The 288,358-nt window shown below is 37.2% G+C and overlaps 1 protein-coding gene across 7 annotated transcripts; it reads right to left on the reverse strand.

Moving 5' to 3' along the window:
* Window positions 1–45,771: 45,771 nt before the first annotated feature.
* On the reverse strand, window positions 45,772–209,844 carry EPHA7 (EPH receptor A7). 7 transcript variants are annotated; one of them, XM_065632632.1, is made up of 17 exons: window positions 209,512–209,844; window positions 205,163–205,227; window positions 200,149–200,818; window positions 155,515–155,670; window positions 154,306–154,641; window positions 86,122–86,246; window positions 82,490–82,658; window positions 78,347–78,455; window positions 77,601–77,656; window positions 73,590–73,703; window positions 69,256–69,441; window positions 68,636–68,697; window positions 67,479–67,688; window positions 66,276–66,425; window positions 61,590–61,783; window positions 60,316–60,471; window positions 45,772–46,598 (listed from the first exon to the last, which is right to left on the reverse strand). In XM_065632632.1, exons 1-17 carry the CDS (start codon window positions 209,606–209,608, stop codon window positions 46,403–46,405), a joined length of 3,051 nt encoding a protein of 1,016 aa, XP_065488704.1. In that variant the 5' UTR covers window positions 209,609–209,844; the 3' UTR covers window positions 45,772–46,402. The 7 variants fall into 7 exon arrangements, with proteins under 7 accessions (XP_065488704.1, XP_065488703.1, XP_065488708.1 ...); XM_065632631.1 differs by having other exon boundaries at window positions 73,590–73,715; XM_065632635.1 differs by lacking the exon at window positions 45,772–46,598 and adding an exon at window positions 58,722–59,132.
* Between the last annotated feature and the right edge of the window lie 78,514 nt (window positions 209,845–288,358).

A 288,358-nucleotide genomic window follows, 5' to 3' on the forward strand; every position in this document is an offset into this window, starting at 1 on the left:
AGAATTCTCACCTTTTGGTATATCTGAAGAAAGATAAGAGACAGAAGGTCATGAGAAAGTTATTAAGATTTTCTCATGTGTTTTCTCTTTCACATTTTAAAACTTATTTTACAGATTACTGACATTTTAAAAATCCATCAGCTTTAACCAGCACAAATTAACTCAGTTGAAAATATTTGGTAGCTTACAGTTTTGCTGACTACATTGCTTATATCTCATATTTCTGACTGGTTGATATAAATCTGATAAAATCAGATCACCTACAGAGTCTATGAATTACCATGGCTAACATACTGCAAAGAAGAAAAAGTACCAAATGAAAAGGAGCTACTGCAGATATTCAAACATCAATGAAAAATGTCTTGCAATATTCAACCAGGGCTACAGGGGTTTGTTTCGGTTTTGCTTTTTAAAGAGAGCACTAAAACTGCTGTAAAATGATAATTTGATGAACAGTTGGTTTAGTGACATAAGCCATAGCTATTGTAGAATTAGGACGTTAAGATGATAAAACATTTCATAGACACTTAGAATGGAAGTGAGAACAACAGTTTTGAGTGCTGTATATTCTATTATGTTTTCCATCTCCATTTTTTTAATATTGTTTCTGGTGACATACAGTCCATTTATATTCAACAGTGATAACAGAGAAATTATTTTCCTTTCTCTATATTTTTTAAATTTGAGAAGATTTTACTGATTCCAGACTAATTTGGAATATAAATCTGATTTACCTGTTCTAAGCAAGTAGTATCATGCATTTTCTTGTGTTTTTGTCTGCCAACAAGTGTATGATTATAATAAAAAATGGAAAAACAGATACCCAAACAGCAGAACATATCTATTGTCAGGTCTGAATACTGACAGAATAAAAAGGTACTTGGACACTGCTAAGAGACACGATACCTAACAGTTAAGGGTCTCAAATTCTTAGCACTGAGTTAGGCTCTCAAGCTGCTTATAAATTGTAGGAACCGTACAGCTGATGATACATCAAGCAGACAAATGACCAGATGAGACAATAAAGCCATGTCTATAATTATGTCTCTGCTGGACTCTTCTGTACCTGTAGCCTTCAGTAAGACACCCATGAGAAACTGAAAATTCCTTCTGAAGACACAGATCTCTTCTCAGCTTAGACACCTAGGTAACAAGACTGAGCAGAGTTGACCAACACTTCTTATGGAAAAATAGTATGAGAAAAGAAGGTAGTTGTTGAGTGACAACTACAGCCTGATACATGAGTATAGAGAAAACCTGCTCTGAGAGCAGGGAGTTGAAATTGTACACACTGCTTGGCCCAAGGATGTGGAACCAGCTGTAGAAGGATGAGTTAGCTTACACTGCCTTGCTCCCCACACCCTGTGCAATGCTCAGTAGCCAAGGAAGATACGGTCATAGGAGCAGTGAGAAGGACATGGTTCTTCATCCCCATAATCAAGACTCCCACTTCAGAGATCGGAGACCTCTCAGATTTGTCAGAAATGTTCTTTCATCAAAGAAACCTGAGCCTAAAAAGCCGTATTGTACGTGTGAATGCATTGTGCTGCAGATAGCACAAAGCACCAGCACTACTAATGGGCCTGGCTGTCCCTGCCCAGCCCCTCTCAAGGGCTCCGCTCATCCTACCCATAGTCCAGGACCCCATTTCAGCCCAGTGACTGTGGCTGTGGCTGCTCTAGTGCCCCCAGCTGCCCTGCTGGTATCCCCTGGGGACACCCCAGCCCCTGTTGAGGGGTTGGGAAGCACATCTGGACTAGGTTATACTTTAAGTGAAACAGCTGTCAAACACCAGCTGGGTTTGGAATTTCTATAAAATTGGATATTGGTAGCTATTTTTAATGTCATTTTTGCCGTGTTTTGAAAATGAAAGTTGAGCATTTGTAACTCCATGTGCCAAGAAGGGAACTGACATATTCCTCCTTCCTGGAGCAGCGTGCCAGCTGCTAAACGTATACACAGAGCTCCTGCACTGACACACAGAGCTCCTACACTGCCATCAGTCTTCCTTCTCTGGACTTCTTGTTTTGATGAATTTGACCATGGCTACTGTGTTTTGTATTGCGGAATGCATTAGGTCAGGTAGCTCAGGGAGCGTGCTGGTCACGAAGGTCTATGTAGCTTGTAGATCTGAGGAGGCTCAAGCAGCTGGTGAGCACCTAGATACATCAATTAAGAGGCAAATGCTTTGGGGCCTGATTTGGAGCAGAATCTTAAGTGCATAAGCAATTTGTGAGATGAAAATATGCTTCCTGAACAGGATAAATGGTGGGTTTATAGACTTAGAGATCTAAATCTTGTTTTGGGTCTTGCTTTCAATCTATACCTTTAAAACACTAAATGGTCTGTATCCAGGATAGCTGCTCTTCAAGAGGCACATCACTGCTGACAACTCTAATCCTCATGTCCAGACAAAATCTCCAAAGAGAAAACTCTCATCTCCTAGAGAGTCATAACTTTAACAGAGCTGATCGTTTTAATTATTGTAATTATTCTTCAAAATGAGTTTACTAGAACAACTTCCCATGGGAAAGAAAACCCACTTCTTCAACCTTTTCTACCTTAACATAAATACACATAGTGATAATATACTCACTAAGTGGGAAAAATGTCCCCACATAGTTTTGTTCTTGAGTGGCAACTGGCAAAACAAAGGTGATTTCTAACTTAGTGCACTTATGAAAGTTTCTCAGATATTGTATTTATTCTCTGTAACTGCCTATGTAGGATGCAACAGCTCTAATGATTTATCTGCACTGAACAGTGATCTGAACCAAGTGTATCTGGTAGCTATATTAGTATATAGCCAGGTGTAATGATGTATGAGAATAACTCCTCAGATGAGACTTGTAAACTGGTGGAGGTAGCATCACAGAGGAGGTTGGGCAACCCTTCAGAAAGTTAATGGTTTCAACAATTACTGAAATCTGTGGGTCCATTTAGAAAGTTGGTAGGTCCTAGGATCATTTCAGGTGTGAATGAGAGGACAGGAATTAGTCAAATCCAGGTGACAGGCAAGGAGAAGCCTGTCAAAGAAGTGGTATAAGGCATAGGAACATAGGCAATGGAGTGGAAGAAGGCAATAGACTTCTGTGGGGTTTATTCCTTGAAATATGATCCAAATCATTATATGAAATGAAACTTCAAGCCTTTTAGTACTTGTTTATTGTTGTTATTAACGACAGAATAGAGACTGGAATGAACAGAAGGATCAGTAAAAGAAAATATTACTAGCTAAGATATTTGTTTAATTTAAAGATGTCAAGATATAGATAAAAAATAGTTCTCTCTCATGTAAATTCCAGGTAGTTTCTATCTTTGCTAAAGAAGAAAGCTTTTCTTCAAGTAACCTTTCCTTAGACATAACCATGCCTTCTCTGTCACTCTTTTAGAGAGAGCCTCAGCAACAGAAAAGTTTGCTTCTGAACCTCCCAACATATTCTTCACCTTTATTGAAAAAAAAACCAAAAACACAGGAGTTGAAATTCTTAAACAACACAAAAATATTTTAATAGTAGTAACCTCATGGCTAAATGCAGACTAGTGTGCAAAAAGCCCATTAAGAAGCTGAGTGCTAAGAAGATTTGCGATCAACTCAATTTACCCCTGAAGGATGGATGATTCTCCACAGAATACATTGACCCCTTCCAGGCTCCAGAAGATCATTCAGGGGTCTTAGTCTGTTTGGAAGTTCCTTCCCACCAATATAGCTTAGGAGCTGAGGGGGAAAAGGCAAGGCATCTGTCTAAGACTTCGATGCACTTAGACGTACCACAATTATTTTCCTATTTAGTTTGTTCAGTTGTTGGATAGCTCAGTAGGTAAAGCCAAGGATTAAAAAGCAAGAAAGAAAATAAGAGGTGGTCTGAGATAGGCTGAGCTGTAGTCTAAACAAGGAGAGAGTGACTGTGCATTATCTTCATGTGAATGGAGATTCCTGGGATAATGCTTATGGCTCTTAACTGCAAAAAAAAGACTTTACCAATAGCCACCCATTGTCCTGCTTTTGTCAAGACTGAAACAAGAGAAGACGGGCTTTTCAGGTCCAGTCTGTGAGGATGGCAGGGTGGAATGCAGTTGGATTCCAGCTGAGTGTTTGATGTCTTCATTTTTGAGGCCTCTTCTGAAAAAGAGCTGGCAGGAAAGTGTGGCCTTACATAGAAAAAGGGCAAGTCCTGGAGCAAGTTGCTTCCCTAGTAATGACTAGACATCCAATTCTATTATAATAATGTGCTTTCATTGCCACAGTGGAGCTAATAGAGTTGTGGTGACTTCACACCTGCTGCAGCCTGGCAAAAAAAAAAAAAAATCACCATGAAATCTCCCAGAAGGCTACTGCTGTCTGTGGGCAAGAGTGCAAGTGACAGATAAAGTGTCTGACAATGACATATTGCTTTAGGGCTGCAGCGAAATGACTAGAATGCTGTAGCATAATCTCCAACTTTCCTGCTTCTGAAAAATAAGAAAAAGGCAAAGAAATGATACATACAATTCAACATTACCATTTCTGTTCCTGAGTATCTGGGCGAACTCTAGTATTCCATTTGAGAAGTTTAATTGGGATTTGAACTCCTCAAGACCATGTTCAATTCCATACCTGCTTTATTACTATTAGAAAAGAAGCATTACAGTCTTACAGTTTGCATTCACTTTCAAATGACGTCAAGATCAGCTTTCTGTGCTTCCAATGGCATAGGACTGCATTATTGCTATTCTCCAGCTTCTCCTGATAAGCTTGGTTTTCTTAAACACCAAGATGCCATCTTTTTGACAGATACAATATGTAGTTATGTCACAGCATTATGATAAACCTTATAGGGAAGACACAGCAGAGTCAGAGAGTTTCTACATTCCCAGCACAGTTTCCATGAAAGGAATGTTTACATGACCCACAGCACAAAGTTTAAATATATGCAGCAGTTTTGCTGTTAACTCCCTGAACTCGCTTGCTGAGCAGCCTGTGACCAGCAAAACTCTGCTCGATTTGTTGTTATGGTGTTAGTGTTAACATTTTCCTGTCTTGTCAGCTGTTTTGGACATCTGCTGTGCTCTATAAAATGTCTTCACAGGGGTGGTTGGGGGGATTTGTTTGGTCTGTTTGAGCGGCTGAGGAACATAAATATTGGTCTGTCCTTTTGTTTATGTTGATTGAGGGTAGATGAGGGAAGAGAAGGAAATCTTGGGTATCAAGCCAACGAAAATGAATAAGATTCTTGCTTGACACATGTGGTATTTGCCTTTTGTGACTCCTTTTCAAACCTGTAACATAGATGTACACAAAGCGCAGGGTACATATGACCTAATGTTTTGTTAACATGTGGTTTTACAGGACAGATTCAAAACTCATTTTAGTCATACAGGTTTTTCATAATCAGAGTTAATATCTTTTGGCTTAGATGGGATTGCTTTATGCATCATGAGCTTGCTATACACTAGAGAAATTAAACTGGCTAAAATGGCTTGAATGCTTACAAAGCACTTTATGTTGTTCTCAACAAGGCCTAATTAAAGCAAGAAGGAAGAGTAGATGGGATACAAATCTGTGACTGGTTGAATTTTATGCACAGAACATAGGCCAGGCCCAATTTTGTTTGCTCCTCTGGCTAAAAAAAATCTTACTTTCCTCTCAGTCGTTCTGAAAATATTCCATCCTAGTTTAAATCCATAGCCTTTAAAGCAATTTTATGAGAGATATTACTGTTTCTAGTCTACAAATGGCAAAACTGAGGCAAAGAGAAAAGCAATTATTTTTCAAGTCTAAATGGTAGACCTAAGAGAGCAATTCAAGACTAAGTCTGAAGTGTTGGTCACAGTAGGATCAAGTCCATATTTAACTAACTAGATTAAAACTGGTTAAAGCACTAGAAGCCACATAGGCACAAAGATGAGCATGGGCTTCAAAACTGACAATAAATCATGGCTGTAAGCTCACAATAGCTTCTTTATCGCTGTGGTTAAACTATTAGAGGTGCCTATGCTACCCTGTTTAAAGCTAACTTGATTATGCTTAGAACATATTACCCTTGCTTTTGTGACTGATATTCCAATTACTATCCACAGAAGAATGCTGCTTCCTTAGGAGCTTTAATTAGATTGCTAGTTTTGAAGGACTTTCTGAACAAAACTCAAAACTCTGGGGAACTGCTCATCATAGCCTTAATTTTGTGTCATTGTTCAAAACTTTCAAAAGTTTTTTTTAAAGAAAGACTGATTAAGATTGCAAATAACTTACAGAGCATATTTGAAAATTAAAACATTATGGCTTTGATTTATTAGAAGTTTCTCAGCTGAAGCATTTGACCTTGCTTAGAGGCTCTTTTCTTTTCTTTCTGACCTGCAGTTACATTCAAGCATTTTTCATGCGTTTGCAAAGACTGATATGATTAGGGTTGTATTCATAGTGTGATGTCCAGCGTCTTGGATGTTCCTGTTAAAGAAGGGTTAGTTTTCAAAATGTTATCTCTATTACCTCTTAAAATACTTTGTTTTCAAATGTGAAGTAAATTCTTCCCATTTGTTTTTCCTTGCATGAGCAAGGAATTTGTTTTTCCTGCATGAGCATATATGGCAATTATCTCAAACAAGATAGGCTACACATATTTTTTTCCCCTTTTTGCATTGACTGTATTTGAAATTTCTTCAGCAGTTGCAGAGAAACTGCAGCTCAGCTATACAAACACAGTGTTGATCTTTCTCTCCAAATATAAACTTAAGTAGTGTTGTCTCTTTAGTTATTGGGAGCTCTCTCTGTATGCATATTCCTACTTCATTGCATTCTTGAGGTCTTCCACAGCTTCAAATAAATTAAAATCATGCTCTATGACTCACTTTTTTAAACATCGTGCACTAAAACAGACACATTTGAAGTAATGAAAATCAAACAAACATTTCTCCATCTGAATGCAAAATCTGAAAGAATGTCAATGTATACCTTCTTCCCCACAGTAAAAATTGTAAGGTAACAGCTCAGTCATGCAGTCAAGATGTTGACAACACAGGCTGAATGCTCAGCAGTCAGATATGAGAGAAATGAGGCAGAGGATAAATCTAAGTCTTACTTGTGCTGCATGAATTAGCTTAGCAACAGAAGGGAGGGACGGGGTTTTCTTTATGACAAAAATGTCAGAGATGGTCAAAGGAATGCTGCCAAGAAGCATGCCTACAGACGGCACAGCACAACAGCGGTGACACTGAAACAACTGCCTGGCCAGTTACTAAGGGAGAACAGAAAGCACAATGGGAAAATGAACATTTTTCACAATCAGTTTTGAAAGAAAAAGCATAAATGTTTTTCTTGCCCTGCAATATTTCCTGCCATGCACCTGTCTCAGACCTGCCAAATTACCTTGATTCACCCTGTGCTCACTTAAATTTGTTCATTTAGATCTCTGGTGCTTCAGGGACTGTTAATCCTGGAAACTCAGAGGGAATCTTGGGTTTTGATCTCTCCACCCTTACAGCATGTCCCACAGATGGATATGACAGCTGTTTGCATCTGACAGATTAAATCTGGTAACTGAACTTGCTGTGTGTGCACTCAGCCAGTCCTTGAACCAGAACCCTGGGGGTGTATAGAAATCAGGTTTACCAAGTGAGTCAAAAGGGAGCCTTCCACTAATAGCTGTGCTAAGCTTCTCTCAGTTTGAAGTCAGTTATTTGCAAGTCTTACAGCAATTCTTTGACAAGGGAGGGGTTTTTTTCCCTGTGATGAACAAGAAACAGAGCTGACGTTAATAAGTGGGATGTTACTCTTTGCCACACTGAAATTATGTGTCTGTTTTATTGCAGCAGGCTCATGGCTGTAAATGATGTCATTAATGCTTCACTATAGAAATGTGATTTGTAACAGGATTTGAGAGAGGGACAGGAGGTTGAGGCATTGCTTTTTTTTTTTCCCTCCATTTAAATAAATGGACTCAGTCATTATAGAATTTTAAAACAAGACAAAGAGCTTCTGTTTTTGTCACCTGAAAAAATCTGTTCAAGGCTGGCAGAAGTTCTAACTTCGCTACAGAGGTGCAGCTATCTACCTTAATTGCAGCAATACTGGGCTTGAGAAGAAATGAAGAATCTTAAAACATAGAACCTGCTGCTAGTTCCCTGAAATTGTCCTTTGAGGCAGGTTTCAGCATCTCCATCAGAACTTTAAAGGAATTTTTTCCCTCGGACCTAGGAATAAATGCCAATGTTTTGATCTAACTCCTTCAGTGATGAAACTGTTGAGTTACCCACACTATTCTCACATTTTGTATACAACAAAAAGCACCTAAAATATGACTGTGTTGGTTAAATTATTCGAAGAAAAATACATACTCAACTCCAGTCAAAGCTAGGTCCCTTTTTAAATCTTTGACCTCAGCTGCTTGACAAGGAAGCTACATATTAGAGAAAAGTAGGAAACTTAACCCAAATTATTTCTTTCTGTGCATTGTTCTGGTAGATAATGTAAACTCACGGAAGGCGTATCCAAACAATGCAGCTGTGGCAGCCGTGTAGTTGTGAACCCCACTTCTCCTTAAAGGACTTGCTCTGCCTCACAAAATCTGCAGGAATTAACTTACACTTCTAAATAGATTTCTGGCAACTAATAAGGTCATCTTTGTGACTATTTTGATATTTTCCATCAATCCATTTAGAAATGTTTCTTAGAAGATTGAGTTTTATGTTGTTTAATCCTAAATACTAAACTGGTGAAAGGAGTATTTTTTTTCTTATTTTTTTTCTTTTTTTTTTTTTTACTGGTGTGAAAAAGGAAATAGAAAATACAGCTCTCTAAGAGTTTATAGCCGCATACAGTGTTGGTAACACTGATCTTAGAAAATTGTGTGTGTAATTACAGTATTCACAACTTCACAACTTTGAAAGGAGATAGAGATTATTTGCAGTCTAGAGAAAATATCTTACAGTGAGAGATGTAAAGGATTTAATGTGTTGACTTTTTTTTTTAAAATGGCTTTTTAACTTGCAGATGTCATCATAGATGGAAAATATAGGGTACCAAGGATTTTAAAATCTAGTAAAGAAAGCCATAACAAGATTTACGGCTGCAAGAAGAAGCCAGAAAAAAATCAAATTAGGAATAAAGCATTTTTTAAAAACAAGTGGCCGTGATTAATGAATGGAACAACCCAGCAGAGAAATGAATTATTTGTCTCTCAACATCTTCAAATCAAAAGAGAATGAGTTTTTGGAAGCTATGCTTTTACTAAATACAAGTCATGTTTTAGTCAAACAAGAGCTGTTGGCTTCAGTACAGGGGTAAAGGGTGAAATTTAATGTCCTGTATTAAATGAGTAAGGCTAGATGATCCAATGTTCCCTCTGGCTTGATTTTTATTAATCTCTTATTCTCTTATATATGTGTTCAAGACAACAACAACAAAAAAATCACATTTTTCATCTAGAAGTTGTTCTATTTTTTATTTTATTAAAAACATCTTCTTGAACTAGATGTACATTTTAAAAAAAAAGTATATACACTTTATTTCAGTAGATGGAATAGAACAAAACTGAGGTTTGATTTCCTCAAACCAAAACCAAATTTAGAAAATCCTACATCTCTTTGCTTACATATAAGGTCTTTCTATCTGCAACCTACAGACCATTATTGTATGTAACAATAAAGACTGTCATAATACAAGCAAGGTTGGAATTTTTTAATTATTATTTTATAAATCCTAGATGCTTGCTCTCTTCATTATTGCATTAGTCTTCTGATGTAGATGTACATTCAACATCAGATCACAGTTTGAGCTACAGCTGACTTGCCACATCATTAGGTTTGCTAAACCTCCACTGTGTTTTTAAGCATAGTCACCGTGCAGAGGATTCAAAAAGTTGAAGGCAAAGCATGATGGCTGGGTTTTCTAAAGTACGTCATTGCATTGGCTGAACTGTGGTTCATTTGAAATCAGTTGAAGTTGTGCTGTTGATACCATAGGCAGTATCTTCAGGCTGATGCCCAATGCTTTTAGTTATCTTAACCAACCATTCTTCAGCATCCTTCTTATTTCTGAACCATATAGTATTAAATTACAATAATGAATTAGTGGTAAACTATGACCAACTGTAAATGAGAACATTTATTTAACTAAAAGAAACTAGAGGGTAGTGATATGATGGCAAGCACAAATGTAAACCTGTACTTCCACACTGTCTCTCTGGACCTGAAATGACTATTACTGCAAGCACTAGAACAATGTCTCCTTTTCCTCTGAGTTTTAAGTGGAGGGAGACCGAAAAGTTAGCACAGCTAATTTAAAAACACCTTACATTTTTCTCCCCTCTCTATTGTTCTCCTATACAATCAGCAGGAGAGAGAATGATATGGAAGCTTGTCACCATGACAAGAAACCCAAATGCCTTTAAAGACAGTTAATAACTGATGATACAAGTCAAGAGATAAACACTGCCTCACTCCTCTCAACTTTGGGTTATAGATAACTCTTATTAGGTGTTTACTATCCCACACAGCTCTGGCTTTCACCTATTTTCAAGGCCAGACAGTTTTTCCTGTGCACCTCTGTTGATTTTCTGATGTCACAGTAAAATTCTTGGAGCATTGGATTAATCATTCTTGCCAATTTTAATAAGAAGTAGTCATTGCCAATGAGAAAAAAAAAAAAAAGTTCTGTGTTCATGAACATGTTTTTTTGCTGCTCTCGTCTTGCTAAATGAGTGTGTGCCTTTTTTGTCAGTTCTGGTTCCAGGTCACCCCCATAAAGATTGTGATATGAAAGTAAATTTAGGAAGAAGCTGTAGACAGAAACCTTATCAAGGACAAGAAGAAAAAAATACAGCTACTTGTATCTATTTTTAAGGTGTAATGAAGGGTGATATTTTAATGCATTACAGTTCACTTTTACACAAGTAAAGATGTTTGGATCAGCTGTGGCTCTATAGGGCAAAAAGGCATAAAAAGAAATCACTCTGCAGAGAAATGGACAATGTGCAATCTATTTAGGAATAGCAATCGGTTAGGTAAGGCCTTGATCATTGATTATAGTTCAGCTAAAATCTAATGTATTTCATTTGAGGGACAAAATTGTTCTCTCATGTTTTTGCTGCAAAATTAGAATTGCCCAAATCACTTATGAGCCTAAACCTTTTGGTTTATCTTACTAAACAAGCTATGTACCTCTGAAAATACTTCCCAGGGATAGTAAGTATGTGCCTTTTCTGTATTATGCATTTCAGTTCAGCTTCTTTTTCTTTAATATGCCCATATTGAGATCCATGTACTGAATTCTATAAGCTTTTTGTTATTGCTAGGGCAAATATAAGGGAGATTTCATATTATATAGTACTTGGAAACCCATTTTTATATATGTGGCAGCAAAAAAGATTTTTACATAAAAGGCAGCATGTTTAAAATAAAATATAAATAATAAGAATGCATTACAACGAAATGTCTGGAGGGAATAATGCCTCTTTTTTGATCAGTTTTTAGATGAGGTTATCCTCCAAATCGCAAATAAAAATATTTGAATTGTTGCTCTGTGGTCCTCCTTCTCTAGCCTCACGGTCAGATTTAAATATTCCAGCCTCTTGTCAGCACTTCAGCTGAGCACTTCTGTTGCATTTGCAAACAGCGAGAATGATAAACATTTGCTTAAATGTCCTATCAAGAGAAAAAAATACAGACGTTTCCCTGCATCTGGGGTAAGGGGCACGGGGGAGCTATGTACACTACTTTCTGCTGCTGATGTTAGGCTGGGATTAATGATAAATGATTAATGAACAGATTAGTCAAGTATCCATTGGGAATGGGGTAAATACATTTGGAGCAGAAAGATAGTGTAGGTGACTCCTCAAGGTTCTTTGCAGATCTATCTTATATTGTTCTATGATAACACATAAGTCCTTCCTCTCTTGTTATTTGAGGTTTTTCTCTAAGGGGATGTCTCTATTCAAGGTCACTTTTCTAGAATGATATGCCTCATGGTTTATTGCACTTAGGCAGAACTAAGCTGGCTAAAAGTGGAAGTATATAGGCCAAAAATTTACCTACAAAGTAGGGTGCTTCTGCTTACTTGTCTGGAGCTGCTGTACTTCATAGCGGCTGAGGATATGGCTCCCATACTTCAACTTTCACCTCCAAAATGTAGTGAGCTCATTCTCAATCTTTCAAGTACCAGTGTGGGTGAATTCCAGCACTGGAAGCACATTTGAACTGGCAAACAGTAAATGGCTGCCATCAGGCATAAGTATTTGTTATATCAAAGCTTTGGCACATTATTTATAGAAGACTTACTCTAATGAATTCCATCCACACCTACCAGATGTGCAATCCAGGATTATGCCAGCTGTTTACTAGAATAGTTGATGTCAAATAATATAATGAGTATAACATGACATTCAATTTTAATGTTGCTGAATAAGGAAACTTTGTCTTAATATATTTGTGGGAAATGAAAAAGCGATGTCCTCACATACCTTGATTCAAAATGGTAGCAAAATGCAAGCTGGTCCTGCCCTTATGCAAACACATATGCTTCTGTGCTTTTGGCCGAAACCAGTTGAATGCACACAAGGCTCTCTGGTACTCATAACAAATAAACCTCATACATAAAATCTGTGGAACAATACAACACCAAACAAATGATAAAGGAATCTGATTAGCTCAATACCATTCATCATAATCTGTTTATTTAAAAGTATTTGCAAGAACAAAAGCTCCATTTCTAATAATATTTAATTATTTTGATTCACAGACTTCCTCTTCATCACAGATCCCATTGAAATTAATGGTATCTCTGACAAAATCGGGTTTTATCAAACATATGTGAAGGTGGCAGAAGCTAGTTCTGTTTTTTCTGTTATGTTCCACTTATGGAAATAAGATTCCCTTTGTGTGTGTGGTTTTGCTTTGTTTGTTGTTTTGGTTTGGCTGGTTGTTGTTGTTTTGATTTGGTTTTGTGTGGAAATGTGCCCTACTTGAAATGACATTTTATCACAGAACATTGAAATAATTAAATATTAATAATTCAACTTCTTGTACAAGAGCACTCAATTTTCAGGTTCTCTGCTTGTAATGTATTGGCTTCATGGTCATTGTATTTACAAATACAATCACTTACCAGTGAGAAGAATGACTCATTCTTTTAAGATCTATTTAAAGCTGGTAAGGCAACAAAGTCTTCTTGAAAGCATAACGCCCTCTGGGATGATAAATATTTGTGATAACCTGTTTGGCTTTATAACTACAAAATCCATTGACATATCAAATTAGGAAGAAATACAACGTGCTTGTAACAATCCAAATAAACACATTTGTTAAAACTTGATGACTTTTTTTTTGGTAAAAAAATTGTTTAAATGTCTTTATTTAGATAATGTAAAATACAAACAATTTACACAAAAACTGCTCTCACTTAATGGGAGAAAATAAAAACATAGTGTCAGTTTATTGTATTGCTTTTTTAAAAGAGATTTTATTTTTAATTAGCTATTAGGTAGGCCTTTTAAAAATTCCTTTTCCTTCAAAATGCTGATCAAATTAGGACTTACTAGGTCTTAATCTCAGAAAATAGTGTCACACAGTTCATCTTTTTGTGGTTCAAATTTCACTAACATTTCCTGCCCAGGTCTTTAATTTGTTAAATTATCTACTTCTCGGAACACATATTGTTAATGAGAAAGAGTTACTCTGCTGCTGGTGTAACTGCATTGAAAATCCTAGTTTCTGACATTCCAGCTTGCTATTCCTAGCAGTAAAGCATCACACAATGATGTAACAACATAGCCATATGCTAGATATATGTGTACTGTGGTTGTTCAAAGATAGGGCATGAACACAGTTACAAAATATTACTTTGTTTATATTTTCTTGTAGAATAGTAGTAATACCTGTAATTTAATTTTCAAGTCTTCTTTATTTCCCCTGTGGGCCTGATTATATCAGCCCCATAGGTTGGTATCTTGAAAACAGCTTCAGATTCACATTTCTGTGTTGTAGTATCTCTTTTCTAGGCTTTCATCTGTAACATCATTAGAATTCCTGCATTTCAATGGTGTTTGATAGATGGACGATACTTGGCAATGCGTATCAACATCTTTTATTCTGCTTCTTGTTGCAAATATATATGTGGAAAAAAATGAAAGATCTTGGCATGAAAAATATATTTCATTGTCAAAACAGAATTTCGCCACTCCACTCTGAATGAGCTTTATTCATTAGCCTTTTCCCATTGTTTCATTGGCAGCTCTGGTCCAAAACTTACTGAAGTTGGTAGATTTTTGAACTGATCCCTAAAGTTCCAAGGTCATGAACATCTTTTCTGTTTTTGAATCTCATTAGAGAAAGAGTGTTATATATTAAAAAATATCTTAATGAAAACCAAAACCAAAACAAACAAACAAACAAAACCAACAAAAATATTGGTAGTAAATGTAAATCCACTCATCTGGAAATTTAATTAAATCATATATTATACTTCATTCTCCACCGTTACCAACCTGGAACAAGTAGTTACTTCTGCCACATTTGTACCTGCTTTTCAGTCATGATTAAGTAGTCATGTATGTTCAATTTCTGCAAAGCACTTTGAAATGTGACGTCAATGCTTACAGGCTTATTGGACAATGTTATGACTTCCCTACTTTGTTGAATAAGGAGCGCTGTGCATTTCCTAAGGAAACATCAAAAAATATGGATGCATGTAAGATGTTAGGAGAAGAACATTTGCATTTAATAGTGAATGCATTTTTATTGTTTGGGTTTTGGTTAACATAATTTAAGAACAAGATGAGGTCCAGGAGAATAAAATCTGAATAAAAAAGTGAGACCAGTTTGAATAACATCTTGTTGGTAGATTTTCAGAGTAGAAACTGAATATATGAAGGTTGGAGGAAGGGTGGGGAGAGCAAAGGAATCTGATTTGCAAGGTATTTCCTATTACTATTATTAGTGTCTCTATCCGTTTCAGCAGGTTGCCTGGAGACAACTTGTCCTAGAGACCTATATATGATCTCTGTCCAAACACAAAAGCCTCAAACTCACTTTAAACTCTCCAGGAACACTGGCAGACAGTCCTTATTTGCTAATCATACCATATGCAGGTTAAAGAGTTGCCAAGAGTCAAACCAGACCAGAAGTATCTCCCGGTCAATTATGTGCTTGCACAGAACTCATTTTTAGAAGCCAAATTGTAATAAACAAATTGTTTTGCCCTTTATCCCCATTGTCTTTGCTCAGTCTTAACAATGCAAAAACTATCCCTTTCCTAAAACTTCTCTCTTTGGACACATGTCCAAACTTTTGACATGTAATAGCAACTCATTATTCATTCTTGTTTCATTGGCAAGTACATCTGCTGACAGCGACCAGGGAGAACTGGAGCTTCCTGTCCTCATAAACTTTTCAAGTGTCTGCTAGAAAGACAGCATGCTCTCACATATATAGATATTACCAATCATATCCAAGAATATAATACAAAAATAATGAGTGTAATAACAAATGGGAGAAAATGTTGTACTTTAAGTCACCTTAGTTAAGAAGTTGTTCTGTTTGCTTCTTGAAGGAGTCATAAAAGGTAACGCAATTTAATAGGCTTGGGAAATTTTTTGCCACTTCATGGTAGAGACAAAGTTGACTTAATACGTTAGGTATATCACTGTGCCTTTTAACTGGACACAAAATTGTTGTGATCAATAGAAAAACATCTAGCCTTTTGACAGTGAGATATGTAGTGTGAACATAAATTTAGGGCACTTGAAATCTGAAAAGAGGCTCACAGCTTTATGGCCTATTTATATAGATAGAACCGGTGCTTCTAGGAATTGTCACCAGAACACTGTTTATATGTACTTTTATCTGTCTTTTATCTGCTATTTATAATGCCTTTATCTTTGTATATACATGTATGTGTGTGGTATGTGTATAGAGAGGAAGAGAGAGAGGAAGAGAGAGAGAAAGAATGTGCTCTAAGGTTGCACAGATACAATGAAGTCTCATAAACTTTTATTAATATCTCATCTATTTCTATCTTTCCCAAATGTAGTTGTATACCGAACAAAAAAAAAGGAAAAAAGGAAAACAGCAAGAAAGCGGGCAAGCAAACACACTGAGACACACTGTAACAATTTTTATAAAAACTTAGAGGAGACTCTGTCTTCCATAAAAATGAAACAATAATTTGATAGAACATACATGCCTGTTGACACCTAACATTTCCAGGGAAGTATTCATTGTACAGACACTGTGAAACAGAGACAAAACCTTCATTTTATATTAATTTGCTCTGTCATGACAGCAAGCTGCATCTTACTGTAGAAAAGAAACATTCTCTGACCATTTATCAAGATTGTATTATGCCTTCTTTGTATGTAACCTAGTCATATAAATATCATAATTCTACAGTTAAAGAAGGAATGTGTTAAGCCCTCCACAAAGCCAGTGTTAAACACATAAAGCAAAGTAATACACCTGAAAGTAGCCTCCTAAGCATGGGGCTGGATCAGGTCAAAGTTGATGCTCTTTCTAAACTTACCCAACACCCCCTCATGAGTGGATATGTGTTGCTATTTACAAATTAACGTAGATTCTTTTTCACTATCTTTTCCTTTTTCTCTCACATAGGGGGAAAAGGAGAAAGATTTTGACAGATTTGTAGAGGTTTACGAGTTTACAGGTGAAGAGGATGCAGATTTTTCACTACTTTCTAACCTCTCAGTACCATTTTCACCTCTTTCATTAAATGTGCAGCTGATTGAAGAAATATTTATTTGATTTAGGAATGTATCAGTAAGGAAGTACTTATTTATTCATTAATTATTTACTTGATGGCTGATGCAAAACTGAAAGAAAAATAAAGAAGTCTGAAAGTGATTCAAAAGGAAAAGTATTTCTTTTATGTGGTGAAATTTAAAGCTTAAAAGAACATCCTTTATCATGCAGGTTGACACTCAAACTGCCTAATTCTCTCTAACTTGATACTCAGAATTTAAAGCATTTATGTCTAAGAGTGATCCATTCCATCTGAGCTGGTGGCATGAAAATCTGGACACCTTTTGTTTGGAAGATAAAGTTTGTAATGTGCTTAAATCTAAGCTCTAACATATGTCTGAAAGAAGCACCTGGTTCCTACCTAACCCCCTTTATGATTCACAGATGGGCTGGGAAGCAATTACTCATTTGGAATTCCCAATATGTAAGCTATGATCTTAGCAAGACAATACACTCAGACAGTCTAGAGTTTTAATTAAAAGCTACAGCCAGATGAAGAATCTTACTGCAATTAATTCTCATAATCGAAATGCTTACCCAGAAAGATATGGACGTGGATACTGGAGCTTCAGCCCTATGAGGGTGTCAGAGCTACAGCTCCTGCAACCAGGAGAGAGACTTAGGCACCAAAACACAGTCCAGGCAGGACCAGCCTCATCTACATCTCCCTGTTGAACCTGAGCTACTCTGGGGGAAAAACTGCAAGAATTAGTGATTCAGAGAGCACGACAAAGAGTATGGTTGGTACTCTAATCTTTAAGGCACTTGCTCTGGGTTAAGACACCTGGACTCCAATCATTTTCCAACGAGCATTTATATGTTTTAAGGAATGATTCTATAATGTAAGAAAGTAATGACTCCTTAAATAGATGTTAAAATTGAAGTCACTGTTTTCCAACTTTACCCCACTAAGTGGTCTCTCTAATGTTTTCACAGTCATGTTCAGATTTACGGCTTGGCTACCGTGCAGAAGAAAGTTATTGTAAAAGGATTACCTCCTTGATTTTCTCCTCCCATGACTGGATTTTAAAAGAAAATGGCAGTCACTTCTGCATTCTCTGTAGTGCAGGCTTCCTAATAGAGGTGTACAGTGGACTCAAGTGGAGAAAAACAATTACTTTCTAGATTTTGATTGAGTTTAAGATGTAAAGCTGCTCTGGCACATAAAAATAGAATCTATGCTGGGAATGCAGAGGCACCTGAGGAATGTTCATTTCAAGCGCTAACATGTCTATATGCTTTGGCACTCTGACAGCCAGCTATCAGTTGAATGTGGGTTTTCAGGATCATAAATTTGGACCTAGACACACTGTTCCCACTTCATAGTCTCTTTCACATCCTACTTTGTGAAAATGTTGCCCACAGCTGTAAGGTAAAAAAAAAAAAAAAAAAAAAAGTATATATTTCCCTGATATTTATATCACTGTATTATTAGAAATGTTGATTGAAGTGATTCTCTAGTTTGAATTTTAAACTCTTTCTTTTAATTAATTAAACACATCTACCCTTTTTGTTTCAAGTCATATGTTTGTCTTAGATAAATTACATGTTGTCTTGCATATTTATTTAGAAAAAGATATTGCTGACCATCTCATTTTGTCATTGAGCATTATTGTGAAGTTAAATCTGAAAACAGATTAATTACTTGAAACAAATAGTTCAATATATATGTTTAATATGTTTAATATACTACTGTGTAAATGTCTTTGATGAAATCGTGTTGCTTTCTCTGAAAGAAAAATACATAATCCCAAATCCGCAGTCACTGAAAATTACTCCAGTTCCATTTAATGCACTTAGTTTCAAAGCTGAAAAAAATGAGAAAGTTTCCTTTTGACAGGTTCTATTCTAAGTTAAAAGACATATTCCAATTTAGAAAACATGAGCATTCCTTCAGAAGGAAAGGAAGAGCTCAAAGAAAGAGCTCAAAGAAAAAGCTCGACATATCATGCCATAATGCACCGTTGTCTTATTACTTTCAAAATAACACCAGAAGCTGCTCAAGGGTTCTCTGCTGAGCTGCAGAGGCTTGTTCACCAGCCACTGGTTATTCAAATAGAAGAAAGAAATCCCCTGTAAGACCAGCTAAAAGGCCGTGAATTATTCTTCCTTTCATCTGACAGACTTGTCTTGTTCATAAAATGCAGAAATGGATCTGAAAAATAACAGAAAGCGGCACCCTTACCTTTGAAAGTTACATGTATAAATATATATTTTATATGTGTGTGTATATACAGATGGAAGTTCGGTCAGGTATCACAATGATATACCCCTCTGCCTGCATCACCTTCACTACTGAGCTAGATTTTGGTGAACTCCGATATTGCTTTGTACTTTCTTGAAGTTTTTTTTTTTTTGTGTAAATGTAAAGGGACAGAGGGAACAAATTTATTAAATACATGAACTGGAAGCACACTAAGCCACTGGGCTGATACTCCCATCTCAGACAAAACTTGATCTTTGCTGTCAACCAAGTGAGATGATGTTGAAGCCAATATTTCAGGCAAATCAGTCGCAGACTATGTATAGACACTGGTCCGTGACTTCCTAGTCATACCTCCCTCATCAGCCCATGTGCCATCATTCTGACCTTGGCTTTGCTAGCTTTTTTAGAATCAGAGAATCATAGAATCATAGAATCATATAGATTGGAAAAGAACTTTACGATCATGTTCCTTCAGCCGCTCCTCATAAGACTTGTGCTCCAGACCCTTCATCAGCTTCATTGTCCTTCTCTAAATTCTCTCCAGCACCACAATGTCTATCTTGCAGTGAGGGGCCCAAAACTGAACACAGGATTCGAGGTGCAGCCTCACCAGTGCCAAGTACAAGGGGACAATCACTTCCTTAGTCCTGCTGGCCAAACTATTTCTGATTTAAGCAAGGATATTATTTGCCTTCTTGGCCACCTGGGCACACTACTGGCTCCTGTTTAGCCAGATGTGTCCCCAGGTGTCCAGCACTCTTCCCTGAGCCTATGCCCAAGCCTGCCTATGCCCAAGCCTACCCTTGCCCTGCTATATGGGGTTGTTATGACTCAGGTGCAGGACACAGCACTTGGCTTTGTTGAACCTCATACAATTGGCCTCAGCCCATTTATCCAACCTGTCCAGATCCCTCTGTATGGCCACCCTACTCTCCAGCAGATCAACACTCCCGTCCAACTTGGTGTCATCTGCAAACTTACTAAGGGTGCACTCAATCCCCTCATCCAGATCATTGACAAAGATATTAAACAGAACTGGGCCCCATACTGAGCCCTGGGGAACATCACTTGTGACTGGCCACCAACTGGGTTTAACTCCATTCATCACAACTCTTTGGGCCTGGCCATCCAGCCAGTTCTTTACCCAGTGAAGAGTACACACATCCAAGCCATGACCAGCCAAATTCTCCAGGAGAATGCCATGGGAAATGGAGTCAAAGGCTTTACTGAACTCTGTAATAGGTAGGCAACTTCCACAGCCCTTCCCTCATCCACTAAAGAGGTTACCTTGTCATGGAAGGAGATGTGGTTACTTTACTAAGCTAAGAGATCAGGTTTTACTACAGGTGGGTGTAAGGGAAGTTGTAGATGTACAGCTTCTGCTTCCTAGCCTGGAAGCAGTCAAATGCGTGGGAGCCCGAGGGAAAATCACGATGGTTTCTTATTTCACTGCAAGCCATAACACAGCTATGCACTTTGGACCTTAAATAAGTGTCACACACATTTATAAACATGCCTTCACAGCATGCTTGAGAAGTTCAAAGCTGTTCGACGCCTATATATGTTTTTTTTTCATTATTTGTACCATTGGCCTTCATCTAGTTCCCTGATGTTAATTTTCTTTTCCCTTCCTGACTGTTGGACAGATATTTTCAGATAATGTCTTCTGATGGCATACTAATTCTTGCAGTTCATTTTAACATTGAGCTTAGGAATCCCTGACCATACAAGGAGTTAAAAGTGTGATAAGGGCAGAGAATGGGGACAGAACACAGGAATACTCCCTCCCACAATGTTACCTCCTCATTTTGGTGTTATGAAATTGCTGTTTACATGGTTTTTTTCTGAATAATTTCGTGATGAGCTTATAATGTAATAATATTCTTAAGTCCCTTCAGACTTGGAAATAATTATCATCTGTGCGGTTTTTTAATGAAATTTAACCAGTCTAAAAGACTATGTTTTCTTTTTTCTTTTTTTTTTTTTTTTCCCCTTGTCACATTTTTATAAGAGTAAGACTTAGGAGCAGTGATAAAGAAAACCTTTATTTTTTATGGGAAAGAGAAGAAAAGAATAAATTGAATGAATTACCTTTGCAAACAGATCTCTGATTGCAGTTGATGCTCTGGGACTATCACTTGTGTTAAGACCAATAAACAATTTTCTAATACTAAGCCAAGTTCTAACTCTCTAGTTGCTAGTTTTAGGTAGAAAAAATATTTTAATTTTTAATATGTTTTTCTTTCGCTTATATGTTTTTGATATCCTCTGCTGACTGAAAAGGTAAAATTGTGTTCCATTTAAACCTAAATAGGTAATTTTACTGTATTTGTCATCCTCCACTCAGTATTTATTGCCTAATTTTCACTTTAATTATCTTTTTTTTCATATTTGAATAAGAGAAGAAGGAAAATAATTTCCAATATTAAGATTAGAGTTATCTTATGTGAACATAAAGGAAAAAGCTTTATTTAGATCTCACATTGTTTTGCCATGTGACTATATGCTTTATGAGTGGAGCTAGGCTTTTTTAAAATTTATTTTCAGTTAGCTGCATTTATACTATGGGGAAAAATACTAAAAGAAACACACTAACAACAGTCTTCAAATTTAGGTTCCTCAATTTTTCAATGCCCCTTGTGAAATCAACATTATTTTTCAGACATGCTGAGCTTCCAGTAAATCAGTGACAGAGCAACATGTGAACATCAAATAAACAAACATATAAAACCAGAAAAGCCCTTGACTTCAGTGATGTGTTCCCACTAACACAGAAACTAGTTTTATATCTATTGTCTCCCTGTCTGTCTCCACCTTTAAAAAAAAGAATAATCAAAGAAAACAAAAATAGCCCCTCAAAAATATTTGCTTGCAGTAACTAGAAGGTGGTGTTTAAATTCACAATAAGAAATACTCCTGTACAGATGTTGTAGTCTTTTAAATTATATCTGCACATGGATGTCAGGAAGATTAGTTAGCTGATGTTTGTGAAGTTATATACAATTGCTGAGTGTTATCAAATTTTTCCTAGTTGTAGAGAACCTGACGAATTTCTGACTAAAAAACAAAACAAAACAAACAAAACCAACCAACCAACCAACGACAAAAAACCCCTCAACCAAACAAACAAAAAAAAAACAACTTGAAAGATGTGAAAGATGTACTAGTGAGTCAGCTATCTAACCTAGCAGAGAAATCAGAACGTAGACCTATAGAAGAATGTTTTTCTGAGACCTTTTTAATGGACTGGGAAGGATGAAATACCTCAAAAAGGGAATGCATAGCCAGGGAAGGCATTATGGTGGAGACAAATAAAGACAAAATCATAGAGCTGTTCCTCAGAACAATCACACACATTGCCACTGCTAACCCTGCTATGATTGGTAGGAATGCTGCGGTGAATGGTGACAGCTGCAAAATAGGCAAATGTGACAATAGCCAACTGAAAGATTCCAGGGTACTTGCCTGTAGACAAGCATCCAGAACCATCTGAGAATCCATGCTTTTGCCCCTACCTGGCTTCCATACACTGCTGCAGGAAAGCATGTGTCTCTCATGGATCCTGCATTATATCTGCCAGCACATGTAAATGTCCCAGCTATAAGACAGTAACAGCATACTTACTACATGTCCAATGCATTTGCATGGACTGGCAAATATGACATGAGACCTATGGATTATTGTCTTTCTGGATGGATACTAGGCATTCCAGTGTTCCTAAAGTGTCTCCGCACACCTGTGTTTTAGCAATACCTAGGAATCTAATCCAAACTTAGCAGAATCGTTCAGCTACACTCAGTGTACTGACAAGATTTCCATTGAGTGTAAGACAATCTTGTGGTCTACAGGTGATACAGAGACCTTTAGACAGATACCTACATTTAGGTGTCTTAGTCTCAAACTGAATACCACCCAAAGAGTTTCTTCCTTGATCAGATGATGGCATTGGATATCCAGTACACAGATACTCACATAGATACAGATTTTTTGTCTTGTCTTTGTTGTTGAATCATGATGAAAGAATAAGTGTTATTAATAGAGCTTCCCTATGCAGCCTTTTCCTGCTGGCTGCTGGCAGAGCTGTCCTGCACACTTTCTCTTTAGCTGACCGCCTAAGGTTACTCTGTAACCTCCAAATCTGCTGGGTAATATAGTTCTTGGCTGCCCTGCATGAATCTTTTCTTGGTTGAACACTAGGACATGCATGAAGTCAAAGGATCTCACGGTGGGTTCCTGTGCACCAGCTGTGATGGTTTATCTGATGAATGTATTTTACTTTTTTGTTCATTCTTTGTGGAAAATTACCAGCTGTAGCAACCTTTAGTAAGAGTCGAGTTGCTCACAAAAATGCAGTCATATTCTTATAGTATTCTTACAGGTATTAAAAATATTTCCAGATGTTCCATTTTCCTCTTTTCGTCCACTGTTATTTTGTCAGCACTTCTGAGCTTTAACTTGTCTACTGGGGCTGCTTTCTAAGTACCTATATGCTTCAACTATTCAGACAATACTTTACACAAGTCTGGCTTTTAATGATTCTTCTCAAGACATGCCTGAGCATGATGGCAATCTTCAGCTAATTATAAGATTATATATGTAAAACTATTTTGGAGGATGAAGCTGCCAAAATGGATAAGTCTTGTATTATTCATTCATGTTATATATTATAAAAGACTCTCCTGGCCATCCTCCAACATTTTAAAAAAAAAAAAAAAAAAAAAAAAAGTAACCTGGACCAAAAAAAACCCCCACAATGTAAGCAAAGGAACTACATCACAAGATAAATAGGCTAAAGTGAACTTGAAATGCAAGGGAAAGAAGAGTCTGGGAGTGTGAAAAAAGTTGAGGCATTAGGAATATGTCTGAACATACCTTAGAATAAACAAATTCTTTCTGAGGTGCCCATGCTCCTATTCCAGTACATAAGCTCTTTTTAAAAAATAATTTTAAAAAAAGTTATATGTGATAGCCAGACACTACCTGAGGAAGATTTAAACATTTTTAAATACATCCATAATCATCTTATTAGTCTTCACAGAGATAGCAAGACTTCTTCTTTTTGTTGCTGTGTATGTCTAAATAGGAAAGAAATAATCTGATTTATTTTTGAAAATAGATCATAAGCAACCATCTTTTGTGTGCAGTGGAAAAGGGAGAAGACAAACAGGTGAGGAAGAGGAATCTACCAAAAACAGAGATCCAGCTAAAGAATGATGTGTTGTAAAAGTAATGTAGAAATCCTGAGAAAGTGAAGGAACGGAGGATTTTTTTTTCTTCTCTTTTGCTAACTGAAAAAAACCAAACCAAACCAAACCAAAACAAAAACCCAAAACCCCTGTAGTTAATTAGAAAAGAGGCACAACATCTAATAGTCAAAAACTCCCAAGCCCCAAACCTGAATCTGAAAATGACTTTGCCATAGCAGTGGGCAATTCACTTATCTGAGTTTTCCCGTATGTGATTTGGAGATAGGTATTTATTTGCCTCATAAGAGTTGTATGAGGAAAATTAGTAAATATATGTGTGTGGCTTGATGTTGAAAAGTATTTTGATTTTTAAACAGGATTAGTTATTTTGTCTTGTGTATCTTGAGTGTTTTTACTGCGGTAGGTGTAAACACAGTTGTGGTGTCAGACATTCTCATGCAAAACCCTCCCACAGGAACTTTTAAATGAGCTTTAAATTAACCAAAGGGGATCAAATATAGTGCTCTGAATGTAATAATCTCTGCCTTGTAGAAATATAGAAAAGTAATTAAAAAGCTGAATATAAGGATCCCACATCATGTTTCCCAGTTCATTCTTGCATGTAACATTTCATGCAAATCAGATTATGTTGTTTGATTTAAAAATTACTTGACCAGATTCTCAGCTGAAGTGATATCAATGGAGTGGATTTGATTTACACAAGCTATGGGCCTGATTCATTACGTTAATTTAACTTATTTAGATGTCTAAAAAAAAGAGAACTTTCATTAGAGAGGAAAAAGAGAACTTTCCTTTCAATGTTACCTTTTTCTTTTTCCTCTTCAAAGTAATATTGTAACTGTGCTTCATGGTAGGCAACATTTAACTGATGAGATCCATGCAAAACTACGAAGGGCTGGAGTTTGACTTCCAGCTCAGCTCTGAGGAAAGTGTGACCACTTCCACCACAACCACAGGATGCATTGTGGCTGACAGATCCAATTCCTCCCCTGTTTTCTTTTACATCCTAGGAGTTATTATAATAACTTATGACTGGTGAGGCTAAACACCGAATACCTATGCTCCCAATGTAAGTTGGCTTGGTTATTTTGGCTAGGGAAAAAGGGAAGTGAACCACTGCTGTGATTGTTCTTCCATGTCACACAAAGCAACCTGGCCTCATACAAGGTCTGTCGGGTCCAGCAGGAAAAAGCAATATAGATAATGATGCATTATATATGCTTTGGAACTGGAGCGGCAATAAATGAGTAAAGAAGGCATGGTAATTTCCTCAACTTTGCCATACTCTCATTGTATATCAAAAGTTGAGAACCAGGACTAGGTATGGTGGATAAAAATCAGTCGGAAAAAGAGAATTTAATCCTGACTGTTCTTCAACTTCCCTGGGTTTTCTTGTTGTCTTCAGATTCTACTGAAATTGAAGGATCATTATAGAGATATTGGATGGAAATAGTAAATCAAGGTCAAGTTCCCTCTGAGTTCCTAGAACTTTAATTCTATTTCCAAATTTGCTTTCATGATTACTGTGACTTTAATTATCATAATTTAATGGAAGAAACAGAGAGATCCATATTAGTTAAGTGGGTTACACAGATATCAAAATATCACATTGTCATTTCTGGAAAATGAGTAAATTCTTCATAGGATACATGTATCTCTACCTCACTTATCTAACCCACCTCCAGCAGGTTATCTTAATTATCAAAAATCACTTTTAATAATATATTTGTCATCCAAGTTCAACAGCAGGTGTGAGCAAATTTTATTTTGTGGAACAACATGTAAGTATTGTTCTTGCTTTGCTTCTGCATTGAAGTTAAATGGCAATAACTACTTTATTAAATTGCAGTGAGGAGCATGGACCCCAAATCCATTAACTGAAGAACTGACTATATAAAATTTACTTAGAAACTACTCACTGTTTTTTGGATCCATTTAAAGGAACACTTACAGAAGCAGATACTTTCAGCTCAGGAGCAGTGAAGCCTAATGAAACAATTACTAGATGCAAAGGTATGACTTTGTAAATTCTAATCCATGTTTTCATGAGACAAATTGAAGAAAATTAGAAGGTATCTGGCCAGATCTCATTTGGAAAATATTTTTTTAAGATTCTGGGGTTTCTTGTGTGTTCTACCTACTCTGCCATATTGCGATTAAGACAACTAGAAAATCTATTCTTCCAAATTAGACAACTGGTCCACATGATGCCTCTACAAAAATCTTAGCATTTGTTCATTTTACTATTGTGGGAAAAATCTGCTGGGAAGTACTTCTTATTAGTTTTATCCTAAAAAGGGTGATTTCCCTGGGCAAAGAAATCAATATATATGAGTACGAATCTTCACATAAATCTGGTGGAATAGAGAACAATGTGAATGCATGTTTTCACATTGAGAGCTATGGAATTCACACAGCTAAATGAAATACTTCTGGAATGTATTTGTAAACAAAAACAATTTTCTTACGGCTTGCATGTGAAGTAGCAGTTTAAATGTAATTATACTGATTGCTACCTCTTGAGTTTCATTTCCCTGAAATATATATATTTACTTTTTTTCTTCTAGACTATGAAGCACAGATGCAGGACCAAGGGGGGATGATTTCTGGACTGTCGCTGAACCGAGGGACCCACAAGTGCATCTGAGCTTACAGTGCATGTTCTGACTGTGTCACACACCCACTCTCTGCATCCTGGCTGTTGCAACAAAGAAACCTGGATATACAAGGCCTCAGAATGTTCTAAGCAGGTCCTCATGGACACAGACAGCCTGATCCACCAGGAAAGTTTCCTTGATTGTTCCTGTAATTTGGAGTTGCATTAAAATCTCAATCCCACCAGACAGGAACATAGAATAGTTAGTCCTAATTGTTCAAATTTGCTGTGAAACACTAATTAAGTAATTGTAACCTCTTCATGTCCCCAAGATCAATCTAGAAATAGGAATAGCACTAAGAGCTTTCTCTTAGTTTTGTCTTTCTCTGTATTTGAACTGTTACCTTAAGATTTTGTATCCGGAGGAGAGTGTGTGTGCATGTGTGTGTGAATGTGCTAGAACAATAGTGCTGCAGCACACAATTTTAGAAATCAAAATAGATATAAATATTTCTTAGCGTAAGAAATTTTTTTTTTTTTTTTTACAATTGCAAAAAGTACTTCTTTACTGACTGTTGCTACTCCGGCCACATTAACTAGATCCATGTTAGTGGGCTGAACATGGCACAGACCTGTGCAGTGATGTTCAATTGGTCACATGGATTTCTTAAAAGTCTTGTAAATACTCATCCCTACATGTTTGTGGAACCATATGCTCTTCTAATGGCACTGTCTTTGCTCTAGACAAAAATAGAATGAAAAAAATTATATCTTTTGAAGACTGTTTATTATCTTGTTTGTCTTGGAAAACAATTTTCCCTATGGTAATCACAATTACAAAACCAGTAAATGGCTATGTTCAAACCACCTTCTAGACGTGCCAAATATAAGCATTATAGATACTTTTGCACCTCAAGTCAAGTTAAGAAGGAGAATTTTGGAACATCTTGGCTAATATTTGCCTACCTGTCTAGCTCTACTGTCAGTGAAAAGAAAAACATTCAAAACCTAAATTAAGAAACCAGCAAACATCTTACTCTGGGAGTCTAACTTAAATATCACTCTTGTTCTCTCCATTGACCCTAGAGTCAGTAGATAAGCCAAGCTGAAAGAATTTTGTCCTGGAAATCTGTCATTATGATGCTTAACTGAAACACCCCGGAAGACCAAATACCACCTATGACAACTATTCTTCCTGCATAAGGGCTTTTTGAGTTTTGTTTGAACTTATATCTTAATAATCTGGTTATGGCATGACTTATATTACCTGGCACACTGAAAAACACCCAGTTCCTGAGATTTAATCTTCCCAGGCAAATCATTAGTATGCACAGGAAAAACCACTATATTTAATTTCTTATTTATAGTAAATCCATAATTTTATTCAATACAGAATTATTGGCATTTAACTAAAAATGTTTAAAAATGTGTAAATTCCACTGCCATCTCTTTTCTTAATTTTGATGTTTAAATCTTATCTTTAGGAGAGTCATATAGTTCTTTTGCTCCTATTTTTGTAGTGTACGCATTATTGTTTGCTACTAAAAAAGAAAAGCTGGACAGTTGATTCAGTTGTTAAATCATGTCTACAACGTGTCATAAACAGCAAAAAGATATAAAGCAAGAATCTAATTGACCAATACTTGGGTAGTGTGTGACATTATGTAGCTGTTTTAGTTGGCTTTGTAACATCACAGAAATCTATAACTTCATACTTCATGAGTCAGAATCAATAAACCTGCCATTACAGACTCCAAAATCAATCTTGCCTTGCAAGCTCCCCCCCTGCCCTTTACTTCTTCCTCTTTTCCTTCTAGTTCCCAGTAAAACAAAAGGAACTGCTTTGAGAATTTATAATCTTTTGATCTAAGTAAAACAGATTAATTAAGAATGTGGATTCTATGGGCAATATCACTTACCACCCTCTTCATGGCTGAGTGCTGAAACAAACACCTCAGAGCTGACACTTGTGCCAATCTGGTTTTCCACTATAGCCATAGCCCCTCATTCCTCTCTCTTTTTTTTTAAGTTACTGTGACTTAAGTTCAACTTTATCAGCCTTAGGCAAATGAAGACTTCAGGTAAAGCCCTAATTTATCCTGTAATATTTGCAATTCCTCTGTTCTTCTTTCTGAAAACTCATTTTACAATCCTGATATCCAACATTGTGACCTATATCTTTGCTATCCTAATGCACTTTTTACCCCCTCAGTTCAGGACTCCAACATTATAGGTGCTACACTGCATCTACCTACCTCCTTAACCATGTACCCAGGTGTCTTAAAGCCTCTACTGATGTCACTGATCTCCCCCAGGAATTTCATAAGGTCAGTCATTGGAAAAGCAATGTGGGGCACTGCTGTCATTCTAAAAATGTTACTGCCTCAGTTGTGTCATGAGAACAATTTGTGTAATGTCTCATTGACCTTGTAGCACATGCCTTACCCTTTCAGGAAAGAGGAGTAAGCTCCTTCAGATATCCCATAGACAAAGTGGATGTTCATAGGAAGAGCATCCTCAGATCTTTGGAAGTCCAAGAAATCACTTACCTCCTTATTCTTAAGGTTTTTGCTAGTTATCAGAGAAAAAGGGAAAGAAAAAAATGTGAATATTACTAACATTTAAATGACAAAAATGATGGTAAAAACTGCCCCTACACTCCCTTCATAGGGGATTTTGTTGTTTACTCAGTGCAAATCCAGATATTTTGTTACTAAAGGCTTGGGTTGCCATTTAATTGTCTGAAAGAATCAGCTCCAAGGAAGTACATGAACCATATATGAAAACAGTTTTCACAGGTATAAATACAATGGAAAAAAATAACTCGTTTGAATAGAATAGACCAAAATCTCAAAGGCAGACAAGAAAGGTGATAGGATCTTTGGTTTGGTTTATTTATAAAGTATGTCATTTCGTTTTCCTCACCAAGGCAATTCTGCTAATAGATCTACAATTTTCTCTCGCAAAACGAATACACAAATAGTATGTTTGGTACATCATATAGCTCCTGACGCTAACTGAATCCAAACAATGTGAATACTAATCTCTTCTGAGCACAAATTTTCTGTATTTTCCTCATTATTTATTTATATTTCCAAATAGCCTAGACGCCACTTAGGATGTGGTTTAATAACGCTAGCTTTTACTGTTGAGCTATTAGTGATCTTGTGGAGAGCATGTTTTGGCATGTATTTTGCTGTGTCAACCCACTGGAGCACTTAACAAAGGCTGGTAAATGAGAAGTTTGAGAAGGGAAGGAGAACAGTTAGCAGGTGTCATGCATTTGCATAGCTGCCCTTGCTACACTGAACCTGTAATCTGAGAAAATTATTGGCTTAAAATGGCAGAGAACAATGAAAAAAACAAAAACCAAAAAACTATATTTTCTTGGTATTTTTTCACAGGTTTTGGCATCATTTTTGCCCATTTATAGGAAGAGCAGAGTGGTTCCTCCACACAAGATGCTATGTCATCCTTAGTTGGCTTCTCTGATCTTACTGAAAACGGGATATGGATTCTTTCCAAGATTAATAACCGTGCATCTGTTAGTGTAACAGTGAGGCAGATTTGTGATCAATAGACCTACACATGTAATTGAAGAGATCAGTGGCACTGATTAAATCCAATCATGTAATTACAAAAAATGGGCCATTCTACAAGTCATCTGTGTCTCTTTATTTTGATGATATTTGATTCTGATACGATATTTTAAATGCTCCAAGTGTCAGTATTCCTTCCCTTTCCTTCGCTTCCCTCCCTTCCCTTAGTGTGGACTTTCTCCAAAACTGTTTCTTAACAAGAAAGGACAACTGCTGAAAGATCAGTTATAAATCATGACTTCCTATAGCTGAACAGAAAATTGAAAGAAAATTGCAGAGCATTTAATGAATATTTAAAATTATCTCTCTTGTTTGATAGAGAGATTGCCTTGAGAATGGGTCTCTCTCTTGTAATTTCTGGATTGACTGACTTTCTTTCCTCTAATTGTCCACCAATAGTAGCACTGGGGTTGCTACACAGATTTCTAAAAGTGAAAATAGTATTGAAAAATGTTTCTGATGTGTTTTGAGATTTCTTCATCATGACAACATCTGAAAACAAGAAGTATTATTCCAGTCAAATTAAATGAAAGAAATCTAATTAATTGCAATAAAACATGGAGGAGAACTTGGACCAACCAGTCCTCAGTAGGCCACAAGCAGGTTCTGCTTTAACCACTTTGGAAGCTATTCAGATTACATAACAACTTTAGTACAGATCATGTTTGTTCTATTTTTAGTCATGCTATCAAATACTAGTAATGCAAGCATAGAAAAAGAAGGAATAGTGTAAAAATGTACATTTTAAAAGCAATGTGTGCAACAATATTAACTTTAAAAACTGACCAGAAGGCTTGCTCCCATATATATGATACTATGGTCTCTATGCAAATAAAATTGTTGCTGAAATACACTGCCTGAGAAATAACTGCAGAGAGCTTCACAGCCAACTCACACCCATACTACCACTCAGTATGACTAATTCCTTTCTTGCACAGGAGAAGAAAGTGCTATGGTTTTGTCTTAATTCTGTAGAGATGAACTACTTGTCTACATTGAATTAAAAATCTGAGCTCAAAGAGACTGAAAGGAGCTTGTAGATCTCAGTAGGTCTCCCTTCACACCAAAACACAAACCATCACTAGTTGTTGTCACCAGCCTTCAATAACTTTAGATCTTTTTTCACCCCTCTAGTAATGCGAGAAAAAGCCTCTGAAAATACATCTCAAACCATACATACGTATAGTAAAGGCAATGAACCAGCATGGCCAAGCAATAGGTATTTAGTTTATTCCAGACGACCTACGGGTTTTGTGAAAAAAATTACCATCATCTCACTTTGCACAGAAGGAAGAAGTAATTATGCTTTTCAGTCAATGAATGCAAGAGAAACTGCACATGTGTATGAATTCTGATGTTCCTGGTGAGTTATTTGACTATGGAAAAGGATAAATTTAGACCCAAATGAGCCTGCTATGCCACTAAAAGTGACTTATCTGCTGGTAAGAAACAGTAATTCAAAGGAGGTGAAGAACAGGTCTAGCTGAGCATTCTGATGCCGTTATCACTAATTAAATAATAGTATTAAGCTGGACATATGTCTGAAATTAGAAAATGGTAAACCCACAGACATAACACAATAAGAAAAAGGTTAACGAGATAAGTAAAACTGAGTTCTAAGGGAATTGTTTGTTTTTTCTCCCCCAGTACTACACAGTAAGGCTTCTCAGTGAAGGCTAATCTTTACCATCTTTTCACAACACAAGGAACTTTTTTTTATGCCAACTCTACTGATACCTTGTACCTAAGTTTGATAAAGCCTTAAATAATTTCAAGAAAAGCATGTATTTGGCCTCTGTGCATTGTTTTTTGACCCTTTGTGATGGCCTCCTTTTAACTTATAGCCATGGTTCTTCAGAGCAGTGTATCAGTTTTCTTGTGTTTGGGAGAGAATCTTGATGAGAGTGAAGTTTCATCACTTCTCCCTGAGGATCTGGCTTTTTTCAAAATGTAAGTTATAATGCTTCACACGTTGTCCCTGGCAGGATGTTTTCTAAGCAAAATGTCAAGATTTGCAATATGAAAACAGTTTCCTACCTATTGAAATTGCAGTGATGGAGACATGAAAAATATTTCACTTGTCAAAGAAATCATATTGAGAGATTCTCTTTGCCAGTGGTAGGTTCATGTAAGCATGTGAGTAACTGCTGCTGACCTTCTCTAGTCTGCTCAGGAACTTAAAGGTCAGCATGGGTTTATGTGCTACACAGAGTAGCTGACACCTACCAAGCTAACTGTATTGACGTATTTTTTACTTAGTACCTACAACTTGTACTCTTCTTATTAGTTGTTTGTTTGTTTTTCAGAACAGTATCCTTGCACAACTTTATGAGAAGAGGAATGGTCTCTCTTTCTAACTCTTATCTGGGAGGAGTTAATATTGTTCTTCCCCCTGCACCATTTTGTCACATGAGCCATTAAAATGACATGCAAGAGTCTGAAGTTAGAAGTGCTCTAAATTATGTATTTCCAGCGATACTGCTTTGTACAGCTGCCTGGGAGAGATGAGCTTGATTTTACATCCCAGTCTCATATTCCTGCACATTTAAATAGAAAAAAAAATATTAATGGTAACTAGTAATTAATAAGCTTTTCCAACTTGGCATGTCCCTCAATCCCTGAGAGAGATACTGCTTCCCTCACCAGCACAACAGAAATTGTAAGGAAATAACAACATACTTGTGGATGTTATTATCTTTTCTGTAGTGTTCCTTAACAGCAAGTTATTGCTTGAAATCTGAGGAAAACCTCTGACCATAAAATGAGTTAATGTGTCCTTCCTCCTACCTTGTTAGGACCTCCATTGGGTCTGGAGAGCTCTTATAGTAGAAAACTCTAACTATTTTTCCCCACGGAAGCAAGTTTGCAGGTCCTTTGTAAGAATGAGAGACCAAGTTTTGATATGCCTCATTGATCTCTCCATTCTTAAGTTCCAGTATTAGATATTGGTTCTCAGAACCAATGGCTGTGATACCCTGCAACTATGCAACTAGGTCATCTATTCCGGAATATAAAATAGACCCAGAATAGACTCAGACACTTCTTGTCCCTGTGGAATGACAAGATCAAAACTGCAAATATATCACTGCCTGCCCTGTTTTTCTGGAGACCACCAAATCAAAAGGAAAGTTTGAATTCCTATTGCTAGTTCACTCCCAAATATGTTGTGACATTGAATAATTATTCTTCATAAATAGATGTAAGCACATTTGAACATTGCAACTTAAAAAACCCCAACTTTGCTGTACCTATGTATATAGACAGATTGTTATATATATTGGGTTTTATATATAAGTATTTATTCATGTGTATACAGATCATAGAATGCTGGTTTATGTTATCATCAGGCTCATTCTTATTACATTGCCTGCTCTACGACTGAATTTTGAGCCATATACCACTGGGATTCCATATGTATACAGCAGTCTGCCAATGCACAGTGAATTGCAAATTAGGGAATATTTAATGAAAAATACTCACTTTTTAAGAACCATACCATGCCCACAGTATTTTACATGTTTGTGAAAATGGTGAATTGATTATGAAAATATACCAAGCTGTAACATTTTGAACAATTCTGACTGTAAAAAGAGTATGAGTTGAACATATAGTCCAAAATTTAGCATTAATATGTAGATTTTTGGCAAACACTAGAGCAAAGAAAAAGAGTGTACCTTTAAGAATATTTATCACTTCTGTCTTATTTTTCATTACAAGGGCTCAAAGTGCTTTATAAACATCAATTAAATCATACTCATCTCCTCATCTACTTCAAATGAGTAAACTGAAGTTCAGAGAGATTAAAGGGTTTCTCTATAATAAAATAGTAAATCAGTGCAAGAGCTGAAAATAAAATTGAAAAGTTTGGATGAGAAGACCATATTATGCAAAAATTTCATAATGAAATTAAAAAAAAGTCTTAAATATCAAGGAGATTGTTTGTTATAGATTCATAATTGGATCTGATCTAGTGAAAACAACATTTAAATGCTAGTGGGAACAAAAATTATCTTTGTGACAGAAGTATTCAAATCACATTTGAGACTATTTTCCAGTAATAACAAGCCTGTTTGCGAGTGAAAATAGATTCTTGAAAATTGTTTGTATATCAAAGAACAAGTGAGAATTTATGGTTTTATATGTCCATATCTGTGTATGTGTGTACCATTGTATTCATAATTATGCATACATATAGCCAGCAATATCATGTTATTAAAGCTACAAATACAGGAAGAACAATGGGTCTGAAAATATTGCAAGACAATGACAATTTTCATGCAAAACCACACAAAATCAAAATGGCAGATGTAATCTAGCTGCAATCCTGAGCATGAACCCAGAGATAGAAACCAATATGATGCATTATTTCAACTGAAAATTAGTTTCAGTTTTCAGAAAAGTGAACAGTTGTTTTTTAATATATACAATTTCTTTTTAGAAAGCACATTAGTTCTGGGAGTAATGGCAAGTAATGGCCAAAATTAAAACAATAAGATATACTTGGGATATTTATTGTTTTCTTTACGGACAACAGCAAAACCCACTGAAACCTTTGGTGAACTTCAAACTGAAGTTTCAGCATTTCACAAGCTTCATGATGTTTTTGTTCTTGGAGATTTATTTGGCTATATTATATCTGGCAATAGCCAGTGAAGAACTAACAACATAGCACAGTAATGACTGCATGATGCTGTCTCTGTTCTCACTGTGAGCTGGGCAGTTTCCTATTTTATGTAACCTTAACAATTTGTTCGTGTGGTAGAAAAATAGTACGCTAAACTTGTCACACAATGAAAAGAATGAAAATAATATTCATCAAGAAATATTTCTGTCTTGTTGGTTTTGGAAAGTTATCTGAGAAGTTAGATGTGTAAAGTGGATCTCTTGGTGATTGTGTGGGCTTATCTCATTGCAGCGTCCCAGAGTCAGCTCGGCACCCAAGTGTCAATGGTTTTAGCTGCAGATGCTGGGTAAGGATTTCAGTGTGTTATATTGCAATCTCCCCTACACCTTGTCACTTATTTCTTTCACACATTTTGCTTGTTTCATATCTCAGTAAAATTTCAGTTTCCCAGGCAACTGCCAGCTGCTGGTGCAGTATGGCTGGCACACTCACCCTGGTCTCACTACAGTCAATGAAAAGAATCCCATTGATTTCATCAAGATCTGGATCAAGGCTTTTTTTTGTGAAGCAAAGCTCATTCGAGCTCCCAGTAAATTCCTCTGCCATATTCTTGGTCGGAGAGCAAGCTTAAAATCAAATTCCTGTTTGACAGACCAAACATTTGAATGCAAGCCATTTTTTGATTCACCTGCAAAAGTCAGTAGTGTTACTGCACTAGGACAGGAGAATGGACAGATGTGTTGGGTTTTGGTTTTGTTTTTCTTTGCTGCTGCCTGCACGTCTTTGTCTATTTAATTAACTACTTATTACTATTGGTTATTTGATAATATCAATAGGGTTGGTATATTCAAGGATCTCAGGTGAGTCTTGTTCTATGTGAGGCAGAAAATACATTTATACACAGACACATATTTAATACTTCTGTCCTTCCATTTACAAAGAACAGGGAGATAACTTTCTTCATAAGAATGTTTTGGGAATTCTCATTCTGAAATTTACTGTTTCTTTCATTCATGTGGGTGGAATTCATCTCATTTAACCTTCAGCCATCTACAAGCTTAGCTGCGTCACTGGGGGTTTATCTATAGCCATGAGAAAAAAAAGCAATGCATCCAATTCTAAAACAAGCAACTCAGTTAAATGGGATGAATCACCCTTTAGTAACACTTGTCTTTCTGCATTAATTATAGTACCTAAATAATTAATTTAGGTGAGATACACAGATTCTCTGTCCCACTATTATTTTTTTTCTTTAAAAAAGAAATAAGACCTATTCTAAAGACAAACTTCAATAAAACTGTGAATGCATTGATTTATGCATATGACTAATAGCATAGGTAAATATAAATATATAATACATAAACATGTACACAGATGTGCAAAGACACATAAATGCACATATACATACATTTATCTAGATATATGCATACTTACAACACCCATAACACCTGTGTCTATGTATGTGTGTGATCAGTTTTTTCAGATTGCTTTCTGTAAGCCAGTCATTCAGTTTTCCTAAATATCAGTAAGTAACCTATACAGCTCTCCTTCTGGTGTCCTAGGTATTTCTTTAATAAAATTACATCAACAATTAAGAAAGTCGGAACTTGTTTTCTTTTTCAGTTGATCTTCCATTAAAAAAAAAACACTTCACATTTTATGTAATTGACTGTTTTCCTCCTCATCGCATTGTATTCAAAATTATCTGCTACAATTATTTTTAAAAAAAGACTTAAAATACTGGGAAGTTTTCCTTTCAGATTTCTAATATTCAGTAATTTTTAAAAAATATTATTAACTTTTTTTTGTAACGATGTCGACAGATAAAGTGTCACTAGATTCATTTTGCTGACACCTGTCATGTTACCTGCTGTAAAAAGGTCTTAAAGTTCATGTTTTGTTGAGAAAATTATCATGACAGTGGAAGAAACAGCTCATTAGTAGGATGATAAAGAGGGACGGTAAATGCACTGTAAAATAGCAGTCAGCTTTACTTTCAGATTGATATTAGTTTTGTGTCAGAGAATATTATTTCATTGAAAGTGATTTTGTGCACTGGTTTTCAGTTTTGTATTTGATTTAGACTTGAACCTGACAAACCAAGGAGTTGCTGAGATTCCGCAGTTAAAATTTCCTGTAAAAGTATTTAAATTCAAAGAATTTTGCATCTGGTTTTGACTTGCATTTTTCCTCCAGATAAATGCTAACCTCTTACAAGATTGTTATCATTACTAGTAATTGTTAACAACAATATTGTTAATACTAATTAGCAAAAATGCTCCTACATCCAGAGAAAAAATAGGCATAGCTAAAAATACAGGCGAGGTGCTTGTTAGGAACCTGATCAAACAAGCTTAATTATGACCCCCAGATAAAAGGACTGCCATTAAGCCATTAAATTATCACAGATAACACAGGCTCTCAGTCACTGTCTGATGGTAAATCGCAGCTAACAACAGCAAGGAAATCAGAGCTTGAACTGCTAATCCTTTTGAGGTTTGTGATGAGCATCAGTTCTCCTACTGTTTTGCATCTATTTATGTTGCACTCCGAACCCCCAAATGGCCTCTGCTTATCTGCAGCTCTAGATAATTTATGCCTATTGGTGTGTCACCTCACAGTAGAGGCTGTTATCAGGAAAGAGGAGCTTTAGGAAATCTGATCCCTTGAAATGCTAATCCTCTGGAGATCACTGCACATAAACAACTTTTCTGCCGTGATTTATTTTTGTTTATTGGTAGCAGAGATTAGAACTGTATAACTGCTGTTTCAGACAACTACTTAGTTTGGGAATAAAGTGATTATTTAATGTGGTGGATTTTCACATCTGAAGCTGTCCTGTTTCTTGTAGTCAAAAGGCAAGAGAGTAATTTTTATTTATATGTTCTCTCTTAAAAGATTCCTAAATGTTTTACTACATGAAAGGCTGAACTTAAATGCCTCATTCCCTAGACCTTAATCCAGAAAGGCATGTACTCTTCTGTGTAATTTTAATCATCTGGGTGATCATAGTAACCTTGATGGGATATTCTTGTACTAATAAGGTACACTAAGGTGTGCTTAAGCACTTGCTGGGTCAGGCCCAGCAATAAGTTGCTCTCTGGTTTCATTCAGTTATGATGGGTACTTTCTGTGCTGAAACCGTTGCTGATGAGAAAGGATGTATGATATGGAACTTTATTAAAAAGCTTTTTTCACTATCCTAATGCTGTTGAGCTGCTAAGAAATCTTATCTTTTAGATTTGATGGGGTTATTTGGCTGGTAGTTAAATGTAGTGCTTTTTAGTGCTATGGAATATTCCTAAATGAAAAACTGCCAAAGTCATCAAATTCGAACATGTCTATAAGTGTAACATCATGAAACCTTGAACTGCAGGCACATAATGCTGCTGAAAAATAAGTGGACTAAACACACAGTTGCTAATTTTTTCCAATTTCCTTTTTTGCTGTTGTACTCAGGTTCAGTAGTCAGACTGGATGAGATCACACCAAGTGACATGACTGATTACTAATTAGCCAAGTGTTCTGATGGTAGCTGTTAGTGGCAGCTACTGAGATACAGTACAACGTGTCAGAGAGATAAGGAGAGGTAAGAAATTAAGTTGACCTTGAGATTTCATTACATTTAATGTCACCTGATAGCACCTGATATTTTTAATGCTGGTTACATTCTCCTGACCAAATCCATTCCCACTGGCAATCATGATTAAAAAAAAAAAGTTTCAGAGCTTCTGCACTGTTTCCTCCCTTGGGAATTCCTCAGTATAAAAATGCATATGAGGGCAACCTGGAGGGAAAGAAGTAGTGTCCCCTATTTTCAGGGGTGACAGAGGGGCCATTACATTTCTTTAAAGAATGTACTCATACATAATTTTAAGGGTTTTTTCCTTGGGTCCCTTGGGGGAATGCAGTTAGTCTGTGATTCTGTTAATCTACAAAAGCACATTAGTGAGGAGGTGGAAAGTAAGCATGTTCTCAAAATAAATCAAAAGATGGACACACAGATAGGCAAGCAACAATGCAGATTACATCTCTGAATGCTTGTTTTTGTTCTATTTTAGAGAATTACGTCTTTATACACATTAAGGTTTCTGTGTAATTTCAATTCAGATATCATGCAAAGGCAAAGTTTTCCTTAAAAGTAGTTTGAATCTGAACATGCCTCTAGTTCCTGAGTAGAAGAAACAAAGATAATATCTTTTGACTGGCCTCTGTACGTGTACTTGTACATGTGCTTGAATATCTGTGTGCACCCATGGGTAGGTACAGAAAATTCCTGGTAAACTTGGAGTAAGATCTTTTTAGCTTTTTCCCAAGAATTTGGTCTAGATCTGCCTAAAGATTTATGTATAGTTTTGGTGACATTAGGATATGATGACACAAGTATCTAAATTCTTTGTTTTCTTTTTTCTATTCAGCTGTCAAAACAGATGTATAGTTGTTGATGACTGTACAGATAAAATATTACATTGCATGGACTAGTATGACAATTCCCACATTTTTATTTGGCAAAGAAAGATAATGTTAAAATGTTGTACTAGCTTTAGACTTAAAGTGATTCATCTACAAAAGTCTGCTCTTTTCTTTTGCTGTGAGCCTTGCCTATTTTTTCTGTAAGTTATGCTTAAATTGTGTTTTCAATGAATGTTAGAAAACATTATAGCATGAAGTTTTCAGAAAGAAGGCACTCCATATATTTTTACAGATTAATTGGTAAATTATTGACAATATAAATACTTTGCAGTAAGAAAACTGTAGATCTTAAATTGCCTAAAGAAATTTCTGCTGGCTGTAGTCATTGAGATACAATTTTGAAATGGTGTTATTGTTCTAGGGATAGTTATTTCAACAGTGGACTACAGCAAGGTTTGAAATATTCTTGTCCAAATTAGTATTAATTATGGTTGACAACAGTGCATCTTTTAAGTTTCACGTAGCTGAAATATTTAATGAAGCATATCATCAACTCCTTGTATTTGTTAGAAAACCTGCCTCCAAACTGACCATCTCAATTTGTTTTCCTAGATACTTCAGCTTTGATAAGAATTTCTGTCCACTGGTTAAAAGTTCATTTGTAATATTAAAATGGTAAGACTGCCCTGGCTACTCAGTAAAGTGCAGACCTATGTGTGTGCATTTATAAGAAAGATAGAGCTTTAGCATAAAATAAAGCAAGGCCCTAAATGTCAAAAGAAAAGCAACTTAGGCTCTTTATTTTATTTTAAATGCTGGGTTTGTTTGGGTGGTTTTTGCTTGTTTGCTTGTTTTAAATATATATATTTCTGCCGTTTGTAATAAAGTGAGAATTCCTGCATTTCAGAGATTTGGAAATTAGTACTTCAAAAAAAAAAAAAAAGGTCCCATGAAGGGTTTCAAATTAAGTTCCAAACTTTTGGAAACCATGATGCAAAATTATGTTACAGGAAAAGTTTTGATTTTACAGAACTAGAGAAAATGATTTTTTTTTTTTTCTCTAAAGAATCAATAATTACTCACTAAATTCTGGTAGTTTGGATTAGAACAAAAGATTGAACCAAGTCCATCTTTCAATAATGTAAGTAGAGTTTACATCCAAAATGCAACTAAAAAGACAGAAAAATCTTAAATAGACCTGAGGCTAACAGCCAATGAAGTGATACAAGAACAAGTTCAAGTGAAAGTAAAAGCAGGGCTAGAGACCCTGAGAAAGGATGTGGACATCCAGCCTTCAATCCCAGTCTACACAGAAAGAAAAGAACTAGAAAGAACTGGTGAGATGGGCCGTGAAGAAGGAATGAACATTCCTAAAGCACCTGGTGTAAACACTCAATGGCAGAACTGGCAATAAAGTTCATCAGCTTGCAGTTAGTACTTAGATTTTTTTGACCAAGCTTAAAGCCACAGCCTTTCTACCAATTCCTTCCTTTGTGTCATTGAGTATATTAGATCTCCTAGCAATAGCCTTACTGTTATATGGCAACAGTGCATAAAAATCCACTTCTGTTGCCATTTTGGCATTGTATATAAAAAGATCTGTACCCACCCAGTACATACCAGGGAAGATTTGCTGACCTAGCATTTGTTATGAGTTTTCCTCTAATCCCAGATTTCTGTTCACTCTATTTTTTTGCTGCCTGCCATTGTTACTCAATATCTGTCAACAGAGAGACTGGGCCAACATATATGTCTAACATAAACTGAGAAAGTAAGAAATTAATTACAAATGTAGGAACTAGCCTATGCCAATACTTAGATATAGATGATAGATAGAGCAGTCATTCAGGGCTTATTCATTCTTAAAACATTGCATGGCAGTTTGTGGAGGCTCTTAATTTTTGGCTTATTAGTTCCCGAAGTTCTACTGATTCAGAGAAAGATTTACAGGCATCTACACTGCAATGGAACAGATGGAAATTCATAACACTTTCTCTAGAAACATAAAAAAATCTCCTCTGACAGCTAGTCTCTTCTGTCACCGACCAGCCCAGTATAGCTATATCTTTTGAAATAATTAGTTTTATAACTACAGAAAAAGAAACACAGTACTACATATTTCTGTAATTTTTTTAATATAAGCAAGCAGAGATGTTTCTAAAAAACAAACAAATAAATAAATAAAAAAGCTCTTCATTCCTCCTCTCAACTATCCAAGATGCAACTCAGCTTGAGAAACACTAAATGTCAGTCATCACCCACTTATTTCCCCCGCTATGTAAAATTTCTAGTATGTTATGAATACTAGTAACTCATAGGGTCTACTCCCCTGTCTATAATTACAAACTTGTAGTATTCAGATAAGGTAACATGGGTCATGGCATAATCCTTGTGTGGACAGAGAATAGGTTTTGGAAAATTACTAAAATACCATTTCAATGAAGTTAAGATATGGGACAAACAGAAATGATTCCTTTCTACACAAGCAAATTTAACAGATTTACTAATTCAGGGTTCAAATTATTCTCACTGCTTTTACTGGTATTGTAACACAGACCCCACGTTACACCTGCAATGAAAGAGAAGTGGCTCCCCAGGGAGGCAGTCATGGCCCCAAGCCTGGCAGTGTTCAAGAACAGACTGGACAATGCCCTCAGACACATGGGGTGAACTGTGGGGTTGTCATGTACAGGGTCAGGAGTTGGACTCAATGATCCTTGTGGGTCCCTTCCAACTCAGGACATTCTATGATTCTATGAAACGCAGCTTTGGGTGCTCACACTGACAGTGTAGTTCCCCAAAGTTCACACAATTGTTGCCTAACACTGAAAGTACAGTATTTACTGGGATAGAGAGATAGAGAGGGATTGGCACCTCAGTGTTGCAGTTCAATGCCAGAGCTCACTGCAGGAAATAATGGGACAAACGAGAGAAAAAGGTACTGTGGCAGAGATTCTGAGAGTTTCACCTCACAACACCCTCTAGTCCCATGAGTAAGGCAGTGTTGAAAAATATACCAATATCAGCACACCATTCACTTGTTTTATTTCCCCCATCTGACTCTTTCTCCAGCTCACTCAGACTGTTCCCTGCTCCGTATGCCAGAGTTGGTGGAGGTTGTTGCTAAACGCCCAGCTGTCCCCTTTCAGTGTAGAGGGATGTGCCTAATCTGGGTTTATAGCTTCTGTGAGGAGGTAGGACACTGAAGAGGCTAAAGGCTATTCCTAAATGCACTTTATGGATCTAGCCCTGAGCAATCTTTTACTCTGAAGGTTGTATAACCACTCTGTCAGAACCAGTAGGCAATAAAAAGGTCTAAACTCTACTTTTGAGGTTTCCAATTAATAAAACACAAATAGCTTGAAGGCCTCTCTCCCCCACACTGAACAATGCAGAAGTAAATTATAGCAACCGGGCACTTAAGTGTGTGCAAAGCTTCCTGGACTGAGGCACAAATCAAAACGAAGGTTTTAAGCAAAAGTACTTTTATTAGTAGTAAAAGGAAATGAGATATCTAAGAACTGTCAGATGAGAAAGTTTGATACAAAATGATTTTTAAAAGTTAAATCAGAAGCTGCCTGTAAGGAACTGCAAAATGATTTCACAATTTTGAATGCCATTGGCAATAAAGTGGTGATGAAATTTGATAAAACAGAAAGAAATGCACAAGGGAAAAATACATCTAGCTATACATACACAGGCAGGGACTACAAATTAACTTGCTTGAGAAGAAAAGAAATGAATTAATATTAGACAGCTTTCTGAAATCATCAAGTCAAGCACTCAGTATCAATTAAAACTGTAAAACAGGATATTTGGATGATTAAGAAAAAAACTGTAAACAAAATAGAAAACATATATATATCACTGTATAAATACACTGTATCGCTATATCACTGTATAAATACATCATACACTCTTATGTTGAATAATTCATGCAGCCCTGGTCATTCTATTTTAGAAGAAAGAAGGGCAAGACAGAGAGAGAAAGAGAGACAGAAGGAGAAAGTAAATTCACAGGATCTAGGACAAATTCAGACTATTAAACATAGTGCACCCCCTGATTTAGGAAACATTTGAACTGTACATATTGGATACAGAGCCCTGAAGATGTCTGTAAGTCAACAGCTGAAGGTGTTCCTAATCTGTAGGGGACAGTGGAGGCCTTATAACAACAGGACTGTACCCTACCATGGCAGGGGACCTGTCAGGTACACAGGATTATGTGGACTTGTGTTTCGAATCAGTGCAGCTATTCTTACTTTATGCACAACCAGGTGTCCTCTTGGAAAAGCTGACAGATAACAACAGGAAAGCATTGGCAGGAAAAGTATAGGCAAGGTTAAAAAAAAAATTATAGGCAAAATAACCATGCTGCCCTTTACTCTCAGGATACATTATAATATTCTATTTTTTTTTTCAAGACTTTTTCCTTTAACACCACGTGGCTACTGAGGTAGCTGGTATTAACAATCTTCCCAAATCATGCATCCAGTTCAGTGTCTGAACTCAGAAGGTAGGTCAAACTACAGTTTTCAGAGGTTATGCCACCTCGCCCAATTGAAATTAGCTTTTTTTTTCTTTTGGTAGCAGAGGGTTGAAAGGTGCCACACAGTGGAATCCTCTCTCAGGGCCAAAAGATAGGTACACACATCTTGCCTATCTGCTATCATGCCAGAAGCAGGGGCAAAATTATGCAAAATCTGGAGCTTGGTTAAATGTAATTAGTAGAAATATTAACTATGATATTGCTTTGCGCTGAGTCTCTTATTGCAAAAAGTTGTATGCAGCTGAGTTAACAGGGTTCTTTCAAACATGTAAAAATGACGTAAAAAATTCTGTACTGTGGGGAGACACTATGACGCTGCCTTACAATGTCTCTTTTTTATTCGAAAATATGTGGACTGTTGTAAAACTTTGAGCTACTTTTTATTATAAGAGGAATGTAAACAGGGTAGATTTTGTAAGTTGACACCATGATTGTATGACTTAAATCCAATATTATTTCAATAACAGTGAAGAGAAATTACTGAGATGGGCCTGATTTTTCAAGCACTGCTGAACATTGTGTAGCTCTCTCTACCTAGTATTTTCTTTAGTAGCTGAAGTTTTTACATTGACAGAGTAGGTCCTGTAAACCTCATTGCTAAAATGGTATGCTGAGGTAAAAAGAGTTTGACTAATTTAAGCAAAGTTCAAACTGAAGACAATTAAAAAAAATGTACTTGGCCATTGCTGCCATTTGAGAATCCAGTAAGCCACCATTTACCAAAATGTTTGGGCAAATGATGGACAAAGCCAACCAGTTACAGACTTTCGGTGATATTTCAGCTATGACTTTCAGTTGTCTCCTCCTCACCTAGATGAATTATTTGAATCCTATCCAGAGTCACCATGTTCTTAAACAAGGCTGTTGTCTCCACTAGATGATACTTAAATCGTTCTACTGCTAGGAGACTAAAAATGGGCATCATATTGATAAGGCGTCACAACAACTAGTTTGATATCACTCTGGTGCGCATTCAAGATGAATGACTCGTGCAAAACTGTGTTAGCCTGAAGGAGAAGAAAAGATTATCCAGTGCTATCCCCTCGAACTTATAAGAAAAAATACAATGGGTAGCTACCTATAGTACCCTAAACATAAATACTTTGCAGTCAGAAGTACCAAGCAAAAAGTGTCTATATATGCCAAAGTAATAGAATACTTCATTACCACCAGTAGTCTGTCAGCTGTCATACCAGTACATCTGTCATGCTGTAACTATGTCTAAAACCAGTTTCACTGGAGACAGAAAGATCTGAGCCTTTCCAGTATACTTTCTGATAAACTTTCCCAGGCAAAATGGAAGAGCTGTGAGGAGGATTTAAATGGAGACATAGTCTGCAGCAAAAAAGTAACCTCCTGTAAGCATAGCTAGTTAATAATTCTTAAAGAAGCTGGCAAAATGCCTTTTCTCAGGGAGACAGAGAAACTGGTTCTGCTCTTTGCAGCTTAATCACTAGACGTGTCTGATCACCGAAGCAGAGGAGAAGGAAGTGAGGAAGAGATTAGACTGGCCACTCTGCAGATTTCTTGCTCCTGAATAAATCTTTCTTTGAAATTAGGGTAGTTTAAAATGTCTAACAGACTGAAAATTACAATTTTCCAGTTTCCTTCTAAAAACAACACCAATTTTCTAGACAAAAAAAACCCCAAACAATCCAACATAATTAAATAATTCCCAATTTTATCAGAAATGTTAATGAAAAGTTATAGAATGTATTCTTTTTCAATTAGCAAAATCCCCCTTATATTTTTCCGTAATACTGAAATGATTATTTTTGGATTTAAAAGAAACTGTTCAAATATGTTTCTTCCCTGTTTCCATTTCACTGTGAATGTTATAATTTCTGCTTATTTCTGATCTAAAATGAAGGACATTTTAAAATGCCCTGGATTGGCTAGAGTATCATAATATTGCTGATTATTTCTGAGCAAGACCTATTTGTAAGTAGTGGCAAAGGCTCCCATTGATTTGTCTGTATGAGAAAGGCTGACAGGATGCTCTGTGCCACTTGCTACCAGCAGCAGCATCAGTAAATCTGTATCATCCCAGCTTAAACTTCTTCCCCAGTAGGACCTTTGGAAATGCTTGATTTAGCTGCCTCTCCTTCTCCTTTGCTCTTCTATATACATATTTTGTGTATAAGAGGGGAGCTAGAAAGAAGATGGGGAAGCAGGGTTGTATGAGTGTGAGGAGCTTCCAGGGCAGGGTTCCAGGGTAGCTTTGCTGGCTCTTCTCTCCCTAGCAGCATCGCCATGTCCTGCTTCGCCATCCTCCTGAAATCATCATGCTCTTCAGATGTGGTCTTTCATTCTTGGCATAAGTCATAATCCTCAGTTTGTCAGGTGTGTGTTCTGGCCTTTCCCATACACCTCTGTTTACTCTTCCTCCTGTTGCCAGTCTGTTCCTCCCTTCTTCTCCATTCCTTTCCATGCTTCTTTTCTACATTTCCATTCTCTAATCCCAACTACAGTCCTTATGTGCTTTAAAAAAATGCCTCATAGCGTTCACTGTGCCTCCAAACCAATCTCATGATCTTATGGTTATAACTCTTGTTTCGCTTCCCCTTTCTGCTTCCTTTGTTTCCTGCCATTATGCCATGTCTATTCAGGCTGTCATCTCTTCTGGAAAGGGATTTTTCTTGTTCTCTGTTTTGCAAAGCACCTGGCATGTTTTTGATTCTGTCAAACAAATAATAACAACAGATATGAAATTGGCAGTGCAGCAGAATCCTGATATTAGGAAGTAATAGAGGCAAATTACATTGTCATTGCCATGTACACACCACTACGTGATAAAAATTCTCATCAACTAAGTAGGTAAACATCAAAAATGCAAAGATTCCCAAGCAAACACCTCTAACATGAAGGAAATGTTGTTTCATTTCACGGTGGATCTCAATGAGCCACAGGGTTATACTTGACAATTTCAGTATTTGAAATAAAGGAAATAAATGAATGAGGTGTAGTTTTTCAGATGGATGTTTGAGTACAAAATTAAGGACTGGGAGAAGATGTGGATAACTCTTTACAACAGAGAAGCAGGAAAAGGGTGGAATGGGTGTGTTCAATTTAAACTCTGCTTAATTAAAAAAGCATACACATGGTAGTCAGCTTCTAGCATGTAAAGTAATGAAATAGACTCTCCTTTGGCCTAACTGACATTGTCAGAAGCTCTCAGTATTGTGAAGAATCTTGCAAAACATTTTAACTGACTCGTCTCAGGCACTCTAAGACAATGTTTATGTTACTTGTGTTGCCAAAAAAAACCCCCAAAAGTTTAAAAAGGAAAAGGAAAGACAAAGATGTGGATTTTACTGGACGTTTAGTGACAGGCTAGCCATATGAAATCTCCAAAACAATGTAGCTTCAGGACTAACGGATGTAGGCCAAGACTGAAGAAAAATTGTTTTACATATGGTTAGCAATCTCTTAACTAAATTATTTTAAATTCCTGAGAGAAAAGCAATTTATTACAGACATTGAGACAAGCCAATGTAACACTAATACTAAAGAAAAATAAACCAGCAGAGGAATGTCCCCCTGCCATACCAACCAATATTCTTAGAGTTGATTCTAAAGTAGTATCTGCCATTTCGGCACATGGATTAGATTATTTAACAGTGTGAATCAAAGGGAAGATACTCATTCAAGAGAAGAGCATTATTAATACGTTCTAGCACACCATACATCTCTGTCACCAAACGGGACACTATGGGAGCAGATGTTTTATGATAAACTGAGAAGAGGATCTGACAATACTAATAGCCACAATGTCTAAGGCTTAGTAAAAAAAAAAAGCTAGAGGAAGCAATCTGATGGAAGGACAGAATGTTTGTTTGTTTTTTTTTTTTTCTTTTCTCTCTTCAGTGTAGTGTCCTAGGGACTAATTTTACACGAAGGGAAGGTATTAGCTAGCTAAATTTCACTTCTATTAGTTGGGGGTTTTTTTGCACCTGCCCTTTGAAACCCTAGTAATGCAAGGAATGCATGAGAAAAGAATGCAACAAAAAAGAACTCTGAGGAGAAATCCTTTCCAAAAGTAAGACTTTTTTTGACCCTGATAGTTTCTTTTTTTACTGTTTTGAAGGTAAGTAGATATTTGAACTAGTAAAAATGATTGACATGTGAATTTCTTCAAAGCTAAAGGCAAATGCATAGATACACAGGTATTTAAAACCTCAGGTTACGTTTATATTGGCTATGCCTCTACTGACATTTTTTGGTCAGCACCGGGATGAAGGTCTTCAGATCAAGAGATTCATGAGACAGTGAGTGTATACCTTGCACTGTTGCATGGCTGTACTCTGGGCTACACCTGGTTCTCATTGCCAAGTGCTGGTTTCACCAGAGCTGAGATCAGGTGCAAGCTAACAAGTATGAAACATCGACAGATAGGAGATGTGGATCCCTGTGTGACACATGGTAAATCAATTTGATAATTTCCTTGCATTTGTATGACCTAGTTATTCATTATTGTAATGCTTCGTTTCTAGCTGCCCTGCTGTCCATTGTCATTCATGAATTAGATACTCTACCTTCCTGGGAAGAGAGAGAAACCTAAAACGGTTTTGAGAAGCCGAAGGCCAGTCAAAGACAGTGGATAAGGCAGCTGACAAGCCCCACTGAGGTAAGCATATGACTTCAGTTCTTGGTTGGGATATCTGTATGGTCAGATTTAGTACTCTTTTAACTCTGATGGTGCCAAGGCCATACCTGTAGTTAATAATGAAATAAACCCAGCACACACACAAGTTATCACCCACCCTAACTTCCACAGCAAGGAAACACCTTGAACTAGAACTAGCACTCAGCACAATTAGGAGGGTCCTGGGTATGCCATAGTGTACCCCAGCAGTAAATCCGGATGTGTTCCAAGGAAACTATTTTCGGGGATTCACAGCCCCAAACTTCCTCTGAAAGTAGATGCCCAAATTCACCTTTTCAACAGGAAACACACATAAAAGCAGTATCAAAGAGATGACAGACATTTTATCTAATAGTGGAGCAATGGCAGAATGATAGGGAAAAGTATGGTCTCTGCAGACCAATATGTTAGCTCTTCTGGGACATGACAGGACACTCAACCTCTTCCATGAAAAAATCTCCATCTTAGAACAACAGTCTTCTGTTGGTCTAAACACCAATTTAAGAGTAAGAGGGAGGGGATTTTTGGAAGAGAAAGGTTCTTCAGGAAGGGAAGAGACTGTACAGTGCAAGTAAGAATTCTGAAGGTAATTTTGGATTAGGCTTAGCCTAACCAACTTTCTTCCCAGGCAAGCAGCTGCAGATCAAAGTGTTTGGCAACATATGTATACCTACAACTTCTCCCTTCCCATACAGAGGTTGAAAGTATCATGTTGGCCTTCTTGTACCACCTTCCCGCAGCCCAAAGCTGTTGAGTCAGTCTTGCTCTTTCTATGCCTTTCTTACCCAAGAGATACGTAAAATTTCCATGTGTTGTCAGAAAAGAAGTAAGTCATTCATCAAATCAAAACAAAATAAGGTGAGCCTTCTTGGAAGCAGAGGTAAAAGGATGCCAGATAGGTGTTACATTTCCATCAGCTATGTATCCTGAACTATGAGTAGCCATGATTCAGCTCCCAATAAGCATGAGGGGAGTCAGTCTGTTGGGTTGCTCTTGCATTTACACTAGACAAAGAGAGAGAATGAGTTCAGTAACAGCTGAACATCACCTCTGTGAGATATCACCATACTTTCGTCAAATGGCTTCTACTAATTTACACCATATTTATCTGCTTACTAATGCTCACTGATCTTAGCTAACAAGGGCTTCCATCACCAAAAGGCCTTAAATACAAAAACAACAGCAACAACACAAAAAAACTTACAGTCTAAGCCTCAAATATAATATTCTGTTTTGCAAAAGTATGCTGTGATGGCTCAATGACAGATACGCAGATGCATAACTATATGCTAAGATGTATGGTTCCTGTTTCTCTGGTATCTAAAGTGAAGCACTGTTAGTTTTGACCTGAACATTCAACCTTAAATATCATGCAACCATTTGTAAAAGCATTCTGAAATATATACTATCCATTCCTCTAGGATTTTAAATTTAAATAACTTGGCAGCATCTGATGTTTATTAAAAAAAAAATAAATTCAGCTTTACACAATCCTATTTTAAAATACAAGTGTAAAAATGGTATTAGCTGCATTGAAGGCTTAATTTATAAGGATTTCTTTTTCCTTTTCCATAATTAAGATACTTTGCTATGCTGAAAGCAGGTAATATTTCTAGGGAACATCTTTATTCTTTCCCAGCAAATAAATCAGAAGCAGATAACACAGGTAAAGCATCAGTTTCCATATGATTTCTATCAATCCAGTTATATTCATTTCATTAAATCCATAAGAAGTAGGTTTATAATAGTATAAAAGAATGAGAAGAGACTTTTCCCCCAGTCATTATGGGCAGTATAAAATCACAGAACGTAATTATTTTCTCCCACCACCCTGAAACAGTCCCCTCACCAGGTGTTTTGATTTCTACCATTCAGCTCCCTCTTAGGTTGTACGGCCAATAGAAACATACTCCATTAGCTTGTATCATTGGTGTTACTGGGCAGTTCTCTTGTAAGCCTGAATGATTCAGCTTTTCTGTGTTCAACACGCCCCTCCCCCATACACATACTTTTTTGTGGTTGTTTGTTTTGACCAACGTTATTGACTTCTGCACTTAGAGGGCAGATCACTTGGAGAGATCTCCCTGACCCATAGTTTGTTGGTTGTAGACAGATGTTGCGTTTGTTGTTGTTGAGGTACTATAACAAATGTTCCTTCCTCACTGTCATCTTCTACTTACCCCACAGTGAAGCATGGATGGTGCTAGGTAAGTACTAATGATGAAGGCCAGCTGGGAAGAAATGGAAGCAGAGCATAGTGCAAAAAACCAGTTTCCCTCCATGTGGCTGGGGAAGTATCCTTCAAATGCCAGAAACACCTCTGCACAAGGAATCAAACGTGGGCACCTGCAGAGGGACTTTGGTAGTGTGATACTCAGGTAACTACCACAAGAAAGGTACTGTCTGGGAAACACCCTGTGTTTGGCAAGCAGTTTCATGGGATAGGAGGCAGCTTGTGACTGAGATTTTCAACAGACAACACACAGCCTATCTGGGATTCTTTTGCCAGCAAATAGGAAGCATTAAAGATGATTTGTTTCTTGCACAACTTTAGGTAATGTAGGCATTGAGACAATTATTTCTCTTGAAAAGAGCACTACAAAGAAATGCCTGAAGGCTTTTTTTTTCTTTTTGCCTGGCCCCTTTCCTTCTCTTGACAGTGTGGAGTGTGTAGGGAAGCTATATGGCAGGATGTAGGCTTTCTCATCACAATAGCAATCAATAGTACTGAGGCCCAGCAATATCAAAGGAAATTCTCATTAGGAATCCCTCTCAGAGCCTTGCTGGCCCAATTTCTTCTTGTATTTGCATGGATCTGAATCTAACCATGCCTTCTCCTGCAGCCCTTGAGGGTATAAACACTGGCTACTGGGGAACAAGACACTGCTATTTTGTACAGAGTAATAAAGAGAGGACATAAGGCGGTACTTGAGTAAAAAAGCCAGGAGAGAGACCTAGGATGAAATGGTCTGAAGGCAAGGGCTCTGAACTGCAAAGATCCTGAAACAGAAATACAAAGATTGCCCAAAGTCACCCACAGGTCCAGCACACCCCCTCAGCCTCTCCGTTCCCAGAGTCTCCTCACTCCACTCAGTTCCATTTTCCTCTTCTGTTTACTGGACCCATCTTACTTTTCCACTGACACCACAAGGAAGCACCAGCACTGCCAAGACCAGACAATAAATGGTGAAGACTTGGTCTGATTCTGTTACAATTTTTTTTTATTTGTTTACTCTTATGTATTCATAGATTTTGCATTTTTGATCTAGTTTCAGTGACAGTGACAGAGGATATCTGCTACCCAGAAAGCTCCATGCTTTGGTAAGTAGAGTGTTTTACAGAGTGTGAAAATTGTACACACAGACTTCACGTAGACCTACCTCTTTCACTTTCTGAACAAAATCCTAACCACCAACTAAAACCAGCCATTTCTGAGTGGCCTTCAGGAGGTATCTGAGTGATTTTACTAAGTTGATTCTAGGCCAATCATATTTCTCATATAATTTACTATGTGCAACCTCTGTGGGCAAATACATTTAATTTGTGACTATGACTGAAAAGAACACTCTGGAGAGAACTAATCTGAGATTCCTGCACCTTCTTTTAAACTACACATGTGTTCTTGGCACAGGCTGGTTGGTCCCTGAGGAGAGGAAACTGAAACATGTTTTGCAGCAAACATCTTAAAAACAGACATGCAGCCCTTCAGGAAGCCAGTGGAAGCTGGCATAGTAAGACAGGTTGAATGGTAGTCAAGAAATTGCCTGGGTAATGTTTCTGCAGACATGAAATGCGAGGGATAAACATGGATACATTGTATTTATCACTCTTCAGTCTATCCTCTTTCAAACTAGATTTTGATGTCCTAGTAAAACATTCAGATGTCATCTTTGGAGCGGGAAGTTTTTTTTCTCATAAGAGATAGACTCATGGTTTTCTCGGTAATTACAAGGAAATAATCAGAAGATGATTTGTATTGCACTTGATAGGCCTTACAGACTTTTCAGCATTCCTTCCATCTTTTTATTTGGCATAAAAGAGGAAGGCTTAGTTATAGACTTGGGGCTATAATGTCTCCAGTTTATAGCTGACTTGAAATACTAAAGAGTCACGTAATTCTAATACCAGTAGCACACATAAGTCTTTGGGCATAGCTATGGCTTAATCACCGTGTTTTTCAATGTTAACCATATTATGATTCATCAGATCACCTCTTAGCTATAGTTTTTCATTATCAGTATTAATTATTATTAGCAGCACAGTTCTACAATTGATTATTTGGTTAAATTAAATACAGAAGCCTTGGTCCATGGATGAATAGATTTTCCGTTCCTGATTTAGCTCTTCTGGCACTAGGTATTATGTCTTGTTTTGTCCAAGATGCATTTGGCTGGCTACACAAGTTTTCGCATGGCTGTGTCACATCTTTTTTCACAGTCTATCAAGACATCAACCATTTTTTGACTAGTGGTTCTTTTTTGGTCACCCTAATTAGACATTAATTTCACCTAATTTGTACAGTATCAGTGCTAAAATCTACTACCATTACCCAAGACTTAAAGAAAACTACCCTAAAACGTTCTGAGAGTAAATATCATCAGAGTCCATGTTTTATTTTCAGGCTTTTAGTGTAAAATTCTCCTTTCATGTCTCTTTCAAGTCTGCTTGAATGAGCGTATTACCAGTTGCTTTCCCATCTGTCTCAATTTAATCTCTCTGACAAACTCCAATCTGGCCTGAGGAAAAATCACAGTACTGAAAGCACTCCACATTAGATTATAAGGTATATTTTATTAACAGTGTCTCTTTACTTAAACAAAAAATCTTCACACTCCTTAACTCCCCTGCCAGCAATATCTTGTGGAACCCTACGACTTAAGAGTCACACATTCTGAATGGCTTCATACCCCTCTCTTTCCATTCCCTCCCATTTTCAGACTTTTCACCAGGTACAAAAGTGAGGGGTTTCCTCTTTAACTTCTAACTTTTCATAATCTCTCTGGACATAGCCTACACAGTCTGTACAGCATATAAACTCCATATGACTCCTTTCGCTTTCAAACCGCCTAACCCTTACTCATGCTGAAAGTGCACTGAGAATTTAATGGACATTATAGACATACTAGTTTTGTCCCTTAGCCTGCCCCAACGGACTTTATTCTAAATGCGTGTCGTAATCCTCCTAACTTAAAAACTCACAAAACCCAATCCAGACATGAAAAACTCCCACAAATGTAGCTTGCATTCTGCCACTACTCGTCAGGATATTTCAGATCTTATGCCTTTGGTTTAATCTTTTATATTTTTCAAATTCCTATATGGAATGTGTTACAAAAAATGGTGAGTCCAGTCATACTTCCCAAAGTAGGGAAGTTCACAGGTCATTTGTTGGATTGGATTTTTCTTTCTTTCTTTGTTTTTGTGTTTTTTTTCTTTTTCTTTCCCCAAAACTTTTGTATTCCCTCCCTCCTCTATCATCCCTCCCTGATCCTTTTGGCAGGAAATTTAATTACAGAACTGCCTACTCCCAAGAAAAGAAGGCTGCACTAAGCAAAAAATAAAAATCTCTGTTTAAAAGCAGTTGTTGGCTACGTTTGACAACTCTTAAGGGAATAGGAGGGAAAATACAGGCTGCTGCCCAGAATTTCTTGTTTTACTAGAAATGGGTTTGAGGCTAAGACTTTTGAGTAGTCTAGTGAATCCCAAATCTACCATCTGCAAGTCCATTCCAAGTTAGTGGGGGAAAAAATTTGCCTGTTTCTACATATCAGTTAATTCATCAGAAGTACAATCTTAACAGGTCCTGAACATGCAGAAACCCTGCTGTGCTAGATGCTCAGCAAATCATAGCACCAGCTGCCTGAATACCCCTGCAGCACCTGCTGCCGGAATTACTGTTAGGCAAGAATTTGTATTGTATTTTTCTTAAACTCGGCTTGTCATCCTATCTGGGAACTGTTCTCTTCAACAAGCATGCCAAATGTCTCTTATTTAAAATAAAACAAATAAATAAACAAACCAACAAACAAAAACGGCAAAACCCCAAATACAGATGATGAGTATATCATTTCCTAAGTGCATGTAGGAAGTAATGCATTAAGGATGTGTTAGCTCTAACATATCACATATACATATTTCTAAAAGATGAAATGACCCTTTTTTGACTGAGTTGGCCTTCACTCCTGGCACACAGCTGGGGGACTGTTTCATGCCATTACTGGGCAACAGAATGCCGGCTGAACCTGCCCCTGTGGCAGGGTGTCTTGGCATCACTTGGTATTATGGCTGTAGTGACATGATAATCTCAACAGTAACCCAAAAGTCAAGGAATTTAAATCATTCTCAAAGTTGTTATATATGAATGATTTAGAAAGTTAAGGACAAATTATCATTTTTTTATTTCAACTACTAATCAATAAATGTAAAAAAATACCAACAACAAACCAAAAATAAACCCCTTCATCCCCCACATTAAAGCAATAGATTTTGTAACATTCAAAACAGTGGAAACTATTTAACATGTGTTATTACTAGTGGAGAAAAGCAAATTTAATTTAAAATCATTTTTTCAAACTCTCTCAGTGGATGCCAGATAACTCCAGCTTAAACAAATATAAAAAACTCATTTTAAATGGAGAATAATACAGACAGAGCTCAGTTATTGAGATATTAAGGGCAACATTCAATTTGAGATACAGTTAAGCATCTTTGCCTCCTGGAGATTTTTACATGACAAGGCTTTAGATAAACATGGTTTTGCAAACAGCAACTATCATATCTGATCACATAACCTCTGGACTGAAGCAGTATGTCAGCAAATATTTCTGATTATTTAAAATACTAAATAACTGTAATTTACTAGGCAGGTCTTCCTCAGAACAATCACAATTTTTTTCAAGAATTAATATCCATATACAAAAAGCATTTAGATGATCTGTTACCAATCTCTGAATTAAAAAAAAAAAAAAATCACCTCTCTCTGTGATAAAGCCCAGTTAAAATACATTCCGTGACATACTACTAGTGGAGGAGCTGTCTTTCTATGACACTCAGCTTGTGGAGGAAATTGTATCAGCTAAGGACATAATAGGGTAGGAATCACCTCACCTAATTTCAACTATCTAGACATTAGATGCCTATTTTAAGCTAATCATCTGGGTTCCCTCTACAGGTAATAGAGATATGCATTGCCAGAGGGAGATTCATCCTGCTTGTCTTAGGCATCTTTCTTTTAGGTGCTTGTAGATGGATAAAATCAAGAAAGATCAGACTCACTGACAGTCTGATAATCTGTCTTTTAGAGATGACAATTTCCAAATTAAATGAAATTAGGCCAGAACTGAGATGATAATTTCTTTGTTTCATCATTTAGCCTTCAATCCTCCCTCTGACCCAACTTTTTCTTCAGTTCCTCCCATGAACATCAACTTTCTCTGGCCTTCTATTTTGCTTTCACTGGACTACGCTTTCCTGGAACCTGTGGAACTGCAACCAACATCAATATGTTGCTGCTTTACCATTTACAAATCCATTTACATGCATGTGCTCTAAATTGCAGTAATGTTCTGAACAGATAGCTACGATAGGAGTATTGATAGCAATTGTGCTTTCTGGGTCTACTCTACCACTTTCAAATGTGTAAAAATCTGTGGCAACATTAAGGCAGTCAAGGTATATAGATGAATGCTTAAATATATTTAATATTCAAAGAAGATGGCTTAAATCAAATAAGGAAAAATAAGGAAGAAATACCATTAGGGCCCTCACTTTTACATGTGTGAGCCCAGGTCACCACACGTGCTTCGAGGCCTCTATGCTTCAGAATATTGAACAAGTTCTAAAGGTGAAGCCTGGCCTGAAGTCTCTCACATTTAGGGTTCATGGGTTCTCAGCAATACCAGCATTGCTGCATCGCACCTTTAATCACCAAGCCCTTGGAAACAATAGCCAAGATTTATAAGGAAGCAGGTATCTGAACTTAGACTCCTAAATTCATAGCTGGGTGCCTAAAGCAGTAGCAAAACTGACAAGCACCCTGATACTCACCCCAGCAGTGAGGCACTTAGCTTTTGTCATAACACAAAATGGATGTTGATTAAGAAAGAGTGTTCCAATGGCTACTTGAAGTGCCTTGGCCGAGTGCTTGTGTGCACTAATTTCAATATTGGGCATGCAGTCTACTCTGCGTCTTACTTCTACAGCATTTCTAGAAAATTAATTTTAATAGTTAAAAAACCATCTTGAGCTGCATACATGAAAATAACTCCATTTCTACTGAATGACAATCTAATATGAAATAAGAATATTCACCTTTTTTCTTACTCTGCCCAAATCCAGGCAATAAATTAGGCTTCTCAGCATGACTGTAAAGTGCTGTGAATTGTATAAACAATCATATATGGACACTGAAAAATAACCCTTATGCACATTGCATTATAGTTCCAAAAATATATTTACAGTCTATTACAAAGATTACAAATGGAAGTGTCTATGTAACGGGATTATGCTAGTTAAAAGGTTTTTACAGATTTTCTTCAACAAAGACGGGAGGGGACAAAAAATTAGTATAACTAAACTTTTTTCTAATGAAACAAATAAATAAAATGACAAATATAACACTGTACAGTGATCTAAAAAGGGGCAGAAAAAAAGGAGGGGGAAAATGATGCATTTAAGTTTTTCATAACTATCTTTGGTCCTAAATGTGGGAAAACACATTATGTAGCACTGAATATACATGTTTGTTTGTGATGCTCTGCAAGTAAAATAGAAAAATATAGTGCATTTTCAATGTATTCAGAGCTCACTACACATAAATGTGTGTACAAAACAAGACAGTATAAATAAAATTTACAAGTTTTACAAAGGAACATTTACAAGGTTTTTTCTTTTGTTTTTATTTTTTTTTGTGTGGATGCCCACATTATCAAACAAGACCAATTTATGATTGATCCCTGGGATCTTTCTCTATTAAAATCAATAGAAGCAGCCTAATTCTCTTTGGAAGTACAGCATTTCATTGCTGGGGTAGTTCACAATTTTCAGATTTTTTTTTTAAAGCATTTCTCTCTGGTTCATATACATTCCTGCAATATCTCTAAAGACATCATTCATTATTGCTTATGGTAGTTAAATATTTTAATCAAACAAAATTCATATATAAGTAAATGGTGTAAAAAGATATTCTGTTGAGCAACTACTCTTGCATCTGTGTTCCTCATGAATGATTGCTGTGTCTATGTGAACACACACACACTTATGTTTGTTCAGAGCAGCAAAAGCTTGTAAAAAACTTGAAAATTTTGAACTGCCCCTTGCCTCATGCTCTACAATTCTCATATAAAATCTATGTCCTTATTCTGACAGCTGGACTGCATTCGGCATAAACTCATATAAAATATACTCCAGCTATTTCTCTCAGATTTGCTAATGCAGAGTATAGAAAAAAAATGTGATGTGCTCAGATTAAATGGTTTAGGTAACACTGGAGAACTGCACCCAAGTTCTGAGACACTCCTACAATCACTTGTCCATTCAACGCAGTGTCTCAGCAGGTTTACAGTTGTAGATCTACATCTTAGAATATATCTCACTTTCACTCTAGTCCATTAAAATCATCTTGCAAACAATTTGCTAAAAGTGCCTAGAACTACTTAGGGGTCATTATTGCTTTTCTTTTTTCTTTTTTCTTTTTCTTTTTTTTTTTTCTCTTTTATTTTCTTTTAAAAGATAGCGTATGTGTAACCTTAAAAAATTCTTTAAAAAATATCAGAGCTCTTGGCAACTTGCATTTTCTTGACTCCCTGCCAATTAGCTAGCCATGTCAATATAGTGTTGATTTAACAAAAGTAAATGGCACAAAAGGATACCAAAGTTCGGACAGATATACATTGCTTGGTCATGCTTCTTAAATCTCTAGGAACTCAAATAATCCTTCAGAGGTACCCAGTGTAGTAATGTGTCATAGAATTAGCACTAAAAAGGTCCAAAGATATAAACATCATACTAAAAGAAAGTCTTTATGAAGAATAAACACAAATGATTAAAAAAAGATTCAGAAATCACAGATTTAAGGAAAATATTTTGTTGAATCCAACAATAATATCATGATTTTATCTGACAAATATATTCTTTTTTAAATTTTTATGTACATTTAAAAAGTCTATTAGATAAAAAGGAGGTTAGAGAGCTCAAGGTGTTTGTATGTTTATTCAGGTAGTACTTTGTTTATTGTCACTGCTGTTTTCCTTGCCACCACTGGTGGATCCTAATTCCCTTTTCATAAATTCTGGTGGCACTTAGGAGTTCAAGTCTGTAGGTGCTTCTTGTAGCTCTTCTATTCACTGCAGGAAGGACCCAGGAAATCAAGTGTCTTCTAGCAGCACTTCATATATACTGAAGGCCAGTGCTGTTCTCTCAGTCTGTCACCTCCCTCATAAGGGAGAAATGTCTATCACACTTGGATGCCAGTGCCGTGTAAATGTAGCATTTGTGCTCTCATAGTCTGAATGCTGCTCATGATTTTCTTTTGATGACCAACCAACGTGATCCCTAAACTCATCACATCCCTGGGGAAGATAAATGCGTACATTGTTAATTTTTCAACTTAGACTGCTATTGTATGGTATTCAACTGTGAGTCAAAGCTATGTAGTGCTCTGGGCTACCAGCTTCTAACATTGGAGCTACACTGGAACCTCAGCTCAGTACTGTGAAGTTCATATAGGCGGCTGTTCAACTTCTCAGCGAGGGGTGCAACTATATGGCAAGTATCATGTAATTACACCGCATGTGGCTCCACATCTGAGAATGAGCCCAGTATATTTTGCACTACAATAACCTTTTATTGTGCCTTAAAGGACACCCGAAGAAAGAGACACTTCTCTTGTAAAACACTTTGGACGGCTTTCAGGACAAAGTTATGTAAATACAAGATTTTGGGGACCACCTTCTGCTTCCTAAAGAGATGCCTAGAGAAACCCTTTGCGTATTGACCCATATCCATCATGCAAATGAAGAAGAGCAGCTGTTTCAATTCGACTGCTACTAGTGTTACTGATCTAGCAGAAGCTTGTGGGCTCTGATGACAGTTCCCAAGCTATAGGCTGAGACTCCTAGTGATACCAACTAGACAAGAGTAGGGTTGCAAACTTGAGAATATTGTTTAGTAACTTGTTTAGAAAAACACTGCTCTCTGTAAGAGGAACAACATGTGTTTGGCAACCACTAGGACAAGAATGTTGTTTGCAGGGTGCCAAGAAGACCCATTTAAGATGGCAGCACTAATACAGGCCACACTTGCCTTCAGAAAATTGTTTTGCTTGCATAGACTTTTATCCTAATGCAAAGTCATTTCTTGCAGGACATAGACAGCCCCCAGCCAATTGGAAGAACATTCCACATCTTCTAGTACATGTCTGGAGAAGGTACCAATTAAGTAGTGAAGGCAAAGTGGTTATTTTCCTATACATACGTATTTTGAAATGGGCCACATTCTCCCTCAAATTGTAGCCCCTTGGTGTTATTTCAGTTGGTCTCAAAAGCAGGGAAAAAAGTGATGCCACACATAGGTAGCAGGGTATTTGCCCTTTCATGGGGTGCTCCAGTGCAACACCATCAGCTGCTAAACCGGCTTGGCTTAACCCCAAGTACCATGTTTGTACTCAGGGTGAAGTTTTGGAGTTGAACATTGTGTATTATTTTACCTAGAAATTCCCTAAATGCAAGTTAAACATGCCCAGTACTAACTTACTCAATAGTCATCCTGGCAACTGATTCAAGAGAGTTGTAGCCTGCTGCTGTGAAATTATCCTTATATCTTTCCATCTTAATAGCTTGTAACCATTCGCCTACGGAGCAGAAAGTGGTAAAATCGGGAGTGTTCTGGTCCAGAAGAGGGCTAATTGGTCTACGGAGAAGGAAAAAGGAAAGTAAGTTGTTTCCAAAGAGAGTAAAACATCAGGGAGTATTTAGCAAGGTGAGGGTCATATAAGTTCGGGATATTAAAAATGTCAAGAGTAGAAAGTAATAAGCCTTTATACACAGTTTAGATTATTCCGCGAATAGCTGTTGACTACTCTGTAACTCACAATATGTATTTCCTAAGCTTGCTCATGTAAAAGATGAAAGGTCAGAGTGAGCAAAATCAGCCTAATGGACTATTGTTACCAACTGAAAATCAACCTTATTACCTAGCATGACAGAAGCTGCAACTAAATTTGCTGGGTAAAAAAAAGATGCTATTCTTTTAAGCATCTTAGAAAATGTAGCAGCAGCTATTGCCATTATTCAATTGGATGGGACAAAACAGAGACAAGGAAAGAGCAGAGACACAAAGTAAGTTGCTTAAGGTCACACACCAAATCAGTCAGTAGAAGAACTGAGAGCAGAACACAGGCCAGTCGATCCCCTAGTGCAGTGGTCTAGCTAGCAGATCAAAAAATTACCACATTCAAATAATCCACCCGAAATTTATGAAGAAGCCATTAAAAGCTACACCGTGAAATACAATGAGATGCAATCACTGAAAGGAGTTAAAGCCAGAAAATGAAAGGCAAAAATCTACAGTGTAGCTTGTCAAAGCACATTGGCCAAGCATGAGTATTGCTAATTACTATTTCTACCGTAGCAGTTCATAGGGCAAAGGATGCACCATATAAAACTACAATAGATGATGATCTTTGCCTTCCAAACTTCACAATTTTAAGAAACAAGGAAAACAAAGACTGCCAGTGGTGAGAGTGTGGAAAGAGTGACGAGCAGGCAGTAGTTTATTGAGAAATGTGTTAGTTCCATGATATTTACTTTCTTTATTTTGGTTATTTTTTTAAGAAAGTTCTTTTGGGCTTTGTTCAGCATGGTAAAAAAGAAGGCCAAATGAGGGAAGGTAAGAACAGGGAACAGAAGGAACTGAGAGACACATGGAGTAAGTGTGAACTGGAACCAGCCACCAAAGCAGAACATCCAGAACATCCAGAACCCAGCCACGTGCACCATCAAAAGAATGCACACTAAAGATTTTCTTACCTGCTACAGGTTCCCACTGGGGTTTTCAAGCTGTTTGGGTTTCTTATCATTTTGTCCAGAATACCAACTATCTGCTCAAACTTTGGCCTTTCACCACGTTCCTTCTGCCAACAATCCAGCATCAGCTGGTGCAGTCCTGCTGGGCAATCCATGGGTGCAGGCAAGCGATAGCCTTCTTCGATTGCTTTTATAACCTAGTAGCCAACATAGTTAATCATTTTTCATTAAGAGATATTTAAGGAATATATATTGCTACCCAGTTCAAGAGATAAAAGAAAAAAACCCATTAAATAAAATTTGCCATCAGTGTTGCAAAAATATGAATCTGTTGTTTTGACACTAGCCTTCATGTTTTCAAATAATTTCCCCAACTATATCTTTGGGCTTATTAAGCATATTGTTCATATATGCGGAACATAGCTACATTACCTAGTCAAGTCAGCAGTGGGGAACAACAATTAAATTCACCAAGGGAGCAACAGATAGATTGATAAATGGAGTTATTTCAGAAAGCATTATCACTTGCCCCAAGGCTTTTATGAAAGAGTGTGTGGTAGAAGCATCTGACTTGTAAATGGATAGAGATCTGTGCATGCACATATAAAATACAAAACCCCTGAAGATATTATAAAAGGATCCAAGAAAAATGTTTAGTGGACAGAAATTGTTAGGGAAAAAAGTTGTATTCTATGTCTAGCCATGTTATATTAATGATAAAGTAGCAGAAATGTGCCATGTGGGAGATGAAGACCTGGCTGAATGGTATTTTAATATATCACCTAAACAGAAAGATAGATTTAATAAGAGATGCTGCCAGATGATGATACGATTGAAAGAGAGCATAAATGTCTGAACCAAGAATTACACCCACCCATTGATTTCCTTAGACAAGTCCATTTGCATTTAAGTAAAAAATAAAAATGGGTAAAATAAAATCACAGGAAACTGCTGTAAACCTTGAGGGCAGGATAAGAAAGCACATCAGGAAGCAAGGAAGATAAAAAGGCTTGTGGAAAAGGACTAAAACACTGTTCACGGGGGATTTCAAGTCTATTGACATTGACTGACATAGCAATATTAGAATTGCTAAGGAAGGGTGCTTCTTCCTGAAGGGTAGTGCATAGGACTGTCTTCTCCCTTGGTTTCTATAGATAGCAAGATCAGAAGCTGTTCTGGAGGTAGCCCTAGGAAGTATGTCTGCTATGATAAATAAAGTTGGTGAATATCCAGGGTTTAGTGAAAATAATAACCTCAGATAGGAAATATTCCATAGGTTGTATGAGAAAATGAAAAAGCAGTGGACTGCAAAGTAGACAGAACTGCAAAGAATACAAAATAATCTTAAAAAAGCTGGCTGAGATCCATGATTGTATCAAAACCTTTTGCAGAAAATAAGTTTTGTGAAAAGAGGAGGTACAGCCCAGTGGTAGAGCGCTTACTGCACGTTTGCATCAGAGAATGTCCTTCTGACCCCAGGAACGTTGCCTCGTCTCCCTGAGCCTCTGTTCAGCTTACTCTCTGAACATTTAGAATGACAGTACTGTCCTGCAACTCAAAAATGACTGAGAAATATTCAATTCCTGCAGTAACATCCGTGCCTTGAAGAATGAGTGAGTGAAGTTATCTGTCAGACAGGGCAGGGAAAGAGTATTTCTGCAGAAGAACGGGCAAATTGGAAGAACAGTAGTATATAGGAAAGAAAACATTAAAAGTAAAATTTGGATCTTTTACAGCAGTATTAAGAGGAAACATAAAAGAACAGTTCCTTATGCTCAGAAGCAGCAGTGCAATAAAACTGAAAAATAAGCTACAGTGTGTATAGGACAACAGGTGTGCTATGAAAAGTAATGCAGAATTTTTTGACCTTCTAAAAGGTAAAAAGTATTAAACCCTTTGTGCATACTACATATGATTTACTACAAACAAAGCAGTTGCTTAACAGGTCAGGACACAGGGATAACCAATGAGGAATTATAAAGTAGGTAACAGCAACAGCAACACAACCACAAAAACATCTAAGAGCCTTAGAACTGGCAAACCATCTAGATAAGTCTACAGCCAAGAGTGCAAGGGACAGTGAAAACATGAATGAAAGGATCATGAACGGGAATTTTCCAAGTTCACTATGATCTGCAGAGAAACCTGAAGAGAGGTGGGAATCAAGATGATTACATTATTTTTAAAAGGCTTTGAGGATACTGAAGAATCAGTGTCTTTGATGTGTATTCTGGGCAAGAAGGATGAAAACTGGGAAATATAAAATAATGAGTTAGCTAGAGATGGACAGAATTGCTAGGAATATCCAAACCATTGAAAAAACATTCTAAAATATTGATAAGTAAAGTTTCTTTAAAAAAAAAAAAAGTTTAGACAAAACTTAGGTGCTTTGAAGGGTATAATAAGTGTTTACTCTGCTAAGAAAAGTGGAGGTGGGGTTCCAAAAATCAGTACTCAGAGGTAATGAAATAGATGCACATTTTTTTTTTTAAATAAGCAAAGGGACAAAAAACCTCCTACTAATAGAACTGATTTATATTATTTACACTTCCCACAATTTTTTTTCAGATTCTGCTTTTGTTGCAAAAAGAGAAAAAGGGAATACTGTTAAGAGTCAAGTACGTTTTTATCTTAATCAGGCTATCTGAGGATAGAATAGAAGAGGGCCAGGTCCGTTCACTCTATACACAGGTTGCCAACAAAGAAGCATTAAATAGGGGTAACTGGATAATGTAGTGTTATCACTCTGCTTCTGGGTACATAATAATAATACAAATTAATAATCATAATAAAGGTAATAAATCCAGGAGTACAGCAATGAAAAAAATATGCAAGCCGAAGTTCTTGGCCTTTTCTGAAGAACTAATCTGCACTAGGGTCAGTAACCGAATGACAGCAAGAACTAGCAACCACCAGCATCTAACAGAGGAATAGGGTAAAGTGCAGTGGGTTTAGGGCTGCTGTTACCAGCAAGGATTAAGCTGAGGGGAGCCCAGTGATCAGAGAAGTTGGGAGGACTCTTTGTATCACCTGTGCTCAGCCCAATGTGCCTCTGTGGGGAGCTTGTAGAATGAGTATTCTGGTGCACCCTGGCTCTAGTCGCTGCTAAAAGGAGGACTTTTGCTTAAAAAGAGATTGCAACAGTAATTTGTATCCTCCATCAATCTAAAACAATGTCTTAAAGGAAGCAGAATTAAATAAATGCCATCTAAAGATCCAAAGTCAGGGAGACGTATTTTTTCAGAGATCTGCACCCACATCCACTTTTAGACAAATTATATACTTAAGATATATAAACTGCCTGATTGCTGCTGCAAAATCAGAAAAATTTAGCTTTTTTATTACAGTTAAATATTCCCATTGGTAACTGCAAAGGAGAATAACTAACTAATCATAAGGTAATTCTAAATTTTTTCATCATAGATTTACCCATGGGATTGGTAGGATGCGTATATATTTTGGGAGGTATGTTTCAGGACATGCTTGAAGATCACAGCATACAGGAATAACTGAAATTATTTTACCAAGATGCATCTTTTAACTATGTGCTATTGAAGATTATTATGTAAGATGCTAAAAAGAGATAAAACTGCAAGAAATGGTAATTAGCTATTTTATGAAAAAGGTTCAGTCATGTGCTTTACTTGCATGGGAATACTTTTCAAAATCCAACAAGAAGCATGAAGATACCAAAATTTCTCCCCTATTTGAAAGTTTTTCTTTATTGTTCCCTGAAAGCTAGGTAAGGTTTGCCTTTGAGGCATCTTATATTCCTGTCAGACTTCTTTTATGTTTGAATCTAGTACAGAAGGAAGGTGTCAAAAGAAATGAAACTCTACTTGGTGTCTAGGGAATGTAAATATTTCTCTTTCTCTGCCCCAAGGACTTGTTTGCCCATATTTTGACAGTCCATGAAATCTTTGACACTGAGACCTGTCAAATATTAACAACTTTGCACTGTGCCAAACTGACTCATCATTTACACTTTTGTCTTTTTTTTCAACTTTGATGTCGATCATTCAATCAAAAAATAAAATAATAACAAAAACCACTCAAGACCCTGACCTGAAGAACTTCAAATGAGACTCTTTCTGACATCTTTCTCACCTGCATGGCTTTTTCTTGTGTAATTTCTATATTAATAGATACTCTTGTCAGAAATCAAGATTAACACCCACCTGTTCTATTACCACTGACCTGTTACTCTGGGTCATATTTTATGCAAACAAGGCTATTGTTAAATCAGCATAATTAACTTGAAAAAGCCAAAGTAGGTCATTAACTGCCACTCAGATTTTTAACAATTTTTATCAGCTGATTAATCATTGCTCTGAGGTCAGAAACCTCAGAATTATTTTTTTATTGGAAAAAAATTAATTCCTTCTATGCTTAAGTGTAATAAAGTGAAGAACATATATTACTATTTTTGATGTTCCAATTTTACTTGATACTTAGGGCAGAAATCTACAACATCCACATGGTAAAAGAATGATTTAGAGATTTAGGTGAAAAGTGAAAGCTCTATATCTTTTTAATTTTGTAAGAACTCTACAGTATTTTGATAAATCTTATTTCTAAACCAACATTTTATGCATGTATAGTGAAACACATAGGTATGTGTTTACAATGTGTAATTTTTGTTTTTTCTAACACACACACATGCTCACAAACTGTCAAAGTATAACCTACATCTTGATTTGACATGTCCCAGTAAGGCCGTTCTCCATAAGACATTACTTCCCACATAACTATTCCATAACTCCAAACGTCGCTGGCTGATGTAAATTTGCGGTATTGGATGGCCTCTGGAGCTGTCCATCTCACTGGAATTTTTCCACCCTAAGAAATATAAAATAAAGAATAAAGTTTTGTTGTTTTTTTCTCCACAAAATTTCCGTATCATCTTCTGTAGAGTGCATTTACAATTATTTCCAGCAACATCAAAAGCAGCAGCTATGATATCTACTATAGTTGACCAACTGTAGAATTTTCAAAGGAGTCTAAGGAAGTTTAGGCAAAACCAGAAACTTAGACACCTGTCTAGGCTAAGCTGGATGCATTTCTCTGGAAATGCTTATCTCTCCATTGATTTTAAGGGGCTGGTTAGACGTCTGATTTACCTAGTCATTTAAATCCTGGCTGGCTGAAGCTAGGGAGGGTAGTCTCATCCTGTGCATATAAATCCAGTTGACTTGTCATATGGCTCCTTTGAGATCTTGGTCTGACATATTTAAACTGAGGTCCTACTTTAGACCCCCGTGGCAGGAGTGACAGCCATGAACACTGGTGCAGTTTCCTGGATCCCTGCGCCTGTTGGAGCAGATTCCAGGGGCCCCTCCTTCCCTCAGCATGAGAAAATAGGTACAGCGAGGCCCCATGGGTGGGAAAGTAGAGCTGGCTCAACAAAAGAATAAAGAGCATAGTGTGCTCAGTGAATGCTTATTTAAGAAAAGCGTCCCACCCAAAAGCAAGGGAAAATACAGGAGTTGGGCTTTGTCACAGTCTAGCCTCAAGCTAGTCAACTTTTTGTGTGATAAAATCTAGTCTAAAAAACAGTAATAGCCTACAAATATTTTAATTGACTCATAGTAAATGAGACAATTAAAATTTTTATGGGTAAAACTTCCATATTTGTTCAAATAGAAAATCATGACGAAGGGAATAATGAAGATACTGTGCAAAATTTTTAGAACTTTACCAAATAAAAATGTATACTCTTACAAAAGTATCAGTCCCTAATTCAAGTCAGATTTCTGCAGAGACTCCTTTCCTTTTGACTGGTTAATATTTCTCAAGCAATTTATCTATTTCTCTTATCTATACTGTTGATAAGATATGCTGCTTCTTAATAACCACATCTCAAAACTACTAAAACCCATCGATTTATCTTACGGTAGTAGTGTAGACGGCCTCTGGATCATCTTCTATAACTCTGGAAAGGCCAAAGTCTGACACTTTACAAACAAGGTTGCTGTTGACAAGAATATTGCGTGCTGCAAGATCCCTGTGTACGTATCCCATATCGGCCAAATATCTCATTCCAGCAGCAATTCCTCTCAACATCCCCACTAGCTGAATGACTGTAAATTGCCCATCATGTTTCTGGAGAGAAGAAAGGAGCAGCAATTCTTGTTAGTATGACTGAGAAGAAAAATAAGAATTAGTTTTACAACTTTAGCTTTCTACTTATTTACTACTTCTGCGGCAATTCATCCAGGGGCAAAGAAACTCACTTCAAACACAAGTTTTATGAGATAAAGCAGTATGTCCAGTTAAGAAACATGTGAGTAGTTAATCTACTAGAAGTAACAAAACTTGTTAATCACTATAAATTTCTGGCTGAGTCCTGACAAGCCTCTTCTAAGAGAGATTACCTGATGCACAGGTCTTTACAGTTTGCCTCTACGCTCTTCATCCCTCAGCATAATTATTTGTATCAAGAGAATAAGGACTATCTCCTTTTAGAGATACAACAATATAACAAACATAATCTTTCTGTTCTCTATAGGGTGTTTATATATCATCTCACACTGTCTTGTACACTTGGTAAGAAGTTTAGAACACACACTCAAAAAATACTAAATTGTTGTGAAGTTGCATTGCTTTTTTCTTTGTTTTTCTCTTATACACAACCATAGTTCATTTAGAGATCCTTGTGTACTGATTTCCACCATGCTGACACAATAAAATTCTTCACCCAAGAGGCAAAAGATTGGGCCTTAGGTATCAGTGGTTTTAACTTCAGGTGGTGGCAATAATAAAACCCACCATGTCTATGCCACATTAAATCACCTGAATTCCTAGAATGTTCCCATGTGATCCTGTCTGATCCTCTCATTTCTGATCTGGTTTTGCTGATATAACATAGTGAACTCCTAGTATTTGTCAAGCTTCATTTCAGCCTGAAAACCATTTTAATTATATGAGTATCATGCATGTATATCTATATAGGCACATATCTAAACCCACATTTTTAAAGGTGACAACATATAATATAATATATGTATCACTTAAAATATGTTTATGTATGTTTTCATTTCAGTACTCACCCTAAGAAATGCATCTAAGGCCCCATTCTCCATGTATTCGATCACAATCATGACTGGTTTCCCTGAAAGAAAAGACGACACATTTTGTTTGAGAAACTGTAACGCAAATGGAGTGCCTTTTTTTGATAAAACACGTTAGTCCTTTGAAGAACTGAATCATTGAGACAACGAACATTTCTGAGGCCTCCAGCACTGTTACTGAGCTCTAATAAGTTCTTAAATGTCTGTGTGGAATGCGGTCATGATTCACAAAATTAAACCATACAAATCAAAATGTCAGTGTGTTTTCCTAACTCCTGCTGTGTGAACAGGACTCTGGAATAATGACACTTCAGATAATATAAAAGGACATAAGAAACCTTATCTCTCTGCATGGTCTTTGAGGCTAAATGAAACTAGAAAAACAATATATTTCAAAGTACTTCATTTTTTAATCATGCATGCATCTTAATTTTTTTCCTCAGGTTGTACCATAAAGTAAGTATTGTTTTAGTTAGTTACGCATCAGGAGAAAATCCATTAGGAGTGTGCAGCCTAATTTGAATCTTTGACCATGAATAAGCTAAAGTAATTTCTGCCATTACATTGTTCTTTGACTGACAGTTGGAGCCACTGCTTACCTCTGGTAACAACCCCTTCTAAGTGAACAACGTTGGGGTGGTCAAACTGTCCCATGATGCTAGCTTCACACAGGAAATCTCTCCTTTGCTTTTCAGTGTAGCCAACTTTCAGAGTTTTTATGGCTACTGCAACATCTCTCTTGCCAGGAAGCTTTAGACGCCCACTGCACACTTCACCAAACTCTCCTAAAATGAAGTAGATCAATGCTGAATTACTCCGACTAGAATATCAATATTTCTTTCAGCCCTTGATTCAACCAGCTGCCTAAGTATGTGTTTAAATTTAGCATGTGACTGTTCATATTTGAAATAGATTACTTAGAAACACAAAGACAGGCATGTGCTTTAAATGAATTGCTAACTGAATACCTTACAGAGTAATCACTTCATGTTAAGCCAATCTACAGGACTCTTATTTGAATATTTCAAAAGACTTGTTAGTAATTTGTTACATTTTTTTCATAAATAGGAAATAAATATGAAGTAGTTTTCATAAGAAAACACTATTACGGAAATAGTAATATCATTTCTAAGTGAAAATGTAATTCTGTTCTACATGGTTTCTTGCCATCTTTAGATCCGATGGGCTTTTTTCTTTCAAAAGGCAGCTCTTTCAGAGCTACTTTTAATTTAACATCATTATGGTGTTAAATGAAGCACTACATTATTACCTTCAAGCAGGATAATTTACTTTGCAGATTATGAAATGAAAGGTGTGACTTATAATAATTTTGTTACATTAAACAAACACAAGCATACGCTAGAAGTTTGTAAAAGGCTTCTAAACTAACAGACAACTGGAACTTGAAGTATGTGAAAAAAATTGCCAAACAGCCAGCAACAATACCAGAAAAAAAAGCCCCAACAACAGCATGGAAGCATGTGAGATGTGGAGCTAAATGCCGCTACTATTGAGATTGTGAAAGATTTAAGAATTGTCCCTTGACTCACAGCCATGTCAGCAGAAAAGAAAAGAAAGACCTCCTATTCTGTGGCCAGGAAGAAAAATCTCTTGAAATATATAGGAGAAAAGGTTAGTAACATATACTGAATGAAGGGGAACATCTCTTTAAAAAGTGAAAGGTTCATCGCAAAAATACTTAATAATCTGGTACTTTTTAAATTTATCTGCAGTATGGGAGATAAAGATCCAAGTCTCTCTTCCAAATCAAATCAAGTCAGAAATTTTCCAAGTCTCTCTTCCAAATCAAATCAAGTCAGAAATTTATCTCCCACGTATCTACAGAGTGCCTTAACATTAAGCTATTGAGTATACACAAGTATGCAGACACACCTATATCCAAGACATGTTATAGGGCGAGTGCTGAAAAAAATGATTTGAATGAGCAAAGACTAACATCGAGACTTTGATTAGACAACTCCTTTGGGACATAGGCTGAGGTCCTCAGAAATCTGGTGGGATCAGGACTTAAGTGCACATACACGCTGTCAAGGCGTCTGGCTGGCAGTGGAGAGAGAGGTATGCCTGGAAACGGGGCTGAATGCCTGAAGAGGTACATGTTTGAAGTGTCCTAATGGACGAGTTCTGTTTAGGACACTGCCACCGTTCCAACGCTACTGTTCTCTTGTCACCCTCAACAGCAGAGCCTCGGCTTCACCATTTTCCAGACCAGACAGAAGTGTAGAACTTCGGCCAAACCTTAATATTTCCTATCGACTTGTTCAGGCAAAGCTCCACTCAGCATGGCTGGTTTTATGAATCTCACAGGAGATGACTGCATACAGAATTGAATTCCTCTCTCTCTGTTCTATGCTAGCTGAATTAAGGTTAGCTCAGATCAACTCCATATACCTCTGCTAACACCGTGCTGTACCGGAACTAATTGGCCAGATAGAGTACAACTGTTCCTGCCTGCACAGGTGAGGCATTAGCCTCAACCATCCTTAGGTACTGGTGTTGTGGTCTGAATTTCCTTCTCATAGCTATGAATACCATGAGGCACAGCTGTGACGTATGTAACAACTATCTGCTCATGCCCTTAGCTTGGTGCCTTGATCTCCCTCCTGTACTTCATTAGCAATATGGATGACTATTAATGAATTCACCACTCACCTGGCTCACAGCTCCTAGCCACAAGAACTTACTAAAGGATAATAATTTTCTCTAGTAGTACCTTCCAAAACTGTTTTATGTTCCATGCTGAAAACAAGACGTGTATGTGTGTGTATGTGATACTTCAGATCCAGGTAATTAGGATACTTGGCACAGGAGACACTAACGCTTAACACCTTTCCAGCTCTCTGTGATCTGGTTTTGATCAATTTCCCAAAGCAGATCACTCACACTCAGGCAAACTAGAAACTTGAACTTGTATGTTATGCATTTCAGGCCAGGATGCTAGCCATTGAACTACTTTTATTCCCAAGAAAATAGTATATTCAGCTGAAATGATGCCCAAAAAGGATCCAGAAAATATGACAACAGGAGTGGGAATACTGAACAGTCGCACAGCCACTAGCTCAGCACGTCAACAAGAAAGAGGCTGAAACAGAGGATGTGTGGTATGAACAAGGACTCAACATAGTGGACACCGTATTCTGTGTCTGACAGGTGGCCGCAGCAGGATAGTAATGAAAATGTTGGCAAGGAAAGCACACATGCTTCATGCAAATTGATCACAAGCATACTTGCACCCTCTTTGTCTGATAGTTGACGTGGCCAGGATTGCTGATGTGTATTGAGACTGCTAAGTGGCTTTTCTGGTGCTGTCACTAGTACAAATTCTATATTCTTCTTTGATGTGTGAGTTTCAGCTGCTTCTTTGGGTCTTTAACATTCTGTTGTTCCTGGACTGCATTTCATTTCACTCCTGTCTGCTATCTACATCAACAGGTTAAAGCCATAGCTAAACCCCATAAACAATATGCTATTCACCTAAGCACTTCTAATTAACTTTCTTCAGTATGACTAATGTTAGTTTTTTCCTATCAGTCGTACTCATTAAATCAAGAATAAATTCATCTGCAGTCAACAAAATTAACATTCTGGAATTACTCTGTCATGACAGTGAAAATACATTTTAAACTTTATACTCTTTGCAACTGAAGCATTTTCAATATTTTGCTCAGAAGGCATAGGCAAAGTCTAACTGAATATATCTTTGTGCTCTGAGCTGTTGCTATGCTGATAGTTTTTTAACTCAAAGCAAAAGAAAAAGCTCAGTAATTTTTCTATGCTAATCTTGAATTTAAATCTTGTATATTACGTATTTATTACAAGAGATGCTGCCATTCTAGCATCACAAAAGTTACTAGTTAGCAAGGGCTGGATTCTCATGGTCTTACTCATCTGAAGTAATAATTTGCTCAGCAGTGTTGTTAATTTCAATGGTACTACTCCTTGATTAAGACATGATTCAACATGAGTGAGGTTACATTAAAGAGGCATTGTGAATACTAAGTGTAAAGATTTTTATACAGGTAAACCAGCTTGTCTTAGAGATATTTCTTCTCTTTTTAAATAATACCACAGTATGTAATTTACAGTGCATACCAAACTACAAGGTGATTTAAAAAGTATTCTACTAATACTTTTATAAAACAACAGGAAAACAAAAGAACATTTCCTCCAGGAATCCAAAGTATTTGATATTTTTCTTACTCATGGAAACTTAATTTCACTACATGGACTAGTGCAATAAAAATGTCACATATCTTATTAATGCAAACAAATGAAACTGCCTTTTTAGAGCATGAACACCATGTCTTAAGTAGGTGGTAGACAGTTCAAGAGGAAGAAAAGCAATGTAATGCTGGTGCAATTACAATCAGTCATGAGAAGTTAAACAATAACTTTTTGTATTCATAAAATATCAAAAAGAAAAATGGTAGAACAAAAAAACAGCCTTAGGGAAGATTTTGTTATACAGAAACAAGACCTTCCTAGTCTCTATTTAAGATTTTGTGCTGCAGCCAGTTTTCCTTACGTACAGGAACAAAAATTCCGAGGTCAAAAAGCCCTCTTGCAAAAGGAAAGCAAGTAGAATTTGCACTCATGCCTAACGCCTTGACTATGTAGCAAAACTCCCACCCCAATTACATTTTTAACAGTAGATACAGAATTAGAAACCCACAAGATTTCAAAGTCAAGCAAGGCTCTTCGTTTACTTATTTATTTGGGTTTTGTAGGTTTTTTTCCCCCTGTTTGTCTTTACATTTTAGAGGCGAGTAAAGCTTCATTGCTCTTAACCACTCTGGGAAACGCAAAAAGTTCTTCTATACTTGAGGTATAATTATTTGCCTGTCATTATGATGTATGAGTTTCGATCCCGGCTAAATGGAACAGTTGAATCAGGAAGCCACGGCAGCCTTACCTGCACCAATCACGCGCTCAATTTTAATACAAGAGGCATCTAGCTCCTTGGCGAATTGATGGACAGCTCTATTTGGGTCCTCATAGGTTTCAGGGTCGATGTAGGTTTTGGTGCCTGGAAATTTAACTGTAATGATGTAAGAAAGCATGACTGTGATGAAGCAAAGGCACTTATTGTGCAGTCAGCCCAGGAATTTCATTATGCAGAGTGCTCCTTGGAAGAGTGAACCTGCTTCCACGCTGCCTGAGTCAGAGCTGCTTTGAGAGGCAACTTTAGTTTTAGGTGTCATCTGCAAGCATGCTGACACAAGTACACAATCCCATCTCTAAAAATGACTAACATTAGCATCTGCATCTCCAACTTGAAGTGAAAGAAGTAAGAAATATTAAATAGTGCTCAATGGAATAAAACGCAAGGGTTGAGCGGAAGCAAAAATAAAGCAGGGGAAGGGGTATAAGAGCAGCAGGTGAGGAGAAACTTTCTTTTCTGTGTAAGGACAGCTTATCTTCTTTTCCCAGGTTGCGTAAACAGGGTTTCTTTATGTTATCTCTGTCTTCTAGGAGGATTTGAAAGTCTCCTCCACCTACTTCAATTTGCTTAAACTACTAAATATAGTATTATTTACATGCTGTGGCAATAGTCAGGCTGAACTATTCACAGCACTTAGAATTTATATCCTTAGATATGTGTTTTGCACTAGAATATGAACACAAGAAGCACTTGTAGTCAACTTGTAAAGGCATATGAAGGGAAAGCGGGCTCTGTGGCACAATTATTCCCTCTCTCAAGCACCTAAGTGAATAATATGGTGCAATCTGGTTTTTGCTCCCTCTTTCTCCGGTATAGCATTTAGTGCAACTCAGGCAGCACAGATCTCTGGCCAGTATGTAGTTTTTTTCCCTTAGTTAGCTGCTGATTCAGGAAAATTATTTTTTGCTCTTCTGGTGAAAGTAGAAACTTCTGGTGAAAGAAGGGGAATGCTGGAAATCTATTAATCAAGCATTTTTTTATGAAATAAATTCAGCTCACAGGGATTACAGTTCTGAGCTTTAATTAAATCAGTGAATCAAAACTCATTATGAAAATACAAAAATGTTCCTCCATTAATTGATATACTGATACACAAGAACAGGATCAAAAGTCAATACAAAACATATGATAACTTTGTAATCTTTTAATCGAACATAAAATATTTTAAATTTGAACATCTATTGAAAAATACCTTACTAATCACTTGTATTTATGGTTCAGACAGTATTACTGACCAAAAAAAACCCCAGCCCTCAAAAGAAGGAAAAAGCTAGAGAAAATGTTTATCTAATGAATTTACATCCAGAAAAATTATTTGAAATGTTGCCCAGATGTTATCATCTGCCATATTATGTATTTAAATAGGTGTTCTTCCAGTTGTACTGATAGTGCTACAAATTTTTAAAATTATAAATATTTATTTCTTAAAACCAAAAATGACTACAGAAAATGTAATAGGTTAACCTCCTATGATAGTGCTTTCAGGCAGGGAGACGGAGAAGGAGTCATCCTCTTGTGTTTGTGATAAGGGGCCTGGATTGGAGGTAACCTTGTGAATCTCAAAAGGGCCTCTGATGGTTCTTTATTCAAGCTGTCATAAAACATTTTGTCAGACCAAGGCTATCCTGGCATACCAATGTGAAATAATGCTGACTTGGATTTGAAGACATTATTAGAAGAAAATGGTAGGAGGAAACCAAATATAAATCTGAATTGCTTGACTAAACTCCTCCATTGTACTTGTATCTTCAAGTGTAGAACTTAAGGTCACAGAGAGTTGAGGGGAACAGAAACAAAATATTTGACACTCTATTAAATATAGTACTTTAAAACCTGCTTTTTAAAATAGTTACTTGTAAGTTTTTGTGTTAATTAAGCACTTGTTATAAGTCACATTTTTGAAAATACAATCTGGTACCTCAGCACAGAAGAGGGTTGTCTAGATGTTATGAAGCAAAAGGACACCAAATTGGTATTCACAGCTTTGTGACCAAGTTTGTGACCACAGCACTGGGTTTCATCTCATTCTGTACATGGTTATCAAATAAAATTAAACACTAAACTTTCAATCAGCAGGTGATCCAAAAATAGCTTGGCAAAAAGTGTCTTATATTTGGTGCTATGATTTTAAAAGACTGTGTATGCTAACTGTTCTGACTGATTTGCTGGATAACCAAATTTCTTGAAAGTAAAATGATCAAAATGAAAACTTATAAAATCTCACCATTTCTGGATCAACTATTAATCATTATGTAGCAACTCTTATATTAATCTGTTTACACTTTCACTGAAACAAAAAATGCCACCGATAACGGAGATGAGGAAAGGAATTATTTAGCTACCATATTGCTTTTGTTTATATACTGACATACAAGAATACATATCTGATCTTTCTCTTCAAGGACATAATGGGGATTTTAAAAGTGAAAGCAGCTTTTTTGAAGATGTGAAAAGCTTATAATGCATCTAAGAGAGGCAAATTTCAAATCCATCACTCCCAGAATAGTAACATTTAAGTAACATCAGAATTTTTATGAATTCTTTAAAATCAGCTGCACTGCAAAGTGCATGATAAATAATTCTTATCCCATTCTTATTTTCCACCTTTCTTGCACAGATTATGAATTGATTGACTAAAGCTGCAATGATGTCACTACTTAGTTTGCTACTCACTGCACTTCAAGGAAATGATTTAGGTAGCAACACACCCAAACTCAGGGAGAATGAACAAATTCCCACTGATCTGATATTTTCAGGGCAGAAAGGTGAGACAGAAACCTTGATTTTGAGTGGAGCCTTGGCTAGAACTACTCATTTAAAGAGGCATGCATTGAGAAGATGCTACAAATTTGTGACTAGTGGGTACTTCATTCTCCATGTGACGTTAGATTCTTATGATTTTAATATATGTAAAATAAGATAAAACATATTGCTTTCATAAAAAAAAATATCTGATGGATTTAAGCTACATCTGCAATTATTGGTAGACAACAAAGGCTATATACATCCTACCATGACTGAATGTCAAGTTCTGCTGATAGGAGGTATGGGAGAAGACTGGAAACTCAGGCATTGTTCTGTGTCAGAACTTGGAGTTTAATCCTGTTATGTGATTTTGGATGCTAAAAATCATTTTGCAGTTTAGTTTTAGCATACTTCCTGAGTTAACGACTGATTCTAAAAGAAATGAAAATATTTTTAATTTCTCATGTCAAAATGATATTACAAGTGAAACGAGAAAGGGCTAAAATAAAGTTTTTTAAAAGATATTTTGATAAAAATTAAACTATTCTTGCATGAGCCTTCCTCTCCCCTTAAATTTTCAGTTGTCAATAACTCAAGAAAGATGCATTTTATTTAATTTTTCCAGGGTTCTGGCATAAGTTCGGGTAGTAGCTGTGGTTTTATTCTTCACTAGGCAAGTGATTCTAGAACAGAGAAGGGTAATAAAGTAGCTCACCTTTCTTTTCACATTAAATATTCTATTTTTAAGGGCTTTATGTTTTGTAAATATTGATGCTACAGTATTCACAGTAGCAGAAAACAGCTGCTGAGCAGAACAGCTTCATTGTTAGGGTGATGCAGTGACCCATACTTTCTTAATCTGAAGTTTGCCTGAGGTAAAGATCATACAGTCACTTAGCCAAAGGTCTCTTGAATACTGCACCTTAGAGGGATCATTAGGATGGTGTGAAACATGTATTTAAAGCAACCAAGAAAAACAAAAAAAAGGTAAAATGAAAACAACAGTATATCATACACATGTATAGAAATAAAACTGTCTGTGTGAGCAATGTTGACCTTAATCTGCAGTCTTTTTGTTTAGGTCACATTTTCACAGTGTCTAACTTCCCACTTGCTATTTACACAGCATTTTTGAATTTCTTATGGCTTTCTCTTTCATGAAGTGTTGTTTTAGTATTGTCTACACTATTGCGGTTGGTAATTTTTGAAAGGGGGGGAAAAAAGCAAAACACTTACAATGAAAGTAAAGTTCTTCATCCCCTTCTTGATCAGCTTTGCTATAGCCACAATGCCTGAAAAGAAAAACATCAGTTTTACTCATAAATAATGATTTACTTCCTCACATCTGAAGTCCTGACAACATCAGCTTTGCAGGCTGAGATTTTTAGGCACTGAGCACCTAACCCCTGTAAGCCCTTTGAAAGTTTCAGCTATAATTCTCTTGACAGCAGAGTTTTAAATAAATCATGAACAGTTCTAATCAAAAGGCTTTTGTACCAAATACCAGTTGGGACAGGTCCTAAAGAGAAAATTCCAGTTCTGGTGAAAAGCTTCTACGGATAAAACAGAGGATTAAAGAACTTGAAAGTAGAACACTGTTTTACATGACGGTATTCTTAAACTTACTGCTGTGCTTCTTTTTCTTGAATGTAAAGTCATTTAAAGGCTGATCAGATAAAGTGTCAGACTTCTACACGTGGGAAAACTGAACAGAAAAAAGGACTTTTAGGAGTACAGGTAAAGAACCTACTAGGGGTTCCTTTTACAGCACGTTTACATAGGACAAAAAGAACATCTTGATTTAAGTATGTCTTGCCAAAGAGGACAAACTGTATAATTGATAATGGGATTTAAATGAAAATGGTCCTTCCTAAAAACTACTTCTGTTTCAGTTCTGCAAATTACCATCCCAGATTAGCCTATGTCTCAAGAATTCACAAGAGTGTGGTCAGATGTACTTGTGCCTATACAAGGTGCAATACCTTCGTCCAATGATGAATCCAAACACCATGAAGACCAGAATGATGGTTCCTGCCACAGCAACCACAGCTATGATAATAACAGGATTCTGTTCACTGGAAACAGCTGTGGCTACAAACAGAGCACAGAGTAGAGATTAGTCTAAAATTATTCCCTACAAAGGAACTGCAAAAAATTAAGTAAACGTTCATGAATTGCAGACTGTTAGTTTACCTTTTCATTTGCCTGAAACTATTAAATTGATAATGTTAGCCTGAAAAGGGGCCTCCTTTGGAAAGCCATCCAAATGTTGGATGAGTTAATGATCATCTACAGGGAATAAAGAGGAGCTATGTTGGAATTGGCTGGGTCAAAGTGGCACAGCCATTAACCAAAAGCCAGCACCAGCCACTTCCACTCCCTCCCACAGCTGTGCTGCCTTCTGTTTTGCTCAGTGGTTGACTCCTTCCTGAAAGGAAAGACCTGGATGTCCCTGTAAGGGGGGAAAGTAGGAGAACAATCCCTGAACAGTTCTTCTCCTAGCCTCCTGCCCAAAACTGGTTGATGTGACTTTGAAGGTATCCAAGGAACCAGTGTCTTAACTATAAGAATAATGTTTGAGATGAAACACTACCAATTAATACATATTTCCTAGTTAGCATATTTCTATCTTTTACTGCCATTAATCATTATAAATTGCTATTAATACTTATTCATTTCTGTTAGGAATGAAAAGGTGCTTCCACATTTACAAAATTGAATTCTTCGTGCTTCAGAGAATTTACATGCTAAAATATCCACACATTATTGCTCTTTATATTCAGATATGCCAATGCTATTAATATATACAAATGTATGCATGTCGCATCAATGTAAACTGAGGATGTAAATAGCCTCACAAACCTCCAGATTTGTTAAATATTAATACATTGGCGCCCAACATCTAATGAAGGTGGCCATACATTCAGTCACATTAAATAAGCACAGCTCTACTGAGCTTTATGGAGCTTTGCTGGTTTGTAACAGCGAGGATATAGCCCAAGAAACTGAGAATAGAGGAGACATCAGGCAGTGATCCTGAGCAAGGGACTGTGAAAGTGTGAGTCATTTGGAAACAGCAGAGAGACAGGAGATGGGAAAAAAAAAGCAAACCCAACTGACAGCTGATTAACTGAATTGTGGATGGTTAACTCTGGCAGAGGTAACTGAAAGGAATGTCTACATGAGGATTTTATGAATTCCACAGAACCAGATTCCTGTTACAGGCTTCAGAGGTTCCTATAGAAGCAAACAAACCAACCTTTTATTTGATTTGTCCTGGGAGAAGTGAGCCAATCGACATGATGTATTTGACACTGACCTGTACCAGCTGCTTCCACTCCTCAAAAGAACGAATACCTTGTTATTCCACACAGATATAGAATAACACTCATTGAGGGGAAATTTCCTCTCCCTGCCCAGTTTCAATTCCTAAAGAAACTTTGTAATTTTTTAATATTCTACCTAATGCAGATAAAGAAGATCTCATTTTTCATATTGATCTTTAACTGAAGAGAACAAATACTTATTTTTGAGTAACTAAAGAATAAATTCTTATTTTTGAGTAGCTGTAACTTTCTGAGATACTCAGATCAGTAGGATGCAGGCCTGCACAAATCCCGCTTGTGGGACTTTTAGGAAATCAGTGGTCACTATTTCGTGCAAGAGTGTAGGGGCATAAGTAACACAACTCAGTTCCTGTAACATCACCAGGCCATCAAAGCAGACAATCCCAAACATAGGAAAGTCAAATTTATGTACTACACAGCATTTCCTAAAACTGTTCCTTTCTCTCTTTGAACTTCAGTGCAAACCTCACTTGGAAGTCAAGAAGAGGCGTCATCCTGTCACAACAGCCAGAGTGCAAAGCTGCATCCATATAAGACAGACTGGAAAAATACTCACCCCAGCCTGTCACCTAATCTAGCAGCTGAGCTAAGTGCATAGAGGTTGACATGTGTGAGTGGGTTGCTCTGCATAACTGCGTCACAGATTTTAGGTACTGGCACATTCTGGAAGCAGGCTGAGGATGTTATCTGGGCTCTGGAAAAAGTTGGGGGCATGGTATACTGGACAACTAGTAAGATAGGTGGGATGCAATGTATGATGTATTTTTACATCTTCCTTGACGAGAATTATATTCTACAATGTCCTCTCAAGATAATGGAAAATATGTCACTTTTAAAATTTTGTTTAATGACAGTACAGAACATTTTACATGGCATGTCAAAACACAAAGCTGGCCTGTGACAAGAGAAAAATCTGCTGTGCATACTGGCCAAGTATCTCCCTGGTTTATATGCAGTTTTTCATCGCCTGAGTCAGAAAAAGGGTACATAGGCATGGTCAGTGATGCATTTATTCTAGAATTTCCTAATCTTCCATATGTTGACTAAACTCCAGTCAAGACTTTACCTCTGAAATTATCTTTGCTAACCTCAGTAGCTACAACTGTGCTTACATTCAGCATATAAAAATTACCTACATAATTAAGGAAATGTTGTGGAAACATTTTGGTCTACTAATTTTAAACCATTATGGACAATAAATTAGCTAATTAGCAGAAACCTATGACAGATTATGACAGACTTTTAATTTGTTTTCCAGCAATCTACTCAAAATAAGAAATTACTTCTGGCTGTACCTCATGTTCTCATTCTGCAAAATGGGGATTCTGCTACTGACTCTTTCTAAAGCAGAACTCTATGGATGGAAAGCATGCTATCAGACACAGAGCTAATAATATTAGTAATAACGGTTTATTGCTGCTATTATGATAATTACTATTTCAATTATGTCTATTAGATATGTGGTGTTTTTCATTATTGATAGTTTTCATATTCTGCGTGGAACCAAGGTGGAATCAAGACCTAACTACTGTGTTTTAAGAAAACCTACAAACTGTTCAGGCGACACCTGGCTGCAATTAATAAGATGCAACAGTGTGTGTCTGCACCTTAGATACACTGGATAAAGTGTAGAGAGCACAGTTGGCATCCCTACCCTTTGAACCTGTTGGCTAAGTATTCTCAGCTCCATATCTGGCTGATCTGCTGTGTGACAGGTCAACATGAAGCAAATGACCCAAAAAAAAGCATAACCAAATTTGGGCCTGCAACAGAGTGGTGAAGCTGCCAGGGATACAGGCCATTCCCCTGAGCAGGCTTATGGCTGCCAGGTCTCAGTGATTGAAGAGTTTCTTTCTGAAGACCCAAAATGTGGAAGATTTTCTCTAATCACAAATGCTCATATCTACATTAGTGAGGAAAACAGGTATCAGTATCATTTTTAGACAAATAAGGGAACAAAATTGGTTTCAGCATTAAGGAAAGAGCAAGCTCTCCCGAAGTGTTATCCCTCTGCTGAGATGTCACAGCCACATTCTCTGGTGTACTGTACTCAGAGAGTTTGTACTTCAGCTTCATACTTTCCTTTGTGAGAGTTTTGGAGAGGTGGTTTTTTTCTTTACATAGTTTACACCTTATTATATGAGAAATCTAGTGTCTTTGAGACCTCTGTTTCTTTATTAAACCAAGTTGAAACTAGCCAATGAACTCAAAAGACGCTGAGGATGGACATACAGCTTAAACAAGACACACACATAAACAAAATTATGAAGAGTCTGCTCCAGCAGGGGGATTGGACTAAATGATCTTTCGAGGTCCCTTCCAATCCCCAACATTTTGTGATTCTGTGTGTGAAATCAAACAGGGAAAAAATGACCTGGAGATGCCTCTGTGGGCTGAAATCTCCTCTTCCCTGCTCTACCCAGTTACAGGAGAATCTAGTAGAGTTATTCAGGTCACCTCTACTCACTTCTCTTGTGGAGGGAAAGAGGTGTGTATTTGAATGAAAAAATGTTTTTTCTTTATGTTAGAAGGACATCAGAGGAGAAGAATCTGATATGGTACAAATCCTTTCCAGCTAATTAGGAGAGTGTAATCTGTAGTTCTGTGGTAAAACAACTAATTGAAGCTTATTCTTCAAAATACAGCAAGAACAATCCACCTTCCTGTAGAACTTCATTCTTTCTAGTTTTAATAATATTACCTATGACTCTTTCCTGTCTTGCTTTACTTACTACTTCTATTGAAAGTGTTAAACTTTCAATAAATCTAATTGTTTACCTGTGGCTTCTTCTAGTGTGGCAACATCCAGTCTGGGGCTGTAATTTCCATAACCAGCAGCAGTAAAAGCACGAATCTGGAAAACGTACACTGTTCCTGGCTTTAGGTTATTAATAGAAGCTGAAGTGGACTTGGTTTTCACTGTTGAATAGGTCCTTTCCCTTTGATCCTGGAAACAATAAGACAAAAGGTTAAATGACATTTACAGGTCAGACTTTATCATGGTTGCACATCAGCAACTGACAGCCAGCCTGGGTAGTTTATTTCAATTTGTTGAATGTTTTTTTTCCCAACATAAGAAATAAAGCATACTCTGTGGAGTATTACAAAAAACTGTCAATGTAATGAAGAAGTCTAAGCGTAACATAAAATTCAAATGGGATGCTCATGTTGTTACTCATAAAACATCCAGATATAAAATGATTGTTTCTTTGGCTCTGGTTACATTTTGAGAAATTTCGATGAGTAAATAGTTTGACCTCAGATTTCCAGGGGAAACTGTGGGGTCTGAACAGTTCAAGGACAGGGAAATCTGTATTTTTCATGGTCATAACACCTTGCCTTGTTACCTTCCAATACCTTTAAAATGTACAGTAATGTCAATGTATAAATGGCTGGATATTGCACAAAATTCTGAGGTACTTAAGTCAGTTTTCACTTAGTTTTTTTTTTTTTTCTCTGGCTTTTAGTCTTTTTTCAGGTTTTAACTCTATGGCATCAAGGAGAACCTAGGGAAAGAAGCTCAGTATGACACCATCCAAAACTGAAGAAGTAAGAATACAAAACCTATGAGCAATAACTCACTCTCAAATACTAGAAAAGCTGTATCGCAGATCATTACAGTATTCAAAATGGTCTACTTATTCATCACATTTACTGATCCAGATTATCTTTCAGCACAGATATGTGCAGCCCTGTTGATTTTTGGTGGCAGATGCAACCCTGATCTGAAGAGCAGAAGAGATGAATTAACCAACCATTTGAATGCAACGCATGACTGGAGAAGCATGAGCCGAACGAGGCAGTGATAACAAGACAGATACAGAGGGAAGAAATAAATCTGTAACTCATTTCAATAGCACTTCACCAGCTAAAAATTATAGAGAACCTTCCCCTTCGCAGACAGTAGAGCAGCAAAGGCTTTTGCTGAAATACAGGGTTAAATACAACATATAAGATTATTTTCTGAGATTCAGTCATGGCGTCTCCTGGGTCTTGTCCAGTCTGTCATTTGAATAAGCCTGCTGGCTTGGCTAGCAAAAATTTTGTGTATCTTCTCCAGGACGGTTTAAATCATCTGTAAGTGAGGACCATGGTGGAATGTGTGTTGGTACGTGAGAAAGAACAAGAATGCTTGAGAGATGAGAAACAAGTGCAAGGAAACCGTAAACAGTCAGGTTTGGGACTGTAAGCCACAGTGGAATTTCAGAGTTTCGGTTTTGATGCATAAATGGAGCTTATTTGAATTTCCAACAGTTCTTGCATTCAAAATAAATAACAAAGAAATAAAAAACCTGTGCTAGAAATCTCACAGGACAGGCTTACTAGGGAGATTTCAGGAAGTTTCCATTCTAGCCGTAGCCAGAAGTGAGAGGTGAAGAAAACACTTATCAGAATACTTCAGAACCACAAAAATGTTTGATTTAATTCGGCTCTAAAACAACCTGAAAGTTCAGATTTTTTTCTTTTAAATTAATGGACCAACACTTAAACTGCCTCTCTCATTCTAAGCAAGAAGCTTATGAAGCAATTTTCAAGCTGAATAGCATTATTTTGGAAGGAAGGCAAGCATTTAAGTATTTGTGTTGAAATTCTCTCCCCAAATTAAAAGGTACATAGTTTAGTTTAGCTGTGACTGTAGGATGAGCTTCTTATTCTCTTTTACTAATTTCACTTTAACAAGTATAGTGCTGGTAGGTTTCCTTCCATAAACAAGTTTAAGGTTAGTTGTTCTCTTTGCAAACATAGGAAACTAGCAAAGAAATTCTGCTGCTTATGTAAAGTCACATGAATATACAGGAAAAATAGAATAAAGTCACATTCTAAAAGTTGTCCTTTTATGAAATATCTACTATCTTGAACATTTTTCTGTAATTTTTCATTACCTATTTACTTTATTGTAACAGATTGGAAATTAATCTGCATGTTAAAAAACAAAAATAAAACCAAACAACAACCAACCAAACAAGTTTTTTTGTTTGTAGTTTGGTTTTTTTTAAGGTTTTTTGGTTGAGTTTTTTTTAATTTGGTTGGTTTTTTTGGTTCTTTTTTTGGGGGGGTGGAGGGCAGGGTGTGGGAAGAACATTTTTGCCTTTGTTATTAAGCAAACTTTTTTTTTTTAAATGTATAGACTTTATTTGTGTGTGTGCACACACACATGCTTGAGGGACAAAAATTACCATTAAAATTATTACAATTCCCTTAAAATAATTGTTTAGCTATCTGTACATATCTGGTAAATTTTATAATAAGCGTCATTAAAATGAATAACCTAAACTGAGACAAATAAATATTTTATTCCCCTCTCAAATCATATAAAGATCTTTTGATAAGTATATGTACAATTCAGCTTTGAAAATCTGGTCTGAATTTACCTGATTCTATGTTACCCGGTAAGCAGAGATGGTCTTCTTGATATAGAGGTGATATTACCTTGTTTGCAGAGATGAAATATCTTCACAAGTGATCACAAAGGAGCTCCTCTGTTCAGTTCTTTGCATTTTGATTCTTTCTTTTTCACCCCAGATTGTTTTATAAAAATTAGGAATATGTTATGTGCTACAATAAGTTCCCCAGGGAATCTGGAGGAGCCACACTTAGTCTGGGTCCCATGACAAACACATAGCTGCACAACCTGCCTTCTCTCTGCTTTCATCCAGCTTACAGTTACATGTGGCCCTACTTATATGCTTGTCGGAACGCTTTTATTCTGGAGTACTTCAAAGTTATCACGAATGAAGCCCTAGACATACTGAAATGAATGGCAAAACTCCGACTGACATCAATAAGATTGCAATTTCACTCTACCAGAAACAGAGATCACTTCATCTGCTATTGAAAAGCAGCCCTCAATTCATTGTCGTGTTGAGAGAACAAGTGAAAAATAAATCTCACAATGCTGGGACTATTTAAAAGGATAAAGAAGGAATATTTATCAGCTGAAACTGTAGGGAGTGCTTTGGAAATTTTCAGACATCAAGTCGAAGTGGCCCAGCTCATAAGGAAATACCAAATGCAGTCAAAGTGTTGTATTTCATAGATTATCTCAAGACTGGAATTACAGTGACATAGAAGGAAATGAAACAAGCTTTATATACAATGTAGAAGAGACAGGAAAATGACAAATATCATGGTAAAATATCCAAGTCCAACTCAACAATAAAAAAGTGGGAAAAAAGGCAGATTTCAAGTGGATATTTCATTTTTAGGATACCAAAATACAATATATGGGACATACGATAACAATAATAATTGCAAGGATTCACTAGTTATTAAAAACAAGCAAAATCACTGTGACTTTGAAGAGACAGGATAGTTGATAGCTGATGGCTTTAACATTGTTCCACAACATAGCAAGCCAAAACAAAGCAAACAGCACATTGTCATACATTACAGATAATCTTAGCACTTACTTTCTCATAATACTTGATTTCATATTCAGTAATGACTCCATTGGGATGTTCTGGTTCCTGCCAGGAAAGCTCCACGCTCCTTTGCAGCACTCGCTCTTTCATTACTCCACTAACTTGCGAGGGAGCTGTTTGGACAAGATGTGTCAATAAATAAAAAGCAAATTTGTTGGATGCCTAAAATCAAATGTCATTACTGATCCGCCCCATGCTGAGCCACTTTCATTAAGGTAAAAGAAAGCACTTTTTCACAGCTCACAATTCAAAGCTAATGAATATTCAAGCAGGACCCTATTACTGTTCATAAACTTATAATGGAAATCAAATTAAAGTGCAGACAGCAAAAAGTAGCATTATTCAAGTTAGTGCAAAACTGAGATTGATGGGATAGGAATAACAATTAAGCAAATTAATTCTGATTAAGATAGCAAGGTAGATTTTTAGATTGATGTGTAGTAAATTAAGAGTCTAAATATTTATTGCATTTATTTCTGAAATGCGCGTAAAAAGAAAAATAATGTTTTGGAAACAAAATCACATTTTAGGATGATTTCATATAACTTATTCCAATTCTGCTTAAAAAAATAACCTGTTGCACTATCTGATTATGGCATGACTTGGTGATAAAAACAACTTTGTTAAGAGACTAAACCCCCTCTTTTTCTTTAGTTTAAACTTTCCAGGACATTATCCCTTTAGAGCTCAAGCTTCTATATTTGGTCTTGGGTTTTTCTGAAAGTGTGAGACAACTGAAGAAGTAGATCTTATGAAATAAAGGGGTCAATGTCTTCCTCCACCTCACTCTACAGAGACATACCTATATGCATACTCACACGTGTGCACACATACACAGAGTTTCCTAATAAACATCACCAACAAACAAGCACCTTTTGAAATTAAAGAAAGTCAACAATGTACAATCACTACAGAGCCACTGACTCTCATTTAAAAATGTTTAAGAGATAATTTAATAAAATGTGAGCGACTGAAAAAGTAACGTGCTTTATCGGTTTATCTCATGTTTATCGAAAAAGAAGGATGGCAGAATTTCTGGTGACGCGTGGTTGTAAAGGAGGTCTAATATCACACTTTTCCTCAAACATACATACTGCCTCTACGAATGTAGTACAAAAGTCCTTTTAAAACCTAGCTCTTTAAAAAAAACCCAGCTATTGCATTGGAGCCGTGCAGAACTTGATCTTGTTCTCTTTCAATTCAATGCAAATAATTCAAGGGTGTAACAGTGCTCATGCAAAAGATAAAGAGAGGACTTGATCCTCAGCCCCCTACAGTTAAAAGTAAAATGACACTCATCTGTACAGGAACTTGGCCATATTCAGAGAGCAGATTCAGACACAGGAAAAGAAAATTCGAGATAAATTTATTTATATATTTTCAAGTGTATAATCTAGTACTGATTCTACACTTGACTGTTCAAACAAAAATTCTGAAAAATTTAAATATTTTTCTAGGTAAAAAAAGAACAACCTCATTTCAGAACTGTATATAAAGCTTTCACTAGGTAAAATGATGTACAGCCTTCAGAAAAACAACAGGACTCCTATCCCATGCAACAAGCAGGTGAACTGCACTTTCTCTTTTACCATTCCCCTTGAGTCTAATTAGAATAACTCTCACCTCAATATTCTTTAGTGTACACTTTATTTAATTTAAATAACATAGAAATAAAATACATAGAATGCACACTCCTGTAGCATTAAGGATAAAAATATAATGAAAACTAAAAAGATATATAGCACAATTGACACAATAATTCTCTAAAAAAACTTAACATTTGATTGTTAACTTCTTATTTTAATTGTGAAGTTTCTAACTTTTTTATTATAACACATATTCATGTAGGTTTTTAGACTAAATTTATGTACATTTCATTAGAGGATTAATTAAGGATTGAAGGATTAAGGATTGAAGCCATGCATGATAATTTTCATTATGAAGTATTATGTTGTATAGGATAAATATGATCAGAGTTGAAGACCCCCTAACATAGGCTGCCCAACTGATAAAATAACAACATTGTATCATGCAAACACCACAAGTTGATACACCATTCCAAAGCCAGGATCTCTCTCTTTCGCTTTTCCTGCATTCTCTTTCTAAAAGCTTAGAGAACTTTCACTCTCTAATTAGTGAAATATATTCTTTTTCGTAGCTAAGAGTCTGGAATGCAGCAAACTAATTTACTCTGTCTAGTTTTCTTTGCCTTTTTTAACTAGTTGTCTTCTTTGTCTAAATGAGTAGCACAGCATCCTGGCTGAATTTCAGAGGTCATTATGTTTCATGTATAATGTTCTATCTCATCCAGATAAATGTTTTCAAATTGCTAATTTTACATTTTAGATGCCTAAAATCGTTAATGTTCATACTCATCATGAAAAAAAAAAAAATTATGTTACCTAGGTCACTGGAGTTTGTTCTCAACATTTGCTGCCTTTTGTTTTAGCTTATCAAATTTTTTCATTCCGTTGGTCATAGCATTCATTTTTTTTAAGCAGTGAAGCAAAATGAACTTGCTTCCTCTGGTATTAGTTAACTCTCTCTGTGTATGTGGGGAAGGAACAGCAATGCAGAGAAGGAGGAACAGAGAAGGCAGAAGATTTTAATCGGGGAAGTGAAATACACTATGTGAGATTCCTACTTAACATCTGTACAAAGTACACCACCAACAGGCATATTCCATTCCAAAGGAATTTTCAAAACAAAATCTTAGTGCTTAATCGGCATTGCAAGACAGTATTCAAAACTCTTAAATAAATGCACTCAATAATAAATAATCTGTCAATTAATATCCCTTTCATTCAAGAATGGTCAGATTAAAAGCTGGTTTGGCATTTGGTTTTAGTTGTTTGGTTTTGTTTTTTGGAGGGGAGGGTTGTGTTTTGGGTTCTGCCCCCTTCCACCCCCCCACAACTAAAATGTTGTGCTGCTTTTCATTGGTAGAAGAACCACACAAGGAAGAAGAGAAAGTCCAGCCCTGCAGGCTCTATATGTTGGTAGCTCTGAAGATGATTAAGTTGTGTGTAATTCCCATAACACATGATATTCCCAAAACGCAGTAAGTTACCTAAGCTTATTTTGTCTCCATATTTGTTGGGGGAAGAAGGGAATCACCAAATCGGTTGAAGTCAGAGTATCCTTCTCTGGCAAGGTACACTGGCCTATTGTTACTGCAAGAAAATCACTGTAAACTAGAGCAACCACATAAGCCAATCTATTGACGTTAGAGGCTAGATGTATATGCTGTCTTTGTCCTGCCTTTTGGGTTGCATTTCTTGATCTCTGCTTAATGAGCCCGTACAGGTCAGAAGCATATTGTTCTTTATTCTAGTATAATAATTTCCTCTGTATTCTCTCTGTGCCTTTCTTACAGACTGTTTTGCATTCGTGTTTTATTTGTTCTGGCTTCCTGACACCTCATTTTAAACCTTTAGCCCATTTCTCATTGCCTACCCTTGTTAATTAGTTAACAAACTATTTATGGTTTTGAAACAACTATGTTTGAGCAATCTTGAAAATGAGTTAAAGCATTCAATTCATCCCTAAACACAAGATAATATATGTTATTAAACCACAAAAAAGATAACTCTATTAAAAACATAATTTAAAGAATAATATTATTAATAATAATAGCTGATTCAGGTTTTCGTGTTTTGTTTTGGTTTTGGTTTTTTTCATTTAGTAATCTAGCTCTTGCCATTGCATCTATAACAAAGCCACTCATGGTGAAGACACTTCTTACAGTATTTCTAGGTAACTAAGTACTCAGTCTTGAATGACTTGAGCATGCATAATCCCTACTGCATCACTTCAGGTTACAAAGAAGCATCACTTGTTGGAATCATTATTTCCATAATGTATTACACTAGGGGATACAGGCTGTTCAAAACACCATTTGCTATCAACTTTCTTTCTGATATACTTCATCTCTTCTTTTTCTCTTTCCTGCTGACACAACATCCAATGCATCAAACACACACAGCCTCTTAGGGCTAACAGGCAGATGTACCTACACAAGCTGCATAAGAAAGTACTTAGAGAATGACAGGCACTCAGCACACTCATTCACCTTTTTTAAATGATTCATATATACCATTCAACAAAAGGAAAAATTGATTTTTCACCAGGTTTCAACATCACAGCCACAGAGAAATATAACTCTGCTGGGCTTTACTGATAAAGCCTTCAAGTTATATAGATTTCACGCTGGTCATCATTTTCAGATCAAGTTATAGAAAAAGTTAAAACTGAGGTGTCAAAAAGAGCAGGATATTCCAAATAAATATTCTACTCCAGAGAGAATATTGCATCTGGTAGACTGATGTGTTACATCTATACTGCTAAGCCAAACATATGGTATGTTATTAACGTGTGCAAATATTTATATACAGAAAACTGTACTGATTGTTTTGGAAGGCATTGGTTTTAGTCCAGAGTCCTCTGAAAGGGTTATAACATAAAATTTCTCATGCCTTTAATCTCTATGTGTAGCTATTCTGATTCTTATGCCTAACGTTTCCCTTGATCCACAGTGTACTTCCCAAAAGACAAAGATATATGCAAAATTAAATCTTTTTTACACTTTATATCAGAAACAAGCAAACAAACAAAACCCCAACAAACCAAACAAAACCACAAACCAAAATAAAATACAATACTAAACCAAACCAATAAAAACTGAAAAATGAAAACATGAAGATGGATGTTCACATATAAGAGGAAATAGGCATAATGAACCAATTGCTAGCACAAAATCAACTATAACACTTTTTTATTGGAAAAAAGATAACTCAGCAAAAGAAACATACCTAGCCATCTCTCTGATATTTCTTAAAGTTCTGCACCTTGAATATGTCTCAATTCCATCAACAACATTAGTCCTGGAGACCTTCAATTTGATACTTTTTAAAAAGTCTCTCTAGCAGAAGCATTCCAGGTGTTTAGTAGTAAATGTGCATAAAACAAACCACTAAAAATCCTCAGAAATAAGGGTTTCAATCCCTCAGTCCCACATCATGCAGAATGTTTCAGAAACGAACATGAGTAAATGCTCCCTAACACAAGACCAAACTCCTTAGCAACAAATGCTACAAAATCTATGTTTGCAACTCCAGTTTCGTCACTTGTTATACAAAGACTAATGAATGAATGGGCTATCAGCCTTCCTTAACTATTTTTTATGCTTCTTTATTTTATAACAGCAATAATGTGCTTAAGACAACCTGAGCTTCACCTTGTACTTGCTGAAATCAGCACTAACACTCTTGTTTTCATAGAATGGACCCTTACAGCACTTCCTAAAGGACAAAAAGTCTTGGCTTTTGACCTCTTTCTTTTCATATCATGAAGATACGCAGCAGTCACTCAAAACCACTGGCTTTCCATACAGCAGCAAAAAGATCAATTTTTATATCCCTGCAAAATTGTATCTCAGGGTCCAATGTAAGTTTTACATTACATGAAGCATTAACATCGTTTTTCTGCAACCATGTTTTAGAGCAGTTGGGGGGTGTTTTGGGTATTCAGCCTGAAGGGGACGTTGCTAACAGATGCAAACCATGGAAAAATGGAGATATCGCTATCCCAACGGTTATAACCTATTTCTTTTTTTAAAAGTGTCTTCGCTCTCTTCTTTCCTGGCAGAAATCTTTATATAACAGAGTTGCTTTGACTCTACATCTATTTTAAGTGAGACTGGAATCTGGCATTTTACCAACAACAGATGCAAAATGAACCCATGTATACATATATGGAAATAGTAACGGAAAATTATACTGTTGTTAGCTCTTAAATGGTTGTTCAGGAAGAAAATACAAAGCTCACGATACTTTATTAACAATGCTGCACTGATATTACCCAAGTGGCACCCTTCTGCACTGGTTTGTGTACTAATTTGCTCCCAAGAGAAAGTGTGTAAACGAAGTCACAACCTGGCCTCACACCATGCTCTGGTTTGCTCTAAAGGGAAACTTAGGCATCAGAATGGCTGACATTACTAAATATGACACCTGGAGGGATTGCAGCTACCCCTGTCAGGGGCCTGGGATCAGCATGTGGCACCACGCTGGTTTTTATGCTGGTCTGAAGCAAGTACCTTGACAAGGGTTTGCAGGTACTGGGCAAATTTTAAGACTTTACTGTGTAGACATTTCCCTTATTTGTTCATTCAGTTTCCCATAAATATGAAAAAGCTTTGTGTGGGGGAAAAAAAAAATATATTAGAGCACTGTAACATGGCAGTGCTACTCAAGCCATGATAGAGATCTGCCACAACTTGTCTGTTGAATTCTTCAGAAAAAGGGCCTGCATTTATCTTCATGTTTACACTGATATGCACAATAATTTTCATATTATTTTTAATGAGAGTCATAAAACCCCCAAAAAACAAACAAACAACAAAAACAACAAAAAAAACCTCCCAGAAAAGAAAACAGGTGGCTTTAAACTGCACATTCTTAAATAGATAGATGGAAATTCATAAGACTTCCTTTTTTGTTACGATGTATTTCTGTCCCCTCAGTTAAGTCTCCACATGACAAAGCAGCCCATGATAAAAGGTTATTGAGTACCACTGTATTATGCCATTAGTACCCATTGCTTTGGATCAATGACAGAGAAATTCCCCACTGTGTTTACAAGCTGCAGCATTCAAAAAGAGACCCAAATAAATCAGATATTTTACACTAACAATATCCTACAGAGAAGCCATTTTAACTTCCTCTCTGACACACTTTACTTTCCGGCTCATAAATACAGCACAGTGTGCCTACAATGCTCTATAAGTCACGAGCAGAGGCACACATGGCTCTTTGGGCCACTTGGGGATGTCTTGAGTACATGGTAACTGGCAATATAGCCAAGTAATACTTGACTGCATTACTCCATTTCATTTTCTGCCACTGTTTTTGTGGTTGAGAAACTCAAATTACCTGCTGATCTACAGAGAGGAACAGAAGCAGTAGTTACTTGAATACTTTTACAAATCAATTAATAAATGTAAGTAAAAAAAATTAGTAAAAACAACAAATACATTCTGATCTCCCCTAATATCGTTAACAAAGTTTTAAGAAAACTTATGCTCAAATAGCATTCTTACAAAAAATGTAGCAATTTACTAATCGTCCGTATCTTTTATATATCTGATGCATTTAAAATACTTAATGGTTTGGTAATTCCTTCATCAAGCTCAAAAGTCATCAGCTTTATCAGTTTCATATACTGTCTATTCTGGCAGAATTCTGAGGAGGGAAACTGATAAAAAGAAAAAGAACTTACCAGAAAGAAATGAAACAATTTAGAAAGATCAGGGCTGACAGTGCGTCTATCATGTTTTGTGGATTTTTTTTTCTGGTCAGAGTCTACATCTAGACCCATTCTATGAAGTCCCCTGTTTCTCCTGCCTGACATTTGGAACAAATATTATTGTCATGTCTGTATGCCATTTCTTCCAAAACTGGCAACTTGGGCATCAATCAGTGCTGAACGGATGCTGAGTTGCGTAACAAGTGACAACATTCACTCCCATGGTATCCACAACTCTTGCTTTGTGAATAAGTTTTGACATGTCAGGCACAAACCCGATTCTAACAAATGTGTTAGAGTAACAAACCAGCCTTACAAATAACAGAGAGGGGCTTTTGTTCTCCTGAAGCATTTGTTTTCTTTTGCAGAAGAAATATTTCTATGTTAATTAGGTTTTTCTTTTGTCATGCCTTCTTTTGCAATTCATCTTTCATAACTTTTTTTTTTTTTTTAACAGAAACATCTGCCACCAGCCTTGCAGTAAATCCTGGACACATAGGTATTATTCTTCATTAAAGAAAACAAAACACCACAAAGCTCTCCAAAGATGAGGATATGCTTTTCCCTGGTGACCTACTCAGACACATTATGTTCTCCTTCTGTCTCCAGCCATCTCTGCTGGCAAGTGTCAATTACAGACACAGGTTTTAGGGAACAGAAGGATAAAGCACAATTTACAAACACGTTCCTCTGGAAGCAGACAGGTGTAATGACTGAGACTGTCTGCTGTAATTGAATTTCATGCTGTCATCTATTCAGTCACAAAAAGATATCAGCTTCAAGGATGCTACGTATGGGGAAAAAAAAATCCAAAACCACCTTGACACATTCTTATTGCTACTGTATAGCTAATATTGCCACCCTAGTTTGACTTCTCTAAAAGTTGCTTTTGCTGGCGGGTATGAGGTGATTAGAACAGTGGCTTTGGAGGCCTGCAGACTGGTATGATTATGTTTATTTAGTGTATGATGCCCAAGAGACAACTGAATGAATTCCAGCCCCATAACAAAGCATTTTGTTTCAGACATAGCCAACCAAAATCTGGAAACATAGTGCCATGCCAAAAAAATAAAAAAGAAAAACAGTTGATCAAATATTAACAGAGAAGCATATAAATATTCTATAAAGATATCAGTACAAAACAATAATTATCAATGCGCCAAAGGTTTGATCAAACCGATGCTTTCAAAGACATAATTGTTCAGTGGGGAAAAAATACTGCTCTACTAACATTCCTAAAATGCAAGCAACTTCTGTTCCAGCCTTCCAAATTCCTGTGAAATGCATTATAATGGCACTGCTAACGACAGACATATTTCTGAAGCAGCATGGGTGGTATTCGCAGGGAACACAGGAAGAATTCCTTGAAAAAATGGCCTGCATTTTTTTTTCATGTTATGAACCTGTACTTCTGCCCCCAAAGGGCACTAAATCTGTAGAATTTAAGGAGATACATAAATATCCATCTGGGAATCTCTGCTACAGTGATAAGTATCAGAAGTAACAAGCCTGAAGTTAGTGACTATGTGCAGGAGTGAAAATCATGCTCATGAGAAGAAGGTCAGGCACAGCAGTCAGTCCACGGCTTCCTTGGTCAGGGCTTGTGGAAAGCAGCAGTTTCACTGACCAGAGTGAGGTCACCACTGTGGAGAACCGCCACTGACACAAATACAATATTCAAAATTTCCCTTGAAGTATAAAAATTCACATACATTCTGCCAACTGGAAAAAGAACTTGTCACACTGCTGATTGTCCCAAATGAAATAATTTTGGAAGTATGCATGAGTTGTTAAAAAAATTCTGTCAAACAAAAGCAGAGGAGAACCCCTTATCTTAGGGGGAACATATTTCATAAAGTGAAGCCAGTTGATTGGTCTGAATATGCAGTATAAATCAACACCTGCCTACTGAGCAGCAATAATTACTTTAGAGGTAATGCACATATTTTCTTAATAATAAAATACACAAAATTTGTATGAAAATATCTTCAGTTTCTTTATATTTTCTCTTTTTTTGTAATCAATAATATTAAAACTTGAAACAGGAATAACACATTTCTAGGACTTACGCAACTATATATGATAAATTGGCATGATTTTTAAAAAATGTATCCCTACCATCTATTACACAAACACTAAATTCTAAACAGAATTTTTGAAATACCTTAAATATTCCTGACTTTGAGTAGATATTGGTTCCCAAAATCTCCTTACTACTTAAAATAACATTTGATTTGAGGGAGATTTTTTTGTTATTTGAGAACATGCTATGGTTCAATGCTTCTCCACGTTCTGTTCACCGCAAAATTTTGCACAAAGACTTGTCTGATTCAGAAACGTCTTAAACTGGAAAGACATGAATCACTTAATGAAAGAATTTACTACGTGGTTTTAAAAGCTGTAAAGAATCACCATCTTTTTACAGACTTTCTAGTGGTCTCACTTCCCTGAATGCTATGAGGCTCGAAGGGAAACCCAAGATCTATACCCAAAGGTTAACTTCTTGGAGATTTAGATTACGAAAATGTCAATTGCACAAATTATAAACCCATTTAGCTTTCTGATTAGTTCCACTTTTAGCATACCATTTAGGGCTCAATTCTGACCTCTCATCAATTATATTTTAGTTTAGCTGCATTGATTTCATCTAAGTGATCCTTGCTTTATACCAATGGAAATAAGATCAGAATCAGGTCCTAAGGGTAAAGTAATTAAAAATATAATTACCACAACTGATCATGCAACGTAGCTACATCATTAGTTAGTTACAACTTTTTTAAAAAAAAAAAAAAAAATTTCTTTTCCAATTTCACAGATATGGCTTTTTACTCTTCTATTTCAGAAATAGATCTGGATGGGATCCAAACAATCTAACTTAGGCACCTGGGGGCACCTACCCTTTAGGCAACTACAGCTCTCCTAAATTAAGTGCTTAAGTTCCTCCAAATAGCTTTGCTCCCTGTGACAGAAAGGTAAGTGAACTGGAAAGATCCAGAAAGAGATCCTGCTTGTTTAAACTAAGACCTATAACTTTGAAAACATCTTCTATTTAAGGCCTCTGAAAATATCCACTGATGACATAGTGAATTTAGGCACTGATTTTAGGAGAAACAGATGACCAACAGGTACACCAAATAAAATTGACATTTACGTACTTCTTAGGTGAGGTAAACTCCATCTTCCTCACACACTATCTAGAATTTCTTCTTATCTCATAAGTTTTCCTTGTGAATTTAAAGAAGTGTATTCCTTGATCATTAAGGTAATTAGTCTGGAGTCTGCTCTGACTTACCTCTCATCATATCTTGTAGGATCCAGGTTTCTATATATAATCATATAGCTCTAATTCTTGACAAGCTTAGAAGTATTTTAGCAAGCTGCTAGCCAAATACTCTGACTGCTTACGTAACTCCACCTTCACAATTGTACAGAATCAATTTAATGCTGAAAATATTCCTAAATAGAATTGAAATGTGAACTAACATTTTTATAAGAAAAACAACAACAAAAAAACCAAACCCAAACCAGAACAGCAGCTTCTGGGTCTGATTATCTCTCAGTTTTTAATGGTGTGAATAAGTAGCGACTGCACTGACTCCTTTCATCCTGGATGTTGAACTTTAATCAATATCCAGGATGAAGGAGATAAAAATGGGGCTCTTTGCAGTAATAGAAAACCATGCAATGTTTAGTCAAGGTTAAGCATAAAAACAAACAAACAAACAAAACAACGACAACAAAAAACAAATACAAAGCTGTTCTGTCTTATTGCAGAATTAATCAATATATTGGAAAAATAAGCAAAATTGCATAAGCATCCTTGTAGAGTTGATTATGGTTTTATTTATCTTAAAAAATAAACTTAGGTCTGATTCTCCATTTCCTCAGTCATAGTGAATGTATTGGGAGAGTGCAGGGTTGGTCTCTGTTTCAGACTGCATGCAACATACACTGTCCTTTTAAATAAAACTATGAAAAATTGTGTCTATACATCTTATGGGTCCTTCCAGGTTGTAAAGGATACAGCAAAAATACAGTAAAACTGGAATGTCACAAAATAAATTAAACTTGAGTCACAACCACAGCACTATCCTGTGTTTTAAAGAAAATTACTATTTTCCTACCCAGACTTTGTAGATCATTTTTCAATTACTGTTTTTCTAAGAGAAGCTCCAACTCTACAGTAGAAATTACTGCTCCCTACATGTATATATAGCACAAAAGTTGTATTCACCACCAACATCAAAAGACATAAATTTAGTGATTCCCAGGCACATCACCAGTAAAGCAACTCAATTTACATGAGTGAGTACAGTGTACAATATGGTTCATATTTAGATTAGCTGAACAATATGACATCATTTGGACCAATAGTGTATTAAATACCAGAATGTGCAAGGTTGCACAGTGTGTAAACAGAAACAGAAATAGGACTATATCCTCTGCATATCAGTCTATCACCTTATTCATGTGAAAAAGATCCAGTGTATTTACACTCATGAATGTATTATAATACACATATTAAGATGGATATACATCAGAATCATGAATGTCTATAGCTTGTTTCCTTAATTAATATAGTTTCAGCACTGCTGAAGACAGATATACTAAAACACTTAGAAACTCCTCTCATGATCATTCAATGATAAAAACATTTAATCTACTCATTACCTATATATGAGTTTCTACAGTTCTTTAAGAGAGCCCCACTGAAGAAGGTGCAATAGTAGAGAGCTTACTTAACTAATCAAAGCTGTGCTACACACATGCTCAGGGATAATAAAAAAGGCAAAATAAAATGTCCCCCTTTGTTCTGAATAGCCAACACTGGTTGAATTAATCATAAAATAAAGCTGGCAATGATAAGGGCTTATTTTATTTTAAATCTCTACTTGAAGGGGTTTTCTTTTTTTAACCTTGTAATTTCTCTAATCCACACTAAATTAAAGGTTTACGAAATGTGCATATAAAGTCAGATAATATAAAGACTCAAGGCACTTTTATAATAACATCTGTATCCCACAGGAACCAATCAGAGCTTCATATATGCAGTATGCGTGCAGATTAAACAGGATAGATACCTTCAAACGGACATGATTGTAAGCTGATTTTAGGAATAGAACACCCAACAGATTTTGTTGCTCCAGGTATGGCCTGAGATGGAACAAACACCACTTGCCCGGTAGGACTCTTTTTTCATGCTACGTCTTTCATAGGGTTTGAAGATTTTTTTATTATTTTATTATTATTCAGTTTTAAAAGGCTACTCTAATATTTGTTTTCTGTGATAAAAATACAGAGATGCTGGTATTCGTATCAATTGATTACCCATAGCTGGGAACTAGCCTCCCTAATTTAAACTTTTGAGTCTACATGTTAGTCACCTAATGAAAAAACTCTCCCAAGAAGAAATTTAATGAAGGAAAGGGGGTGCCCTTAAAGGCCTCCAGAGAGGCCATCTTATCTGGCACAGCTCAGGGACTGAGCTAGGGAGGCAGGAGTCCCCTCTGAGTGACTTCAGAAGCATCAGCCACTCTTCAAGAGGCAAATGAGGCATGTCCTTTAAGCAGCCTGGTTTACACAGAGCTTAAAATTTGTGTTGATATGTGATACACAGAAAAGTTTGGCAGATGGAGTCTACCACCTACCCACCTTTCTGCTGCAGTCATTAACTTTTCTCTAGGATCCCTAGAAACCATTCTCATCCCACAGATACAAACAGAGTTTTGAGTTTCTGCAATTAATTTCCACAAGATTGTATTCTGTGAGACACACTTACGTAAAAGATATGTAGATATATATCTGGTAAATTAGGACTGTGAGTAATGCAGGTTTGTGAGGTGTAACATGCAATCAGCTAGCCAGCTGACCTACAGCACAACAACCATATATATGTCTTCAGTAAATGAACATGGACTGAAGTTACAGGATCAGCCAAACCTGTCCTTGAACCCTACATTTTACTGTACAGCCAGTGTATCCAGATTACATACTCCAATGTTAAGTACATACTACGTACTACTAGTTGATAAGGTTTGGGTTAGGGAGCAATTAGGCAATCTGGACATCCACAAATCCATGAGTCCAGATGGAATGCACTTGCGGGTGCTGAGGGAGCTGGCTGAAGTCATTGCTGGACCGCTCTCCATCATCTTTGCCAAGTCTTGGGAAATGGGAGAGATGCCTGAGGACTGGAGGAAAGCAAATGTCACTGACCAGTCAGCCTCACCTCCATCCCTGGGAAAGTGATGGAACAACTTACCCTTGGTGCCATCTCAACGCATATCAAGGATAAGAGGGTCATTAGGGGTAGTCAACATGGCTTCACCAAGGGGAAGTCGTGCTTAACCAACCTCATAGCCTTTTATGACGAGATAACGAGCTGGATAGATGACGGCAGAGCGGTGGATGTGGTCTACCTTGACTTCAGGAAAGCATTTGACACTGTCTCCCACAGCATCCTCACAGCTAAACTGAGGAACTGTGGTCTGGACAATCGGGTAGTGAGGTGGACTGTGAACTGGCTGAAGGAAAGAAGCCAGAGAGTCATGGTCAATGGGGCGAAGTCTGGTTGGAGGCCTGTATCTAGTGGAGTGCCTCAAGGGTCAGTTCTGGGACCAGTATTATTCAATACTGGTCATATACATATACACACATATACATATACATATACACATATACTGGTCATATACTGGTCAATACATCAATGACTTGGATGAGGGACTATCAGCAAACTATCAGCAAGTTTGCTGATGACACCAAGCTGGGAGGAGTGGCTGACATGCCAGAGTGCTGTGCTGCCATCCAGCGAGATCTGGACAGGTTGGAGAGTTGGGCGGGGAAAAATTTAATGAAATATAGCAAGGGAAAGTGCAGAGTCTTGCATCTGAGTAGGAACAACCCCAGGTTCCAGTACAGGTTGGGGAATGACCTATTAGAGAGCAGTGTAGGGGAAAGGGACCTGGGGGTCCTGGTGGACAGCAGGATGACCACGAGCCAGCACTGTGCCCTTGTGGCCAAGAAGGCCAATGGCATCCTGGGGCGTATTAGAAGAGGGGTGGTTAGTAGGTCGAGAGAGGTTCTCCTTCCCCTCTACTCTGCCCTGGTGAGACCTCATCTGGAATATTGTGTCCAGTTCTGGGCCCCTCAGTTCAAGAAGGACAGGGAACTGCTGGAGAGAGTCCAGCGCAGGGCAACAAAGATGATTAAGGGAGTGGAGCATCTCCCTTATGAAGAAAGGCTGAGGGAGCTGGGTCTCTTTAGTTTGGACAAGAGGAGACTGAGGGGTGACCTCATTAATGTTTATAAATATATAAAGAGTGAGTGTCACGAGGATGGAGCCAGGCTCTTCTCGGTGACAACCAATGATAGGACAAGGGGTAATGGGTTCAAACTGGAACACAAGAGGTTCTACTTAAATTTGAGAAGAAACTTCTTCTCAGTGAGGGTGACGGAACACTGGAACAGGCTGCCCAGGGAGATTGTGGAGTCTCCTTCTCTGGAGACATTCAAAACCCGCCTGGATGCCTTCCTGTGTAACCTCACCTAGGTGTTCCTGCTCTGGCAGGGGGATTGGACTAGATGGTCTTTTGAGGTCCCTTCCAATCCCTACCATTCTGTGATTCTGTGATTCTGTGATACTGGTACACTTTTGATCTCTGTGGTAAGCTTCTGGCAAAAGAATTAAAAAATAACAACAAAAAAAAAAATAGATCATCAGTACAGTATATAAAAATACTTAGGATATATTTTTATATGTATATGTATTTTATACATATTTAATAACAAGCTAGGTCTCGACCCCCTCCGCCCCCCCCAAAAAAAAAAAATCAAGAAAGAAAATCCAAATCTGCAGTGGTTTTGAACACAGACGGATTAAATTAGTGTGAAAATATCCTATTTGCTCCTTTTCTTTAGTTTTCATAATAGTCCATAGCTCAGGGAATATGGTATAAGAAGGAAGAGACAATGTGTCACCAGCCAGAAACTAAGCACCACACAGCCACTCGCTGACTCCCCTGCAGTGGATGTGGGAGAGAATCAGAAAAGAAAAGCTGCAAAGTCCTTGACTGCTTTGCAACAACCTAAACATCAGTGTGTTATGAACGTTATTCTCATATGAAATCTGAAACACAGCACTATACCAGCTTCTAGGAAGAAAATTAACTCTATCCCAGCCAAAACCAGGACAGAAGGGAACGGTTGCAGGTTTTTTCAGTCAATGCTTTCTTTATGAGAAATCAGATGCCTGCATCTCCCTCATTGATTTTAACATGAAGAAAGCAAAATCTGGAAAAATTCTGTCCCACTCCTGACTGTATAAAAGCAAGTGAAGTGCCATGACTGGTCTTGAATACTGGCTCAGTGCTTCCAGAAGGTCAGGAATGCAAGCAGTTGGCTGGAGTTTAAAGGAAACTTTAGTTAAAAAAAAAAAAAAAAAAAAAAGGCATTTTAATGACTTACCAGAGTCTCAAAGCAGGTTAAGCTGTCTGCATAGATACAAGCAATGACAATAAAAATGTTAGACTAAAGGAATTCTCCTTACCTATAGAAAATCAATGTTTATCAGAGGAACTTTATCTTGTTCTTAACAACTTGAATCATGCAAAACCAAGATCAATAAGGGAGGATGTCTCTAAAGCTCCACAGTTGCATAATGGAACTTACTTTGAAGAGCTGGCTGTGCGTTCATGGAGAGTTAACAAACTGTCCCTGCAGGCACAGGTGACATTAGGCAGCTCAAAATACAGTATTTCACTTGAAGCATATCTGACTCATTCTATTGGCATAAACATCACATGTTTAGCATTAACCGCTTTTACAACCTGCTTTATAAATATATTTTGCTTCCTTTTCCAACGGCTGTCTTCTCCTTTCTTCTGTTGCAAATATTTTTGCTTGTTACTTTTGCCTCTGACAGTTTGACAGTTATTACCTTAAGACATTGCAGGTGTTCTTTAGTTCTTTTCAAAGAATCATCTAGGAACCTAAAGCCTTCTGCACATTAACAGGTGACTAATTTTTAATGGTACATCTAAAAGAATAAAGTTCAAAGGCACAAAATACAAATAAAAATAAAATGGTGACAGGAGCACTTTTTTTTTAAATGCAGTGGTATTATTTTTAATCTGAAATGAAGAACAATCTAATCACTGGCACTTTATAACATGGAACTGCAACACTCAGGTTACAACAAATGGAACACACTACTCTCTTAATTAGGCTATTAATCAGTAGAGTGAAAGGTGGATCAACTGTGTTACATTTGCTCTAGATACAGATTTCTAGATTGTTACTGGTTATCCAGATAGTGGCCATTCTGCATAAATGCTATTTTTGCTTAAACAGCACCCTTTGACCCAGTCATTCTGGGGCTGAGAGTAAATCTCCCTTCTTTTTCACCACAGCAAAGTCCCTTTGAAAGGAATCGGGACTTTGAAAGAGAATCATTTGGTATGAGAAGCAAATTTATGAATCTGAGGTTTAGAAATGTCCCCTTGGTCTGCACCAGCTTTTCCTGGATAGAGCCACAGTTTTTTCTGAATGGAAGTTAACATGGGCAAGCCTCTCTTTCTCTTTCCAAAATAAAGCAGGCAAGAGAAAAAGAAAGGTTAGCCTTCCTTCTATATATCTTTTATCCTTTTATCTCTTTGCTGTGAATGCCTGATGAGACTGATCTGAATTTTCTCCTCTATAGACTTCCTGCCCATTCCACCGTGTCTTATTTTGTCTACATTTAAAAGTAAAAAACAAGGACAAAGTGTTTCTAGCATTGACTCAACTATCATTTAAGTTATGTTTCATGCACTTAAATACACTCAAAGTTTTAAAATAAGCTTGTAGATTTTGAGTAACAAAATGGAAGAGCTTAATGAAACCTAAATTCTACAGAACTTGCAATATGAAATTGGGACAAAGACTTTTAAATGTCTCTTTTGTAGAAGAATCAAAGAGCATGGAAAAGACAAACTTCTTAAATATAGCAAAACAGAGGCATTATGTGGAAGACTATATCAAGCCACCAAAAGAATGGGTATGAGGCATGACCCAGATTTACATATACTTGAGAGAAACCTCAGGAAATTATACTTCTAGGTCTCTTCTAATATTACCACAGAAAACACTTACTTAACTGTAACTTAACTGAAACTTACCTAACTTTTACTTACTACAGAAAATGTTTAAATGATTAAAAGTTATGTAAGTAAAACAGGGATGTACCGGTGCTGAGGAGTTCATTTAAGAGACAACTATGTGTGAACAGAGATTGTCCAAACTGGACTCTTTTTTTTCACATCCTAAGATTATCTTTCATCCTTTTAATTGCAAATGGTAAATTCACCTTAAAATAATAAATAGCACATGGTACCCCTCTCTGTCCCTCTCAGTTTAGGAACAATACCTACATCTAGCCAGTAGATAGCATCTATACCACTAGCCTGTATCCCCCAAGGGACTGGAATGTAGGTGGTGTGTACCACTTGAGAGAGAGGCCCCAAGAGCAGAACGCTGCCAAAGGCTGGAAAAACAAATTATGTCTTTTAATCACTGGAATCATCCAGCCTTGTGTTAAATCACAGATATAAATTAAAAATGAAAATTACATGACTAGAATTAAAGAGATCTTAATGAAATTCATTTCTGTCCTCATTCTTTTTCTTCCTGACTCCTTTGTCATAGTATTCTAACACAGTTTTCTTCTAAATAAAACGTAAATGTATTTTTTCACTTTTTTTCCCAAATTCTCAAAAGATTTGTTTTTTCAAGGCAGTTCTTTTGAAATTGCCAGCCTTAACAATGGTTTATTTAATGCACTCTGCAAAACTGTTTCTCTCTTAGACATATGCTTTTATTTACTGACTTAGTGTTTCCATCTTTCTTTTTAACTTTCTAAGTTTATTTTACTATTTGCATTCTTTCACAGCCCTAAGGTAAAAAACAACCTCACCTATGTATATCAGTATATGGCTTTTTAACTGAAACTCTCTGCACAATGAAGGCTTTGCTGTGGGCTTTCATTCAAGCTGTATCACCTGGCACTTTTTTGTTTGGTTGCTTTATTTATTTTCTGGCCTGATTCATTGGAACATCACCTGTGAATAGAAGCTAATACACCTGCTTTGCTTTAACTGCTTACCAGTTAAATAATTCTGGTCACCAGAAACAATTGATACTACAAATGACTTGTATGTTAATGACATAAAAGAAACAAAAAAGTGTTATACTGATGACCCTCTAATTATCACATCTTTATGGCAGCATACTTATAAATGCTGTTGGACTTTTATATTGCTAAGACATTGATTTTTGCCAATTAATGAATCCTTGTATCCTGAGAGAATAATATTCTTTCTTGAGCTAGATACAGATCTCTGATTACACAGAGGTGTTCTTGGGAAAACACTGTAATTTTTCATTTTAATGTTCTCTTATTCTCTTATGAGAAATAGTGAATTGAATTTGCTGGGATAATTATCATACTCAATCCCATCAAAAATAAATATCACAAAACCAAACAAAATCCACCAATATTATGGTGATAACAGGATAAATCATTACATTATGTTTCCCTGACAAAGAAATGGCAATATGCCCTTCTGAAGGCAAGTCTGAGTTTTGCACTACAGGCTTTATAGTAACCAAGTGCTACCATAGCAAGAATTAATGTATTTTAAATAGGTTCTCTCATTTAAAGATATAAATTTTCTTAGTCTTAATTCCACTTAAAAAATGTATTGTTTATTAACATTTGTTAAAGTATTATGTAAAATATTACTTTTAAAGTACGTTGATTACAAAAAGTACAGGAAGCTAGAAACTTCAGCACTAACAGAAATACAGCCATCACAGAAGTTGTAGATTTCCATTTTAAGCATCAATATCTGCACCGATGACTTGAAGGTGTCTGGGTGCCTCATTCTCTAATATCGACTTTGGACCAGGAAACCCAGGCTCATCCTCATGCATTATGTGGCACACCAAAGTTAAAAACTAAAGTTTCCAAGACACCTTAAAGACACATTCCGATCAAACATCCATATGTCTTGCTGTTGGATTTAGGAGAGTTAAAAAAACAAAAAACCACCAAAAAACCAAACCCCAAAACTAAACCAAAACAACCAACAAACAAACAAACAAAAACCAAAACACCACCAAAACACCAAAACCAAACAAACAAAAACACCAAAAAAACAACTTTATCACTAGCATACAAACTTCTGGTTAGGTGTTAAACTGAAAAGGATTAAAACTAGGCCTGAGTCCTGATCTAGCAAGTGTGACTCAACTTACACAGATATATTGTCCCATGGGAGTCCAGAAAAGCAGGTTTTTGATCAAAATATGATTTAATGTGCAATACCAGTCTTGATTGGCCAAAGCTTGCCACAAAAGTCAGCAAAGCTAGCATATGGGATAAAAAAAGGGAAAACAAAACACTGAACAACAGCCTAACAAAAATATGTTTCATATTGGAATTAACAGTGTCTATTTGCTCAGTTTTTAATTTCCTTACTCCTTCATTTTTAACTGTGGAAATGGTGGCATCCCCTTCTAAAACAAGATGAGAGAAGAACTGAAGGCACTCAATCCACAGTGCTGTTCCTGCTAAAAGCTGAGTCTGTTCAAGTGTAAACATCAATCTAGTGATATATGCTAACAAAATGCAAGAAAAAAAGCTGTGAGCTTACTGCATATTACTTCCAAATAGGTTTCTCCTCTGTATATCTAGGCATTGGCCACAGCTTAAGGAGAAATTGCTCCTGCCACTCAAAGGAAGTTGTCTCAGAAATGTTGTTCTAACATTTATTGCTTCTACAATTCTATTTTACACAATGCTGAATATTAAATGTTCTTTTTTTTCTTATTAATTACACCCATTTATTCTTGCTATTTCTTTCTAAAAATTTGATTTCATACTAAAATCACTACAAGTCCTGCATTGCAAAGAAAATTTATGACGTTTTAGCAACTACTAGTACTGCCTGTGAGAATTACTCTGTAAAGGAAACGATGAGTGGCCACTGAGTGTGAGGAACTGGAGTATCTCAGGAATCTGCGAGTGGGTGGGTGAGATGCCCTGACACTTCCATATCACAGCTGTGTATGAAATACCTTCCCTTAGTTACAGTCATTATAACTTCCTTTAGTCACCAAAAATGAATCTTGCTCTTCAGATCTGGCCACCTGATAAAAAAAAGACTGAAGCAGAAAAAAAAAAAGTGGTTTCCATAGTTTCATTTTAAAATTACAACTTAAGGGATACTTTTTCTGCCTTTTTTATTTTTTTAAGATATATATATATATTTGCCATGGAGGTATAAGATTTGGGGTTTTGGTTTTTTTTTTGTTTGGTTTGTTGTTGTTGTGGTGGTGGTTTGTTTGTTTGTTTGTTTGTTTGGGGTTTTTTTTGGCTGGCACAAATCAGTGGAGTGCCAGGGAATGCTATAACTTAATTTCTGTTTTTGTATTACATCAGTAAATTGTTTGATTTTTCTGTACAGTGAACAAAATTAAGCACGTTGTTATACAACTTACTTGAACGACTATTTCGGACCAGAATTTAAGTTCACATGTTCTGATGTTACACATAAGATTTGCTTTTCTTCATTACAATATGGTTTATTTTTTTTAAATACGGTAAAATAACTTAAATCTCTTCAGAAGTAACTCGGTGTGTTTGGTTAATAAGGCACACATCTGTTACGTATACATTGAAACCCTAGGGTATTCTTTGAAAAGAGAATTCTGTACTAATGTAAGTCGAATGATTCATAACACTAAGATTAAAAAATAGCACTATAGAAGGTAATCTTTTATGAATAGCTATTCTAATATATATTATTGTCTGTATATAATACAACTTTGAATATATAATGTATATATGATATATGTAATCAATAACACGTCTTTAAAATACAGGTTTTAGCTCCTCCCTGCCCTGCCTCCCCCCCAAAAAAATGAAAACAAATGAACAAAAAAAAACCCAAAAAACCAAAAATACCAAAACAACCCCAAACCAAACACAAAAGCAAGAATAGCACTGTCATGAGAATATTTCCCTGGTAATTACTTCTACTAATATTAGAACTGTTTCATAAAAAAACTCCTATGACTAGCATAACGACTTGTTTAGAAAGCATCAATATATTTTTCTGGGTTTTACTATAAGGTTTTTAACCTGAAGTCTAGTTAAATGTGTACTTCACCTATCTTCCAGACAAGTGATATGTTAACTACCCCAAATCACAAAAATGTGCTGGATTAAACTTTTTCAAGTCCCAGAAATTTCACATAAGACATACATCAAATCTGCCTCAAATAAACCCACAGACACTTAAATAACTTTTGACTGCTTTTCCTAATAGAAAGTTCAAAAGCTGGGTAACGTTCTCTGTCATGCCTAATAGAAAAAAAAGTCTATGGCAGAGATTTAGGAAAGAAGACATGGGAAATGTGTGTTGAACCAGCAGATATAGATTTTCATCTAAAACGGTGGAAAGAAATTTGAAGAATTCGTATTGTTTCCCAGACAGAACCATTGTAAATTGGCATAATAAATGAGCATGTCCTAATTACTCAGGAAGTTCCAGAAATTAGAATCATAAAGCTGTCCTTCAGAGTAAGGACATTTGTCTACTTCACCACTTGCTATGTTGAAATGACCAGTAAACAGGACATTAGCATTTCACCTTGTCCTTGGCAAAGCATGCCATTGTTACTTAGACTAAAAGGTTTTTGGATTAGAGAATGCATTTTTATATGTGTATCTAATGACTAATGTAGTCAGTCTGAAGTCTGATGGGCACCTTTCAACACTATTCTAAAACAAAAGAAAAAACTGTATGCAAAAAAACCCTGATAATAACATCATCTTTCAGCTAGTTTGGCAGTGAAGTTTTATATGGCTCTGCAGATGAGAGATAATTTTAAGTATACTGCCAAAAATAAGGTGAAAAATCCAGTGATTCCATGGATTTAATAAGGCACATCATAGCAGAAAAATTACAATTATATCTACTTTCCCATGCTTTATACATCACTCCTTGCCCTTCTCTTCCTTTATCAGAAATAGCTGCATGAAACAAGATAGGCTACTTCTATTTCTGTCTGGGTTGCAGGACCCAGTCCTGCAGAAAAATCATAAAGTTGGTTTGTGACATCAGAAATAACGTTCAGTGTAACAGGTCTTATCACAGATTTTGGAGTAAAGATTCTTTGAACAATAAGCCAGGAAAAGGTGAGTCATAAGGAGAAAAAGTATAAAAATATCTAGAAAAATATGAAAATGGAGCAGCAAATAGGATAAACAATCATTTAAAGCTAGTTCCAATACAGGCGTGCTATCTAAAACTGTATACCACAAGTATGCTACGAGAATTCATATTCCATTTCTCTGAATATTTATAACATACTGGCAGAATTCTCTTTCTTAGTCTACCATTAATAATCAATAATATCAGTGGTATATCCAGACAGCAATATTATTAGTAGTGCATGGTAATGGCAATTGCAATGGAATAAATATTTTAACATTACTATTGTGATTGTTTCCAGTAGCTCCTAAAGTGTTTTTAATATTATATGAACAATAAAAAGAGAATGGTAATGTGCAATATTTACAATTTTCCATTATCTAGTGTTCACTAGCATTCATCAACATGAATGTTCATGAACATCTACATAACACTCAATAAGGCATACCTCCATAAAAGGTGCGTGCAATATCTGTACTGTCCCAGGACTTGTGATTACAGAAGATCAAAACTCAATTTCATCAGAATATTAAAAGAAAAAATAATAATCAATAGTCACTATTTCTTTGTTAAAATTTCGACTCATGATTCTTGGTTATTTTGCTGCAAGTGTGGTTCAAATAAATATGCATATATAAGTAAGTCATAAATAAACATTCCACCCTTTCACTTTTCACTTAATACAAAAGATTAAGATTTTATTTCAAAAGTCCAGTTTTCTTCTTCCAGAAACTACTAAGCAAATAAACAGAAATCCTATCAGTCTGCAACATCTTAGCCAAAAATTAACAGCTGGAATAGAAATGCTTAAGTAACTATAAGCCTAATTGACTTTGCCCTGTCTTGGTTCTATCTGTACCCACATCTAGGCTAGGATTATCATGAAACTAAATATGTTTAAAGCAACTTTGGATTCATAAAACCAGTTTCACTTGGAGATTTTTGACATTGACCCTGCAGCAACAAGTGACTTAAACTTTTGTGACTTAAGGAGTACATACGTCCATGGTCATACTTCATCATAAACACAACAATTAGGTACAGAAATAAAACCCTTATTCTTACTACAGAGAGTATAAGAAAAAAAATTGCAATAATTTTCTTAAAGAAATACTAAAAATAAATGCCAATTTTCATTAATGAGATCTAGTTATACTTGCCAATGAGTAAAGCGTACGAAAAAATATATAAAACAATGTAAAAACCAACGTAAATCAGAAGTAAAAATGATAGCGTTTGTTAGCTAATGAGATTCACTTTCTAATCTGCAGAGCTGTTGAAAGGAGATGTATTTAGAGCAAACAAAAGTCCACCATATGGTGCAAGGAAAGGCGAATAATAATTAACCCTTAACAAGGGAAGCACTGCACGCTATCAGTTTATGAATTCTCTTCACATTAGCTAGATTTCAAATGCCTGCATAGTTTTAAACAAAGAGAAATCTGGAAGTGCCCCAGCATTCCTGCTACAGAGCACTGTGGATCTGGCACCTCTCTGTGGATCAACGCCTCCCTCTCTCCTTCCAGGCTTTGAAGCTGGGGTGAAAGATTTGTATTTTTACGCCTGCAAAAACTTCCGCTCGAATGCTTTGTTTTCACTCCATAGCATAGACGGGTGCAAAAGAGGAGTAGAATGACGAAGGGGAAAGCTTAACCAGTCTTCTGAGCATGCTGCAGTTTAGTGGTCTGCCTGCCTCCACATGCAAACAGGGGGACAGGGACAGGAGCCCCAGATCCTGGGCTGCAAGTGGGCCACACTCCTGTGTTTTGCCTTCTGCTGGTAATATACTTATTTAAGGTATGTGTGCTCCTAGATCGGAATACAGTTCTTTGCATGGGAACCCAGAGGACAATAAATGATTTCTCCTACTCCTTACCTCAGGATGACATCTAGGGTACAGCACAACATTAGGAAAACAAACAAAAAAACCCCCACCAAAACAAAAGAGTTTTTTCTAATACAAATGCCTTATTGCATCCTCATCTTACTTAAACCACATGATAAATTTTCAAGACTTCTCCGAGCTTCCAATATTACAAACAAGACTCTAAGAGAAGGAAATGTATATGTGTAAAGGTATCAAAATTAAAATATCTACAGTGACATTAAATTTGTAAATTTTTATTACATTTTTCATGGCACTTCCAGGTTATCAGTTCAAATGAAATGTCATGCTAGTCAAATCTAGCAAACACTGTGCAATTACTGCTATAAAAAGATATACAGGGTTTCTAACTAGTTTTCTGGTGTCTACCAGCAGGAATATGCTTTCTGGACAGCAGGTTTGAGTACTTTGACAGATGGAAAGGAGAACACTTTTTAAAGAGGATGAAGATTCTTTGTAATCATATGAAAATATTGGAAATCTTTTGGTAGCTCTTAAATTTCAGCATTTTTCCTTATGAATGTTGAAGAGGATTTTTTTTGGGGGGGGGGCAGGATCTGATTTCAGACAGCATAAACAGACAAAGCAAGAGAGAAGCTTTCTAAATATACTCTTTTAAAGAAGAGACAAGAAAACAGAATTGAAGGCACAAAGAAAGTTGAAGTGGTGCAAGTATACAATATATTCTTTATATTTCATGAAATGCTCACTGTTTTGAAGCCATTGAGGCTTAATCACTAATGAGTGATGTGCCATATGATAACTCAAAGCTCCATCTCAGGATCTACCCATGCCAAACCTTTATTGCTCCTGAAAACTACAACTTATTTCTCAATGACTCACTGAAATGAACTCACATGCACTCTTCATCACCTGCTCTGGCAAGTGAGAGAGCTTTGAATAAACCTAAAGAAAGAAAAATCCAAGCACTGCCCTTTAGCAGGAAGCTTAAGAAAGAAAAATGTGACTTCCATTACTCTTTCAAACTAAATCAAAATTAATCCACTTTGTTTTGAATCTTTGAAGGAAAAAAAATGTGTGGGTAAAGGGAAAGAAGAAAGGGAAAGGGGCAATGGAAGAGCAGGAAGAGAGAGGAAAGAGAAGGAGGTGGAATCGGCAAAGCTCACAACTGGGAAATACTGGCCTGCAGATTAATCTAGCCCAAGCTGCAATAAATTCAGGATGTGATATGCTACAGCCTCAACAATGAAATCAGTTTGAATGTTACTTTATAAATCATTCAGTCATTTTTTATCAAGATGAACGTCTGGCAAGATTCTTTCCTTTCCTGCCTCCTGGAAGAGACTATATTTTGAAAAGCTTTAATTTCTGAAAATCTTCAATATGCTAAACGATGGGCTGCTCCAGAAAGCAGCTTTAGCTCTGTATTTCAACAAATGAATTGAGTGTGAATACACAAAGAGAAAGATGATTTACACTCACCATCTCTTCCAGATTAGCGTGGGAAAAAAAATGAATGAACAAATAAACAAACTCCAAACCACCCCTTTTCTGCATAAACCTTGTTACTTTGCTGAAATGCTAATTCTAATACAAACTATCAAGGAGATTGCTTGTTGAATCAGTGCTTTGCTACTCATGCTTCTGGGAATGCATGATACTTTATTGCCAAATTCACACTGATACAGCTCTGGGTTATACTAGATTTGATTCTGAGCTACAGTGAATCAATCATTTAACTGAAATGAGTCACAAAGCCAGAGAAAGGGTTTTCTGCTTTTGATTTTTTTTTTCTTTGCTGACATCTTCTTCCTGAAGGATAGCACTGACAGAAAATAAATCATATATTTAGAAGTCATCTCTTTCTAAACAAATATTTTCATTTTCTGATTCTGAAATTGCTTAATCTGATGCAAGAAATAGGTAGGAAGGGTTAAGATATTTTAAACCAGCCCATCTATCAGTGAATACCTTGACAAGCTTCAGTTCTGTAAATTCTGAAAGCCTGTGCTTAAATGTTCAGCCAATTAAAGTCAATGAGATTTAAGAATATGCTGACTTTTGCTTACCTGTTTTGTCAAAATGGGTATTTTGTGGGATCAAGTCCAAACTAAATAACCCACCCACAGCAACTGCCTGCTTCAAATCTATTCCACTACATTACCATACTCTCACTATATTTAAGATAAATTAACACAAAGCAGATATATTTGTCCTTCATATTTTAATCCTTTTCAGTCAAAGGACTAAAAAGTATATTTTAATTATGTGTAATAACCATTAGGCAAACTGTGCTCAGGCAAAATCTCACTTAAGTTACTCTGGGTTTATACATGAATGCCAGAGCACATGGTTGAAAGATCTCTGTCTGGCATTTCTGGGCTCTGGTGCATTCTTCCTTTCAGAGTCCATTTCTTGCAGTTTGCTTCATGTCTCACCAGCCTCATACATGCTGCAGAGGGAATAGCATAGAAGGAATCCATCTAGAAATGAATACACTTGTCACATTAACTTCAAGGTGAATTTTCATGTCGTTTGTAGTTCCTTAGCCCTGCCTTTCAAACCTTGGACCTTTGAAGGAAGAAGAATTGAGTCTTAGAGGCATTTTTACATACAAATTCTTGGGAAGAAGGATTAGGCCAAACCAGAAATCCTACAAAGATGACTATTAACTCTTCATTAAATAGTTTCACATTTATAAATCCTACTTAAGGAGCGAGAGATTCTGTGTGATTTTCTATATAACCTGGGCACGCTACTCTTATTTTGGCAAGATCTATTTTATAGACACAGACGTTCAATTCTACAAGAATCCTATAAATTATCAAGGATTCATAGATAAGACACATATTTATCCACTTCAGATCTTAATACCCATATGAGGTCTTAGATGCTTCAAATTATATATCAGATTAGAGGACTGTTCCTGCTCTCACAGTCAGCTTTTAAAATTATTTTGAAAACTCCAACTCTACAAGTTCTCAAGGTGCCTCAACATACTTAAAAGACACAAAACCACATCACCAAAATAAAACCAACCCCAAAACTGGTCTTAAACTGCTCAGGTTTATGAAGAGTTGTCTTGGTTTAAATCAAACCCATTTTTATTCCATTCAGTTGAAGTTACACAGAGAAAGCTTCTTGTATAATAGCAGCAAAGGGATGTATACAGATATATAAATGCTCATCAACACATGTACTAGTTACATGAACAGATCCATGGTATTAAAATCTTATGGGTTAGTCTCGTATTCTAAGCCTATCTTTGGGATCCTGGATTTACACTCCACAAATGTTTGATCAAATTAATTGTCTTCATTTCCTCTTCCTTGACTATGCACATTTTTTTAGATGTGAAATTTGATCAAGCACAATACTTTAAATATGATTTGAAAATATCCTTTAAGAAAATGTGGACTGTGCTGTCTAAGTTCTCATGACAAACTCCCAGAGGATATGACTAGTAGTTTTGAGAGTTTTAGCTTTTTTAAAAGTTCTAATTAAACCTGCAGGGGCTGATCTTTGTGCCATGGTGTTGCCAATAGATTCCAGCAGCATGATATGCTCTGTCCCTGACAAGATATGCAGCAAAGTCCTGATATCATAATAAGGCCCCATGATTATTACTGTCAGTAATGCTTCAAGTTTAGTTCAATTGATAAATATTGTACCTGGCTAGTTTTATTAAATCAACACTACAATTTTTTATAATGTGAAATTACCCTTCCACAGTCATTGTTTTACAAGTTTTTATTCTGAATAACCTGAAGAAACCGAAAGTCACAACTCACATTCAGACTCAGAAGGGAATAAGTACAGAGACAGGAACACTCCTGAAGTAGCAGATTTTCATTTTATTAATTCAGTATACATGGCCTGTAACAAGACCCTGTCTAGAGATAACAGGGATACCACCCCTGAGAACTGCTTGACTGAGTTCGTTTAAAGATTCAGACCAATCTTCAAATACTCTCATCTTTCTTCTTGAGGGAAATAGAAGATATTCAGGAAGGAATTCAATTGTCAAAATCCTTTGTTCTGTGCTCCTCATAGAAAAGAGTTTAACTACTAAAATGCTATGTCTCCTCTCGGAAGATGAGTCTTCAGTTGTTTGCACACAGCTGACATGAGTCACAAGCTGAACTAACTAAACACTTACACAGATCTGGTTACTCTTTTCCAATTAGCTGTTCTTCGCCCCTCCTGCTCAATGTCTCCAGAATGTTACGAGGAATGAAATAAAAATTTGCTAAACTTCTCTTGACTCTGGATATCACTCTTTAGCCTCAGAAAACAGGTATTGGTTATAGCTGCAACACCGTGAACAAGGTTTCTGCATTACAAGAAATGTGACTGGGATAAAGAAGAACCATGGAGACATTTAAGAAATTCTGATTATTGAGTAGAGAAAGTGACACCCATATGTCAGTTCTCTATGGCACTCCACAAAATTCATAACTCCTTCACAGCAAAAAGCACGTGTTCCTTGTCTTACTCCAACAGGATCTTCTACAAATGAAGACTGCTCAGCTTCCCTTCTCATAATGCAGGTTCAGACACTATTCCAAAACCAAAATTGTTAAAAAATTCTGTGCTGTTAGTTAAAAAACTGCACATAATGCAAACATTTGAAGAAGGAATTATGTTGTTCAAGCCCTTAAATTGCTACATTTGTATAGGAAGGATGGATGGTTGTATATCAGAAAAAAAACTTCCTTATTATGAATGGAGTCCTCTGATATTGAGTATAATGTTCTCAGGATATTGTTGGGAATAAAGTTATTTTGCTGTAATGGCAAATAAAATTATCTATGGAGTAAACAGACTTTAAATGAAGAAAAGAATTAGAGAGCAGAGAAAAACACTATTAAATATACTTCTCTGATGCTGGGAAGTGGAAAAAAACCCCAAGGAACATTTAAGAATCTCCTTATAAGAATATAGCTATACTGAGTTTATTGTACTTTAGCGTTAAGAGGAAGTAAAATTCTTTAATAGAGGTATTCCTTAAACTTGTCTTTTCTATTATGTCATACCAAATGTAAACTGATGGTGTTATCTGAACTTTAAAACTATGAGAAAGTGACCCTTGAGAGTTTTGCCTGGCAAGACCTAGTTTCCTCTGCCAGCTGACCGTCCATTCTGCTCAGATTCCTTTCTTTATTGACTTGCAAACTATCCAGTAAAAAGATTTGACACTAATTCCAGGGTTTGTTTATTTCTCATTATTATTACTAATTTGTTTTAGCCTTTCTTCAGTCGTCTTCTCTGTTGAACTGACAGAGATTCTCTCTCCTAAAACTAAACAGGAATAAAGGAAAACAAAACAAAACAAAAAACAAAAACAACAAAAAAACCCCACCAAAAACAAACAAACAAACAAAAACAACAAGGAAGCCCATGTCAAATACTGTTTTTCCATCTCTGGAATGGAACTTGTCTGCCACTTTGTAAGGAGCAAGTATTTCAGCTGGAGAACTTAGACTGACGAGTAGCTGAGATCGTACCTCAGAGCCCCAAAATAGTGGCAACACTTGTATACTCAGCTAAAATTAACACCGACAGAAGACGACAACTGCAATTATGGTTACTTACAGGACAAAGCTCAAATGCAATGGCTGAAGTAGTGCATAAAACAAAACAAAACAACAACAAATGAAAAGAAAAACTGGTTATCTGAGTTACATTTCTTATAGAGGCTGGAACTCTTGAGAAGCTGAAATGCCTGCTCAAAAGATGTTGAACCAGATAATGCTTCAAAACGATCAAATCTGTATTAGCTCCTGATTGCTGTGGATAGAAGACTTTAACGTACCAGGACTTCGAGTTTCTCCACCCTCTTTCTATTTCTTGAGAAAGCTTCCTTTAGAACAGAAGTTGTTCAAAAAGAAGCTTCAGAAGCTTCTATTGCAGCCACATAGTTTCTATGGAGTGAGTATTTAATATTCTTTTTGACAGAAGGCATGAATTTGCCTTTCTTGCTATCACGTTCACATAGTCTGACCAATAACATGCTCATCAATCTTTGGTTAGTTCTTCATCATAAACTATTCCCTTTGAAACACTGAATGTCTGCATTAAAAATAGATTTCTTTTACTCCTTTTTTTTTTTTAATGTCCAGTAAAATCCAGGCAATATTGATGTTTCTGATCACAATGGATCAACAAGTTTTGAAAATGCCACTTCTGTTGAGAGTCACAGCTTGATTTACATATTCTGATTTCAGAAGGTCTTCATCTCTAATGGAACAGGCTAAGATAATTTGGAGGTATGTCTGTTTGCCTGACATACTTCCTAGATCCTTTCTGTCCTTCCTCTCTTTGGCAATATGTTGTTCAATTTTTGGAATTTCTTAGAGTCAGTAAATAAATCTTATCTGACAAATTATCACTCTTCTATGAGTGGAAAGAGATCTCTGGGTCACAAAACTTAATGCTCTGTTAACTACATTGTAGATATCATTACGTGGTCAGGATATCAAGATGCAAAATATCAGGGGATTTGCTGGTTTTTTGGCTAGAAGATTGTTCTAGAATGAGATGCATGCATTATTAACTTATGAGTATTTCCTATCTGCCCTTCTCTTGCTAAACAAGCTACATATTTTTACTTCTCCTCACTGAGGTGAGGCAAAATGCATACATCTAACACCTCTAAAATGTTTAGGGAGGAGTCACTAAATCTTTTAGGTAGGAGAGAAATTTGAGTTAGAGAGAAGTTTTGCCTAGGAAGCCTGTCACTAAAAGTGCTGTGGTGAAGGGGTAGGAGGTACAAGTGGCAAGGGGAGGGGAAGAAAGTGAAGGTAACAGTATAATGCAAAATCTGATCTCTATCTTCTTTACGAGACCCAAACCCCTGTCGTATGTGATATAGCCCAAACAGAAGTATTCTTACAAAGCTGCTTTCTGGACAAGCCACTGATAGACAGAGTTCTGCTGAAGGCAAGTTTAAAGTAACACATCTCAAAGAACTGAAGGCAGTTTCACTCCTTTTCCTTCTTGCTGCCTTGGGTTATTGCAACAGAGGCTTTTCCAATGGTGCAGAGAAGTGAAATATATCCAGGCAAATTATAGTGCACTTTTTCTGCACAGCATGCCAGCTGCAGAGCTGAAGTGGCCAGGATGCTCCTGAAGTCTGTTCAAGCTTTGAGAGTTTCCCTTGGAGAATCTGCCCTATGAGTAGAACAAACATCTGCCAACATCAATGCACTGATAGAGGGGATAATGCTGCTTTTGCTGTGCACATAACTTTTTTCGTCCTTTATCTTGGCCTGGTCTTGGCTTCCAGGTGGCTTGATCCACTATTTGAAGGATGAAATAGATAAGACTATTCAGAACAGGTCAGAAAAAAGACAGAGTATTAAATTAAGGATGGAAAATAGGAATAGAGATGAAGGGATTCTTGCTGACAAAGAAAAAAATGTATGGAATTTCCAGGTGTCCATGCAAAATATGAATCATAAATCAGCCAGATTGCCATCCCATTTCTAACAGCTTAGGTGAATGCAGTCCACGTGTGTAGTTTAACCAGACGATGCCATAAGAAAAAGTAATTACATAACAAATTAGCCACAAAGCTCACATTAAGTAATCAGTATGATTAAATGATTAAGGAACAAAACTTGGAGCAGAGATGTTTGGATTCTTTTCTACACTCTGCCAATGATTTCCTTTCACATCTTCAGTAACACTTGGTATCTCTTCATCAGAAATTTCTACTGCAACACTGCGTAATAATTGTTACCCTTATTTATGATGTATACGAAGATTAGAAAACAATCAGTACATCATATTTTCCTAGGGATTTTCCTATACTTAGGACATGAACCCTACAAGGCATATCTCTGTGAAAACATAATGTAATGATTACATTAAACAAAAAGGTCATTCACTGACCCAACTCCGTCTATTTAATAAGAACATTTCTCCAAAGATAAGACTATTACTGCTATTTGTATTTAGCAACAGTGTGTGAGGCAGTGAGATTATCCTTGCTTCTCTACACCCACCAGCAATTTTTCTTCACCCAGAGATGACAACCATGAAAACGACTTGCTTTGTAATACAAGACATCCTTCTGATTTAGTTATTATTATTTAGCTTTTGAAAAAAACTATATTAGCTATAGGTTCTATCATGACTAGCAGATAATAAATACATAAATCTGAAAACATGAGATTTATTAAATTCATTATATTTTAACAGACGGGTTTTTTTAATTGCAGCAGCAGTAGATAGGAGCAGCTGGTTCCAGAATCAGTAAATTAATTAATCCACCATGTCACGATTGGTAAGTTGTGAAAAGGATGTTTACTATTATAAAAAACTTTGTTTATCAAAACAAAGCAAACTATACTAACCATGAGGAAGAAGAGGCTTCCCTCAATTTTGTCCCAACTTAAACAACCACTATCCTTTCATTTTATGTAGACAGATATATATTACATTACAACTGAATGTGCTGACATATACAACAAGAGATACTGTGTTTGAAATCCAGTCCAGTAAAATTGCTACAAGAAAGCCAACATTCATTAATCCAAAGTGGATGACCAGGAATGAAGAAACAAGACACAGGAACACCATCTTAAAATATCTTTAAAATCACTTACTCTTTTTGTATAACAAAAATAAACACAGCAAAGACTTTCAATTTTTATGTTATTGATGCCTCTTTTTTCTTCACAATATATAAAAGGAGATAAACATGTTGTTTTGATTTGGCAAACAGAAGTGATGAAGAATGAAAAAAACAATAATAAACAAATAAAAAGGTAATATGGAAGATCAAATTTACTAAAATTATCTATGACTTTGGCTTCCCAAAACACAAGCAAACACTGTAAACCAGCCAAAGGGTTGCCTTTATAAGCCAGTGAAGATGTATAGGTAGCCTTACTCAGGAACTCTAATCTGCACTTGCCAGTAGCTCTGGCATTCAAAAGAACTACACTCAAACTCTAGTTGCTTTGAAGAAAGCAGAGGATTATGGAGACAAAAGTGTCTCAAGGTTCAAGCAATAGGAGGAAAATATGCAGTCTCTGTTTTACTGGCAACTTGCTCAGATACACATTAAGACTTTTAATTAGCAGACTGGTTTCCTTTATCCATTGACTTTCACTGTTTCTTTCCAGGTATAGCCCATTGCTGTATCATCAATGTCCTCAGAGCAATGGGAAGTATATCAGTATACATTTGTAAAAATAAAATAAATTGCTATGTCTTCACTGGGACTACAACATCCCTTGCAATAATATTTTTAATGTAAAGTGTTTCCTTTCTCAGAACACATTCATATTCATTTCTTTATGCATTGCTACATTAAATTTTAATTTTCAACTCCTAATCATAACAAACAGACTATGCAAGGACTTTTATTGTTTCTCTGTTCATAACAGCTGAACCTTCCACCAATCTAGTCTGTTTTTCTCACTATCAGTCCAATATTTCCACCTATTTATAAAGCCCAAGTGAAATATAACCATTTTCCTAATTTAGATGATTCTTGTTGTCTCTGCTATGCACTGTTTTGGGAAACACTTCTGATTTTGATACCTTACTGAAAAGGCTAAATCCTGCAGGCATACTCTCATGAAGTAAGATATGGTCCTAAATCTCAGATATATGTTTTCTTATCTATTTATACTTTAATATTCACCACCAGTTGTTAGTGAAAACTGCAACTGGATTTAGTGTGAAGTCCATCTGCTAAATTTCAGTGAAGTATGCCATGATCTGCCATTAAAATAAAATAAAGTAAGACAGCTGAGACTAGAAAATTCCTTTTAATTTTTTTCACACCCCTCCTTAAAAAATACTGGTTTATTAAATGCTAGGTTTCATTAGAAACCAAGAGCAAGTGTGTTTTTAGTATAGTTAAATTTTAGTAAAAGTATATATTAATTTTAATGAAAATGTATGTATGTTTTTATTTTCCCCATTAAAAAGGAGTTCCAAAAGATGAGCTTTATATTTCTATACTATCCCTTGGGGATGAAGTTCAGTTATATTAGTTTTTTTTTTTTATGGAGTGCAGCAATTAGTATACAAAGCATTTTTGTCCAAGTTCATTACACAAGGTAAGAACACAACCTTTAAATTTTCATTATAATTCGATGACATGTAATATAATTTTCATAATTAGGTGCTACAATTGCTATTTGTTCTTGAAAAATCAACATAAAGCTCAAATTGAAAAATAATAACAAGAAAAAAAAAGTAAGATATCCTTTCTGTTTATCCGATTTGACTATAAAATACTAAACTGCATAAATGCCAGCTTAAAAATATTTTTTGACCAAAGCTTGCATACTTGTGGTAATGCTTAGTGGTCTAGAGCCAGTATGGACTGACACAATTAGTAAATCCCTGAGACAACATTAAGAAGCTAAAAGGTGAGATAAGAGTAAGCTTACTGACTCATATGTCCCCCAAAAGAATGTGGACATAACTAGGAGATAATCCTGTTAGTAAGGGGTTCCGCATGCCTCCGCACACTATATTACGGAAACTGTATTTTCAATCTTGTGGAATTAGCAAGAGCCAAGTATGTGTAACAAACCTATTGCTTTATAAAACACCATGGCTGTTTATCTCATAAAGTACTATTGTTTCACCATCATTAAACTTGCATAATTATAACTTCATTTTATGCTATTGCCCTGCCGTTGGGTGAGTGCATTGGAGTGTATGACTGCATATGTGCTTTAAAAACAGACATCACTATGCTTTAAAAAGGGACATCACCAATTTGAATGTTTGACTAATTTTTTCCAGGTACAGTCGATGATTGAAACATCTTTAAATGCTGCTATATGATTATTTTATTATGCAACTTTCCAACAAGGAAGAAACACAGCACTTGAATTCTGTACAAGCTTATATTGTTAAGAAGTCCAGTTCAGTGAAATGTAGGATTAAGATGCCTTTCTGGCACTTTTTCATGTTTCCCAGGCTGGACTATGATGGAAATTGGAACGGGCCCCAGGAGATGACAGCTGAGGGGGGCTTTCTGTATTATAGCAGACTCCAAGGATGCCCTAAGGTAAGCGGAATTGCTCAGAGTTTGCACAATGTCGCTTGCTGTTATTTTGTTATTGAAGGCACCGTTACATTTTAGTACACAGTGCATTCACAGCCCACTGGCAAAGAGGTGACAGGCATCACTGGTCATCTAGTAAAGTGGTTTGGTTCCCTTTAGATTTTCATTTATAATGCAGCCATTTTATGTGTCTGGAGAGATACTTTCCTCTGCTACCTGTGCAATGACAAGAAATGAAGGAGTCTGCTTCAGAACATTACATGCCAAAAATAAGGCAAAAAATCTTTGCCCCATACAGGATAGAAATATACATTAATAAATCTCACTTCCTGTACATTACCCCATCTGTACTGGAATGCCACTGGGACAGAACCTTACTGTGCCAGTGCTATCAAATGCTATGTATTATGGAGATAAGAGGAGCACACTCTGTTTTTCTTCAGAGTCCAAGATGAATCTACGATCTCTGGAACAAAGTTGCACAGGAGGTACAATTGTACTGGGAAAAATAATAATACGGGGAAGAAAAAAAAAAATGAAACTGTTCGTCCTTTTAAAAATCTAATTCCAGAAATATTGTTGACATCAGGCGGCCTGATGCATCATATAAATGTATGCAAAATTATTGACCTAAACAGTGTAATATCCCACACTGTCATAAGACTACTGCATGGCCTGGGATAGAGAAAAAGTATCCTTCTGTCCCTTGCTCCTATTAAGATTGTCCTAAGGAGCTTTAAGCTGAAATCCTTGTTTGAAATGAAGTTTTCGGCATTTGAATCTGTTGTCTTTCTTTAGACTCCCTGGCAGAGGGACTCTCCCTCACTGTTTCTACAGTGCCTGGTACAATGGGACATCAAACCTCACTGTATGCATTAGATGCAACTGTAAAATCATTATCGTCTACACATATCTATTCTGTTTCTTTGGTTCCTCACTATTATTCATGTGCCCTCTCCTCTCTCAAACTTGCAGCTGAATGTTCTCTGTGAAACAGGAGACTACGCTGGTAAATATGAACTATGCAGATTCTGAAATCTGCCAGCAAAGCATACATGATAATTAAACATCAGCAGATGCGTGTTATTTGCTAACTAGGCCTTCAACATCAATACATTCTGGGTTATCTTCTGCACTCCTCAGGCTATTTATTAAAGCATAGTAATAGCAAATGTTTACCTATTTTGACATATTTTTAAATTTTAGTTTTAAATGTTTAACTTCCTGCTGGATTAAAATTACTCTTACGAGGCCAAAGTACTAAAAATTGAAGAAATTTGCTCCTAGCTGATCTAATGGAGTATCATCTCAGCTTTCAGTCATTCCTGCTTTTTAGCATCTTTGAGCTTGATATCAGTTTTGGATGCAGCTAAATGCCAACTATCCCGATAAACATGTACACTACCAGCTGTGGCTCCATCTGCTCAACTAAACATTTTCACACCAAATCTGCCGGGGAAAAAAATATTGGTTTTGGAGTTGGTTTGTAACAACTGAAATATTAAAATCTTAACTCCAGGTGGCCCTTCACTCATCTGTTCTTCTGATGTATATATTTAGAAGAAAACAAAACCAGCTATTTATAGCCTGCCTCAAACCCACAAAACCCAATGGAAGGAATTTGGTGCAAAAAGAACAGATAAATAAAAGAGAAATCCAGAGATGATAAATCTCCACTTTGTCTCTTGCAGAGTCCTTGCAAGTGCCTACGTGACTGCAAGACCTGACTGATGTACAGCAGCAGCTATAAATAGCTCCTGGTCCCTCTGCCTCACCCTTGGGATGAACAGCAGCACCCTGGAGGCAGGCAGGGCTGGTGGGGCCGTCTGCCTGCTCCCAAGCGCTGCGTTTGCAAACACAGAGCTGAAATCTGTACTTCAGTAAACTGATATGACAGCTGCAGTGTTTCAGAGTCTTATGAAAACAAAATATTCCCCCTTTTTGTGAGCAGGGACACCTATAGGAGCAGTGAAGCCAACATCCTACCGGAGTCCAAGTGCTACCAGTCTGAATTGACTTCCACATGTACAGCATGCTCTGAAGTCATAGCTGTGTACATGCCTTTGTATCAGATAGACGCCTATCCCATTACTGTTAACATGTGAATATTCAGATCTTCTTGACCAAAGAAATAAAAGTCCTCAAGTAAAGGCAAAGCAACACTGTGAATGTGGCTCTTGCTTGAACTGTCAAAATCATGTTAGAAGGTTCAGTGTGGTAATGAGAGAGCACTAGGAACAGTACCTGCCACCGCGCTAATATACCAAGTCTGAACGACGACCAAAGTTTAAATTGCACTAAGAAAGTGCTTTTCACATTCCACTCCCCTGCTGGAAACCTGACAGAAGGTGTGGGGCAGCCCCAATTCTGTCACTGCGAAAGCCTGAGTGGCTGTTGTGAAACAGGGACAGCACAATGGCTGAGCAGGAGGAGAAGACTAATCCTAGCCACAAGAAGCTCAAGTATTTTTTTCCTGCTATACTTGCTGGGACCTGTAAATTGCTCCTTCTGAGAATCCTCAACTGCACATGCCAGAGTCCTGAGATAATCTCATACCTTCATGAACAACATTTTGAAAATAATGGATACAAGTCTATTTAGCTCAAAAGACCAGCTGATTCAGATCAGCATGTGTTTTGTACAGTTTCATCTTAAAGACAAAACCAGAACAACTCTCCACCCCAGTCAGGGCTTTTAAACAGTTGCAGTAACATAGGAAGTAAGCAAACAGCAAAATAATGGATGAATAGACTATACTGTGATTTAAAATTCAAAGACATCCTAGTAGAAACCCAAGGGGGCTGAAAAGGTGTGATGCTACTGTAATTTTTGTTAATGAAAGCCAAGAGTAATTTTACTGAAGTGAATGGAGTAATGCCAAATTTTTCTTACTAAAGAAACATCAGACCCATTTAGCTCCAAAGTACTCCTTGACAACTACATACATTTCTGGTTTAGAAAGTTAAATTGTATTTTGGATATTACGCCTTCTTCTATTCTGTTACATGGGTTCCTTATAAAAATGAAAGAAAAAATATTTCTAGATCTAATAATTTATTCTAATTCAAAAAAAATGTCACCCAGGAATGTGCTTTAAGTAAACATGGCAAGCAATTAACAGTTCAGACTCCACATCAGAGACTTCTGAGACTTTTTGATATACCTTTCTCATGATTTTGTTCTGAGTTTATTCTTATTACCTAGGTCTAGTACATAGGAAACCCAGAAGGTTTTTTCCAACTGCTGAAATTAAATAACAGAAATTAAAACAGTCATGAGAAAGTTATTGAAATTCTGCACAAAGATTTAAGTTTGTACATTTTATCCTTTCTGGTTCACTTAGCAATGCTTTGTCTATCTACATGAGTACAAAGGTATCAGTAAAAAAGGAGTTCGGGCTAGAAAAATGTATTATATTATATTGAATAAATTATCACCTAACAGTTCTCACTAATGGACACATTTCAATCTAATACCTAGTGCTATTTTATCTAACAAGTTAAGACAATCAAACTGTGAAATATACATAGCTGTCTTTCTTTCCCTTCATATTTTTGACTCAGGAAACATTACAAAAAACCTCAGTAATAAATGAAATTGTGAGAGACATGAATTCCAGAAATAAGCCAAATATTATGAAGTTATGTGCAGAGCCACATGTAGATAATCCACTTCACTACCTTCTGTATTTTTAAGTTCTCCAAAAGAAGTCCTATTAGAATCAGTCAGAGACTAACAGAATGGAACTTATTTTTGCAAAATAATTTTTAAAAATTATGCAGATTTAAAAAACAAGATCAATATCCAGCAGTGTACGCAAATAAATTAGGTTTTTTATTGTTCTGTATTCGGCATCTGGCTATTGACTAACACTGAGGAATAATATTTTAAAAAATAATCCTAAATCATAACATGTATTTCATTATTTTAGTATTTAGCTTCAGTGTAGATATTGCATTGTTATCTATGTCTGTGATTTATAACAGAACAAAAATTAGTCTAGCAGCTTCTTTACAAGCAAAGCTTCTGAGCCATATAATTCAGCAAGTTCTTGTAATAATGATTTCCCATCTATATATTCATCTGTTATAATTTGGCATATTTTCACTGTAGTCCTTTGAGCTGTACTAGTTTATAAAGCTAGGCATCTTTCCAAACACAGAAGCACATGAATATAATGTATATTTCTCATCCTTTCTCAAGGAGTAGAGGAAAGGGTAGCTGAACATCTGAGCTGGAAAGTGCCTTTTTGTTCTATTATGGCTGTTTCTCTGTAACTGTATCAAGATAGAAGCAAGTCCAAGAAATTTGCATCACACAGAGAAATAAGGCAATATTTCGATAGCCATCAGATTCCTTGGGAATTAACTCAGAGACTTTGATGCAAACTGTACTGCTGTATGCTCTCTCCTATAGATAAGCCTTACATTTACTGTGAAGAAATCTACTGGAGAACTTCCAGTAGTGAAGCTATCAAGCACCGGGGCTTGAGATAGCCTTTTAGATATCTGAGCCCAGGCCAGAGAGTCTTGAAGATAAAGAGTGGAGACTGAAGTTAAGCTTAATTCTCTGAAAAGCCAATGTAACACAGACTGATGTGTTCATGGTAGTCTGAGTTGCTGCACGCTTTTGTATTAGATAACTTTCCCTACCCAGTAAGAGCTTTATGCTCAGGTCTTACTGTGCTGCTCTTATCCAAGGAAGAAGCGGTAAATGCTCAAATAACTGCATCCACTTCAACATTCAGCAGGATGAGGTAGAGTCTCTTACCCAAAGAGGAAAGATGGACAGTTTTATCTACCAGATGTCACTCTGTGGCTGTTTTAGTGTCGACACAGAATACAGAAGTACTCCTAAATTATGGAATGCACTGATCAAAAAACAATGTATAACTTTCACCAGAAGTTACTATACTGGGTCTGGGAACTGATGGACTTGTCATTTTATTCTTGCTAGTACCACCTCTGCCTCATTTGGGTTCAGTTTTAACCAACTATTCTTCATTTCTGTGCTGTTTTCTTGCAATCAGTTGCCACTACAGTGAAACTGGAATGGTTACCGGTCTCAGAGTACTAAAGGAAATGTATATGATCCGCATTTTTCTTGAGCATACCATCTGACCGGTTTATACAGTAGCTGAGTACAGATGCCAAAAAGAGCTAGCAATAAAACTGATTCTTGAAGAACACCAGAATGAAGAACAGAAAGGCCGTCTGCCCTGACTACTCATTGGATATGTTTGTCCAGGAAGAATGCCAACCATTTTAGTGTATTACTTTGGATCCCACTACTTCTCTCAAAGAAGAAAGTACAATCTCATGATCAACTGTGTTAAATGATTCAGATATGTCTAAAGTGACAAGTATAGTCACCTGTCCTCTCTCCACTGACATTGATTATCTATTACGCATGCCACCAAGGCCATTTCAAGCCCTGCTTTAAATTCAGATTGTGCTGGATCTAGAATTTTATCTTAATTTAGTTAATGCAGTTGGCCTTTGGCTAGCTTCTCTATGAGCCTGCAAAGAGTCTCACCATTATTTTGTGTCTGTATATGGGGACAAAGAAAGATGATTACAGTTAGCTCAAGGGTGAAATGTGGAAACTGTTATAAAGCACATGGAAATGCTACACAAAGGTTTGGGACAGGAAATGAATGGCTAATGCAACTGAAGCTACATGGGGAACAACAGGGATGTGAGACATAATTACTCAAACTGGAATTTGCTCAGGACACTGAGGTTAATATCTCTCCTCTTGCATATTGTGCCAAGGCTACAGCTGACAGGACTTCAGGGTTTTTTTATTTAATTCGAAAACCAACAAATCCAATTGCAAGATTCTTTTTCCCACAAGGGACAATGGGTTCAGCATAACACAGTGAGAAAGAACTGTCTTCTGAATCATCCATAGCACTTCTTTCAACATCTGGTTTCTCACTGCAGATAGCCCATTCAAGTAATAATACTCTCCAGTATAACTCTACTCAGTCTGATAGGTAAAGAGAAACAGCTTAAAGAAGTATAGCTACAGTGACCATGAGTCAAATATTCATGTAATTTAACCTCGGCAACTAACTAAGTAAATAACAACAGACCAACAACTCTGCAGAATATATAACAACCTGGAAAATTTCTAGATTGTTACTTTAAGGTTAAACAAGAGTGGAAAGTAGATGAATGCAGGTTATTAAAACCCATATAAATGTACACACTCTCATATAAAAGAATCAATTTTATGATGTTCAAAAGCTGTACAAAAACTACTACATCTTTGTGGGATTTTGCTGATCTTTCAAGAATGACAGATCAATCTGTTAAAGGAAGAAAAATGGATTGAAGTCCCACAATGTTTTAAAAAGCAATTCCTTTCAGAGCTCTACCTTTTTGATAAATTAACTATGATCAGCAATGGAGAAATCCATTTTCTTTTCTATTTAAGTTTCAAATAATGATATATAATTTAAAAAAAATACATAAGCAATTCATACCATTGCACAAATTCTTCAGAAGTAGCCTCTACTTTTCAATTGCTTTGTTTTTGTAACTCACATCATGATTTTCAGAGATGCTAATTGCCTACAAGTCCAGTGGCACTTCAATTATGCAGTAAATACTCCTGCCAAGGAGTCTGGCAGGCGTCTGCTTTGCTGCATCCCTGAAGCCTGAGTGACCAACTTGGTGCAAGGTGAACTTCTGTCCTATTGCCATATCTTCTTTCCTGAGCTTTTGAAAGGAACAATTCCCCACAGTAATCACTGCTGAAAATCAGGCACAGTGGATATCCAGCACCTGAAGCATTCAGAGAAACCACATTTTAAAACCTCGGTCATATTTCTACATCATCAGGCAATTATGTCATTACTTACAACCTGCAACCTTAAAGACCCTCTTCCAGAGGTTCCATGCCATATAGCAAGTTAATGACTCATTGCGAAGTACCTCCTTATAATGGCATTCAAAACTTCATTTTAGCACCTTGATTATGAATGACATGCTTCTTGTGCCACTGCCAGTAAGGTGCTGAGTCATTAGCAGCACAACATATGAAAGCAGAAGCTTTTCAGATGTTAGATATGTAACATTAACAAAACTAAGAAAAACACAATCTTCCAAAGAGTCCCTTAAACTTATAAACTACATAGACTATACTATTATTACACGTAGCAGAAAAGCCTTTTAGCATCTAGTTTTTGTGCTACACAAAGGCAAAACTTGTTTAAAATTCATCATAAGGATCAGTTAGTATTAAGGACCATAAATTTGTCTTCTGAGTTTGAACTACTGATGGCATAATATAAATTTTCTTTAAACCTGATTTGAACTCACTTAACTGTAGTTCCAATGTAAAACAATATTTCAGAGTACTCCTTTTACTGACTACAACACTATTTGTCCTCTCACAAATTACGAAAAATAACTGCTTTGATTTAAAATGGTGAAATCAGAATATAGTCAAATGTATTTTTAGTATCAATGATGCAGAATTTACAGATCCTAAAAGGTTAACAAATGCAACATTCATTTAAAAGTAAACAAACTGGGGATAAGTCTTTGCTCACTTTCTAAATTTACACTATCCAGTGAAACAACACTTACTCTATGCTTTATCAGTCTTGACATCAATATTAAAACAGCTATACAAACTGCCATAATTGTTTATACATCCCCTTCAGCCATTTCAATGTGAACAGTGTCCTCCTTGTTTCTTACCCTACATGTGGCTATTTCATCATCTCCAGTTCACATATCAATTACCAGACTTCTGCAATCTCAACAAAGATTTTTCTTTTCTATGTCCAACCTCTCTTAAGCAGTAAAAAACACCGCCATCAAATTACAGGTGAAATGTTTCTGAGAAACTGGAGAACATAACAAAATATAAAGTCTTTTCCTAATCAAGAAAGTAGGAGTGGAAGGGTACTTTCGGGATCACCATGTCCAGTCACCTGCCATCTCAGGCAACCATGTGATGTCATTCCTTCCATAAGAATGACCAAGCTCTGTCTTAAAATCAGATTATGTCTCCCACTACTCCCATCAAAAGGCTGCTCCAGAATCTCACTGCTCTGATGGTTAGAAAACTTAGAAGTTTCCAGCCTAAATATCTCATGTTACAAAATCAACTAGTTGTTTTCACATCAGTACTAGTCATTCCATTAAACTGACACTTAGTTTGTGATTTCTTCCTCACGTTCTGTCCCAGTGTATTTCTGAAATTCATGGCAGTAAGGAGTCTTTCTCTGTCATTCCTGCTGAATCTCTGTCATGTGAAAGAAAGGCAATAAAGAAAGGAAGAAAATTATGTACTACACATAAACATGACTCTGTGGCCTAAGAATTAGGGTATTCCTAGAGAAAAAGGGTTAAACTCATCAGTTAAAGAAGGGAAATGACTTTCCCATTTCACAGGCTACAGCATAATGCCGGAGCAGCATTTCTGAGCCCTAGCACCCTATTTTAACAGAAGACTGAGCCTGTTCTTTTCTCAAAAATTCATGATTACTGGCACACTCACCTCTGGACAGGTTTTCTGGCTCTCAATCCCATATACATTCCTGTTCCAAATAAAAGACAGAAGCTAACCAGGTCCAACAGCTTTTCTTCCAGTATGTTTCTCCTGAACCCTTCTCCTGAGGCACCTGACTTTCTACAAGCAGAGGGTGACATTTCATACTATTCTTGATCCCTCCTAATAGTGGGCTACTGATACAATACTCCTGTTCTCCTCTGTGCATAAAATCACTCTATCCCATCATTTCCTTTACATGAGATGTGTGGAACCACAATTGAGAATAAGAGGAAACTGTTCTCTTGCTTTCTTAACACTGGCATCTGGATTATGAATGCAGGACCCAACACTCAGGTCCTTTCAAGGACTTTGTATATTTCCTTTTCACCTGTATAAGGGAGCTAATTAGCACTTTTTAATTTGGAATTAAACCACCTGTTTGAAGTTTCTTCAGGCTCACGTGATCATGATGCTGAAGCATTGCAATGAGTGTCATCTTTGATGGAGCCCACATTGTACTCACACTGAAGACTAATTTTTATTTTCCAAGTGGCCGTTCTTGGACTCTCTAGAAGCAAATAATTGTGTCAAACTCTAAAATATAAATGGCTCCATATTTATTAAAAAGAAACCAAATCTAATTTTTCGAAACTAAAGTATAAATGGTTTCATGTCTTTTTTAAAAAACTGATCTGCAGTTCATTGTCATTAATCATACAGCCACTACTAGTTTCAAACTGCTTTTTATTTTATTACGGTCAGTTAAAGACAAGAAAGCAATTGCAACAATGCAGCACCTAATGCCAAGAAACTGAAGAATTTGCTTTCAACTTTTACAGGAGTCTATGCATCTTCTGTTTCATTTTTATCCCAGTTAATCTCTGCAGATATTACACTATATTTAATCTGTACCACAGCCATTTATTTATCTTGAACTTTTCAGTTACATCTATGTTCATGACAAAAAAAAAAATTCCTCAAGATGTTTCATGTGATGAGGATATAAGAGTGGATTTCATTTTACTTCACAACCAGTTACCAAATTCTAATGACTTTCATATTTTGCAGTACAAGATGTGTTTGGTAGTGCTTCATATTTATAAACTCCAATAAAAAATTACATAGCTTATCCACTCTAACACTTGTAATAACCTTACCTTACTACATTTTTTTCCTTCATACTCCTCCCCCCAAATGTATTTAAAAATACAATTAGCACTGGTCACTTAACATGATAATTTCCTGAAAGGTTAAAAGATATTTTAGAATGGTGATTTCAGGTGTTCCCAATATAAAATTACATTTGAGACAACTCAGTGCAAAAATCTATAAATCTGTAAAACAGATCTGTGGCCAGATTTTCCAACAGTAGCCTGCATTTCAGTGCAATCTGTGATCAACAGAAACCGTGAGCAGTTTTATGTCCAAACTTTATAAAGTACAATAAAACAATTAGTATTGTAACTCAAAATGTATACAAATTACAAGCAAAAAACTGACAGCCCTCAGAGAATTCCCCTGGGGAAAAAAATGTGTAACAAAAGAATCTCTGAGATTTTCAATATTTTTCATATGTGCAAATAATAATTATTGATGTCTATGAAGTCATTAATAGTATTGTAAAACAAAAATATTGTTTGTAGTTGAATAGATTTTCCTTAAAAAATTCAAAAATGGTATCACCTATTCAGTTCAAGGTTAAAAGAGTAAAGCAAATTCATATGGGTCCTTGATGATCAAGGTAGGATTAACATATTTTCAGCTTCTGTAATAGAACTGCTTTGGTACAAAATACATTTTTCTGCACTGTCATGATGTATGGCTCATATTTAGAAATCTGACAGTATAGGAGTGCATTATGGCATTCCATTAAAGTGAATACATTTTTGTGCTGCACAGGAAAAGATAAAGAGGCCACAATTTCTGTCTTCTTTTTTAAAAAAATAATGGCTTATCTCACTACAGTAGTAAAAAATTTAGAAAACGTGGCATTTACTGGACTGGTAAGTTCTATTCTCTGTGTTTCCAAAACCATGAGGAGGATGTAATTCTTTATTTTATATAAATTATAACTGCTTTACAAGAACATGAACTATATTAATTGATAGAGGTGACAGCTAAAACCCTCATTTACAACTGCAATAACAGTAATTTTGAAAACCTTTGGAATTTGACCTGTAAGTAGACTGTGATGTTTCAAGTTCTGAGTGATATTAATGACTTAGGTAATTGTAAAATGCCAGCAACACTGGTGATGCACTGTTATTTCACAGAACAACGCTGTCACTGAGACAAGAAAGAAAGATGAGGGGCAAGAAAAGGGGCTTGAGAAGGGAAAAGAAAGAGGACTAGAAGAACACCAGTGAAACTTCAGCTTAGGGGACACATGTGGAAGGACTCCTTATTCCCATGGTGACAGGACAAAGTTGTCTATAAACCCCTGGAATGTAGACAAGGCATTCATTTAAGACCTTTATTCTTAATACACATTTGGGGTTGTACTATTCCAAATCCACCTATGTCATAAATGTTAATTAGCCCATTGTCTAAATGCCTGAAATTTCTTTCACCTCAACAAGAGTCCAGAGGATGCTTTTAAAATAGTTTATCAGTTGACTTGTGTCTTCGGTAGTACACATTTTACCTTCCCTTCAGTCTTGTAACCAAAATATTCAAAATCAAGATGAATAAAGAGACAGTTTCCTGAAGATCTCTATTTCCTCTAATTAGAATAATTTTAGTTACTGGGTCATGAAGAAAAGTAAAGTGGCAATGCTTGGCCAGAACAGGGGAATATACCACTAAGTGGGAGTCCTTTCATCGCAGGACCTAGAAAGGCTTCACTCTTGAAGCTTCAGCTGCACATTCCAGCTTCTCTCTTCCCTTATGGTTGAGTCAACAAAATGTAATGTGGGCCAAGAAGGTAGCAAAGCAATCACAGCATCACTCTGCAAATGTATGAGGCAAGACGTTGGCTTTGAGAAAGCGTGGAAGAGGAACCAGGAGGCCAAGGCTTGATGGTTCTGCTTTGCTCAGCATCATCTAGAGCCATGGGAAATTGTCCACAGTGTTTGTACCTAAAATTTACTCTGTGATTACCTCTTTATTAATAGTCTGAAATTGCTGAAGGTCTGTGGTTTTATTTCTGGACTACATATGACTTTAACTACATTTTGAATCAAAATATAAATTACAAAATTGATCCCTAAAGTTTTGCATCCTCTGTTGTTCCTTACACCTACTTTTGTGTGATCTTAAAAGATGATCAGATTTAAAATTGCTTTCCTTGGAGCCATTAGAACAGAAGGTAAAACAACTTACGCCCATATGTCTGAACAATCTCTTGAGCTGTAGTGATGCTGTAATGTGGCAGAAAGGTGAGACCTAAGTTTTAGAACACTTCCAATATAAAACAAATCTAACATCTTTCCACACAAAAGATAAAGAGTAATGGTGCTGGTCTCCATAAAATTATTCCTCTCATTTGGAGTAGTGGGGTGAGAAAAAACATGAGCCATGAAAAAGCACTTTAATGTGACCAATCTTGTTATTTTAGAGTACTGGGTGAACAGCTTATTAACTGCAACAAGAAACAGATCTTCCCAGGTGCAATTAGGGAATGGAGGAATGTATCAATGTTACAGTTTAAAAACTGCTATATTAAAGACCTGCTTTTGTCCCATGGGAGACTTACCTAGAACACTGCAGAAAGATTCACAGGGGTTAGGTTGCCAAAAAAGTGTCACAATGATTAGCGATTAAAAGTGAAGTTCCAGCAAGAACAAACTATTTCAGAAAGGTCACAATCTCAGGATTTTTTTTAATAAGTAAATGTATTATTAAAACATGCTTAAGGGCTAACCCTGCTACCTGCTCACCGTCTGAGAACTTGGAGACTCCTGGTGAGATTTGTTTCTCTTCCATATGCAACACTGGCAGTTACCCAGTGCATCCAGCAGAGCTGCAGGAGACACAAGCTTTCTTAAAAAGCTGGTGATATACTGGACTAGTCCTGTTTACAATCTCTCGTGCATTACAGTTCTCAGGGAATATACAGAGGGATAAAAAAAGCCTGTTAAGGGGGGTTTACAGGAATTTCAGCCAAGAAGAACTTGGCCGTTAATGAACAAAGAAGACCAACAACTCTAGATGAACATGAAAACAAGCACTTAATTCTATTAAATATTTAACCAAAAAAAAAAAAAAAAGACAAAAAAAAAACCCATACAGGAAGACAGATAACTTTAACCTATCTTAGTACTTACATAACTACTAGCAAAATAGTACCTAAACACCTCACAGTCACTAATGGATTTTTCTTTGCAATGCTCCTTTGATGCAAGGAAGTCCTATTATCCTCATTCTTCTCATGAAGAACAGTGTCACGGAGAGATTAAGTCATTTATCCAGAGTAACACAAGATGCCTATGGGAATGACTATGTAATTTATCATGGATCTCCAGAGCTCCAGTCCAGTGCCTGAACGAGTAGACCATTCTCTTCCCAATAGACAAGAGCTGCTGTACAGTACCTTAAATGACCTTTCAAAATGGCTATTTTTACTCGTGTGGTTTTTTGTCTCTATCACCATTATAAGTAAATTGTTACAGCAACAGACTTTGAGAAAGCTTAATGAAGCACCCTGTATCTTGTCTCAACATCAACTGTGAAACTTGGGAACACAAATACTTTTCAGACCAAATATTGCATTTCTCTTCAAAGCCATCAGCAAAGCTAAAGCTCAGCAGCTTGGCAGCTGGCAAAGATCCTGCATGCTCTGCAAATGACCATACTTTAATAAAGTCCTTTAAAGGATTTTTTCCAGGCTTTTTATATTCCTGTGACTGAAAACAGCTACTATACTAGCAATATGTAAGTCTGAATATAGGGCAGGAACCATTCGGTAAGTACCAAAATAACTTCTTTCCTGGCAAACTGCAAGCAAAACTGAAGAGACCAGTTTATCATTTGGTAAATCTGCTTAAAAACAAAAGGAAGTCAATTGTTTTCTTTTTATATTCAATGAATGGTTTCGGTTTGAATGCAATTCAAGCTGCAGGAGCATCCATGAGACTGGTAGTCTAACACACTGGGACTGTATCTGACTCTAAAGATTCAGAGTAATTAAAATATGATATTTAAAGAAAAAAATACTAAAGTTCTCACTTTATCCAGAGAATAAGTACAATTCACATTAGCAATCTAACATTCCCCAGCCACTATGGTCACCTGAAGGGATCATGACCAGGAGGGAGAAGTTTACTAGGTCGTGCTCCTTTAATCTTACCTTCTCTTTTGAATGACTGCAAAAAGCACTGCTTATGATGATGTTTATGAAAAAGAAAACGAACTGAGTTCATAATTTAAATTCCACACAGTTCACAAACAACTTTCATATGGTAACAATTTCTGGACACTGCTTGGGTTAACTGAATTTAAATTAGTGATCTAAAGGTGAAAGATTCTGCATTCCATGATCAATCTCCATGCTGTTCATTGTTCCCAGTTTCTGAAGTTCAAAGTGGTAGAAGTCAGAGTTACACGGTTAAACACAGTTGCCTCAACTTTTCATTCAGTTAAATATTTTCAGATTTTTCCCTTAAAATTATTCTAAGCATAAAGCACAATTATATCAAATTTTCTCATGTATAGAGAACTTCTGATTAAAAAAATGTACCTCCATTAAATAAGAAAATAATCTACTGGCAGATAATGAAATTCTGATATTAAAGAAATCCTGCAAACAGTAGGGAAAAAGCAGCACAGGTTCAATTGTGCCTTTGTGCCTTTTGGGAAGAATATAAGGCTGTTGTCAGAGGATGTAGGGAGGCAACTAGGAAAGCTAAGGCCTCCTTAGAGTTAAACCTGTCGAGAGGGGTCAAGGACAACAGGAAGAGCTTCTTCAAATACATGGCAGATAAAACTAACACCAGAGGCAATGTAGGCCCACTGATGAACGGGGTGGGTGCCCTGGTGACAGAAGATACAGAGAAGGCAGAATTACTGAATGCCTTCTTTGTCTCTGTCTACTCTCACGGAGGCTGTCCTGAGGAGCCCCGTACCCCTGAGGCCCCAGAGGAAGGCAGGGCAATGGAGGAGTTTGCCTCAGGTGATGAGGACTGGGTTAGGGACCAGCTAAGCAATCTGGACATCCATAAATCCATCCATCCAGACGGGATGCACCCGCGGGTGCTGAGGGAGCTGGCTGAAGTCATTGCTGGACTGCTCTCCATCATCTTTGCCAAGTCTTGGGAAACGGGAGAGGTGCCTGAGGACTTGGAGGAAAGCAAATGTCACTCCAGTCTTGAAAAAGGGCAAGAAGGAGGACCCGGGCAACTATAGCCGGTCAGCCTCACCTCCATCCCTGGGAAAGTGATGGAACACCTTATCCTTGGTGCCATCTTAAGACATATCAAGGAGAAGAGGGTCATCAAGGACAGTCAACGTGGCTTCACCGAGGGGAAGTCGTGTTTGACCAACCTCATAGCCTTTTATGAAGACGTAACAAGGTGGATTGACGATGGCAGAGCAGTGGATGTGGTCTACCTTGACTTCAGCAAAGCATTTGACACCGTCTCCCACAGCATCCTCACGGCAAAACTGAGGAAGTGTGGACTGGATGATCGGGTAGTGAGGTGGACTGCAAACTGGCTGAAGGAGAGAAGCCAGAGAGTCGTGGTCAATGGGGCGGAGTCTGGTTGGAGGCCTGTATCTAGTGGAGTGCCTCAAGGGTCAGTTCTGGGACCAATACTGTTCAATATATTCATCAATGACTTGGATGAGGGAACTGAGTGTACTATCAGCAAGTTTGCTGATGACACCAAGCTGGGAGGAGTGGCTGACATGCCAGAGGGCTGTGCTGTCATCCAGCGAGATCTGGACAGGCTAGAGAGTTGGGCGGGGAAAAATTTAATGAAATATAACAAGGGAAAATGTAGAGTCTTGCATCTGGGCAGGAACAACCCCAGGTTCCAGTATAGGTTGGGGAATGACGTATTAGAGAGCAGTGTAGGGGAAAGGGACCTGGGGGTCCTGGTGGACAGCAGGATGACCATGAGCCAGCACTGTGCCCTTGTGGCCAAGAAGGCCAATAGCATCCTGGGGTGTATTAGAAGTGGGGTGGTTAGTAGGTCGAGAGAGGTTCTCCTTCCCCTCTACTCTGCCCTGGTGAGACCTCATCTGGAATATTGTGTTCAGTTCTGGGCCCCTCAGTTCATGAAGGACAGGGAACTGCTGGAGAGAGTCCAGCGCAGGGCCACAAAGATGATGAAGGGAGTGGAGCATCTCCCTTATGAGGAAAGGCTGAGGGAGCTGGGTCTCTTTAGCTTGGAGAAGAGGAGACTGAGGGGTGACCTCATCAATGTTTATAAATATATAAAGGGTGGGTGTCACGAGGATGGAGCCAGGCTCTTCTTGGTGACAACCAACAGTAAGACAAGGGGTAATGGGTTCAAGCCGGAACACAAGAGGTTCCACTTAAATTTGAGAAGAAACTTCTTCTCAGTGAGGGTGCCAGAGCACTGGAACAGGCTGCCCAGGGAGGTTGTGGATTCTCCTTCTCTGGAGACATTCAAAACCCGCCTGGACGCCTTCCTGTGTAACCTCACCTAGGGGTTCCTGCCCTGGCAGGGGGATTGGACTAGATGATCTTTCGAGGTCCCTTCTAATCCCTAACATTTTGTGATTCTGTGATTCTGTGATTCTGTGATTTGTAAAACTGTCTCCTACTTTCAAGAGTTTTTAGTTAAGGATATCAAACAGCCTGCTTTGGGTAATTTAAAAATGACGACAACAAAGAAGAATCCTGTGATCTTAAGATTTCATAATTTTCTTCACAAATCTTCATGCTTTCTTAATTCCTTTTAAAAAGTTTTTTTTTCTAATCCAAAAGATCTGTTCTGTGCTCAAAATACGAAACTTAACTAACACACACATTCTTATCAGCTTCAGTGATAAAGTGAGTAAACTTATTTCCAGGAAATGGACTTGTGAAAATTTGCAAGAAATTCTCAGCTATATCTGAGGTAAAAGGTTTCTGTCAAAACCTTTGTAAAATGTAACCTATCATATTTTCTCTTTGAGGAATTAGAATTGAGAGGAAACAGAGGGAAAAAAACAAACCACAACACTTTCAGAAAAATTACAAAATTATTTCCAAAATAGACATAGTGTGTCTAAAGTGTAGGCAACTGAATGAAAGATTCGCATTACGCTACTATTTATTTTTACTTATCGAGGCAGCATTTTTGTTCAGCATTCCAAATACTGTAACTTTTCACCATTTTTAATGAGACAGGCACAAGAAGAAAGAAAAACCTCTCCTAGATACTTATTACCATGTTATTTAATCTGGTCATTCAACAGTGCGTTTTTAAAGGCCTGTCTTTCACCAGCAAAGCAATGAAAAACGAAACTGAATACACTTGCAAATCCCTAATCTGATATTGGGAGGAGAACTACTAATTTATCCTCTGAATACAACAGCTCTACAAAGTATGTCTTGGGCATACCAAGTTTATATTGTAAAAACTGAACATTATTCAAGAGAAAAAAAAAATATAATTTTCGGTACCTAGTATCACAACCTGGTAACTATTTCTTCAGAGACTTATGATCTGTGCTTTTAAAATTATTATTGTATCAGCCACCATTTTCCACCATTGCCCTTTCCTGCTTTACGTTGTTCAAATCTCAACTATGTCAACCAAAGTAACTAGACCACAATATGCTTGCAGACTAAAGAAAAGCGAAAACAAGAGAGATCAAAATTTGTTTCATGGCCTATTTGGTTTAACAACAGACCCAATGCCCATTCAAGCACATATAATTCAGAAGGCCTGCCTGCCAGCAATAAAGACTGAAATTGGATACTTCGTGAGATTAATTACCTAGATAGGGCATGATAATGGTAGTCAAATGGAAAGGTAATTAAAGTGCACCTTCCATGAAAATTATTCATTGCTGATGGATCAGGTGACAGATAAATCAAAAGGCACTTAAAGAAGCTACAGGTTAACTTGTAGAAGGCTGTTCCTCCCTGGAAGTCACCATAACCACGACTGCTTGTTCCCATTGTAAGACAAAAGGTGGGAGGGTAACGCAGCCTCTGAGAAAGAAGAACCCCGAGAAAAGTTATCAGCATTGTGCCTGCAGACAAAGGGTCAGCTAGAGTGGAACCAGGCGGCTGGCAGCCTTCGGATTACTAGATCTCTCTGCTTGTATGCCATAAAGGGGTATTGCAACCGTAAAAGGCGGCAAGTGATGAATTAATAAGTTGACTAGTCCCCTGGGTGCAATCCTTATAGGTGGAAGACATGCTGCAGTAATCAAACAGGGTTATAAATTGTGTACATTGAATGGCACAAAATGCGTCTCACTTCATCACTGTTAAGTCAAGACTTCCTGAATTTGTCATTAACTCTTTAGCTTCAATATATTTATTTAAACTTTAAAAGTAAGAGAAAGTGCTTACAATAACAAAAGGGCAACTGATACTACCCAGCGGGATACACAGCCTAATGGAGATCACTGACTCTTACTTTCTACAGCTACAGGGGTCAAACTGCACTCCTTTTATGCCAAAGCTCCCCTTGAGATGTACCGATTAAGCTCAAAACATTTGACTAAATGTATTTCTGAACATAGAAAAAATAAAAAAGAGGATTAAGCATTTTTTTACAGCTAGTTTATGCAAATTCCTAAGTATCTATGCCCTACTAGAAAAAAAAAGAGCTTTTTACATGGGTAAGCATTTCCCAGATCGCATTTTTTTACAGAAAATTTCAAAACTATCTTATTTTGGATGTAACATCTGATTATTAAAATGTATGAAAATGGATAGTTGAATAATTACCACCTTTTTAATTTTTTTTTAATGTGTGCTAACTCTCTACGTTGTGATATTATGATAATTCTGATTGTTCAGTGGAAGTTAAATGGAAAGCAACTTTGTGACACTCTTTTAATCCTTAATAATAGTAAATTTTCAAGCCATTTTCAAGGCCTTTAGATACCTACCAGATCTAAAGGGAAACTTACCACTGACTTGGAATCAGAGCACAAATAGGCAAGAAGATATTTTTTAAAAAATCCTTTACTTAATTTATTATCCAAAAATATATCTAAGGCTTTTCCCACACTTGGAAACAACAGTTCTGCATGTTTTATAAATAACTTCAAAACAGTTTTCCACATCCTCTGAATCTTTTTCCCTTCACTAGGCTTCATAGTGAGTACAGGAAATGAAAATTTGAGTACTGAAAAGTGAAGTAAACTTCGAAAACACGAACTCCAGACTGAAGCTCCTTCTGTGTACCCAATGGAAAGTATAATTCTTTTTTAAAAAAGAATTTATGACACCAGCATTGACTGTTCCCAGTCTGAGGGAGCATTCTGTATTAAAGAAGTTTATATGATCATGTGACAAAAAGAGGCATGGTACTAGTTTACCAACTTCACTGCAGTTGGCAGCTGTGGCTTTTCCCCCAGTAAAGTTGTGCTGATTTTATGCATTGTTTTATCATTTTGAGATCAGCCTATAACATTATTTTCCAAAAAGTCAAATTTTATAACCTCCTAATCTATAAATATAGCTCAGTAAATTTAGTAACTTAATCTAGTAAAGTAAACTGTAGTAGAGTTGAGGGTGGAGTACGAATACATACTTGCACTTACTATTAATTCATGAGCACGCTTAGCTAGTTGGGCATAGTTGTGGCAGTCTCAATGTAGACACGTGGTTTCAGGAGATGAAGATGTTTAACTTTGGAAACATGAGCCCTGATGTGCCAGGAACAGAGGATGGACGCTCATCCTTTTTGTGTAGGCATAGCTTTGGTAAACAGGGAACACACATTAGCTTCCTTAGACTTTCACCGCCTGTCTGCTGGTATTCAAGTGGAGTTTGAGCTATTGACCTAGATCTATAGCTTGCTAAATGGGATGAGATTTGTCTGCCTGAGAGATCACCACTATACTTTACCCCTGCTGTAGTCAGCAGAGGTATGAAAGGTAGTTTCCTCTTTGGTATCTGGAAATTACTCTCTAAAGTGTCATGAATGTGACAATATTTTGAGAGCCTAGGGTACCTGCTAGGGCAAAGGTTGAGAAACAGCTCCCAAGAGGATGGTGAAGGAGTTCACTCCCTCTGTTTATTGCTCATTGAAGGTTATCTGTTTGTAATTGTTCTGTGCCAGTGCATGTCTGAGTTAATGTATTGCTTACAGAAAAGTATATAACACTCATGAGTGCTCATCACTGCATTATTATAGGCAAGATAAACTGTGAGGCACCTGCAGCCCTCCTAATGGGGACTCTTAACTAGCATTAAAATAAAAAGAAAGCAAAGAATAAGTATTTTAAATGTTTAAAACATTTTAAGATTAATGCTATACAGTGTGATCAAGCGAAATATCCCAGTTTTTAAGACACACCTGTATATGCATATCCTGAGTAAGCACCTTAGTTAATTCAGCCAATGGTAAAAGGCTTCCAAGAGTCTTAATAACATGAATTACTAACAGGACTAGCAAATTATTATTTTTAAGGAGTTTTTAAATCCTGAAGACAATAAATTATTTCAAAATTTACTTGCTTGTTTACTATTTTCTTGAAAATAAATAGAAGCATGTAAATATTTAATGTTAACATTGTGGCAGAAATTAACATTTGCACATGTAGGGCTGGGAGGAAAGAGGGCATTCCTGTCATCACCTTTTGGCAGTTAATTTAGGTGGCTAAATAGGGAAGGTAATCTAAAGCTTCCTCTGTAATTAAGGACGAGTCAATGCACAATTCCTAAATTGGGCTCCTGTTCCAAATCACTCCCTAAAGAAACCTATCAATCTCCACTGACTACAACAATGTAAATATCCACCAAAGACTTACATGCTAATGTTTAATGCCAACATCAAAGAGCAGAACATTTAGCCCTAAAATGCTTCATGTGATTAATTCTACACAACATAAAGAGCAATGACACTTTTCCCTCTTCATTACTAGTTAAGCTGCAATACACAAAAAATAGAACTAAGGATGAAATTTTGATCTCAGCTACACAAGGGAATATTTGGAATAATTCCACAGAAGGTCCACAGAGACAAATCATTAGAGTATTGGCTCTGAAATACTAACATCCAATTCCTCATTTCACAGCCATGATTAGAGGCTCTATGAACTTAAAGAGACTCTTCAATGAAGTAAATGGCATTTCTCTACGTAAGCATCAGGGTTTACTCGCTCTGAATCCAGCCTGCTGACTCAGCCACTGCTGCCTGAAAAGAGCTTGGTGCTATGGACAAAAATTAGCACTCCATGATGCATTATGAAATGGGATAGTCAAAAACCAGAAATCCTTAGATGACAGGCAGACAGAAAAGGTCAAAGGGAGAGATGCTAAATAGATCCATCAGCAGGCGTGAGATGGGAGATGCAGAAAATGAAGGGTCTGCTGCTGCAGAGGCATACATGTGAGAGGTAGCCCTGGAATCAGTGGATAATTGTGTACAACAGGCTGTTCAAATGTAAAAGTTTTAGGAGGGTCAGCTTTAAAAAGAAAAACTAAGAATCACAGTGACAGGATCTTGTCCCTAGAGTCTTAAGCTCACTTCAGAGGAAATGAGATATGGCTTAAAAATTCAGAAAATTACATTTAACAGGCTAGCAGAAAGTGAGATTAAAAAGAGATTAAGCTTCGTGTAGGCATGTGTGTGCGCATGTGCATGTGAGGGCACATCTTCCTCTCTTTTCCTTTCTCTGTGTCTGTATAAGGCAGAAACTACATGGAAATAAGATGTGAAAAATCCCATTCTGCACTTCTAAGATTTCTTTCATTAATGTTAGAAAAATACCAACAGTTCTGTGAATAGTTTTTCTTACAGTTTTCTGTGTTTCTGCCCATATGGATTCTCTTATATCTGATACAGGATTTAGCTCATTCAGTAAGGTACAGGTTTTCATTGGCCTGTTGACTTCATGTAGGAGTTTAAGATTTCAGCCTCTCTGTCAAACACAATTAAAACATGTTAAAGGTGCTGAAAGAACATTTTCTAAAGAGATATATATTTTGCACACTCTCATAGCCTTGTATGTTTATAAAATTGAGCTAAAAATAACCTTTCCTTAATTAACGTTAATACTAAAATGGCCTGAATCATATGACTTACACAGCTTGCTGTGAAAATTTAAAAATACAGATGAAAAAGCAGCAAGTCAGGGAGTTTAAACTACAGCTGTCATTAAAGCCTGCTTTATTTTGTGGGTTGCTATCACAAACAATCCACCTCATGGAAACATGAAATTCAGCTTGTTATAAGCTCGAATTTAGGACATTTATATTGGTCCCACAATAAGAAGATTTCTGTGTCATTATCGTGAGCATGATTTAGCTGACTTATGTTCACATGCAGACACCGTTATGTAACACTTAGCTCAGACAAATGGCTCTGTTCTTGATCTTCTCTTTTCTACTGTAGTTAATGACCAAATATTGTTAAAAATTGGGACACTAATTATCTATGTCGACAAGTTATGGATAATTAAGAATTGCTCACTCTGAAGCCATGCTAATTGTTTTTCACAGGTCTCCTTCTCTTGTCCTTGCGTCCTCAACAAGGCAAGCAGCTACAGGTTTATGCGTACATCTCTGTCACATACTTTGTCACAGAACATACATCATCCTTTCTGGCTCATCCCCGATTAATTTTGCTGGCTTGCAGCAATTATCTCTCCCTTTGTGACTGACCTCCTGGTAAATGGAGTGCATGATAGCTGGGCAATTTTTTCCTGCGTATTTTACCACTTAATTGATCCTAGTTGGCTGCCCACAATAGAATACAGTAAACTTAAGTCACAAAATGCTTGAAATTTGAAGTGGTAACCATGTTTTAGCAATTGTAGTTGACAGCTGTAAAAATCAGATCTTGATAATGTTCTCTCATTTACCCTATTACTTGGATCAGTTGGTTAAAGCTGTTAATGATCCTCTTGGATCAATGTCTTTTGCTTGTAGCTATAATTTACTGCATTGGTGGATTAGTACAGATGTTTTCATAGATAGCTTTGCATCATTTCACCAGATTGCTCTCTGAATCAAATTTGCTTTCATTCATCACTAACGAAGCAAAGAGAAAGCTAATCAGCATCTCCTATCTTAACATTAACTATTGAACTTGGGATAACACTTTTATTGTTGTCAATTTGCAGCCTTCAGCCATGGCTTCCTCAGTAAATTGCCCTGAGCATTTCCTCTAGAGATAGATCCAATGATATATTTTGACTATAACAGAGAAAGACTACAGAAATGCCAAACCGTACAAAACTACTAATACACTAAAGAGTAGTAGATATAACTGTTCAATTAGAAATACGCCCTATGGAGTCAGGGCTGGTTCTACCTCAAGGAAAGCAGAAGAAACTACATTGGGCAGCAACACATCAGAGATGGCAAAAACTGCCCAGACATATTAATTACCCAGACTAATGCAGAACGTGAAAAATTTGCTGCCACCCATGGAGCTGTCATAACAGGTAAGTCAGCAATGGCTACTGCTATTAGACAAGATGTTTCCCCTTCCTGTTAGCCCAGTAGCATCAGGAAGATCAAGCCTAGCTCTTCACAGACCTCTGTTTTGCCCTGACATTCCACCTCATCTTGGCTGTCTTCATCCTTACCTGCCAGAAGTGAACCATTCATTCTTGGGCCATTAATACTCCCTAAACTGCCAGAAGGCCACGGGCCAGGAGGTTAAAATTTGTATCTTTCACCTGAGGACCCATTCAGCCAGAATTTCTTTTTTCCTTCTGAAAAAAAGAGGCTTGCTGGCAGAAGCAACAAATAAAAAATAAGTAACTGAGTAAAATATGATCTGTTTCAAAAGAGCAGCAGCAGAATCTCTGACTCTATTTCTAATGAGAATACATACACAAAGCAGACCGAAAATAGCCTATATTAAAATGCTAGACAAATCTTCTGGCATCTCTTTCTAGACAATTAATTATGAGACTGAACTTCATCCCTAAGTGGTAGATTGAACCTTGCTTTAAGAAAGCTCTTGATTCAAGACATTCTTTGTCCCTTCCTGCAGTGCATTTTTGGCATACTAACTACACTAGCTGTGATAGACTCACCACAAAAATCTTCCAGCTATTAAACAGGCACTGGTGTGAGCAATCTGTTCTATCCACAAGTTGCACGCTTATTCTATCATTTAAGCTTAATGGAGAAACTTTTTTAGCTCTCTGTGTACAAGCTATCGTCTTCTCCCTTTTAAAGATTTCCACAGAAGTCGTTACAGTAGGCTGGCTCCAGGCCATGCTGTCATCAAATGCTTCACTCTTTAGAGATGTTAAAGAATTTTTTAATTTACTACATACAACCTCAATTAGGACTTCAGATCTGACGTCACTCATGCATTTGCAATAGTGCCTTCATTTCTCATCAAAAAAACATTCGTGCACTTAAAGGGTTTTGTCTGTTCTAACGGCAATGGGACTTGAATTCTTCAAAAGGTCTGAAACAAACCATCAGATATTAGGAAATTCAGGGACAAAACTGCTAATGTCTTATTTTGCTACAAACATTATCATACTCTTTTTCTTTAAGTGTTGCTTTTTTAGGCAAAATAACAAACAAATGAAACCTCTTAATAATAAATTACACTGTATTGAAGTAAGATCTCAGAATTCATGAGCAGTGTGTTTTGGCTAGATTAATTCAAACAACATGTATTATTCTGTCCTACTGATAGCAATATTTCACAGTTTTGTTCACTGAAGGAGTGCAAATCTGTTTTGTAAATACTGAAACCCAAATCTTCCCTGTGCTTTCAGGACACCAGCTATGTGTTGGTATTAGCTACAAATAAGAAACAGGAAGCTAAACAAACAAACAAAAGAAGTCATTGAGCCATTTTATGACAGAATCAGAACAGGCCTTTCTTTTTTGTTAGTTTCTCCACTGTATTTCCTTTTTACTCTTGGGTTTCAATACAGCCATGACAGTATTTTGCCTAAGAAGGTTTTCTATGAAAGTTCCAAAGTTTCTGCACAAATATTTGCCCGCATTTCATAATCATAATGAAATTATCTTGGTAAGAGAATGATACATGTGGCAAAATTATTCAAGAAATAACAAATGAAGTTACAGAATCATACAATCATTTTGGTTGGAAAAGACCTTTATGATCATAGAGTTCAACCATAACCTAACTCTGGCATTAAACCATGTCCCTAAGAACCTCATCTACACATCTTTTAAACACCTTCAGGGATGGTGACTCCACAACTTCCCTGGGCAGCCGGTTCCAGTGCTTGACAACCCTTCTGTAAAGAAATTTTTCCTAATATCCAATCTGAACCTCCTCTGGTGCAACTTCAGGCCATTTCCTCTTGTCCTATCACTTGCTACTTGGAAGAGACCAACACCCTCCATGCTACAACTTCCTTTCAGGTAGTTGTAGAGAGCCAAAATGTCTCCCCTCAGCCTCCTTTTCTCCAGGCTAAACAGCCCCAGTTCCCTCACTTGCTTCCCGTAAGACTTGTGCTCCGGACCCCTCACCAGCTTTGTCACCCTCCTCTGAACTCTCTAGTATCTCAATGTCTTTCCTACAGTGAAGGGCCCAAAACTGAACACATGATTCAAGGTGGGCCTCACCAGTGCCGAGTACAGGGGGATGATCACTTCCCTAGTCCTGCTGGCCACACTATTTCCGATACATGCCAGGATGCTGCTGGTCTTCCTGGCTACCTGGGCACACTGCTGGCTCATATTCAGCCAGCTGTCGATCAACACCCTCAGATTCCTCTCTGCCAGGCAGCTTTCCAGCCACTCTTCCCTGGGCCTGTAGCGTTGCATGGGGTTGTTGTGACCCAAGTGCAGGACTAGGCACTACAGAATTGTTCTTTCTTTGTATATGAGTTAATTAGCTACATTGAGCTGTGTATCACCATGTATAAATGTATTAAGTGATTTCTTGCCTTTGTACTGCAAGTATCTTGAAAGTTCTTGGTTGGCCAGGTCTTCACAGAACTAAGCATAAGAGTCTCTAAAGAGTGTAATAGAGCTCAAAGAGCACTATTTAGTTTCTACTCTGTTCAAAAGGACTTATGGCCATGAGAAATAATCTAACTATGGATAAAGTGAAAGAAGAAGCCAAGCATATTTATGAAGGGCTAAAATCCCACCCAGCAGGTGTAACAAGTAGAGCTCTTTTATTTTACAGACCTTTCTGGGACTGGTCTAGAAAATGTGATGTTAACATACTTCTTTTTTTTTTAAGGTCAGGATTAATTTTTCATCACTACTTTTAAGAAGACAATTGCTGTAACTCATAAACATCAATGAGATGTCTGGCCTGTGTAACATTAGAAGAAAAAGTGGCTCCTAGTCCTTTGTGTCACATTAGCAAGCCAATCTCTCCTTTCTTTGGCTAAATTGTACTTTATATCGCTCATTTTCTTCCTCAAGTATATAGGGTTTTTTTGTTCCATAGCTGGTGAAATTATGCTTTTGACTGTGGTGACTCTACCTGCTATTTCAATAGCTCAGTGCATGGAAGAGTTGACAGCCCTGTGGGCTGTCATGCTTCTAGAAGGTTGCTACCATACATTTAACACAAATAAAGCTTAATCTGACCACTTCTAATTCATAGCTTTGGTTCGGTGAAGCTTAAGCTTTGCTTTGTCTTTGTGTAGCTACACCAGAATGTAGCTTCCCACTACTTTCATTTCTAAATAGTGTAAAATTCACATAGTCTCTATGAGAAAAACTTAGTTTCTTAGCAAAAACAACTACGTCTATCTCTAAAAAGCTTTTATGGTAAAGGTGGACAGGCAAGAGTTCTGATACTCATTTGGAAAAAAATATAATATCTTTAGTATACTAAAAATGAATAAAAATTCAAATGACATTCAGCCACAAACTGACGTGCAAAAACCAGCTACAGTCAGAATCAAAATTGATATGAAGTTAATTTTCCCTTTCAGGATGACAGAGTGCCCACTGCTTTGGCTCCTGTGTGTTCTGATAGAGCATAAGGTTCAAATCCTGCTCCTATTGAAGTCAATGACAAAACTTCCATTGACTTCAGCGGTGCAGGATCAGACCCTAAGCAACACAGCTAGCATCTGCTTTCTTGCTTTCTCTCTTATCTTTCAGTGAAAAATATTAGAACAAAATAGAACTAAATATTAGAAAAAAATGAATTACTATCAATTGGCTATTCTGTGATAAGTTTTGTTATAAAACATATTGCTTTCCATTTCAAATGTATTTTTATATATATTCTGTATATGTATATAAAATACTATCAAAACTGTCAAATATCATACCATACCATATTATAACTTATATATACGATACCTTCTTTGTGAACATCCTAAAAAAAAAATTAACATTTAGCAATCTTAAAGTAATGCCCCAACCTAGCAATACAGTATCTCTATAACCTTGTGGACTTCACTACATTAAATATGACCTGATACAATCAGTGAATGAACAAACTGCTTTCCCTGATCTGATGGTATTTGCTATACAGAGACTGGAATTCTTATCAAGTTTTTATCCATGAGTTTAATTCAGGCATAAATTGATTTACCGTCTCCTGTCAAAATATGTGATATTAGTCCAGGGTAATGTGATTACAGATCAATAGGCAGTTTTAGCTTCACAGAAGTAACCCAATCCAGTTTTTACATGTATTGAAAAAACATGAAAAACTAGAATAATAATAACTACCACATGTAATTAATCTCCACTCCAATTTTAACCCTTTCATTTGGTGGCCATGGAGTGCAGAACGCTTACAGAACTATGCTGTCAGCCTACTGGTCTCAAAAAAGTTAAAGCAGATTAAAATATATCTTAAATATTATTAATAATAACCACTAACATCTTAGGTAGCTCTCATTAAATAAACCAAGGAAAATGGTTAGCCAAAGTACAGTCATCATAATATATATGTTTCTAAAAAGCACAGCTTAATGAAAGAGGTTAGGGAATATTAGTTTTGAAAAGTGACTTTTTATATAAAATAATTATCCCAACTCAACAGGTGGAACATGCTTGATAAAAAGAAAAGAAAAACATTATTTTTATACTTGGAATTCTTTTTATGTGAAGCACTATTTTTAAATAAATATATAGATGTAGTCTTATCCATGTGGGAAAGCTGATCTCTGGTTGAAAGCTAGAAGATGATGCATAGCTCAAAAAGTAAAATCACAAGCAGGAAATATCAAATAAAACCTGAAGCTAAAGGGAGTCCATTGAAACAGGAAAACATAGAAGCAATGTTCACTTGAACACTGAAGCTATTTGTAATGTCATGTATCACTAGAAGCGAACATTGGATGGAAGGCGTACATGAAGGTAGATAAAAACAACTTGGCGTCAGAATGAGAATACACCAAAATAGTCTGAGCAAAGGAGAAAAGTGTCCATAGGACTGGAATGGTGACGTCAAAGTGACTGGGAAAGCCACAGGCATGAATTTTCTTGATTGCTGCCTCTGCTGGGAAGCAGCTCATTGATGAAAAAAAGTCAGGCTTAAGTGAGAATGACAGGGAACAGGAAAAAAAATAGATGGTCAATAGTGCAGAGACTATGAAAGAGGAAACTTTAAAAAATGAGTAGAGATAATTGAGAGCTGGGGAAAATGCAAAGAGAAGCAAAGAAGAGAAAAATTATGAGCAGCAACACCAAAGGAGAACATAGAGTAGGGGAGAATATAAACTGCCTCCCCTGCTTAGAACCCATCACACACTTCTACAAAAGGGATGGCTTATTTCCTTTATGCATTCAATCATTTCTTCTTGCCATGTAAATCAATGATACTGTGGCTAATAGTCATGATTTTATAGCATGTAATGTTTTTTTTTCTGTTCAAGTTGCTGGGATAATGCAACATTGAAAAATTCAGTTCTCTGGGTTTTTTTGGTTGGTTTTTTTTTTTTTTAACTGTGAATTTTGGAATTTATTTTATGTAGGAAAAGGTCTGAAAATTGAACTCTAAGATGTAAAAAAAAAAAAAAGGAAAAGCACATCAACATATATAAAATAAATTGTTAGTAAAAAGCATTTTTCAAGAGTAAGCCTTGATTATGGAGCTGAATCAGGGTTTTTTAACCACTTCAAGTTGTCAGCATTAAGTGCATCTGAAGGCACAGCATGACCTAAGAGTGCTGTGGGGCACCTTTCTCTTGCTGTGAAGAAGCAGTGAGCATTAGCAAGTGCTCCCTGCATAAGAACAGAGACCACATTTAGGAACAGGTACTGGCATTACAGTTTAACTTTTGTTTGTCATGTTTGTTTATAGTAATAAGACATGATGAGTGTCGCCTTGGATATTATTTTTTTCTTTCCAGTTACTATAAAGACAGCTCAAACTGTCTCAGGACAGACACTTGAATTTTCTCAAACCTTGATAAAATGTTGGGATTCATCCAACCTATCTTAAATTTTCTCAAAGTCAGGCTAGGGTAGGTGAATATCACCCTTTATCAGAGACCGGTACATTGTACAGTCAGATAAAATCCAAAGGAAAGGATGTAGAAAGATAGTTTTAAAAACACAGTATTTTTGCAAAATTGTCAAAGGAAAAATTATACAATTGTTACTGAAACACTTATTTTTTTTAAAGGTTTGGAAGCGCATAAATGACAAAACCTGAAAATATTCATCTGCTGTGAATCCTACTTGATGCCATTAACCTTTTGAGTCTTGCATGGAAAAAATGTAAAATTTAGAAAGGAATTTGATGGATCAAAAGGAACTATAAGTACCACGGAAAGGTGAGTATCTTATTAGGGAAGTGGTAAATTTTATCTTTGGTAAACAACCATTCAATAAGCTTACAAAGGTAGTGTTTGTTAGCTGCAGCTCTTCAGTACATTCACCTATTGTAACTGGGGCTTAGTCACATTTAAATCTGAATTCTAGAAGGATGCACGGGTTCACACAGATCAGATTGCAATACTGGGATGACATCCTGTATTCTTTATATGATGCTGGATAGGCAAGATATTAAACAAGATGGTTTACTCCTGGGGGACTTAGTGCACTTAATCTTTTACCTTGGATTCTGGCTCAGTTCTTTCATGCTTTTGTCAAAAAAAACCAAAACAAAGCAAAACAAAAAGCCTCATCGTTCTTGGCTGCAGCATAAAAAATATGCCATATGACAACTGATAGCCTAGTCACAAAGACTTTTAAACAAGGAATGAATAGCAATGTGTCATGTGTATATATGTGAGCAATGTGAAATGCTACCTACCCATTTGCAGTCATTTTATTGTATTATTTCCACAAATATAAATAGTTTTTTGTCAACCACCTGGTTCTTTTCTGTGATACACTCTCTTTGTCTCATCAGAAGCTTGTTATATGTGGGTGAAGAAACACTGAATGTATTCCATAACCCCATTCTTTTATCAATAATTTCCTGTTATCATTACACAATGATTTGAATTTTGTGAATGTGCCCACAAAAGATCAATTCAATTAAACCAAAACTACAAAGGGAATATCTCACTGCAAGCCCCTGTGCAACTGGTGAACCCAGTAATTATATATAGCCACCTATTGTGCTAGCATAATAACATGTGAAGAAGGTTTAGTTAGACACATTTACACACATAAAAAGCAATATGAGCACAGAAAAAGTCATTTTTGCTGAAAGTATAGAACAGTCGCACAGTAACAAATGAGACCTGCATGAATCCTAGTTTACTTGGCTATAAATAAATCCAACACTTTCTTTCTCTCCATGGTAAAATAAAATAGGAGCATAGAAGCATAACAGTCTCTTTTGAGCAACCAGTCTCTTTCTGTTCAATTATAGTAATCAATCTGTTCCACCTAAAATATTTTCCTCCTTGAGAAACCAAAGAAATCAGTATTAGGATCCAAAACATGCTGTTGCAAAAATAACGTAAAAGAGGTCTTTCCTTTTGGTGAATGCATTTGTTCTGAAATACTGTGTTTTCTTTAACACAAATTTTGTAATTTGGGTGAAAAAAAAAGGCTGCAGTTAATATGACACTATAATAATAATCAGAAAATCTTGAAGAGCTTCATAAGGAAAGGTAAGGGTTACCTCCACATTACAGACAGAGAAAGCTGCAGCAAAGAGACCTTAAAGCTATTTTCTCTTTTCCCCAAATCTGTTTCCCATGTATATTCCTCTTAGATGTCCAGCTGGAGGCCTTTAAAACCTGATATTCAGAAGTTCTAAACAGAGGAAGCTTCAGTTGTCTGAGTACCCTTTCCCTCAACAGTGACACCATCAGATTCTGTAGCACTGGAAAATACTCACCTGTGCTTAATTCCACAGCAAACTGGAGAGCAGGGAAGGAACAGAGTCAGGTCTCCTGCTTCCTACTGCATGCTCTTACAGAATTTATCTAGGAGGGCGAAGGTTTTCCCATTACTTGAAATCACTAGGTCAAGTTTGGATGTTGTCTCTAATATATATCCAAATCATTTAACTTGTGTTACTTGTAAGGTAACAAGATAACCACATTATGTTTTCTGGCCTGAAAACCTGATCAATCTAGGACTATGAAAACACAAGAAAATTAATTATAATGAATTATCTTGGGAGCAACACGAGAAACTTCTATTAAGGCTTTTTCATCTTCCTGAGGTGTGATACTAGCCACCAAATTTTATTGTCTCTTTCTTTACCTTGTGTGCCACTGAACCATCAAAGCGCATAAAGTAAAGCAAATTTTATTTAACTAATAGGAAAGGAGTTCAAAATCTCCTTCATGTGGTAGCTCTCTATAGACATCTACCGAGAGCAAAAGACTGTCCACCTCTGCATGTTCAAATTATAGAGAATTATTTTAAAGACAAAAAATCAAGGTGTCAAAATAATACAATCTGTGGTGCAAAAATAGTTTCAGGGTAAGTTCTCTGTGCTCAAAATCTCATCATAAACTCCAAGAACTGATAAAGCGCAGAGATTAATCCTTTCAATCATAGGATTGGTTCTAAAATAATATAAAATGTGCATTTGGTATCCAGGAAAGCACTACAGGGAAATTAAATATCCCATAAATATTCCAGCCTAACTTTAACAACTATATAAACCATCCTAGGTTTGTAGGGAGGGAGGGAAGGCTTTTTTTGTCTTTTTTTTTTTTTTTTTTTTAATTGAGACGACCATCTTTAAAGTGCAAAAGAGCTACAGTTTTTCCTATTTGTTCATTGCCCCTGTATGGTTAGTTTGTCCTCAGTTCAAAGCATTACTGTAGGGGACCACTTCTACTGCACTAAAAAATAATAGCTTGATCACAATCTTTAAAATTTCTTCCAAGATGTAAGTATGAAGTGTCCTTTAAAATACTAGTTAGCTGTTCTCACAGCAAGCATCAGTTATTCAATTTATATTTTTATTTCTTCAGAAGACAGGTCTTGCAAACAATGTTCACTTTATGATTTTTTGTTCAATGCATAAAAGTTTAGTTTTACTACCCTTTCTTAAAGCCCACAGTGCACTACTGTAGATTCAGAGGCCTATAATTTTTATCAACAAGCAACTCGTCATTTCAGAAACCTGAATCAGAGAATTTTTTTTTTTTCCTCTCAGCATGCAGACAGCTAAAGTCCTTCTTCGCCCTGGGGCGATGTGCTAGTTTGATTTTATTTTCCCTGACATTTCACCTGTTAGGTTATGATAAGTAGAAGAAATGAAGAATAATCATCACATTCTCACTGAATCTCATAAACAAATATCTGGAAATATAAGATAATTAGAAACATTATCCCGAGACAAAACATGAACACTGAAAACACCATCAGATATCCAAATCATCTCTCAGTGACCAAGGACTCCCATATGGGTTTAAAAAATTCAGAAGGGAAGCCTGCATAAGACTGCCACATCTACTTTTTTTATCTTCATATACTAGGGAATTACCTACAGTGACGTAAGACAAAAAAAAAAAGTTGTAGAATTAAGAAAATCCATTTAATAATAAAGCTGTATGTTTTCTTTAAGTCTTTCATGTATGCTTTCTGAAAGCAATCCTGAGGCCAAGACACAGGACAGGTTATCGTGAAATAGAGTAAGCTCAAATTAACTACTTGGCAAGGTGAAAAGATTAATGAGCCAAAACACACTAAACATGCTCCTGATTTACTGCATCTGTAGTTTGCATGTTCCCAGTTTCTCTCAGTCTCACATTGTTGAGATTCATAAGTGACGAAAACTTACCTGCTTGACCGGTGGTAATACTGACAGCTGCAAAAAGCCTCTGGGAACGACTCAAGTCAGAAACCCCGTTCACAGCTTCAACTTCAAACGTGTAGTTAGCATGAGCTAGCAGGTCCATGACAGTGACATAGTTATCTACTAATCCAGTTTGCTGGGGCATATATCCAATGTTACTCCCACAGGGAACACATTCGCCCTGCTCCCAGCTGCACCTCTTGCACAAAATGCGGTAGGTTACATCATTTCTTCCCCCGTTATCAGCAGGAGGACTCCACTCCAAACTCACGGTAGTCTGGTTGATATTGAAAATGAGGTTCTGTGGTGCAGATGGAGGTCCTATGTAACACACAAAAGATCCAGGGTAATTGCACAGAATCATGACAGGACGTGTGGCTAGTTTTTTAATTACTGAGACAGAAAATAGTTGAATAGTTTCTTCACATAAACATTTCATTATTTTTACTATAAGCTGCATAAAGCTTCCTTGAACTCACTTGGCAAGAGCTTTATTTATTTCCCATCAAGGCATCAGAATAACAACTGTCTGTATATTTACTGCAACTGACTTTAGCCATTTCTCTTCTGTGCAATTAAAAGGATTGGTTAATGTACCTTAAAGGTTGTCTTTTATAGTTTTCCCAAGTATGAGATTTGTTCATCTCTTCTCAATATACTGCATCAACTGCATCTAGTCCTTTATTATCAGCTCTGATATGATTTACAGAGATATTTGGTGCCGCTTTGGATTTAGAAGACTTCCAGTATTTGAACCACCCATCTGCATAGGCTAGTCTATTTGCAGTTAGAAGGTTAAGCCAGATCCAATTACGGTTCAATCAAAGCTCAGATCTGCACAGGTTACTTTTCATTTTTTCATGTTACTCATTTTGGTATTATATCACATAAAGGACATTGTCTCCAACAATTTTACAGCCATGGGAAAATTATGCCTGTATTCTATTACAATGAGTTACACACTTATCAAACATGTAACGTTTTCCAATGTTACGTCAAGCAAACATGAAAATTGTATTTGTGCTGATTCTATATTCACTGACAACGTTTTTTCCCCTCTGCCTTTCAATTTCATTTATTGTTGTAAATGTACTTTTCAAATATAGGAAAAGCCAGCTGAAACTACTAGCTACAAGTGGCTGCACCTGGTTGGTTAAGCAACGTCCTTTACTATGAAATTCATGACTGACTCACTTGTGCATGCGACATATGGCGGATCAGAAGGTGCTCTGTAATAGCTATCTTCACAATCGCATCTTGAAGATCCTTCCTTGTCAGAGAAGCTGTGAGTAGGGCAGCGGGAGCACTGCAGATCTTGTGAAGAGGATTTGTAGAACCCACGGCCACAAGCTAAGGCAGAACAAAACAAATTAGGGTTTAGATTTGCAGGGGCTATTTTGACCTTTTTTCTGTCTCTGTCACATGAGGTACACATTCCTGTAAGTTTCTAAACTATTCATTCTGTTATGTTGGTGCAAGCCAAAAGAAAACACAATTTATTTTTCTTCAGCTGATGCTGTTAATGATTTCATGGCATTTTTATGAGTTCAAGCATACACTACAAATACCTCAGCAGTTGGCAGCACAATATTTTAACACAGGGCCAGAAAAATAGAAAAACATCTTTTTTTAACATAGAAGAGTACAATAATGGTGTGAAAAGGCTGGATGCCTGTAATAGGCCTAAAGAAGGGAAAAACAGTCTGGAGAAGCTCTGCTTTAAGACCACTGAAGTGTTTCTGGTATCTGAACTAGTTGATTCAGAATTAACAGAGCAAAAGTTACTCTTCCCTGATCTGAGAAACCCAAAGAAGCTGTAACTGACCAATGAACCCTGAACCCAAGGAAAGAATGAGGTGTGAACACTTGTTGGACAGACGACACTCGTAGAAACAAGCAGAAAGAGGAGGAGGGCGGACAGCGTAAGCTGCACAATTGGTTTTTCCAGTTCCACAGGGAAAGACAACCAGGCTGAAATTAATTTACTAGAACTTCCAAGGGAAAGTAAAAGGTAGATAATTGTAAATATGCATAGAAGATCACTTCATACTTTGGTCTGTGTTCTGGAAACCCATGGAAGTAAAAAATATGTTGTGTTCCAAAACCGATGTTTAGAAACAATTTTATCCGTTACCGCCACAGTTCCAAAAGCAGAAACATCCATAAAACACACCTATAATGATTCTTACAAGCACACAATTGCAACCTAGACAGCCAGCTTATGAACAGATAAACTATGAGAGTTGTAGGAGACAAGGAAGAGAAAAGTGGGGATCAGACAACGCTAAAACTGGAAACAGATTAAGACTCCATTTCAGCACTGAGGTTATGGGCAAACTTGCAAACACTGTCAACATGAAAAACAGAACACAGAAGTCCTCCAGAACTTTCTAATAAAGCAGAGGCTTTTTCAACCACACTATTTTATTCTCTTTTTCCAATCCTAACAAACAGTCTAACCTTCTTAAGCCATCACCCGTATGCAAAGAAAAGGGGACAGCGGGTGAAACTTAGTACTGGGTATCAAAATATTAAAGCTAGCTAAATAGTCATCCTGAATTCAGAGGGAGAGAATTTACTTTGGTTATATTCATATTTGCTTAGATATTTTCTCAGAACAGAAATGCAAAGTATCCAAGGACACTGATATTTGGAACAGTTATTTCAGTTGTCTGGTACTGCAGTAATGGAAAGAGAATGAAAACAGTGAACTTTATCCAAATCTCACTGAGGTCAACAAGAAGTGTCTTTGACTTTAGTAGCCTTTGGGCTGGTCCCACAGTGTAGTTACAGCAACATGACTCTTATTAATCTGATGAATTGTATGCAACTAAAAGAAAAAAAAATACGGTAATACTTAAGATAACAGTAGGTTCAAGTTGATGGATTAGGTGAATCAACACTGGCTCATAACTGTATAAAATGATAGGAAATTCTGGCCCTCTGTTACTCCCTATCAATATGGTAACTTTCTAAAGAAAAAATATGCCTAAAGGACAGAAATCGCCATAACATTTAGCGTTTGTCATGCTGAAAAAAACAGTGGATAGCGGCTAAATCACCTGGCAGAGAAAATTAGCATGCAAAGCACGTATCCTTTGACTTTGACAAAGGGGCATGAGTTTGCATTAGAAGAAGGTCTAGTCCTGCTTGTAAAAACATACTATAGTTTGATTCTACCACAGCAGCTGTTACACATTCTACTCACAAAAGAAGAAAGAAAGAAAGAGGGAAAGAAAGAGAGAGAGAAAGAAAGAGAGAAAGAGATAAAGAGAGAAAGAGAGAGAGAGAAAGAGAGAAAGAGAGAAAGAGAGAAAGAAAGAGAAGAAAGAAAGAGAGAAGAGAGAAAGAGAGAGAGAGAAAGAGAGAGAGAGAGAGAGAAAGAGAGAAAGAGAGAGAGAAAGAGGGAGAGAAAGAGAGAAAGAGAGAGAGAAAGAAAGAGAGAAGAGAGAAAGAGAGAGAGAGAAAGAGAGAGAGAGAAAGAGAGAGAAAAAGAGAGAGGGAGAAAGAGAGAGAGAGAAAGAAAGAGAGAAAGAAGGAGAGAAAGAAAGAAAGAAAAAGAAAGAAAGAGAAAAAGAAAGAGAAAGAAAGAAAGAAAGAGAAAGAAAGAGTGAATTTTGGAGAAACACTTTGGAAAAACATGAGCCATGAATTCATAGCTGTGGCAAATTCAACTCAGGATTATCCTTTCACACCCTCATTCAAGATTGTTTCAGAATTTCCTAACCAAAGACAAAGAGCACAAAAGCTGAATTCATTTGTATATGTGTACCTTAAGACATAGATTTAAACTTCTGTCTGCTTTTTCAGTACTTGTAGTTGAAATGCAGCTAAAATTACCGAATAATAGGTTCCTGCCTTTCTTGAATAGTCATGTTCCTGTCACACTGAGCAAAACACTGGACAAATACACTGGGCCTTCCAGCACGCAGCCCTGTGCAAAGCAAAGAGCAACTTAAAAGGCAAAGATCCCCACTGTGTTTCCAGTCTGTCCTTCTCAGCAGGGAACATTACAAAGCAAAGATGCAGAGGGTAAAATAGAGATTTCAGACAGAAATAACAAAACGTAAACAAAAACTTCTTTTCACTTCTTTTCTGATGACTTGATCAAGACATTTATATGCTTAGTCACTTACTATTTAAAGTAAGCGTGCACTTCTTATTAGAGTTCAAAAGATCTAAATGTCTGTGACTAGTTTACATGACTGAAAGCCATTTATTCTCCTGCACAGCATACCACAGGTGGCAGGTTTACGGTCTCATACCAGGCTACAATTCCTTATCATTTTTTCCAATAAGAGTCTTGTGACGACATATAATAACCAACGCTTCAACTTATACAGCACATAAATATAAGAGGCAGAATATTCTAGCAATGAAACTTTTAACAGTATGAAAACAGTGCTTTTAAAAAGGATTTTTAAAAGTTTATATCTCTTTAGAAAAGAGAGTATGCAGGGGTAACACGTCATAATTAAAACTACTTATTGGAGGAATACAACTAAATTATTTTCCCACTTTTCTTCACAAATTAAATTTGTCACTTTTTTTTTCTTTTCAGCCTAGTACTGGAATAATTCTATTGTTCAAAAATCAGGGAACTATGAATCTTTATTTGTTTTTCACATATATTACTGCCCTTGCCAAGAAACTTAAAATTGAAAACTCTACCAAGACAGGCTGTTGCATGGATCACTTATCAAGGTGTTATGACTTGCCAGTGATCTATTACAGATCACAGATGGAATGAACCATTTGAAAATATGGTTTTGATTCATTTTTTCCCCCTTTTGTGCTATCTTGCCAAATTACCATGGAGATTTTTTAAAATATTACAAGTAATTTAAATAAATTGTTTTGTTCTAATCTATTTTAAATTCACTTATTTTGATCCAGTATGGTTCTTTAAGTAATATTCTTAATATCACAAGGACAGGTGGTATAAAATCTCCATTTCCACTACCTTCATGAGTAACATTAAAAAAAATTAGCCAAACATTACTTGGAGCTCTGTACCTGCAAATCTAAAGGTGATAAATACAGACACTGTTCCACAAAAGTATCTCCTGGCAAAGCTTGAAGCAACTCAAATTACATTTGATCACCCCCATTTTAATATTTCAATTCATTAGTGCAGGAGAGCACTCATCAGGAGCACTTCTTTCCTATAAAGGGAGCCTATATTGTAAATCAAGGTACAGAACTTAAGCAATGATGGGAGGTATGGAGGAGGGTATAACTGGTGAGGCAGCATTCTGATGTTGTAGCCATAATCCTTGTTATTGTCGACCTGAGTAAAATGTGAACTCATTTGATCTCCCTCAAGCAAATTAAGATCCGAAAGTTGTTTTGCTACTGAAGGTCTGCTGGGGTACTGGAAAATATGGGGGGATGGAGAGGAAAGGGAAGAAAGCCAGCACAAAATAAATTTACTTCCATCCACTGGGGTGTGTCATTTACAGCTGCTAATTTAATAGAACAGCTCTTCCCAGATGAAGCTCCCATTTTATTCAAACAGCTGCTCCAAAGTCTTATATGTTCCAGGAAAGGGTTTCAAACCAAGAGCAATCAACTTTACTGACAGCACAAAGACGCAGAATAACACCTACCAGCCCAACCTAAACCAGTCTTCAAATAATGAGAAATTAGTTGCTAATTCTTCCCCCATATGCTACAAAATCAACAATAATTACACAAGAAGAAAGCTATGCTTCAGCTAAGACACAATCCTTTGCTTAATATCTTAGCCTCACAGCCATTAGGGACTGACCATCAGTGACCCCCCAGGGCTACCTGGCACCTTGGATTTACTTGTCTGCAACAGCCATGGCTGCTTCTCAGAGAAAATCTTCCCACCTGCTCTGTGAAGCAAAGAGGTTTCTCTTGTTGGGAAGCTGGCAGAGTTCCACCATGAAATACAAAGACGATGTGAAGAGCTCTTGGATAAGAGAGCCTCCTTACTCAGCAGAGCTGCGGTTTGAAACTGAGCAGGGCATCGTTGTTTCAGATTTAAACTTCCTTGCCTGGAAGCCCTAGATAAAGATGCATATTATTCTGTCTGTATATGATGAAAGACCATGGTGAAGATGACACTAGAAGTCTTTTTTGGCTTGGACTAAGTTGCTTTCTTCTTGTACATCCAGTAGTTTTTAGCCGTAACAAGGACATATCGTGACAGTAGGGTCTGGTATACAGCTGGGCAAGGCTGCAGCATCAGTGCAGAGTACTCACTCGAATACACATTTAGCATATGCCCCTGCAGCCAGTGCAATCACAAACATTTTGAGACAATGTGTTTGGTATCATTTAAGGGCCCATACAAATACTGTAAATAATTGCATATTGCAAAGCCACAAGTAAATTCTGAGGATTTAACACACACTACTAAGAATTAGGATGCCTCATCTGTGGCACAACAAGGCATTAGCTGTTTTAACTAGAGATGCTGACTACAGCTTACGTAGAAAAATAGCAGCTTCTCTGCCACGAGTTCATCACATGCCTTAGTGGCCTGGTAGAGATCGAATAATGGTTTTTTTTTCATATTTATAAAAAAAAAATGCCAAGAAACTCTGGAAGGAGGAAAGAAGGCAGATGCAGACAGCAGCAAACAGCAGTCTGGAGTCCCACTCGTGGGACAGGAAAAAGGAAAAAAGAGACATGTTAAGTACTATTCGTTTTTATGTAACCTTTTCACTATAAACACTATGGAGATTCATTTTGCTTCTAGGAGAGCTAGGGAACCTAAATTGGGAGGGATGATGGAAATATGGTGAGGGCTATGAGTGACATGTGTAACAACTGATGTTTATATAACCAAAGGAGAAGGAGTAAACAGTTGTAGGGCAGTGACACATGAAGAAAATTATTTGCTACTACAGTAATACAAACAAATTAAAAAAGAAATCTCCATTGTTGAAGTGCGAGACTTCCAGGTGGCATATCAGCTTAAGACTTAAAGGGCATGCAATTGTTTTAGCATGTTAGATACTTGATTAAACATGGCTTTTGATAATAATTTTTGAGTTTATATGAAAATAATGAAACATAATGAGTTGCAAGGAGGTTACTGCACTAATTACTGTTTGATCCCATTATAAAAAGTAGACTTGTATGAGGAGAGGAAAATAAAGATGACATACTGTGCTAGCAGAGCAAAAGAGCTTATCTGTGTATTCTGGTTTACTCACCACTCCCTGAGTTTGCCATCATGAGTAAGTTTTAGTGGCATACACGCCACAGTTTAGTGCACACTAGAGGTGAGACTAATGTAAAAAGCCAATACTTTTTCACAGGTAGCATCAAAGTATGGCAAAGAAGTAATCACAGAGTTTCAGCAATAGCATTTTACTTATGAACTTCGGAAAATAACCTAAGAGCCACACCAAAACAACTGCACAACTCGTGAGAGCTCAGGTTTTCCCCTGGGTTCCTCCCTTCTCTTCACTTGAATAAAGTAAGTTGACTATATGTTAAAGTGATCCTGTACATTCTATTTTTTCCTACAGGCAGTGGCTAGAATTTGTTTTATATCTGCATGGACATAAGCTTCCATTCTTGTGATTTGTTTTGCGTTATCTTAATCAACTCCCTACCTTTCTATCCTCCTCAAGCCTGAAAACATTAAAGACAATTCATCTAACCCCCTTTTCACAGAAATTATGCATACACAAGGAGTTTGTACAGATGTTTCCTGGATGAAGTTATGCAGCTGCAAAGACTTTATTAATTATAAAATGCAAAATGGATTGTTCTGTAATTGAAACTCTCTGGGGCTCCGATACATTTGAAAATTAACATACATATATGTATGGTCAGGACATAGATGGATGCTGTTAGATTATTTATTACAGATGGATATTTTAGCTAATGCAGAAAAAAGGCTGGTCTTTCTCCAGTGGAGCTTTCAAATATTTGCTTCATATTAATGTCTACGGTTCCATAACTCAGGACTGAAAGCACAGCTTGCAGAAACAGTACTCCCACTGCTAGTGTTGCTGACCTCATCTACGACGGACAGGTCCAAAATCTTTACTTTAATCCTATTGACAGTGCCTCAGTGGGAGTAATTATAAGAGTCGGCCACAAATCCAGACCTCCTGTCACTGATATATTAGGGATTTTCACGATGAAAATGAGCAGCAGACAAGGAGGATGAAAACAACATGGGGTAGCGATTATAGCAAGATTTGTCAACCCCCTTCTGTATTAACCTGCTACAAACATATGACAATTTGGCATGGGAGACAACAGAAATGCAAAATGTTTAATCTTCCATAGTATCAAAAATAAAATTTTGAAAATAATTTTTGGGGTATTGCTCTCTTATGAGATACTTGGCTGGTAGATCACATCAGCCACAGGACTTTTTAGCCAACCTATCTTAAAAGTTTAGATAAACTGAAAGCAGACCATTATAAAATAATTCCAAATGTGGATTTCAGTGTGAAATATTAGACATAAGAAATGCAGTAACAAAAGGAGACTTTATAACCTCTGCTCCCCTTTTCCAATAATTTGTGTATGTTCAAGTCATGACTATGTTTTAAACTGTAAATTACTTTTATAGTGAGAGATGGCATCTGTTATGCCTTCTCCGGCACCTAATATATATTGTTTTATAAGGAGCTTAGACTGTAGTATTTTATTTGTCTAACTACTATGCAATGATAAATGTCTAGCTGAAAAATATGTTTATTTTAGCCTGATTTTTAAACTGCAATAGCATTTAAAGATTATTCATGCTTCAACCAAGGAATTATGTTGTATGGTTTAGTCAGAGTAAACTCAGAACTCTTAATGGTGCCTCAGCTATAGTGTGAATGACATATCTAAATAGGGCTGTCCCATGGCTGCATACCATCATCCAATGAATGTTTTCTGTTGCCTGTCAGGAATCTCTCAGACCTCGTATTCACTCCCCAAGCCTAATATGCCCTTGTTGTCCAAAGTCCTGCTAATGTCTTTTGAGAGAGGTTCACATGCTGCTGTTCACACAAATAGAGATCCAGAAATAGATTGCTAGCTGAGTAATAGTAACTTGTTCTGATTTTTCCACCAAATGAAGTGAAACGTTTACCTCTCTACAAAAAAAACACAAAACAAAACAAACCAAACAAAAAAACCCCAAAACAAAACAAAAGAAAACCCACCACTGATTATGTCATCATGTGCGCCTTTTTAATTTATCTAGCTGCAAAGAAACGTAGGCACAAATAAATATTCTGGTCTTTTCCTGGATAATTTATACACAAGGACAAGATAATCAGGTTGAATAACATATCCCACAAATCAAAGAATACCCAATGTCACTATACTATTACAGCAAAGTTACTTTGAATCTAATGATTCTGAATAAGCACACAGAAGACTACATTTAAATGGCAATTAAAGAAACTCTAGCATAGTCTGAGCAGAATTAATTAACTGGGTAAGTTAAAAGTTGTGCACTGAGGCTATGACATAATAATTCTCTACATTTTCAGGGTTTGCAAGGACTTGTGCCTCTCATTAACTTTCTTGGGAACCACAAATTTGAGGGAAATTAACATGTGAGAGATATACAGACATAAAAATGCAGACAGATGCAACTCTGTTGCTGAACATAGTTCCAAAGTGAAAGATGTGTTAGAGAAATGAAAGAAAAAAAGCTATTCTGGCTTTCCTGTTCATTCTTTTCCTTTTTGCTGTTGTTGTTGTTGTTTGTTTTCTTCCACCATGCCCTTCCCTCAAGATTAGGTTTGGTTTCTGTGCGTAGTTGAGTGACAGCTTGACTGATTAGCCAGATTGGGAGAAAAAGCTCCACACTTTGCAGGACATGGTGTAGGTTTGTCACAAAAGAAAAAAAATAAATAATAAAAAAAAGCACCCATGCCTGAAGCTTTGTCAGTAGTATAAAGTCACTATGTTTTTCAACCAGCCTCAGAAAAGCAGTTTCCAAATATCTGCAAAACCCCTCTCGCTCCAATGGTTGCCCCTTTTCTCCTTTCCTGGGAGTACCACCAAGAAATTTCCAGGAGAAGAAACATGAACTGGTGAAGGGAAGGCTAGTGACAGCTTTTTTGGGGGAGTTACTTCTAAATTATCATCAGAGGGAGACTGGAAATATGGATAAGTTTTGGTCTGTCATAGGCATGTCAGCCAGATCTGCCAGCCAAGGAGATCTAAGTATGAAGAGACTGAAGTTCCCAACTCGCCTCTCACCCTTCAGGGCCGTTCCTCAATGGACAAGTCCCATGGCCATGGGGGACAGACAGCTTATCCTAGCCCAGGAAAAGCAGATGCCTGCTGCTAGGCACTTCTCAGGGTGCCTACAGTCTCAATTTGCCCCTTTGAGACTGTCCAGGAGAGTCTGTACGTTAATCTGCCTGCCTGACTCCAACCATGTGCAGGCATGGGTGGGACAATGTTGACTCAGGCCAGCTGGAGGATACCAGGCCAAGTTTTCCTTCCCAGGATGCCATGAAAGACACTTGTCTCTAAAAGCCTGGACACACAGCCAGTCTGGTTTTGCTCAAAGGCTCAACACTGATGTCTAAAATACAATGCATATGCACCTGTGCTGACAAAGGAGTTCTCCACTAGCAATCTACTTCCACAAGAAATAAAAAACTACTTTATTATACAGGCATGATCAGGCATGATCATATGTCACTAAAGCCTTATTTACAAAACCTTCTGATGTACTACTGTAAAATTACTACTGTAAAATTAATTGTTTGCTATTAGTTTTATTGGTTCCTCAATGCAGTTCACTCCACAGCCACCAAATGTCTGCGAAGGCACAGAACCAAGGGCTGAGAAATGGTGGAACCACTTCTTTCAACAACAATGCTCAATCGATGCATTAAAAAAATGTAAAGATAGTAAAAATATAACCCGAGTAGGCTCTTGTACGTCTGTGAAGAGAACAGTACTACATTTACTCATTCTGTCTCTTTCTCCCATAGATTCTCTCTTCACACAGAAGATTCCCTCCTGATGCCCCAAAATCCTGCCCTACAACTGTCCAGAAACAAATATAATGGGAGAGTTAACTGTGAAGGCCTCAGATAATCTGATATCCTTTTATGAAGTCATTTTGTCCCCTGTGAAATAATGGAGGTCTTTTGGGGGAGTCTTAGATCATATGATTTAAGGATAAAGTTCTCTGTAAAGGAAGTGGTGCAAATAGATTTGTTCCTGTAGACATTCTGAAGCTCTAAGACAATCAACGTGATGTGGATGTTTAATTTAATTTAACTGTAATGGTGCTTAATAATTGGCTAGCGAGAAATTAATCTCGTGGGCTTACTCATAAAATAGAACAGAAGCAGCATCTCTATAAGCTTTCCAATTGAAATGAAATTAAAATAACCTAATAACACATTTTTGTTTCCTTTGGACAATGAACTACCATTACCGTTCCAGGCCTCAACACAGAAGAAATTTTTCACAAGTTTCTTTAACACATTCCTCAAGGCCATCATTATACAGCATGAAATCCATTCAAACAAAAGACCAGCTTCTAAGACTCCATAAGAGAGAAATGACTCAATTTCTGCACAACAGTGTTATAGAATCTAAAAATAACTTCAGTTGCAAATCCTGGTCTCAGATATTCATGTTTAATGTTGATTGGCCTCCTTACTCAGAAAAATATGCTTATACCTATGAATCTGTTGTGGTGCTTTTGGAGGAACGTCCACGCAAAAAAGCAACTGTTCCCCACAGTTACATTTGTCTTGGAATGGGAAGAAATAGGAATACTTGCAGAAAGGAAACAAAAAATACACTCTAATTTCTTTAAGATGGGATTGCCTCCCAGGTTCACTGAAGCCAACAAAATTTTAATCAGTGCATCAACTGGAAATTTTAACTGTCCATGTAAGCATTTAACCATAAGCTTTCAAAATAAAAATGGATTTAACCTTTTTATCTAAAGATTAGAGTATCTGTTTACTAGAAATTGCAAACACACAGCTCCCCTTTAATGAAAAAAAAATATATATATATAAAGGAAAAGCATTACCATAGTAATTCATTGATATGAAGCTGAACTGGAAAAAAGCATGAAGAAACTTTCTGGGTTTGGTTCAGTAACTCTGTGGTAAGAAAAGACACTGCTAACTCTGACAGATTTATCTGCTATAAGTTTTTATGAGAAAACTTCCCATATTCACACTATGCTTTAATTCCAAATAGTACAGCATAAGTTGTGATACTGTGGAATGAAGTTGTCTATACTAATTGCATACTCTGAGCAGAAGTGTGTCTTATAGCAGAGAGCGTATCAAATCTGCCTGGCTGATCCTTATGATTTGGAAATGTCACTTTCTACTAAGCACAGAGAAAATAGGGAGGGGCAATAAAGCCGCTCAAAGATAGCAGCCATCCAAAAAGATAAAGAACATGCTGAGGAAAAGCAGACAACAGATTGCAGAGACAGAACAATCACAGATGGAGGCCAGGTGGGTGGGTCAAACAATTTTTTTTAAAAAGGCTTATTTTCATATTTAAACAGTACCCCGTTGTGTAAATGTTCAGCAAAGAACTGATAAGAAAATGGATTTGTAAGTGCGTTTGAACAAACAACATGTCTTATAGTCAAGAGGGGCTTAGTCATATATAATTAAGGGATAATGTGCATGGTTGAAGAGCGTATGATACAACAAGCATTTTCTGCAAGTGATTAAATGCCACTGCAAAACAAAGGAGCCAGATACCTGAGGAAGCTTTATGGAGCCAGCATGGAGTAATCTCAAAACATGAACTTTCTTTTTCTTAGAGAAGACAAGAGGATATTCATCTAACCATACAAAAGATTTTTTTCACTGAAAACGCTGTGAACTTCCACGCTGCTTCTGCCACCGAATCAAGTTCTTTAACTAAGATTATCACACTTTCTGTTTCAGTGTACACCACTATTACATTTAATCCTTTAACCCCCCTAAGAGAACAGCTCTGTGCACCTACAATAACCAGGTTCACTGGAACTGTGTGCAATCACAGTTCTCTACAAATTTCCAAAAACTTAGTGGCATTACTCAGCTGAGCAATTACAGCCCTGAGGGCTTGATCCAAACCTGCTGAAGTAATGGGTCTCTTGGACAATGGATGACCTGAATCATGCAATAAAGACAAGGCAAATGAGGAACACCAATGGTCCACCTAGACCACTACTAGCTTATTTCTGTCCATAACCTATGCCAGATGCTTACAAAAGGAAGGGGGCAGAGGCAGAGTGGGCCCACATCCAACAACCAAGCAATAGCAATCATGAGCTATTAACCATCTCCACCTCTTAGCTTAATATCCTCTGACAAACTTTCCTTTCCTGGATTGATCCAATTATTTTCATAAACTACCAGAGTTCATCCAAGTGATTATTTGCTTGAATTTTAAAGCATGTTTCTGCACAATTCCTCACATAGCTGTAGCTTCTACAGATACAAACACACCAACACTGAATCTGGCTAATGCTGACAGTAATACCACAGCAGCAGACAACTCTGTGTGGCTTTCAAGGGCCCAAGAAAGGGAGCAAATAGCAGGTTCCAAACATTGACCATTACAAGAGTTGTGTGCAGGTGTCACTGATGACATAGCCAGGTCAGGTATGTCATAGCGCAGACTGCAGTAGGGACACATGAACAATCTCCATTGCATTTCACCAGATGTCAGATACATTTCCAAGAATACCAATATTCCAAGGCGTTTACAAAACTATCAAGGATTTGGAAACTTAGAATTCCTATTTGTGTTTTTTATTTTCATTATTTACTTGTGTATTGGATTTCAAGTTTTAAAAACTGAAAGAGAATAGAAAGAATGCTAATATAACATGAATGCATCCACATTAGCACTTTTGTTTGGATTCAGAGTGCACTTTTGAAGTGATTTCCTGGTCATCCCTGCTTACCACATTTTGGTTCACATCAGAGTTCTCTCAGGGCACATGAACTGGTGTGCTTTCAGAGGAAAATAACCAGAAAATATGCTCTAAGAATAAAAATAATGCACTCCAACCACAATTGGATTAGACATCTAGTAGGTCTACTACCCCAAATAAACTCCCCAGAAATTTACTTAGTGTAGACATCAAGTCCTCAGGACTAACTGTTTTGCTTTACACTTTCACTCCTTTTGTTCCATGCTCCTTGCTAGAGACACCATAGTGAGGGGAAAACATGGATTCTTTGTTTGGAGAAGCTTTAGTTGTTGGCTTTGATTGGCAAATCAGTACATAACTTATTCAATACATGTAGAACTGACTCAGTGTCCTAATTGTGAACAATTTGTTACTCAAATGATTCTTTTCTGTCCAAGTAATTCTTCAAACAGCTCTGTATAGCTTGTTAGAAAGACAAATTTATAGATGTTGGTTCCTCAGTGCTCAAGAAACTGCATAATGCTTTGAAAAAAGCAAGATACTGAAAGAGAAACAATGAAGGAAGCAAGTTGTTATAGTCACAAACAAAGAAAGAAAACAGAAAAAAAATATTAACAAAGAAAATAAAAACTGGTTTACAGAAGCAGGGAGGGGGAAGCAAATTTATATAAAGTTCAATAACAGGCAATGGGACCCGGTTTGTCCTATCGTAACGGGTGTGAAGCTCCCAGAGGAAATACTGTCCATGTTTGGGAAGTGCCCGCACAGCCCACGGCAAAATTCAGTTTTCCACATAGGGTGGAATTTAAGGCTTTCATTTAGGCAGCTCTATTCAAAAATCATTCATTCATTTTCAAAAGGATGGACTACCAAGGAAGAAATAAAATGTATCTCAAGAAGGTGTGAAAGTCATGGCAATGGCCCAGGGGACAGCAGATATTGCCACTGACAAAAAGCATTTCCTGATATCTCCCTGGCCTCTAATACATTTCCATCTTCAGTTCTGCTACATTACCCAAAGGCATACCAGTATTCCAGTACACTGTCCTTCTTCCTCGTTCTTGCAATTTTCTGCATTAAATATTAACATTTTTTTCTGAATGATAACAACACATTAAACATTAAACTCTAATTAAAGTTAATTTTATAAGAAAAACAAAGATAGAGCAAATTCAGAAACTAGAGTGGCTGTAGAGATCCACTAAGAGCCAAGGAATAGGGCTGAGCAATGGGAAACAAAATAGGCATGCAGTCTTTACTCAGGGCTCAGTTCATCCCCTTCTCCTCCCAACTTTTTCTAATTGCTCAGCCAGACAGATTTCCATTACACAACCCAGCTCCTTATCACCATCAAGCACACTACTCCAACAGACCTACTGATCTCAGCTGGGTCTCCTCTGAGACAGTGACAGGAAAGCTACACAAAGGAAAAAGGTTGGCCCACTCTGACACTGGATTTAAATACAAAGTCAGATTGGGACCTGGGCGTCCTGAGTCTGCCTTGAGGACTTCAGCAGGAAAAAAAAGGGCTGTTGGAAGGGAAACATCAACAGAAACTGCAGCAATGTGATACAGAGCGGGAATGTTTTTACAAAGTTGTCCAAATTAATCCCTTGATCTCCACTGCCTAGCTGACAACTCCCCAGCTTACAACACCTAAATTTCAGTGTCTATATGCTAGTGCTTACATGTGTAATAAGTAGCTAAGTTCTCATTGGAGTCTATGGAGGCCCAGGACTCACTTCCGAGCTGCCTAAACGCAATTGCCTAGTCCAGTCTGAGAAAGGCTATTCTGACAGGTGCCCAGCTAGTGGCCCAAAAGAGTACAGGTCTTCTGTGACTCCTGTACCACATCTGCCAGCCCACACAGATGTCTCGTATACTATACACCACCTCAAACAAGACCAGACAAACAATGTTTATGAACCCAACCCCAGCCTCTTGCAAATGGTCAGTGGAATGGCCCTCCAGATGACAGCTTCAAAATTAATCAGGATTAAGGAGAGCAGGCTCTCACTTGTCCTGGCATGCCAACATATAAAGCGTCCAGCCATAAGAATTACCAGTAATCCTCAAATGGCACCCATCTGCATAGCCTCATAAAATATCTCCTGTTTTCATATGCAAGCAGTTTATCTAGTATCCTATGATAGGTGGGTAGTGATGAGAAATGAGAACAGTAGATTATCCACATTCTCTATCAGGTTTGCCTCTATGAAGTACCAAATAGATCCATACGCATAGCGTTGTAGAGCTTTTTATAGCTTGTCACACAAAGTCTCAGTGGCTGAACTGAAATGAGTAATGTATGCCTACAGGGAATGAGATATCAAGCTGAGGCTGGCATATCTGAGCCTTGGAGTAGAGAACTGGTGTACTGTAACTAGTTATCTAAATTCAAAATAAAATACTGGTGAAGTTGTTTATGATTATGTTCGGCTATTATGACATTTATGTGGAAGATGATGAAAATTAATTTGATATGAATGTAAATGCTAGCTGGCAATTTAGTGCATTACAACAGCAGTATAGATAGAACACACATTTGAAGAATCTTAATTCTGCACGAACAACGTGTGTCTATGTTTGTGGGCATGTGTATACACACATGCATGCTTCACAAGCATTCATATTTCAATGATAAAACCCTCTTACTGGAGGACTATTATGTGCCCAAAAATGAATGGTAGGAGTAGAAAATAGTTTGGGTGAAGGCAAGAACAAGTAAACATTCTCAGTTATTAGTGACTGCAGAAAGCTGAGTTATTAAAAACTTTATCAAGTACACATTGATTCCTAAAGGAAGGAAAAAAAAATACCACAAAACCTCTATTTGTCTTTCCATATCTCATCTTTCTTCAAACTTTGGAACAAACTAACATATGACATCACTGAAATAGCAGATGCAAAAACTAGATATTTGGCTTTTTGCCACTATACGCATGAAGATACGACAAGTATTAATTATGGACACTTCTGGGAGATTCTGTTTCCTGCACTACAAAGGGTGTCAACCCCTTTGCCCAGCCACTAATTCTCATTTTGAATTAATAAGGCACTTTTGTGCATTTTATGCCCTTATGGTTTCCATGTCCTGTAAGGCCCATAAGTGGTCAAAACTCTATTCTGCATTTAGCCTGCAGCTTTTAAGATATTTGATAATTATTGATAACTTTGTCAAAATAAAACAAAATGCAGTTCAGAGCAAGGAGCTCCAAGATGTAAAAGAAATGCAAAGCTCACTGGAATCTTCCTGAAATGCAGGGAGAGGTTTTGACTATGGGTACCCACACATATGATGTCAGTGTCACACAGGGTGACTTTATTGTACATATTTGCAAGAATGAGCCCAAACGCAGATCATCACTACAGGCATACTGGTTTTCAAGCAGTAAGGTTCTCAACAAGTACCTCTGAATGGACTTAAACCAATATATTCTCCCATCTGTCCTCTGCGCTTATGCTTTTCCAGCAGTAACAGAGGTTTCAAACAGCCCATACTTAGTGATGGATTTTCACTCTATCCTCCTTCAGTCCTGAACATAGCCCACATTGCGGATTAGCAATAAAAAAACCTGTTTCATCAAAGTCTGAAAATGGGGGCTAGTGCAAAATTAAATGGAGTTTAATGAGAAAATAGGTAATGCTAGGGTTGCTGTACTGATTGCTTTTTTGCTTTTTTTTTGTTTTTTTTTGTTTTTTTAAATACTGAATTCACTTACAGCCTCTGCTTTTTATTTGCAGTGAAGCTGCTATAAAATGTTCTCTCATCCGTAGCTGGTTTGCAAAATTAAGAGCTCCTGTTGTACAATTTAGAAATACAGATTCTTGACCTTTTCCATGATGATGTTTCTACAACATCCTTTGGCAGCAAAGCCCATATTCGAATCGATCATATAGTAATTGTCCTAAAACTTAATATAAATTGTTCCTGACAGTGCTTAAGCACATAGCATTTTTATTTATGTACACTGACATATGAAAATAAAATAGTCCTTTTCTCTTTGTAACTCTCTGTAACAGATTGGCAGGCTTAAGATTTTCCATAGAAATAAAAGAGTTTGTGTGTTCTGCCCTACTTTAAAACAGAACAACCCCTCCAAAAAAACAAAACATCTCACAAACTTTAAGAATGAAGACAACAAAAGCCAAGTCATGCTGTTAGATGAGTAGCTCCCACCAATATAGAAAAGTGAAGCACTTCTTTCAGATGAGAAAATCTGAAGAAAACAGGGGACAAGGAAAAACCTCAGACAGACTCAGAATGCAAGAAGATTAGGTAGGCTTTATGTGGTTTTACTAGTAAATCAAATCCAATAACACAAAACCTGAGGAAGGGATTGACTTTTGGTGTCATCTCAGTCTATATTGTTCAGCTAAAGATTCGACAGGTATATAGTCCATTTACATGCGGCTATTTGCATATGCAGCAAAATTTATGTCTCCTGCTCAAGTTTTATTCCAGTTCTGTTAAACTTAGAAGATTGATTGCACTGCTGTTCTCACGAAGGTCAAACAGGTGATGCAAACTTCTGCCACTTTTAGTTCCTAAATTTCTGGAAAGCTACCTTAATTCTTTGGGTTTTAGGTTTAATTTATTACAGTTGTAGCCACGCTTAAATACTTCAGTGGGGTGGGAAAACACAAATTTTTTGCATAAAAGCATAACATGACATTTGGCAACTCATACATCTGCATTATCTCCTTAATTTTCCCTTTGCATCAAAAGCAGATTGAAACTGCAGTTATTTTCTTTATTCTCTTTTCTTTAACTAAAATTATTTTACATCTTCAATGAATTTGGGTAAATTTTCCACTGAAGTACTTATTCCTTGAAATAAGATGACCACAGTAACTCATATTTGTGATAATTCATTTTATCTCTTCTAGCCTCTCATTTTTATATCAGAGAATCTGTATACTGTTCTTCCAGACTTTCCAGCATCTTATCGCCTCATCTTCTTCAGCCTGACTTCCTGGCACTGAGTACATGGAACCCATCTGCCAATTTTAAGTGACTATTCCCTCATGCGGGAACATAACATACCTTTTTACTGTTTGTCTTCATAGGCCCTTACTCTGAAGTGACTGAGTCAACAACAATATATGCACTATGTCCTTATGTCCCATCATGAAAAGTGTTTAAAAATAAAAGTTTAGTCATACTTTTCATACATCGTTATAGGTGGTTGCCTATGTTTAAATATGCACAAAACTCCAAATACAGGCTTCTCTTCAAAATTCATTTCTTCGAATGCATGTAAGCTTAATGTCCATTTTTGTATCCTTCTCTTTGTGATTATAACCATCAAGCTAGAAATAGATTTCATAGCAGGAGCTGAAGAAAGGTGGATAGCCTACTCTATTTCAATTTTCATTAGTCATGACGAGGTATAGTACAGACTAAAAATTTAGTTTTTATGGCCTCTGTTCAGTTCTAAGCAGTTATAAGTAGAAGTGGAAGTGGACCAAATCCACACCTGATCTTATTTCATTTTGAGATTTCATTGTACTACTGTGCTAACTAGAATAGGTATTTGGACAGTTTTGCAGGCTATGCAGTCTTCTTCACAGAAGACAATTATTTAGAATTAGCATTGGTCAGTAACAAGGGTACCAAGTTGAAATTTGTATTTAGGATGTATTCCCCACGTTGGCACTTAACAGAACAGCTTTTTGAGCATAGCCAACTCACTTCATTTCTCCTGTTTCTCTCTAGTTAAATAATGAACAATTTGAACAAGGGGGAATACATTTCCACTGAGTGTACAGACAGTAGCACCTCAGAATCAACTGATTCCTCTTCTTGAGCCTGGTTGAAGCATGTAGGCATTAATACACTAAACAGCAACAATAGCCTCAAATAAATCTGTGCAATTTCAGAAGAATTAATCTGCTCAAAGGAAAATATCACTAGGATAGAGAATATTTTCTAACAGCTGATGGAATTAAATAGAAGAACTGAATGTCTTCTCTACACTTCCACCAAAACAAGCACGAAATGATGAAGTGGAAAGGAACCTTGCTGTCAGCCATAGGAGATACCTAACAGACAGGCACACTGAAGAAAAAGGCTTTATTCCTGCATCTTTTTTCTTGTGGATTTCAGGAAAGGATTGTGGAGGTAAAAGGGAAGATATACAAGGGGCTTTTATTGATTTTGTGTACCATACTTGTTCTTGCTACTTATTAAGAGCTGTGGAAATTGCCCATAGCTATCTTTTTCCATGTTGTTTTGTTTGCTTGTTTTTCTGGCTACAATACTGTCGCTCCTGTGTTTGTTTAGGTCCTGGAAAAGCAGTTCCTCCAAGGATCACTGCTACAACAGCAGCACACACCAAACGTATATAAATGAAGATGGTAAGAGATGTGTAAACATTTTGCAATATTCCAAATTCTCCTATTAATCAACACCATCGTCACTTAAGGAGTTAAAGACCTTCAACCCACAATACCTACGGCTAAGACCATCCAAAAGCACATGATGGCAAGATAGATCCCATAGGATCAGGCTGTAAAAGACTGCCTTGTTTTTATTGTGGGTCTTTTTTTCAACCAGAGTCAGACTCATTGTGACTTTCCTTTAAGAATTTGCAATGGTGTCAACAACAGAGGCAGTAGAGGCAGCAGCTTTCCAAGCATCTGTCCTGTCAGTGCTGGGGCCATCAGCTTAAACAGATTGTGCTAGAGACAGTTGTCCCATGTGAATCAGTAAGACTCAGCCAATTCTCTCCATCCTATGCTGATCACTGATGAAAAGGATTTTCTTTTGAATTGAAGGATAAATGTTATAAGTTCCTTGTATGTACAAAAAATCTCAGCATGTTTTATGCCTTACTTTCCCTGAATTTCTCCTGACAAATGCACACTCTAATCTGATAAATATTCCCTGAGGAGCACCATGCATTCTGCCTGTACAGACACACAGGGGAAAAAAATAAATTTTAAAAATCAACCAATAGATGACTAAATACTGGTAAATATTGTGTGAATTCTGAGGCAGGTTTTCCCTTCCTCTGTCTTCTACTTTCTAATTTACAGAGTCTGCAGTATTTAGAGTCACAATGTCAACCAAAGTCAGAAGAAATAGAATTCTAGAAAGCATTACAACCATCATTAGCACTCTCTATCCCAGCTACTTATCAGATGCATATAAATCTTGATGCCTATGTGACTCACTATGATGAAATTAAATGAGACCAAACAGAGCAAATGCATGTCTACTGCTTTTATCTCTAACCTAGTCAGACAATAATCAATATATTTGAGCTACAGCAATATATTGTGTAATATTTCAGAATATTGTTATCATTGTATTAAACCAAATATATTTAGTATTTATTCCTTGTACACCTTCATAGTTTCCTAACAGATAACTCCTCTCCAGCACTGACTAAATCATCCAGCTATCCAACATTTAATACAGCAGCTTGACGTGCTCCCTTTTCTAAAAAATAATACATAATTTCTTTTCAAATATACATTTGCCTTATATATAATATGGTGCAAGCAGAGCTAAAATGAACACACATAAAAGCAAGGAAGCAAAGCAGTCAGTAAGAACATTAAAGCATGTGGTATCCCTGTTCATAACTGCATATATTGTAAAAGCATGGAAGCTGTACATTCACACCAAATCAACCCTCCATTTACCCCCAGACATTTTAATCTGTTTCCTTAAAAGGACAAGTGCTGATAAAGATTTGAAACAGAGACCGAATTAAGAAAATGACAGGAAAAAAGAATCCCTGCTGCTACAAAACAGCACTCTCACTGGGACTGTATTTCTTTAATATTCTCCTTCAAGGAGAGGAGTGTATCGTATTTTATATTTAGCTAAGGAAGGTGGCAGATTGAAATCAGAGTTGTTAAAACCAAGGCAGGTAGAGTGAAATCTAAAGAAGTAGATAACTGAGAAATGAAACAGAGAAAAGGGGTTAACATTCTTTTTCATCTTTAGAAAATCAGCACATTATTCTAACTGAGCTAACATGCTCAACTGTACTGCAGAATTACAAGGAAGCTGAAGACAAAGGTTTCATTCAAAAGTCTACCCTTTTACAAGAGATAACCTCCTGCACAGATGTGAAGTCAAGTCACATCTGATTAAGTTCACTTCTCCTGTGACAGTGGACAACACTTTTGGAACCAAAATAGAAAGAGAAACCTTGACTGGGGATCAGTCAGTGTCTTGCGTATTGCTCAGATCAAAATTTAGTATAGGAAAGTGGCACAGGTAGATATTCATTACAATTATGCTAAAAATCATGAAGAAATAGATAATCCTCTTTTTCACCACAACCTAATGAAAATACCAACTCTTTCTAATAGCAAGCTGTGAAATACTTTTAAACATCACTGATTTTCCACCATTTATTTTCTTTTATTACAGGACATGTTTAAAATAAATCATTGTCAATATTGCTTAAGAAGGTACCTCCTCTTGATATCTGTCTTATCCATGACGCGTCTGCTTTGTGACATCACAATTAGCTGTCATCAAAATGAATATGAGATAATAAGCAGAATACTTGCAGCCAATTCCTGGTCCAATTAAACTAAGATTCCTGCTATTCACTTCAGTAAGGCCAAAATTTCACCTTTTAACTTCCGCCAACGAAAACCCAGAGGGAATAGCTGAACAGAACATGGCATCCAGTTTTTATGCAACATTTGATAAATAAATTCAGCAGGAGTTTTGGCATTTGTTTTCATGGAAACATGGATGAACCTATCAGATGCAAATAAGCTGTGGGGACAGACAAACATACGTTCATTGGAATATTTTGTAGGAAGTGATTTTTTCACACAAAGCTTATGATTTTAGGAACTTATTAGTTGTCCCAGAAGCCAAATTAAAAGGAGTCATCCTACAAATAGGCAGAAGATTATTCTGTTTGCCTTTGAATTACACATCATCCTCTTTTATTCTGAATTTCTGGCAATGTGCTGTGAGACTATATTAACTCTTTGTGTTTACTGAGGCAGCAAGGAAGAGTATGAGACTTTTGATCGTGTTAAAGGGTTATCTTTTAGTACACTGCTTCATTTTGTAAGTTTGTCAAAATATGTGTAATCATTATTTCAAATTGAAAATAATAATGCAAAATTACTACATGCATATGATACACTAATCAGCATCTACCTCGGAATTGTAGCAAGAAAAAAAAAGTGAAAGGTAAGAGAGAAAGCTGACACTATAAATATTTTTTAATCTGTTTCTGCTCTGATACCTTAATATTGCTCATTTATCACAGAAAAGTAGAATGTGTGCTGACCTAGCACTGCAACTTTTTTGCAAATGCACAATAGCCAGCTACTAATGGCTTTGAATGCTATTAGTGCATTGTGGTGAGAATAAATGTATCAATGAGTTTTTAATGACTTTAAATGGGATGCCTCTCTGCAGCAGCAAGGACAGGCACAAACATAATACACTGTGTTTTATTAATAAAAGAACAACCATTTTTCCCTCCATCAAGATGATCCCCCTCAGGCCTGACGTGCACTGTAGGTGATGGCTTTGAGACAAAAATAGAAAGACATTCTCTCAGTCCTAAAAGAATACTCCCTAGAAGGCATTACTTTCTTCCTCCGAAGCAAGCAGATTACTTCGGACTCTCACGCAGTCCCAAACAGATAGCTCACGTCTGAAAAACACACTTCAAGAAAAACTTTAAACTCCCTGCCTAATGAATGATGGGCATACAGAAAGGCTAACAATGGGAGGTTGATCTCTACCTGTTTGCACTGGGGACTTTAAAATATGCCCATTTCCATTTTCTTTTTTGATTATCCCTTATCATTTATTATCTTCTTTTAGTATCCTTAACTATACAGCATTTGTAAAACATCAGAACTGTTTGACAGCTTATCCATTAAAATATTCAAGAAAAGAAAACTTAAATATATTTCTGCAGGAGCTGATACTGTACAGCAGCAAAGTAGGTATAAAGCTTGTGATAACACTACAAGAGCTGGCAAGAAGCACTTCACACAATGAGGCAAATTCAGACTTATTTTATTGTCCAGCATAACTTTACTGAATTCCCACACTTTATTTTTAGCACAGAATTAAAATTACTCTCTCTATTTCTCCCCAGTGTTGCAAAGGAATTCAGTGAATGATGGAATATCATCAGGATAGAGCATTTTAGTTCATACAGCAGAGCAGAAGCTGATAATGCCAGGAAGGCTGAACAGGAGCAGCAAGGTTGTTAACTTCTAGGGCTATATTACCAAGAGCACTGTGCATTACTTCAGTGGAAATAAAAAAAAAAAAAGCATGCAAAGTAGAAAATGCAGTGGAACACAGTTCTGAAATAATGAGATTGGTATTGCATATCAAACAATTTATTCCCTTTTAGCAGTGGTAAAGAGACCAGACATGGCAACTCAGAGCTAAACATCTGATTTACAAGCTGAGGATCATTGCAGTCTTCACATGCTGTTGTTCCTGACTAAATCCATGCAAACAGAATAGGACTTGTTCCTGTTTAGTTTAAATCACCTTTAAACCTAGATTCCCCTTGATGCACTTGTTCACCACCAACAATTCCTCTTTTTATCCTGCACTCTTCAGCATGGAGGAACGGGTGCACTCTGACTAGAAACTTACTGCTGCTCAGTGTAGAAGGATATTTCCTCGCTCTTAACCTAAATTCTGCCCACAGGGAGACTTCAATTACACAGACATTGGAATGCAAGTCCTGTGCTCCCTGATGCACTGTACACAAGGAGCTGTGAAGGTGCCAGACTTCATGTGCTCCATGTTCTCTGCAGTCTGGCCATTGAGCGTATTTTACAGATGCAGGCTGTAGCAAGATTTTACTCCAAAAAGGCCTCTACAGTCATCTGGGAGAGTGGCAGCAGTCCATGCCTATGCTTTGCTGAATTCATCAGCAAATATACTTAGTTTGCAAGAAAAAGGATGTCTTGCCATTCACCAGTCATACAAAGCCAAGTCTTTACTTATGGACTTTCAAAGCCACAAGTGACTTAGCTCCTTCCCATTCCTCATCAGTAGCAACAGTGTTTCCACAAGTTAAATTATGTCCCCAACTACACCTATGCAACAAATAAACATTCTCCAACACTTTGTGACACTTTGCCTTTGATGGTTTTACCAGGGTAAAAGCTACTGGAAGTCATTATGAGCATGCTATCACAACTTCCAAAGCAGTCCTGTCACTGGTGTATGAGACGAACTAGGATCCCTGGCTTACTCTTTCGAGATGCATTGACTCTTCAGGACTAAAAGCATGTTTCAAAAAACAGCAAAAGAATCCCAAACTGATCTGACCCAATATGAAAAAAGGACCTTGCAGTTGTTTTAACTTTGGGTTTTAACATGTGGAGTTCAGAAACAAAGTAGGCTTGACCATATAAAGTTTCCAATTCTTTATTTTTTTTTAATTCTTAATCCTAAAGCAATTGATAATGTATTTTAAATTCCAGCTCTAAGAATCACATGTTTTTGTTGCTATCATTGTTTCAGAACAACTGCCTAAACTCCAGCTTAAGGAAAAATGGCTTCTATTCCTTACAGTTGTGGAAAATAGTTTGAAAAGATGACCCAACTAATTTCAGAGACTGAGCAGATGCATATACAAAGACTAAAGATTATTCCAAACATTCCTGGTTTTATGGAGAACCAGTAAATTTTGGCTACTTAGGCTATGCAAGCCTGCCTAAAAGTTAAGAAGTTTAAAAAAAAAAAGCAGCAAATTCTCAGATTCAGAACCCTCTTTCTTCTACTGAACTCATATTTTAATTTCCAGTTTTGCAGGCACTTAGGGATGACAGAGGGAGGAAAGAGACATTCCAGCTTGCTTAATGAGAAGCACAGAGCTCAATTGCCCTAGGTCCATATAATAAATTTAAATCTTTTTTTTTTTTTTTTTCCCTAAAGTGATATTACACAGTTCCTGCTTCTCTTGCTGCATGGGTAAAACACAGTGAAAACTTTTGTATGGGTACTACAAAAATCTAACCCTGTGCTGTTCGAGGAGAAAGAGAAGCAGCATGCAAGAGGGAAGAGGAAGAACGCACCTTATTCTCCTCCGCTAAACAAGAGTATGGCTGCACTTACAAATGAGCCCTTCTTTTTCTATTATTATTTATGAAAGGTATTTCCACAATGTTTACCACTGAAATTTAATCTATTAGAACGGTTATTTTTTGTGTGTGAAAGGCACTTTGAAAACTGTTATGAAAAAAATACAACAAAAGCAGGAAGTAGGCCTTAGCTCTTATGAAAGACAGTCTCCCAGTCACTTCAAGGGGGCAAGGTCAGGCCTCACCTTTATTCTCATGCATTTGCATTATTGACTTTATGAAACAAAGGCAAAGCCCTGTGTAAAGAACTCGTTGTGCAAACCAAGGATGCCTGCGTGATCCAGTGTCATTAGCGATGGCACCACATGCTGGCTGAGACACTGGCTATTTGCAGAGCATTCAGATACCACCTTGCTGTGGTATGCAAACCATTGAATGATAGGCCTACCACAGTGATGAAAACTCCTGCTTTACACTTGTATTCTTTCACCTGTCGACACACCCACCACCTGGCACTCTGAAGTACAGGGTAGGGGCTGCGAAACAACTCCATCCCCAAGCTCAGCCCCTGCCCAAAATCGAGCCCTCAGATCACATCTCCTCACCTTTCCACACTCTCCTCTCTCCTTGAGGATATATCCCCAGGCTTCAGTTTGACAGCAAGTGTTTTAAGCAGTTCAATGCTTTGTGTGGGTGGAGTAAATTATATTACTGACTTGAAAAAAAAAAAAAAAAGGGTAGCCTTGTTAGTATACAAAAGAATAAAGTGGTACATTTAATTTAGACTTTGTTTTCCCCATATGGCAAATTTTGTTTGTTGTAAAATCACATATTTCATTACTGTTAAGTTATTTACAGTATTTCCGATCTGTCCAACAAAATGGTACATGGTTTTAACTGTTCTCTTTGAGGTGATTCTATATTAGTCATATAATCCATTTTTCTACTGATTAGGGAAGATGAGTCAGTACTAAATATTCTGGCTCCTCATACGATTGATTTTTTGTGCTTTTTTTCTTCCAATATTATTTTCTCCAACACAATTTTGCTGGTTAGTCTTTATTAGTATAAATCATCTGCAGATGTGCTAGAGATTTCACACTACAACTTCAAAGATCTTTTCCAGAAACTCCAGAGAACAAAGCAATTTTTCATACCTAATTCCATTCTTCTCTTCCCCACTGATGTAACTGTCAAAGAAAATCACGGTTGTGCTGACAATGCAATACAGAATGAACTCAGATCCATACAGACTGCTTCTGCAGAGGTCCAGAGTCCAAAGGTGAAAATTATCTATTATTCTAAACAACAGAACCAGACAAAAAAGAAAAATCTGGTGTTGAAGATCTCACTCCTTGTGGATAAGAACAATCAGGAGCAAAATCAACCTAGCCCCAAGCAAGTACATCAGATGCCCAGTCTCTGCCAGGTTCCCTCCATGACAGCTGCCAGACACGGTGACAGTGTCACCAGAAAACCAGATGTTGGTATTGCCAGGTTTATTTCTGCCTTCAGACAACAAGAGAGACACCACCAGCCACCTCCCCACACCCCCACAGCTCACAGCTAGCGGTGTCACTACCACCCTAATGAATCTTCCACTGACATTTAGTCCAAAGCATCTTTTGTTTTGTTCTGTTTTGTTTAAAGGAAAAAACATAACTCACAAACAAACAGGAAAGTACATTAAACCAAACACTTTCAATTTACATTACTTTTGGATCACTTCCTCAGCAGCCTGCCCATGGAAAGCTATCATTTTGCAAACTTTCAACTAAAATAGGAACAATATTCAATACCAACATGATGAAATGAATCAATCTGCCCATGGCTTAATTCACAAAGGCAAACTTTGTTTTCATAGTGAGAAATAAACTTCTGTACTTCAGTATCCATTTCTGCTGGAGAAGAGGGCAGAATTGGGTCAGTTTGATTTTTTTTGGCATTCTACATTTTTCACAGGATAAAGCCTGACAAAGGGACACACTATCAAAACTGAGCCAGAAAGGAATGGATTTACAGCAGTGTAGTAAAATCAAAATGTGACTCAATCTGGTTATTAGTCCATATAACTTACAGAATAAATGGGTCTTTGTAAAGTCTTAAACAAATTAATTTGCTTGCTTAGCAGACTTAGGGCTTGTTAAAAGCCCACAATGGTGCCTCGTTGCTTTCAATGCTCTCTGGCTCATTGCTCTTTCCACACTGTTCAGTAGTTGGCCATATTTCTGTACTTCAGAAGTTTTCTTCTAACTTCAGGTAATTTCAGAATGACTGTAGAATGAACTGAATATAGGATTGGTGGGGGGTAAAAATCTGAGTTAATCTATATGGACAGATTAGTCCTACCAGGTACCCCATTAAAGTTGGTCCCAACTGAAAATTGCCTTTTAATCATCTGAGCTACAACTGAGCCATCACATGTCACAGCCAGCACACAAATAACCAAAAGCTAATGAAATACAGTGCTGTACTTCAAACAAAAACAATAACCGATTTCTTAAAATTTCATCCAGAAACATAGTGAACTTATTTCTTTTTTTCTTTTTTTTTTTTTTGTTAAATCCCATCTGATGTGAGTCAATACCAAGCATAGGCATACAGAGAAATCTCTAGCTGATTAGTTGCTAAGTAAACCTGCTACTACAGGAAACTTGTTCACATCTTTAACAGGTACAAACAAACACAATTGATGGGAAGAACACAATCAATAAAATAGTTTCCAAAAAATCCTAGGACTGTTTATCTTAAGATCAGATCTGAGTGACTTCAATTAGATGCAGATCTGTTCTGGTATTTCTCATCTTTGCCAGTTTGTCAGATAATTGCCTCCCAAGCAACACTGGTGATCAGGCTTTCTCAGTTCAATCTTTAACTCATTCTTTGACACACACACACACACACAAAAAAAACCAAACCACCAACAACAAAACTTGCCATGGTACTTTGAGTTCTTTTTCAAAAGGACAAGTATGGATTGCAGCCTGAAAGGTGCTAGTTATACTACAATCATCATTCAAACGTATTTTTAAAACCAATACTGCAGCATAATAGAGAGTTTTCTAGTTTTCCATTACCTGCTGCTGTGTTCTGTACACAGTGGGGAAAAATATGGTTGCGTGAAGTTCATTGCTGGATACAGATGAAAATTTTGATTAATAATGACTACTCATCCTGCATCTGCACTTTCTTACCATAAGCCATTATGCTCATCTCTCATAAGGTAAGCACACATGAGCCAGAATTACAGCTAATTTACATGAAAAAAGGAAAAAAAAACCCCACAAAAACAAACAAATAAACCCCCCACACAGAAGAAAAAACCCAAACAAACAAACAAAAAACCCTCTACTTTTCACCTCCCATACAGGGTATATTTTTATTTGCTTCCTTGAATCAGAACCACAGGCCTGAGAAACACGACTATGCCTTAAAAAAGCCATAGTGTGTTACCCCAGAATTACAACAGATGTTTGACACTTGGCTTTTACACAAGAGGAGTGAGGAGGTATTCTGTTCATAAAACTCTGTGGAAGGTTTGGGGATCTATCTGGATTAAATGTACTGTATAAATATGCAGTTATCATTGGTACACTTCTGTCTTAGATAAACCTCTGGCAAAGTGGAACCTATGAAAACTGTTTAACTTTCTGTAATTAAAACAATACTAGAATAGTCATGTTTCACCATGACAAAATATTACTGGAGACAAAGGAAGACCTTAACCATTTCTCGTAAGAGGCCTTTCACAGGAAAAACCATGCTCATGAAAGCGAGATTTTTTTTTTTTACTTCTGTGATATATTTCCTTTCATGAAGGTATGTTGCAAAACAAAAGCTATTCTTCATTGTGTTCTAAAAATGTCTGCTTTAAACTATTTAAGCTATTTTAATTACTTGCTGTTTTATCAGCATAAATAAGATTTGCTTACTGACCCATATATTTCTTCTCTAAGTGAACCGAGATACTTCTCCCAGATCATTTAGTGCAGGTTAGCCAGGCTTTGTGAGCAGCATATAATGATATGCAAACTAAAACCATAACTATGTCAATTTAAGGTCAAAAAGGCCTATTTGTGGCTATTATGGAAATCAGTTTAAATGTGAGGTGGCTAAACAATGCGTCTTTGCGTACTGGCTCAGCAAAAAACCACAAACAACCTGCCAACATCTGCTTTTTGAAGTGTCAGATAACATTATTTCCAGGATGACATCAAGGGCCTTCATTGGCTATGCATAAGGTCAGTGAATATTAACTTCATTTACACTTGGCTGAGAATTGGCTGGTGCCAACAATAGAGGTTTAGATCCTCTGCTGAGCAGGGTTAAAAACTGACAGAAAGCTGCCATTGAGGAAGATGGATGATCGTACTAGCTGACCCTATTCCTCCCCAAGTGTCACAGCTTCGGCCCCTTTTCTATCTCCGCAACAAAAGACCCTCTCTGAGCTTCCCAGTGGCCTTCAGCTTTATTGGTGCTAACAGGCCCAGACATTTTCATCGATTGGATTCTCTACCTCTTAAACACAAGAGCTTGCCCTCCCTGGCTAGCCAAACCTTGGCACAGATGTCTTTTTTTGTAATTGCTTCTCTGCTGTCTGTTGGGAAGGATGCAATCGGACAGGCGAACATCATGTCAACACGGAAAATGCTTCACCATTTATCTCAGTTTCCCAATAGCATTTTAAGGAAAGTGATACACTGTTTGCCTGAGGAGATTAACCATTCAATGGCTCAATGTGTCTTTAAATGCAGAAAAAGAAGTTGCTGTAACGTTGCTGTAATAAAATTCTAGTGCCTTTGTCCTATGCATAGTCCACAAATGATTAACTCATTTTTTCAATCAAACTATTTGAAATACACATCTCTAAATGCACAGAAATCAGTTTAGTGTTTTTACTGTGTATGTTTCTATTTCAGATCCTCAAGGGGCTTTTCAGTCAAGTTCAAAGCATACATTTCATAAATAATAAGGCTTGAATAGTTAATAATGTAAACATCTGTAGAATTTCCAGTCTCTTTAAATTTGAGGCCACAAACTTAATAAAAATCACAAAAATACACTAGGAGCTTAAATGGATTAGAACATATCTATTGCATGGAATGAAAACAATCAGACATCTTTTAACATTTGAATGACAGAATGACTGGAGAAAGGACATAAAGGAAACATAACAGAACTGTATAGAATGCTTTGGGTTGAAGGAAAACAAAACTGATGCTCTTTTATCTTTAATTTTTTAAACGTCTGCTACTGGACATTTCTGGCAAAAGAGTGACAGATTTGACAAGCCACTTGTTTGATCCGATACAGCAATTCCTGTCTTTCTGCATACACCATGGAAACACTCAGCCTCCTATCATAATTTATATATTTTTCCAGATTCTGGGCTGCGCTGCATGTGCTCTGTGCCAGACTGATTGTGCAAAGCCGCCCTTGAAGGCATTATAGCTAGCCAGAGGACTGGTCTCCCACCGAGGTGCAATCAACAGGATTATAATAACACTTGCTCTGCCTAACATAGGTTTATAGCCAGAAGCAAAAGAGCACAGATTAAACTCCCCTATTAAAACCCATGGCTCAAGTTATCTAGCAGGGACTGGCACAATTCTCAGGACTAAGAATGATCTAAAAACCATGCATATAAAAGCTGATGAAAAAAAATGGGCAGGGGGCACTAAAACTGATTTTTTACAGAGCTATGGGTTTTGTACTAAATATGATAAATTCTTTTATATATTAAGGCAGAAATTCTAAACACGGGGGAGGGCACAAAGGTGGGGCAAAAAAAAAAAAAAAATAAACCAAGCTGTCAGTCCAACCAATAAAGCTGAATCAAAGTATCAGCCACCAAAAACTACTTCTCTGCCATGACACAGCATGGCAGGATGGATCAAATAATTTCAGTTTTCCAGTAACGCTTGTAGTTATAATTGAGGAAGGTGGTTGAGAGGAGTGGTGGGGTCATCAAGTAAAAAGGCAAACATTTTTCTGGTGGGGGAGAGGGAAACTAGCCATGATCAAAAATTAAGTTTACATTGGTCATAAAAACAGTAGAAAAGAAAACCTGGTCATGATTCAGCCATAAAATGAAAAGTTGTACTGTGAAAAAGTATGTGTGAAAGTAGCTGAAGTGATTTTTGAAAATACAGCAATACCTATATTTATTGGAATTGGATGTTTATTGCATACAGCCTACCACAATATAAAATAATGCAACCGTGTGATTGCATACCAAGACTCATGACGACTTTTTTTTTTTTCCTGTTTTTTACACTACTGGTAGGGAATAGTGTCACAGCAATGAGGAAAATACACATTTTTCATATTTGTAGTAAGTCCTATTAAACAAAATGCTGCACGACTGGGTCCTTGCTCTTTGTGTTTATAACAGATGGTTATGACATGGGGCCGATTCCTGTTTTTCTTAGTCTCACAAATAGTCCCAAAGGACTTTTTTTTTTTTTTTAATAAAGCAACCAAGATTTTACCCAAGGGAAAACAAGCAGTTTTGCAACAAAAACATTTGTGATCCTCTTTTCCACTGGGTAAAAGTAGGGAGCTCTGCCTCTTCAGCACATCCTGCCAGCCCCAAAGGCAGTGTTAAGGAACTCCAATTGCAGGTGCTTGGAAGGAAAAGGGAGAGGGAGAACTGGCACGCAAGTATGAAATGATGACAGCTCTCAACAGATTTCCCCAATATGTTTCAGAAACCACTATCAGGGATGGAGATTGGCAAGGGATCCCCAGCAGCACACTACTTCCATCTGGACTGGGTGGAACTCTGGTGTCTCCCAAAGCAGATAGCTACAGGGATTTTTAAAGAGGACAAGACAGATCCATTTGTTAACCTACAGAGGTCTGTAATATAGTTCAGTTTTTTACCCGTGGCTCTAGTCAGAAGATATTCTCCTTTATTCTCCTTTTATTATCACCTTAATGAATAGCCTTCCATCTCTTTTAGTTAACAAATCCAAGTCAACCATGATAGCATATTCTGAAAATTAAAATGAATAAAAATTATGAGAAATAAGTATCCATGAAGGAGTTGCTTATCATACACTGAAGATGACCAGTCTGTTCACCTATACAGGAAACTATCACCTCTCTAATGGGCTATACTGTCTATAAACCACCATTCTGCATTTCTTTAGCTAACTGTCACCACTGTTGTATGATCAGGTGCCCACCACAACAAGCAGGAGGATCTGAGCAACTGTTCCCATGGTGCATAGGCTACCCAGCCTAGGGCAAGTGTAATTTGTATGTGACACACAAAGGGCTTGTAATAGCCTCCTTGAAAACGAGGTGCGAGGCTGTCACAAGTTGGGTCTTCATTTCATTGAGTATAAATACACCACTGACTCAGGGAACTGAAGACAACTGGTATGACCACAGATATTTAAAAGCCACTTCTGAAGAAGACTGTAGAGACTGCAAGATTGAAAAGCCTCTTCCATCTCTGCATTTCAGTGTAATATAAATTAGGTTTCAGGATTTTCTTCCTCCTAAAGAAGAAATTACATTAATATATATCCATTAGGTAAGTATGTATAGCATCTTATAAAGCAACACCCAAAAATATTGTTTCAGCCTGAATGCTTAAGTACCTTAGCTACTCATAGCTAGAAACAGTATGATGGCATTGCCCATATTTACCAAACCAAACTAGACTTGTCTTCACTGATTACCATGGTGCTAGAAAGCTAAGGTTTAACTTACAAATCAAGTGAAACTAGGATACATGGAAGGATATCGTCCTTTTAGAAAGAAAAACAGCCTAAGCAAAAGATCTTTTTGTGTATGTCGAGCTGATCTGTAATGTTTTTCTGTGTCCAGATGACCTGAGCATCCTGTTTGTGCATAGTCCCAGAATACGTCCATCAATCAATGTCAACATTCTTCCAAGCTCCACTTTGACTGGCAACTGACAGTTATCTCATGAATGTTAATTAATAATGAATACCCTTGTCATCACTTAAATACACCAAATGTCTTTAAAAGATGGAATTTTTTAAATGGGGTTTGTTCTGTGAGAACAGGGATTGTATTTTCATTTAGTCCTTGTATTAAGAAGACAAATAAAATTCCTCATGTAAAGATTGCACATCATTTGTACTATCAGCTTGTGCTTTATTTCTGAAAAACATTCATCTCTACTTGTGTCATGAAATTTTGAATCTTATGTTCCTGGATACATGATTTTTACAACAGTAATACACAATGCAGTGACTGTGTAGCCCTACGTATGACAGAAAATCTTTAAGATAAAAGATCAAAAGTAGGAATATCATTGTCTCTTCCTCTGCCACACTCACCCAGGAAAAAAAAAAAAAAAAAAGTGGGTTTAAAAGATGTTATTTCTCTCCTTTGTTTATTGGCATTATTCACTAGCAATTCCACTGACGTTTTTCAATAACAGGCCAAATAGAGACTTATTTCAACTAACAAGTTAAAGCAGACAAAAAAGCATACACTTCATAAACCCAAATAATTCTCCCTTTAAATCAGAAAATTAAGTAATATACAAGTAACAAAAAAGGAAAGTAAATAAAAGACATGGTCACAGATCACAGATTGAATATTCTATTCAATCTGCACTGGGAGACATGATTTTCAGCCCTGCTTATGATTTTAAGCACATGATAGTTTCACACTTCCCAGCAGAAGGCTGCAGATTAAATCTGGCTGAGAATTCCATAGGTGAGATAATTAGGTGACAATGTGGAGCCTTGGGATTTGCTAACAGTTAAAACAATGTCTATTTCCCTTAGGAAAGTCCATCTGGGTGGACTTCATCAGTACTTTTTTTTTTTCTATTTAGTGCCAATAAAACTGCTTACATTTTGAAAGTTTTCCATTTGTCTCTGTAAACACATTGTCGTTACACTATCAGCACAAAACAATATCACGATTATAATATACTCAAGAAAGGAAATAATGAACGTTAATTTTTATTAAAGAGCTACTGGTACAGAACAAAACTTCCAAAAATGTGGACAAAAATGAAAATGGAGAGTTATCTAATTTAGTTACTGTTCAAATAAATTGATCAAGAAAAATCATGTTGACATTTTGAAACATGAGAAATCAAACATCTGAGATTCAATGTTTGATTTCAGCTAAGAGACTATATCATGGGCCTGATCCACCACAAGTAGGAATAGCTTCTCTTCAATAGGATTCCAATCACATTCCAAAATTATCTCTATGCAACAATTAAAAAAGAAATACCAAATATGACCTTAAAAAAAAAGTTTTGTGCAATCTTTTGCTGTCTAATTAGGTTTTCTTATTTGATATTTTAAGACTTCAAATGACCCTATATGCTCTAACGGAAACAAGAAAAAAAATCAGTACATCTCTGTTTGCTTTGACATACAAACAGATCACCCTTATAAACAAATGAAATATCAGTAGAATGTTTTCTCCAGTTCTCTTATTCACCTCAAAAATATATACATACATACAGTGCAAATTTCTTGATCAAGAGAAAAATATGTTAACATTCTGAAACATGAGACCTCAAGCATCCAAGATTAAATGCTCTATATTTTTATATATATATATGTGTGTATGTGTGTGTTTTATATATAAAAAAAAAATGTATATATAGAAGAAAGCTCAGAACTTAAGAGACTGGAACCCATCACTCCATATGAATGGTTCTAACTGCTAGACTATAGGAGCAAGTTTCAGCAGGGGCAAATAAAACCTAACAGTGACCACATGTCGGTTAATAGGCATGCCCTATTTGAAGCAAGAGATCCGAGTTCAAATTCTCCTCAGCAAGAAAAATAATTGACCTAAATCTGGAAACCTGAGTTAAAAGAAATCATGTAAATATGATCAGTGATCACAGCCACATGTTGCCCACTCAGACCATGTTCCACAGACAAATTTTTGAATGTGTAGCTTGCTCCAGCCTCAACAGTTCTGAGCTGTTTGGCACACAAACTCCCAAACTTCTAGGAATACAATAAATTTTACTTATAGAGTTTCAACTGCCAACATTCTTCAAGCATTTTCATGGTAACTAAGCAAGAGCTCAAAGATTTTAAACTACAGATTTAATCAGATTCTCAACATCAGCTATGTCCCTCTGTGGACACAAATGGATTGATTCAAATAGAAATCACATTGACATTCATGAAATGTATCATTTGTTCTCAAAATATAGCCATACAATAGTTTAGTGTAAAAAAAAAAAAAGGTACATTCAGGAAGTTCAAAGAATACTATGTTTACTACTCATAAATGAAGACTATCTAGTAAGCTGGGAAACTGAGGGATTTGGAGGGCTGGAGGCCACAGGCAGTACTAATTTTTCAGGTGGAGTGGATCAGGTCATTAATCCAAGCTCCAGACAACTCTTGAGTTTTTTCTTGATGGTCTACCAGAACTGGATGGAGAACTCTGACATCTTGCCCCTCTCCTGCACAGAGGATTAGACTTCTATAGAGAAATATGTACATGTACACTATATCATAAGACTAGAACAAAAGCATATACATGGTCATTTGAGAAAAATAAGCTTTATCAAGCATCAGGGGACACTTACAGTTCAGTCACATCAGGAGGACATTTCCAGTAAGGTGAAGGGAACGTACAGCAGGTCACATGCATACAGCTAAATGAGGCAACCATATTAGTCACCTGACAGAAGATCTCCAAGTATCACTTTCAAGAGCCACCCTAGTTCAATCCACTGTGTTCAATCTACTGGAGAAATGAACACCAGACATCTAGGCTGGGTGATACTTCACATTCACTAAAGGTAAGGAAAGAATAATAAGAAGTTATAGCCACTAATTTTGCTGGAGATTATACCTCTCATGTACAATCAGTGGAATTTGAGTCCTTTTCAGCTCCTCTGTACACATTTATACCAACACAATACCTGCAATTCAGAAAAGTACATCTAATCAAACATGCACTTAAATATTTCATCAGCATAAAAGTTTTAGGTTTATGTATATGCTTACAGTTACTTAAAACTTTAGCACTTTCCTCAGTAGGAAAATATTAACACATGATGTTATCTCATTGAGTTAACGGGTTTCTTGCCATTAAGGTTTAGGGATGAAGCCTCAGTCCATATTTCTACAGATAGTTTTCTGTGTTAAGCATTACTTCCTTAAAATAGTTATAACTTGTTTACTGAAAAGAGCCTTATTTTTTAAACTTCCTACAGCATGTTTATTTATGGTAATACATACTATCAGAATTGGGTTTTTTTCAAAATGAAAAATTCAGTAGCCAACAGCAAGCCAGGGCTCTAGGCTTGCACCAGTTTCTCAAAATTGAACCTTTAAGTTATTTCACAAGTACAGCAAGAAATAATCTTTGCATTTATGCATATTAAATACATTGCAAAACAATAGCAGTAATTATATTTCTTAAATATGTACTTCCTTTTCATCCATCAATCACACACATTTGAGGTATGTCAGGCGTCAGAAAATACTAAAAATTACAGTTAGACTTTTATTAGAAAAATGCTTGATATCATTATTGCAGGAGAACCATGTCTTGCCAAGAGTCACATGTAACTAATCCAAACCACAAAAAATGAAGAAGTTGAAGTATCAATTTACCTTGGGTAAAAAACCCTCATGTTTCTTACAGATGTGAGCAACTTTATCCTCCTTAGGATAGGCAGCAGGGCCACCCAGATGAATAAAGTTATATGGGTACATGCATTGACAGGATCAAGACTTGAGAAGTACAATAACTGAACCTAATACTTATGTCACACAAGTTTTATACTTGGTTGCCTTTGCTACTCTGAATTATAAATGAGTTTAATATTAAGCAAAGTTCCCTAAAATGCACATAGCTTTTAAAAACCACTTTTTTCTATGAGGAAAATCTCTCCTTAATGGAGAAAAAAAAAGACGTAAGGAAAAAAGCATTAAATACTGAACAGTCACTCTCCAGTGTGTTGGCATGTTATGTTTATTAGGGAGACTTGATGAAGTCAGAAACAGTCATTAATGGAAAAGTACACAAGAATATTACTTAACCAGAGACAACAGACATACTGCTGATATATCTGAGAACAAGAAATGAAATACGAGATTCTAATAGAAAATAAAGTTTCTTCTGTGAACTATTAACGAGGATACTATTCACTTTCACATATAACATTTATTTTTCATTCATGTTAGGGACAAGAGAACTCACTGTGACAGATATAGGCAACAAAGATTAGGAAGTACACAGGGATAAAAGCTTTTCTTAGTAAGGAAAAGTCTGTTCATAAAAATGTCTTAAATATATTTGCTATTGCTGCTGTTTTCTCAGTAATGCAGGGCTATAGAAGAAATTAGATACATCATGCTGTAAAGAGAGGTTACTTTTTATGAAATTTAAGAGGGGTAATGCTGAATTAAACAGTGAACCTTCCTTTTTTTTTTTCCTGCTTGATGGCACAACATTCTGTGAAGTCTTACAGTAGAAAACATCTACATATTTTTCCTGTCATGTGAACTGTGTTCGGCTTTTAATAAACTCCCTGAACATACTTTTCGAAGTATTTTAATTAAACTCCTTATAAATCATTTTATTCTTAATTTGGTTCCAGTCTTAAATTTTTACTAACAAGGTGGTATGTATACATATCAAGTACACTTTGAAAGATTCATCTTGTCTTTGCAGATATTAATTTGAAATTGTTTTACACATTTTCAGTTTTAAAAGTGTTAATCCACAAGCTGTGTACAGCTTATTGTTTTTAACAGATAAATTAGTACTGCAGGCAGAGCTTGCACAGTACAGGAAAAATACTGAGATTCAAACTGAGAAGTCAAGGAGCAACAATTATTTTTTTACCTAGTAGTTCAAGTGTTAATAAGCCTGATACTAACTGAAAACCCACATAAAGAGAAACCTGTCTCCACAGTTTCCCAAGTAAAAGCAGAAAGATATTCTTGAAGTTTTAATACTGCTTAATACAAATGAACTGTTGGGAGGATGGGGGGCAAATATTTTCATAACAGCAAGTTTGGGATGCAGCAAAATTCAAAAGTTAATCTAGTTAAGCAAACATTTTGTTATCATGATTTTTATTTTCTTTCAACTTCAGTACCAAATACGGATCTCTCTCTACGGTTGTCCCACTTCTTGAGTAAGAATCTCCACTTCACTCTTTTGCTTAAAGCAGAGAACAATTTATACTTTGAACTGCAGTTTGCTTGAACAACTTTGAATAGCATTTCACCATCCATATAATAGATGTCTTACAAATACATAAAGTAGATTAGTTAAACACTTATTAACATGTTCCTCTCTTTTCTGTGACCAGTTCTTTCATTAAATGATCTCTACTTTCAGTTTCTCTGTAACCTACTAACTCTCCTTTTTTTCAGTTCCTAGAACCTTGTTTACTGACTGGGCGGGTCAAGTGGGGGCAAGACAAGGGGCGTGTTTTCTGTTTTGTTTTGGTTTTTTTCTTATAAAGCTAACAGCCATATTTAATGTAAGGCATGTACATTTTATATTCCCCTAACAAGGATTATATCTGTCACTTCTCTCATTTGTACTCAAAAGCAAAATAATATTTAGATTTGTAATAATATCTAAATTTATTTTTAGTGGCTTAATTATCAGAGGATAACAGAAATCCTGGATCAAAAAAACACCAAACAACCAAAACAAAACCAAAACAAACAAACAAACAAAATTCCCAGTAATCCAGTCACTTTTTCATCTAGGAAATTCTTTTGTACCTAGAGAGTGACAACAAAGCTCTTGCATACCTATTGCACCTTTCACAAGAGATTTCTGGGCAGAAAGCTTTGTTTCAGAAGCAAGATGTATGGTTTTAGGCAACAGACTAGAAACAATTAGATTCCATTTCTAAATACCAACTAAAGCTTCATTTAGAACAAACAGAAGATAGACTTTATGGCTAAGGAGTTAACAGCCCAGCTGTTGAGCAACCGTAGCTAATTCAGCAGTGGCATCCCAGATGCGTAAAAAGACAGCTTTAGTGCTTCCTCTGTAACTAAAGGAGAAATTACTAAGATTTTGTTAGATTTCATTGCTGGCTTTGTTTTGATTTCAAAATTTATGCACAGCAGTGAAACTGACAAAAAATGCAGCAAATTCAGCTTAAAAAAAATGATCCTCAGCAAACTTCTGGCAAAATACAAAAAATAAAATTAATCCCTGGAGACAATAGAATCTGAGAACAGGAATGGGGTGCAGGGTGGGGATGAAGAAAGGCTGGAGAAGGGATAGAGCTCTACATGCAACTACATTATCCAATAATTTCGCTTCTAGGATCTGGGCTTTTTATTGCCCACCTGCCTGTGCTATTTCACTCCTGTCAGCTCTTCTGGAGCAAAACAACTAGTTCATTGGAAACTAAACCCATCAGTAGCTCTGCAGTTAGTTAATTTTAGGGATCACTCTGGTGACATTATGGATGAGAATGAGCCATTTTTGACTGCCTCCACCACTTGATCACTTCAACTTAATATTGCCTTACTTCTCATACATATCTTTATGTCACACTTGAGAGAGGATGCTGTATCACCAAAACTATGATGGCCTATAACCATACTAATCAGACTAATTCAGACATTTCAGGAAAAGGAACACTTTTTAGTGTATCTAAGAGCCAGAAGGAAACCCAAGGGAGACTGGAAACAAATGCTATGAAGCATGAAGGCAACAGTTTCTTCAGGTGATGGCTAGGCCTGACCACTAAGAACACAAGCTATCTTGTATGATTTAATTTGAAAATCACTCCTTAAAGAGGATGCATTTAACAGCAGACATAGCTCCTCTCCCCTTCTCTCTGTTGACATATCCAAAAGGCCGAAGGGCATGTACACAGTAGGTCAAAGAAACCCAAATGACTTATGGAGACTGACAAATTTGTGAAAATCATTCTCTTTATTAACACTAGACTGTTCTGAAAGAAAAAAAAAATATGTGTGTGTGTGTATATATATATATATATAACCACATCTCTCTGACAAGAAGGACAGTCAGAACACTCCAGGGTGAAAGAAAGCAAAGACATTCAACTTTCTAGAAATTTCAAAGGGGGCTAGAAGCAGAAATCACAGCTCCGCATTTCATAGTAGAAACACCTGCAGTATTCTTGACCATCTAGCTAGGAGGTCTTAGTTCCACCTTAAAAGTATTTGGTATCTTTTTGAACCCTGCTAGGATCCTTTGGAAAGATACTTACATGTGTTTTTTTTTTTTTTTTTAAATCCAATAGTTCCTATGCAGCTGTATCTGAGACCTGATATCAGATCACATTGACCTTTCTTCAAAATGGGATAGAAAAATTATTTAGTGTGTTACAGGATGAAAAAGGAAGGAGGTAGACACTTTCCTGTTAAACTTCCACTGGCTTCAGAGAAATAACAAGACTCAGAGATACCCTCATTTTCTGCTCTGGTTCAATTTGCTGAGAATAATTACATTCTCTTCCCTAGAGTAATTTTGGAGGCAAATGGAAGAAAGGTAACTTTTCTTCAAAAAGGAAACCTTTAGAGTCTTAATGATATAAATTCCATTGAGAAAGTTTTCTATCATTTTGCCCCTTCTCCACAAAGCAAAATATTTTCAAGTTGAAAATGCAGCACCGTCAACATACTCAAGCTGCAGGTCACCCACAGCTTTTGGAACATACTGTCTGGGCTAAACTCTACACCCAATTCACAATATGCACAAGTTGGACTTCTTAGAAGCACGGCAACATATTTTTAACAACAACTTATTCACATTCACCTCTTCATTCATTGCCCTCTACCAGTAAACTTGTGACACATCAGCTCCTAAGTGGTGTAATATTAAAAAAAAAAATACACCCCTAAAAACCACAATCACATATCAGTTGCCACAAATATGCCAAGCATAGGGCAAATTCAGTTTCTGGATGCATTATCAAGTAATATTTCACAAAGTCAAGAGATAAAAGTTTGTCCCAAGAAGAAAAAAAAAAAGAAAAAAAGAAGGAACAGATGCAGCTTGCAGTCTGGCACAGTATACAGCACATGACAAAGTTTGGAAAGAGAAGTCTGTAGCTCCCTTTTTACCTCACCAAGACAAAATGTACAAATAGCTATAATCCCCTCCCCATTTTGGGGCCAATAAAACAACTGTTAATGCATATGGTATTATAAAATGTTCAACAGTAAAATGCACCCATTTGGCTTTCCTGAGAAATCTGGATTTTTTGACTTGGTGCCAAATCATCTATGTAATTTCTCAGTTCAGTCATGTTAAGAGATGCTTCCTACCTTCTGAAATATCACCCTACTACTCCAATTGAATAAATTTAATTCTCTCCCTCCCCATCTCCAACTAACATGAAACAGATGGAAAATACATTACGCTAGAAGTTCTCAAAGAATTATTTTCTCCTTCGAATACCAATTACTGATCGCGGTGCAGTTCTCACATATGCAACATATCGACGGCACTCCACTGTGAGAAAAATATTGAAGTTAGACCTATTGGTAGTCCACTACAGTTAGTGAGAAATTTACCGGGGTTTTGTGGTTGGGTTTTTTTTTGGTTTGGTTTGGTTTTTTTGCCAGAACAGATGCAATATGTGATGTTGGAAGAACTGAATATTTGTAAGTACCATTCTGGTGCCTTTGCTAGGTACATTTCCATACAATCCTTTAAATGTACGATTTCCATACCTGAGCGCAGTGCCACACACCAGCAGATATAAAATCAACATTGAAGAGATTGTGTCCTTGCACGTAAGCAAAAGAATCTGCAATTCAAAGTTCAGAGGCTTATCTCGTTTTCTCACATTTGTTTCACCCAGCTTTAAGATTTTTTTCTTTAAACGACGATTCTGAGCTCTCTGGAATTAGGCGCTCTCATTTATGTGTTATCACAATAGATCACTGAGGTGTCACGGACTCTTTGGCACCCCTGCAGTGAGAAGTAATCAATGTACAACCAAAACTAAGATTAATTCAGCTTGAAAGATCAAGCGCTGAAGACAGAACACATAGGAGCTGAGTTTCCAGGTTATGTGTTTCACTGCTCATGATTGTTTTCTTCCTTATCCTTCCCAGCATTACCAGTTGCTTACATTCACACAACAACAACAAAAAATATTCTGGCAACATACCCAGTTCAGAGTTGTGGTTAAATCAAAATTCAATTGTTTTAGTATCTGAACTCAATAAATTTCACACTCAGGAGAGGAGCTGTATGCAAAAGGAACACATTTTTCAATCACAGCCAGCCAATCAAGCTAGTGTAACACAAATGAAAATCCCCACTGAGTTACAGGCTGAAGAGCTATTTGGAACTACAATGTGGCCATCTACTCCTACCTTTGCTGCAACACAGCCAGATAAGGTATTATTCTGTATCTTTAAAAGACTTTCCTATTGTGTTAAGTTAATTCAGCTGAGCTTTAGCAAGTGTGAGAGAGGAATCACAGACTTCTGCCCATCCTGTCAGAGCACAATGCCTTCTGCCATGAGTAGTCCCAAAGAAGTCACACAGCCTGCCAGGTACAAAGTATTTCCAGAAGTGAGCCCTCAGACAGGGCTATAAAAGCTCTGGGTTAAGGAAGCACACGCCAACTTGCTTCTGCTTGATCTGTTACACAGCTTGACAGTAACAGATAGCCAGTTGCATTAGTGTCAATGTTCAGATAAGTTTCTCTCAATATCTGTCACAAAAAACAGACACGGTATCAGTGTGCCAGCTGTATTATCGGTCACTACATAGTTGATCATACTTAATAACATCCTCGAGCATAGACACAGCTAACAAGTATCACAGACAGCAATTACTATTATGCGCCAGTCACCCAGATCGTTCTGACTCGGAGCTGCCAACGATACGCATTCGGCAAGTGCCTGCCTTCCACCTTTTCCCTTGCAAATACATTAACTTGCCTCAATATGGAACCAGAGTTTGTTTTGAAACTCCTAACAGGATCACTGAAAGAAAAGAAGAAAAATACTATAAATGATCCTCTGGACTGTTTCCAGAGTAGCATTTTCTCCTAGTGATTGCTTTGGAAGCAAGCCAAAAATGGGAAGTGTTCTTGCAAATAAGCACGCTACTATACTCAAGTACAAGTTATCATTTAATTCTTTAGTCAACATCAGCGCGGTTAGAAATTAAGAAGCCTGTTTAATAAACAGGTTACTCGAATTCCAGTCACCAAACACCAATTTCTTCTCTATCCATCCCACCCATGCTCATTCAGCTCCTGTCTCTCACCCACTTCCCAACATACACTGCTTTCTTTTTTGGATACTTTCTCTCCTTTATTGAAACGGAAATAAAATTAATGTATTAATTACATCAACCATGACTAAGTCTGTAATCAAGAGCAAGTTAACTAAGAAAAGGAAAAAAGTCAGTGACTCAAAAAAAACATTCAAAAACCTCAAAACAGGCTTCTATGGGACACAGTGCTTAATATTTTTAACAGAGCTTTAATACAGTCTGCTGAAGGGTTTCGTGGGGGCAGTTTTTCATATTACGATTACTCCTAATGAGATCACCCTCCACAGTATATGAGCCCTCATCCCTCTCCAACAGAACAATGAAAGATTTATGCAGGGCTACAAAGGCCTGATCAACTCCACTCACTTCACCGTGTGTCAAATTTCCTCATAAAAACTCCCCAAGAACACAACCACACAATCATGGGATGTTTTGTGTGTGGGTTTTTTTTTTTTTCTTTTCTTTTTTTTTTTTTTAACCTGAGGATACATTATTAATAATGAGACACATTTGTTTTTGTTTTAGGCTGTTCATAATCCTCAGTAAATGACTTTGAAGTCCTCACACAGACATCTCAGATTCAGTGACTGCTGCCAGCTTTCTTTTTGAGATTCTGTAGGTTTCTCCTCTTCACAGATTTGTGGTTGTTTTGGGGGTTTATTTGTTGTTTGTTTGGGGGTGTTTTGTTTGTTTTTATTTTTTTTTCCCCTCCAGTTTTTGACTTACAGCATTTCTCACCAACTTCCCATCTTACAGTGAAGATATGGTCATATATAACTTCTTATGTCATCTTATGATAAAAATAGTAGACCTCGTGTTAAATGTACATGAAAATATGCATCTTGAACACCAAACTGCCTACTCTCTTGATTTTACTGTAAGCAAAGACAATGAAATATGCTCTCTTACTCTAAGCACAAGCATCTTGCACATGTAGCCACAGTGACAGCAATGCTGAGGTATTATTCTAAGAACATGGGTAACTGAATCAGTCTGAATTAGAAAGTACAACTCGGTAGTCTCCGATTTGCTAGTATTTTAAACTAATCACAGTGATACCCTGGGAAGCCAAAAGTTTAGAGTTAGTTTTATGTAAAAAGAAATTGTAGAAAGGAAAACATACTTTATTCTGGAAACTTGATATTCTGTTTGAAAGATCTAAAATGATACTCTTTTGTCTGAATTTGTACACACACCACAAACCTCAAACTCAGTTTTTATTGTGTGTGTATTCTTCCCATTACTAACCACACCTTGTTCTTCCTCAGTTTTAGTTTCCTTATAATCCTGTCACAGATCACGTTAAAGAAAAAATTAACTACTCATATCCAAGATTATTAATAGAATGTTCTGTGATAGGTATGACTTGCTCAGCAAGAATTATAAGGAACATAACCTTAACCAGTTTAAAATGTTAATCCTGAATCTATATTTATAGTTCATACAACTTTAAATTTTCTTGTTTAAATTTTAAAATGCAGAATGCAACTGCTGACCTTCCTATCCAGAAAAGCTGACTGCTTTCGATTAGCCAGTGTGCAGTTTACAGATTGAGGATCCAAAAACTTTAAAAGCAGACTGATGACGTATTTCTCTTGAAAAAAAATAAGCTGATAGAACATGACCTATAATGTACAATTACAACAAGTTGCACGTTTACTTACGTTCACACGTGTCTCCTTTTTGCTGGTATCCCGCTTTGCAGATACATTTTCCAATAGGCACTAACCATTCTCCTTCTGCGCTGCAGTGCATCTTCGGCGAGTTCTCCGCCTCCTCTTCTGCACTGCTGACACAAGTTCCTCGTACTTCAACTAAAGAGGAAAACTCTGAGCCAGTCACTGTGTCAGGAAAAATAGCTAAGTTCTCAATGATGGACCAGCACTTCTTGTAGTAGACTTTGACAGAGACCAAAGCAATGCAGGCCCCTACATCCTGAAATGCAAGATAGAATCCTTTTTTGGACAAAGGTCCAATTTCTCTGACCTCTGTGTTAAGTTTCATTTTTCTCTCCCCAAGATCACCCTGGGTAAAACTTTCATCTGCTGCAATAGTGTCTATTTTTACATATTGGTTTTCTCGGATATTCCTGCCAGTGTCGTAGTCTGTTTCATAATAATACAAGTTAAAAGTTTCTTTACAAGTCCCCAGAACTCCAGGAAGACTGTTACAATCCCTCAGAGTGAATTTCAGTTCTACAAAAATCCTTTGTGCATTGCTTTTTGCAATCCAGTTAGTCCGCAGCCAGTTGTTTTGGTTTGATTCCATCACCTGGCATACCTGGTATGTTCGTATAGGAGTGTAGTTTTCATCCAGTCCACTAATTTCTTCCCACTAAAACAATAACGAACAGTTAGTAATACAAAACAAGTACACCACCAGATGTAACTATTGTGTATTTTAAAAGGCTTCACACAAGTCTCCTCATTTTTTACAATATGGCTCCATAAAAAGTAAGTTATTGTTAAAATACTCCTAAGGACCCAAATGAAGAAAATACATATTAAGGCAGCTGCAGGCTCTCTCTCCCTCCACATCTTTCCCACATATAAATAACTGCCAAAAATCATTTCCATATCATTGGCACAGTTGTAAAGGGGAAGCTTCAGAGAAGGCTGTTCCATGTACCAAGTTCTGATTACACACTGGGCTCTCCCACATTTCATTAAGGTCATGACAGTTTTGGGTAAGCAAAGACAAAAAAGAGGGAGGCAGCTTCACTTCCAGAGAAAACTAAAATCAGTGCAGTCTTAGAAACTGAAATTGCCTAGTGTTACAGTACATAAAACTTGTGTACATAAAACTTCCAGTTAAAGTTTCAGTTGTAAAGAAAGCATAGAACCTGGTGCTGAAACTCGTGAGTCATATAATTTTCACTCCTGTATGATGAAAGTGGCATAGAGAGAGAGGGCAAAAGAAAAGAGACAAAATTTAAAATGTGAAAGCAAGAAAACATTTTGGTTATCCCCTTTTTTTCTGTCCACCTTCTGTTCTACTTACAAACCGAAGAAGGTAAGCAGGAGCTCCTCACCCCACATTTTGTTCAGTGGCTGCGTCCATGTTAAAAGGAGTGAACTTCATTTAGTTGAGAGTTTAAATGAACCATGAGATTACATATGTAATTAAGAAAAACCCACAGGACTGAGAGTTCACTAGTTCAAAGCCTGGGTTTTGTTGTTGTTCCCTCTTCAGGATACCAACTATAAAACAAACTGGTAAGCCTGTAACAGCCCCATAGTCTTCAACAGCCTTTGGTGGCATGGGAGTTTGCACCTCTGCCAACAGCAAACCTTCCACAGAAATCAACCAGGCGGATCTGTCCAGGTGCAACCAACACAATACCTGTCTCTCAGCTTTTTTCACCTTTCTTATAACATTTTATTCACTACAGAAACCACAACTGTAATAAATTAGAGGGGGTTTTTTTGTGCTATTCTCACCTGATGATACAGGCAGCCATGACTTCGCCGTATGGCACTTAGCCCTCTGGCCCTGTGTCAATAATGCACTTAAGCTCAGGTTTAAGATCAATAATAGTACTTACGAGCTTAACGGTAAGCGTGTGCTTAAGTGCTTTGCGGGACTAGTATACTCAGTACCTCTGCAGGATGGAGCACTCACTGACATACCTTATACCAGTAACCAAGCATGGAAGGCATTGGTTTCCCAGACTAGGAGCCATGCAGTGTACAGTACTTTGCAAGCCTATTTGACAGCAAATGAGATCATTTTAATGTTGGTCTACTGCTCCAAGAAAAAGCAGATGTGGCTGAACTGATGCTGGAAGTTATCACCACAAAATATATCATGGCTACAGATGCTGAAATGCACAGAAGTTGTAAATATCAAAGCAAATTTCAAAGACCCACAGTTAATATAGATGTGGTATGCATGGTATTATATTTGCATATGGTAGTAAATGATTGAAATATATTTTTAAATGCTCATGGAGTTAATTGAACTGCATATGGAACTGTGTTAATCTCAGAAGAGAAGAAAGTCTATCTTCATAATAGATTTATTATATCTGAATGAGTAAGATTTCTCCCCCCCACAAAGAATTAGTACAAAGAAGGAAAAGAAAAAAAGGGACCCTGGACTGAGGCTTTTGCCTCTGCCACATTGAAAATTAAAAAAAAAAAAAAAAAGGCTAAGATTTTACTCGTTTTTATTTTCCGTTTCACATCAGGCAGTGTTGCGTTTCTGGTTTTACTTTTTTGTTGGTTTTTTTTTTTAATGAGTTCATTTGGGTTTTTTGTTAGTTTTATTTTTATGTTGTGTAAGCAGTCAGTCCTCCCTCAAAACAACAAGCCAGATTCTGCAATGAGATATTCCAGTTCAACAACATATTGTATCTTTGAAGTGAAAGTAACTCTAACACAATGCACAACAGAATCTGACCCCTCACATTTTGATGTGGACTGCTCCATCAAAACAAATCTCCACACCCCGCCCTTCCCCCCCCCCGCCAAAAAAAAAAAAAATTCATACTACAACACAAATGAGCCTTCTTGGAGTCAAAAGCCCATTACATGAGCCTAGCTACTATGAGAGAGATTCTTATGCTATAGTCAAGGAATACAATACAAAACACTAAATTCAGATAAGAAATCCTGCTTTACCTTATCCCTAGCATTAAACACTGAAGTCTATCTTTCCATATTTTGCCAAAGCTATGAAGTACGATTTTCCTAAAAAATTAAGGAAATACGACTTATGATTCAATTATATAACCACAAAGCTATTATTTCAAGTAGTCCATTGGAGGTGTACCTGTTTCTCTGCAGGAAAAATAAAAACACATCAGTACTTCAAGATGTTTTCACCTGGCAATCTGAGGTCACATTTCATTAATGCCTTTTTAAAATGATCAATTCCATAACAGCTTTTACAGCAAGAAAATTGAACTTTTCTTTGTCCTGCAGCAACATTTGGTGATAGACATGTAATTCCATTTGAATGTGTCCTGTTCTATTGGTTTCAATACATGGTATTTTAACTTCTTGGTTATCTTAACAATATTTGAGATCATTGTTAGATGTAACATTTGCAGTTGAACGAGGCATTTAACGAGTGTCTGACTGATATATTCCATACTGTGATGATGCAGTAGTTTGTCTTACAAAGATTTTCTGTGTTTATTCCCATGAAGTCTTTATTGCGCAGTAGAAAATTCAGTAAGTAAAATCAGAAAAACATTTATTTTCAAAATTATATTATTAAAATGTTACTTTTATGTTAATTTACAGGCAACTATTCCTGAATATTTTCATGCATAGGAACCAAGCCATTAGTTTTGATTTACTTTTAATTCCTGATTGAATTGGCTTCTACTTCTGAAAGTCGCCTTTTACTGTTTGTTGAATTTGACTCTACTTTCATCTTTCCGTATGCTGACATGTGTAATGTGTTGACATGTCTTTCATTATCTACAGGTTAGCCTAATATAATTGCCACCAAGCTAATCTTTCAAACACCTCTGGTAAAGGCTTCAATCAGTGCAAAACACTAATGCCAGGGTTATTAGCCATCATACATGCTGAGCTCTCATTACATTCTTTCTGAAGTCCTTAGATTCGTTTCCACTTTATGGTTGTATTGATTTTACAATCTTGCTTTTAAAGAAAGACACTTTCATATTTTCATCCTTCATATTTAAAGGATGTTACACTTTTCTATCCCCACTCACGCTTCACAGTCTTCTGGCTCCAGATTTCTTAATGCACTGAAGATTAAGGGCCTGATCCCCCCAGTTGTTGTTCATGCACGGAGCTGCAATGGATTTGGCAAGACTGCTTCCAAGAGTAAGAGCTGTCCATATAATTTATGATTTGTCAGACTGAGCTAAGGTAGGACTGAGCTAAGGTAGAACAATACACCCCATTATATCTTTCTGAAAATGTTCTTCCTCAAGGCTTGAGGAAGAAGGGGTTTTGTGCCACTTTTAAGTCAGTCTGAAAGGAACATTTCTCAACTTTACGTATATAATAAAAAAGACAATAACACCGAGGTTTCTAAACTTCTTATTATTTATAATGATGTACTTTACAATGGCGCATTTCAGGGAGCACCATGAGATTAATTTGTAAGCAAGCTGGAGGTGGCCTTAACCACATAATTCGTGCCTAGTTCCAGATATCAAGCTCCTCGAGAGTTGGGGATGTTTCAAGTTTGGAATGTCATTTCAAACACATCTGCAGTATAAATGTTTTTATTTTAGAGCACTTCAATCTGTGCTATTCAATTACAAAGAAAACATCGTAAACAAATTTATGATCACCCATTATACAGAAAATGAAAAACATATTTTTAGAAAGTTTCCACAGAGAAGTTAATTCTGCTGTTTCTAAAGGAAGAACGAAAGAGTGATTTAAAGTACTGTGTAATAAATATATGGAGCTTTCTGGTACAGCACAAAGGATTACACTACAAAACATAAAGCTACTGAGAACACTTAGGTGAGTTTCTAAAGTGACTCTTCCTTTTAATTAGCTTGTACATTTGTACAGTGTAACCTCAGGTATGCTTTTTTCCATTCTAAAAATGACAAAGCCATAAACACTTGGTACAATTACTGAGAGAAACATGAGGGCGAGCTAGTTTAAAGCAAGTCTTTCAATTGCTTTGGTAAAATAACTACTCTTCCTTAGGAAGTTAATTTTTGCCTGGAGTACTTACCCCATTGGGAGGAGAGGAAATCCATTCCAACTCTGTCTGTTGTGCTTTAGAGTCCAGCAATATTACTAAAAAAAAAAAAAAAAAAATCCACTGTTTGTGGGAATATAAAAACACACAACAAAAGTTGGAATTAAAAATTTGATTAAAATAACACAATTTTTATACAAATTAATAGTTTTTTCTTCATATTATTAAAAAATTACCTGCAACCACAACTACATGTTTATTTGTAAATGGATGACTAAATTATTATGCAGCATCCACATATAAGCAGATATTCACTAATCTTAACAATTTCACTGCTTAAATCAAAGCATATTGTTTTTCTTAGTGCTCTAAAGTGTTACTAATCAGTCATTAAGATGCATGCTTCCTTCATCTCCTCTGTCATAAGGACATTTCCCATATGCTGGTTATTACAAAGAGCTTAAAACAAACAAATACACACAAACATTTAAACACTTTTCCAAACTGATCTAGACAGGACTAGTCTATACCTTACCCGGAGTTGCACTGCAAAATCAATGATCTATCTGAGTTTGTAAGAAAAAGATATGTCCCTTAGGTGGTAAAACGGTAATTCTATAAACAAATGGCAATCAAGAATATAGAAAATAAGAGACTCTGCAATTACCTCATGCTTTTCGTACACAAAATACTACATACACTATATCAGACTAGTTCACTTTATGGTAATAGTTTACTAAAATCTTAGTGTTACTCCGGTGACACTTCTATACAAAAAGACATCAGTTCTAGTGGCTCTTCCATTGTTTTCAGCTACATGTAACCCTGTCTCCAAAAGTGGTTAATCACAGCCTAATAAAACAACTCTTAACATATTTTACAGCACATATGGGAGATTATATTACTGATGTCCTGTTACTTCCAAACATGCATTTCTATATGTGTCTTATATTTCAGTTATAGCTATAAGCTTCTTTCTTAGTATATTAGTGTAAGTTTCTGTAAGACTTCCAAATGGTACATATGTTAATCTGTAATCAAAAAATAATAATTAAAAAACCTTAAATAATCTTCTGCAATACCTTCTTTCAAACAGTCAAAGCTGTAAAGTGATCAACCACACATCTAGGTTTGGTACACTTCGAAGATTCCTTCTTCAAAGCTGCACATTTAACTTCATACTTCCATTTGATTAAATAAAAAGTAGCATTTTTAATTTAAATCTATTCAGTATATTTTTAGCTATAAAGCTATTTATAACTTTATACACTAGCATTTAAGTACTGATATTTCAATGCATGATTTAAGGCTGTAATTTGAAGAAACTTTTGTCAGGTCTTTTAAAATGGAATTATAATTCTTGCTTCAGCCCTTTGTCCTAGTAGAACTTAACACAAAATTTCAGTAAATTACTAGAAAGATGATGTGACCTTAAAAATTATTTAGAGGTTCATAGAGTAATATCTGGGATGTTAGATGAACACAAAACGGTGGCTTCCAGGCCTGAATTTCAGTAATAAAGTGGAGCTACTCAATAAAGAAGTTTGATAGTCCCTCTCTAGAAAGATTATCTGCCTATTTCATTAAGCTTGGATTCAAGGGGCTTTACTTCGTAACACTTTCTATAGAAAAGCAGGTGGTGTATGTGGTGGTTTGGTAAACCAGAACATTTATAATGGTCCTGGGAAAAAAAGGTACCACGAAAAATTTAACTATTTCGGCACCGGCAAAACGTCCCACGGCTGCGACTCGTACTTTTTATTTGGCAGCAATTCTCCATCCCATAGTAACGGGCGGACTCATCCCAGGAAGAAAAGACAATAAGCAAACATAAAACCCTGCTCTGCAAACACCCCTTGCAAAGAAAACGTTGCGTCTCCCTGTGGCACCGAAAGTGACTGGGCAAGAGCTTTCCAGGCCAGCGGCGACGGCGCTGCTCCCAGCCCGGATCGCGCAGCGCTGGGACGCGATATGGGGGAAGCCTGGGGACGGTGCCGCGCTCCGCGCACCCCACTGGCAGCCGCGCAGAGATGCGCAGCCTCCCGGGCGCGGGTGTTCCGCGGGGGCGCAGTGGGCCGCGCTCCACGTGCGGGGGAGGCGCCGCTCGGGGCCCCTTTCGGCGTGCGGCGGGACAGGGAGCGAAAAGGAGGCGTAAAACCGGCGGGCGGAGTGCGGCAGCGCGGCCGTGGGGCGCCGCGCAGGCGGGGAGCAGCGGTCCCTCGCCTCCGCGGGAAAGCAAACCGCGGACCTCGCCCCGAGAGATGCGCGGGGCTGCGCGAAGGCGGCCGCGCTTCCGCGCTGAGGAGCGGGACTTTGCGACCGAGCAGCATTGCTGCCGCGGCTGCTCCCGCCACACTCCCCAGCCCGGCAGCTGCCGGGTTGGGGAGGGACCGTCCGGGACAGCAGCCCCGGGACAGAGCCCCGAGGGTTCGTAACCCACTGGGCGGAGGGATAGGACGTCCTACCCGGGGAGAGCGGGCCGTAGCGCCCCCGCGTCTGCGCTCGCCCCGAGGGTCCCAGCCGCGGCGCTGGCTGAGGGCTCCGCAGGTAACGCGGTCACCCCCCTCGCTTGGAGAGCCAGGCAGACCCTGTCCCGCTCTTCTCCAGCATCTCACCGCGGCTTTTATTTAGTAAGGAAACTCGGAAAACTTTTCAGCCTCTCATCCCCCCCAACCCCTCTTCCGTACCCAGCAGGGAGCGGTGGGAAACTCCGAGGGGCTGCTGCTGCCACCCGCCCTTCGGCGAGGCCGGAGGTGAAGCTGAAAAGTTACTTTTTTTTTTTTTTTCTCCCTCGTTCTTTCTTCCGCGGGAGTTTTCTGCGCTTGCAGCAGGTAGCCGCTATCAATTCCTGTCTGCCGCTCGCCCCCTCCTGACCCTCTTTTGGCTAGGTTGATTTTCCCCAAACATACACACACACGTATACACTTACATGTATAGCTGCCCATATATACACATCCATACACGCATTACACACACGAACACGAGACACACGACCGCCGGGAGGAACCGGCGCAGCCCCGATCGCAGCGCAATCTGCGGGGCAGAGTGGGGCATGCAGCCCGCACCCTCCCTGCCTGCCCCCCTGCCTGTCCGGCCCTTCTCTGCTCCTCAGTCCACGGCCGCCCGTTAGAACTCCCCGTGTGGGGGTCTCTGTGCTTTACAGCCCCTCCAGATAAACTTTCGAAATTCTGCTACAGAAAGGCTCTCTCTTCTAACCTCGCCATCGCCTTCTTCTCTTAAGGGCAGAAGACATTTTAATTGAAGGATTTTTTAAGCTCCAGTCACAAGCTCTAAATGGTATTTTACTGCATGCCAACGGTTTGATAAAAAATACGGATGTATCCAGCTGAGTGGGGAAAGCCCCCAAACGCATACATATGCGGAGACACCGAAAGAGCCCTCGAGTCCCCCTTCCTTGTCGTTGTCCCCCCGCCCCGAAGATGGAGACGGACCTTCGTCTTCGGCTGTCAAACGCGAGCAGGGCGCTCCTTTAAATCATTTCGGATTTTCTCAGCGTGAGAAAAGAGATTCCCAAATGGACTTTGTGAATTGATTTTATACACCTCCGTTAGTCTCTGATAGAAAACTGCTTGGTTTCTCTCTGTGCGTGGGGGAAACAAATGTCCAGGGTTCGCCTTACACAGATACCAGTGTTGGATTGACGGGAGTCGGGAAGCCCCGTTGTGATACGCAGATCGCGTAAATATCCATCCCTAAACCTCTCCCTCTCTCCGGCCATGCCGGGAGAAAGCACACACGTTGCAGAGACACGACGCCAGGATGTATGTACCCTCTAAATGCATGACCAGCCTAGGTGGCCGGGAGGTGCAAAACTGCACCCCGATGCTCCTTCCCACCGTCTGTGCAGGGCCCCGCGGGGCCGGAGCGCCGCAGGCCCGCGGAAGGCAGTGGCGAGGAGCTGCCCCGCAGCCTCAGCCCCACGCCGTGCCGTGACTCCCACGAAACGTCCCGAGCCCTGAAACTCAGTCCCCAGCCCCTGCAGCCCCCGCCCGGGGAGCAGCGAGGTAACCCCCCCTCCCCGCACCTCGTCAGGAGGATAAAGGCTGCTACAGGAGAGGGAGGCTCCCCGGCCGGGGGCTGCCTCCCCAGCTCCATGCCTTTTCATCACGTGCAAATGCCTCACAAACCTCATTCCTGAGAGCAAAGGCAGTTGTCCCGGTCTCTCACACATACACACGCACACCCTCAGTGAATGTCTTGCTCTTTCCTCCCTCCCATCTCAACTAAAAAAATGTCTTTTTCTTTTAAGGGGGTCTGACAAGGAGCTCGCAGTGGCAGGCAGGTCCTCAGCTAAGCCGTCACAGAGTTCGCGTGCAAAAGCAATAAATAAGCCCAAACTTTTGTTTTCCGCATCACCTTACCTTCTTTTGCAGCCTGTGCTTCCCCCGTGTGTGCAAAGCGGAACAGCCAGACGGAGCACAAAATAATCCAAGAAGGGAGCCTACTTTGGAAAACCATGGTGCAGGAGCGGGGTGATTTTTATATTTCTAGCTATATATTTCTAGACACTGCCGCTGCCGCCGCTTGGTGGGTGCTAGAGGACGGTGGAGAATTTGCTCTGCTAGTCTCTGGCTCGGCGCTCCCTCCCTCCCGGCTGTCTTTCTCTTTCTTCTTCTCCTCCTCCTTCTCTTCCACCTCCTCCTCCTCCTCCGCGCCGCTACCCGGCTCCCGCACCAGGCCGGCCACTCGCCAGCCCCGACTGCAGCCCGGCCGCCCGCACCGCGCTCCGGTAATATCAAATAGGGCGAGGGGGCGGGACCGCAGCGGCACGGCTGCCCGTCCCTCAACCTGACTGACGGCCGCCGTCGGCCAAACAGCAACGACCCTCGGCGCCCGGCGGGCCGAGCCGGCTCCTGAGTCGTCTCGGCTGGGGGGGCGGGGTCGGCGGTGCCGCCCAATGAGCGTGCGGGGGGTGTCGGGTTGCCGCCGGTGCTGAGGAGCCGCTGGCTGTGAGCGCGGCCACGGCGGCGGGACGGAGGGGCCGAGCCGGGAGGGGGACACTGGGCCCGGCCGGCACTCGGGGGCTGCCCCGCACGCCTGGAGGCGGCTGGCCGGCTGGCTTGTTACCTTAGCGAGTGCGGCGGCCGGTACTTGGTGCTCTTGCCCCGTGCCGCCCCGCTGGGGTAGAGAACGAGGGGATCCCGGCCGGGGCCCAGCCCGACCCGCCACCGGCGGGTCCCGGCTCTGCCTCCGGCGCGGTGCCGGGCTGTGGCCCAGCCGAGCCCGCACCGGGGCTGCTGCCACCGAAAGGGGAAACTTCGTGAGGAGCTGCGGGATGGTGCCCCGAGACACTCCTCTGCCAAAAGTCAAGTTCCTCAGGGCTGACATCACTTGGGCTCCCTTCCCTTTGTTTCATTTGGGCTTTCTGTCCCCCGTCTCCGATTTTCCCCAGATGCGAAGAACAGGGTAATGGCAATTTAGGTCGTATTTGGGGGGATAAGAAGCGATTGCTCCCCCCACCCCCCGCCGTGTGTAACCTGAAGCGAGGGTAATCAGCTAACAATGAGACAATTTAAATAGGAGGGCGAGGGGAAAGAAAAAAAAAAAAAAAAAAAAAAGCAAAACTCCAGGGAGGGAGGAACTTGCCAAATCCCTTTTGTCAGCGCTCACCCTACGGGCGGGCCCAGCAGCGCTATTCCCGGGGACCCATTATGCGTCCACTCCTCCGTTTTCCCTTGCCCAAACCCAGCCTTGCTCCTTCAACGAGTGGAAACAACAGAACGACACAAAAACTTACCGTTCCCTGAGCGACGCTGCGGAGCGGAGCCCGGTGCGACGGGCACCGCGTCTCCGCCGGCCTCGGTGGGACCGCTCCTCTCCCCGGCCGCGGCGGGACAGGGGCCGGAGCCGGGACCGCGCAGCCCCCGCGGCAGGAGGCGGCGGTCCCCGCTGCGCTCCCCGCTCCGCGCCCCCTGCGGAGCCCCTGCCTCTAACTCTGCCCTGACCACCTTCCCGGGGCTGATGCTGCGCGGCGCGGAGCTGGTTTTGTACAGCTCTATTAAAAGTGCATCGCGATGTCCTTTCGGAGAATAGAAATGCGATGTAAACGGAATAAGTGATTGTTTTCTCGGACGCAGGCGAAGGCGGCGAAGCGCGGGGGGTGTAATTGCAATTCGCTGGCAAGATTTTGCGAGAATCCGAAACAATCCTTCCGCAAAAGTGGACGCTGATACAGAAAATGTTATGCCATAAATGGAAGTTTAAACTGGGGGGGGGATTGTTTATGGGAACTTTAGGTAGATAAGGCAAAATTTGAATTAATATTACTAATAATATGCTCAGCACTGTCGGGTAAACAGCCACCATACTCCGGGCTTTGAGCACTTTCCCTGTGGTCTCCTCGTTTCATCTGAGAATGGTGTGGAGGTAGCCTCAAAAATGCACTGCATTCATTTCACTTGCTGAATAATTAATGCTCGTGTCTTAGAATATGACAGTTTTTGCGTTTCATTCAGAATGCTCTTTTGATACTCTGGTTACCGTGATGAGTGTAGTCAAAGTACACGCTCTTGATTCTGTTGTCCTCTCTCATCTCTCATTCCCATCCTCATATGTGCACAGTCAGAGAGGGGAGCTGAACCGAACACTGAGTTTGCTTATCTTCTTTTAAAAACACTGTTTTGTTTTGAATACTGACATGGAGGTATTTTGCATCTTGTTTGCAGGTTTTCATAAGGAAAGTTAGTTTTCATGTGGCATATGTTGTAGCAGTGACTAAAGCAGATGTAGGAAGTCCTTAACCCACTTAGTCCTCTCTGATTTCCTAGCATAAAGTGTAGGCATTTCTCTACAACATCATTAACCCCCCAAAAAAAATTTAACCTGCAGAATGTATTAATAAAGTTATTTGTATTGAGACTTTGAACAACTATGTTCATAAAAACACAGAAACTTACTAAATGAACAAATTGACAGCAGAAATGCTCAAATAGTTATATAGTGTTAGGCCAGACACTTATTTTCTTCATCACCTGCATTTATACAGGCTATATTGTACTATATTATGCAGTCTAATATTGTATATGTATAATATCTGTATACAGTCTGTACACATATAAGGATACTTAAAATTATGTGAATGTATTAACCCCAGAACGGATATATGTGCACATGACTGCATGTATAAAGAAATAAGAGATTAAAAATAAAAGGTGTGTATTTATCTTCCTAAAACTCATTTTAAATACCCTGTCTTCGTGATATTCCTAAACTGAGCTAAAGATGACGTATTATAGGTAATGCTTCCTTAAAACAGTTGAGGAAGTATTCACAGTTACACCAAAACAATCCATGAACATTAAGAGGGTGTACTACAACGTGGGGTGGGTTTTTTTGGTTTTGTTTGTTTGTTTGCTTGCTCATTTGTTTGTTTAATTATGCTTCTTACACCTTAAATCTGTGTGAAATTGAATCAGGATTTGAAATCCTTTTTTAGCAAATTTGATTTTTTTCCTCTTCCTCTGCTTCCTTGTGGTGTTCTCTAATACTTGTATTCTGTAGGATGCACAGCCTGTATTGCATCTCATCCAGCTGAGAGTTGGATCCTCTGTGAACAAAAACAGAAAAGAGAAATATTATAACTGAACCAAAATGTTCAAGCTAAATGGACCACAACTTTCAGATTTGGTATCACATTCCCTGAGAGAAGAGGGGGGAAAAAAAAGCACCAGAAAAAAAAAAAAAAAAAGCACAAAAAAAACCCCCAACCAAAACAACAACAACCACCAATAACAAAAAGAAAAAAAAGGGAAAAAAAAATAAACTGGGAACGTCATTCAACTCAATGTGCTACAGTGTAGACGTCACCAAAGTAAATGGTTAACTGTAACAGAACAATGCAATCAAAGATACTAAGGTTGCTTTTTTGCTTTACTCTGTTTTGTCCTATTTTCTTACTCAAATCTGTAGGCCAGATTCTGCATTTATTTAAACTTGTGTATAGTGAGAATGGCTTTCTTGTTATTACCTGGCTTCCCTTTTACTGATATCAGCGTGATATTAGCCGAGCTTCCCTATACTGAATTGCAATGGTCTAAGCAGACTTTGGAGAAATATTTAAAGAATTTTCTCCCTAAAATTGGCTAACTCTATCTTCACCACATAAATCAACACGAAATTGTGATACAAGAAATATGGGATGAATTCTAAGGCTATACAAGCATATGTAAGGAAGTGAGCTTGGTTTGAAAGTAGTTAGAAAATTCTGTTTTCACAAATCCCTTTTTGCAGGATTCCAATATTCTTTCCTGTGCAGGAATGAAGCAAAATTTCAATAGCTTCAAAAAATTGTTGTTTAGCCTCAGACATAGTTAATGAAAATTATATTGAGTCTTGGTTCTGTCCACACAGGAATGATCCTTAAAACTGGTTTTGACCAAAATCATGTGAAATATGTTTTACAGTAGTAAAAATAGACATTAAGCTTCAGTAATACAAGAAGATTTTTTTGAACTCTGAACTGGGTCATTTATGGTCATAATCTAAGCAATCCCTTTACCTGTGTACTAGATTTTCTATGAAATATGCAGTACACACATTTGTAAAAGTTTTGTCATTTTTTGTAGAATTTTTAATATAAAAATGCAATGGCTTCATGGCATTTGACTTTTAAGTAATATGTGTATAATAAATCATTATATGAGACTTTACATTTAATCTTCCAGATGTAATGGCACTTACATTCCAAACCCAGATCAGAGATGACTGTTCCATACGGTGTCAATTTCAGATCTTCTGGTGGATTTATAAGTCAAAGTAGCTCTATTATAGTAAAGAAGGGAATGTATTAAATTAATATTACTGGTTCATAAAGAAATTGTAGAGAATTGGGACTGGCTTGTTTGAAAAGCATGCTCATATAAAAAGTCCTTTCTATTATTGAAATTTCTTTTTTTTTTTTAGCTATTTTAGTGCAAATCAAAAATAATGTTATAAAGCTTCACACTTTGAAGTCTTCACATGCATCAGAATGGTCATAACAATTCATTGCCAATTTTCTCTCAGAGGGTTTAAGGTTATGCACTGTGCTAAATAGATATTTAACTTCTGTTTTTCAAATCTATGAATCTTCAGTACACTTGAAAAACACTGTCCAGAAATAGAGATAAGATGGTGTACCATCTTGCTATGTAATGGAAATGAAATATATTCTATAGAACAACACAAATTCACATTAAATACATAGGTGAACATGAAACACCTCTGCCTTTCCCAAGGAACAGCATCAAAGAGTTGCACAAGGTCCAAAAAAATGCTTCATCTGCGTCCTGTAAGACTGCTTCTCCTGATAAATCTGAATTTGAAAACTATTTTACTGAGGAGCAAGAGCCGTTGGAGAATATACTACCGCTGTGTTGATCATTCTTCAGAGTCTGTTACTACATCTTATTGTGCTGCAGAAGCTTCCCCTGGGAAGCCCGAGCAGAGCAAGCCAGTGCCGTCATCCTGCAACAGCATGTGGGGATATCCAGAAAGGATATAATTTCCATTGCTCATTTATTAATTAAAGGAATGCCTTTCTGCCCAGGTGCATCAAGAAATAACTGCACGCATAAGCACATTTTTGACTTCAATACCCTATAAGTTTCATTTTTTCTAGGATGTTTGTCATACTGAAAATTGCGCACAGAAGAGCCTGATCATAAGGGTAACTAATTCTTATTTTGTTAATTAGTTGTAAGTAGTAGATAAACTCCAGCAATATGCTCCAGTGAGGCTGGTATCTTCCTGTTCTCCTTGAGTACAAGTGACATCTGATCACTTCCATCTGTGACAGTCTTAGGTTCTTCTTTCAGCCCAGCTGAGGTGAAAAATCAGACCCAGTAGATTTCCTGTTTCCATATATTACCTCCTCTTACAGTCAGACTCTATCTCTCAATTTTCTTATGGTTCCGTGAAAGAGCATGGAAGAGAAAAAAAAAATTAAAAAATCTCTCAATCTCCTTTCTGTGTTAGGAGGTAGGAGGGGGAAGGATAAAAGAACAGATGCAATAACCCTTTTTTAGTTCTGAAAGATAAACTACAGATTGCAATGGCAGGAGTTCCAGTGCTTTCACCTCTAGATCCAGGAAGTGTAGTGATGTGGAGCATCACTACTGACAGGAAAGCTGCCAGTGTGCATGGGAGAAAGTGTTCCTTGAAGCAGAATAATTTAAGAATTGCATCCCTCAGGAGTACAACCCTCTGCAGATTTTCCTCTTTGCCATCTCTCACATATTCTTATCCTCTGTCAAGTTTCTATATGCGTATACTACCACTTCTGTAGATTTACCTCCTCTCAAAACTGATGTCTCATCATCCACTGCAGGTAAACCTGATTCCTAATGATTGGTACACATGTCAATTTAGGGTAGATTTTTTTTTTTTTATACTAAGATAGCCAGTGCTTAGCAGATATGTTAAATCACAATACCTTACATATTTTATTTTATTTCCTTCAAATGTGGAAGCTTATGTGATAGCGAGTTTTGCGGGTAAGTAATGATGTATTCAGAACACATTTACTTTTGGCTTCAATTTGCCAACTGTAGTTTCAGGATGTGATTTCTTTGGTATTTACTGTAGTGTGACAAAGGTTAATAGAAGTACCTAACAAACTGTTTTTATACAGTCAACTCTGGTTTATCTAGAGTAATAATCTTGTAACACAAATACAGGGATGATGGAAATCCTCTGTAAAATTAAGCTACATGACTGTATAATGAAGAAGAAAGGTTTTGCTATATTTGACCCTAAAGGGCAAGCTAACACCTGCCTGGATCAGTAAATGCAGACTGAGAAATAAACCACAATATTGCAACACTGCCTCTGGACCCCTCCTGTCCCTCATGCAACCAGATTAGCTCTCTGTGTCCCCACAATAATGTGCACCACAGAATCGATAATTTCACCCCAGTCACCACTGACTGGGTTCTTTCTTTTATTATTATTATTATTTCATGTACATTTACCAATTAATTTATTAGTTGTCTCGTGTCTAAAGGCTCTGTTCAGATAATGCTTTCCTCTTGTAAGCAGTTCCATCGATCTAGGCGAGAGTTAGGTGCTACTCTAGCTGAATGAGAGTGACACTCTTAGGTAAACGCTAAGTATCTTTAAAGCTTCTTCAGATGGAAAACACTCAATTTCAAGAAATCCTTTATTTGTCCTTTTGTACATGTTTTTCTTGAGGAGGTAATTTGAACTGTAAGCAGTAAGTAGAGTTAACTGAGGTGGTGGGAAGTGCTTTTTTTGTACATGATTTTTGTTGGTGTGGTTTTTGTTTGTTGGTTTGTTTTCTTGTTCTTCTTGGTTTTTTGTTTGGTTGGTTTTTGTTTGTTTTGCTGGTTTTTTTTTGTTTTTTTTTTTCCCTGGTTTTCTTGGGTTTTGTCATTGGTTTTAATTTTGGTTGGTTGGGCTTGTTTTGTTTGGTTTTATTTGGTTTGGTTTCTTTTTCCAATGATGGCACAATAAGCAGTTATCACTGAACTGTACTGTTGCCAGTGATGTCTAGGTCTTTCTCTTAGATGGTCGCAATAAATTTAAAGCCCCTCGATGTGATTGAATACTTTTTTTTTTTATTATTATTATTCTTTCTAGTGAATAACGTGGCAGCTGTCTACAGTAATTCATCTGTCATCGCGTTGCCCAGTTGCTTAGAGGCAGGGTTTCTAATCCACTGCATAACCTTTCTTAATTCTGGCTAACCTGAATAACCTTTTGCCACAACACTGTCTACAACTTCTACAATAGGTAATAAATATATTAAACTGTGCTACTCATAGTACATATCTTGGAGCATCCTATAATTTGCCTGTTTTTATGATGAAATCAACCATTTATTTGTTAATGCACTTTGTTTTCCATCTCATAGCCAGACATCTTTTAGGAGACTCAATTGACTATCTTGTATCATTTTGTTTGAATTTTTATTTTTTCCCTTTTTAGTAATACTATCCAAAACTTTAAAATGAAATGCAACTGTCCCTTTGCTTATAAATATTGTTCTTCGTTACATTTTTAAATATAAGCAAATATTCAAATAACATTACATGAAGGGAAATTAATTAGTATAGCCGGCAGACTCAACCTTAGAAACAAAAAAATCAGATTTATGCTGTCTGTGAGGTAATAAGATTTTGTATTTTTTTTCTACATTTTTTATTAGTCCAGAAACTACCAGGGAAATTTCTATAATTGCTGTATTACAGTAGTAAGCCCAACAGGTAATCAACTTACCTAATTGAACTTCCAGTGTTAAGAAAGAAAAAAAAAAAAAGTGTTCTGCACCAGGGCATCTGCCAAGGATATTTCATCAGAAATTAGCTTCCTGAATTCTAGGAGAAAAACTCTACATGATTTTTTTCCTTCTTCAGTGTTAACATGTATCTTCCTAATCATCCCATATGGGTAGTGGGAGTTTGTTTTTCCCTAAAACGGGCACAGAGTTCTCAACGAATGTTGATACCCCACAAAAATAAATAAATAAATGAACAAAAGCCACCCAAAAACCCCACAACAAACCCAAACCAAAATAACAACAACAACAACAACACCAAAAACCCCCACCTATTAAAATTTATGGTCAAGGGGCATGGCAGGCTGAGAGAGCATTAACTCACCTTTGTGTCGTTCTGATTTGGTAAGCTGAAAATGTCTTTAGTGTATCCAAAAGTGCTCTGGAGGCCTGTAAAATTATGGCACACTCCTAAGGCTGCCTGCTGCACTGCAGGACCAGTTTCAGTCTCTGCCTCCTGCTGCCCTGTCCCATCCCACCCTTTCTTCCCCCAACTTGCCCCTAGCTTTGCCCCTTGCCATGATTTGCAAAGCACTGCTTTGAAAGCTGTCTTCTAGCATGCCTGTGCAAAGGCTTTCCTCTCTCAGACAGAAACATTGATTGTAGGGCTTTAATGCTATTCCAGCCTCTTTGTCCTGCCATATAATATGCCTTGCCTATAACCAGCTGTGGCATAATTAAGCTAGATTTTAGGTGCTTAATCAGGCTCAGCAAAATAACAGTTTGTCACATTCCTTCCAGCTGAAATCAGTACATAGTTTTAAGTCTACACTGCCTCTACTGTACCTGCGAGTAACTGCTGTCAGCTGGCAAGAGCTTCATATGAATTCAGATTCACTAGACTAATTTAAGATACTTTTCTTTCAAAACAAGTACTGTACTGTATCTGTTCAGACTGAGACTTTTCAGTACATTTATTTGTCAAATATGCATATGTATGTGTCTACATACATAATTTCCTCATAAATTCAATAGTCGTAGATAAATGGAATGTAGAGATAATATAGTTTCATACACTCAAGACTGTGTACAGAGGGCCAGTCCCTTATCTCCTGTGAATTGACATAATTGCAACAACATTATGCTAGTTGGGGCTTTTTGGCAAGAATTCATGCCAGTTACATAATTAATTACAGCATATTCTAACCTACTGAAATCTATGCATATTTTTAGGCATGGCTTGTACAGTCCCAGTGATTTCTGCTTGCAAATTTCCTTTATACGTGCCCTCAGATTCCCCCTGGATATGCTCCTGTCAGCGTGTCACTTTAAGAATCACTGCTTCAGTTCTTCTATCTATATAGTTCTCATATAAGTCAGTGTGGGATCTAGATGCACACAGGTAATAAGGCTGGATGTTGGGCAAAGCATGGTAGATTCTGAGCTCTTCTAACAGTCCTCTGCACATCCTTCTGATTACTAAGTTCTGTGAGCTTCAACCTGACCTGAGCCCCTAGAATTAGCATCTTTATGCACCTGCTAAGATTTCTACCTTAAGATGAGCTGTACCATTTAAATATTTCAAATTTTGTTTGTGTATATATATATGAAAATATGTAACATCGAGTGTCTGGGTAATATTAGAGGTTTTTTGTTTGGTTGCAGGGTTTTTTTGTTTGTTTTGTTTTGTTTTGTTTTTTTAAAATAAGAATTCTGCAGGTTTTTGTGGGAATGGAGAACTCTCCACCTTTTCTCCCAGTAGCTTCCCACCAGGCTGATTTTGTTAGAAGACTGGGGCTTGTTGCCGAGGATATCTGCCATGCAGTCGAGACAGTAACCCACAGTGGGATCGCAGATGTTAGAACTGTCTTCTTCTGCACATCCTCATTGAGATATTGTACCAACTGCCCCTGTGAAATACCCTCTCTCACCCAAGGGCATGGCAGGTCTACATAACTCCACTTGCTCACTGTTCTGTCTCTGTTTCAAGACTGTGCAGAAGAAACGAAAGGAGTAAGGGAAGGTGAAGAGTACAGCTTGAATTATCCATGCCTTACCTTCTTTTCTCACTCTCAGTTTTGCTATTCATATGGACTTAGTGAATTCTCAGAAAGGTGCAACTTTGATTTCAAAGGTGTCTGTAACCAAACGATGGAAAGCCAGAAGAGTTCATAAGGAGGCTAAAATAACAAGATTATTTTAAAATGACATTTGCTTATGGTTTTAACTGTTGTGTCTCTCTAGCATGCAGATATTTGTGATAACCCCACTTAGCTGATAGTTAGGTCACATTAATCAGGCTACTTCTATAACTGCTTCTTTCTATCTGCAACTTCATATCAGCACAGTTGTGGACAGTGTAGAGACAGGACTAATTTGGCAGTGCTTTGCTCAGCTGTGCTAAGTTGTTTTGCTATATGGAAAGAATTTAATTAGCTCACATCAAAGTTACATCACCTTCAGTGGCAGGTAAAACTGGTGTGTAACACTATGAGCTGAATCAATGTAAACTGATATAAAACTCTGAAAAACTAGATTTCAATGGACTGTTTAATGCAGCTCAGAAAAGCAAATCCCAGCACAATATAGCATGCAAAGTGAAATAAATGAATGAAAACTGCATGATTAAATGCTTTCATCTGGAAATTTCATTGCAATATTCAGAATCTCTACAAATTCTTCTAATTCATCATACTCTTTGTTTATTACTAATAAATTAATGTGCTGATGGAAGGAATTCATTACCCTTTCTACACACTTCACTAGTTGCAGGTCATTTATTAATCTGTGTTATCTGGTAAGACTAAAACCAGCTGTAATTACATTGTTAAACATTGATTAATAAGCAGCCCACATCACTAATATACACAAGAAGCAAGATAAAAAATCTTTTTAAAGATTTAGAGCAAAATTTTAACATTCCTTTGGGAATAAGGAAATCTGGATCTTCATCAATATTCATTTTTGTAGGATTCCATTTGCTTGTATAGCTGTATCTCTAAACACCTTTTGGAAACAGATTAACAAGCAAATTCAATTACACTAGAGTAAACGAACTGCATTCACAAAGTGGTATTAATGCACTAAGTGAAACATTTAGAATGAAACATTTTTTTAAAATAGTCTTCATTTAACCATTCTTGGTTTTGTTTTGTGTTCTTAGTTCAATCGTAATTAAGTACACATCTATTTTAAATCCATTTATATTTCACAGATTTAAAAACAATTGAGCAATTTGAAATACATTACTAAAAATACTGCAGATTTCTAGACCCTGCTTTTGTAGGTTTTCAATAAAATCAGTTTGATTGAAGTGACACACAGCAAATTATTACATGTAAGAAACTTCGATTATCTTTAACAGTAAATAAACAGAATGTTTCTGGCACTTGACAAAATTGGGGAACTTATTTTCGTGATATAGCTCTATGAAAATAAAGCATATGGAAAGAAGATGCATTTAGAAAAGATGTTTTAAGATGGTCCTCAATTAATCATCAATGACAAATCTTATTATAGCAGCACTATTGGTAAGGGTCTGTCAGTATTTCCATTACAAACGTATATTTCAAAGATTTATAAATGGGCTATAAAAATTAAGTCTGGGATGAAATTTGGTGTTCACACTGTTCACTGTGGGATCACATTTTCCTCATAAAACTTTTAGAAAATCCATTTTACCTTTTTGAGTAGGACAGCTGCAAAGGGACCGGAAGTGAGATGTTTGGAATGACTTGTTTGTTTGTTTGTATAACTTTAAAAAAGGACACAATTTAATAGATCAGGATAACTACGATTCAATGGCATAAAGGGTCTAACTCACTGGTTTTACTTTTTTTCTTCTGTCCCTGAAACAATCACCCATTTTAGTGTAAGTTCAGCTTGTAATATGGATGCTGAAATTCTCTATTCAACCTTATAACTCCTTTGGGTTATTTCTTCCAATTTAATTACTAATCAGGGATTTGACACTTGTTTTCAAGGTCACCCAAATTTATGCTAGCCCAGAACATGTTCTGCCAGTGGGATCACATAGGACTTTGAAGCAGCATCTATTTCTGCAGAACTGATGATCTGAACTAAGATTAGCAGTTCTTGATGATTTGATTAAATGAACTTTTTTCACATATGTCACCTTTGAAAGTTGAAGCTATTCTGTAGTGTGCAAAACAAGTATTGCTAGAAAGTCCAACCAGTGTACAGCTCAGAAGTGCTGTGGTTCTTCATTATTACGGCTCAGGAAGGTAGATGTCCTGTTAGGTTTTTAAAGTCTCTGAAAGAGATGGTAAGAATTCCTTAAGGGCATTTTGAGGAAGATCAGAACCATGTTTTGAGACCTATTAGTACATACTCACTACTCAAGGATGTTAGAGGTGATGCACTAGTTCTTTTCTACTGTTCCCTACCTGTGAGACAGGACTACCCACAACATATATCCTTTGATAGGACAAGGGGTAATGGTTTTAAACTAAAAGAGGGTAGATTTGGATGAGATATAAGGAAGGCATTTTTTACAATGAGGGTAGTGAGGCACAGAGAGGTGGTAGATACCTCATTCCTGGAAACATTCAAGGTCAAGTTGGACGGGGCTCTAAGCAACCCAATCTAGTCGAAGATGTCCCTGTTACTTGAAGGTGGGTTGGACCTTTAAAGGTCCCTTCCAACCCAAACTATTCTATGATTCTATGATATGGAGAACTCAATAAGGAGATCCCAGTTCTCTGGGATCTGGCAGTGTTTTTTAGCCACTTTGCCCAAGTCTGTCTTGGTAAGCTGTGTCTGTGACTATTGTCTGGCACTGTCTGGTAGAGGAGTTTCTTTATCCCACACCTCAGCTGGCTGAACCACCAAACCAAGCAGCTACATGAAGGCTGCCCATGGAGAATTGCACCTGCCCACGCCCAGAATTGTTTAGGGAAGTGCTACCTAGTCTGGCCAGATTCTGCTCTAACAGTGCAAATAACTAGTGTTTGGCAAGATTCCCTGGTGCTGTTTTATTTACTAATACACACATAGACTTCAAGGCCATTCAAACTGACAAGACAGCTAGAGATTGATTTGGCCTGAACTGAAATCTGCAATCAGAGTGAGGTTTGCCAGTACCAAATGGATGAATCCAGCTTCAGAGGGCCAGACCTTCAAGTAGTCAAAGGTCGTGTTACCTCTAGAGCTGGCAGCCTTGAATGACCAATGCATAGACATATGCTGATTTCTGCATATCATATATCTAAAAATTCCTGGTATATTAGCAGGCAAAGACACTGTTCCAGAAGAGCTACAGTATTAATCTGACTGTCCTAGATATGCTTTCATAAGAGAAGAATAAGATACATTTTCATTCACTACTGCTGAAAAATTGTGTTCTTCTTGTAGGAGTAGCCTTGGAATAGGCACGCACTAAAGATCATTGCCCGCTACCCAGCAAATCAACCTGCAAATGAACCTACCAACTACTGCAAGTGAACCTGATGTCCTTTTAGTGCCTGAATAAGAGGCTGGCCTCTGAAATATATGCCTGCAGTGATACGGCACCTGCTTCCACTAAACACACCCCTCACTTCCTCTCATATGGCAGGCTTGGCTGGCTGATGAGAAATAGGAACCTTACAGCCAAAATTCAAGCTGAATTACCAAGAAACTAGATTTGAATAGGTGGTAAAAAAAGAGAAGAATGCTTACAGAAGGAAGATATTAAGCAGGCACTGACAATATTATTGATGGCATTATTATTATTATTGTGCTGAAAATTACAATCCTGTTGTTTTTGTAGAAGACAGAAGACATGAAGAACAAAATGTATGATCTTGCATTTTACTTTATTTAGGAAACAGCGTTTGTGAATGCTAAAGTCTAGGCTGATAGCTTGATTCATCTGGACAGTTGATGCTTAAGATTATGCGGAGAAATAGAAAAAAACCTTTCTGTTTTATTCAGAAGTTACTTAATATTTCAGTTTCTCTGCAGGTGGAGAGTAATTGTGTTGCGTTATTTTTTTCTTCTTTTCTGTTTGTCTTTATGCAACATTGGTCACGCTGAAGGCAGTAGAAACTATCTAAAATATGATGTTATCATCTGAGAATATAAAAAATAAATCTAAAGAGGTGAAAGCAAATAAAATGGTAATAAGGGGAAGTGGGTCAAGTGAGCAGACCAATAAATATATGAAATAATTATCTTTAGCAAGTATTCTCTTCTTTTCCAGGGATTTAAACAGTGGTATTTTATTAATAAACTTACTGCATATCTGTAAAAATTAAAATTGTAATACAGGCCTACCTGTAGTATGCAGTGTGTGTCTTCTATGTTTTGGGGGGTAACCAGAAACAGAGTGGTCGAACAGTGAATTTTCATAAACTTTCACAGGTTAATGTAGGCTAACTTGTGATTGTTGATAATTTCTGAGACTGGAAGGTGTGACATGTGAAAAATGTAAAGGTTATTTGTGCAGATCCTTACTGATTTCAAAAGTTATACATATTTTAACACAAATAAGTATTCATAAAAAGAAGAATATTGCCCTTTATTCTGTTATTTCAACTGTGTCCATTATGGACTAGAATCAATACTGTGGAACTTAGGTGACCAGCCACTAACTGACAGTATTGACTAATAGAAGTAACTTCATAACATGGTTGAGGTTCACAGACATCACTTCTGGCCTGAAAATTATTGATGGATCCAAACTTTAACAAAAGCAGTCCGTGATTCATTAGTCAAAACATACCTAAATGTTTGCAGACTATTGTTAACCAATAGTCTAATCACTGGAAATGAAAAGGGATTACTAAGCAATGTTCCTCCTAAGCATTGCAGCTGCTTAATGACTCACACACAAATGTTATCAAAAAGGTCATTTAGCTCATTCTTTCACTGTAGAGTTCATTTGAATATTCTGCATTTGAATTACTCTTTTTTTAATTAACCTAACATGACTGGAGGTGTATTTTACATAGTAGTAGCATGGGAGTTGTCAGGGCTGGCCCAGTACTTGGTGTCTGTGACAATAAGTGTTTGGGGAAACAATAAGCACACTCAAAATATTGATGGAGAAATTGCTTCTTTCTTGTAGACACACAGAGAAAATTACAAAACCCTGGAGATTCAACACAGTTGGCCACATTTGATTGTGTTGTCCCCAGTCTGGTTGTATGAGTAGCTGCTAAGTTATGTTTGAATCTTTACCTGTATTATTTCTCAGGCTCACTGCCTCAAACTGAAAGCATCAATGAACATATGTTAAAGGATTTCTTGACTGAAGTTAGGAGAAAATCTGGAATGAAAACAGCCCTATAAGGGAGCTTGGGAAGATAGGAAAGCATGATACCAACTAGTAAGAATGTCTGGTTTCAGCTGATTTTGATGCATAACTAGCAGTCTGTGCTTGATTTGCTGCTCTTCTTCCGTATACACTCTTGTATGTATCTGTGGATACAGTGTTGTACGCTGCAGGCTGGAGGCAGTTTAGAGAAGAGAGAAGCTCTGATGTACCTTTGAAGAAAATACAGCAGATTCTCTGATTGTGCCTTCTGTTGCACATTTTGAACAACAAAAAATGTTTAAATCAACACAGCTTTTACATGAGTCTCACCAGCCACGCAATGTAACTGAAAATGTTACAGTCTAAACTCTGATGGTTTGATTATCTCACATGGTCTGATTTTCTGCTAGTATCCTAGCTGGACCTCTGCAACAGACCATGGGACCTAAGCACAAACATAGTTTTTGTATCTCATGGTGGTATGTTTGTAGGGAACCTGGTACTCTGCAGGATTTTCTGTCTCCTAAGGCTGATGGTTGTGCATAAAAATGAAGCTTTCGTGTGTGCTGAAAATTCCACAGTTCTGGATTTCTCATATTTTCTGTACGAAAACTCAAAAGAAAAAATGTCAATATTTTTATATTTGAAGTGGTTGTTTTCATGGTGGTGGGATTTTATTTTCTTTCAAAGAGAAATGAGAAAGATAAAATCAGATTTTTTTTTTTCCAGAGAAATACCTTAGGTAGAAACTGTTTATCTGCTTATTTACTAATATTTATAAATAAATTTTTGTTTCAAAAAAATAAACCTAACCGGCTCCAATTTCATATTGAGCATTATGGGGAAAATACTGCAAAAAGAATGGCTAAAGAAGTATAAAGGTGATTTAAAGAGCGAAGCAACATAACCAAATACATACGTAGCTTTTAGGTACGGCAGAAAACAAAAAAAAAAGATACTTCCACGCTAATAAATACAGTGTGCCACGGCCTACTCTTTACTCCTGAAATCAAGTGGCACAATGTGGTTTGCATGTCCTCTGTCCTAAAAGAGGGTGGACTTAATGACTTAATGCAACCAGTCCCAGCTGCCTTTTCACCCACTTGAGCTGGCGCTGGCCGTCTGAGCAGCCCCACCTCTGAGTCCCCACTGACAGTTATGGGTGGATGGGATGTAGGTGACCACAGCTCCCTGTTTAAAGCCATGCCCTGACCCTGCTTAGTTTCTTAGTGAAGATGCAGTAAAGGGACTAGCTTTCTGGTAAAACTTTGATATGAGCTTAATTTACCTGCTGGTCTTGATCCTCAGTGATTAGAAAGCTTTTCTCATGTTGGGGAGCCTCACTGCTGATGAGCGGAGCACAGGAGAGAACTTTTGGCTTGAAATAGGAGTGGTCTGTTTTGAATGATCATTTTTAATAGAGTGCGAATCACTGCCATGTCATCAAGAATATAGCAAAAATGCATGAGAAAATTCTGTCAATAGAATGCTATTTCCATGGACTACTTTGTATTATTATAAATTGCATTTGCTGTAATAAGTTACAAATGTAATTTATTACAAGTTAACATTGAGACTGAGACAAGTCATTAAAAATGCATAATACACACAATTTTGTTTCCCCTGATAAATGTGACGTTTGCTAGGCTCAACTCCCCTCATTAGTATGTGACAGTGCCAGAAGACACTTTGATCCAAAAGGCTAGATAAACACGCTGTATGCCATAAATGCATTTTAGTTTTAATAACTATCCAAGAGGTTCAGCATATTGCTTAATAAAAGATCAATGCAGTAATATGATTAACCACCCTGTGTTGCTTTCTTTTTGTTTCTGAGAAAAGATAGTTCAGGAGCTGCATGGCAGTGAATAGCAAAATGACTAATTGACAGGCAAAATGAAGGTTTCCTTAAAGGTTTTTTCCCCCTCTCCGCCCTCAGGGCTTTCTTTGTTGGTAGAATGCTGTTAACGCTTTTGTTTAGGGTCTCTTACCTTTAAGCAGGCCTGTGGAAGAGCTTTTCATATTTTTTAGCAGTAGATTTACTTGCTGAGTAAATACAGCTGATGAAAGAAAAGCTGGTGATCCATAAAAGACCAGGCTGCAGGGATCCTCATTAATCTTCCAATAGTTTTTGCTGTCATTCCTCTTTAAAGTTCCTTGCCTTGTAAAGTGTTTGTGGAAAAAGTAGGAACACTTGTGCCTTCCACTAAGCAATGATTTCCAGCCAGATCCCAACAAAAGCTCACATACTTCCTTTCAACTAGTTTTAACTTCAGCCATGTCACTAGGCAGGGTTCTCAGCTACGAAAGAGAAAACAGTGTTTAACTGTTTTACAAAAGGAGGACAAAGAAGAAGACAGAGAAAAATAGTTTTCTTGTTGTCTACTGATGGTAATGTGACTATATGATCAAATAGATAAACTAAATGGGATACAATGATAAAAAAAAATATTTGAGTACATTCAACCTTAAAAAAGAGACCGTCCCTTGCAAATCTTGCAAATCTTACAGAAAGAGTGAAATATATGGCATGAAATTGAGAAAGTTAATGTAATTATCTGTGATGGATTATGGCAGGATCATGAGAACATTAGGATGGAGGCCTACAGTTTAGAAGGTATTCCAGATTTGGGATTGCTGAGCTAATGGTCACCAAGCAGGGCTCAAAGCATGGTCTGCTTCTCCAGAGGATGATTAAACTGACTTGTGTTCAGATTGTGCTTTCTATTAGCACCATCCAGAATTTTAGTCCATCTATCAGATATGCCACCAGTCTTTTGACCAAGGAAGAAGTCATAGGGAATAATTCAAGCTCTTTCATGGAAAAGAGACAAGGGAATCAAAGGGTTCAGTTCAGTTCAGTTCAGCATTCCTGACACAAAATACTTTGGTGTGAGCACCATTCAGAAAATAAAGTAAGTATCCTTATGGCAGAAGTGGTAATACTTGCTCTAGTAACCCTACTAGTGAAGCCCTCTCTGGGACCTGGGAGGCCAAGGTTTTGATGTATTATCTCTTTGAATTGAAGTAGAAAAAGAGACTCTGTGAATATTGGCAATCCATTGCTCTTCCTTCAGTCTCCCACTTTATGGTTTTCCTGGTTTGTGTATAACACTGAAATTATCATCAAGGCACAAGCTAAAATTTAAGAGCAAGTTTTATGTGGCTTAGTTTTAGACAGCTAAACAGTAGTAATTTTGTTTAAACCATCTTCCAGGATCCTTCCATAGTCGATATCAGGTCAAAAAATCTGTCTTAAGACCTATCTAAGGATTAGTTTGATCTGTGAATCTTTCCCTGCTGACGGTAAAGGAAGTTTAGATTATTACCTAAGTCTATTCTTTATAGAAATAGAGCAAGGCTGGGTGATACAAATCCCTGCTGGGGTGTCTCTTCTTCTAGCAGGTCCTAGACTTACTTTCATTTTACTCTGTGGCCTAGTGAATAGCTAATTATTTACACAATGGGCAATACTTTAAACAAAAGCCATAGAAAAACAGTGACTGAGAAACTTACATTCTTCTAGGACAATGGGCAAGAAGAAAACACTACCCAGTGCCCTAAAGGAAATATTTGTGCTTCTAGAATAAACTAAGCATTAATTTGCCTCTGCAATTTGATTGCACTATCATTGAATTAACTATACAAACTATCTAACATTATTCCCAATGCTATAGAGTAAGGTTAAATAATAAACATACCAACATAATCCCATGTATAAGAGTTTCTTACTAGATTTCTCTGCCTTTGGCAACATATAAAATTATGATCTTTTCTATTATTGGGTATTGAAGTGATCTGGAAACTAAAATGTCACTTTTCGTATGGAAAAAAAAACCAGAGGAGTCAGGTGCAGCAATACATTTCAGGTTGTACAAGCAAGACCTCATCAGCTACAGTCATGGCTCTGTGGCAGACTGACTTATTCAGTGTATAGGTCAGCCTTAGACAGATGGCTAGTCCCTGAGAAAGTCTTCAAAAGTGAGTTAAAGGACTGCCTGGGGCAAGCTCTCTTCATGGAAATGAGCTCATCTCTTCCTCCATTCCTAAATTCCTAATTCCTGGAAACACCTGTTCCTTAACCTGGGGCTGCTTAGCTCAAGAGAGATATTTCAGCTCATTTCTTTGTAGCGTTGGCTTTGTATATTTGTCTCTGCCTGTTGGGGAGAAATGGAAGGGCCTTCCCATCATGGAAGAAGGCATTGGCTCTCTGAGGTGAGAATTGGGACTGTTTGTAAAGAATAAAACACACAGGCTCTGATTGTAATTGCAAGTTGTTCTCACAATGCCAATAACATTAATCCTGTACCATAATAAACAAGCCCAGATACTACCATTAACTGCTATTCGTAACAATTATTATTATTGTAGAGCAGGACCTCCATGATAAAGCACTGCATGGTCGTAAGTGAAAGTCTATGCTGCAAAGACCTATAGTCCAGAACCAAGGAACAGTGAATAATACCCACTGGAGTAATTGGTTTCATTTGAAAGGAATGAATGGACTCAGAAAATCAAGTATGTTAACATAATCCAGTTGCTAACAAGCAGTTAAGGTTTAGGAAAGAGCTAACACAGCCTTGATTTATACAGTAAAAATTGCCAGTGCAATAAGGCCTTTACATGATTTAAAGCTCTTTGAGCCAGAAAAGGAAACAAACAAACAGAACAAAACAAAAAACTTCTGTTGTATTTTAACCCCAGCCAGCAACCACACAGCCACTTGCTCACTCTGCCCTGGTGGGATAAGGGAAGAAATCAGAAAGGTAGAAGTGAGAAAACTCCTGGGTTAACAAAAAAGCAGTTTAATAAGTGAAGCAAAAGCCATGCACACAAGCAAAGCAAAACAAGGAATTAATTCACTACTTCCCACAGGCAATCAGGTGTTTAGCCTTCTCCAGGAAAACCAGGCTCCATCACACGTAGCCATTCCTTGGGAAGACAAACACCATAACTCTGAACATCACTCCCTCTCCTTCTTCTTCCCCCAGCTTTATATGCTGATCATGACATCATATGGTGTGGAGTATCCCTTCGGTCACTTGGGGTCAGCTGTCCCAGCTGTCTCTCCTCACAACTCCTTGTGCACCCCCAGCCTACTTGCTGGTGGGGTGCTGTGAGGAGCAGAAAAGGCCTTGACTCTGTGTAAGCCCTGCTCAGCAATAACTAAAACATCCCTGTATTATCAGCACTTATTTACAGCACAAATCCAAAACATAGCCCCATGCTAGCTACTGTGAAGAAAATTAACTCTATCCCAGCCAAAACCAGGACAACTCCAAACAACAAAAAGTAACCCAACTCCAAACCAAAAAAAAAGGATGAAAATAATGTTCTTTTTTACTGTTCGTTCTTAGATACACCAAATAGGACCCACAGGAAATTCAGGCTAAGTGTTATGCTGTGTGAACAGCACTAGTCTACTCTAGAGGAAGCTAGCTTTGAACTGAGAGGACACGTGGCACTCTGCATGACTTGGCTTGCAGATCATGAATTGCTTTCTGGGGTGAATATCTTCAGCAAGTTAGATGTAGCCTCATTCTCTCATGGTGGAAAACATAGTACTACCTCTGCTGGTGAATTTTGAATTAATCAGTGTGATAATTCTTATTTTCCTGTTTTAAAAAGACACAAATGAAAGTAGAGATGTGACAATAAAAGTTGGGTGTAATAGATCTTTTAGAGATTCATCTTCAGAAGATGTTTTCAAGAGGATCTGTCATTCCTAACATCACAATTTCTGCTACAGACTCTCATTAGCTACTCCAGGACCTGGTGTGATTGATCTGGCCAGGTCCATCTCCTTCATTGCTCTTGCTGAGGCTAAGCTAAAACATCTGGGCTGTTCCACTTCTGCTGCCATTGTGATTGCTCTCAGGATTGAAAAGCAGAAAGGATGAGAGTGAGAAAAGGAAAGACAGCAATAAGAACAATCTGAGGAAAACAGACAAATATGCTGAAAGGATGAAAGAGGATGAATATTTTTTTTTCTGTGTTTGTAAGTGTGTGGACCACTGGTCTGGTGTCCCTAATGTGGACATCCTGCTTGGGTTTTTTTTGTTTGTTGTTGTGTTTTTTTGTTTTTTTGTTTTTTGTTTTTTTGTTTTTTTGTTTTTTTTCCCAGACTCAATACTGAGCCCATCCAACACAACAGGAACACATTTTATTTTCAGAACTTTGAGAAGTGAGGTTACAGATGGAATGTACTATCCCAGACTATCTCATTCAATATTTAGATCCCTTCTTTGCAATAATAGTTTTAGTGCATTGATTTTTCAGTTGTATAATTTTTGCATTTAATAAGCTGAAATTTCACATGGGTGCTTAGGTTTATCAAAATTCTTTGTCATTTTAATAGCTTATTTTTCCCCAACTTTTGTACCACTTCCCTCGAATAGTGAGTATATTATTTTATGAATTTTTGACCACTTTGCACAACTGAACTCACCATTAGGGAAAATGTTCAAACTCAGATTTTTACAAGAGGATAATAAGGAAACAATAAGGCATATTGGTCAGCATTGCAGGTAGTTGGCTCAGCACTAACAGCTGGACAGTTGGGAAGTATTTTGAAGGCATCAGGGAAAAGGAGAGTTTTAAGATTTAAAGGAACATAGTGAATTAGGGTTGCAGATGTTCACAAGGTTACCTTTCCAAATGCGAGTAGAAAAAAAACATAAAGAACCTGACAGAAAAATTAAACAACTGCATTTAACAGAATAAAAATGCCTAAGATCAGCCATGAAAGGCCCTTCATTGAATGTGAAAGCAGGTAGCCAGAGTTCAGTGCAAGAAAGAAGGGAAAGCCAAGAGAAAGAAACAAAGACCTAAGTTGAGTTGGTCAAAGTGCCAAGCTATCAAAAAGATCTTTGCAAAACAATTTTGAATGCACTGAAAAAGAGAGATTACCTGTTTCAAGGCCTGGGAGAAGCATGTTATGCTAAGTGAAATGCCAGATGACAGGAGCCAATTGAAATAGACAAGATAGAAAAGGCTGCAACCAAGAGATATTTCAAAAGATTTAGACACAGTCTGGAAACAAAGATCTAGAGAAAAGTCTAAAGTGGCCTAGAAGTATCTGTTAATCTTCATTAACTATTCAGGAAGTCTAAATGACTGCTCAGCTTTGATTGTTCTTACCCGGGCTAGGTGATAGATCTGATTGACAGACAGGTCTTTGATCACTTTTTTTCAACAGAAAGGAAAAAATTGGGGAAATCTTTAAGAGGAAGATCAAGGTCCTATTTTAGCTATACGGAGTCTGAGCTGATGACTAGATATCTTCAAGAATGCCTGAGAGATGAAACAGGATTTTGATTTGTACAGGAGAAGACAAGTTTGGCCAAAGTAGAACTGTGATTTGTCATAGTAGAGAAAGAGTAAAATCAGTTTGCATCTGAAAATAAAATTACATGTAAAGAGAGAATGAAAGAGAAAAGGAAGGTAATATAGAACACAGTGTGTACATCCACCACACTGAGGTTCCTCCTTTGATGAATGTATTGAAAGGACAGTTGTTAGAAGCAGGAGAGAATCCAGGAAAGCATCACAGAAGCTAAATGAGACAAGATTTAAGGAAAGGTCAGTAATATCAAACACAGTTGACACATTAAGATAAAACAAGATCTGGCAAAAAAGGAGGAATTAGAACTGTAGGAAGAATTGTTTCACTGTACATAAGAAGAAAAGATGGGAAATTAAGAGTTTAAGTTAGAGAAAAAATTAAGAAAGATTTTATAAACAGGGATCAGCTAACTCAAAAGTAGAAGAATGTGGGATTTTTTTTTTTTTGTAAAGTGGAAAGATTAATGTTTGTGTCATTAGGAGAAAAAAATGGGATTGAGAGCTTGTAGATAACAGGAAGGTATAAAAATGAATGGTAGGCTTATGTGATTGGAGGGTACCTATGATTCAACGATGAACAGAAGAAGGGTTTCTTCTGAGACAGGATGGTGGAAAGAAGAGTAGGCAGGAAGTCATGTTGTATTTTATCAGATGATACTCTATCTGGATACTGGTTCACAATTATGTATATATGTTTATTTTTCTCTTCAAACACAGACGACCTTAAAACATTCTCTTGGGTTGTAACAATTTTCTTGTATGGTGTCATGAAGTATTTTGGAGAAATTCTAAAAAAGAGAAAAAAAATCTTTTACTTCCCACTTATCCATATATATATATAAAATAGCCAGGTAATTCTTAGGAAAAAGATTTATTCATAGCAATGTGCTAAAACGTTTCTCAGAGTGCTGTGGTTGCACTGAGAATGTATGTTACTGACACAGAAGTAGCTAGAAATATTGGAGTGGAGTATATAACGTCTTGAAAACACCTCTTTCATTTTCATTCATAACTTTATTGAGCTTAGATTTACATATTAGAAAACATTGAGGCATAGCAATGGTTAAGGAATTCTGCACAAATCAGGCTTTCCCCATGAGAAGCAATCCACACACCTATATTTCTGGGCTGCATTCTCGTTCACTTTTGGAGCAAAGTATAGCAAAGTGCTCTTCAGGACTGGGAATGAATCCTGCCTCACCATCTGTTACTAATTTTGGAACTGAAGACCCCATGCATTATTAAATCACTAAGTTAAAAAACTTGCATTAAGCTGGTGTTAACCCACTACAGTCAGGAATGTTAAAGTTCAGACTAGATTTGGGACAGGGTGTCAGGGGTGAATAGATTCCTAACTTTATTATAACCTTTCTTTGGGGCAGAAGATGTTATATTTTATAAAGAATTGCTTCACACCGTTGTGAGTATTGAAGTGGTCTTGAATAGTAGTATATTGTCTTTGCTGTAACGCCTTAGTACAGTGAAGCAGCTAAACAGTGAATTATTGGTTGTGGGTATGCTCTCAGCTGTATCTGATATACGGTGCTATCTGAGCTGTGCCCTTGTGATGTAATGGCTTTAAAAGGCCACCCATTGCTTTACACAGGTCACCTTTTTTGGCCATGCACTACACACTTCATCTTTTCCTGAACACCTCAACAGGGGTGAGGAGGTAACACTGCAGAAGATGACAATTTCAATTTTATTTGGTGAAGAGCTCCACAATATGGCAATAGTCCAGAGTATTTCTTGGGATTGAGTCCTTCATTCTGAAGTTCTCTTAGTGTAAGTGAAGGTATGCTTTCCTCCTGAGTAATTTACAGGTTTACTTTCTTTTTCTGCAGGATTTCCTAGAAGAAATATATCCAGAAAGCATTGGGCTTGCTGCACCTGAGCTATACAGATGGCCTGCATGTGTGCATAAAATCAGATGCATTGACCTGCCCATATGTAGCGGATATGTCTGTGATGCTCCTCCAACTGAGCTGCCAGGCATCTGGAATTCTCAGAAAAAATGTCCAAAATACTTGAATTCCACCTGGACACCATTTCCATGAGGAAAAAGAGGACACATCAGGAAAAACTTGGACATATGGCAGCCCTAGTACTATCAGAATTTTTAACTATGAAGGCAGCCCATTGTATATTTTGTATTCTCTGTCTTGTGCTGGAAATGTAGCACACCTGTCAATGTGATTTTAGGGTAATTCTTTATTGTTTGTCTTATCTCTTCTATCATGGAAATTTTTAAAAAAAGACAGTGGTTTTCTGCTACAATGCATTAGGTTTGCAGGCTTCTCCAATGTCAGTATTTTCTATAACATGGAGTTATATTCTTCATGCTCTTCCCAAGAGTCATTATCACATGTAGTATGAATGTGAATGCAAAATAATTTAAAATAGCTATAGGGGATCTGTAGCTCCTACTTCAGTTACAAAGCAAGCTCAGTATACACTTTTCCACCATCAGTATCTTTTATGTTTTATATCCATGAAAAGCAATCACTACTTTTGTTACTTTGCAGCATTAAGGTAATGGTTCCTTTGAACATGGACACACTGTGTTGTAATAATAGCACAGATTGCATATTATGAACCTGCAACACTCAATGCAAAGTAAATATCCCAATGGCAAGCAGCTTCTGAGAATGCGCAGTAGTTGTTTTAAAACCACAACATCTTGCCAATTTAAATTACTTAAACTGATTATTCTACATTCCAGGCTAATTGCCTGCAAAATTTCATTATAAAAATCACAGCTGTTTTCTGGTGCATGTGTGCATGGTAATTTGTTTGTTTGGTTGGTTTTTATTCATTTGAGAAAAGACAAATATGTGTCTGAAACACAAAATTTTTTGTTCAGTTTTCAAAGCCACATTTAGTATAAAATGTTTAACACAGAATCAGTTTCAGCCTATTAAGCCTTATACCCTAACGTTCCATCCACACCACCTCTTTGTATAGACCTTACGAACATGTTGCTATGGAATATGCACCTATACATCACTGCCTGAACACACATACTGCTTCAAAGCATACTGACTCAATCTGGGCATAATTTATATAAAAAATGGACAATGTCTATTCTTATTTGCATATAAAGAGCCACAGATATCTTCAGATATGAATTAGAAAATCCAGTTGACATCAATGGAAGTACATGCACTAAAACTAGCATATGGTCCTCAGTTTGTGGAAAACAAGTGTTCTGGCACACTTTTCTTAAGAGACACACACACAGGGCCTATGCTTTATACTTCCACCAGCTGAAAAATGTTAGAAATTGAATTAGCAAATGTCTTTTTTTAATATATATATTCTTTATTTTAATCTAGATCTCTACTCAGTAGGATTTAGTTGTGTTGTAACTGAGCATTCAGAGAGAGTAATAACTAATATTTTGCATGGACTAAACTGCTGACAGAGACATAAATTTGCCAGAGCAAAACATGACTGATGCCTTAAAATTCCAGTTCTGTTTCCTGTATAGACATGGGTAAAAGTTGCTGCTTACATAAATGCCATTAGCTGCAATGGCAATAATGGTGATCATGGTATGTGAGCAAGATAAGTCTGGGGAGTCGTGCCTTATATAGTAATTGCATCCCATCAATGAATCACTTATTTCTGTTCCATCTCTCCAACTGCAGGCAGTGTCAGCTCCCTCCATAAAAGGCTAAGAGTATTCACACTGTAACTGCAGTTACCACTCACCCAGTGACTGGAGAGGATATTCTGGTAGACACTATTTAGTGACTTTTCAAAAACACCTGCGTGACTCAGAAGTTTGAAAGTGGCTTAGACACTTAGGAAAGTCAATAGAAATTATGCACCTCAGAGCCAGATTTTTAAAGGCTACTATCTTCCATTGATTACAGGAATTAGGAACCTAAATATCTCTACAAATCTGGCACAAGAGGCTAAATCACATTTGAAAGTCAATAAGAATTAGACTCCTAAGTGCCTAAATCAAATGAAAAAAATATGTGTTTTTAGGAGTGAGAATCTTTATAATTGTATTCCCACTAGTGTAACTGCAAATTATGGGTTCAATTATTCCACTTAGGCACAGCTCAGAGGAAGAAAGTGCTGTGAAGCTGCAATGCCCCAGAGGAAAGCAACTGTTCCTAAACTCTTCTAGGAGATGCAACATACTGCTTCACGAATTTTTGGCTTGTGAGAGAAAGAGATGACGGTTTTGTTTTAAGCTGTTTTCTTTAGACCATCAGGATAAAGTTAATGATTCTATTGGCCTTTATTTCTATTTATAAACTGATGCAATTAAAAAATATACTGTTTAATATGTCTTACAGGTCTGAAAACTGATATAATACTTAACAAAAATAAAGCAAGATATTTTCCTTGAGTCTAATGACTTACAATGTAAGGACCAAATAATATAATTATTTGAATGCTGATGTGTGTGGTCCAATCAGGTAGGTTAGTTGGATTGAGAAGTAACATTTTACTCAGTACAAGTGCTCACTATGAACAAATGCCGCAAAATATAGCCATGAGTAAATAGAGACAAATAAGAAAACAGATCAAACAAAACCACACAAAAGTGAACAGAAGAGAAAATACCAACAATAAGGTAAAAAATATTTTTGACAATGCCTTGAAAAGCAAGTAAATATATATTGCTACCACAGATTTATTTTGTTTATGATTTTACCATAATTACATAGGAGAGTTAGCCCACCACTACCAAAAGGACAGTGATTATATGCAAAGGTCATCTCTCTTCACATTAATCAAGGAGTTAACAGTGATTGAGATGATTTGGGAAAAGGCTAGAATGAAAAGGGGGTAATTATTCAGAGAAGGGAAGAAAATCAACAGGAAACATGATGTATTGCAAAAATGAATAATGACACTCCAAAATGAATACCACATTCACTTCCAGCATTATCCCATCTGGGGAAAAAAAAAAAAGAGTTCCATCTGAGCTATCAGTACCACAGTACCACATGCAATAAATTAAATACTTTTTAACTCCTCATTTGGAAAACAAATTATGAGAACTGAGGAGGATATATAAAGAAAGTGCAGCAACTAGGGACAATCCAATGAAATTATCAGAAAGCAAAAATAAAACAAAGAAAAAGGAAGATTGATTGTTTTCCACACAAAATATTGTTACATTGCATTACTTTTTGCTACATACTGTTGTAGAGCTGAAGTGCAGGGTTGGTCAAAATAGGGTTAAGACAAATTAATGAAGATGGCAAGTGACAGTTTTAATTCTGTTAGCAAAGATGTTAGATCTGAAAATCCCTAACTTCGATGACTGCCAGAATTCAGGTAGAAGCAGCAACTTAAGAAGAAAAGATGAAAATAAGAGCATCAGAAGAAAGATTATGTGTATCTTATTCTTACATTCTTCCCTTAACATAAATTAGCACCTGGTGATCCTATTGATTCTTTTTCTTATGGACAGGTTCATGCCCAATGAAAAGGTCTTTCCATGAAACCCATGTCCTGTTCCCAAAGCGAATACAGAGAAAAAAAAAAGCTGGAATGAGCAAAATCTGTGCGGAGGAAATAATAAATAGAAAAGGGAGGAGAGTAACTATTAAAAGGCCACAAACATAAGGGCAGGGAAACAGCAGGAGACACCAAGCAGAGTCACTCAGCTCATCAGTCTTTGAAAGTATCATCCAAGGAGCAGATGGGCACTGCTTGCTGATGTGATGTGTTGAGATATGACAGGACAAGGCAACAGAAATCGAGTCTGCAGTTGTCCCCTTTCCCCACACACTTTTATTTTCCTCGTGCCAGGAATGGTCAGGGCCACTAGGAAGGCGATGAAGAGGTGCCAGACCATGGTGGAGTCTCAAGCCTCATAAGTATAAATAAAAGGAAAAGAAGAAAAAAATAATAACAGTAAGGAGTTCTTGAGGTGGAAGAGAGACTTCAGCTGATGTACATGCTGTATATTTGCACCAGGATCTCCCTCTCTCTGCAGGAGACACAGGAGATGCCAAGAACTGCTCCATGTTCATGAACATGTCCACGTGTGGACAATTTTCCGTTTGGTATTCACAGTGAAATGGGGAGCATGCTTCCCCACAGGCATTTTTTGCCAACTTGATAGTCAGAGAGCCTGTCAGTTAGTGTCTGGATAGGGCACAAAAGTGAAGAAACAGAGTGAAGTTGTTGTGTGTGTCATGAAGGGTTTTCACAGGACAGTTAGGAGACTGAGACACATCGTGAGACCTGCTCATGTGGGGCTGTGGTGTGCTCATGCTGTCTGGAAGGGTATATAAGGGCAGAAGCCCAATGAGGAAACCTGTGTAGCCAAGATTCAGGCATGCCCGGAGTCTACCTCTTACAAGGTTTGTCTGGAGGAGGAGGAGATCAAGACATTCAAGACCTTCAAGGTTGTTCTCCTCTTCTTGAGCAGAGGACAGGCAGTATGGGGCCATGCATATCTACTGACTATAGTCCAGTAGGTCTCCAGTCTTGCTGACACCATTCTTCTACATGGCAAGAGGATCTCTACTATCCACGCATGTAGGTGAGGGTAGTGCAGCAGAAGTTCAGCAAGATTCTCCTCTTTGGTGGCAATAGGGAACATAGGTCCTCCAAAGAACTTTTAGGTCCTATTGGCATATGCTGTTGCAAGCAATGTCAGTTAGATAAAGCTTCACTCTAAGCCTGGCAGTCCTTATATATTTACTTGAAGTCCCCTCATCGTACGTTACTTTTATAAAATAAGTCCAGACTCCCTTTATAGCCAGTGTAAGGAGAGGCACCTTGGCTGCTTAGTCTTTGATGCTAGGGTGGATGAACCTAGACCTCTCTGAGAAGACTGTGTAGGAGGAAGCAGTTCTTGGCATATCAAACATTGAGAGAAAAAAGTTTTTATTGCGTGTCTTGGTGCTGATCTGCTATAAGGGTAGCTTTCATAACGGAGGACCTAGCTGTCAGACTGTAGTCATAAAAATAAGCTTTCTTCTATGTTTGGTATAAAGAAACATTAGTACCCTTTCAGGCTCCTCTTTTGCAGGTTATGGAACAATAGACAATTTAAACTCTATTTGTATTGCTCTACTAATACAATAAAGCCACCCTCTGAGAATTTCCAGTATTGCAATACTTCCACGGTGAGTACTGCATTTCCCATACAAAATAAATCAGAAGTCATGTAATGCTGCAACAGAGTCCTGTCAATACCAGTTAAGAATCCAAGAGGATTTATGAGGTGCCAGCCTTCTGATTCTGCAACACAAGGTAACTCAAATAACCCTGAGGTTTGATTTAAAAGCAGTGACCCTCCAAGTTTGCTGCTTAAATATTATAAAAACTTGCTGCTAATTATCGGGGCCATTACTGTCAACAAATCATGGTTTAGAAAACCGAGCCTGAGACTGTCTACTATTCTATTCATATGTAGAAGATTTATAGTTGCAATTCACATCCTGGCAAATCCTTTCATCTGTAAAATGACAGGTGTGATTTAAGCATGTCACTTATCTATTAAGCTCAGTGAAATTCCAGAGCTGAATTCTTTCATATTTCTTTTAACAAGAGAAAGACATTTCAAATAAATTTCTTTTTTTTTTTTGTTACCCAGTGTAATGAGCTATCCACATTAATTGAGAAAATATTGCATGTAGATTTTGCAGTTGTAAATGGAAAAGTAATTAGTGTTTGAAAATCATATGGCTTCAGTCCTTGTAGTTTTAAATACTTAATTGAGTGTTGATCTTGCAAACATTTGTGTGTGTGAGCACTGTGATTAAAGTTAACAATGAATCTACAGCTTTGTAGATTGGATCTTTTTGTGATACATCAAAGCATTTATTTTTGTAGATTATGGGATACATACAAAGAAAGTTAGTTTGTAGAATCAATTGCTTTCAGTAGCTGCTGGTTGAGAGATCTCAAGGTATAATCAGTCATGAAAGGAGTGGTTTTCTTTCAGAAACTTGTAAGAGGAGATTTGTAAGTTTTATTCCTAAATCATGAGTATTTTCCTCTGTTCAGATTGCTCATGAAAGTTCCATTAAGCATCTGAATTTACCAGTTATTAAATGTACTTATGTTTCTGATTAATATTCAATTTCTAACCTAAAAATACAACCATAAAAGATATGAGAATTCTTTTTCCTTTGGGAATTGTAACATTTCCCCCCAACCAAGTGGCCACATATTACTGAAGAACTAAACTGCTCCTTATTGTTCATCATATATGTTGCTTACAATAATATTTTTCTTTCTGTTATTATTTTGTTTTTCCATGTAGAGCAAACAAGATTTCAAATGGAATGGTATGGTATAACCAATCAATCCATTCTGTTAGTCTATGGTACACAAGACTGCCATTGTATTCTGAATACCTTGATGTTTCTGTCAACTTGCTTTTTTCTCCTTCTCCCATATCATGACCTCTAAATACAAGAAGCAATAAATTATATTTCTGATTGCAGGAAATGGGAATCATAAAAATTCTAAGGGAGCATAAGGATTTTTCAAGTACATGTTTATTCACTTAGTAAATCAGACTTTTCCATGACTTTTCTATTATGGATATAAAGAAATCATTCATCATTTGATAAAATGCAAAAATATAACTTTTCTTGAGAGAAACTCAGTTCATTTCTTCCTCATAGAATCATTACTGTATTACGGATTATTGGATTAGGGCTGGTAACCAAGAGGTAAAAATTGTTAACATTACAGGAAAACATCTCTTCCTTTTGTTCTTGAAATACAGGGTGTTTCAAAAAAGATGGACCCAATTTCAAAGCAGTAGTGATTTCAAATTGGGTCCATCTTTTTGAAGATCCAACACCCTGTAGGAGAAGTTCAGTAACCTTCCAGCTTTGCATTAAATAGACTTCCAAAATCATGTGGTATTTATACATGTAATTCCCTTTAGTACTAATTAAAATATATAATCATGTGTGCAAGGCTTTGCCATGTGCTACCTAGTGAACTGTCTATGGTAGCAAGTTTCCATTCTAGGGACAATATTATATGCACAGGACACCGTGGAAAAATTTTTTTTTAAAAAAGAGAGAAAACATAATGAAACTATCAGAAAAAACACTGAATGGGATTTTCTGGTTAATGATGAGGGAGCATGGTGGGTTTTTTGGGAAGTATTCAGTAAGTATTTTAAAAAAATAGTGTCTTTTACTTAGACAGTGGTATGATTAGCTTGTGTTGGGTAACTATCAGCAGAGTCTTGACAGGTCCAAACCACTGACAGATACATATCCACCTTTCTTCACTTTTCACTCAGCAACTGCACCCAGCTGTGGCATTTGGATCCCTCTGGAGCCAGCTCAATACATGCAGTTTGCAGAATACTAAGAAAGGCAGAAGGTTGAAAGGAAGAAAAAAAAGAGAGAGAAAAGCGGTAAAGATGGAAGGATGGAAAGAGAGAAAAAGAGAATGAGCAAGGGAAGGTCCTCTGAGAGTGTATTTTCCTTTGCTGACTAGAGAAGGATCCAAACAATTGGCTAAAAATAGATAACTAATTAGTAGACAACTAAAAAGGTAGGAGATAAATTTCAGTCTTAGTGGAATAGTGTTCAAAACAGATGCAAGATAAGCGAGCTTACATCCATTATTTTGCCTTGCAACAGGCCACACGATCCTTTATTCTAGAGCCCCTTGTTCTATATAGTGAGGTAAAAAGATTTGTAATTGCAATGGGCCACATAGCCCTGTAGAAAGATAATACACAGGCACACTATTTGAATCCTTCCCCACATCCTGAATCAAAGTTACTTTGTCAAATGACAACATTACTTTCAACTTCCTTATGTAAAAATTTCTTTTTCCTGTACTAGAGACCATCTCCACTCCTGCACCACTACACTCTTTCTTCCTTTTCCTGTAGCCCCCACTCACCTCTGTGGGACTTCTCATAGGACCTGGTGTACCCAGCCAGCTCTCTCAAACTGCCTCTTATCCCTGTCTGTCATCTACTCTTTCTTCTGAGACTACATGAAGCACTAATCTGCTTCTTTCCTGTGGATTAAACATCCTGAAACTATTATTATTATTTTTTTTTTTTTAGTGTGCAGTCATCTGGATTGCTCTGCCTCCATTCCATCTTCTCCAGTGGTGATATAAAGCTTTTCGCTGTGCGTTTTGGCTGGAAATCTCTTTCACTATACCAGTTAATGCGCTTCCTCCAGGGACGCTTCCAGTAGCAATGAGATTCATAGGCAGTACTGTCTCTAGCCCTTCTACTGGGAACGGCTCTGACTTCTTCACAAAAGACACATATCTGTCTGATGGTGCGAGGATTCCCAAACTCTGTAGCAAAGGAATGATTTTCCTATTAACCCCACATAATATGCCTATTTTCTTACGCTGATTGGTGTTTTCATTGAGTCAAATGGCAGTTGTTTCCATTGCCAACTTGAAGTAAAAGCTTTACAAAATATTTATGCTCAGATTTCTATCTCAATCCTGAAATTTAATCCAAAAATGTTATGTTTAGTTCTGGTTAATATGTAAAGATAGTTAAGCCATGTAGCATTTACAGAATCAGTTTAGCTTAACATTTATTAAATCTGCATATTTTACTGTTTTACATACTCCTCTACCTGAAACTTTCTTCCAAATTTGTTGAAATTGTTGCTTAGGAAAACTGCTCCTTTTTCTCTCCTTTTTTTCTGAACTTTTTTTGAGGAGTAACTGGAACTGAAAATAGTACTCTATAGTGCATTGATGTACTGCTAAGCAATGCAGCATAATTGCCTAGCTTGTTTAACATGACACTCATAATAATACAACCCAGATAGCATTTACGGTATTTGAAATATGTCGTGTTGTTGACTCATTTAATTCATCATCTGCTAATGTACCTGGATCCTTCTCTCTAACTGCAAACTTAGTGATTCTTATATTTTATACGAATGCATGTGGTTGTTCCTTCTTGTCAGGAATACTTCATGTAATCTCATTGGATTCTGTATTATTTTTCAGGAGTTATATTCCATTTTTCAGCATTGTAGCTATTTTTTATTATCTGCAGGACAGTCATACCCAAAAACCTGGTCATGGTTATCAGGCTTCTGACATACCCTATATTGTTGAGGTAGACATAGACTCTGCCATTTACATCTGTCCTGTACCAACACGATATTTTGAATACTTTCAGCAGCGTATTTATCTACAAATGCAATTAACATATTCCCAACTTTAGCCTCCAAGTCATTAATGAAAATATTGAATGAAGTTGAAGCCAGAATAGATCCCTGAGAGACCCATCTTAATATCTCCTGCCAAGCTGATGTTGAGTCATTAATACCAAAGTGGAAGAATAATTTGTACCGACTAATTTACTAGATAAGTCTTTTTTTCATGTTTACTGATTGCTAGTGAGAAGATAATTTTAAAATGAATATTCCAGTTTTCACAAAAAAGCTATGGTGAGAAATCCTTGATTACCACTTTTCTCTTGAAATAAGAGAAAATGCATGGCAATGTATGCTTTAAATTGTGTACACTGATGTCACTATTTATGAGCTGTATACACAGAAGAGTCACAGAGGAAGAATCAAGCATGGGAATAATATCTGCTCTTCATTAATTCCTACTATGGATGTGCACAATGATTACTCTGCCTTGCACCAGCTACTCACTTTTCAAGATAGTGTAGCTACTACACACATCATTATTCATAGTTCTCATTAATCCTGTGTCTATATTAGCGAATTATATGTGCATGAGAACAATTGTGGGTGCTGAGGCCAACTGGCATGATGCTGCCCACATCTTTCATAGCAAACTCTCTTAGCTCCAGGACAGAGTGTTGTATGTAAACTGTTTATTGGAAATGAGCTAGCCTGTACAAGCTCATGAACCATCTCTGGGCATAGCCTGAACTGTGACGGTTGGCATGAGCCAAATTAGTGCTAAGGAACATTTAAGCATTTACTCATATAGACAATTGTGTTCCACCATCTGGAAACACTCCCAGGCATGACTGAATTTAATACAATAGATACAGTTTAAAGTTCTAAACTGAATGTTTGTGTGGCATGCTGATGTGTTTTAAATTCCCATCCAACTACGCTGTTAATTATTTCTCTTAACTTCCCTAACTGTCTACGTGTAGGCACATGTAGTACTTACATGGTTCTGTTCTCCAGCACAGCTTTCAGCATTAATTTTACCTTGGAGCGTAGCCTTAAGGAAAATCAGGTCATTTGATGGCAAATGACTCACTTCCCACTTCCCAGCCCATATCACTGCCTTTTCCTTTGAAGTCTTTTACTAGGCCTGGAGATGGAGGAGATCGGCTATTGCTAGAAGTGTAAGAAACCCACTAAGTACCCAATGTTTTCTGGTGAATCTGGAAAGCAATTGGATACCTATGCTGCTGAAGAGATGGAGATTGCTGTTGTCACTTCAAAGAGTGATTCATGGAAGTACCCCAAACCTGGTACAAACACCCTCAATGTTTGTCCTCAAAATACTGAAAAAGATGGTCCATTCTTAATCTTCATAAGAAAAATATTCCATATTTTAACTTGGTCAACCTGACATTTTGATCCAACAAACCATGATAGATTCAATCAAGTTAAAATCCCATTTCAGTACATCCATGAATGACATCCTGAACTTCATTCTAGTTTGCATCCCTAATACTTTGTTATTTAATGTGTTAAGATCTTGCCATAACTCACAGCAAGACATACACATACACACACAAAAGCCCCTAATCTTGTACATTTTATTTGACAGTCATTGTTTACTAGCTTGTAAATGCAAACTCCTCCTCACAAAAAAGTGAGAGATACTGATGGAGCTCAATAAACTTTAAAAAAATAATAATATAAAAGAAAAAAAAGGTTTTGAAGGAAAAGGTTATTTAACACATAGTGGAAGTAGGAAAGCCTTCTTTCCTTTTAATTTTTTCCTGTGAATTTTATGCTTTCTTCTTGCCACCTTCTTTCCCTCCTCCTCAACTTCATTTAGGTGTTTTTTACTACATACTATAGGTGGTTCGATGTTATGTTTGAGATGATTGCTTGCCAATATACAGATGCTGAATGGCCAGATGTCTGATTCCTCTCAAAGGAGGTAAAAGGATAAGTTGCATTTGCTTTTCCCTCAGGGGAGACAATAATTTGTGGCTTTTTCCTCTATCCAAATTCCAATTATCACATGAACTTTGAAAAGTTAAATTCCCTATTCAATTGGTTGAAATTGGTGAGTGACTTCAGAAGTTAATTGTAGGACAGACAGCATGGTAGCATAAGCATTACTGCACCAAGAAACCAGACTGAAATGATACATCTGGAATAGATATCAGAACTTCTGCTTATATATTCATCATACATTTTTTATAGATTTCAGCAACATTCAGTTCATACACTACAATAATTTCCAACTAATCAACCTTAAATTTCTCAGTTTTATGTGATCTGACACACAAATCTTGTTATACAATTCTTTTAATGTTTTTCAGGATGTTTTACATTATTAGATCTTGACCAAGAAATATTTATGTGAAATGGCTCTAAGCCAGTAATATGCCTTTTGTTTAATAAAAATGCACTGTGAACAGTTTAAGAGGTGTCTGTGTTTAATGGTGAATAAAACACTGACTGTGCCTTTCTACGGCCAAGTTGCTGTCTTGAGCTGCTAAATAACAGAGAGTAAATTTTGTGGTCTCTGCTAAGCCTGAAAGTGGAAACACCAGAGAAATTCCATGTACAAAGCGTTCCAGAGAAGGACATAGAAAATGGCTTAGTGTGTAAATGAAGTTAGAAGAGCAACAAGTCCAAAGGATATTCTAGGTGATCGAGAGTGTTACCTCACAGGACGATTTAACTCAGGTGGCTGAAGTGTCTTGGAGCACTTTGCCTTACCCTTTTCCGCATGGGTGCTGTGCCCATGGCTAGGACAGCTGTCTCCATATGAAGCTGCTCCTGAATGCACCATTTTACAGCTGGCCTTTTGCCTTATTATGCTAGTGGTAAGCTGTTCAAGGAATAACATTAGAGTTGGACCAGTCTTACTAGCTGCAAGTGGCCACCTCTGCAAGAGGCAAGGTGAATAATAACAGCAAGTTGCTGCTTCAGCCAGACAAGTTTAATCTACTTGTGCCCACATGTCAATGCCAAGATGGAGTGAGGTGAGATTCAAGGTGAAATTTAAGGTGAGATGTTGAACAGTCTTCGCTTGTAACTTTTACAGTGCTTGAATTTTGGTAGTGCAAAGCACTTCCCTGCTTACCTTTTCCAGTTAAAAGATGGTGAAGTGCTAAGCCCTGACAGCCTTAGGGAGTAGCCCCTTCAGATCTCAGGGCTCTGACAAAAGTCATTTTTGAGGCAGTGTGACTTCTTCAGCAAGTAATGATATCCACTTAGACAATCCTTTCTGAAATAAGGTTTTTACATATGTTTGTCTAGCAGCGTTAGTACAGTCCAAGAAATGATCTTCTGCAACAACTTGAACTAAGTAAATAGAGTATTTCTGTTCTTGTAGCATGATCTAAATACCACTAAAATTGCTGACAGCTTCTGAAATTATAATGGCAGGACTTGAATCAGATTGTTATTAAAGAGCTTCATAAGATTTTGTGTGCTTAGTGTTCCCCTCTCCAATCAGAAATCCTGGTTACAGATTTCAGGCTAGTATTATGTTTTTAAAGTTGTAAGATCCCAAACAGAAAAGAAAGATTCTAGCTTGATTTGTGCATGTTTTCTATGCATGCATTGTATATACTTTCTATATTGTGCAGATATTTTTCTCAACATTCAGCCTTTGAAACAGGCTGGATTTTTTTCAATTAATATGAGAAATGTTAGTATACAACCACTTTTCTGATTGATTTTTTTCATAATTCACTGAGAAAAGGTTTTGTGGGGTTTTTTGGTGTCTTTTTTCCATTGGTTTGGGGTTTTTTTAGTGTTATTATGGAAAAACTGTGACCCTACACAAGGGGCATTTTTCCATTTTCTCGTCTAGAACATGATACATTTCCAACCCAAGACCCAATCAGATTTGCAGTTTAAGGTTAAAAAGTTGTTCCTCGATAGGTTTTGGTTAAATACAGAAAAAAGCACCATTTAAACAAGTGACCAGTGTTTTCTCAGCTGGGAACTGTCTAGGGGGTGTGGGACAGAATTTAAGCCAGCAGGAGAAGACAGAGGGTAAGAAGAATGAAACACACTTCATTGCTTCTCTTCAAGCATGCTTCTGCCCCAAAGTTTGCTTCAGCTGGGGGCCAGGAAAAAAAGCTGGGTGGTAATAGGGGATGCAGCTGGGAGACCCGTCTCTCCATAGCTTCCACTAGGTGAGAGGGAAAAGAAAGACATTTTGGAGTGGGACGAAAGAAAGGAGAGACATGTAGTGTCTCAGACATGGGATGGATGGGTGACAATATTTTCAGAGCAGGAGATACAGAGATATTAGAAGGGAGAAAGCTGACGGGACAGAATAAGGAAATTAGGAGCACCCGTGCTTTAACCAAATCCACCGCTGACAGCAGCTCTACCAGGACACCACCGTGGTCCTCGCTGCCTGTTTTTCTTTTGGGATGTTTTCACAACAGCATCCAAATCTCCTTGGAGTTCTCTTTTCTTACCGGCTTTCTTTGTAACTAATTGTAACTAAAGTGTCCTGACAAGAGCCTGTTGTTTCCATGGGGCTGGAGGCTTGGCCAACTGTCACCTATTTTGTGCCAGAGGAGAATTCATCTTCTCAAATCCTCCCAGCTTCCACTTCCAAAGCTGTAGTTAAAGTGTCTGAAGAGGAACTGGAATGAGTTTTGGTGCCCCTGGATATAATTTCAGATGATATGTAAACTTGAAAAAACCTTTTCTATCAAAACTGGAATAAAGCAGATCCCACGATCTGCATGTTTACCAAACCCTCCAGCGTTATCTTTCTGAACACTTATTTATCACAGGAACAGTAGGGAGCTCTAGCTCAATGCAAGATTTTATGGCACTTGAAAGAACACTTAATCAGTGACTCATTTGTAATTTAATTTTATTATACTTAAAGATACTATAAATACAAATTTAAGGACTGAGGCTGCAAGCCTTTATTCATGCAAATAGCCCCATTGCACTCAAAAAGACTATTTCTGTGATTACAGAATGAGCTCTTAGGTTATTGGGAAGCTACACAGCTGTTAATCAGACAATATCATTTTCATAATAGTTATTCAGAAAAAGAATCTATAACTGTGTCAAGAGGAAAAGAAAGAAGATTCAAACAGTAGGTGTGTATGAGAAAAAAATCATATGATCAACACATTTATTTTATTACAACATATAAATAAACTTTGGTGTATCTCAATTACCATTTGCATGCATATCTATCTTAGAATGAATTTTCATTTTTCAAATAAGAATTCCCATGCAGATTCAAACAGCCTACTTGTGTTTAGTCATCTATAAGAGGAACTTTCTTTTGTCCGGGATATAGAACTTTATTTTTAGTGTTTGCCTGTCAGAAAAGCCTGGTCTGCATTAAAGAGTTATTGTAGCACCAGTGCCAGTCTTGGTAACTGGTGTGACTACAGTGACAGAGGCTCTTCTGATGCAGACAGTACTCAAATATGTAACTTTTGGCTAAATGCTCTTTAAGTGATGTCTTTAGCACAGTCAGTGAGTTGGTTAGTGAGGTTTTAATAATTCTTCTTCTTACATGCAAAAAAAAAAAAGTTTCCTTTACCATAATTCACTCTCTTAATACAGAATATGTGGAAGACCAAAATATATTCATTTGATTAATTTTTAGCTGTGTAGAAGTTAGACACTTACATATACTTAGGTTGCACATAGGTTGGCAAACCACAGACGACCAGGATGTGGGCCTTACCACTGACATACAATCATCTATAGCATCCACCAGAAAGCACAGATCCTGGCAATTTTTTACCATGCCTATTGTTGCTTTCTCCGACAATGTCCCAGTACTGCTGGGGGACAGCTTAGGCCATTCTGGTAGCAGTTTGGGTGTAGCCCCCCTGTTTTGGCAGGCAAGGGGTTGCGTGTAATTGAATGGAGGACTCCAAACTGTGCCACACTGGTCGGGCTCAGGCCAGAAAACAGTCCGTGTCCTGGTTTTTTTTACTGATATCCATGTAGTCTTAGCCTCCTCATGCATTCTTTCTGTCTCATCTCAACAGAGAGAGATAGGCATTGCCAGTACGTGGTTCAAGCTGACTTAATATCGCTGTCTTAATTGGAAAGATTACATGACCCATTGACTTTAGAAAGATCTTTATTGACTAAGTTAGAGTAGATGCTACTTTAGTCAAAGTTCAGTGAACTAAATCCTAGGCTGAGTCCCTTGCGAAGACAGACCATGAAGGAAAAGGAGTGTTTTCCAGCAGAAATCTCAGTTGCAGCAGGTAAGGAACTACAGAATGAAGATGATGTGTCAAAGGAGACACTCATGCTGCAATGTGCTATAGAGATACTGCAAGATTTTGTGGGAAGCTGTGAGGTATTTGAAATATGAGAGGTAATTAATAGGCTTGGAGGAAATCAAAAGAAGTAACTATGTCTAGCTAATTGTATATTATTAAGGCTCCCATCTATAGAGTAAGCTGGCATATTTAAAATACCATTTGGACATATTTTCACGAGGTTTTAACTGCAACTAGCTTGCACTGTCCTTAAACATGAATAAGATTATGTCCTAGGTGAGGTATGGCTTTTGAAAAAGTAAAATCTAACACATTTCAATCTCTTGTCATTTTCTGGTGTTAGAAGTGGATTGTTGTGTGAAAATGTTCATTTTTCCAATGGGACATTGAACTTCTTACTTTCGAAAGCCCCAAATATCAAACTACTGAGGCACTAAATTGGACACATCGCATTTCACCTGCACCACATTATCTCTAACATAAACATGTTAATCCACACCACAAGCCCTTGTGTAGAGGACTCACAGCATATGAGGTTTGTGTTGTTTGTACACTCTCTCTGGGGCTATTCCCTTCTATATTCATATTTCACATGTCAGACTTAAAGGACAGACTTCTCAAATCACCTGACAACAGTGAATGACTGGTAAGTAGGCATATTGCTTGTAATTCATGCAAAAGTGTTTTTATGGTGACAGCAAATCTTTACGTGTCCTTTCTGAAGGAGCGTCGCTGACATGGAACCATCAAGATTTGTGGGTGACTCTGTGCGCAGTGATTGACAAAGTGCTTGTGCTGCTATTAGTAAATGTAGTACCTCGATGGCTGCACAGGTATTACCAAAAATACATTAATATTATGACATATTGCTGTCCCCTCTTAAAGCTATGATGTGCAATTGCAAGATAGCAACCAAGTTGTTTCTCATAGATGTCACTCAATCCCAGGCTAGGGGTGGTCACAGGACATCTTGTATAATGTAGAAAGTCATCATAATGGCTTGGATTCACTTTAGAACTAGCACACATCGGATAGGAGGGTAAAATATGCAATGCTTGCTAGGCATGTATTTAACTGCACAATGGAGCCTCCAACCTACTGTGAAGGCCGTGAACTCACAGTGCACACTACTAAATCAGACAGCAACTTCTGAAGCAGTTTGTAGCAGTAACAATTCTATATTTTCGTAGTAGCTGGAAAGAATATGGAGTCTCTTAAAAATGTTTTGTAGTAAGATAAATTAATGAGATAAAAGTAAGAGTTCTACACAAGCTATCCGTGTACTCAGCAAAAATGAAGCTGGAACAAAAATTCAGTTGGAACACCTGAGTTAACTCCTTTGAGATATGAGAACATGCTCATAGCTGATTTCTACATTAAACGTACTGAGCAATTGCTAGGGCGTTTTGCCTATGGTTGGAAGTTTAAACTATGTAAATTCACACTAGGAACAAGACAAAGATTTTTAACAGTGACAGTGGCAGAGTAATCAATGGAGTAACTGACTAGTGCACAAACTTTCTCAATTTTATGGTAGATGCTGTGTGACTCTGAATTTTCAAAGAAAGGCTTTTTTAAACTGTGGTTGAGAAGTTGCTGAGCTCTTATAGTCAAGTGACAGGTTTCTTGTCTATCACAGTATGTTACTATATCTAAATTTATTTTTCTGCAAATGCAATAATATATATGTTCTGAGAACCAGCTTTAAATGGCCTGATTTAGCCTTGCTGGGTGTTAATACTTTCCAGGCTACAGTCACTACTTGCTGTCCAGTTCAAAAATTATTTCATGGAAGACTCCTACCTTAAGACCAGTTTGGATAATCTCAATGGTTCTTTATGATATCATAATCTGTGAATATCAGTGTTGAGGACAAGAAAGTCTAGGATAAAGTTCAAGACCATAATCAGGGGGCAGTTGTTAATTCACCTTCTTTCCAAGAAAATGATGTCCTAATCAATGATCCCTTTGTATATATGATAGGAAAATTTCCTACCCCTGAGCTAATGGATTTGACCCACTTGAAAGACAGATGAACAGCTATGAAAAGGATGTCTGAACATACAGAATAGAAAGACACTTGGGAAATGGATCAATTGGAAAGGAAATTAATTTGGACAAATGAACAAAGAATCCTGGTAGTTACCATGTATTGAAAAGTAGATGGACATACTTTAGGATGAAGCAGCTACTTTCATTCATGAAGAGCCCCCATGCAGAACCAGTGCAAAGTAAGAAACAAGCAGTAAACAGGAATAAAAATCATCTGCTTTCTTTCAGTCTGCAACTCAAAAGATAGTTTACTCAGTTTACTTACTAAGTAATATTTTAAACATAATTACTTTTTGTTTTTTCCTCAGGAATTTTTGCTTTCTTAATAACGCTGTTGAAGAAATAATTTTGTGTAAGCTTTCTCAAAAAAATGCAGAGGCAAAAAAATCCTAAGGTGAAATAACGAAATAAAAAAAATATTTCTTTCATATTATTCTTGGCCTTAGGTCGGGGCTATATGTGAAGGTGTGAATTACATCGTTGACAGGTGAGAATCTAAAAGACAAATGTGGGTGGTTAAAAAACAAGCTCATTGTGGTAAAAATAGTTTCATGAATAATATCTTTGAGTGCATGTGCGATAGTGGGTGGACAGACATATAACATTTCAGATCCACCATTGCAGCATGTGGATCAGTAAACTGTGCTTTCCATTTGTTTGGGTTTGATATCTAAGCATTTATTTCTGAAGTATTAAGCCTCCCCCTAAAAATGCGTACGGGTGTTTATCAGCTTCGAGCTAGAAGAGCCTGAATTCTGCAATCATTTGATGGTCTGAACACACACTATATTTTATATTTTAAAAGTTTATCGCATTTGATTTGGGTTTTTCTATACATTTTGTGCTAGGACTGTAAGAAAATATTCCCATACATATAACTCAAGAAAATTCATTGAGATAATAACACATCATGAAATGCATGTGAATCTTTGTTTAAATCATAGTATCTCAAAGCACTTTGCAAACACCAATGAGAACATATCAGAAGCTTAAAAGTTTTTTCATTGCATTTTACGGAGACGGAGATGGAAAGTTCTAGTGCATTTAGCTGCAGTAGTTCAGGATATTCACCAGTGATTTGTACTGATACACTAACACAGTGTCAGTGGCCATCGGATGTGTCCACTTCTGCCTGGTGCCTGGGTGAAATGGCAGGAACAAAAACCAGGGTACATGGCAAGAGGCGAGGGAAGATAGAGTAAGCTCCAGTAGGTCCCCTTCTATAGGTAACTGAAAGACTAGGGCTGTTCTGTATACCACAAAAGATACCCATCCCACCGAATAGTGCCCCAAGCTGGCAATATGAAGAATTCTATCCATTTCTCCTAACTGAGATTGAAGTCCAGGAGATTATATGAAGACTATTTTCCCCTTTCTTAATTTCACCATCTTCCTGAAGAAAATACAAGTTTCAGTGGATTTGACCTGGATTTAGGCTGAGTTGCCATTCATAATATCTTAAACCTCTCTTTTTCTAAGACATCCTACAGCCAGAGTTGTACTCTCAACAATATCAGATGCTTACCCTACCTTGCCACCAGCTGTCCTTGGGCTCAGGTAGCTGGAGGAGAAGAAGGGATTTGAATGTGTCTTGAGTACATACCCAGAGGCCTCTTGTGTGAAATATTTTAAACAGGTTATAGAATTTTTTATAGGTTATAGAATATATATATGTACAGGTCTTACTACTGTAAATAGCCAGTTCCTAAGCACGAACTCTTCAGAAGCATTATTAATCATCAGAATATAAAATAGTAGCAAATTTTCTTAGAACCTTAGCTTAGATAAGACAGCTGTGTCAGCAACAACTAGGTCCTCATATTATGAGTTTCATCATAACAATTGGCAGCAACTACATTGTCTTACACTTGGGAACCATTGATTTTGTATTCTGACACACCTTGTAATTTACCTGTTCAGGGAATTATGTGTCATGTTTCTTTACTGGTGAGCATTCAGAAATGGTGGTAACAGATATATATTCTTTTGCTTTTCTGTTTCTTCATTTCTGAAGGGCAAAACGTGATGCCTGAAGCGTGAAAGTTCCGTCAAAATCATCCAGGTGTGGCAAAAATTTATACTGGTGGTACAGTATGCATATCTTCCCATACCTGCATGAAGCCAGAATACAGGTTCATCAAAGCTGTTGATTTCTAACTACTTTATTAGTGACACAGAGTGAATAATTATGAAAATACCGACATCAGAACAAAAATGCTTTTTAAAAATGGTAACAAGTTGTTGCAGAGTGCTAGAACTGCCTAGCTGAAGAAGCAGTAGAAAATAAAATACCAGAAGTAGTTTTGCATTAGAAATCCATTACATTCTTCAGAACAAAGCAGTTAAGGTTTGAATCATAATTATTTTTTATTTAGGGCCTTTCCCATTTTATTTCAGGTCATCTTCTGACCAGCTCTCCTAATTCTGTATTCTGTTTACATATTGAGCTAGATGCAAAATATTTCTTGTTCTAAAGTGCTGAGTAGCATTGTTTTATGATGGACAACAGATGGGTTCTTCAGTCTTTATTTCCTTCTTTCACAGAGATACTGTGACTTAAGTTAACTAATATTTGTAAGGCAGTTAAAGATATTTTAATGAAAGTTACACAGCTAGCACAGAAATAAAACACTGTATCTGGATCCCTCACATTTGCTGAAGTTCAGAACCATGTCGTGGGTGTGATGAGTACAGTTTGTGACTAGCAACAGCAATGAACATTTCCAAAGGGCAATTTATCCTCCCTATCTCAGAGACCCAATTTAGGACAGGATGTGTCATAAGATTATCTCCTCATCTCAATCTACTTCTCATCATTTATTGTAGGAAAAACATATGGAACTATCCTAGAGTAGCCTGACTTCTCAATAGCTAGTGTTAGGTGAGCCAAATATGACATTATGTATTAAATCTGCATCTTTTCACTGATTTTAATGGAGCAACACAGAATTGTGGAATCCAGAGTTTTTATCCAGCAGAAGGAAAATCTCAAATCAAAAATGGAAATGCACTTGGAAATTGCAAGTCACAGCTTACCAGAATTTTAAAGGAAGATAAAAATGCTTTGAGTCAGTAATTTAGCAGTGAGAGAAACGGGTCAGTTAGTCAGAAAGTTGAAAAGCTAATAAGAAAAAAACACTGAGAACACCAGAAGTGCCATTGTCCTTTGTACTTTTATCTCTCTTCTAAAGTTTAACTGTGGCATACAACTAACAATTGCTGCCGATCATTTAATGGTGAAAATTCAGGTTATAACAGAAAAAAATACATTGAAATCTCCTTAGATATATTAGAGTTTGAATGGAATTTGCCTTTAAGGAATTGGCCGAAGTAATTTCAAATCAGCTAATAGTCATTTTTCGGAAATGAAGAAGGACAACTGAAACATCAGAGAACTGTAAAAAGATATGATGCCTAACCTCAGGTGGTAAGATGAAATGTGTACACTGAATTTAAGGCTTTGGAACAAAAATCAAACAATTTATTTGTAAGCATTTAGAAGATAATAAGGCATTAAGTAACAGCCAACACAGATTTGCTAAGAACAATCATGTTAAATCAATACAATTTCCAACTATTCCTTGTGGAAGAGAGAAAAGTGAAATATGTATTTTTTCCTGGTTGTTCTAAGGTTGTTAACACAGTTTTAGTTGACATAATGATCAAAGTAGGTTAAATTTGGTATAGATGAAACTATAGTAAAGTGAATGGACAGAGCACCAGAAAAGTATAGTTTTGTGCTGTTTGCTATCAGTCTTTATGAAACTGGGTTGTGCAGATGTCTGTTCTGGGTCTGATACCACTTCTTTATTTAACAATAATTGGGAGTACATTTATTTAATGATAACAAGCTAGAAAAGTTACAAGCACTTTGTGGAGGTAAGGAATAAAATTCAACATGATAATGACAAGCTATATAATTGCTTTAAAAATAGGAAACAAGGCAAGGTAGTACATTCAGTAAGAATAAACTGCACCTGCAAGATGTGGAATCATTGTCTAGGTAGTTCAGCAGAATGTAATCTGGAAGATACTTTAATTCTTAAACTGATCATCAGTCACGCGGCTGCAAAAAAAACCTGAACATTTTTCTGTGATACATAAATAGGAGAGTTATATGTAAGAAATAAAACAATCCTTCCACTGCCCACAAGTAGTCTTAATTAGGCACAATCCAGAGGGTTGTGAGAATTATCAGAAGTTTAGAAAAGACAAGATTACAGGAAGAATATCTGAAAGGAGTGAATCATTAAGTATTGAGGAGGAATGACAACAGACAAATGTGTAATAACATTGCTTATGAAAATTGCCTGTTCCCTGTGTCCAGAGGGATTAAAAATTATCTGAACAGTAGCAGGGGGAATTTAGATTATATATCTCCAAGGATGGAGACTCCAGAACCTTGTCTCTGGTCAGCTTCTTCTGGTGTTTGACCAACCTCAAAATACTTTTTTTTTTTCTTTTAAGTGGAATTTTCTGTATTTCAGTTTGTGCACTTTGACCTTCCCCTGGATGTTTAAGTCCTTTCACTGGATATTTAAGGCTATAATTTGTTTCCTAAAATATAGTTTTCTTCAAGGAAATGCAAAAGCTTCCAGGACAGTGCAGGAAAGCAACCAAAGACAGAAGATCGACAGAACTTCATGACTCCATAATAAAATATCCATCAGAAATCCTATTCCACAAAGTAAATTGAAAAATATTATGTTATATTTTAGTCCCATATTTCCATTTAAAGTTATTGAGAGCCCAATACTTAATATAGTTTTCACTGGCTAGCAAATTTATACTTTAATATTCCTTTGATTTGTGAGTATGAAAACTTTATAATACCTCAAATTTAAAGTATAATAAGGGAGAGTATTCTTTTGTACATGATGAAATAACCTTTATTTTATTGTCAAATAAGATATTAAGCTATAAAGACTCTTGAAATGTGCATTATCCTCCCCTTCATAATAAAGTTTGTATTTTCTTCTTCTTAAACTATGTTCAACCAGGAAGTCCAATGAGAAGAAAGAGCTGGTTTTTAGACTGAAGTAAAAGATAAGCATATGCAAAATGCTCATTTCTGTTTACATTCTCATTCTTCCTTAAGAATGAAGCAAAACTTTAAAAGTATAAATCTTAAAACGTACAGTAATTTCTATTTGATTAAAAAATCACATAAATATTGAAACTTGTTTGTAATGAATTAATGGTCTTTAGAATTTTTATATTTCAGAGTATATTGATTACCTTATTTTTTCTTAAATAGTAAATTGTATGCAATGTAGTTTTTCTATGGAGGTAGTAGAATAAAACGTATCTAATTTATGCATTTTTATTGCCAAGGAGATTTGAATCAATCTGAAACAAGAATATTAGATTTTGAATGTATAAGATGTTCCAAAACTAAGAACATACCTGAAATTTTAGGCCAAGACCACTTGATTGAGTTGTCTTCCTTATAAACTGAAAACAATTCAGAGGTCCTTTTTACATCTCTTTTATTAGCTGTTCCTCAACATGCAATACTTCAGATGCCTCTCTTTTCATTAAAAACTAGATTTCCCCCTCTAAACAAACAAACAAGCAAACAAAAAACCCAAACCCCTTGTTTCATAAACAATAGGCTTTGATTTTTAGAGATAATAAATAACATAGTAATAAATACCTTGTTAGGTTGCTTGCAGTTTGCTTTTCTGACTAAACTTCCTTGAAGAAACTGCAAACATACTCTTAACATGGGCTGTTAATTCAAAATGCAAATAATTTCCATTTTCACAGTCATTATCCTTCCCTCCTTCAGAAAAACTTCCATTCATTTATTTCTGTGTGTTTGTCTTTTTACAAGGATTGATGATCTCTCTCCTGGTTGCAACTAGCTGTAATACCTTGCCTCTTTGAACTCAATTTATTTCATCTGAAGAAGAGAGAGAAATTAGGCAACATTTGGTGCCTCAGTCCTTTGCTGGTTCTAATCCTGTACTAATGCTAATGATTAATAAACTAATATACTCTCTTGCATACAGAAGGCCTACAGAACACTTAAGCAGTCAAAGATTTTGACAAGTTTAAATGTTTTATCTACTGCTTTTTTATAGAAGCCCTTTGTCTCAGTTGGGTACATACCCGTGTACTTTAAATTGTGATATTTGAGGTGTGAGTCATAGATTTACTCTTATATTTCAAGTATGTAGTTATTAGATTGTGAGTTTCTCAAAAGGAGGAAAATAACAAAATTTATAGAACGCTTGTACTTGAAATTAGATCTGTTCATCTAATGCATCCTTGAATAATTTATTTTGAAAAAAAAATTGTGAAATTCATCAGATGATCTGATCTGCAATGAATAACTCAATTACCTTGACATGACATAGTATTGCATGCAGTTCAAGCTGCCATAGTAAGGCTACAGAGAGAAAAAAAATGCTTAACTACCCATCTGCCAGTTCTTCAGGAAAGGAATGAATTTTGAAGTTTGCCTTCAGAAAAGGTGGTTACATGTCTGTAACAATTGCTCTGTGCATCAGAGTAAAAAAGTTTTCAGATTATTTTGTTCTGTTTGTCTTCTGCATACTACCATGGTAAAGACAACTTGTCTGATGAAAAACCTGACACCTCGTATCACTAGTGGGCGTCTAACTCAGCAGCAGAAACAGATGGAGTCAGGGAAATCACAGCATCTGTCACATAGACAGCTATGAAATGCATAAACTTTTTTTGTGAAGGTGAAAATTGGCAGATTAGTCTTCTGGTTGTAATATAGAACATGGGCTACAAAACTAGCTCCTGGATGAATCATTCTCACAGGTAAAGGTCACTAGTTTTCTCACCTATATGTACATTCATCCACTTCCAGATTCAGGCTAAGTACAAGACAGTCAGCTCTGGCTGAGTAGATAGATGTTGGGGAGGTGGATGGGTAATGCTGATAAGTCTAAAAACCAGAAGGTTGAGGTGGTCGGCTGTTTTGGAAGATGGAGACTGTCCAGAAGGTGCTTTTTTGGATACCACCAACACTGAGGGCTTCTGATTGTGCTATTGTTAATGTACTTTCTAGGCTTTACCAGAAGCAAGAGATGTTGGGTAGGGAACAGAGACTGTAGACTTCATGTCACAGAGAACCGCATGGCTGGGAAAAGTGATGCCTACATCTGGCTTGAACCGCATAATCATTCTACCAAAATATGTGAATGTCAAAGAAGATAGGAGAGTTTATTTGTAAAATTCTGCTCCTCATGTCTACTATTTTGGGAGCTGACTCAACCCATGATTTTCAGTATTTTGATACACTGGGATATAATGCTTTCTAATGGACATGGGCAGGTAATGGTGAACAAAAAGTAATTCAAAGAAGACATCATCAATGTATCTGTCCAAATTAAGTCAGCTGAAAACAAAATATTAGATTGGAAAGAAAACAAAACAAGAAAATGAAATATATTAGAAAGATGTTTGAAACCAGAACTTTGTGGGGGCCCTGTCAGCAAATAAGCCAAGCAATGTAGGAAAAAGTCACTTAATTTGGCTGAGGTGAATGAGTTAACTGCCAGGAGTTAACACTGGTAAGCCAGATAGAAAAACTGGAGAATGACCAGGGATTCAACTGATAATAAATTATTTTTCTTAGGTAAGGGGTAACCTAGTTGCTTTAGAATTCAAATCAAAGTGGGAACTTGATGATTAACAAAATGTTAATTGTCAAATGCTGTATGTAACGGAAAATGTAAAAATCACTTTATAATTTCAGACATTTGCACATCACTGTTACTGAAAAATAGTGTCCTTCCCACAGAGAGCTAACATACTGAAACCAGTATGTTTTTTATCATGACAGAACGCACAATGTTAATTTCTACAGCCAACTGTCATGTTGTGCAGTGATCAGTGTGGTATCATAAAAACCACAATTATTTAATTGTCCTTCATCACTTCATCTCACAAGTCAAAAAAGGCTTTCGGCTGTCTATACAGCAGCATACAGCTGAGGATAAGTCTTATACCCATTTGATACACTATGAAAAATTTTGAAAATAAGATACTTCTAAAGGAAAAAACATAAGGAGCTTGGTGATTTTTTTTGTCTGTTCCTTTAGACCTTTGGAATGATCAGAAGTGTAATGTTTAACTGAATTTCAGTGTAATAAAGTAAGGAAATCAGATGTCTGGCAGTCACTTACTACCAAACACCCCAGTTATTCTTCATGGAATTATCTGAGTAGTTAGCTTCATCTAAGAAGTGAAATTTGAAGTACGGGACATCTCCTAACATTTATGTAAAGTCAAATCTGTGGGATAATTGTGATTATACTTTACTGCTTGTTGACATCCAGTCTTACACTCTACCAACTGCTATTGAGTCTCTTACTTTAATATTTCTTGTGCTGTTATTGTAGTCAATTGAGACTGATTGTAGGAATATAGCAGTGAAGTAACCCCAAACAGGGAATCTCAAGACAAAAGACAAGATAAATGCCTCATGGCAACAGCGTGCAAATGAAGGACTATTCTGGGAAGACATTACCTTGCCTCAGGATTAAATTGCCTTGGACTGGAAATGAAGTTTCTTGGTTTAAGGCAGATTTACCTCAGCTCAGTAGTCTTCATTATGTAGCCAGAACTGTTTTTTTTTTTTTTTTAATTAGCTAGGAGTTCTCCATACTATCCTATTTATATGCTTATGCCCTTACTTTGCAAATTATATTTCTCACTTTCCAAATATATCTAGTTATTTAATTAGCACTTCTGTATCCACTTCTGAAATGTCAGTCTGAAGTTACATAAAATTCTCTGTACTCAGCATTTAAATGTTTCTTAAAAAAAATTATCAATATTCATTTTGAATGTTATTTCTACATTGACAGTGGGAATATCATGTCTTTTTGCTTTTAGCAAATTAGCCTTTTATTCAAAACACATATTTTCTGCTCACCCATTCTTCAATCTCAAATGTAATGGGATACAAAAATGTAGTCTATATTATATGAAATCAAGACTACGTTTGTTTGGATGACCTTTCTAAAATGAGAATAATTCAATTTAAGGAGTGCTTGTTGTCCTTTACTCTATTTTGATAATTAATAGTTGACTAAAAAGTAATGCAAAATCTGAGACCACTGAAAATATTGACTGCTGAAAGAGCTGGTAGAGTTTTCTTGTATAAGTATCCTCTGCTTGTAAGTTTGCCAGAACCTGAAATAATTAAGTAGAAATTTAGTGCCTCCTCTAAAAGGTGAACTGTGATTGAAAAAAGATCAGTTAGTAGATGCTGAAAATATTGATATAGCTTTATGTTTAAACATTGACAATTCTTTCCCTGATATCTGAAAATTGTGAAATCTGTGTAAGACTGCTAAGAGCACTTCACATTTAAGAACAGTTTCTGAGCACTGTGGTCATCTTCCAGTAACCCTTACCCAATGGAGTTTGCTTTTTACTTGTAAGAATCAGTGAGTGCACATTGCGATACACCAGGTGGGAACATGGAAGGTTAAATCCAGCAGAAGGGGAATTAAGCATGCGCTTTTTGTGTTACTGGACTGTATGGACTCTAATACTCTTCTGCGTTTTCATATCTTCTGATATGACACTTCAGTGCTGGAGTTCACTTAAAGCACTATCAGTATCTAAAGATTCTGATGCTTCCACATTCATCTTTAGAATTTCTGTATTAGCTGGTAGCTCTGTTTCTCTTTCTGCAACTTTGAGGCATATTCAAGAGTATGGCAGAACAAGAAAAAGAAGATATACAAGCTCAGAAAGCAAAGGATATGCAGCCAGATGTCTGAAGTAGAATTTGACTCTATGAGTTATTAGACACATTGAAAACAACTTCTAAAGAAAACCAAAAACTATAATTGTTACCCGCAGAATGGTTGCGGTTAGAAGGGACATCAAGAGGTTCCTGGAGGTCATCTCCTTTCCTGGGCCAAGGAATCCTTTTTTAACCCATTTAATTAACTGCCTAAATGCATGGTGCCTCCCCATTTGATCTGAAATTTCCGCAACATCTAGTTTTTTTGAACAGGCTTAATACTTCAGAGGCTGCTTCTACCAAACTCAAGATCAGAGTATCCTGACACGTAGGAAGTCAAGAAAGGGAGCCAGGAGACCTGCATGGTTAAACAGGGAACTTCTGGGCAAGTTCAAGTGGAAGAGGAGGGTTTACAGATCATGGAAGGAGGGGCTGGCCACTTGGGAAGAATATAAGGCTGTTGTCAGAGGATGTAGGGAGGCAACTAGGAAAGCTAAGGCCTCCTTAGAGTTAAACCTGGCAAGAGGGGTCAAGGACAACAGAAAGAGCTTCTTCAAATACATGGCAGATAAAACTAACACCAGAGGCAATGTAGGCCCACTGATGAACGGGGTGGGTGCCCTGGTGACAGAAGATACAGAGAAGGCAGAATTACTGAATGCCTTCTTTGTCTCTGTCTACTCTGCCAGAGGCTGTCCTGAGGAGCCCCGTACCCCTGAGGCCCCAGAGGAAGGCAGGGCAATGGAGGAGCTTCCTTGGTTGATGAGGACTGGATTAGGGAGCAATTAAGTAATCTGGATATACATAAATCCATGGGTCCAGATGGGATGCACCTACTGGTGCTGAGGGAGCTGGCTGAAGTTATTGCTAGGCCACTCTCCATGATCTTTGCTAAGTTGTGGGAAATGAGTGAGGTGCCTGAGGACTGGAGCAAAGCAAATGTCACTCCAGTCTTGAAAAAGGGCAAGAAGGAGGACCTGGGTAACTATACACTGGTCAGCCTCACCTCCATCCCTGGAAAGGTGATGGAACAACTTATCCATGGTGCCATGTCAAGCCCATATCAAGGATAAGAGGGTCATCGGGGCAGTCAACATGGCTTTACCAAGGGGAAGTCATGCTTAACCAACCTCATAACCTTTTATTAGGACATAACAAGGTGGATAGATCATGGAAAAGCAGTGGATGTGGTCCACCCTGACTTCAGTAAAGCATTTGACACAGTCTCCCACAGCATCCTCACGGCAAAACTGAAGAGGTGTGGTCTGGATGATCAGGTAGTGAGGTGGACTGTGAACCGGTTGAAGAAAAGAAGCCAGAGAGTCTAGTTGGAGGCCTGTTTCTAGTGGAGTGCCTCAAGGGTCACTACTGGGACAAGTACTATTCAATATGTTCATCAATGACTTGGATGAGGGAATAGAGTGCACTGTCAGCAAGTTTGCTGATGACACCAAGCTGCGAGGAGTGGCTGACACACCAGAGGGCTGTGCTGCCATCCAGCGAGATCTGGACAAGCTGGAGAGTAGGGCAGGGAAAAATTTAATGAAATATAACAAGGGCAAGTGTAGAGTCTTGCATCTGGGCAGGAACAACCCCAGGTTTCATTGTAAGTTGGGGAACGACCTATTAGAGAGCAGTGTAGGGGAAAGGGACCTGGTGATCCTGGTGGACAGCAGGATGACCATGAGCAAGCACTGTGCCCTTGTGGCCAAGAAGGCCAATGGCATCCTGGGGTGTATTAGAAGGGGGGTGGTTAATAGGTCAAGGGAGGTTCTCCTCCCCTTCTACTCTGCCCTAGTGAGACCATATCTGGAATATTGTGTCTAGTTCTGGGCCCCTCAGTTCAAGACGGATAGGGAACTGCTTGAGAGAGTCCAGCGCAGGGCAACAAAGATGATTAAGGGAGTGGAGCATCTCCCTTATGAGGAAAGGCTGAGGGAGCTGGGTCTCTTTAGCTTGGAGAAGAGGAGACTGAAGGGTGACCTCATTAATGTTTATAAATATGTAAAGGGTGAGAGTCACGAGGATGGAGCCAGGCTCTTCTTGGTGACAACCAGTGATAGGACAAGGGGCAATGGGTACAAACTGTAGCACAGGAGGTTTCACTTAAATTTGAGAAGAAACTTCTTCTCAGTGAGGGTGACAGAACACTGGAACAGGCTGCCCAGGGAGGTTGTGGAGTTTCCTTCTCTGGAGACATTCAAAACCCGCCTGGACGCCTTCCTGTGTAACCTCATCTGGGTGTTCCTGCTCCGGTGGGGGGATTGGACTAGATGATCTTTTGAGGTCACTTCCCATCCCTAACATCCTGTGATTCATTTTTGTAGATGCGTACTTATCATTGCCTGTGTCTCGCTGGGATCCAGAGACTAAAAAGAGCAGTGCAGATGTCTTCTCAGAGCATAACTGACTAGACCAGGCCCTTTGGAATAATGTTTGTTTTAATGGAAGTGATTGTCATATACTGAAAGATAGCTGGAACATTAGGATCTATACTCTTTTTTCTTTTTTTTTAACTGCGACATGATAAAATTTACAGTAGTTAAAATATTTTAATTAACAGAAAAGAATAAAAATGATTAGCAATGTTCTCATGTTTTCATGTGCTCGGAAAGACTTTATGTTAGAAATATCACTTCTCCTTATTTCCCTGGTCTATCCCAATTTGAGATTTTATCCAAGTTGAAGGCCCTAGCTGGGCTGCATACATTTTAACAGTTGAATGACAGCAAGCAGAGCACAGTGAATAACAGTCTTCCATTTCATTGTCAATATGTCTTTTTATGTCAGAATGATTTGAAAATGAAACAATATTTCAAAAGATGAAAATTTCCACCTTTATTGAGGGAGAGCAAATGTAAAACTTTTCTATTTAGTTAATTCTATGTTTGGAAAGCATATTCCATTATAAAAAAACAAGGGAAATATTTTCTTATTGTTTTTAATTAAGACTTCTGCTTTGGTAATTGAACAAAAAAAAGAGACCATAATTGTGTGTAGATGGAAGCTAAAATGCTATACCAGGAAACTACCACTCTCAGACTGGCTAATACTCATGCTCTTTCCCAGAACACCGATTACTGGACATTACTTGAGACAGCTTTTTGAGTTATATACCCTTTTCATCTGACCAGCTTAGCAATTTTTGCATTCTTATTTATTTTGCTCTAAGGATATGACATTTTGTGCACACCTAGAATGAAATGCAGTTTTCAGACTACTTGTTGAGGGAAATTATACTTATTGAAAATGTATTTAGGTTGAAGACAAAAGTATTTTAAGCTGGTAATACTTTGCACACATAGCTCTTGCCAACAGATCAGAAATTAAGAGAGAGAAAAGAGGCTGGTTTGTAAACGTCACCCTCATGCAAGTGAGCCATTACTCACATGAATTATCACTGAGTTTTCACTCTCACAGCATCAGAGTATTGCTTGTGAATACTCATTATTTTGTAATCAGAAGACAGGGACACAGCGTAAACTTATTCTATAAGCATACCCTGAGTGTGAGATTTGTCATATGCCAATAAATGGAAATACTCTACTCATAGAGTCTTACCTCAGTTCAGGTCTATTTTCACATGGCATTTAGCCACAGTGAATATAGTTTATTTGACATACTTGAGGTATTCAGGATCACATTCTAGTTCCAGCTGAGTATTTCTGTGAATCTCAAAACATATGGCTTTGTGGTTGTGTTGGAAATTTTCAAGAAACATGGAGGTGTGTGTTTGAAGTTGAAATCTGACCCATAACACTGCGTAGTACAGTAAAATGGTTCTTTTTTTTTTTTTTTTTGGTAATGGTGCATGCAGATGGACAGTTTTATATTTTTGCACTGGTTAACAGATTACAAAATGTATTTCAGAATAATGATCTCAGCCATATATCTGAACACCTTCTTCCTTTAAATACTCTCTTAACGTCATTCACAAGGATATTTGTGGAGTATGACATGGCACACATATTTTAATTTTCTGTGAGAACATACAGCCTATTGCAACAAATGTATTTCTTCTCCTCTAAATACTCACGAGGCACTATGATTTTACATAGTTTTGAAAGAGACATTGTACGATGGGGTGAAAGTCAAGAGAAGAATGCAAGTGAGCAAGGGGAAATAAAGAGGGAGAGGATATTTATGGATAAGCCTAGGGAGTAGTACCTGCTAAGCATAAAAGATCTATGGGAAATCAAGTTGTGATTGTAGGGTATCTGTGCAAGCAATAGTTCCCATCCTTCCTTTACTCCTGGCAGCACAAACTCAAGAGCTTTGCTGCTAATGGCTTCTCCAGCATTTAACTTAAGTGACTGTCCCTAGGCTCACTCCTTCTTCAAGCTGACAGCCTCTCAACCTGCTTAATACCAGCCAGGCTGCATTCATGAGGAGACACTCCTGGGGCCTTGTAACCTGCTCTGAAAGCTCTGTTCCTATTCCTGCTTTTCTCAGGGCCTCAGTGCTTCCCTCTGTGCTCCTACATTTCCCTCCAAGCAGTGCAGCAGAAAGAGCTTTTGACTAATTCCATTAAAGCTATTGAAATACCTTACAGAAATGCAAACAAATGTAGGCAAATCAGAGCAAAAGAGGTTTTCTTTCCCTTAAAGGGAGTATCTTATTTTTATTAGTAGATTTATCATACTGTTTCTAGAAAAAATGATGATATTCAATTAGAAAAAGAATAGTTTTACCTAGATGCACAGTAAAGAACAAGGATTTATTAATAAGCAACCACCTCTTGGGTGCTTTAAAGTAGCAGTTAGTCCAGTCTCTGTGGAGGTCCTCTTAGAGCCACACAACAGCCATGTTACTCTCTGATTTGTCCTAAAAACAGCTTGGTATCCCTCATGTTGCTTTGTTATACCAGCTCTTCTTTTCTCCCTGTATGCTAAAAAAGGACTTTTTTACTTCATGAATCATTCACATTACAGAGTAATAATTCATGTAAGTCAGTTCATAGTCTTTTGTGCTTACACTAATTCAGAAAGATATGTTTAATTTTTCTTGAAACCTCTTCAGTTCTGCTCTTGCAGAGTTCAATCACACAGCACTTGCTGCTCATTTGGGTCTTCTTGCTGTTTCTTGGCCTTTAACACTGAAATAGTTTTCCCTAAGCTTTCCTATTTAGATTTATCCTTGCACCTTAGGAATGCCCTGCCTTTCAGTTCTAAGATCACTTAACATTCTGATTATAACTGTTGTCTCAAATTTCTTTTTGCCAAGTTGATCTGGGCTATTTCCAAACCAGTTTCTGTCATTTTCAAGCACTGAAGCTGTTGTCTGAAATACATCTAACAGCATCTTGCAAACCATACTCTTTCTTTCTTCTTATCCTCCCTGCTGTTTTTCAACATTCTTACTTGATATTTCTTTAAACTGGATGTCCTTTTGATTTCTTTAACTCATTTGTCTTTTGACTGAATACCTCCAAACATTCTTTATTATTTGTTTCTGGGGACTGCTTTCTTCATTATGTATTACATTCTCCAAGCATCCTACACATTGCCAGTTTGTTTCTTTATCTCTTTTTTTTTTTTGGTAAGATTTTTTTTTTGTTTCTCTTTGTTTGGTTGGTTGGTTTTTGTTTGTTTGTTTTTGGGGTTTTTTGTGTGGCACACAGGGTTTTCTCAGGTAATTATAATGTTAAGAAAAGACCTCCCAATTTCATCCCACTGATTTGAAGTTCATATTTTATGCTTCTTGTGTTTCATCCATTGTTCAAGACTGTATGGATTTAATTGTATGGATTTAATTTCTAAATCAGTGGTGTTCTCCTTTAGCAGTTTCTTGTTTTTATTGATACCAACGCTATCATTCTGTGGCTGATACCTACAACAGAAGGACCGTTTTGTCTCCCATCTCTCTCTTAACCATGATCTATGCTTGCAAGTTTTGCAAGCTGAATGATCTCAGTTAAAAGTGTGGAATAAATTGCACACATCACAAAACAATACAGTCTGGACCTTCATAAAGCAAGACAAATATAATAACCAAAAATTATTTTGTCCAAGTAATACATTTTATTCAGGAAGTGATTATGACATTTTTGAAGAAAAGTTCTGTTGTGTGTTGGCTGAAAGTGATTGCCAGATTAGCTGTAGTATTATATGATACCAGCAAATTCAGTACTGTCATGCATTTTGTATTAATATTTCTAAATCTGATATTTTGGTTTATGTTCACCCAGGCCAAAAAATCTTGTTCAGACTATCATCTCCCATGAAGATATCTCCTATTTGTCCCTGGAAAATTGTAACTTTCCATGGTGACTCTTTTTTCAAATTTGTTTGTGGTTTGAATTTTTGTTCTCTTGAACCAAATTCACTAATGTCATGGAAAGTATTTACTTAGTGGACCAGTGTTGATCAATCAAGCTGTGATTGATAACTTAGTTCAACTCAAACCAGCAGCCTGACACAGCAGTCCTGCTCCTTCAGCCCCCATGCTTTGTGTGACCTCTGTATCTCTCAAGACTCGTTTTACTTGCCAACTGCCATGTATAAAATAAGTCTGAGATAAAATATAAACTCAACATCACACCAAGACAAAATAAAAGCACATGCCAACGCAGAAGAATCACAAACAAAAGGGACAAATGCTATGGAGGAGATCAAGGTGGCTTTACAGGTTCATCAACTGAGCTCAAGTTCAAAGGTCACTGCTTCTGTGATCAACATCACAGGGGAATTGGTCGCCAAAGAAACTCTGCAGTGAGATCACCTTAGTGTAAATATCAGTGGGCAATATGAGGAATAACAGTCAATCTGTTTAATAAGTAGCATGTTCTTCTTTCAAAGACAAATTTGCTTAAAGAGTTGTCTTAAAAGGTGCTAGATGTGCTTCACATCTGATCTTTGAGAATTTTTTTTTCAAAATCTCTCCCAAATTTTAACTGACACTGAACTGAAATAACAATCCAGTTAATAACAGTGAAGGCAGGGAATTGGCTTCTGGTTTCCATTATCCATTTTTGTATTTTTGAAGTTTTCATTGTCAATATTTCCATGACTAAAGAAAAGCATTTCATAATAGTAAAAAAAATTGTGAAAATGCTTCTGCTGTGCTTTACATGTTAAAAGTTTTACAGCTTCATCTGCTGGTGGTAGTTGTGAGAAGAACCTTTCTCTCAAATAAATGGCAAAACACTTTTCTTCTGGAGTGAGATCATCTCCTTAAGATCTAAACAACCACTGGGAATTCAAAGGAGTCACAGATGTAGCATTTAGATGACGTAAAAGTTTCCTAATTAGAGAAACAAATGTTAGATGCATGCACTCAACAGCCTTCACTTTTCTCTTTTCTGGAGAAGACATATAAAAGAAAATGCCTAATCTCTACTAACTCATGTGAATCTGTCCATGTTAAAAATGCAAACCCGTGCTAAGCTCCATCAGATGACTAAGACACCAGGCTATAGAGGGAAGAATAATATCTTCTTAATCGATGTAAAGAATTGCATGAAAAACAATGTGGTATGTACAAATATCCTTCATTGAAAAGGCTCATTAAACTTGATATACACAAAGGCTGATGTATTCTATATACATCTTCTAAATAAATATAAGTAATTGCAATCTAATTTTCTGACTGAATTTCTTGCGATTAACTATGTGACAAGAGTAATGTAGGTGAGACATAAGAATTTATTAAACTAAAAACCTGAAAGCCCAGTTATGTATTTAACTGTATTTTCCAATGAAAGGGCACTTCAGGAACATGCTCAGTTGTGCATATATTTGTGTCTCTTTTCAGCAACTTTTTACTGAAAAGCCTGGCTGTCAGTTCACTATTGTAATACCAGTTGCAATGTCAACCGAATTTGACAGAGGACTAGAGATCTCAGAAGAACTAAATTCACAGCCAAAAGTGAGAAGCAGAAATGAGAAAAACTATGTTAGGGATGGAGCAAAACGGGGAAGAATTCAGGTTTTGAGGAACAAGAAAAGAAAAATTGATTTTACTGGAACTGCTGGAGTAGCAGATGACAACCAGAATTCCACAACTTTCCAGCTTTTGGTGTCTGAGTTTTAAAACTATATAGTCATACTGGTAGAAACGTTGTAACCTTGTACCTTGTTTTCACTCCCTCTTTTGTAGTGCACATGGTCTACTAATAAGTTGTTAACTTATTTAAATTTATAATTTGTATATAGGCATGTTTTAAGGGTCAAATCTTAGCTTTAGATTCTATAAACCTATTTCTATTTTTTACAGATAAGTTGTTTTATTTCTGAACTTAATTTTTCTTTTGCAAGTAAAATTTGTAACATTTTAAATGAAAATACATACAGGACACACTAGCAATATGAATTTTGTTTTGTTTTGTTCATTCTCACAAAACAGCAAACCATTCATTTTTCATACCTGAAAATGTTTAATCCTAATAAGTGATTAATATTCCCACAGAAAAAAAGTTCCCTGGGAACAACCATACATCTGGTAACAATAGAAAAATAGAGGGCATATCTAACTCCAGTTGTAAGGAAATTTCTATGCTCAACAGAAGTTGGGCCTCAAGAAGCTCTATTCCATTTCCTTCCCAAGATTTAAATGATTAAGCCTATGTCAATTCTGGCATATGTTTGCCCTACTTTATTTTTTAAAGATGGCCACTAATAGAGACTTAATAATATCACCAGGCAGTCTATTTTCTTATTAATGACAGGAATTTTTTTTTATGAATGTATCACTTGTTTTTTTTCCTGTTGCATGACATTTATTCCTTTTGACTGTGGAGACAGAAAACTGATTTTTCCTTTCTTTTTGCAGTAGCCTTTATCTGTACACGCATAAATAAGTATGCTTATACATAAATATGCATAACAGTGTACAAATAGACATGTATGCTTCCCTCCTCCCTTCTTATTTCACTTCCTAAGCCTTACCCTTGGCTTAAGGTAAGCCAGGTCATTCAGTATTTCTTTTCAAAGTAGTTGTGATTTTTAGATTTATGATTGTTTTTGTTTCTCCTCTGGCCAACATTTCATTTTACTTGAAATGAACTCCCAATACTCTGTGCAGTATTCCAGCTGGAGTTTTGCCAACTCTGAATAGGACTGTTTTGTACTTTTACTTACTTGTCATATCCACATACAATGTCTGCATTTTTTGCAACAGACTGACATTTTTGGCACGTGTTCAGGCTAGGATCCCTTATAGTCTCCCTTTTTTTTTTTTTATTAATTGTTACCTACTGTTATCTCCTCAAGTTTGTTTTATTCTGTATTTGTGCAGCTGACTACTGCTGCCTTATTTGCTGTATATTGCACCTGTTCATACTGTTCCCCACTAACTGATCCTTATTTTTTCCTCTATTTATCATGAATACTTTGAATTCTCATCTTGCCTTGCAAAGAACTCTCATATTTGTGTCACCTGAAAATATATTCAAATATTAAGGAATTCATAATCAGCATTAGGCTGAGGACGAAACCTGCACAATGTTACTCAATATATTCTGCTTGAAAGTGAATTAAGATCTGCTCTTTCAGCATGGTAACCCAGTAATTTCGGTACAAATTTTAATTTCATTTAATGTAGTGCATGTGCCCCGAGTTTGCTGATGAGAATGCAACATGGAGAGTGTAAAATCAATATGTCTACTGCTTCTCTCTTGCTATTGAGGAACTCCCAGCAGCTCTTCAATTTCTTCCAGTGCCTTGTGCCAGTGATCCCACACACTTGCACATGTCTCAATTGCCTCAGCGGCCTCTAATCTCCCCTTCCTCTATCCTAAGACATGATCCTACTTCCTAGATACTTAAATTTACTGTTCCAGCTGCCAGCTCATGGATGAGGGTTTCTCATTGAGCACCTCAGCCAACTAAGGGTTATTTCTTGACCAATACCAGAATACAGAGGACCTGGGGGCAAGAATCACACAGGATGAAAAAGTTTAATTTCTCCATCTCCACTTTAGGGAAAGATTGAAAGATCTTAAAAATGTGCATTTCGCAGACTAGATAACACATTAATGTGGACCACTTGGTGTAAGCAAATTCTCAACAATATGAGGATCCATTTAGAAAACATTTTTAAATAGAGATAGATGCACTAATATTTGCCTCAGTGTATGCATCCTGAAACAATCAGAGAAGTGAACTCTCTGTTTCTTTTTAGCTGATTAGAATATCAACTTTGAAGTCCAGTGATGGCACATTGCTGTTGATATTTACTGCTTAGTCACTGTTTATGAAATTAGGGCAAAAGATGGGATTGAAACCACTTTTGCCTGGAAACTAAGGATTCAAAGTATGGAAAAGAGCAGAGGAAATTATAAGAAGAGAGTAGAGAAAAAAAAGAAGCAATGAATAAATACAAAATTCAGCAGATGACAGGCAGATTTTTTCAGAGAATAACAAATGTGACAAGAAAACATTTGGACAATTAAATAGAAGCCTGAGTGTTCTATGGCAGCTTTCTACTGATGTCAGTGGATGTTGTAGCTTCAGCACTGCAAACAGTATATAGTCCTGAATTTATACCTTCTGCAACAAATAATCATATTTTGATATTGCCAAATACAATAAGCATGTGAAACTTGTGAGCCAGTTAGGTAAAAGAACAAGTGAACTTGACTTTTAAGTTAAGGTGTTTAAAAACAAATAGTCATTCTCCTTCCTTGCTGCTTTTAGAGACTGTGGGGTCAACCTGGGTTGTGTTCCCAGGCTCTGCAGCCAGTGGGAACTTGAGTGATTTTTGGCTGAAGCTGAAACTCTCGCACAGATACTCGACTCCAGAAGGGGGAGCTTCAGCAGGCACAATCACAGTAAAGTCAGTTTGCAATGAAATATTTAAATATTTGCTCTCTTACAACAAATTTGATACTTTTGGTCACAGTGGAGGCAGAATTTGATCTGATCAGAACATAGGTAATGCTCTAACTCTTTTCTGTCACCAAGCACTAATAATTATTATTTTTAAAAAATACAAAAAACCTGACAAGTAAATATAATCTTAAATCTTATTGAAAACAAATATCTTTAAACTTAGGCACATGTTTCATTTAATTAGGCCTAATACTGTAACTTCTTGCATTGTTCTAGTAGTTTTCAGCATAAGTATCTGAAAATGAAGAACAGGCTACTTTCCAAGGAGGCTAGGTAAGGAAAAAAATTATGCCTTTTCTTTTATTCGTACCTTAAATAATGAATAGGGACTACAAGTTTAAATAGCTGCTAGGACATTTTATTATTTTGAGATTCTCAGAAGGCCAGTATAAATGCACAGTTGTCAGGAACAAACTAACCTGAAGGTGTACTTACGTGTTTTTATGTACACAAATGTGTTAAATCTGAAACAAAACAGAAAAAATCTTGAAGACTGAAGAGGGCAAAGATACATTTATAATTAAGCCCTTGGTGAAATCCAGTAATAGGTTTTTGGGGCCAAAGTGCTGATTAAGAATATAGGAGTCAAGAAAACAAATAGTGAATCACTTATGCCAAGACTAAAACATTTTGACTTCCTACATGTCCACCTCAGAGTAAAGATTGTCCTATAGCTTTCAGGGTGACAAGACAACAGAAACATACAGAGCTCTTCTCTTAGATGCTTTGCACAAATTCTCTAACTTTGTTTGAGATCTTGAAAAGCTGGTAGTTGGTAGCTGAAGAATTATCTCACTCTAAAGCAACAACAGCAATGCAGTATGTCCTGGATGTGTCCCTCTCAGTTTGGATATTGGAATCATTTAAATATCTACTACCTAAGTCAAGAGAATTTTGACAACTATGTCCTAGAGACATTTTGAAAACAAAAAGTCCAGAAGTTGATTTGTCCCAAATTTTACCCTTCCTGGGCATCAGTTCATTACCATTTAATAGCTAGTATTTTACATATTGAATATATTAATAGTTGAGCATTTTCAAGGGTTCACCAGTAAGGCTTCCTGCTCTTTTTTTACCCCAGCAACATCGAGGAAAAAGAATACAAAATTTGTCTACAAAGTATGTTTTGAAGAAGGTCATATCAAACACATGGTGACTTGGTTCAAGGATTTAAGTTTTTTTAAAATCGTGATGGACTGTAATACCAAGAAAGTATTCACTTAAAAACTCAGGCACTGATACAATTTACGATATAGGCAATGGTTTAATTTACAATGCTTTCAAGCAATTCCCTTTTTATAGGTATTCAAAACTGGGAATAAGTGAAGGAGTAGCACATTCCTAGGTAGTACTTCAAATCACAGGAGATCAGTTTTGGATATATTATGAAAAATTAGAAAATTAATAACTATGTAAAGTAGAATTAAACAAAGAAAACATGTCTTAAGGGACTGAAAAAGTCTGTTATAAACTACATGGGGTACGGTCACTTCGTTTGGAAAAGATAATTCTAGTAAAGGTAAACATAAAATTGTTCTCTTTTTACATCTCTTTCATCTTCATTGTACCTATTCATTATGTGTCCAATGTACAACCCAATAAAGTTGATGTTGTTGTTTCTCTTGGCTTGAATGGTCTTTAGAACACAGTCTCTCTTCCATTTCCAATATACAACTATATCTGCATTTTATTTGCTGTTATGATACAAAACATGTCCTTAGCTTTCTGCTTTAATTTCCAGGTTCTTGATACTTTTTGCACAATAAATTTAAGCCTCTGGGCAATAGCCTTTTTCTTTGTTATTTTTTCATTGACTGCTTAGATATATGTATTGTCCCTTAGGGTTCAGATTTTACACATTTTACATTCACCTGCATATTAAAAGGCCATTAATATTATCTATTTTCTCCAAGTGAAACCAGTAGATTATGTTTGGCTTTCAGAAAGGCATCGATTCAAAGACATAAGAGAATGCAGAACCTGTGACTTCCTCTGCTAGTTTGTTCTCTTGGTGCAAAATAGGCACTGTTAAAACATGCCCACCTTCCATGCTTCTTACTGTAAGTCCATAAAGTCACTAAATAGATACTCTGCAGCTTCTAGGAAAAAAAAAATAAACAATCAGAATTGAGTGAGTAATCCAAAGATCATCATAGGAAGCATGGCTCAGAAGTGTGTCACAATTTCAGAGTTCTCCAGATTCTATGCGGTATATCCCCAGGCTTCATTCACTAACTCTCCCCATGCTTAAAGCAATATACGCATGCAAGAACTTTCTCAACGATCTCCTACAACCTACTGGAATTTTGGCACAGTAGTGCCGCTTCTTAAATGTGTGATATTTCTGAAATCCAAATTAAGCATTTTCTTTGACTGAACCAGTTCATGGAAATGTATATTCAAAGGGGAAAAAAGGATCACGCTGATTAAGCCATTAAAATCCACTAAGTTCAGTGTGATTCAGAACTCAAACTTGCACACAAGTGTGTGTTGTTTTCCTCGTATTAATGTTATCACAAAATGTATTTATATTTATTGTCAATGTGAGGCAAATCTGTATATTTTTAGGATTTTTAATTAATTAATTTAGAGAATTATCTATGAAAATGGTGAAAAGTATAAAAATCCCCTTCCAGTGCCACTGTATTTTCCAGTCACTGTTTATTCTGTCAAACATTATCAGTTGTTAAACTGAAAATAAAGTAAAAAAGAAAAGATGGCATTTGGAAGGAAGAAGGCAGAAGTGTTTATTAGGCTTAGAATCAAAATATGACTGCCCATTTTGTCAAAGAGTACAAAATTATTATATAATACAGAATATCAGAAACATGTGACAGATGTATGTCTTAAAATCATACAAAAAATCAGTAAGCATCAAATGTTCTTCCGAATTAACTTTCCAAAATCAAAATGCTGATATATTGAGCATGTCTCACAAATGTGTCTGCGCACATGTGCGCGCCATCTTTCTCTATGATTTTACTGTAATTTTTATTCCATAAAAAGGTTTAGATAACTTTTGTAGTAACTACGGATGAAATACAAGGAAATAAAGAAACAATCTGTTTTGACTCCCATATTCTTTCAAAAATTACTTTTTACTTTTTACCTAGTTTGCTTTTTGCACAGTAGTGAAGTTAGGTAAGGTATTTCAAAAACATGCATGGAATACACTAATTCCCAGAATCCATATTCCTGGAAACTTAATATAAATGACAAAGTTCTTTCCCCTTTCTCACTTATTCCACACTCTGGCCTGTCAAACACTCACAGCTTATGGTGTTTAGACCCTGATCAACATCTAGGTGACTTAAACTGTAGAATCTTTGTACTCCATCAGCCCATGTGAGGTCAGAAGTCCAAAAAACTCTGTCCAGTTTGTTTGCCTGACTTTGGTCATATGACATTGACAGAGGGAAACAAGATTTTTAGTGTAGATAATTGTCATGTCTGTACTACTATGAGTGATAAGCTTTGTCCTGCACTAAAGGATAGTCCATACTCAAAGGTTTTGCAGATTGAGCATGCAACCAAAAAGCATTGACATGATACCAGTTTTGTCCAAGGAAAAGGACTGTTTCCTCTCTCAAATATAGGTGGACTTGCTGAAATGGTAAGAAAAGGGAGGCCTGGATGATTTAATGCTTTCGACAGTGACCAACAGCCAAGGAATGAATGTCTGCATACAAGATGCTACCTCTCATAATTAATCTGAAATAACTATGTAAAACTCACCTCAATATCCCGAAAAGCACAGTAGTCCTGTATCATGACTGTTTAGACAAGAACTCTACAAAAGGTCTTAAAAAATCTTCTGTATGCCCGCAGTAAGAGTTTGCTAATGAACAGCTCCCAGTATGTCATATCTAGTGCTTTGTATTAAGTCTACTCAAGATAATTTAGGTAACACTTATTCAAAACTTCTTGGACAACCTGTTTTACAGAAAATGTGTTGAAATAAATGTAACAGAAAATTTTCAAAATACAACATTATTTTCCCTTCCATCATATCCTGTATCTCAAAACATTGCATCAGTTGCCTTAAATTGAACAAAAATATCTCTGCTGTCTGAAAAATGCTCATAAACTCTTTGAAATGGAAATTATGTTTTCTGGAAGGACAGTTTAGGTTAAAAGGCACATAACTGGGTAATAAATAACAGAAAGCAGAAAGCTGGATAAAGGTGGAACATTGAGGGTCTTAGAGTTATGTGAAAACAGTGGAAAGTGGACATAAAAGGCTGTCACATGAAAATGTCAGCCTGTTACAGCCACTTTACATTTTCTCTGCACTGTTGCAAATAACTGATTTAGTACAGGACAAGAGCGAGTTGAACTTCTATTATATAACCGTCTGGAAAATAACCCTGAAAGTTGATTCGACCTGAATCATCCTTCCTAATTCTAATTTTTTAATATTTGCCTAAAGAGTTAAAAGTTCTTTAGAGAAGGTTTGCACTTGCATTAGTTCAGAAACATCTCAGTACAGACAATATACACTTTAATATTTCTGGAGCAGAACATTTTTGATCTTTGCTTGAGAAAACTTTTTTTAAGCTTATATGATGTAAAAAAACCCATATTGCAACTAAAGGGTGAATTTATGAAAATGAAACTTTCAATGAATCTGAAAATAATTCAAATAATGTTGTAATATCATGCTAAATATTAATTGGTAATGCAGATTTACTATCTCAACAAACTACAATAATTTTCTTATAATGTTATTTTGTACTGTAAAATCTGGCCCAATCAGATGCTTTACATGTAAAGAAGGATGAACACATGCACACACAGTTGGAGGTACTATTTATTTGATTCATACTTCTTAAATTTGATAAGGACGGTGTTTGGTACACAATTGATGAGTGTGCAATTGCGTTCTCAAAAAAGTTATATTGATGACGATGAATGTACAGGGTGCGGAAGGAAGGAGGGAAGGAAGGAAGGAAGGAAGGAAGGAAGGAAGGAAGAAAGGAAGGAAGGAAGGAAGGAAGGGCCAAAAGCCATCATTTCCATTATTAGCAACAATTCAGGTTGTTCATTTGATACCCAAGTACTTTGGGACTCATGACACCCTATTCATTCAGGGCAGTCCAGTGTAAAAAGCTGAAAAGGAATCTAAAAAAAAGGTGGGATGGTCATTATCCAGCTGCCTTCCATGCTTCGTAAAACCGTGTGAAAATACCTGCAGCACTGGGATCAAGGCTGAATATCCCCAGCTTTCTTGCTTTCAGTGTTCTTGAATATATTGATAATGCAGCATGCAGTTGATTGTGTGATTTTTTCAGTTAAATGTTTGCCTTATGTGATTTCATCAATTCCCATCATCCTTCCCTAAAGAATTTCTAGGAAATAGCATGGACGATAGTGGGGCAATTTCATGGCTTGCTGTTAGTGTGCCACCAGACTAGTGGAACTACAGAGAAAATTGCCCGTTTTGAAATCCTTACACAAAACTCAGTTGGTACACAATTTCATTTACTCTTAAAAAATTTGAGACTGTGGTCAGATCTCATTTGTTTTCCACTTAATTTTCTATTTCATTATCAACCATGTGTTTTAATCTGTAAAAACGAAAAGGTAATATTTAGAACAAAAACAGAGCAAGAATTACCCAGAAAGGGAACTCCTGTGACTTTTTATTTAAGTGTTCACATTCACGTTTTATGGTCCTAACAGAAGGTATTTGTCTAAATGAAGAAATACATTCTAATATGAGAAAGGAATTGAAAGGAGGAACATCTGTATTTGCCAGTTTGGGGAATCTACATAAAGTTTATAAGTTCTTGCGGGAGTATTCATACCATAAAATCACCAGTGCATATAGAAGCTGCTGCAACAGTCACTATTGTGGCACCTGCATCACAGACCAAGGATGACAAGGAGCAGTTAATCATAGCCATCATCTGACTGCATTTGCACTAGGAAAGATGACCATTTTGAACAAATTTGTTGACAACAATGAAATTTTCTTGGGGAAAGATTGGCATAGAATAATGTAGCTATGTGAATGATTGCAAGTTTTTGTCAGAAGTGAAGAGGATAAGAAGAGAAACATGGGAGCACTTGAAGCACAGTGAAGGGGGATCTATGCATATAACCTTGATAAAGAACAGACTTTTGTCCTGGCTGAGTGTGGAAGACTAGTCTTACTACTAGTTCTCTAGAAATAAAAAGGCAAAGAAGTTGGATTGGGAGAAATAGACAAGAAAAGATTTTGATGGTACTTGAGGGGGCTGGTGTCATAACATATGGAGTCAAACATAGGTATTTCAGTGTCATGGAACTTTTAGAAATACTCCATTTTCGGTATACAGAATGCTCACTGGAGGCTTCTTGGGAATGCTCTTCTCTGGATCTTTGGATACTACATAACAGACTCGATAACCTGGTGTACCACATAACAAATTTTATATTCCACTATTCCTAGCTTCAAAAATCGAATTAAATTGTTTGACAAGTCAGGGTAACAAGCCTCATAGTGCCCTTTGAATAACTCGAAATTATGTCCTCCATTCCTGAATGAGGACATGGGGAGACCTTTACAACTTTGTATGAGTCTCTATTAACTGAGCTTGATTTAGCTGCCTGTGGGAGTGGATTTCCACTCATTCAAAATCCATTGCAGGGCCAGGGTCAGTTCTCAACAGTGTTGGCTTAGATTTCTGTAGGAACAGAAGGGACTACAGGAATCAATGGCTACATCTGCATACTTGCTAATGGAACAGCCATTTATTACTTAGTGCTAAGAGGTCATCCCCGCCACTCAATTTTGATGGCTTACAGAGTTGGATATCCAGACTTGCCCCCAGCAGCCCTTTGGCCCATGTCAGGTGTCAGTTTTCCAGGCAATCCTTGGGCACAGTACGCGAGTTAGGACAGCCCACTAACTACTCCCAGTAGGGACTCTGGAAGCAGCTACGGTGTTTTGGAGGTCAGGAGATTTTCATAGTATGGATACAGGGCATATAATGTTAGCTAACATCGGTGCTAAAGAGTGTTCCTGGACAGTCTAACTTACACGTATAAATACAGCAACCAAGGACTTTTACTCTGTTATAAAGAGACTCCATGTCAGGCAATCTCTTCTATAAATGAACTTTAAATTTCCACCATCTAAAAATTAACTGATTGTTTGACTCCTCTACTGCCTTGAAAAACTGTTCTAGGATCCAGATTGGTTCCAGGAAGCAGGGCTCACCTCTCACTTCCAGCTTATTTCATGTAGTTGGTTACTTTATATCAGCATTTTTTTGCCAGAAGTTATTTTCCATGTAATTGGCCTGTTTCCCTCCATTGTCTTTGTCTCTTTACACATCTGGCATATGTATGCAGCAATAATACCTGCATTGTGACTGTGGATGCAGACGAATACTTAAGATGTTAGCACATAGTTGCCTCTGGAAATTTGGCCTCTGTAACTGCCAGTTCTCAATGATACAAAAATATAATATTGTCATGATTTCTAAAAATAAAATCACTTTTTCTCTTATAGAATTGGATCATAGGCTCACTCTTTGTTTATATATGCACTTTAAAAAAGTGGAATCATGATTTTTGTATTTTTCGATACTTCTGAAAGTTCATGACTGATATCCATCTGCTGTACATAGGAAAAAAAAAACCTCACTGAATGTTATTATCAATGTATTTTATTTATATATTTCAGAGAAAAATAAATAGAGCATGGACAGTAGCTTTGCCCTCATGAAAATAAATTGAAAAATGAAATCACACTTTTGGCTTATTGATAAATTCTGAAAAAAACTAATTCTATAATTTTTTTCTTTTTTTTAATGCCATTTTTTAAGTAGTAGAGACAAACATACTCGAGTTAAATAGACATAATTTTAAAAATAATGCACATCTTTAATGAATTAAATCCTTTATTTGGATTACTATAACATATTGCGTAGAATTTTTGTGCAATATGTATACACATAGCCTACACATACAGCTCTTGAGAATTTAATAGAAATGTATTTCTGATATGGAATTCTATTCAACAGCTGCAGTATAGAAAATTTCATAGTCCCTTTTCAATTCTGTAGGAATATTTCATAGGGTTTGATTGTGTGAATACTGTATGCGTACAACTATTTATGAGTAGCAGTTTTATCTAGAATATTTCTTGTTTTGATATCAGCGTAACTGAGAGCAGAATTTATCCCATTAATAAACAGAAATTGATAAAAGTGTGATAGCACTTCATTTTAAAATCTCAGTTCAGCCTACTTCTATCTTGTAATTATCACAGAAGATTAGGAATACGATGTACAAGCTCTCTGCACAAAGCTACATTTGCATATTGTATTTTATGCCATCTTTTTCGCTTTTTTTTTTTTTTTTTTTTTTAATAAAAGCCTCCAAAAGAACACCATCAACCAATGAGATAAAGCCTAACTGACTGCTGCGGGATTTTTCAAATTAGCGTTTTCTAGTGACTTTTGCTTCAGCTGTCTTTTCATAGCTCTCCCAAGAGGTAAAGAAAATAAGACTGGCCTTTGCCACACTTGTAAAATTGTTATTCTATAGGGAGGGATGATCAGAACAGAGCTGATCAAACCAGCCCTTCTGGTTTCTCTCAGAATATAACTGCAGTGATGCTTATTTTTAAAATGGGTTTCTCATCCATTCTGTCTTACAAAATTTAGAGTATCTGAGACCTGCAATGAAATGCATTTTACATTAGATACACCATCTAAACAATTCCTGGAGCAGAGAGAGATCTCAGCACTTCCAGTCCTAATTAACCTGTGGGTTTCCTCTTGCGGTATGACTCCAACCTATTAAATCTTGTATTTCTTACTGCAAAGTGGCACAAGTTCAATGGGACACACGGAAAGTGTCTTTCTCTTCCAGAAAATGGTATCCTATTAGCTACGGAAAGCTTCTGGGAGGCGGATGCAGTAGATTTGAATTCCCTCCAGCTGAAGCAAGAACGGAATCCAGTTCATTCTCCAGTCCCTTAAAGAAAAAAGGTTTGTAGCAGAACCACTTCCTTTGGTGATACTTCAGAAAAATGTGGATTTTTAGAAGCCTCTGTCTTGCTAATGTCTGCGAAGATAACATTCATACAGAAATCCTTCATTTCTGGATTCCAGTGGGATGGAGGTAGAAGAGATGGGCACTATTTTACATGCAGACAGTGTGGAATTTCAGAGATCTAACAACTTTAGTGTCAAATATGGACATATGACAAATGTAGATGCTACCAGCTACAGGGTTGTTTAGGAAGAAGGGGATGGAGGAAACAAGGAAACACTTGTGAGATGAGCTTGAAGCTAGATAACTAAGAATCCACTTGTGCTCTGTTATTGAATGCCTGTGAGCCTTTTATTTACACTAGTAGGTTCACCTCAGAACACAGGTACAGGTGCTGAAAGAATGATCATCCATATTGTTAAAATGTTAGTACACTCTCTAACACAATATCACTCTGTTCCAACTAGTGTGCTTGAAAATAGTTCTCAAGCATGCATTGGAAATTAGCACAGCGTGAGAACTGTTGCCAATAGGCAGTTTGAATGTTGTTAGCTTGTTTTTGATGGCAGGAGAGTTTAAGAGTAAGGATGTGCCAGTTGGCTTCAGTGTCAAAGAAAACCCTAGGCTCTGTTTAGTTTGCTAGTATAGATATAGTCCTATTGCTTCTAACATCTAAATCTAACCTAAATCTTATTGTGTTTTGCAGAGAAGATGGAGGATGTTTTGGGATGCTGTCTCCTGTGATTTGGAATTGATCTCGCAAACTCCTATTCATATAAATTATTGTAACTCAAACAGTTCCACTGATGTTAACAAGCTGCCTATAAAGTCAGGACAAACATTTGTGAGTGAGGTCTTGCAGAATCATCACATGGTGGGGCAGGTTCAAAATAAAATCTGCTTCCTTTGTGGTAGTGCATTACGCTTCCAGGGAAACTGACATCCTAAATACCAAAGCACTCTGTCTCACCCTTGGGTTGTTTGTCCATGCATCAGTTGGTTCTGTGGCCTTCCCCAAATCAGTAGTCATCTGGACTTCGCTTTATTTGTATCCCCCCTTATATAGGCAGATGGTGAAAAACTAGTCCCCTAAAAGTGTTGCCTTTGTAAGAATAAGTACATTATTCCTCACTGTGCAGTAGTTATATGATTGGTATGGCTTCTTCTTTTTACCCTTTTATCCTCAGTAACTTTCTCACATTGTTTTCTATTTCCCTATCAAGGAGTTTCTTCCTTGAAGAAAAAGGAACGCCATGTGCTATCTGTACTTTTCTTAAATATTAAAAGCTAAGAAACAGGGTGTCATTAATTATTTAGAAAAGCACCATTGGTACTGGCTATTATTATTATGCTAAATGTCAGTTATAGCTATTATGTTAACATCAAGAAGGCCTAGTGAGGAAATAGAAGATCAAGCAGTTCCGTGTAGCTGGAACTGCACAAATATAAAGAAAAAAGATAGACTCTGAACCTCAATTTGGGAAGAAACAAACAACAATGGCCAAGTTTAAGAATCAAAGGGCCAAGAAATAAAATCAATTGGACAGCTCCCTCTCCTCTGCCACCCACACCCAATGATATCTACCACAATTCTTCATGCAGTGACATCTTTCCACACACTCCACCACCTCCATCCCCTTCCTAGCAGTATGAACTGTTCTACACCTTTCTCCTTTTCACTTTCTTTTGTTATTTCTGGAACAATTCTAAGACAGATTGCAGCCTTCTTCACACTCCATTTTCTACAGTTAGTTCCCACAGAGTTCTGATGATACCTCTGCCATCCATCTCTCACATTCCCTTCTCAGCAAACTAAAGGACAGGGGACTTAATTTCTTCCATTCATTGAAATATTGGATCATAGAAGTCTTGGCTGGAAGGAGTCTCTGGAGGTTGTTCAGTGCAGGCTTCCCACTTGAAGTGGGACTACACAACCACTAGGTCAGGTGGCTTTTTTTTTGCCAAGCTCTTCTGCTTTTCTAGGTAATGTGTTCCAGTGCTGCACTACCTTTCTGGAGAAGTTTTCTTCCTCTAATCTGAATGTCCCTAGCCACAGTCTGTGGCCTTGTTATGTCTTCTGCCATTACCACAGAGACTTCGGCTCTGTCATCTGAGTAACATACTTTCAAGCTCTTGTAGGCTGCTATTAGGTTGCCCCTACTCTGTCTCTTCACCAGACTAATGAAACATAAATCCCTCAGTCCACCCTTAGAGGTGATGTTTGAACAGCTTGGCAGCCTTTGCTGGACCCCTATGTCTCTTGTAGACTGGAAGGCCACTGGTGTTGAAAATTGGTGTTTTCAAGTCCTCCATCCTCTCCCTTTGCTCTCTTTTTCCTCTTTTACATCTGCTTTTTTTTATCCTTTATTACTCATTTTTTCGGTGGAGATCATGAGATTTTCTCACTTCTTTGTCTCCTTTCCTTTACACAGAATTCCTAATGCTGTTCCCTTCTTGCTCATCAATAACAATTCAGATTTCTTGTTAATGATATTTGTAATTCCACTGTTCTCTGACATCTACTCCACTTGCAAGTTTGGTTTGCAACTTCATATGCAGAAAAGGACATCAACTTCATGTTCATTTGGGACATCTGTAATTCTTTTGTTTCTAATATCCTCTTGTATGACCATCATGTGATTTTCACTGCCACGATCTATTGTGGCGCTCTGTAGCTGGACTTTTTAGTGACTTCCAGCTGATGAGTGATTTCTTCTTGTTTGTTGTAAGGGCTGATGAAGTGTTCTCCTCCCAGGTTCTCTTGCTTCAGCAAAATTGTTCCATCTGTCACTTCAATCCATACCAGCTCCTTGCCTTTCCCACTCTTCAGTGAAATGCATGGTATAACTGTCTGGATTGTTTGCTCACAGAATCTGTGAGCTTGTGACTGGGCAAAAAGGTCTACTGTTGTCCTTGCCCTGGCTCCTACACTGGGTCAAGAGAAACTGAATCCAGTGAGGTGTGAAGCAATTCTGTCCTGGAGAAAAGGCCTGTGTTCAGCTCAAGGAGGTTCTAGAGTGTAAAGTGAAACAAAACAAAATAAGACAAAAGTTATAAAAAACTTAACAAATGGAGAAAATGCTGTGTGAGAAAGGATTAAGTGAATTCTAAGATAACCGAAGGAAAACACCAATCAATCAACTAAAAAAACCCAGCCATATAACCTTCCTTTGAATATTCACAGTCCATTAGATGCTTGTGGTGTATTCACTTGTCAAGAGCATGCAGCCAGATGGACTTGAAATTCTGGATGGCCCAGCATCCTATCCAAATGCCTTACTGAACTACCCACCCTGCAAAACCATCAGCATCCTGTTCCTCCACTGATACTCTCAGAATGAAAGTTTCTGGAGGAAATTCTACAAAGAGTTTTACTTCCTGACAAATTTCTTACATTCTTCAGTCAGTATTAACATTTTTCTTGCTAAAATAAATACACTGCTCCAAATTAATTGATTTCCATACCTAAAATCACAGTTTCTATTTTCTTGTACTACTTTATCACGACCTCCTTCTACCCCCATTTTTCTTTCTTCAGAGGACCTTGCCAATTTCTTTTGAGAGACAGGAAATAAAATGTGTGTCTTGATATTTTTTTTTTCCTTCTCACTATTTCCTGTATCTCCAGTGTTGAGGATGAGGAAGCTTTTCATTCCGTTCTCCTCTAACTCCACAAAGTGATCTAGGGAGTCTCATCCCATCTCCTTACCTCCCATTGTGACACTTGTGACCTCTTTGACCTCTCTTTTTTGTCTCACATTACAAACATGCTCTATGTTTTTCCACTCTTAGCAAAAAAACCCACACCCTTGCAGTTGTTTCAGTCTTCTTTTCAATTTCCCTTATCTTTTTTAGAGCAAACCCAGGTTAATTTCTCATTTCCATCAAAAACCTGTTCAGGTATGGCTGCTCTGCAGTGCAGTCTCTAAAAGCCGTATTACCTCTTTAATTTCTGAGGCCAAATACCAGAACCAACATTCCAGCCTCATTCCCTTCTTTGGCTGTCATCACCAGTCATCCATCTTCAACATTGTCACGTTTTTTATTGAAACAATGTCTTCTTTTGCTATGATGACTCTGTCCTTTTCTAAGTCACTGTTGCCATATTCTGTACAGACTCCTCTCCACCCCTTCTTCTCCTCAATGTAGATGTTCCACGTATCTCTGCTGATGGTCCCTTCTTCTTCCTCTTTTAAATATGGGTAACCTTATCCATACTAACTCAATCACAATTCACCAATCTGTCACTTCACAGTGAAGTAATCTCTTTCCATCTAAAGCAAGATTTTGAACTGTTTCACCAATATTTCCTCATGACTATCTAGTCAACTCATCTAGCACAACACAGCTAAACAAATATATTAAAGAAAATTGAAAGAACTTTTGCTTTTCCTTCCTAAATCTACATGCAGAGAGAAGTGCTTATGTCTGTCATTCAATGCACTTGACACAGATATCCTCTCTAGGTCCTCAATTATAGGTTATATTTAAATAGTATGTCTTCCTTTTGTACAATATCTTTAATGTACAGTTTTTCTGTTCAGCCCTACTCCCCATAATTTAATCTTCTTGGATGGTATTTGCCTGATTTCAAGCACCTATATGCAGTATAGACATATACATCTGCGTTCTTTTTTTGGATTCCTTCTTAGTCAGTGCAGAAAAACAGTTACTTATAGAGTAGCATTTTTACTAAAATAGACATCCAATCAATTTTTTTTTCTTTCTCCAAAAAGCTCCTATATCTCTTCAAGGACTAGCTCACATGTAAATATCCATGCTGCAGACGTCTAAAATTAGTTGAAATCAATCTTGTCTCCTTTTCCCTTTCTCTCTTTATCATTGTAATTTCTTTCTTTTTGATCCTACCAAAGGCAAACTATCCCCACTTAGATTCCACTTCAAAATAGTGATCCATGTTAATTTTCCCAGGCTGTAACTTTGACTGTATCATTCATATTATATATCCTTTCACTAGCTATACCTTTCATCTAAAATCAAGTTTATGTTACTTATGCACAGCCTTTCATCTCTCATTTACTGTTCAGACTGATAGCCACATACGGTTACCCATGGCTGTAATACCATATTGTTCACTTAAGACATTTTTGAACCAACATATGTATAGTTCCTCCCAGGCTGTCTCGCATATTTAAGGGAATATTCTCATAAACATCTGCATTGCTGTAGAAATTAGTTTTTTACAAAACTAAATATATTCTTTCCTATGATGCTTAAAAGAAGTTTGTCAAGTGCTTGGCTCTGACACACGGGGGCTCCTGGTCTGGACGTTTGATTACAATTATCTTTCTTTTCTTCTTCAGCTTGTCTCACTCTGCCATAATAATTAATATTTTTGAGCAAAGACTGTTTTAAATCTGTGTTTGCACAGTACTTAGCACAAAGATGTCTTAGACTTTGACTTTGTCTTCTAAATGCTAGGAAAAATTAAAGAAATAATAATAACAATATGAGATAATTTTGTAACTAAAACATTTGGTGCTTTAATTATCTCTAAATCTCAGATGAACAAAATCTACCCTTTCTTTGGTACTTTGAAAATTCATGGTGAGTACCATTTTTATGGTGCTTCAGTAGGTGAAAATATTATCATTGTTCAGTAAGTGTAGCTATATATTTTACTAAATTCTTGTAAGGTAAGAAGGACAAGCCTGCATTTTAGACTTAATTTTGCACCTGTCTCTATTGAGAATGGCAAGCTATATACAATCATTTGGGAGCATTCCTACCAGATAATTTAGGAGTGACACAACTGGATTATGTGTTATATTTTAGGTCACAAGGAGACAAAAAACCTGCAAAATTTTTTTTCCCCCAGTCAGTTCTAGTGTTCCCAGTTTGTGTACTTTGACTGTCATGTGTTTGCTTTGTATATGTAAGCTTTTAATTTTTATAAAGCTAGATAACAGTATTGCTTTGGATTTGTTTAATGTTTGCATAGCCTCTGCATTGAATTAATTAAGTATAGTTAAATCAGATGAGTGATACTGTGTCTTATCAGGTTAACTAAGGAAGATATTACACTGATGTTGATATTTCTAGTGCATTTAACATTTTTAAGGATTTATTTTGTTTTGTTCTTTAATACATATCATGAATAATTCTATTCCTGATAGGTAATACTGAATAAAAAGCTATGCATGTAGAGACATTGTCTATATCATCAGTACTAAGGAGGATATTTATTTTAACCTAGTATTTACTTTTCACTTTATTTAGATAACCTCCAGACATATACATAAACAAAGAAACTTTCCTGTCAGGTTTATGTAACCTAGGATGCAGAAAACTGTCACTTTATTTCATTAAGTTCAGATCCACCTCACGGAGCTGAGACATGAATTTGCAGTGACTGAGTGCAGCAGAAAGAACATCACACACTCGCCCAGAGATCCAGTGCACATTTTTAATAAGTATTTATTTCCATAAATGTAAGTGCTGAGCAGCTGATTTCATTAAAATTATGGCGTATTACATTTAGGATCTCTATTTGCATATTTTTTGAAAGCTGAAGTATTAGTTTTTGAAGTGCCATTTTAAGCAATTTTTGTAGAGTGACAGATATAGATTTTCATTAGGATCACAGCAAGCTGTTGCCTAAGATTTGAACTCTAGAGAAAAAACTCCACTAGAACTACATACAAAATGTTAAATTACTATAAAATTGTGGGGACAGGACCTCCACAAGAAAAAAAATACAGATATTCAAGGTTACGATCCTCTGAGGTACAGTTCTTTGAGACAATAAAATAATAAAAAAAAGAAGTTTCGAAAAAAAAAATCTGAAGTTGACAAATAGTTAGATTACAAGGGAAAAAAGATGAGGAATCATTTTTTATTGCTTTGATCTGATTGCATATTTATAGAAAAAAAATCATCTTAGTAGGATGGAAAAAAATAATAAAACCCCACCTGAAATACTAGGGAGATTATGCTATACTCCACTTTCTAAACTTGTAAAACCCTGCTTTTTACTCAATGATATGACTTTTTATTCCTGGCCACATTCATACATTCTCATTAGTCTCATGATTCAGGTTCATAGTTCTGTCTCAGGGGATACCTCCACTCATGTTTCCTCTGCCCTCTGTTTTCAAACGGGGAAATGAGCATAATTGATAGCTGTGCTTAGTTCCCTTTGAAGCTCTTGAGTACAGAACCTAGTGGAAAAAAAAGGACCAAAAAAAAAAAAAGGTTTGTACATTTATGGGGGAAAGGAGACTGTAGAAGGACAAAGGAGGAAGGAAGGCTGGAAGATGAAGGAAAAATGGAAGAAAATCATGAGGGAACTGCAGCTGAAGATTAAATGCAATATAGTATCAGGTTGCAAGAACAGACAGACAGAAGTATGAGTGAATTCTGAAGGTTACTTCCTCCAGAGAGCTTGTGTCACAGATG

Source organism: Caloenas nicobarica, chromosome 3 (genome assembly GCF_036013445.1).
Source record: "Caloenas nicobarica isolate bCalNic1 chromosome 3, bCalNic1.hap1, whole genome shotgun sequence".
Lineage (NCBI taxonomy): Eukaryota > Metazoa > Chordata > Aves > Columbiformes > Columbidae > Caloenas > Caloenas nicobarica.

Excerpts from the sequence above, each read along its gene's own strand:
- EPHA7 (XM_065632631.1), bottom strand. The coding sequence starts at position 209,608 with ATGGTTTTCCAAAGTAGGCTCCCTTCTTGGATTATTTTGTGCTCCGTC. Across the intron at positions 205,228-209,511 it reads AGCACAGGCTGCAAAAGAAG|TAATATTGCTGGACTCTAAA; the intron begins GTAAGGTGATGC and ends TTTTTTTTTTAG. Across the intron at positions 60,472-61,589 it reads CCAGTGGGAACCTGTAGCAG|ACCAATTAGCCCTCTTCTGG; the intron begins GTAAGAAAATCT and ends CCTTCTCCGTAG.